The following is a 244,480-nucleotide window of genomic DNA, read 5'->3' on the forward strand; positions in this document are numbered from 1 at the left end:
GATGTTGGTTATAAACTCTGTTTTTTGGAAAGAGATTTGGAGGCCAGCTTTTGCTGCTTGGATTCTCAGTTGGTTAATTTGTTTTTCAGCAGTATCAAGGGAATCAGAAAAGCTAGGCAGTCTATGATAAGATCATCTTTCTTATATCCTATTCTAAGGCCATTCTCAACCTCATTCTTTACGTCCCACTAACTACTTTTACGGTTTTTGGAGACGCCAAGGTGCTGTAGTTTAGTCTCACAGGTGTTCTTTTATGAACCAGTAAATCTACCGACATGAGGCTGATGTATTTGAGCACCTTCAAGTACCACCAGATTGAGTCAGGATCAAACCTGCGAAACTGGGGTCAGAAGGCCAGCTCCTCAACTGTCTGAGCGACTCGGCCCGGCTTTATTTATGAAAGTTTGATATAACTTGTCTTACCAGTGTTCAAAAATTCAAATAATTAAACTTTTAAAGAGTTCCATGCAAATATCTTGCTCAGGTTGGTGGGTATGTCATGCTCTACAAATAAGCAGTGAACGCTTTAAGCTTGGTTTTATTAGCACTTTATTCTTGTCTTGCTAGAGGCTTTACGTCGCACCGACACAGATAGGTCTTACGGCGACGATGGGATAGGAAAAGCCTAGGAGTTGGAAGGAAGCTGCCGTGGCCTTAATTAAGGTACAGCCCCAGCATTTGCCTGGTGTGAAAATGGGAAACCACGGAAAACCATCTTCAGGGCTGCCGATAGTGGGACTCGAACCTACTATCTCCCGGATGCAAGCTCACAGCAGCGTGCCTCTACGCGCACGGCCAACTCGCCCGGTAGCACTTTATTAGCTGGGCTTCGAGCACATGTTGCAGTACAGTATACTGTAGTTGTTATATTGTGCAAATGTGAAGAATTGTATAAAGGATACAGCAGTAATTATATATTAGAAAGACAGGATGAATTAGAACAGAATAACTTAGGAGCACCTATTATGAAAGAAGAAATTGAGATGGCTCTACAGGACATTAAAAATAAATAAAAACACTTAGGATTGATGAAATACTTGGAGAACTATTAAAAAAAATCAGGAGATAAATTTAAAAGTTATATTTACAAATTAGTATGTAATATTTACAGGATTAAAGAGTTACCTGGTGACTTTATAAAGTGTATAATAATGCCATTACCAAAGAAATCTAATGCAAGATCATGTAAACAATACAGAACATTGAGTCTAGTGAGTCATGCCTCAAAAATAATCACTAGAATAATATTACGGAGAATGGAAAACAAAATACCAGAACAATTATTTGAAGATCAATTTGGTTTTAGAAAAGGAATGGGAACACGAAGCAATATTAGCATTGGGGCAAGTGATAGAAAAACAAAATCAAAAAGATAAACCATTTATAGCATTTGTTGATCTGGATAAGTAGTTTGACAACGTAAATTGGAATGTTTTATTCAGTGATCTTCAACAAAAATGTATCAGCTTTAAAAATAAGAGAATCATATATATCATCATCATCTTTTCTTCTTCATTCATTCATTCCCTTTTCCAGATCCTCTCTGGGTAGGGTAGTATACCAAAGACCTCCACCTTTCTTGATCTCTCCACCACTCCTCTTCTAGTACTTTATAACTATCGACTCCTCTATTTGCAATACAGTCCACAACAGACCTCCCCCATCTCATTCTAGGCCGTCCCCTAGGTCTCTCTGCAGTCTCTGTATACATGAATGTTCTTTTTGGTATTCTCTCTCCTGACATTCTTCACCATGTGTCCAAACCATTTCAGCTTTGCTATATCAATATCTTCTTGAAGTTTACACACTTCCACGCTTCTCCTTATTTCCTCATTTCGCATTCTATCGCGTCTTTCCCTGTACGCTCCTCAAGAACCTCATTTCAGCTGCTTGTATCTTACTTTGGTTCCGCTTAGTCAACGTCCAGGCTGCTGAAGCATAGGTCAGTATAGGTTTATAATAGGACGAATATAAAACCTTCTTGCACTTCATTGGTATATCTTTGTTCTGTACAATGTGTCTCACACACTGGTGGAAACTTACAGACTGCTGTATTCTTAAATCAATTTCTCCATCCAAATTTCCATCTTGTGACATGATGCAGCCCAAATATTTAAAATTTTTCACTACTTCAAGAGGTTCATTTCCTATTTTTATCACTCCCCTGGATTTTCTGTTACCTCTTGCCATGATCAAGAAATTGGTGTAATTTGCTGTGGTAATAAAGAAGAAAAAGCTCACACTGAAAAAGGGGTCAGAGAAGGATGTTCATTATCTCCATATCCAATCTATATGTACAAAAACCAATGGACAGAGTAACTAGAAGTTTGGTTTTAGAAAAGGAATGGGAACACAAAGCAATATTAGCATTGGGGCGAGTGATAGAAAAACAAAATCAAAAGGATGATAAACCATTTATAGCATTTGTTGATCTGGAGGAGTTTGACAATGTAAATTGGAATATTTTATTCAGTATTCTTCAACAAATAGGTATCAGCTTTCAAAATAAGAGAATCGTATATAACATCATCTTCTTTTCTTCTTCATTCATTCCCTTTTACAGATTCTCTCTGGGTAGGGTAGTATACCAAAGCCCTCCACCTCTCGATCTTCCCACCACTCCTCTTCTAGTACTTTATTCATGGGAATAAAACTGACATGTTAAGATTTTTAATTGGTTTAAAAGATTAAAATGATTATGTTTGTGCACACCATCATGTAGACGATGTCTTATTTATGGCTATTTTAACGTAAAATCTTGGAGTCAATATGGAAAAAGGGTGAAGTTTTTAACTTGTAATGTTAAGATTTGCTGATGACATAGCATTAAATGCAGAGAGTGAGGAAGATTTACAAATGATTCTTCATATGATGAATAAAATACTGGAAAATGAATAACATGAAAATAAATAAAGATAAAACAAAAATTTTAGTATGCAGTAGACAAAAAATAAAACGTACAGAGATAAAATTGGGAAACGAAACATTACAGGAAGTGTCTGAATTTGCGTACTTAGGAAGTAAAATCACAAGTGATAGAAAAAGTTATCGTGAGATACTGAGTAGGATTGTTCAAGTTAAGAATGCTTATAATAAGAACCTGTTTACAACAAAAACCTTAAGTCTTAATTGTGAGGATACTGTTGAAGGTCTATGTATGGAGTACTGAGACTTGGACATTAGGTGAACAGGAAAAAATAAAGAGACTACTTGCATTTGTACGTTGGTGCTAGAGGAGATTACTAAAAATTAGTTGGAGAGAAATGTTCACGAATAACGAGGTGTTTAGAAGAGCAGGAGAGAGATGTTTTATGACACAAATATAAAGATTGTGGGTCATCTAATAGGCCACATACTTAGACAAGATGGGTTATTGAAGAAAATAATAGAGGGAAAAAATTATAGAGGACAATCAAGATTAGAGTACATGACACAAATATTAGATGACACGAGATGTGATTCCTACTACGAACTGAAAAGGAAAGCAAAGAAACGTGAAGATTGGAGAGCTGCTGCCAACGAGCCTCAAGGCTGATGACTCGAGAAACCTATAACCTGCTAGAAAACAGGAAACCCTCACTGAGAGTCACGATAAGCACCGTGTTGGTCAAGGTCAACAAACACATGAACCTACCCGAAAAAATTCAAATTCAAGCTATTCGACTGGTTCCAGATTACAGAACGTGCTGAACCGTGGAATGCCGGATTAAAGAGTGCCTACTGCATAAGGGTTTTAATAATCTAGTATTCTTTATAATCTCCACAAAATGAAGAAAGACAAGGAAGTATTGCCCACTGTGAACAAGAAACGTTCAATACAATGGACATCATATAAGTGTTGGTTTGAAAAGAATGTCCTGGTTACAAAATATCAGAACTTGACCTCTGAAATGTCTCCAGAGTTATTCCAAGCCGCAGATGGCAAGAACAGCACAGCCATGATGGTTACCAACAGCCGGAACAGATAGGAACCACAAGAAGAAACAATATCATGTAGTACGAAGGGAGTTTAATATAAAATGCAACACATTTTTTTTCTTTCTAAAAGCAGGTTGGTTGTATTGAGGATTAAATACACCATGTTATTCCCCAATCCTTTTGCTACAATACAGTTTTTCAATCTAATATCCGCTCAATGCTACGGCCTTACACCACCGTAATGTGAGGGCCTGTATGCCTGCATGTTACCACTCTCCTCGTCGATGTCGGAGCCAGCATCGTGCTGCATCGATAACTTCCTTCATCCTTCATTGGACCAAACAGATGGAAGTCAGAAGGTATGAATCTGGGCTGTAGAGTGGATGAGGAAAAACAATCCAGATCAGACAGGTTTGCTCAACCTTGTTATGATGATGAAACACCTCAACCAATAACTCAGTGTGCTTTTGTCGGAGACATTCTGCAAGTGCCTATGAATATCTGCGATGCCCTGGTTTTCTACCAAAAGAAACTCCATAACTGCTCTCTGTTTGGTACGCACCTCTGTTACAGACGCCATTTTGAAAGCTAGTTATAGAGCTCCCAACCGTAAGAAATTAATGAAACTCTACCAGACGAAGCAGAAATATTCAAAGATGTCCCTAACAAAATTCCAATTTTTCAAAACCGAAGTAGGAAGAAAAATAAAATGGATAGTATTATATATTGAACACCCCTCGTATGTAGGAGAGCTTGGTCTTCATTTTCCGCTGTTCACATTCCATTTTAGAGGTTTCCTTAACTAATATAGATACAGTTTGATATGCATTACCTGTGTTAACAGCAGCCTGTAAAAGCAGGAAGTTGGTTCCTTAATATATGGAAATATACGGAGTGGTTGGAAACAATGCAAACAGGCTATTTGAGCATTAGAAGGTTGGTCATACCGAAAAAAAAAAAAAAAGTCTGAATTCTCGTGTCGTTATTTCATCAGCTGCTGAATCTGGCCAAATCAGATTGTTTCACGGGTGAATTCAAACGGGCTTTGTGAGGTGGTGTTAAATCTGTGATATTCTGAAGTCTCTGATCATGCTATCAAGTTTCATTATAATTGATGTGGTCAAACACAAACAGAAGAAGTACAGGGTCTCTCCAACAGAGGAAGCAACCGACGAATTGACATTATTGCTCTTAAGCCATCCTGTTCTGAAGGTTTCATCAATGATCCAATATTTAGATTTAAGACAAAAAAAAAAAAAAAAGTGGACTTCTATAAGCAAAAGTATAAGTTTTCATCCATCTGTGCCTACTCTTAACTTCATACTATCTCATGTATCCAGTGGTTTTTTTTTAAAGAATTTTGAAGTGGTACTCTCAGTTGTACTAGACAAAACATCACGATCTTACAATTTTTGGCAATTATGCACAATCCGGTTATCACTTTTTGGGGTGACATGTTTATAGAAAAATTGATTACGCTATTTTATTTGTGGTCACCATGTCAAAATGGTAACTGCACTCAGTATTTCTAATTATTTTACTAATTTACTCATTTTGCTTAATGCAGTTGCTAAACAAGAGGAACTAATTTGATAGGTCGATTTAAATCAAAGATTGCTCTAAATCTTCTCCAATTGTTGTGAACAGCGTGTTGGCGCAAGCTGATCGATGAACTTTCTAAGTCGGAAGTTATGTTTGCCGGACAAGATAGAAATTTACCAACATTTTTTTCTTAAACAGTCTTAAAAAAAAATAAAAAAAGCCACCTGCATGTATCAATCTATCTATTATCGCTGTTCAGGTACTCTTTGTCCTTGGGCAACCTGCAGCTATTGCAGAAAGATTGTACAATAATAAATGTGAGGGTAAACATAAACAGAAAAATAAAAGTCTTCTGAAATATATACAGTATCTTCAAATGAGGCTTTATTCATTAAATATAATTTTAAAATGAGATTTTATTCACTAAAAATAATGCAGCAATGGAGAAATTGAACATTAAAACATATAACAAACGTGGCTTAAAACTAACATAGGAACTTCAAAATTTCATGACATCAATTAGCAGCATATTAACACATGACAATATAAATTTTATGAGGCTGTAAAAAATGTGAACACATAAGAAGACAAACACTAGCACATGGGTCAGTATGGGATGAATGTGCAATAAAAAGGGGAGACAAGGACAAAAGATGGGGTCTCATCTCACCAAATCCAGTTCTTCTATATGCATTCTTTTCAGCTCCCATCTTTATCAAGCATTTCTTTTAAACACTCATTGTGGGACCTTCTTGATTACCCTTTCTTTCAACATTTAAGGAGACATATATAAGCACACATAAAAATTATTTCTGTGTTGTGATGAATGTCAGTGTGCCACTCATTTAGATTGTTATATACACATTGTTATATACACATTTTAAAGGATAAAAATACCATTCTACTTATATACAAAAAATACTCTACTTAGATTTATTTATTTATTTTCTTTCTAAGTTCCTGTTACTATTTTCATGGCTTACAGCACTTTTGTGCTTTCTATTTCCACAGCAGAGGTTTCTCTGCTATTTCTGATCCTAAAGGTTGTTTGATATAAGGATCAAACTGAACAAATTCATTTACACCTCAGTTAAGAAAAGGAAACTCCTTTCAAAATCAAATCACTCACTCTACACACTCGTTTTTTAACATTTTAAACCTATACAAAACTATTATAATGACATTTATCACCATGCAAGTGTACCAAGTGCTTATAAACACTAATTTCAACTGGTATCCAAAAAGCACACTGAACACGAGTACAAGGAGTAGACCAAAGAGCACACTGAAGGGAATTCATGAATATTACTAGCGTATTTCTTAATAAAAATGACAAGTAAAGAAATCACAGAATGTTGTTGTTTATGTAAAACCGTACTAATACTAATAAAGAACACTGAAAATCTGTGAATTTCTGAGGACAAGTGATTAAATACACATTTCCTCTGGGTAACAAAAGAAAAATGGACAACTGTCCCTGGAAAATGCTAACCTTATTCTTGATACGAAAAGTGTAAGATAAGACAAAAGATAGACAAACACAGAAAAAGGCAAGAGACAAATGATGAATACACTGATAAGACTAAGAATACAGGAGAAAAGAAGCACACAAATAAATAGATCATCTGTCTTATAACCCAGACTCTTATGAGAAAATAGCTTCTTAATACCGGACATTCTTAAAAACAGATGCAGACACGAACGAAAATAACAGATCTAAAAGACTGAAAACAGTGCTTTGAAAATGCAAAACAAGCTGCTGAAGGAGAAAGAGGTGACACAGACGAGTTACGAATTTCAAATTACTTTAAGAAAGTAATTAGCATTGTCAGTGTCGAGCAAACCAAGCAATTCCTTAAGTTAAAAAAAATAGAAATCATTTACTCTATTGTACATATCTGAACTGGCGCTGAAGGCCTAGCATTACAGTGCATTTCCCTGTTTTGTATGTTATGAACATTTAAAATAAATGAACGTAAATACAGCAAGCAGCTGTCAGCTTGCCCTGCAGTTCCTGAGTTGATAACGTAAAAGAAAGCCACGCGAGTAGAAGTAGAGTAACGTGACTAAGGTTTTAAATACAGGACATTTTTTTGGGACTATCAAAAACTTTGAATTTTTCTTAATAATGGACACTTCTAAAAAACAAGACACTTTTTTCGTCCCTGAAGGTGTTCGCTATTGGGAAGATTTACTGTATAAGCCATATACACAATGTTCTCCCCAGAAATTTTTGTCAGCCAGGTGGCAGGAATGAGTAGCCGGGCAGGGAATATTATGTAAAAAATGTCAATTTATTCTCCTCAGGGCATTAACAATATTAGATAGGTAAACATTAACCATAAAACTGAACTATTTTAGTGTTATTATAATGAACAAGACATAACAGATTAATTTGAACTTCTAGTGTTATACTGCTCATTCTTAATCATTTAACATCAGGAACCGTTTGGTTGCTGCGCACTGCCATACGGGTTTGCGACATCGTGTGGAATTGAATGCTTGTATATGATTTCACGCTAGTACAGATACCGCTCGCACACGACACTACGTGATAGTCAAGCTAAACATTCAAACTTCGTTGTAATAAGACACATATATGCTGATAATAATGAAGATTTATTATTTAAATAAACAGCTTTGCAGTATTTACGTTTTCATTTAGAACACCCAATAACTTGAATGTACATTAATACCGGTATTATGTAATTTGCGCATATCTGTTAGCCGGCCAGTCTGTAAAAACAGAAGGGCGGTGCGCCCATTAAAAGGTCCTAGGGAGAATACTAATACACATTCCCAGCTTAATGAGAAACCACACTATCTTTGCTCATATATTTCACCATCCATTCATATAATAACTTTCATTATCATAGTTATAAAAATACCAAAAATACAGCCACACATGAAATATATACAGGAACTAAAACTTCACACATAAAATACAAAGTGAACATTTCTATAAAATATAACGCACTAAAATACATGGTAACTGACATGAATAATATAAAACTATTACAAAAACTAATGAACAATAATAGTAAATAAAGAATAAAATTTTACAATATATCATTCAAAGTAAATACTTAAACAATGAGTATGTTTAAGCAAACCTAAATACAGAGTAAAATTCATTGCAGAACTCTTCAAGGAGTTTTAAATTAAAAATGGAGGAGTCAGACAGCATAATATGAATTTTGATTCCTGTAGGGAACTTAAAATATCTGTCCTGAATGACTAAAGTAATAATTCCAATAAAATTAGTCTGTTATTGGGAAACTATAAACTTTCCAGCTAACTCATTCTTGGTTGCCAGTGTTCTGCTCCAGTGTGCCACTTTGGGTTATTCAGTTGGTAACTAGCACACCAACCAAGACGCATGACTAGTGCATGTAGTGGAGGCCACTGCACTATGAAAGACTTGGTTACTTTCACAAAAAAATAATGCCCGCTACGCCATCAGATGATATAGATAATGGTATATAATGAGTTAGCTGGAAAATTTCCTATTTCCAATAATGGACCAATTATAGAACTAGAAATAACTCAGGAAGATTTTAAGAACAAAACAGAAAATTTAAAGGAAATGAAAAACATAAAAATAAGGTTTAAACCAAAAATAGAGAAAAGACATATGATGAAAAGGATATTTACAGATAAGGAATGGCAGAAAAGATCAGAACGAATGAAAAGCAATTCGGAAAGAAAACCTATCAAAGAAGATGACCAGAAAATGATTGACTGAAGTGGTCCAATGATGCCGTAAAAGAAGAAGAAGACCAATTATATTGATATTATGAATTTACTCATTCAGGACAAATATTCCAAGTTCCCTATGGGAATCGAAATCTCATCTGATGGTGTAGCAGGCATCAATTTTTGTGAAAGAGACCAAGTCTGGACTCCGTTACAAGCACTAGCCATGCAACTTGGTAGATGTGCTAGTTACCAACTGAGGCCACACTGGCGGAGTGGGGCGAAATGCTGGCAGCCAAGAATGAGTTAGCTGAAAAATTTCTAATTTCCAATAATGACCCAATTATATTGGAGTCAGAGAACACCACACAATAGTAGACATCATGCAAATGAACTGAAATGTTTACAATCTTATTTACATAAAACAAGAAGAGACAAAACACAGAACGAGAAAATTCGCCAACAATTTGGTTTGGGAAGGAGTTTGTTGGACACGTTAGAACTGGGTAAACTTAAATGGTATGGTCATATGAAGAAAATGGCCCTCTAAGAGGACTCCAAGAATGGACTTTGATAAAAATGTCTCGGGCAAAAGAAGGCATAGAGACATTTGGGAAAAGCAAATACAGAGAGGTTTAACTAAGGAGATAAAAGGATGGCAACAAAAGCTGGAACAGGAAATATGGTTTGATAGGAAGAGGCTCATTTATAACTTTACCTGGGTTGCCAGAGCACAGAAATGATGATGATGATGATAATGAATCAGACAGGGTGATGGACTGTCACTAGTTCTCTCCAACTTTGTGTTGGAGAAAGTCAGCATGAATGGGAGAAGGAACTTGCCAGGAGGACAACTCGCATCAATTACTCATCGTTCAGTGCGTTCCTTTCTGCTGTTTATATATGGGGACAGAGTTACAGCAAAAAATGAACCGTAAAGATGGAAAAGCCTGCGGTACCTAAACAAGTTTCTTTCAGTTAAACTGAAAATGTCGAGTGACAAGAAGAGAAAAGACTATCAAAATGAAACTGAATGCGTTAAAGCCCAAAAAATTCATGTACATGTAAGATGTTTTATTTAAAAGAAATTGTTTGAGATTAGGTTTCATATCTTTTTTCGGCCTCTATGTTAAAAGCTTTTAGTATTTTAATATAAACTGAAATTAATTTTATAAAGTCCTTCAACAAGTCAGTTGACCTTGACATTATCTCACAAGGGAAGGGCATGAACCGGGGAATCATGGATCTTACGTAAATTTTGCACACACATTAAATGAGCCCAGAATAACACAACAGCCAAAACATTTCTTTCGGAAACTGACTGATGTGAACTACAAAAAAACGTTTAAGTTTGCACGTTTGAATTGGCCCGCTTGGCTACGCAGGACTGCGGCGCGTGCTGGGTTCACTCGTCGAGGGACCGCACCACTTATCTTATTTTCTATTCTGTTAGTAATTGCATAGTACATTGTGAAAATGATGTAGTGGCATTAAGAGAGGTAATCTAATTCCTGCATTGGTTGTGGATCAATAAAGAATAAGATTGTTATAGTGAAAATAAAGGTTAATCAGCATAACAAGAGACGTTAGACACAAAAGCAAGTTACTCCTTATAGCTTCTGCAACAATGATGCTCGTTGTAGAACTGTTTACACAGCAGTTCCACACCTAACGGAGCGAGGAAAAGGACTTAATATCACATGTTCCATATTTTTCTTCCATTGCAAAATAATGACCTATGTTGATTACCATTGTACAGACAACCACTAGTCCCATTCAAGGACTATAAGTGGCCTCAATTCATCTGCTGGACAGTGCGAGTTGCGGGTAGGGCATGGAGTAGCGGCCTGCGTAGCCGAGCGCGCTAATTCATACATACGAGCTTTAACGCTTCCTGTAGGTTGCACAAGTTAATTTTCGAAAGAAATACTTTGGCCATTGTGTTCTTCTTGGCTCATATAACGTGTATGCAAAATTTACCTAAGATCGGTCATTTCCTGGTACGCGCCCTTCCCTCGTCAGTGCACAGTGGGTTGAGTTTGAGAGACTCTACTGAATTACATTTTATGACAGCTGTGTACCATGCTTGTATTGCAATTACTGTACTCGTAGTGGTGGAATGCTGATAACGTAGGTAAAGCATTGATCATGTGTTTTTGAACTACCAAATTTAGAAATTATGCCATTTGGAGCATAAAAATACAGTAAAGAACCAGACTGACCTGCTATTTAGGGATGAGGCTAATGTTTGGGCAGTTTATATCTTACATTAGTTCATACGGTCTTGTGCAAATGAACCACGGGCGTCCATCCGGTAATGGCAGAGGACAACAGCCACATATACATATACTTGAAGGAGATGGTTCAAACCCTACTTTCAGATGTTTCCTTTTTGCTCTGAGCTTACCAAGGGCTTTCAAATCGAGATGCATTGAATTATACAAGCTTAAAAATGTGAGATTCTTCATTTGGAACTGTACGAGATGGAAAGGGAATCCACGGACGTCGCACTCATCTAGTATTAAATGTTTTAACTTCCTCAAAGTGACCAATTTCTTCATAGCTCCACCCCCTAAATTATAACACCGAGTGAGATTAAGGTACTGCAGATTCGGGCAGAAGCTCAGGTAAGACACGGCAACAGCTGTGGATATGGACGAACCCTCCAAGGACACATCCTCGAGGAAACGGAGTGATGACAGATTCATCAAACAATAGTCTGTCAGAGATGAACATTGAACCACGTGTAGTCGTTTCAGGACGGAACAATTTTCTGCAATAGTATCAATAAAAAGTTTTAAATCACATTCCAAGTGGATGGTCAGGTAAACTAAATGAGATAAATTTCTAAACAATTTCAAACTTGTAATGTGCGTCCTTTCCTCGCGCATGTTGACACTGTTAAAACAATGCAAAGTGAAGGAGTTCAAAGTCTGTAAATTCTGGAGTTCTAAAGACTGCATTTCAGGTGGATCCATACAATCTTCGTCTGTTGTGGTAGGCTCTCCTGGTGTGTAACCATCTGTACACTGGCACACAATTCTCAGCTTTTTTAGACACTTGCACACAGATAATAATGGCAAGATGCACTCACCAATTGTTTCGCACAAAACTTGAATCTGACGCAGATTACTAGCTTTCTTTTGTAAGAAATACATCATTTCTTCCTTACGAACTATAAATGACCCCAAACTAAAATTCTCTAAAGACGAGCACTTGTCGGCAAGTGGTTTGAGAGTGATTAATTCATAATTCCCTGTTGAGATCAATACCAGAGTTTTCAAGTTTGCTAGCTGGCTAACTTCAGCTAAACACAAGTCGCAGCTTCCTGTACCATACTTCATCTGCAGTTCTTCAATATTAGGACAATTCTTACGGATAGTTCTCAGCAAGTCGCATACCATGACACATTCAGTGAATATTAATCTTCTGAGGTATACACATTTACTGAGAATAGCAGCGAGGAAGTCGTCTTCGAGGGAGAAAGCAAGAATCAGACCCTGCACTTTCGGGATACGCGACAAATAATTTAAAACAGAATCTCTAGCTTTGTCCTCAAGGTGCTTTATACGATTTCTCCATGTACGGACGTCATGACAGGCCTCTTTCCACCTCTTACAGACCTTTTCAGCTGCTGATAAGATGTCATCAATGGAGAGATACGAGAATATTTCAACGAGTACTTCGTGAGGCAAATCATCTATTGAACATTTACTCCTTGCAGACATTTTTTTACCGGAAGAATCTCCCTGAAATAAAAAGAAACAAATATTAGAAACAATGATGACATAATTGACATAATCTTTTGAGTTTCTGACATTTGCAACCAGTAAACTTGAGGCAAGATATAGAGGGGATTTGAAAATATTGCTGTTTGCAGATGACATAGTGTTCTGGTGAGTCAACAATACAGAAGTGCAAATCCAACTAAAGGCTTTAAATGACAATATTGAGAAATATGGTATGAAAATCAGTGTGGAGCAGAGCAAAGTGGTGGTGATGACAAGAGGATAAAGAGAAGGAAAAGGAATTGTTAGTATCAGGCGACAAAACCTTGAGGTTGTGAAATAATGCAAAATGCAAGGTTGGATAAGGAGACAAGCAAAAGGGAACAAGAAAAAAATACATTCTACCAGAATGTAAGGAACTTGGTGTGGAAGAAAGAAGTTCCTATGAAATGTACAAGATGTACTATACCCTTATTAATGTATGCATCAGAGACTTGGACTTTGACAGCAAGAAATGAGAGTAAAATTCAGGCCAGTAAGATGAGTTCCTGAGGAGTATGGTAGGTCTGTCTATCTATCTATCTATCTATCTAAGAATGTTTTCATTCCCCACCCTGAAGGGGTGGGGCGGGCCACCTAGAGGGTTACGCCCTCTCTCTGGCCAAGAGATGCGGGCAGGTTGGGGAGATGTGATGGAAGAAGGAGGTGGGTGAAGGATGTGAAGAAGGAGGAGATTGGGGAGGAATTTTGCCTATGCCTAAGGATGTTACTACTGTATTTATTCATTTATCATTGCTTTTTTTTTTTTTTTTTAACATACTGTACATACAAGCAAATAGTATATGCACAATAAAGTGGAAGGGTTTCAGACAGTTTGCTTTTTTTTGTTTTTTGTAATAACATAATTTACAGCTTTTATAAATCTTCAGGGATTGTCCATTATCCGATGCCTGGGATACCAGATATGAAGACAGACAGCGAACGGTGAAAATATTTAACCATGGGACATTGTTATTGTAAAACACTTAGAGACCTGGAAGATGTACGGGAGTATGGTAGGGAAGGAGAGAGAGAGAGAGAGAGAGAGAGAGAGAGAGAGAGAGAGAGAGAGAGAGAGAGAGTAAGAAATGTTGAGTTCAGAATAGAGATAGGGATAGAAAACTGGGTGATAGGATGGTGAAGAATAAATTGAGGGAGGATGGAGAAGGGAAGGATACCAAAACAAGTGTTGGAGGCTAAGATGGAAGGAAAGAGGGCAAGAGTAAGTCTACTTATGCTGTTATTGCATGAATACTGTTTTCAGATTTCCCGGTCCCTTCACTACAACCCAGTCCAGGTCTTAGTTCACTAGGATGCCGCTAGATGTCAGGAGCTCACTAAAACTGGTACCATGCGCTACGCTGTTATTGCATGATGCATGCTTCACGAGTGGCACGTTCAGTTGCCGCCAGTTCTCTGGCTGGAGAAGATGTCACCGAGTGGAAGAGAAGGTTTTGTGGTGTCACATTTAATAAAAGACTGGGTATCAGCACTTTGACCTATGTTTCTAAGAATGCACTCTGCTATAACGGCAACAGTTTCATGATACAGAAGTTTGTGTGACCTTATTACCATAATGGTGTTTTATCAGAGCCATAGTCCTACACTCTTAACTATGTGCCATTTACCTTCTTAAAGAGGAATGATAGCTTTCTCAGTTTTAATGATCTGAGGCTACATGATATAAGAAAGTGTGGCGTAAAAGCAGATAAAAGGGTTGATGTTATTGCACTAATGAAATACTTAAAAACTGAAAATGTTGAGTGGTATGTGAAAGTCTTGTCTGTGTGTAATGATTCCCTAGAGTCTGCTAATGCAGCATGTGAAGATGAATCATCCTGATTTTCATCGGTGATGCATCCGAGTATTTCAAACAAGTAAGACACACAATGTCTAAATCCCAATTATATACTTTGTGATCTGTTTTTTGTTCCTTTTCTTTTAGGTTTAGAGAATCATTTTGTAAATGAAAATAGGAATAAAAGTTGTTCAGAAAGGAATGTTACTAATTTTATAACATTTCAACTAATTTGTGGGGAGGGGCAATTACCGTAACCTAATACCATAGTTGGAGAGAGCACTAACAAAATTCTCTCAACCCCAAAAGAATGAAAAAGGTGAATGTTAAATAAAGAATAAACTTAATGGTTTTACTTTTCTTACTTGACAAATTTTTTTTTAGGAATTTGTTCTTAATTTTAGTAAGTTTAGACATTTTGGAGAACTGAGGTGGGATAAATGGGCACTTTTGTTCCTCTATAGTGGGCGATCATACTTTTCTATCTCCCTGATCAATACTGGTGTATGGCAAAATATAATATTCCTGCTCATCATGCAATAATAGCGTATAAAAGGAAATTTTAAATAGCTCTGTCTTTCTTATTAGCTAACAGATCAATAAAATTCTTTGGGAAATACATTTCCTGGTTCTTTTATATGTCCTTAAATGAAATTCAGGTTGATTCCTAATATTACTTTTAACTCAGAACATTTATAAACTTCAAGCTTCTGTTTCTCAGAATAACGTAAGTCTACTTACGCTGTTATAGCATCCAACTCCTCAATTACTGAAGAGGAGTGGTGGAAGGAGAGGCAACAGTGGAGAAGTACCATCAACACCCCAACCTGCCAAGAGCTGGACAAGGGGAAATAAAAATGATGATGAAACTTGAGGAATTATTTTTATTTCATGAAAACTTTGCCTCGTGATTTCAAACTTGTGAACGCGGAGCAGAGTCTTCGCAAAACGTAATAAGTTCCTATAGTTTACTTCTTTTGCATGGAAAGAAAACCCAAAACATCACATCTGTATATATATATATGAGCCATTAAAGTACCAATATAAATATAAGGCTATAATGGTGAAAATTTGCAACAGAAGATAGACACTTGGAATCATCAATTCAAAGATTTCAGCCCAAAAATTAACCAAATGAAAACAGTTGTTATGTCAGCCAGTCACAACAAAAAATCAAGACTTAAAAGTATACTGTGAGTACATTATGAGGGAGATTCTCGAGGATTGGAGTGACGGCATCATAGTTGGTGTCAGGATCAGATATGCGGACGACACTGTGATAATTTCAACAGATGACCATGAACTAGAAACCATCATGTGGATGTTAGACAAGTGAAGCAGAGAATATGGTCTTGAAATCAACAATAAAAGACCAAAGTGATGATTGTAGATTGTTTTAATAAAAACAAACGCTGCCATAACAAGAACTGCTGATTATGAGGTTGTCATCTTGATTGATCTTTGATTGTCTTGATTGTCATCTTTCATTTATGACTTACGAGATTGTCAGTCGCTTGAGTATCTGGGATCTATTGTCACAAATACCGGAGACTGTGAATCTGAGATCCATAAGCGCATTGCGATTGCGAGAAATTCAACAGCAAAACTTACTCGCATTTGGAAGGACACTTCCAACACAAAGCTCACCCTCATTCGAACTCTGATCTTCCCTATCGTGATCTATGCAGCGGAAACTTGGACGATGACGATGAAGACGGCGGATCGCCGCAGGATTGATGCTCTAGAAATGTGGTGCCATAGGAGATTACTGCAAATACCATGGACAGCACACTGTACTAATGAATCGATCCTGCAACAGGTCGGCGTCAAAACAAGACTGTCGGCTCTTATCAACCGAGAACAGCTCTGATATTTTGGTCATACTGCCAGGAGACAAGAGGCAATGGAAATACTTATTATAGAGGGAAAAGTCGACGGCCGAAGACCTAGAGGACGTGCAGCGTTGCGATGGATGAACCAGATAAAGAGCTTGACCAGGATGAGCTTACAGCATCAAGACACCATGCCCAAAACAGAGACTCCTGGAGGCAGATCACCAAAAGGATTGTCACATGATGCCACAACATCCTTACAAACGGTTGGACTCCGAGAGAGATTTATTTCAATATTTTTACTACCTGGTACTTCTAATTATTTTAATAATTATTGAAATAAACAGGTATTGTTAATAATACAAACCAAACAATACAATAACAAACAGAAGTTAAGACTTTTCTCAGTTTTAAATTAAAAAAGACATACTTGAAACAAATGAAACCAGAAGCTCCACCACTGAATTCTCAACCTAAAATACACAAGCTAAAACACCCAGTTATTTACACGTTTGCACTAGCACACAAGCTAGGCAAGCACATATCCCACAATTCAACACTAGCATTGTTTGACATCACAAATCTACAGACTCGCATGAAACAATATAAATACAGTAAAACGTGCTCAAAGCGGAAACTTGTCCACTATGGAACATTTTCTCGGTCCCGGCGAAGCTTATGGTGTTATAGTGTTCTTACTTTTGTATAATGCGGAATCTCCTCAATGCGAAAACAGAATATGAAAGATTTCTTTAAAATCTTCTTGTACAATGTGGAAAATTAGGAACTGATGAAGTCCTACGTAAAATATTTGTGCAACTCTGGTGCTGGTGTGATTAACCCTCTCATGCATGAATTTAAGAAAAATTAAATGAAAAATACTGTAATGTGATTTTCCTGGTTTAAATGACCCTATTAGATGATACAAACATAAAACACAAAACGAAGTTACCATACTTGGCGGGAATTGGATGTCCTCATATGAGGACATCATGCATTTAGTGGAATAATGTCAACAAGTCATACATTTACTACTTTGGTTTATTATACTAGTATTTACAAGAACTTTTTACATCTGAGGCAATTGTATGAGTACAGCGAAATTACACTGGTCCTAATGGGGCATTTATATGTAACTGATATACTTCACATGTTCATATTTCAGGCAATGGTATGGAAACTCTGAAAGCATTCTGGACATAGTGGTACATTACATTTTCCACAAATATACTGGGTTTATTGCGCAGTTTTTGTCACGGCACCTGTTAGGATTTCTAGCCTTTGTTTTCTGCGTATAGTGTACTATTCCATACATCCTCTTTTCAGTAGGCACAGTATGTGTAGCCTGTTTGAGTGGTGGTGATGGGCCATTTGTGCGTGGCCGTCTCCTCTTCCGTCTCACCATTGAAGGCAAGTCCTGTTGCCACTCGACTCTTGAACTCGAGCAGGTCGATAGGGGTCTTACAGTCCATTTTCCATAGTAACCAAGCATTTACAACTGTGCCACTGAGCATATGGTAACTCTCCTGAGAAATACTGTGATAAGAGGCACGTCAGCACAAATCTTACGCTGAGGTTATGCAATAATTTCTCATATTAATTGCTGTTACAATTTTAATGGCCGGCCCCGTGGTGTAGGGGTAGCGTGCCTGCCTCTTACGCGGAGGCCCCCGGGTTCAATTCACGGCCAGGTCAGGAATTTTTACCTGGACCTGAGGGCTGGTCCGAGGTCCACTCAGCCTACGTGATTAGAATTAAGGAGCTATCTGACGGTGAGATAGCGGCCCCGGTCTAGAAAGCCAGGGGTGGCGGCTGAGAGGATTCGTTGTGCTGACCAAGCAACACCTCGTAATCTGCAGGCCTCCGGGATGAGTGGCAGTCGCTTGGTGAGCCAAGTCCCTTCAAGGGCTGTGGTGCCATGGGGTTTGGTTTTTTTACAATTTTAATATATTCTTCAAAATTGTAAGTTAAAAACCTACTTGAGGCAGCTTGAGACGGTGAAACAGCTCAAAGTAATTGTAGTATGTTGTTTGACACTGAAGAAACACGAACACTGATTATTTCATGCAATCAGTTAAATGCTGCTATCTGGTGGGAATGTTGTAAACTACTATAATCTTGTCCTACAAACATCACTTGCTCATCTGATAACATTATAAACCATTTGAAGAATCCTGGAAAATAAATATTGGCTGAAGCAGTTGAGAATAAAAGCTAACCTCAAAAATAACACATGGTTGTTTGTTGCATGATGTCCTCATATGTGGACGCCCATATTATACCAATATTGTGTAAAGACTATACACTAGTATAAGCTAAATTATATTGGTAATGATAGTAGAATATACAAAATGAAGAACTACACACTTACCTTGCGCATTTTCAAGATAGGAACAGCTCAAAACAAATGGAAACTATGATGACTTATCAAAAAATGACAAACCATGAATATCATGTTTTCAGTGATGCCAATTAAATGCTGCCACCAACTGGTTCTTTTTAAAACTGACGTTTTCCACTCTTACCAACCTAAAATAATCTTTTAATAACTTCACATCCGTCTTTGGAAACTCCAGGGACTAAATAATGCCTAAAAATTTGGATGTCCTCATATGAGGACACCATGCATGAGAGGGTTAATATCATTGTTTGGACAAAATGACGCATGTGTTTGGAGGGAGTGATAATACGGATGATGGAATAAATGAAGTGTTTGAAAACGCATTGGCAATTTCCCACTTCTGTCGAGCAAGAAAAGTTCCCTGCGAGCCAGAAAACCTCATTTGAAATGATGAACAAATTACTACACAGCAGATTTTCAAATCAGCTACAGCCCTTTTAGCACTGGGGGAGGCCGAGAAAGAGGAGATGAGCAAGAAGATGAAGATCAAAACAAGATCCGAACCCACGGACAGGCCTATACTGCTTTTGTGACGTAAAACAATATGCCATTACATCTAACTCTTCCAGTCTTCTTGAACTAATATACTCAGCTCAGGACTGCATTCAGAAAGAGACGATTAGAAAGAAGAGGAGACAAGTTTATTTGTTTGATCTGTGGAAGGAAGCTGATTGTTGTGAAGTACTGTATAGAGTGTTGTGATGGAAATGAGTTTAAGGAGCGTATATTCCGTGTTGTGAAAGAGTATAATATAGCGTTGTGATAGTGCCAAAACGATATGTTGTGTATCATTCTGCAAGCAATAATAATTAACAAATCAGTGCACTACGGTACTACGTATATCAATCTGAGTAACTCAGCATAATTAGTAGGCAGACACAGGTAAGTTCTACGTAATATTTAAAATTACTGTTTACTGTTTTAAGGCAAAAAATCCCACTGTTTTGTGGAATGCATAAAACTGTCTAATTTGGAAAAATATTTTGGTCCCTTGCGATTTTGCTTTGAGCAAGTTTTACTGTACTAAGAAATAACAATACACCACAAGTACAAATAGATGAAAACTCTAGCAAATTATTTTCAAATATTTTCATCATCTTAAATTGTGTTTAATGGTCGCTGCTTATTAAAATGTTTGTATAGAAACGCCAGTTTTGATGCTTTGTCTGTACAATGGGCGTCGAACCTTGCTCGTCATAAGTGCAGAGTTCGTGCTAAAAATACCGGTGCAAGCGGGCTCGAGGCTGTACTCTCAGTCAGTTTGATGATAATGTTGATGATGACTTGTTTAAAGGGGCCTAACATCTAGGTCATCGTCCCCTAATGGTACAAAATGGAATGACAAATTAAACGTCCAAAATACTCCACTGACCAGAATTCAAAACGTGAGGACGAAGAATGAATGGATGTATTATGAATTTAAAACAATCAGTGGATCCAACCCGCAATGTCTTGCATTCACAGAAAATGACAGGAAATAATAGTCTTACTGACCCAGGGGCTGCGTCTAGCATAATACTGAATCGATGATGCTTTTAGTCTAAAGGGGTCCAAAATCCAAGTCGTTGGCCCTTCAAAATGGTACTTATCGCTAGGAAAGTAGAATCATGGTATTTGTCATGTTGCGGTACTAATCAAAAGTAGCGTAGACTGGCGGTTTTCCACACATTACGGTACTACTCACAAGTAATGAAATTTGCACATGTAACACAGACCTATGGTGTTTCGCACATTGCAGCGCCATTTACATGCAACGCAGACCTATGGTGTTCATCACATAAGTGTACTAAACACAGGGACTTGTGCTATCCCGTGGTGTTCCTCACATAGTGGATACTAATCACAGGTACTGTAGAAGACAGCAATGTACTCTTTTCCTACTAATCACAAACCTATTTGCTACCTAACATAGTGGTACTACGTGCAAGTAAAAGCGACCCATGGTGTTCTCCGCACGGTGGTACTAATCACAAGTAGTTTCATGGATCTAATACAATCACCCCTTGGTTGCCCCCTACGACAGGCAGGGGATACCGTGGGTGTATTCTTCGTCTGTATCCCCCACCCACAGGGGGTTGTGTGTTTGGTTCACGAGAGGTATTTTATTTCCCTCAAGTCTACCGACAAAATGGTTTCGATTCACTATCCGCCACCTGCGACGTGCCACGGGGGAATATCCCCTCTCCCCCTGTTGCGTCCCCCTGTGGGTGGGGGCGGTAGAATAACACCCACGGCATCCCCTGCCTGTCGTAAGAGGCGACTAAAAGGGGCCTCAGGGGCTCTGAACTTTAGAGCGTGGGTTGGCGACCACGGGGCCCTTAGCTGAGTCCTGGCATTGCTTCCACTTACTTGTGCCAGGCTCCTCACTTTCGTCTATCCTATCCGACCTCTCTTGGTCAACTCTTGTTCTTTTCAGACCCCGACGCTATTAGGTTTGCGAGGGCTAGGGAGTCCTTCATTTTCACGCCCTTCGTGGCCCTTGACTTCCTTTGGCCGATATCTTCATTTTTCGAAGTGTCGGACCCCTTCCATTTCTTCTCTCTGATTAGTGTTAAATAGAGGATGGTTGCCTAGTTGTACTTCCTCTTAAAACAATAATCACCACCACCACCGGTACGCTGTTGCTTCACGTCCGTAGGTTTAACCTCAAGGTGCCCTACACGTGACCCCTGGGTGGTGCTAAGAAAGCAACAACATTGGCAGCCAGACAATCCTTGGGATCTCCTGGCTTAAAACATATCACAATGGCAAGACTTCATGGAAACGGTCCTTATAAGGACCAACAACAACAACAATATAGGAGACTAGGTCGAAGTATTCAAATAATGCAGATCAACATAGAAGGGCTAAGCAGATCAAAGTGTCAGTTTTTATCAAGATTATCTCTGGAAAACAATATTGATGTGATTGCTTTGCAGGAAACTCACGTAGCAAACGAAGACCAATTGCGTACCAGAGGTAAAATACCAGGTTATGAACTTCTAGGTGCAACATTCCATCATGCTTATGGAAGTGCAACATATATACGAAATACAGTAGAGAATGCTTCCCTGATCTCTACAAGCACAAGAGATGATGTCCATTCCATTGTAATCAAGATAGGAGATGTTACAGTCATCAATATCTATAAACCTCCTGCTACCATCTGGCCAGCACATGTCATTCAACCATACCCTCACCCAACTGTCTATCTAGGTGACTTTAACAGTCACCATGAGCAATGGGGATATTCTGTGACTGATTCCAATGGAGACGCTTTGACTTCGTGGGCTGAGGAGCACAATTTCCATCTTCTTTATGACTCTAAAGATCGGCGTATTTTCAGATCAGCTGCTTGGAGGAGAGAGTATAATCCTGATTTATGCTATGTGTCTACCGACTGCAATACTGTTCCTCTACCAACCATGCGAAGAGTTCTCCCTGATTTTCCCCATAGCCAACATCGACCAGTTGTAGTGGAAATTGGAATTAAAGTTCCAATAGTATCCTCAATTCCTCATCCACGCTAGAACTTTCAGAGAGCAAATTGGATTGGCTATGCTGAACACCTTGATAAGTGCCTAGGATGGATTCCACCTGTAAAAGACAACTATGAGAGATTTATTGGTGCTATAAAAAGCACAGCAAAGAAGTTTATACCTAGAGGCTACCGAAAGGAATATATCCCTGGTTGGAATGAAAACAGTGATATTCTCTACCAAGAGTTCCTTACAACTGGTGACCCGTGCATAGCAGATGAATTAATCCACAGTCTGGATGCTGCCCGCAGGCAGAAATGGACAGAAACAGTTGTAAACCTTGACTTCAAACGCTCAAGTCGAAAAGCATGGTCCATTCTAAGAAAGCTAGGAGAGGGGTGTCGGATAGATCAAATTAGTTCTCCAGTAACTCCGGATATGGTTGCAGCACAGATTGTGAACAATTCACAAGCTCCAGAAGATCGGGATCATACTACACGGATAAAACGTGAACTGAAAACATTGAGGGCAACCATTCCAGAAGAGAGTACTTATTCCAAACCATTCACTCCACAAGATATATCAAATGCCTTACAAGGTATGAAGTCAGGCAAAGCCCCTGGGTTTGATGGCATTCACCCTGAATTTCTGTTACACTGTGGAAAATATGCTAGAATATGGCTTGCTAAATTCTGCTCTGACATCCTGCAGAGAGGGTCTATCCCTCGGCTTATGAAACGGACGAAGATCATTGCTATCCTAAAACCAGGAAAATCTAACGATCAACCCAAAAATTACCGTCCAATTGCTCTTCTGAGCATAGTATACAAACTTCTGGAAAGGCTAATCTATAACAGAATTAGTTCCGTCATTTTTCAAAATTTGCCTGTAGGGTTCCAACCAAACCGCAGCTGTACAGATCAGGTTTTGTCACTAACAACATTTATTGAGGCAGGCTTTCAAAAACAACTGAAAACCTCTGTGGCATTTATTGATTTGACTGCAGCTTATGACACTGTGTGGAAACAAGGACTTATCTGCAAACTATTACGTGTTTTGCCATGTAAGAAGATTGCACGACTTATTGATAGCATGCTCACCAAGAGGAAGTTTCATGTAATACTGGGAAATGGCACTAGCAGTGAGAAAACTCTAAACAATGGCCTTCCCCAAGGTTCTGTATTAGCTCCTCTGCTTTTCAACCTGTACATAGCTGATATACCTGAAACTAGCTCTAGGAAATTGGGATATGCTGATGATTGGGCTCTGGCAGTACAAGATAAATTCATGGAAAACACTGACGGCTGATCTTACCACCTTGGGACAGTACTTTCGCAAATGGAGATTACAACTGAATCCAAATAAAAGTGAAGTTACATGTTTTCACCTTAGCAACAAAATGGCCAATAGTGAACTGAAGGTTCAGTTTGAGAACACTTGTCTTGCCCACAACAGATATCCACAATATCTAGGGATTACTCTTGACAGAACTCTGTCCTTCAAGAAACATCTTCAGAATACGGCTGCTAAGTTACGATCAAGAAACATCTTACAGAAGCTGTGTGGAACCACCTGGGGATCATTAGCATCTACCCTACGGTCTTCAGCTCTTGGTCTTGTATACTCTGCTGCAGAATACTGCTCATCAATATGGCTGAACAGCAGTCATACGAAATTAATTGACACTTAGCTGAATCACACTATGCGTATGATATCAGGGACAATTAGATCTACTCCCACTTTCTGGCTACCTGTTCTATCCCATATTCCACCACCTCACCTCCGCCGAGAAAATGCTCTCGTACGAGATTATAAGAAAATAACTAACAACAGTCAGTTGCCAATCCATGGCGACATGAATGATGTTCTTATTAACAGGCTAAAATCAAGACGCCCACCTGTTAGAACAGCCAGAAACCTAGCAGACGCTAACTTTAATCTGCTTCAGGCCTGGAAGCAAGTATGGATATCCAGTGCTCCATCAGAATATCACTATCTACCATGGCTGAAAAACAAACCAGAGGGTTTTGAACTTCCACGGAAGACCTGGACAACTATCAACAGGATTCGCACTGGCCATGGCAGATGTGGCGACTCCCTCCATAAATGGGGAATACTTAATTCGGCAGCGTGCAGTTGTGGTGCTGTGAAGCAAACAGTTCGGCACATTGTGGAGCAGTGTCCTCTCACTGCCTACCAGGGAAACCCAAGAGACTTTTTTCTGCTCTCACCCTTGTGTGTTGAATATGTAAATAATTTGAACCTGTAAATACTTCAAATTGTAAATATTATTTATTATTATTGTATCTATAATGTGATGTGTTAGCCATACGCTAAATATAAATAACCACCACCACCACTCCCCCTGTTGCGCCAGCATAGCAGGTTCGTGGCTCAGTCGGTTTATACTTCCCATGTTGTTGACTCAAGGCTGTGTAAGCTCCAGTTATCTGTTGAAACATTCAGCTGCATAGGCTGTGGCATAAGGACTGACCAAGCAATTTGTTAATGTGTGTTTGTATTTGTGTAACTTTTGCATCAGTGCAGTTGCTTGAAAAGATGCTACCTCTATTTTACATTTTGTTTACGTTTATAAAAACATGGAATTTTGCTACAGAAGCGATGTGAAGGTGGCATAGTATTCAACATTATTCTGTCTCATAACTGTTCATAGGAGAGTTGAGAATGTTTAGCCCCTAAAATATAAATACATTTTATTTTATATTTCACTGATTATGGCAACCTTCAAAGTAATAATAAGATGTGAATGGGAGAACTGATGCTGCCCAATTAGCATTTGGACGTTTATCCCACCATGAATAAAGACCTTACAATGTATACCAAGATCTTGGTTTGCCATGCTGTTATCATATCAACACTGCTTTATGGTTGTGAAACATGGACCCTTCACCGTCAGGATATCAAAAAGCTAGAGCGTTTCCATCTGCAAAAACTTAGATCCATCTTGAACATCAAATGGGAGGACCGTGTCACCAACCTTACAGTTCTAGAGTAAGCTCATGCATGCTATATTCACTGAGGCTACCATTATTGGTCACCGTCTCAGATGGATAGGGCACGTCTGTCGCACGAGTGAAACCAGGCTTCCTCGTCAACTTATGGTGAACTCTGTTCTGGCACAAGACCTCATGGAGCCCCTTTGAGGCATTTCAAGGATCAGCTAAAGCATACTGTGAAAAGAGCTGGAATTAACACTCAATCTTGGGATACGCTTGCTAAGAACCATACACTTTGGCACCACACTGTTTCTACACCGGTTACGGTGTTTAAAGAAGATCAACGACAGGAAGAGGATAAACAACAAGCACAGAAGCTCCGTCAAGATCTTCCCCGCCCATCCCCAGTCTTTTATGTGATCTGTGTGGAGGTATGTTTCATGCCAAGATTGGGCTACTAAGTTTTATGAAACATATTCACAAAGCATTGTGAACGTGAAAATGTAAACAGCTGTAGAATATGTTTACTTGCATAAGAGTTGCAGCCGATGACGACTTATCATACAGGGATTCGCGCATTTTATGCAACTATTTTTATATGTAGGCAGCCATACCTTGCAGTGTCGACTCAGTTAAATGTTGATGAACTTAACCACAATACGTATTTTATTTGATCCTGTATTGACTTGTCTAAATCTAATAATGTAGTTGGTCCGTTATTGGACATTATAAATTTTCCAGCTAACTCATTCCCAGTTGCCAGCGTTTTGCCCCAGTGTGCTAAACTGGGCTCATCAGTTGGTAAATAGCACACCCACCAAGACGCATTCGGGACAAATATTTCAGGTTCCCTATGGGAATCAACATCTATATCATCTGATGGCCAGGCAGGCATCAATTTTTGGAAATGAGACAAAGTCTATCATAGAGCATTGGCACTGCCGGTGGCTCCATGTAGCCTATACAGTGGCCACCACAGTATGCACTAGCCATATGTCTTAGTGGGTGTGCTATATACCAACTGATGAGCCCAACTTAGCACGCGGGGATGAAATGCTGGCAACCAGGAATGAGTTAGCTGGAAAATGTATAATGTCCAATAACAGACCATTTATATTGGTATTACGATTTATGTTAATAAAATCTAATACTTGCTACCCATCCCTAAAATGAAGTCATATTTTACCTTTTTTTTAAAGGTCATATCTGCTTGCATATTCTGTACTTCTTTACGTCATAAACTTCCGAACCCTAGTGATAAGTTATGTAAGTAGAAATTCAGTTAATTTGTTAGGAAAGTATTAACTGTATTGTTACAAATAAAAACTGTCTGATTTATAATTTATTTCAGGATGATCCAATAAATATACAGTACATATGCACGCTTCTATGCCTGTTGCTTGGCTCGACTCTAGAGACAGTCCAGTAATTAACACAGTCAGGCAAAGTGAACAACGGAACGGCAACAGCTCAACGCTGCTACCCAACAGGATAATACACCTCACAACAATGACCAATAACACTGTTCCAATTACACTCATGATAACTGCTCCAATCACTGACGAAGGCGTCCTCAGTTCACAGAAGTACATCCACGCTGACAGTACTCTCTCCTGTATCCAACGATACCCTGATGGCAGCCAACAACGGTCTTCAGTCCAACTAAAATTAAATGAAATGGCGTATGGCTTTTAGTGCAGAGAGCGTCCGAGGACAAGTTCGACTCGCCAGATGCAGGTCTTTTGATTTGACTCCCGCAGGCGACCTGCGTGTCATGAGGATGAAATAATGATGAAGACTACACATACATCTAGCCCCCGTGCCAGTGAAATTAACCAATGATAGCTAAAATTCCAAACCCTGCCGGGAATCAAAGCCGGCACCCTGTGACCAAAGGCCACTGCGCTAACCATTTAGCCATGGAGCCTTCAGTCCAGGTTCTTCGACACTGACGCAACAACCTCCCCTCGCTCGCCGCGGCCTTGTATTTATACCTAGATGAAGGACTCGGAGATGGAACATTCCTGTTGTACCTTCCAGAAATCGTATGGAGAAACTATACAAAAGGAACAATACAGAAGGGGCCATGGCATGTCCTCGGGCTGGTTGGGAGCTTCCCAAGTTGGCCTAGTCATCCCTTTCAGGAAATACCGAAGCGGCTGCGACGAGGCTGATGGTCGTTTGAGCACAAAACAATATTCATATGTGGAGTGGCCAGTACCACTGCAGTCTGTATTTGTGCCCAAGCCGGAATTTATAGTTCATAGACAAAGTGGAAACCTGTTTATACTTAGTATAATAATACAGGAAGAGACAGCAATAAATTACCACATTATGCAGGAGATACCAGGATGGTGGTAATTTTTATTTTAAGACAAAGTACATTTTTTTTTGCTAGTGGCTTTACGTCGCACCGATACAGATAGGTCGTATGGCGACGATGGGATAGGAAAGGCCTAGGAGTTGGAAGGAAGCGGAAATAGTCTTAATTAAGGTACAGCCCCATCATCTGCCTGATGTGAAAATGGGAAACCACCTTCAGGGCTGCCGACAATGGGATTCAAACCCACTACCTCCCGGATGCAAACTCACAGCCGCGCGCCGCTAACCGTACGGCGAACTCACCCGGTGAAAGTACAACCAGTTCACCCTCTTCTTTTAACAACATACATACATACATACATTATCATTATAGACTGTTATGCCTTTCAGCATTCAGTCTGCAAGCCTCTGAGAATTTACTAAACGGCACCACAATCCTCGATTTGCAACTAGTGTTGTAGCCTCATTTAGTTCTATACCTCTTATTTTTAAATCGTTAGAAACCGAGTCTAACCATCGTCATCTTGGTCTCCCTCTACTTCTCTTACCCTCCATACCAGAGACCATTATTCTCATAGGTAACCTATCCACCTCCATTCGCCTCACATGACTCCACCACCGAAGTCGGTTTATGCGTATAGCTTCATCCATCGAGTTAATTTCTAAATTAGCCTTTATCTCCTCATTCCGAGTACCCTCCTGCCATTGTTTCCACCTGTTTGTACCAGCAACCATTCTTGCTACTTTAATATCTGTTACTTCTAACTTATGAATAAGTATCCTGAGTCCACCCAGCTTTCCCCCCGTAAAGCAAAGTTGGTCTGAAAACAGACCGATGTAAAGATAGTTTCATCTGAGAGCTGACTTCCTTCTTACAGAATACTGCTGATCGCAACTGCGAGCTCACTGCATTAGCTTTACTACACCTTGATTCAATCTCACTTACTATATTACCATCCTGGGAAAACACACAACCTAAATATTTGAAATTATCGACCTATTCTAGCTTTGTATCACCAATCTGACATTCAATTCTGTTGAATTTCTTACCTACTGACATCAATTTTGTCTTCGAGAGGCTAATTTTCATACCATACTCATTGTACCTATTTTCAAGTTCCAAATATTAGACTGCAGGCTTTCGGCACAGTCTGCCATTAAGACCAAGTCGTCAGCATAGGCCAAACTGCTTACTACATTTCCACCTAACTGAATCCCTCCCTGCCATTTTATACCTTTCAGCAGATGATCCATGTAAACTATGAACAGCTAAGGTGAAAGATTACAGCCTTGTCTAACCCCTGTAAGTACCCTGAACCAAGAACTCATTCTACCATCAATTCTCACTAAAGCCCAATTGTCAACATAAATGCCTTTGATTGATTTTAATAGTCTACCTTTAATTCCATAGTCCCCCAGTATAGTGAACATCTTTTCCCTCAGTACCCTGTCATATGCTTTCTCTAGATCTACGAAACATAAACACAACTGCCTATTCCTCTCGTAGCATTTTTCAATTACCTGGCGCATACTGAAAATCTGATCCTGACAGCCTCTCTGTGGTCTGAAACCACACTGGTTTTCATCCAACTTCCTCTCAACGACTGATCACACCCTTCCTTCCAAGATGCCAGTGAATACTTTGCCTGGTATAATAACCAATGAGATACCTCGATAGTTGTTGCAATCCTTCCTGTTCCCTTGCTTATGGATAGGTGCAATTACTGCTTTTGTCCAATCTGAAGGTACCTTACCAACACTCCACACTAATTTTACTACTCTATGAAGCCATTTCATCCCTGCCTTCCCACTATACTTCACCATTTCAGGTCTAATTTCATCTATTCCTGCTGCCTTATGACAATGGAGTTTATTTACCATCCTTTCCACTTTCTCAAGCATAATTTCACCAACATCATTTTCCTCCTTCCCATGAGCTTGGCTGTTTGCAACACCACCAGGATGATTTCCTTTTACATTGAGATGTTCAAAATATTACCTCCACCTCTCCAGTGATTCCGTGGGATCTATTATGAGTTCACCTGAATTACTCAAAACACTGTTCATTTCCTTTTTCCCTCCCTTCCTAAGATTCTTTATTACTGTCCAGAAAGGATTCCCTGCTGCTTGACCTAACCTTTCCAGGTTATTACCAAAATCTTCCCATGACTTCTTTTTGGATTCAACAACTATTTGTTTCGCTCTGTTTCTTTCATCTACGTACAAATCCCTGTCTGCCTCGGCCCTTGTTTGGAGCCATTTCTGATGAGCCTTCTTTTTACGTTTACAGGCTGCTCTCACTTCATCATTCCACCAAGATGTTCGCCTTTTCCCATCTTTACACACAGTTGTTCCTAGGCATTCCCTTGCTGTTTCTACTACAGCATCCCTGTATGCCACCCATTCACTTTCTATATCCTGAACCTGCTTACTGTCTACTGTTCGAAACTTCTCACTAATCATATCCATGTACTTCTGTCTAATTTCCTCGTCCTGGAGATTTTCTACCCTTATTCGTTTGCAGACAGATTTCACTTTCTCTACCCTAGGCCTAGAGATACTTAGTTCACTACAGATCAGATAGTGGTCTGTATCATCAAAAAATCCGCGGAAATCTCGTACATTCCTAACAATTTCCTGAATTCAAAGTCTGTTAAGATATAGTCTATTATGGATCTGGTACCCCTAGCCTCCCATGTGTAGCGGTGAATAGCCTTATGCTTGAAGAATGTATTTGTAACTGCTAAACCCATACTAGCACAGAAGTCCAGCAAACGCTTCCCATTTCCATTAGCTTCCATATCTTCCCCACATTTAGCAATCACCCTTTCGTATCCTTCAGTTCTGTTCCCAACTCTCGCATTGAAATCGCCCATTAGCACTATTCTATCCTTGCTGTTGACCCTGACCACAATGTCACTCAATGCTTCATAAAACTTGTCAACTTCATCCTCATCTGCACCCTCACATGGTGAATACACGGACACAATTCTTGTCCTAATTCCTCCAACTGACAACTGACAAATCTACCCACATCATTCGCTCATTTATGTGCCTAACAGAAACTATGTTGCGTGCAATGGTGTTCCTGATAAAGTGGCCTACCCCAGACTCTGCCCTTCCCTTTCTAACACCCGTCAAGTACACTTTATAATCTCCTATCTCTTCCTCATTATTTCCCCTCCTTATCCGAATATCACTTACTCCTAGCACATCCAGATGCATACTTTTTGCTGACTAAGCCAGTTCTACCTTCTTTCTTCCATAAGCCCCATTAACATTGATAGCTCCCCATCGAATTCCATTTCGTTTGCCAAGTTGTTTCCAAGGAGTCCCTCGCCTCTCAAATGGGAGTGGGACTCCATTACTCCCATAGGTCGGAGAGGCTTGCTTAAAATGTTCTGAGCTCAGTAAATTAATGAAGCAGGATGCTACCCTACTTGCACATAGTCCAAGTGAGGATCTTTCCTCTAACGGGTTATTGACCACCGGTGAATTGTATAGTCCTAGCCGCCTGAGCACAAGGAGGGCCATGACTCAGAATATGTCCGAGATGCCCACTCCCATTCCATAGAAACTGGTATCCCGACTCTCAGGACCACTTACTAGGCTATTCAGCCGTTGCCAATGGTTTACGAACTAGGACGTGACTACAGTAACCCACAAAACTTAAAAAATAAAACAAGTATTTTTCAATGGAGAAATTTAAAAATATAAAGCAAAAATTAATTTATTAAGTCATAAAGGACCTGAGTAATACAAAAATTGGAATTTATACGCTCCTGATTAATCCATTCTCACAAATAAAGCGAATAATGAGATCAGCAGTATCGGCTAGTATGAGTTTGAGTGTCTTCTGCAGGCCGAGGTTCCATCTTGGGCCAGAGAGATCAGCGCATTTTGCGAGTATATGGGCCATGGTGAATTCGGCGCCACAAAAACACAGTTAAGGGTTCCTCTTTAGCAGGTAAGAGTGTGTAGATCTTCCATGTCCTATCCTCATCCTACACAAAACTATGGCCTCTATCAAGGCCAGAAAGAGGACCGCCATATGGAAGTTGTCTTCTTAATTACTCTCAGCAGTTCAGATAACTAGCCACTCCGACCGCCAGGATGCCAAGAGGTTCAACGCAGCCAAGAACAAATATCCCTAATCAAAGTACCGCTTCTTTTACTGTTTGATCTGCAAGTTTGTTCCCTGCAATCTTCATACAGCTTGGAAACCACGCAAAAGTTATCGCACAACCTGGCTAAAAGGTCATAAATCTGCTGTCTTGGTGGGTGTTTCGGGAAACAGGTTGCAGAGAACTTACGAGTCAGTACACACAAGAAACTGGCCTCTTTTAGCACTCAGCACAAATTGCAGAGATTCTAAGAGGACGAAGAGCTCCGCAGTATACACACTGCAGACACTGGGAAGTGAGATTTTTGTGCTAACATTACTGGAAATGAAGGAGCATTCAAAATGTTATCTGTGAAGACACATCGTGCATCTAGATACTGGTGGATAAAGTCCTGGAAATAGCTCTGATGAACAGAGGCATCCGTGTTCATCTTGGATCCACGGAGATAAAGCTGTATATTCTGCCGCGGAACTAGCCATGCAAGTGCCTCGCCAGGCGTCCGTTCAAGACTAACCACCGATAGCCACATCCAATAGGCAGAGGTGCCAACTATTATGGATTTCACCTCACGATTACGGTATTACAGTCAAAGGGGATATTATAATGAAAAAGCAACAACATCACAAAATCTAATGGTTTCGTAAGAAAATATTTTTGTAATATCACATAAAAACATTTTCTACGAGAAAAAAAGGAGAGGAGGAAAAATGAATCGAGCATTACTGCTCAACCCTCCTCACTTCAATGCTTGTGAGTCTGCAATGTTACTTTGATCATCAGAGCATTGAAAATTCATTGTGATTGAAAGAGCTCTTCTCCATTATAAAACCTTAGGTAATATTGTATTTACAGTATTAAGTGTAACTGACAGTAACTCTCCCACAGAAAGGGTTTTCAGTGTTGATAGGAAATATTGGACGGAATTCAGGTCTACATTGTGCACATCTACACTAGAAACTCTCATGGTTCAGAAGGTGAAAATACCATCATAGAGGGAAGGATGCTTCAGGAAAATCCACACAGAAAAGCAGCTGCTGGGTGCAAAACAAGCCACAAAGAAAGCTTTATGACAGAACTAACTGGTAATGTGCAAATTTTGTTCTGTAACATGAAATACTTCAGAATAGATTGCTGCCGGAAAGGGCAAAGAGGATGTCATTATCGAGAAGGTAGGAGATACTTTGGATCTGACTTGAAATTTTCCCATTGGGAGGGGGGTAGGGAGATTCCTGAAAACACACTTCAAAGGTTGGCACCTCTGAACAGGTGACTCAAGCTATCAGTTCGAATTCCAACCGGTCGTGTGGCATTCGACTGGTTTTGGTACCTCTGGTCATACTGGTTATTAAAGAGGTTTTGGTGGCGTACATAAGCGGTATCTGCTGCCGCATTCTTCCTAAAGATGGAACTCTCGATTCACTGGGCAGACCGGGCTAGTACAGAAAGTTCTGGTTGCCAGCCTGATGTCACTATGGCATACACATCTAAGAGGTTTATCTCAGTCCTTGACGTTGAACCATATGCCGCATTCTTCTTCATGTGCCATGTCCTCGCAGAACGTTGGCGATCAGTAGCATGATCTGCTGTTTGTTCATAGCTGTTCTGAACAGAGTAAGCCGTGTCACCCCAAACCATAGGCTCAAGTTGCCAAGCCACGATGCCCTACTTCTCTCTGGACCATGTTTTTCATTAATTTTCCCTTGAAGTATTGCTTGCAGAAGGTGGTAATTACTGTTCCGCATCATATGACCAAAATGGTCTAGCTTCCTTCTCTTGATGGTAGTGAGAATTTTTGGTTCTTTGTTCATATGGTGCAAAACTTCTATATTGGTCATTTTAGCTGTCAAAGGTATCTTCAGCATCCTTCGGTCCATCCACATTTCAAATGCTTGCAACTTCTTGCACGTGGTCTCAGTTAGTGTCCATGCCTCAATGTCATATAACATAATGCTGAAAACGTAGCACCGGAGTAGTGATGTCCATAGTGCAATGGAAAGGTCACGGCTTGTCAAAAGTTTTCTAAGTCTCCGAAAAGAAGTTTTGGCCTGCTCAATTATGCATCGAATCTCTTGAGCAAGGTCCCAGTTATCATTGATGTGACATCCCAAGGTATTTAAATGTTGCCACTCTTGTGACCTGGTCCTTTGCTGCTGTGAGATTGCCTTGAATGTCATATTCTTTCCTGCTTATAACCATCCACTTGGTCTTCTTTGCATTAAGCCTCAAGCCCATGGTGCTGCTGGCTTCAATGACAGCATTACATAATTCCTAGGGGCCGATCACCTAGCTGTTAGATCCCTTTAAACAACAAGCAAGCAACATAGTTCCTATAGGCTCCGTGCGCTGATGAGAAAAATGCACTACAGTGCTGCGAGTGGTGAACACTGGAAGTTAATGCGATCACCGCGTACATATCTCTGTCGTCTGACAGCGTGCTGCCACGGCCGACTAAATAATAACAGTGGGATTTCAGAGTGTTTTATGCAACAACAAGCGTCCAAAGTATTCCGAACTTCCAGAAAGTGGTCATGTATTACATTTTAAAGAAAAACTGTTTGCAGGAAATAGCAACAGAGGAAATAACTGCAAATATGATAAGACAAAAACGTTGGTTCAACTAGATACACTACCACTTCATGGTAGAGGCACCATAGTCATTTATGTATTATTTGTGGTGATAACGAGATTAATGTTCATTACACATTCAACAATGCTGTCTTCTGAAAAATATATTTGTTCTATTTCTAATACATTATCATGTTAGTGTAGGTTAATGTTGCTAGGGAGGCTTTGGCAAAAGAATATTACTGCTGTTATTTCTACAGTTTACTCAGAACATGTCACCTCGCATACTGCCAACTCTGAGAATGGTCTCGACCTCACACTTCAAAAGCGGGGAAAGAGAAATAAAACAAGGAGATAAAAAGGCACAGGTTTGATGTTGGACCAATTGAAATTCCAGATTTTGAAACTGAATGTACACTATCAAAATAGTTGCGGGAGGAGAAAATATCAGAATATTTTAACGTTGCCAATAAATGATTGTGTCTGTATTTATAATATGATCACGACCATCTTAGCGGTTATCGCCACTAGTTTCCTTCATCAGGGGCCCGGGCTTGATTCCCAATACAGACAGAAATTTAAGATTGACATGAAAGCACATGCAGCTCATGTTCATTAGGGGTTGCTTGAAAAGAGTTGCACCACCTCGGGGCGAGGACAGAAATTTATGTATGTAAAATGCGGAATATCTGTGAACTATTGTAATTGTGTAACCGAGGCCTATTTCTGTAATTATATTTGTCTACTGCCTTTTTAAATCCATATCGTGAGGTTCTGACAAAACACTATAAAATGTCATATTGTGGTCTGTAGTACAATACGGTATGTTATTATTATTATTTATTTTGCACACTTTTGTGGTAAGGATATTCAAGCAATTGTACAATAAAACTTATTACACTACATTTTTAGGTAGAATTTGAATCCATAATTTTTCCATACAATTCCAGTCGTGGCAACGACCACGTCTTTTGCATGGTGTTGACATCCAAATTCTTCAGTCTTATTATTATTGCTATCATTAAGACTATGTTAACAGAATACAATGTAGCTGTTGTGATGTGTGTGCTTTAAAAAAGAGGGCCTATTGTAGCTTACTTTGAAATTTAACATTGCTATAATAATTTGTTTGTAACTGTTAACCTTTACATTTTGTAAAGTGTTATGTATTAAATAAATGTACAAATCCTGAATCACTTCTTGTGATTTACTGCTACGATCCACCGTCTTTTCAAATCCATTTCGTGAGGTTGTGAAGGAAAGCTCTGTATTACAGTATCTATTAATGCAGCTAACACAAACACATCATTCTGTCGGAACGTTGCGACAATAAAAAATAATCATCTTAAGACAACATTGTAAAATAATTGAATAAATGCATGTAAATGTCACACATATTGCAGCTTCTTAGGGTGAGCTGTTGGTGAAGATACCTCTAAGTAGTTCTCGTAGCATCCACCCGCAGCAGCACAGTGCTATAAGCACGGAGCCTATAGGTCTTGGAAATTAGTTGCAAGTAGCACAGAGCCATCGGCATATCTGATGTTATTTACAAAGAAACCATTAACCACAACTCCTCGAGTCTTTCCATAAAGAGGATCTAGAAAAATCTTTTCTGAATAGATGTTGAAAAGCAGGGGTGAAAGAATACAGCCTTGGCGAATTCCTTTCATAACTCACGACTTCTTCCGAGGCACGACCAACTCTTATGCCAGCAGTTCCAGTAGAGATTACCAATAATACGGAAGTCCTAATTCTCAAAGAATGTTCATAAGTTTGTCACGGCGGACTGTATCGAAGGCCTTTTCGGAGTCGATGAAACAAACAAAAACATCGACATCTCAGCATCGTTGGACTAATACCTGCAGACTGAATAATGCCTCTCTAGTACCAAAACCATGTCTGAAGCCAAACTATGAGGTTCCGATATTCTCCTCACATTTATGATAAATTCTTGAATCCAAGACTTTTAGGAATACTTTCAGAACGTGGCTCATCAAACTAATTATTCCATATTCAGTGCAAAATTTTGCATTGGCTTTCTTAAGCAATATTACCAAAGTTGATTTGAGCCAGTCGCGAGAAATGGTTCCACTGTGGTGAATACTGTTGAATAGGTCAACTAATAATGAAAGGGATTTTTCTTTCTCAGTATGCCACATTATCAGAGTCCATTTGGGATAGAATTGTTGCCGTGTAAATATGCAGTAGCACAGCATGGTCATGTGGCTGTGAATATTGTTTTAAGAGGTAGTACAACTGGCAACAATCCTCTGTTAATCAGAGGAAAGAAAAAAAACGGAAGGGATCCAATACTTCAAAAAATGAAGATATCGGCCAAAGAAGGACAAGGGCCACAAAGTGCGTGAAAATGAAAGACTCCCTAGGATTTGCAACCTAATACTGTCAGAGTCAAAAAGAACACGAGTTGATGGAGGGAGGTCAGACAGAATAGATGATAGCGAGGAGCCTGGCACAAGTAAGTCGAAGATATGCCAGGATTCAGCTAAGGGGCCCTGTGGTTGCCAACCTATGCTCCCAAGTTAAGAGCACCTGAACAGCATGGTCAGCCCCCACAAAGTGCTCCCGAGAAAATTAAGCGTGTTAAATCTCCTTGTGCAGCCAACCTTCAACTGATGGATGTGGTGCTGCCACGTTAGCTGCTTATCAAAACAGAGCCAAGAACTTGCAGGTGTCTACTACTGGAAGGACACACCAGAGGGAACAAATTTCCTGCAATCTACCGCTAGACTCACCAGTGAGCTATAATAATGTGAGCAGGCATACACTCTCATTATGGCAGGCCTAAAATTATTAGTTGTTGTCGGGGCATAAGTTCAACATAGACTGGTTTGATGCAGCCCTCCGTGCCACCCTATCCCATGCCAACCTTTTCATTTTTATGTAACTGTACAGGCTTCACCCAGAGAACCAGTCGTGTTGTAAACATGAGCATGTGCTTGGGTTAACGTTTATTGGTTAGTGCTGCCGCGGGACACATATGCGGAGACATGAAACTAGTTCGTTAGTCACATCACGGCAAATGTGATCCCATGTGCAAAATGCCCGAAATATAATTTCTCAAATAATTTAGGACAGAAAATTATACAAAAACTTTGTATTCATTGTTATTGAATATAAAGAAGCATTTCAAATTGAAGAGCGCCAGGGACGCATGCGCTCATGCTTGACACGGCATTTCGTAAGCTGTGAGCATGGGAAGCAAGCAGATACAGTGAGTGAGTGACTGTAACATTACTTGTTCTTGTGCAATATGGATCACCGAGTTGAGTTCGTTAATCATCGCAAAGGGAAATCTTTGGAAAAGTGTCGAGAAGACTATTGTACTGAATGTGTTTTATAAATTTTGTGAGAAATACCCAATTTTAGCTTTAAAGGATACTGTGAATTGACATCCGAGTTCACTGGTATTTTGGAGTGGATCACTAATTCCGCGTGCAGGAGTTCGCCCTTTATCACATTCTGATTAGGTAAAGTACTGCACATTTTTATTGTTTTAATATTGCCTTTTCTATGCTATAGAATTTTCTTTTATTGAAATATTAAATGTGTGAAATTTTACTTATATGCGCTGTTGTGATTGATTTATTACGTATTTACGTTTCGGCCATAAATTCAAATCTACCTATATTTTCTAATATATTAAATATACAAATGTCATTTATTTCTCGTGGACAGCGAGTATAATTTGTCTTGTAATCCGCATCACAATTGCGTTACATTACATTAAAGTCACAATTGTGTGACAATCAGTGGTATCCAGCAACAGTCCATGTAGAGCTAACTCTGATGTAATCGCTGGAATCAAGCGAAGTAATGACGGTTCCAAGACAGCCCACGTGGTTCTTGCCATGTGCTCGGGAGTAGCCCAGTGATCCTCCAATCAGCGTTCAGACCGCGGATGGATACATACGGATACACAATGTTCTTTGTTCACATCACATCTCTCGGTGATGGCAGAATACTATATCCTACATCTGCTTTAATCTGTCAGATTCATGTCCTGGTCTACCCCTACTGTTCTTAACACCCACACTTCCCTGAAAAACTGAACATGTCCTGGGTGTCTTAAGATTTGTCCTATCTTCTGTGCGGCTCCACAGCTCTTGATCCAAGGGGTCATGGGTTTGATTTTGTCGGGTTGGGGATTTTAACTTTAATTGGTTAATTCCAATGGCCCCTCAGACGCGCAGTTCGCTTGTACGGCGCCAACTCGAAAGACCTGCATCACACCTCTTCAGAGGCCACACGCCATTATTCTTCTTCTTCTGCTCAATCTTAACCAATCTTTTTCCTCTCACCAATTCGATTTACTATACCTTCATTCATGGTTCGATCTGGCCATCTCACCTTCAGCATTCTTCTGTAACACCACATTTCAAAAGCTTATATTCTCATGCTAGTCAGCACTTTATGTCCTCCTTTCTTCCACCATCGTTACTTAATTCACTACTCAAGTATATAGTATATATTTTTACAATTTACTCTACGCAACACCGATACAGATAGGTCTCGTGGCGACGATGGAATAGGAAAGGACTAGGAGTCTGAAATATGTGGTTGTGGCCTTAGTTAAGTTAATTAAGGTATGAAAATGGGAAATCATGGAAAACTCTTCAGACCTGCCGACAGTGTGGTTCGAACCCACTATCTCCCGGATGCAAACTCACAGCTGCGCAGCCCTAACCGCACAGCCAACTCGCCTGGTAAGTAAATGGTTATGAATTTCATGTTTTTGGTCCGTATTGAACTGAGAATAATATATAAGTAATAATAATAACAACGTAAACGTTTCCACCTTTTCAATACTAAAATATATTCACAAAATTATAAATTACACGGTACTAGTTTCGACCCATCTAGGGGTCATCATCAGCCGTATTGGAGCAAAGATCACTTTTGGCGAAATCCTAAGAAAATGTTATTTTAAAGAATAACAAGTGAAATGAGATGTTATTATGGTAATAGTTAATAATACAAGGAATATACATACTAAGAGGTTTTTAACAAAGAATAAAGTATAAATGGGGTGTTGTAAAAATTATAATCATGGAAATCAGTAAGTTCTTGTATATAATTTTATATATGTCATTTCAATACAAGAACTTACTGATTTCCATGATTATAATTTTTACAACACCCCATTTATACTTTATTCTTTGTTAAAAACCTCTTAGTATGTATATTCCTTGTATTATTAACTATTACCATAATAACATCTCATTTCACTTGTTATTCTTTAAAATAACATTTTCTTAGGATTTCGCCAAAAGTGATCTTTGCTCCAATACGGCTGATGATGACCCCTAGATGGGTCGAAACTAGTACCGTGTAATTTATAATTTTGTGAATATATTTTAGTATTGAAAAGGTGGAAACGTTTACGTTGTTATTATTATTACTTATATATTGGTAAGTAAATTACTAGTTTGAAGTTAATAATGAATGAAGTTTAATTCTAATGTAGATCTGACCTTTCATCAAAGTAGCTGCTGAAAATGACGTCCATCATTCTCAATACAAATGCTGTATCAGTGTAAACAATTTAAAAGCACTTATATCTCTGCCTCTGATATTTCACGTATCAGTTGTACATCAACATGAAACATGGAAATCTTAGGATACAACTAAGTGGGGATATTTTTTTTTGGACTGCAGTTTACTGTAATGTCATTAAATAAACTGTCTATTTGGTCCCTGTCAATAACACTCTTATGAGACAAGTGTCTGGACTGAATCATATCAGGTTGTCCGAAAATTTCAGACAAATGGTGGAATATTTCACCTGAAGGTATTTTACAACTTTTAAGCATAGGAATTTAAAACAGATATAACAGCCTTTCTACGCTGATTGTAAAAGTGATACCGGGTAAGCTGATGTTTTGCGACATTCAATTCAGTCCCATTTTGTTGCCTGTTTTGCATGCAGAAAATTTTACAACTCTATATTACAGTAAAACTAGCAGTTTCCCGCTGGCTCCGCCCGCAATGTACAAAGTATGGTGTTGTTCGTTACTATCCTCACGGATGTATTTGCAAAGTTTTGAGTTAATGAAATAAAGTACATGATCTGCTGTGGATAGAATGTAATGTTATGTCAACAAAACACTTGAAAATACATCACATAAAGAAATTGAATTAAACGTTCCTTGGAACAACACTACGCGCCGAACTGTTAAAAAGTCCTTCAGAGTTCTTCATCATGGAGACAAATGTACTCATAACTTTTCTCAGAATCTTCCAATTTAAGTAGTTATTACCTCAAAAGAAAGCGCTTGATCCACCGAGTGTGTTTAGACCAAAACAAACTGCGTACCTCAGTTAGAACGAAAGATATGATTGCTTCAATGAGAAAAAAATGTTGAAGAAATGAGACGTCAAATTGAATGTGCACTCATAACCTTCTTCATAATAAACCGATTTGAATAGTTAAGAGCTGAAATGAAAGAGCTTGATCCACTGAGTGTTCTTAGGCCAAAACGAACTCCGTACCTCAATTAGCACCAAAGATATGATTGCTTCAAAGAGACAAAAAGTTGAAGAAAATGTAATATTTTGAGGAAGGCGGAAGTTAAGTGATTTATAGTACCTGATGACAAATCTGTGCATAAATATCTTTCAGTTAAAAAAAGAATGAAGGAAATCGACCGGATTAGTTTTCATAAATTGTATTTTTGGTTCCACCCTTTTCAATACAAAATAGTTTTTTTTTTTTTTGTGAATTACATCACAAGACGTTGACATATAGATGGTCCATTATGAAATTTTTAACCTTTAACTCTATATTAGTTAAAAGTATTTATCAAATGATTTCAAATATTATTTTTCTTAAGGGAATTTAGTAGGCTGGATTTAAAAATAAATGTACAGTGAACTCAATCTATATATAAAAAAATTTATGAAAACTAAAGTCAGTCAGTCTGGCCATTAAACGTCATGGAAATGAAGATCATAACCTCCAACTGGAAATGCCCTCGCAATACACAAGATACCTCTTCAAGACACTGGATGGAGAGTTAGTGGACCCTTATTTTAAAAAATGAAGTACTAACCTCCAAATGTTATTGGGACACTATCTTGCATCCCTTCTTTAATTTGTTGACCTGGAGACAGAGAGAGAGATTACGCCTACTTTCAGTAAGACTGTGATACACCCCACACTACACAGAATTTTATGGCTGAAATTAGAATGTTCAGAAACTGGATAATTAGTAAGGGATTGTGGGCAGCTTGTTCTCAAGATCTCAGTGTGCGTGACTTTTTATTTGTGAGGACATTTGAAACACAAGGTCTATTGGAACAATTTGCGTCAAGCTAAGGCCCTCGAAAACTAAGTTACGAATGATAAGCAGTTACCTAATTCCTTCCTGTTGAAGAGAACAGCAGCAGTCTCCAACGGGAAGGACTGGTACAGTTCTTGGGAGAATACAGCCTCTCCTTCCTGTGAGCTCACTATGGATGCCTTGCTTGAGCTTGGCTTAAACACTTGCTTGGGGGGTCACTGTGTAATTAGATTGAGACTGTGCTGATATTAAGTATAAAAGATTAATGAAAGACCATCCATAGCATAAAAGGAAAATTTATTTATACCTTTACGTTTCAATATTATATCATCAGTAGACAGGTACAAAAACATCAATTATAGTTCATTTAATAATCAGAATGAACAGTACTAATACATATCAGCACCTGAGAGGTTAATGCTAGTAACTTCACTTTAAATAGCTTGGAGTGAACAAAAAGTGAAGACTAATTTATTAGTCTTATTATGGTTTTGAAAAAAAAAAAAAAAAAAAAAAAAAAAAAAAAAAACAAAACAAAAAAAACCACCCATTTGTCTAATTATGATAATATTGCGTGTTTCTTATTAAAGCGCTTACCGTTTGTGTGAAGGAAAAGGTACGTGTCAGTCCTGTGGTAGTCCCTTTCGGTACTTCTTGGAAGGGACTAGTGAATCAGCCGACTGGAGAGCTCCCAGCCACCCTGGAGGGCATGGCTGGCATTTCTGTGCATTGTTCTTGTTGGCTGGCTTACCTGAGTTTCTCGGAGACGCAATGAGAAAGTTTTGCCTCTAGCCACATTGCGAATGTTCTGGTTCACATCACCCGAGCTATAAAAAGGGAGGCTAGCCGCGGGCAGTCAGACAGTCAGGGTTGGGCTCCGTGGTGGAGTCAGTGTGAGACTCAGTGTGTTGGGGTCGGTGGCTGAGCTGAGGGTGACAGAGGTGTTGACTCATTAGTGTCCCACCGAGGTCTGAACGAGGAGCTTATCGGAATGTCCAGCAATTACTGCGTGTGTACTTCTGTACACGGAGGACGGCTGCAAGTCTGCAATTGAAGCCATTATCGCGAGTGTGAGGGTAATTGGACCTGAATTAATGTTCGCTGTTGTGAGTATCGTCATGCTGTCGAATACTGTTGAGCTGTTGCTGTTTAGATGTTCATTGCATGTGACTGTGTAAATTACTGGATTGTCTCTGGAGTTGAACCTTGTGTGTTATGTAGCCAGTAGCACTGTGTTCAGATTCAGTGGTCCACACAGAGCTGCTGTACGAGGTGACTAGACTTAGAGAAGTGAAAATAAGGATCATAGCCGTTCCCAGGTAATTCCAACCAGCTGGGACTTCCTGGTGAGACTTGTAAATAGACAGCAACTAGTAAGTGTGGCCATTCATAGTTGGAAAGAAATGTGTGTATATAAGTGTAAGTGTACATTTATTGGGTCATCCTGAAATAAATGGAATCACTGTCATAGTATGAGAGAAAATGAAAGCTGCAACATAGGTACATCATTCTATATCCCGTAATTCTGATAAATAAAATGGATGTTAGGACACTGGGAACTTATATTATGACAAAGAGATTGGCTAAAAATGTACATTTCAAAATCTTTTCTACAGTGTGTACTTTCATAAAAGCTCAATTTTCTTCCGCTTCTAGCAAATATTTTTACTAACTGACATAGAAATGATTTTCTAGGTGAATATTGTAATTCCACGTACTATTGTAAGGAACATGTGCCATGTTATGATAAAAATTCTTCATTAATTTTTGAAATCCCGTAAGTCTCGAACATTTAAACCAGTCTAGCAACAATTGTAATATTTATACAAGCAAATTACATACCTCCATGACATAATGAATCAAAATTTAAATTTCAGAAGCAATAAAAGCATATGAAAGTTCTCTATGTAATTAATTATTCAGTTTTACTTATTCTCCCACAAATTTACAAATCTTGACTTATGAGGTTTTAAAAATAAACTATTCAATTAGAGTAATAAAAACAGTATTTCTGATTATTTCTGTTTACAATTATTATTTCTAGCGATTATTACTTTTTACTCCAGAATATTTTTACAGGGAATGGAAATTTATAAAACTGTAATTCCATTTAAAAAAAAACCTACCAGATTATCCGCAAAACACTTGTTAGCTATTTCTTGCATGGCACAGATTAAAAGTAGGAACACCTATCACAATAGTTACAATATTTATTTCTGTCATTAACTTTTATCTTTTGATAACTGCTATAAAAAGTATAACATAAATTTTTTTTAGAAGTTGCTTTACGTCACACCGACACTGAAAGATCTTATGGCGATGATAGGATAGGGCTAGGAGTGGGAAGGAAGTGGCCGTAGCCTTAATTAAGGTACAGCCCCAGCATTTGCCTGGTGTGAAAATGGAGAATCACGAAAAACATCTTCAGGGCTGCCGGCGGTGGAGTTCAAACCCACTGTCTCCGGAATGCAAGCTCAGAGCTACACGGCCAAGTTGTTCGGTACAGAGAGAAGAAGGATCATCTCCAACAACTGACGCTGGTAAATTTCTATTTAAAAAATGAATGCAATTAGTTTGGTATCCACTGTCGTAATCTCATTAGATGCTCACATTCCATTTTAACATTTCTGTCTTAGCATAGGAAGTTTCTGAAGTAACCTTGTTCTAAGATTGCTATCAGTATTTAGGTTTTTGATGTTGCTGCCTGGTGAAAATGTATCCCTATAAAGTACATAATCATCTTATTATCTTTCTCAGGAGAAATGAAAAGTTACCCTTATTTTTAGTGAATGTAATTACATAACTTGTTTGTAACTATACATATAGGCGATACCATCTTTCACCACATAAAATATACTCTTTAAGAAACAGTAACAATGCCATTATCTCATTTAAAAAAAATAAAAATTGTAGTTAAGGCTGTTTGCCTTTCAGGTGCTGATCTACACACCTCACTAAAGATTCCAATAAATATCACAGAAAAAAGTACACAGGTAAACAGAATAAAATAAAAAGATTTTAACTTACAGTTCAGGAAGTGTTGAACACTGCATTATATCAAGATGATCTTCTGAAGATATTGTTATACCTAATATTAAGACATAATTTTTAATTTACACACAAAACTTATGCTATCGACAGCTTTTCATTTGTTTTTATACTTTTAGTTTGTAATTCAAAATATAAGAAACATGAGTACTCTTTAATAGAAAATATAAAAAAGCTTTTAAGAACATAATTTTTTAATTATACTCCTTCTTGAACTAACAGGGTATTCAATAATTCCTGAACTTTAAGTCTGAAGGTCCTTTGACCTTTTCCACTCAGTTTTTCCACGTCTTCACGGAGACTCTCTAAGAACAACATTGATGATGTCTTTTTTTCTGCTTTCAGCTTCATTTCTAAATATTTCTTCAAAACATCACGGTAACTTCCACTTCTCCTTTTCCTTTTTAAGGAACTGGTGCAGGCAGCAGTCATCACTTCTTCTCGTGCTGTCATCGCTTCTTCTCGTTGACTGGAACTTGATGTACTACTATCTGAAATGGAGGAGTTAGTCCCCTCCTCATACATAAACCTGCTTTCTTCCACTTCCTCCATTTGTGCATGAGGATTTTCTCCTACATCAGCTGCCACTTTATCAGTTGCCACTTCCATAGATGTGTTTGTAACACAACTGAAAAAAATGAACAACACATTAGTGTGGTTCTTCTAAACTGTTGCTTCAATTTAGATTTCATACCAACTTTCTGTTTAAGAAATTACAGTATTAGTTTTATTAATTATTTGATTGGAAGAGGGTTGTTAGGTAAAATGGCATTATACTAGTTTCAGTTATTTTTGACACGGTAATGAAGAGATGGGTAGAACTTATGGTCTGCAGACTGCATTTTTCCCTCAATCTTTCACTACTGGTCTAGACTATTAACATTTTAACTGGGCGTGACGAGTTAATTCGTCTACCAATAGTTGTTACTCAATCGGCTAATGACGAGTTAACTCGTCTAGATTCTTCGAAAATTGTATCTGCTGGGCGGGACGTGCTATCTCGTCTCCTATTGTCATTAAGTATAGTTCTATGATCGTTTTATACACGTCAGTAGGTTCCAGACTTGCTGCGACACTGCAATATTTCATTTTATTTTCTTCCATTCATAATGGCTAAGCGCGTTCGTTTGAATCATGAAACTATTCTTCATTGCATTGATTCAGATAACAAATTAGATGACAACTCTTTGGATACCAACGATAGTACAAGTGGTGAAACTGACAGTGAACTTGCTTCTGAAAATGAAGAAGAGGGAGAATATATTAGCTTGCCTACAACAAGTGATGCAGCCACTTCGCACTGGCATAGCTCCTTTTACGTTTGTATTGGATAGTAAAATAAACATTGAAGCAGTTGCAAGAAGTCATGTCAAATACGAATTATGGATTGAATTAACCAATCCAAATCAAAGGAAACCACTTTTCCCTCTGCAAAAATCAAATGATCATAAATATGTCTCTCGGTCATGGCCATCCATGTCATATTTATGTTAAAACAGTCAGGCCAGAGAACTTGTATTCTGCGAAGGCATGCATGCGCAATGGACAGGACGAGTTCCTTTGTCATTCACGGATGCACATAATGGGTGGGATGAGTTTATTACAACTTAAAAATCTCATTTTTGTCCCGTATCGGCAACAACTCATCTAAGGTTAGGTTGAATGGAGAATCCCACCTTCCAATACTAATTTGTTTTTATTGCTAGTCTATGTATTTATATAACACAATCCAGCTTAAAATCTAATTACAATATTTAAAAAAACATGTTTCATTCCTAATATGGAATATCTTCAGCTAAAAAATACAAAAATTGGCATAAACAAATAAAAACTTATGATGATAATAATAAGATAAAAAATGTTCCTACATGTTGGGTTAAAACCTCAACAAGTCAATGTTTGAGTTTGAGATAAAATTGATGCAAGGATTCTATTTTTCAAAAGCTGGAGAAATAAGTACTTTTAGTATCTTGAAGATAGACTTAAAATGTTTTTTTTAAAATACGATGATCGGGGAAATCTCCTAAAGAATAACAGTCAGCTGACGGTACGGCGTAAGGGAAGAAGAAAAAAAATCAACCTCAACTTTGGTTATTCTTTAGGAGTTTTCCCCGATCGTCGTATTTTAATTTCTTTTTTTATATTTTACGTCTATATTCAAGATACTAAAAGTACATACAGTACTTCTCCAGCTTTTTGAAAAAGAAGATTCCTTACGTCAATTTTGTCTCAAACTCGAACACTGACTTGTTGAGGTTTTAACCCAACATGTAGGAACATTTTATCTTATTATTATCATCATCATCATCATAATTGTTTTTATTTGTTTGTGCCAATTTTTGTATCTTTTTAGCTCAAGATGTTCCATATTAGGAATGAAACATGTACTTTTTAATATTGTAATTAGATTTTAAGCTGGATTATGTTATATACATAGGCCTACATAGACTAGCAATAAAAAACAAATAAGCATTGGAAGGTGGGATTCTCCATTCAACCTAACCTTAGACCAGTTCCTGCATCATTCGCAGAAGCATAATGGGCATGGCGAGGTAACCCGTCACCCACATCATGATAATGGGCGTGATGAATTAATTCATTTTCAGTCAATATTCCCTGCTACGAATGTTTGTTTCTCAGTGGAAACTGCCCGGTAAAGAGGTTAAATAAAAAATAAAATAATATTACAAGAACATTACCTTCTTCCAGCAATACAGAGTTCCAAAAAATTGAGGATATTAATTGTTAATGTTTCCATGGATATTAGATTATTTAATATATTTTTATACCATGTTCAGATAATTCAAGTTAAGTAACCTGTATGCTAGGTTTTTTTTTTTTGCTAGGGGCTTTACGTCGCACCGACACAGATAGGTCTTATGGCGATGATGGGATAGGAATGGCCTAGGAGTTGGAAGGAAGTGGGCGTGGCCTTAATTAAGGTAAAGCCCCAGCATTTGCCTGTGGTGAAAATGGGAAACCATGGAAAACCATCTTCAGGGCTGCCGACAGTGGGATTCGAACCCCCTATCTCCCGGATGCAAGCTCACAGCCATGCGCCTCTACGCGCACGGCCAACTCGCCCGGTGTATGTTAGTACAAAGTATGTTGTTCATTTTCTCTTGAAAGCTCTCTAGCATTCATTTCATCATGTTCAAGTTCGCTGACTGATGTGTTAAGATTTAATCTTTAATACACAATTAATTAATTAATTTTTGTTGTTGCTTTTTAAAATCAAAGTTCCGTATTCATATTTGAAATAATTCAGCAGGTTATGGGTCCAGATGTGTAGCAAGTTAAAGCATTCTGATGCAACACGACTTAACAGCGAGTTTTTGATGGGAAATATTACTGCGTAAAGCAGTGCCATTTTTGAAGAATGGATTGGACATGGCTTATGAACATGGGTTGTTTTGAGGAGTATATTGAAGTATAAAGTGGCATTTCGGGAGCAACTAAAACAAGGAGTACATAAATGAGTTGGCCGTATTTCTCAAGGCTGACAGTAATACTTTAACCGTTTTAATGACAAAGATGTCAGAAGATATTTTCATAATAATAATTATTAAATTAATATTTTAATGGTCCACCTTTCAATACTATAATATGCCATATTTTGAATTACATTAACTAGGGACTAGTTTCGGCCTGCGCTGGTCATCTTCAGCCTTAATGAAAAACATCTAATAACTAAACAAATGTACATACACACAATTGACATAAAACAAATGGACAAATATACAACTGACATTAAAAACTGGGATAAAATTAGAAAATAAATTAGGCTCTAAATTCTTAGCATCTTGAGTATGCTATCGTCAAGACTCTTTCATGTACTAATATTCATAGAACTGTTAGTTCCATCATTGCTAATCATTACAATTTCCATTGTAAAAGGGGAATTGATAAATGTTGATCATGTAGTCAATCACCAAATCTACTTGAGTGGCGTTAGCCATGTGTAAGACACTGGATGCCGCGCTGTAAATAACCACCAGTTGACACAGAACTGCTAGATGGTGTTTCAACATCAGTCAACGTAATAAAATGAAATGCTCTCGTAGTGCTTGTTAAAATCATGCTGAAATATTGTTGGACACTGTCAGGACGCCACATGAAGATGTGGTTAAAACAGATACATTGTGTCTGGTATAAAATTTGCAATTCATTGCGGTGTCCATGAAGTTAACCTGAATACAATTAGATAAAATTAATGAATTGAAGGAGAGAGATGGCATAGGTTATATGAGACTTACCTCTCATTGCGGCATGTGGTGTGTGGCCTATTGTTGTGTGTGCCTCATACTAACGGTTGTGAGATTCCGTTTTACAATTAAAATTGTAATGATTAGCAGTGATGGAGCTAACAGTTCTACGAATATTAGTACATGAAAGAGTCTCGACGATAGCATACTCAAGATGCTAAGAATTAGAGCCTAATTTATATTCAAATTTACTCATAATTTCATCCCAGTTTTTAATATCAATTGTATATATATGTTCATTTGTTTTATGTCAAGTGTGTGTGTGTGTGTGTGCAGTGGCGGCTTGTGAAAAAAATTGTCCTACGTGCTACAAAAAAACAAGCTAAATACGCTGTTTTAAATCTGCATATTGCCATGATGAACAACGCATACTTCAAACTTGATAATAATAATAATAATAATAATACAACTTTTCCCACGATTTATAACTCAGAACAAACAAAAACAACATTAATTTGGAAGCAGATGAATTCTTCGACAACTGTCTACGAGATAAATAATTCATTGGAGAAATATTGTTTTTAATAACCTAATGGCGCAACTTACATCAGTGCAAATAGAATCGTGGGAATATAGATCCCCACTAAGAACACTAATTTAATTTCACTTTATATACACTGCAGTGGATAAATAATTTGATAAATCTTCGTATAAACTTTAGCACTAACCCAATGACAGAAAAAACACGCACCAGTAATATAACCGCGGGATTAAAAACCGCACAAAGCAACTGAAAGAGCCACCAACTGATTCATCGAGACCTCCCCTATTACCAGAGTAAATGTCCGGCTCCATGGCTAAATGGTTAGCGCGCTGGCCTTTGGTCACAGGGATCCCGGGTTCGATTCCCGGCAGGGTCTGGAATTTTAACCATCATTGGGTGTACGTGTTGTCTTCATCATCATTTCATCCTCATCACGACTCGCAGGTCGCCTACAGGCGTCAAATCAAAAGATCTGCATCTGGCGAGTCGAACATGTCCTCGGATACTTCCGGCACTAAAAGCCATATGCTATTTCATTTCACCAGAGTAAATGACATTGTAATGCGGGATAACATTTAGGGTCAGTCAAAGATTCTTTGACTCACCTACGAATTCCTTATTTTTGACACAAAAGGTAGATGGATATTTTAATAAGCATGTGTGAGATAGATTGCCTCCACTTACGCTTTACTTTCGAGCCCAGACGATGCTACTCTCTAGTGGCAGGTTCGCTTACCACGTTCAACATAAACACGACCGACTGGATCCCTCGCTGCGCTCCAAAGAGCTAGCTAGAGCGACACATCAAGTAGGCCGTGAACATAAGGGTAGCAGGAGACATCGAGTAATTCTACCCCCTTGCGGGAGAGGAAGTAACTATAAACGGGATCAGTGAAAGTTGATCCCGGTTTACGGTATACTCCGCCGGCTAGGGGGAATGTTGCAAGCTTGGTGCGCCTGCGTATTGCTTCCTTCAGGCTACAGGCAAGGGCTCACTTCACATGAGCACGAGCTTTGTTCCCCGGGAGAACGGCGCTAGGTGTTCGACAGATCTTGTCCTGATTTTCACAAAACACAAATTCATATTGTACTCAAAATAACGAAAAGGCACCAGGATAATTGTACTGTACATAAATAATATTCCTTACAGTTCCAAGCTACGTGCTGGAGCCCGGTAGCACGTACTGACCGGCCGCCACTGTGTGTGTGTGTGTGTGTGTGTGTGTGTGTGTGTGTGTGTACATCTGTTTAGTTATTAGATGTTTTACATTAAGGCTGAAACCAGTCCCTAGTTAATGTAATTCAAAATATTGCATATTATAGTATTGAAAGGTGGACCATTACAACATTAATTTAATAATTATTATTGTGATTACAATTCAATGCAGATCAGAACCATGAAGTTTATATCCAGAAGATATTTTAGAGAGAAAAAAAAAAAAAAAAATCTTAATACTGCCTGAGAAGTTTGGATAGAACTCTACTGTTATGAATACTGGGTGGGCAAAATAGAACTGGCCCAGAAAATATTTATAATATGATTGACACGGAATTGACCCTTGTTAATGAACATCACAGAAGAAGCTGGAAATGGCCTCATCTGAAGAAATGAAAAACTGAGGATCCAAAAGTTCTCACTCCACTTTGTTCAGAAACCACCGGCAGAACTCAACACGCAAAGGTTCGCCTGGATACTTTAAAGCATGCACAACAGTAAATTTGTAAGGATACAGATCCAGGTCCTTTTTGATAATGCTTTGACACAATGATCTCTTAACTCCCACTTGCACAGAAAAACTGCGTTGAAAATTCGTCGGATTTCGTTCCAGGCTTTCCTTCACTCAAACATTGTTTTCTGGGGTTCAAACTCTTTTTTTTTGGATAATTATGATTTTCATTCGCTACAGTGCCCATTTCACGCCATTTTGCCACTAACTTTAGCAACATTTTGTGTTGCATTCAACCAGTCACTAAACACGCCTGCTCCTCTCATTCCTGTTCAGACTTCAATGCCTTAACGATCATGGCCACCAGGCGGGCGCAAGAAAAGTATGAACATTCGTGTAAATTTTGAACTTCTTAATCAAATCCATGAAGATTCTGTTACTGAAATGCAAGATACTTAAAGCGAAGAAGAATTCTATGATTCTGATGGAGATTCGGAGGAAGATTTCTTAAAAGGATATATCACAGTGAACCTGGTAATGTTATCCAGGAGAACGAGATGACTGTATTATCGTTCCTCACTGAAGCATCCAGCAAGAGTTCAAGACTATGCAATGATTTTATTGACCTTGAAAGAACCAGAGTCTTGCCATGAAGCTGTAAATTTAGATCAAGCAGACAACTGGGAAGAAGCAATGAGATGATGAGCACATAAAGAAAATCAAACTTAGGTTTTGGAAGATTTACCTCCTGGAACATGCAAATAGGTCTATAGAGTAAAGACAAATGCTGAAGGATTAATCAACAAATTAAAAGCCAGACTGGTTATTAAAGGTTTCTATTTAAAAAGAAAAAAGAGAGAGAAGGCATTGATTATTATAAATCTCACTGGCAGCAACTCTAAGTAGTATCTGGATAATACATGTTCTCATAAAACGACTGAAGGCATGATAGTAAGCTAGCTCAGATAAAATGTATCTACCACTCTTAGTGGGGTCTCATGAATTCGGTCCCCAGCACCTTATCAAACATGAATTCGCCCCCGGGATTCCATAGCATTTCAACATGTGAATTCGCCTTCGATTCAATTTCATAAAGAAATCATAATTATGAAAACAGCCTGGTGGATACAATGATGGATCTAGAGAGTGTGTTGACTGAAGAAAAGCCTATATGGCTCAATACAAGTGCCTTGCTGGCTGTTAGAACAAGGAATTCCCATCTGTCCAGATGGAAAATCTCATCTTTCCATTTTGAAACAGTCCTAGGGGACTGTCAGCTGGTATGGTTAAATGTATCTGGCAAAGAAAGGTACTTCATCTAGGGGGATAATTCGAAAGGTTTCACATAGATGCTTAACTTTTGTCTGTTCAACTTACTTTCACTATCCTTCTCATGGAGGTGTTGTATGAAACTATTATTAACAAATACATCACAATTGGGAAATATCCCGGTGGCTATGATCACTTACAATAGTGGGATAATAAAGTTAAAGCATAATTACCAAGCAACAACAACAGAGTACAACAAGCAATTCCATGCAAAGAAAATATTACAAGAAATACTACTAATTTAACATTCTAAATCCAGCATCATCATATAGAAATGTACACACAACTTAATTATTTCCAGTGCTTAACACTACGGTTTACAGTACTAGGTTGAGCTTACTAGTAGGTTAACATTACAACACCGTCATGTACAAATTCATACGTACCTTAAGTATTTCAAAATTTTACACTATGACTTACAGTAGAATGAGTGGTCCAATTACTATTATCTTAGCATTATAAATACAGCACGTTCATACACAAATTCACACATAGGGGAAACCGGGGCAAGATGACAAATCGACCATAACCTTTGCAGTATTCTGTTTACTAAGTTGCCTCCCGTGTGACCTTGGGCCCGATATCTCACACGTCTAACTTACACACAGCAGGCAATTCCTTTCAGTCTTTCAGTGGTGGGGGGTGTCTGTTTGTCACGGTCGCACTAAAATATCTGAGGTATGTGAAGGAAACTTCTACTACTCGTGTGCTCACAATATGAATTAACTGTTTTCTTTTCTTTGAATATCAATATATTTCCAACTTAATTCAGTGTTAACTGAATCTTGATTGTGAGACGTCTGTCGATTATAAGGGCAAACCACTTCCTAAGCAGCCTGGGGCAAGATAACGAATTCGCCATCTTACCCCAGGCCAGTTATAGGCTACACTTCACCACCCATACTCTCACGCTAATTACAGAAATGCCTAGAAATTATCAGTGGAAGGCAGAAAGACAGGACTGGGATCAAGTAAATATGATAGCTGCAATGCATGCTGTCAAAGAATCTCAGATGTCTTGTAACGCGACTATGAGCAACACCATTAAAGGATACGAAGCATGTGAAATTGAGCCATTCGACCCTCAAAAATATTTAATGAGAAACATTACACTCCAGCAGCGACAAGAGAAAAAGATTATGAAGAACAGCCCCAACCTTCTACCTCAGGAGCACATGATGAGCATAATCAATATGCACATACACTATGCCTTTGCTTCCTGATACTTTAATTTCAGAAGAAGATATGGCTATCGGTAATCACTGCGATAAAACTCAAAGTGTAAGAGCAGGAATGCAAAAACCCAGAGAAGAAAAGTAGCTAGGCAGATGGGCTTCATATCCAAATCTGGCAATAACTGGCAACAAGAAAATTTTATATGCCCTGTGTGTGAGTAAAAGTATGTTCATCCTATAAATGAAGAGTGGATTCAGTGTGATAACTGGTGGCATGAAGACTGCTCAAGTTATGAAGATAGTGGACAGTGATATGGCTGAGTATAAGCCTGTTCAAGTTTAAAACTGTTTTCTTCACAGTTTTTGCATTCAATGTAGTGTACAGTAGTTATTAATTCTAGCAGGAATATCTAAGAATTATTTTAAATTTATTTGTAAGCATTTAAAAATCATTTTACAATTTTTTTCTTTAAAAATGTATGTTCTTATGTAATATGTCTTTACTTCAAGTTTTGATAGTGTGTTCCTGTAACAAATTTCGGTGAAGTTCCGTCTTGAAACAGTTGGGAAGAAGGCTCATCTTTTTACCCCAACAGGTTAGTCAACTTACACCAGGCACGGGGCAAGAAGACAAATTTACATAAAATTAAACTTAAGTACCGGTACTTTATGAAAAAAACAACCCCTATTAAAACAAGAACTTTGAACATTGTAGAACTGTTGCATAAAAAGGTAAGCAGTAATAAACATATCATCACAGGCGTAAATCACATCATATTCCAGCGGATGCTGAAAGGGAAGCTTATAATCGTCAACTTGCCCTGTTCTCCCCTATCATAAATAATTCAGATGCCTTAAGCAGGTAATGCATTCCAATCATCAATTCCCCAATTTACAAACAAATATTTACCAGTTTTCTGCGATCTACCTTTTATTTTATGCGGATGACCTGTCCTGCTAATATAACGGGGCTTTTACAGTCGACTGGTCAACTCTTCCCAAGCTGGCTTATTTGTGTAGGCAGGCCATAAAAAAGACCCTGAACATGGCACATAACTGTGTTCGTTTCCTTCTAGTCCCCAGTGTCCCCCACCCAAATTTTTCTGTTCATCAAGTCCTTCTCATTTACCTTTTAAAAAGCACATGCACATCCATCTTACTCTGCTAAACATATCTGAAATCTGAATGTGAAACCTAACATTATATAAGGATGTTTACCACTATCACTGAGCACTGTTATCACCACTGGGTTCATTCCATACCATGTCACTCACTTACTTATTCAGAATAAGTGTTGAATACCATACTGTGGTGCAACTAAGCAAATCAGGAACATTTGGCTTTGGCTGATGTACAGTCAAACAGATAAGTATCCCAGGAGGGTGAATTCATACAACTTGTCTCCCTTCTTTTTGCATGGTGTCTTAAAGGGAACCATAATTAGGAAACAGCAGGGTGGATAAAACGCAACAACGGTTCTGGACGAGTGTTGACTGAAGAAAAGCCTGTATGGCTTAAAAAAACAAGTGCCTTGCTGTTAGAATATTGTTAGACTGGGAAAAGATGACGGGGGTTCCTGTCAAGTTTTCTTTGTCCTTTACTTATGCCAAAGATGGGTTATTAGCGGCCAATAGCAAGCATGAACAGAAACAATACGGACCAGAAAATTAAATTCTTGACATTAAATATGAACAGAAAGTCATTAGGGAACTCAAGGAAGAATTTAAAATCACATCTACGTCATCTTTCCTAGGCTTAGGAATTAACAGAGAAGAGTACGGCTCTATACGAGTTAGTTAAGCTCATTACGTCAAGAAGATTTTGGAACAATTTGGTATGACCAATTGTACATCAGTCGTAACTCCAATTATAAGAAAATAATGACACAGAGGAGAGATCCTCAAATACCAAATTTCTTTACAGACAACCTGTTGATGCTTTAATGCATCTTATGTGTGGAACTAGGCCAGATATTGCATATGCCATAGATGAGTGGTAGCCTCTGTTCATCATTTACAAAAGCAACATCAATAATATCTTTTAAAATATGATTCTCATCATATGAGTGACCTTAACACAGTACATTTTGATGAAACTACTGCCTGAATTAGTCAACAACAGACTTCTGTTTCTATTCTACTACAGAAGCTGAAACTGCAGCATATAAAATCATCTGGATTAAGAGACCAGTTAAAACACACAAAGCCTAATTTATAAGTTGATAATGAAGTTACTATTTGTCTTGCACAGAACACAGTGTTTCATTGCAGGGTGAAACACATTTGTCTCAGATATTTCTTTAATTGGTAGAGTACATTTTCAAGACTAGACACACAAAATCAACTAGCCAATGTATTAAAAAAAAAAAAAAAAAAAAAAAAAAAAAGATTTGCAGTCTGTCTACAATTATGAAACAGTATGGGACTTTCTAAGTTATTAAATAAGGGAGATTGTTAATCTTATTTTTTCTTGGGCATTAAATTGTATATTTTTTTTTAAATACTGCATTCAGTTAATTCAAACTTAACAACTACATCTTTTATATTTTGCTGAAAGCACTCTTAGCACACTAGCAGAGGTACCATGGTTGACCGATGCGTTAGGCCTAAGATTTAATCTCCAAAAAAGTTAATTTTTGTTGCGTTTTACATATAAAGTTTGTGTTGTTATTTGAAACAACCCGATTTGAGGTAGCCCCATGTTTTGGTTTCATCAATCGGTCACTACTGATCTGCATTTAGGACAGTCATCCAGGTGGCAGATTCCCTATCTGTTGTTTTCCAAGCCTTTTCTTAAATGATTGCAAAGAATTTGGAAATATACTGAACATCTCCCTTAGTACATTTCCAATCCCTAACTCCCCTTCCTATTAGCAAATATTTGCCCCAATTTGTCTTTTTGAATTCTAACTTTATTTTCAAAATGTGATCTCCCCTACTTCCAAACACACCATTCAAACTTATTTGTCTTCTAATATGATTCCACACCATTTCTCCAATGACAGTTCAGAACATACCACTTAGTCGAGCAGCTTGTCTCCTTTCTTCCAAATATTCCCAGCCCAAACTTTGCAACTATTTTGTAAACCTTCTATTTTATCAGAAACCACCCAGAACAAACTGCGCTGCTTTTATTTGGATTTTTTCCAGTTCTTGAATCAAGTAATCCTGGTGAGGGTCCCATACACTGAAACCATACTCAGTTTGGAGGTCTTACCAGACTTATATGCCTTCTCCTTTACATCCTTACTACAACCCCTAAGTATCCTCATAACCACGTGCACAGATTTGTACCCTTTATTTACAGTCCCATTTCTGCCATTACCCCAAAGAATATCTTTCCTTATATTAACACCTAGGGGTACTTCCCCATTATGAACTTTCACCCCATCAATGCAGTAATTAAAATCGAGAGGATTTTTCTTATTTGTAAAGCTCACAACCTGACTTTTAACCCTGTTTATCATCATATCATTGCCTGCTGTCCATCTCACAATATTGCCGAGATCTTTCTGCAGTTGCAGTTCATTAACTCCAAAACCTGAGAGGGGGGGGAGAGGAGAGGGAAGGGAGGAGCACGTTGCCTCTTCGAGTGCAATATCCTGCCTTCAGAATTTGCTACTTTTTGACACAATTTTTGGTTGAAATATTGAATTATAATCTTCAGACAAACGAAAACTTCATGTAGTTATCACTTACACTTTAAAGGGAACACTAGTGTTGTTTAAGTGACAGAGATTAGGCAAGGCATTGTGCTAGTTTTCCCAAACTATTATTCATTAAGTTACTAGAATAATTATAATCTTCTTGGAATAACGGTTTTCACCAATAAATTTCATATATTTTACCAATATACTAGCCTAATTAATCTGAGATAACAACACTCCCTGATACAACCATGATAAAACTAGTAATTACCGGTACTTACCATTTACGGTCTCGATTCTCGAGGAGGTGATAGACTGCTATACAAAATTTACTGTCTCAATATTGCTGTACCCAGGAAGCCTGGAATTACACAGCACTTGGTTCTCGCGCAGAAGACATATTAATCTGTCGATTCCTCCACAGACCATGATATTTCATCCACTATTATCAACTGACTACCACTTGAAAACGAATATGCTTGCTTTCACAAAGCAATCAATCTTCATCGCTTATAGTTGACCACTGAAGATTGATGCTGTGCGACTGGTATCCCTACCCTATGTAGGTCTATTTCTTCAGTCGGTTGATTGCAGATGTTCAATCGATCTAATGTGACAGCCCCCTTAGAGATATTCTTCTCCACTGTAATGTATTGTGATATTGTTTGTCCAACCCTTGTCTCGTTTCTCTACGGGGTCGGGTATGAGGTGAGATGAATCTGTCGTGGCGGTTTTTTAAGACCGGATGCCCTTCCTGACGTCAACCTGATGAGATGAAATGATGTAAGATATGATAGTAGGAAGGGAGAGGGTGAAACCCAGTGCCGGCACACAGCCTACTCCTGTCGAATTGCACCGAGTGGTCTGTCCAAAGCTTAACGTCGCCATCCCACAGACGAATCACCATCAACAGCGTCATATACCCTCACTCCAAATGAGCACTGCAGAGAGGTTTGGAATTCAATCCAGGATTTTGGCACGCAATCTAGTGATTAGAAATTGTATACCGCCACCTCCCCTACACATATTAGGAGAAGCAAATCCGCAAACTGGTGCCAGTAATGTTTGAGAATACAATGAAGCCTCTCCTTACAGACACTCCTCAAATAAAGACACAGACAACTGTCACACTGACACATTAAAGCTATTTTGGCAACGCAAGGATAGGAAAGTGCTAGGATTGGGAAGGGGCCGTGACCTTAATTAAGGCGCAGCCCTACCATTTGTCTGGTGTGAAAACAGAAAACCAGAGAAAGCCATCTGCGGAGGTGCCTGGGGTGGGATTCAAACCCACCATCTCCTCAATACATGCTTAAAACTATGATCCTAACCGTGTGACCAATTTGCTTGGTAGGGTGCAGAAAAACACAAATAGACCTAAGTATAATTTTGCAACAGAAAGAAAACATTAAAGCAGTGGCATGAAAATGGTGATGGAAAGAGATAACATAAATTTCATTCAAAATATGTCTCCTTGAGTGAACGGTCAGCGTACTGCCTTTGGTTATAAGACCGTAGTTTGATTCCTGGCCAGGTTGGGGATTTTCTTGGGGACCGAGTGTTTATATTAGCCTTAATACATGTTCTTCATTTACATGAAATACACACAACTACTACAGAAACATACCATAGTGACTACATCCCTTCACATGGAGTTGGTGTCAGGAAGGGGATTCGGCCTTAAAACTGGGCCAAATAATATCAGACGGGAGTACAAATAATTAATAAAAATGTATTATAATTCTTAGTTAAAGATGAGGTAATGACCCCTAAAATAAAAATAAATAAAGATACAAATGGTACTGCAGACATTTTGATCAACAACACTGTCAACTACCCAAGTGTAAAGTCGGTAAAATCGTATTTCATATATCAGTACTTCAGAAAATCTTTGTGGAATGGTCTTAATTTATAAATTGTCTTTATATCAATAACGTGCCTTGTACACACTTCCAACAATTATAACATTTATCACAGCAAAATTTTCATTAGTCTGGCACTACTTCTCTAATACATGTTCTCAACTAAATGCAGTAATATGCATCATACTAGTACAGACTTTTTTTAAATCAATGGCCAAAAAATGAAATTATTATAAAAATGTCGGTAGTGTGGTCTGTCTTTTGGCGTGTAATCATAGAAAAATTATATACAAACAGAAAAGGAATACGTTTTAAAAGTATATTCAGTCATGAACGGTGAACATATGAACCACGAACTATCCCAAATTGTTAAAACTCTCAACAATGTAACACACAGTACTATGCAGTAAAGAAGAGAAGATTACTGTAGATTCATAGAATCGCAAAAATCGTAAGAGAACTGAATCACTCTGTGAGAAAACAAAACAAAATACACCATAGCGAATTTGCATCACCGTGGAAAGCTATCGAACACACTTTAGTCATGTCAAAACTCCCTCCACGCAGCTTAGGTGCCTAAACAAAGCGAGTCTATCGGCGTCAGCGAATCACGGCAATTTCAAACTATGACATTTAAACAATCAGACTTCAACGCTAAGAAATTCTCATGAACCAACACTACTTAACAACTTACCAGTTATATAAACGCCAAATACCAATTACAGATATTCACTCTTGATTAGTTTGAGGAAATAAGAAAATATTACAATTTACTCAGCTACCGCTCTGCTACATAACGCTGAGAGACGATTGCGCAATGGAATGTTGTACTTTGTAAACTCTTTGCTTGCGAACTCTCGTGTTGACTGCTATCGAGAGGATTTGGAAAATGCCAGTTCCTGCGTAAATATGCAAGTAATTTGTTATGAAGGAAACATTATTTTCCGGTGTCGACTTAGTTAAAATAACCTTAAGGTTTTTCAGTCTGTCCAAACACTACATGATAACCTATATAGCGCGATAACACACCTGTAAAAATACACACTATCGATCAAAGAATGACATATTTCGTTTTACAGGAACATCAGTGGCGTATGCTGGGATCAAGACGAGGGCTACCACTACACTTATGTTACCCCTTTCCCATGGTTGGTTTAGTGAACGTCAAGCCTTCAGCATTTTGAGCTGCAGCCAATCGCCAACGGAGAAGCCTGCTGTGTTGTCAAGGCTGCTTCACAAGCTACTGCCTGGTCTCTGCTACTGCCATTGCTCAACCCCTGATCAGTGGAGATGGTAACCTAAGGTTTAACAAATTAAAGTCCTGTTTTGTGGCTAAATGGATAGAATGCTTGCCTTTGGTGCGATGGCCCCGGTTCAATTTTCAGAATCAACCCCCTCATGCTGTTAATTCCCCTGGCTTGGGGACTGGGTATTTATGACGTCTTCGCCATTCATTTTATCCTCATTAGGTCACCACCAAGCCTATACTGATGCCATGTACCAGTATTATTATTATTATTATTATTATTATTATTATTATTATTATTATTAAGTGGCCAATGACCTTAGATGTTAGGTATCTTTAAGCAACAAGCAACAACAACATTAATTAGTAGAAATGTTGAATTTTACAGTGCTCGTACCCATCGTTCATTGGTTAATTAGCTTCCTCGGGTGATCAGTGGTAGTGTCCGACCCATGACCACGGGTTCGTTTCCAGCCAACAAAAGAGAACACTAAACCTGAAAGATTGCATTTCATCTTAACAGATCTACCATTAAAATGAAAACTATATTGCTCCCAAAACATCGGCCCTGCAGTGTCTTCTTACAAGGATGTAGAAGAACACGGGATGTGAAGAAGTATATACGATGACTAACGCATGGTTGATAGTTAGCAGTGGCGATCTGACGGACCGAAGCCTAACACAGCTATCACCCCGGTACCCGCTCCTGTACGATATACGGCAGCAAGCCGCTTGGGGCGAGTCGAGGGTAGTGGGGCGGGAGTCTGAGCTGCAATATCAGTCTCCGATGCCTTGCTCGCAGAAATACGTGCGACGTTTTTCTCACTGCTTTCAAGTTTTTTAAAAATGGAACAGTGTGTCAGATACGTACATTATAATGTGCTTTAGACTTCCATCATTCTCAATTGAGGTTTGAGCTTTACTGATAGCCTTGGTAGCCCTCAGTATACGCCACTGAAGAACATCCTCAAACTATATCAAATTGCTTTAAATCATGCGTACATAATTATGTACAATATTGTTTACGTTGCGTAGGCCCGGTTTCATGAGATTACTAGTTCCAAATATAGTGTTCAAAATATTAATTTGTCGATTTTTTAAATGTTCACACGTCTGTAATGTGCAAATATATTGAAATAGAAACGGATACAGAGTGAAAACAAACCATCTCTTTTCCGACAGTTAAGAAGTGATATAGAAAGCATTTTAGGCCATTCATGTCCAGCGTAATTGCATTACTTGTCATAAACAAAGTGGTCCGTGCTCACACACGAAAATGGCTACGTGGTAAATATGCGCCTTAACAAGGAGTACTGCTACCTCTTGCATAGATAACAACATCACAACGTCTTCTCAAGCGTCTGACAAGGCGCCGGACGTCCAGTTGATGCAGATTTCCACACTCCTCAAATATGGCGTATTCAATAGTTTGTATAGTTGGACCCACGAGAGTTGGAGTCTGACGTTTATCGCCATCGGCGAGAAAAAGTTGACTAACGCTGCTCGAAAATGGTCTGTTGCAATGCAAACGATAACAGAGATGCCATATTTAAGGTAGCTATCGCCACGTGGGTTGGCGTACTCTTATTCGCTTTTGTAATATTATTCGGAGTAGTGCTGTGTTACTCGTGTAATCAGTAGCAGCGATTAAGGGGGCATGGGGAGGCGACTGCACCCCACTTCTAACTCCCATCGCCGCTACTGCCTGTGTTAGTGTTACTGGTTTATGTCATTATTTAGTTAAGTGTTTGTTGTATGTTCCTTGCTACTTTATTCTTTTAAGTTCATCAGTGGTAGTTTTAAAGTTCTATTCTATTCTCTATTTAACAGTGGCGTATGCTGGGCAAAGCACCATTTTTGAAAGGTGACTCAGGAGCTTCAGAACACGAAGAGGAAGAAGTCACTCGTATTCCTGAAGAATGGGTGGAGTATAACTGCGAGGCTGATTTTGAGGCTTACATAAATGTGGACTCTGACGTTATAGTGGCCGAGCCTCTTGCAGACACCTTCAACGCTGCTGCCGAGCAAGAAGAAAACGAAGAAGAAAAGCAACAAGAGGAATAATAATAATAATAATTTGAGCTGATTTCTCCTATACCGTCAGCAGACGTTAGCAGTCTACAATTATTTCCTGCTTCAGAGCAGCCAACGATTTACCCACCATTATTAACGACTGTAGTAGATTAATGTCCGTTGATGACTCATCGGATTCAATTCCTCTGTACGGCTCCATGGCTAAATGGTTAGCGTGCTGGCCTTTGGCCACAGGGGTTCCGGGTTCGATTCCCGGTAGGGTCGCGAATTTTAACCATCATTGGTTAATTTCGCTGGCACGAGGGCTGGGTGTATGTGTCGTCTTCATCAGCATATCATCTTCATCACGTCGCGCAGATCGCCTACGGGCGTCAAATCAAAAGACCTCCACCTGGCGAGCCGAACATGTCGTCGGACACTGCCGGCACTAAAAGCCATACGCCATTTCATTTTTCGATTCCTCTCAGAATTCTCTGAACAGCTCTCTACCTATTGAAATGCTTCAAGTTTTTAATCACACCTTGGTCCATGGACTGTAGTTTGGATGTGAAGTTCGGTGACAAAAGGACCATGCGCAGCATCTTTAACTATAGGTACTTTAAGGCAGAAACAGGTTCCAAGGAGGACATTCCACGAATCAATAATGAACAAGGGGAGTGTGTATGTGAGGATCTTCAAAAGGCAGAAGTATTCAGTCACCAGTATGCAAAGATTGTTGGTTAGAAAAATATCGGCACATTCCTTACACACATGATGCAATGAATTAACATTTAAAAGCTGGACAATTTTCTTCTTAACATGAAGCCTACTAACAGAAAGAAAATCTATAAAATCCCGGCTTTAATCTGAGAAGAGGGATAAAAGAAAGAAAAATATGAAAATGTTGTCGATAGTGATGCTTTGAGGAATATTTACGTACAATTAGAGTAAAAATGTAACATACCCTTCGCTGTATAGTCGAGGATTTCTAAAGTCGCTGGACTGGAAATGATCTGAACAGATCCTATAATTCTTATATAAGCGTAACGTCCCTTCTTTCTTGTACACCTTATCCAAATCACTTATGTGACATTTTAAAACCCTCAGATCACACCTACAACAACACATCGGTATTGAAGGTTAACTGCTGCACTACCGGTATACAATAAAATATGCGTATTATATTTTAAGCCAGTTAAAATATGGATCGAGCAGGTCAGAAGATTATGAAGTACTATAAAAATCTCTTTGTCACTGGAAGAATATATATGCAAACACAATATTACTTACATTTTCTTGTCACGGGGCAAACGGAAGAAAGACCGCGCATTCTTCTCTACTTCATAGTTACTGCAGCCAAACACAGCACATACCTTTCCCCTCATGTTGAGAGGAGATATCAAGGAATGACACACGCTAATATTTATTTATGTAAATTCACTGAAAACGCATAAATAACACCAAAAACTTCACATACAAATACACGTGCTTTTATGACAGAATCCGTAGTTCTCAGGTCTACCCGCTAGAGAGAGCTCTTATAGCTGTCCCTCGATATCTCGCTGATTGTCGCGTATTGTCTCTACTGTATTTGCTCTCAGGTCGATGAAAGCCTCGATATGGCCTGTATATAACGAAGGAAGTGCTCTGAATTGCTGGAAATAATACTATGGTTCAGTTTTTGGAAGTTTGATATGACGGACTTGTTTCTAAGGAAAGATAAAAACTTATTATTGCCACAGAAACGTATTCATGTACGATATGAGAAACGACAGCTTGTTGTACATGCGGTACTTAGTGCAGTAATCACTGATCATTGAGTGTGATGCACCATCTACAGGACTGAGGTAGTAACACTACTACAGTATTTGATATTCTTAAAGGAATATGTGTCCAGAATAGAATGTGAGAGCAGGAGTTTCACAGCCTAATTCAACAATCCTCCCATAGGAAACAATATACGAGAGAAACTCAGTTCACCTTTCTTACGACCTTACTCCATAGTATAACTTAATTTTAAGATCTGGCAGGAAATAATGGGATTGGGAGAAGCCTTCATTCTGCTATACAGCCACAACACATTCGGAGGACAATCAACAATAAGACACGAAAGAAACATACTATTGTTGAACAGGTCGCTTACTGTGCAGTCCGCATTCAGTTAATATAAGAAGGGTAAGAATGGTTTTCGCTATTCCCCGTTCACCCAGCACGCGTCCGTAAGGATTCCGGGGGCAATCAAGCGTGCTGACTCTCCGGATGGTTGCCACGGGTGATGGCGGGGAGGGGCCATCACTACGGGGAAGCCTGCTGCGATCGTAGCTGGTACTCCCCCGCTGCACTTGTTAATATCGTCGGGGTGACAGCCGGACTCGACGCGGGTCACTGCTCCTCAGAACAGGGTTTTTCTCTGTTTGGGGATTCAGTGCCAAGTGTCGGGAACGACTGAAACTTCGGGGATATTAGCAAATACGCGGGATGAGGTGCGCGTCCGAAAGGATTCCGGAGGCGACAAAGCGCATCGACTTACTGGATGGCCGCCACGGGTGATGGCGGGGAGGGGCCATCACCACTACGAAAGCTTCCTGCGTTAGGTCAAGGAAGCAAGACACCCTCATCGAATTTGGTGGTGTCCTTGGGGTAACACACGAGGTCAAGGACTGTTGATCTGTTTTGAGAATCGGTCTGCGACCAAGTCGGGGGGACGACTGAAGCCTGGGAGGTATCAGCAAGTAAGTGTTGGGAACGGCGCGTGGTCGAAAGGAGACAAGCCGCACCCCATCACTCTTTGAATGGTAGCCACCATTTCAGCTTGCTGCGTTAGTCAGTTAGGTCAAGCCTGAACGAATTCTCCTTGGTTGATTGGTTATGACCTCATCACCTACTTCCTTTGGCTGCGAGTCTGCTGGTGTCTTCCAGCTTCCTCCTAACTTCCAAATTGGCGTTCAAAAACATTCTGGGAAATAAAAGAGCTCTGAATCTCTAGATCATTTGCACGGGTGAAGAATAATAATGCGATTTGCTTTATATCCCACTAACTACTTTTACGGTTTTCGGAGACGCCGAGGTGCCGGAATTTAGTCCCGTAGGAATTCTTGCACGTTCCAGTAAATCTACCGACACGAGGGTGATGTATTTGAGCATCTTCAAATACCACCGGACTGAGCCAGGATCGAACCTGCCAAGTTGACGTCAGAAGGCCAGCGCCTCAACCGTCTGAACTGTCCACCTTCACAATGAAGACAGATATCAGAGTACATTTAGCTTCCAGGTAGATCTGTTGAAAGGTGTTGTGTAAAATGCTTCTTCAATGCTCTTCATGGATTTATCACATACTACAGATGCGACTGATGGACTTGGGAGAAGTTCTATCCACTATCTGACAAGAGAGAAGAAACGTGCGGTGAATCGACAAAATGACGCATGTTCAGTAGACGTGAAGAGCTTCAATTGTAAAATTTTAGTATCAGTGGATGGTCATAACATCTATGTATGGACAATTTTGTCTATCTCTGTGATATTCGCTAAATAAAATTCAACATCACTGTTCTTCACTGCAGTATTCTTTAATAATCAATGAAATATAGAAGGCTAAATATATTTACACTATATGTACTACCCGTAGCTGATAGGTTATAGAAAACTCACAAAATCATTCGATACATGCAGTTTATAAAACTGTATGTAGCTCACTTTTACACTCTGAAGAAGTTTGTTCCTTTTTAATATCATTGTCTCTTGGAAATATATATATATATATTTGCATATTCTTAGCTGCTCTATACAATCCCATAATCTCGAAAACCATACCTCCGAGAGAGGGTATTGATTATTCTAATCTTAATTTTCGATACATGCAGTTTATAAAACTGTATGTAGCTCACTTTTACACTGTGAAGCAGTTTGTTGCTTTTTAATATCATATATATTTGCACATTCTCAGCTGCTATATACAAACCCTTTCTCAATAGTATCCCATTCCCATCGTTTCCAAAATGTTCCGTACCCCATCCACCCAGTACCCTTGGTTCTGATATTTCATTTAGTGTTGGTAGCCTATCTGAAATACTTTGCCACCTGATCCCAACTTCAGTCTCAGCCAATATTTGATTATATTTTTAACAATATATGCCTGCAGACTTACATCATTGCACATCATTCTCACTCCAGAGTTAGCAGTACAGCTGGGTAGTCCCATGACTATTTTAGCAAATCAATTGCATCACGTGTATACACTTTTCCTTCAACTCACCAGATCTCTGCTCCGTACAACACCATAGATTAAGCTAATGCACGAAAAGTATTTTTAGACACTCGTAGTCAGTGTTGGGCATCTTTTTTTAATCTGAAATGTTAATAACTGTTAGTGAACTCTTTCCATTTGGTCTGAAAATTTCCACTTAATATCATACCCAAATACTGTAATTTCTTGATAACTTCTAATCTTCTCTTCACCCAAACACTATTCTTTACAATTGATATCCTTTTTTGGTTCTCTCTACATTATTTTTTAATTCCACTCGTTACAGGAATTTATCACTTCTTTTATACTTTATGTGAGCAGAAGAATGTCATCCGGAAAATGAGACCTGGAATATCCTGATTCGATTTAAAAAAAATAACTTTTATCTATATAAATAAACTCCTAGAGGGTCCGATGTCTGTAATTTAATTTAACTGAGATTATTTTTAAAATATTTATCCGTTTTAGGTCAACTCAAGGCCATATCAGTGCTTTTTAGCTTCGTATCTGTCTCTCAATCTATCTGTCAGTATGTTCGTCCGTTCCACCATCATGGCAAAACGGCTGGATAAATCTCGACCAAACGTCACATTTGGAGTATGCTCATACAGGATCTGGTTTTGATATGCATATGACTGGGGGGTTATAGGGAGATCAATGAGTTATTTTATATTTTCTCATACACTATTGATTTACTGTAAAATCCGTACACTACATTGAAACGTCTCTTCATTTTAAATACTTTTTATCTTCATAATTTTGCTTACTCTTCAAATGGCGGAGAATGTTACTATTTTCTGCGTGTTTCGTGCCCTGTTGCAGACCGACAACGAACCTATCGGTTACCATGGCAACGTCTCTGGCTGCTTGCCACCAGGGAAGGAACGTAATGCCCTTTTCATCATCATTCCTCTAAGTTCTTGGTAGAAGGCGAGAGAGACGGCAAGCTGCCATTCTGCAGGATATTTGCGGAATACCGCTGGAGGTTACAATCGTCTTCGAATAGCACTAAGGGTGACTGCCAATATTTCAACAGTACCGCAGAGTGTAGCCCATTGCCACAAACAGAGGCCATATGCGAGCCAAAGTTTATGATTCTAGCTGCCACATAAGCATGCGAAAAATAAAGCGATGTGTACCCAAATTTCACCCCATTCACAGTATCTAACTCAATCAAACGTATAAATACTTACAGACCGCAATAAAATGCAAAAACTCGCAGTCAAAAGGGCTTACAGAGAGTCTTGTATCTTTCATTTTCTTGTCATGAACCGTCCTATGTTACACAAGGCGTTGGATCCCACAGAACTCGTGGCTCGAATAAGTTGATAAGTTGATTTCTATCTCTTCCCATCAACTTAATATGTTAGCCAATAAGAATGTTTGGACATTTATTTAAGTAACCAATCACTGTTTTTGATATTTATTTGAGTGTCCAATGAAAATTAGTGGTGTGTCAGGGTTTTGGCCCAGTGAAATTGGGAACCTTCCTCTCCACTATAAAACCTGGGGCATTTTGGGCCATGTTGTCTTTGTTATCGCTCCAGTCAAGACGTTTAGAGCAAGGCCATCCAAACAGCGCTCTGGCCGCGCTCCAAGCCAGTGCTCCGAGCGCTTTGAGGGAAGGTAGTTTCGGTAGTGGTGGGAGGAGCTTGACTAGCTGAGCGAGCGGTCTGCCCGCCGGGCCGAAGAGAGCAGCCGATTTTTTAGTGTGCCACTGAGATTTTATGTGTTTAAAAAAGAATTTGTAACGGCACTACAGTGCCAACCACAGGGATGATTATGGTGATTTGACAGACGCCAGTCGCCAATCGAAGTTGGAAGGATTGAAAGAAAATTTCAAGCAGCACTGTTCTGTATTATTGTTTTAATTTTTAAATGCTTGTTTACAAACGGGAATGAATAAATGATTGAATTATCTGAAGAACACAAAAGTTTTACAAATTGCTTCGCGTCACATCGACACAGATAGGTCATATGGCGACGATGGGACAGGAAAGGGCTAGGAGTGCGAAGGAAGCGTATTTTTGTCTGAAAGGAGATTAAGGAGAGTGAGGTTGGTGGACCCACTTTACGAACAAGCTACAAATGTTCGTCGCAAATTGCCAAAGCTGGGAAACCCTTCGCGGAAGGGAATGTAATCAAGAAGTGCCTAATGGACGCGGCGGCATGTATTTGTCCTAAGGAGCTATTTGAGAAATTTCACAAAATATCTCTTTCTCCTCACATTGTGGCTCGCAGAATAGACAATATGGCCGTTGATATGGAACAACAATTAATGGAGAAGGCAGCAAATTTGGTATCCTTTTCCATCGCCCTTGATGAATCAACCGACATTGCGGACACAGTTCAGCTCGTTACTTTCATTCGAAGGGTAGATGACGATATTCGTGTCACCGAGGATTTCCTAGACACCACTACCGGTTTCGATATTTTCAAAGCAGTGGGGGGCGTTTTTGAGTCAATGGGATTAAAATGGGAGCGGTTCACGAGTGTAACGACGGATGGAGCTCCTGCATTACGTAGTCTACGAACGGGGTCCCTCAGCTATGTAAAATTAAAAATGACTGAGAGCGGTACTACCCTAATGGCGGCGATCCAGTGCTTTATACACCAGGAGGCAATCTATGCAAAAGTCGCCAAGCTTAAAGTCGTAATCGGAACAGTTGTGCGAGTGGTAAATTTTCTTCGATCCTATGGACTCACGCACCGTCAATTCAAAGAGTACCGGGCGAGTTGGCCGTGCAGTTAGGGGCGCGCAACTGTGAGCTGGCATTCGGGAGATAGTGGGTTCGAACCCCACTGTTGGCAGCCCTGAAGATGGTTTTCCGTGGTTTCCCATTTTCACACCGGGCAAATGCTGGGGCTGTTCCTTAATTAAGGCCCCGGCCGCTTCCTTCCCACTCCTAGCCCTTCCCTGTCCCATAGTCGCCATAAGACCTATCTGAGTCGGTGCGACGTAAAGCAACTAACAAAAAAAATATTCAAGCGTTCAAAAGAAAATTGATTGTGTGGGAAAACCAGTTGCGTGCAAGGAACACAGGACATTTTCCATTGCTTGAAGCAGTGAAATAAGGTGTCGACTTTGATGAGTACTTGCAGGCAATTCGCCAATTACAAGAAGAGTTTGAAAATAGATTTTCAGAATTATCAGAACCCCAAGCGGTGTTAGATGTAATTGTTCGAACATTTTCTCTTTGTGCAGACAGTGCTCCACAGCTATTTCAATTAGAGTAGCTTGAACTGCAGTGCAATGTTCGTCTTAAAGACCGCTTTCTAATGTCACGAAGTTTGGAAGAATTTTATAGTGGCTCTCCGCAAGGAGAATACCCTCTTTTATATAAAGATGCATGTAAAGTTCTGTCAATGTTCGGCTCAACGTACATTTGTGAGCGTTTCTTTTCGGTTCTTAAGCTTACCAAAAGTAAACATCGTGCAACGATGAGCGATAGAAACTCGCGTAATTGTTTAAGAATATTGGTATAATATTGGTAAAATTTTGTTGAATTTTCCTCTCAGATATGTTCAAATTTCAGTTTTGAATAAATCGCATTACTGCATTCTTTACTTAACACTTGATTTCGTTTCCTGCATATTCCATACATCGGAGTACCTTTCGATTTGTATATGCCGTATATTGGTTATGGCAAAACAGTCTTATCAATATGATGTCAACAAACCCACAAAAGCCGACGGACGGACGACTATACGTATCTAGTCAGCGCGGTCCGAACATCGTCCGTCTCAGGTCTCCTCGCTGCCACACTGTAGTGGTGGTAGGAGAAGGAGCGCTAGTCTGACTGCCCAGTGCTCCTCGAGCGCGGGCGCGCTCTCGGAGCGCAATAGCTGGATGGCCCTGGTTTAGAGTGTGTTCGTTGCGGAGGCAGGGGGAAGGGCTCCCTCGTCCATCTTCGGGAGGTTCATCAGCTCAAGGTAATGGCAAATTCTGTTTTACAATGTAATAGTCTTTGAAAGCTAGCTCGAGGGGAAGGTTTCGAATTTCTTTCGCAATGTAACTTTTATTTCTCAACGTAAATTCTCAAACAAGTCTTCAGAACTTAACCGAATTTAGGGAATAAAGAGCGAAGACCTCTTATATTCCTTCTCAACTTGATATTGAGGTAACTATGATTTCGTAATCTTTAAATCTAACTCCTAATTTTGTAAACTTTTTCTCCATTTAGTCTTCTCCGCAGTATAGGTTTAATCTCTGTAACGTCGGGACATAAGTCCACATAGGATTTTAAGTATTTTCATGTGAATTTCAAGAAGTGCAAGAGTTCGCATCCTAATGTTTTGAATTTTGGCCAGTAACTTTAACTTTTCGTTTTTACCAAAGGCCACGTAGTATGGGTACTTGTTACCCCTGTTAAAGTCAATTTCATTCTTTTTCTTTTAAGGTAAATCAGACTGTTGAGCACATAAGAGTGTGTTTACTGTTTGGTTTTGTTAAATGTAGGTAGGTGCCTTAATAGGCCTGGAACTTGTAATTTAGGAAATTAATCTCATAGGAAGTAATTGTGTAGAGTACAGACGCTCGTCCTACTAGGTGTTAAATTGTTGTTTTATCATTATTCTAGCATTGCTACTCATACTCACGAGCTAGACTTTGTACCTGATTTTTGTTTTTTGCTTAGCAAAGTGTAAACTTTGAAAAGAAAAAAACCCCGAAAAGAAATATATTACCAATTTTAAAGTTTTAAATTAATTTTCCATCTTTTCTATCTCACCCATTCATGCCCTCTCTCCACTACGGTATCCCCGGAACAAAAAAACCCATATTCAATTACTAAACATTTTCGCTGGCCCCCAAATCTACAGTTCGGTAACCAGTGAGTTGAAGCACAGTTCTAAACAGCAGCAGATTCACATTCGAATCTCGTGAGCGGTCTTCTTGATAAATTACCTTGTCTTCTGCTTATTGGCGGGAAAATGATTAATTTCTTAGTAAGGACAGACAGGGTAGTATGAATAAAACACACAGAAGAAATTGAGAACGAACTAAAAGCCAAGAAGGCTTGTATATTATTATCATTATTTATATTTCTGGGTAAAACAGTTAACATCAACACGAAAATTTTCTTTATGCATGGAAATAATACGATTAAATATTATTTAATTGTATAACTGTATAGGAGTCATTTCCGTCATAATACATCTGAATAATATTAACTGCAATATAACAATATTTATACTTTTACCTCGTACATTGTTCCTTCCTTCTGTTTTATCACATGAAAATGCAGTGATTTTTAACAGTTTCCAGTCAACACCACTCATTGCTCTTGGCAAGGAGTACCCACACCAAATCACACGCTATTGCATTTCTTCATTTCAGTCGTTTCCTGCAATATCTATGGGCAGAAACTATTTAAAAACAACCTTAATATAATACTTTATATCGCAAATAATTTTCATGGGGTTTACAAACGTATTTCTCTTCATAGTAGGAAAGTTTGGTGAGGTTTGTTTCAGTAAAGGAAAGGTAGCATTTCATTAATGTTTGCCAATTATAAATTCTTTTAATAATTAGTTAAATGTGTTACTGTGGTAGCTATTTTTGGTATTTGGACGCATTTCTTCAGCCAAAATGCATTAACTTAGGAACTATTTGCTCTACGTGGTGTATCATAATTGTATCGACAAAAATAATCAGGGGTGCTCTTCGTGTTATGCTAAGAACGGCGATGCAATCGGATTGGCGGAAAACATTTTTCTTTTCGAGAAGATGTGGTTAAATCTTTTTACTTGCAGACACGCGATTCACATTGACGAACTCACTGTATTTGCTATGCCAGAGCACAAGTTGATGTCGTGCTTCAAGGAACAGAAGGGGAAAGAGCGGAAGCGAGGTGTATGGTGGAGACAGAGATAATGCTCCACGCGTATGCACAAGTTTCCTCGTTCGACTGGCACAGAATTGTCTCTTACAAGCAATATTTACAGTTCATTTATTAAACAGCCGTAACTGCACAGAAACAGTACAAAATACACAGGAATTAAACACACACTTGTCAGTCAAGGAATCTGTTGGTCGCAGTAACGTTCTTTATTACTTAACACGCTCGAAGATGCAACGCTGCCGTGCCACGACTGTGTATTCCTTCACTCACAGCATTGTAAATGGAATGAAATACTGAACAAAGGAAACAATACGCCCAATGGTTTGATTATAGGAGATGTTCAATATAGCCCCTGCTACTTCGATGCAGAGTTCACAAGTGACCTTCAGACTGTGTGCAGCATGTATGGTGTATCACGCATTACCTCTGCCTCCCACTTCCTCTCCCTTCCCTTCTCTGAGAAAGAGCAACAGGCAGCGGCAAAGCGAACACGGCAAGTTCGTCAATTTGATTCGCGTGCCCGGAAGTAATAAGTTAACCTTATTTTCTCAAAGAGAAAATTTTTCTTCGCTAATCCGATTGCACCATCGTTTTTAATACGAAATACATCCCTGATATTATGTCAGTTATGATACGCCTTGTATAAGCCTGCAGTTTGTCTTAACTTACAGCTGACGTAGCGTTGGCTGTAATCATTGCCATGTCATCATTTCTTGCCATTCAGCTCGTTAACAAAGCATGCAAGTACTTTTAGTTTGTAAACGCTTAGTTATTTGACGGCGATTTTTGATAATTTACATTTTCCTGATACAGTTCTCATTTATTCAGCTGGAGCTTTGAAATTTTGGATACCTATTCACAGAATTATTGTATTAATGTGAATGTACAGTGTTCGAGGTAGGTGAAATGTATTCACCATAAAAAGTAAAAGGCGGGTGAAAAAAGGAATTACTGTTTTACAAATATTAAGGTACGGTATTAAGAAAATAGGTCATTGAGCATACAAGGTAAGATTCTACTTACTGGAAAATTTTCCTTATATTATATTGAATTATTTAGAGAAAAAAGGGACATGAATTTGATAAATTTAACATTGGTGCTATAAGCCTTTCATACTCCCTACCTTAATGGTTTGATTATTGAACTATTCACGTATAATTTTATTTCTGGACACAGCATAGAAACAGCTTATCTAAGCCAAATTTTGCCTGCATCTTTCTCTTCGATCTGTTCAGTTTACTACTATTTAACGGAATAGAAATTTCCTGTCAGAACTTCCGAATGGCAACGCTTTGAGTCGGCAGATTTTTCTTTAACTAAGGCGTGTGTTGTAGTGTGCAACAATCTTTAGGTACTAAACTTGTCTGTGAAATGTGATGTAAAGTTATGGCAACCGTGTTATATCTTCCGAAAAAGTGGGAGCACGAAGTCCAGCATATTACTGTACGTGCTGCATTCCACTGATGCTACAGTGTGTGCATTGGTGGCCGGTTAATAACATGTCCTTCCGACCGTGCTCCAACAAGGATGTGACAAAAGTTGAACAGTGGTCATACGTGAAAACTGCAGCTTTCCGTGGCGGAGCTAAAAGCAACGTTGCGTAACAGAGTTTTACCATATGAAACTGCAGAGGCCTGTTGACTTGAAGCACTTGTTCAATTCTAACAGAGTGTAAGTCTGGTGTCGGCTCACACAGAGGTGTTCGTGATAATTCTTTCGTGCCAGGGTTAAAGAGTACACGTCAAAAGTAGACTTGAAGTACTTGTTCAATTGTAATAGAGTGTAAGTCTGGTGTCGGCTCACACAGAGGTGACCGCGATAATTCTTTTGTGCCAGGGCTAACGAGTACACGTCAAAAGTAGCTGCATTTCAGAACATAAGTTTGAAGCTATACAAACAAAGAGAGTATTAATTGTAGAGGGTTTGAAATCAACACATTTTAGAAAATTGTATTTTAATTTTTGACATAAATATATCTTATGGCTTGGGGGGGGGGGGGAGGACCCGAAAATTTGTGCAACTTGACGCGACAAAGTGTGTAACTGAAGTGTAACCATAGTAACCGTGCAGGCAGTGATGTAAGGTATTGTTACCCAGCAACCGTGTAGGCTATGTCTGAAATTAGAGCAGTTGATGAATGGCCATGACTGAGAGACATGTTATGATCATTTGATTTTTGCAAAGGGAAAAGTAGTTTATTTTTTAATAGTTTTCTTGTGCTAAGTGTTGAAAATTAAATCAGAGAAACGTACTATAAGGTCCCGATGTAACATGACTTATTCGACAGAATATTATTTTATCTCATTCTAGGGCTGTTCTTGAAGACATCCCGGATACCAACAGGAACCGGCTGAAGTCCAGACATCCAGTAATTGATTACGCCCCAAGTTTAACTGAGAGAAAAGTGTCAACTGAAGGGAAGAACAGAGCTTGAATGCCTGTCCTCAACTTAGGCCCTATTTTAATGGAAGCAGCCCTATACCTGGTTTCGATCTACAATGGGAAACACGGACTGATGTCGACAGCATTCAAAATCAAACATGGATTCTGTGCAGAATCCCTTCATAAGTGAGGAAAAAAACCCCTTTCTCTTCAGTGAAATTGTGATGGTCCCATGCACACTATTCTGTCCGAATACTGGATACTGGTCGCACTTAAGCGCCTGTAGCTATCGAGCTCCGTAATGTAAATACTATGTAGGCATATATATTAATTATTAATATTTATGTCATACAATAAATAAATAAGTACATTCATTGTAGACATTTATTGAATAGTTTCTCATAATCGAAGGCTAGATAAATAATTCAATTGTATTCACAACATGCTGTATAAAAGAGTCATGTGAAGTTTTTAATTTATAACACTGTTCTCTGGTGAAAATGAATAAAAATCTACAACCTGTTTTCCAGTCATTGACCGGGTCAGGGATGTAATGAATGAAGCAGATATAGGCTGTTAGTACGATGGGGTCGCCACTCCCAAACTGATTTATTAATGAATGATAGATGCTATGAAATGAGAATGGAGAGTGTTGCTGGAATGAAAGATGACAGGGAAAACCGGAGTACCCGGAGAAAAACCTGTCCCGCCTCCACTGTTCTCTGGTATCGTACTTAAAATAAAAACGTGAATTTGGACCTGATACTTTGTTCCAACTAGGAATGCGTTCTTCATTTTTGAGTTCAATGGTGTTTTAGAGTTTCTAGATTGAAGTGTCCTATTGCAGTGGATTATTTCAGGGACACTTATTAGAGAGAGAACTTTACCTCCGATACTATTTGATTCGCATGACGTTTATTAACGAGTGACAACAAGGAAAGATGTAAATGGCACTTCACAAGTTTTTTTATCTCATCTCATTCACACCTAATAAGATTAAATACGTGACTGACCAAATCAAATTCATTGTATCAAGATGGACTTTGGAATGTAGGCCTATAATTTGTTCTTAAAGCAATATGTCGTTGAATAACAAAATATGTAAAATGCTATCAAAACAATAATAATGCCTTCGATAATTAACTAAATACAACATTGTTAGACTAGTTATCACCCTACAAGGAATTGCATAGATAACATAGGCCTTAATACATATTTTTAGGCAATCTTACTGAAGAGATTAACTAGCCTGATATGAGTATTGCATAAATATTAGGCGTACGGCCCATCAGAACCCCCTAGAATTTATTTTACTCTCACTACTATCCACGAAACGTGTAGTGACACTTAAGCTTCCAAGTGCTGAATTGGTAGACCTGGGCTATCTTCGAGATACGGATTAGCAACCTACGACACCAAAAGTGAATCGATTATGCATTGCCGTAAGACATTTGGTGGTGTCATCGCAAAACTTCAAATATTATTCTTATTTTTTTACAAAAAAGCAAAAAAAAAAAATAGAGGTGAAAAATGAAATTTTGAAAGCTGTTGCAATGGATGAGGAAAATCCAAGTACATGACATGAATACCTTAGAACTCCTCCTTCGATAAGAACATCACGGTCTATACACAGTGAGGGCAGACGTTGGAGACTGCTGTGATGCAGAAAAAAGAAAATACAAAGTTGCTCTTCCCCTCAGTAAGTCGATTGAACGATTTACGGGAAAATCTGTTTGCACAATTAAGAGAATTAAAATATTTCCCGCCTATCCACGCAACCCTAGTAAAAAGAGGTAGGCCACTCTATTTGATTATGATTGATATTATATGGATGACATTACTATATACTTTACATGTATGCGTATGTGACGCAATTATGGGCTTTATATAATAAAGGTTTGGAAAATTCAAATCTATCACACTATCGATGCAATTCAGATTTCAGTTCCATTCATTTGGCAGTTCTGCTGGAAGAGTTGAGTTCCCTTATTGCCCCTCACTCCCGTAAAACGAGTTGTCACTAAAAGTTTCGCGAATAGTACAATGCGGATGAACATCCTATGTGACACTTCCTAATAATCGAATTAGGTTACATTCTAACTTATAAGCGCCTGAATATCCGGGGACTAATGATAAATGTGACAATTTCTTCTCTTGAAATTCGTTTTGCATTGTTCGTGAGACTGCATGCTTGATTTGCATCATGTTACAACAGCATGTTTTCTCAACCATACAAGATGAATAGCAGATGCTACAAGAATTTCTGGATAGAAATGACTATTGCTGTGGCTTTATATAAGGCTAATACAGATGTACGTCCGAACCATCGATACAATTTGGAGACAGTGCATTGATGCGCAATTGATTATTAGATATAGTTCCCGTCTTGCCAGAATGGGGCTGTGGTCGGGGTGGCGAATCTATTGGTACGGCGTCGAACAAGACTGTGGTATCGTCCAAACCTGGTACTGATAATTTGATTTACAGCTAAGCAAATATGCGCTTCTGTGCCTCAGGCGGCAGCGCGCCGGCTTCTCACAGTTGGGTTCCGTGGTTCAAATCTCAGCCACTCCATGCGAGATTTGTGGCAGACAAAGCGAAGGCGAGACAGGTCTTTCTTCGGGTACTCCGGTTTTCCCTGTCATATTTCATTCCAGCAACACTCTCCAACATAATTTCATTTCATCTGTCAGTCATTAATCATTGCCCCAGAGGCGTGCCACAGGCTTCGGCAGCCGGCACAATTCTTATCCTCACCGCTAGATGTGGGTTTCATTCATTCGATCCTTCATGCGGTCGATTGACTGGAAACAGGCTGTGGATATTCCATTTTCATAATATAGGTAAGACACTAGGCATACCTCAACGCATTTGAACGCGTCCAAATTGTCTGTGTCAACGGATAGGTCTTCCGTCCGCAAAGTCGTGCAGGAACGAGCTTTACACGCCAGTGTGTCAAGCGTGTATCGGGAGTACGAGGATTCGGGAAGAACCAACGCCGCTACATTCTGACTTATAAGCGCGGATTTATAGCAATACACACGTTGTGCCTTCAGCACTACCCGTTCACTCCTTTCCCCACCTTTTCAGTACGGGAGTGGGCCAGTTTTGATTGTTTATATCGGGACACCATTTCTGTGCATGCGTGTACAATGTGTTGATGACAGGGGTCACCATCTGGTAACCTAAATGTTAAGAGTGGATGGACAGGCCACATTGCAGCACATCATTTGTGAATCTGAGGTTGATTCGATAAACACTCCACGGGCATGAAGATGGTCGCCAGGCTCCTAAGATTAACTGACCGTAATCCAAGATGGATGTGCGCACACTGCACCTTGCTCTGATGAAATCTTCGGAAAGTTAAGGGAGGCTGTGCTGCGGTCATGGATCAGTATGGCTCCACAACGCTTCTGGTGCTATCCGAAGTCCACCACCACTGTCATCTGGGTGAAACCAGGGACGACACGCTATTAGCCAGATGTTGCTAATTCAGTGTACATCTAAATGGTTTGGGATGAGAAGAGAAATCGGCCTCGGTTTGTTGAGAACCTCCAACACATCCCGGACAAAAAAATTATATAACTTACAAATACCGATGAGGGGTTTCTTATCTGACGGGAGGCAAAGTACCGCCCCTCAGGCAGATCGGTTTCTCCCCTGTCAGTGCAGTCAAAACAGAGATTTGTGCGACTCATCGGGTATTCTCGGAGACAGATGAGGTAAAAGGGCATAGTTTTCTACCTGGGACTCTCATTTACTTGCCTCAACACAAAGGAAAATGACCGTATGCTGAGATCCAAATGCGCGCTTTAACAATGAAAGTAGCACACAAAGTATTTTGTACACTTTCCTTAGGCCTTCTGTTGGAGATAGAAATTGTTTAGAACTTCAAAAAATGCTTATACTTTTTCACTATATGACAGTGTTATTGGGTCGTCCGGAATTCAAGGTCGGCGACAGCAAGATACGCTATTTCTTCTTATAACCGATTAATGCCATTCTTGATCAGTGGCGGAATAAGGAAGGTTGTCATTGTCTACGGCAACGACTTAAGAATTTCACGGTAGCAACACACTTATATATATTTATAAGGCGATTTGTAAGTCACTGTAGAAACTTTGTGTATGTAATATAGTATAGAGTTAAAAACGAGATTAAAATGTTATACACAACTTTTTCTCATCGCTTTATTTTAGATTTATGCAACACAGACAAAATACATTCATTTCCAAGTGTAACAAAAATGTTGCAACGTTTGGGCTGGGAAGACATGGGAGAAAGGAGACGAGCTGATCGACTAAGTGGTAAGTTACGTGCTGCCAGTGAAGAAATGGCGTGGAATGATATTAGTAGACGAATACGTTTGAGTGGTATGTTTAAAAGTAGGAAAGCTCACAATATGAAGATAAAGTTGGAATTCAAGAGGACAAATTGGAGCAAATGTTTCTTTATAGGAAGGGGAGTTTGGGATTGGAATAATAGATTCCCTATGGGAATCAACATCCATATCATCTGATGGCCAAGCAGGCATCAATTTTTGGTAATGAGACAAAGTCTCTCACAGTGCATTGGCACTGCCGGTGGCTCCAAGTAGCCTACGCAGTGGCCTCTACAGTATGCACTAGCCATGCGTCTTGGTGGGTGTGTTATGTACCAACTGATGAGCCCAACTTAGCACACGGGGGCGACACGCTGGCAACCAGGAATGAATTAGCTGGAAAATGTGTAATGTCCAATAATGGCCCATTTATATTGATATTATAAATTTACCCATTCGGGACAAATATTTCGGGTTCCCTAAGGGAATCAAGATCTATATCATTGAAATAGCTTACAAAGGGAGATGTTCAATAAATTGCCAATTTATTTGCAATCATTTAAGAAAAGGTTACGAAAACAACAGATAGGGAGTCTGCCACCCGGGCGACTGCAGATCAGTAGTGATTGATTGATAAAGATCACAAATGCAACTAAAGTACCGAACGTAGTGTAAACTTAAAGTAACTGAATTTTATCTAGAGTGGAATTCCACCCAGTGCAACACAAAAACAAAACAAAATTAATTCCTCCCAGAATTAAAAAAAAACGAAGGAATCACAAATACAAAAAAAAATCTACGTATAGCACGGTACATTAATATTTTTCAAAGCACGTTTAAAGGGGCGCCCATGAATGTGCAGATAGGGATGTGTTTGCAATCGCAGCCTGTTGCTTACAGAGCTCGTTCAAACTTACAGCACACAGAATCCTTTCTTGTCGAAATCAACTGTGCATATTTGGTTTTACAAACGAGTAACAAACACCTGTTGCACTTTATTAAGAATCAAACACAATGACGAGGTCAAATTCAGCAGGAACATTTAAAAGATTTTAAGTGATGACATATGTACTGTATTCTGGCCGTGCAAGCATTCTCTTCCTCAGACCACACGTAGATTGAGTTTTTGGGAAGGCGAATATGACACGTCCGATGGCAGTGCTGACCCATGATTTGAATACCTAGCACGATACAGCATTATACGCCATAACCTTGAAATAAAGCACTTTCAGAAAAGTTGTATGTAACATTTTAGTCTCATATTCGTCTCTACATTACACTCGCAAAGTATGAACAGTGACTTACGAATCATCCTGTATTTGGAAGCAAATCTAACTTGAGAAGTGCGAGCCTGTGTACGGTAGCATGTTCTTATGTCAACCGTGTAAAACAGTGCTGATAAGAGTACTATTCTAGGAAGAGTACATTACTGTCCTTCCTGATGCAAAACACTTATTTCGAGATGATCAAGTATCGAAAGAGACGTGATTTCAGCATCTCCAAGAAAAATATCTCATGTGCGTTTAAGGAGTAAATCTAATGACGGAATTTGACTTATTACAGAGGGCAAGAATCAGAGGAATTCACTAGCAGTCACTTGCCATTTCCCGGAGATAATTTGGAGGATTAACCAAGCCCGAATCAAGCAACAGTCATTTAATTGAAGACCTGAAGGGTTCACAACCGAAGTCCACCAGTGGTCAGTTTGGGGATTAATGCAATCTAAGACTAACAAGACTTCAATTTATTCATTGCCATAGTAAATTAAGTCTATAACTCATTTGCTACTTCACAGATGGCAGCACTTTACTGTGTAAGATAAAGGTTACCTACCATTGTTTATCACTGCCACAGTGAACCAAGTACTACACCAATCTACAGAACATCATTGTTTGTGAGAGTGTGTGTTTTACTTGGTCATCTAACGATGAAGAGTACGTTTCCAATTCATCATCTGATTCAGTTCAAGGTAAGTCAATCGAAATTATTAGTAGTTTTACTGAATATGAATAACTACAACCTGTGGGATGAATGAAGCCCCCAACTTGCGGCGAGGATAGGAATTGTGCCGGCTGCCGAGGCGTGTCGCACTCCTCTGGGGCGATGATTAATGACTGACCCGGAGAAAAACCTGTCCCGCCTCCGCCTTGTCCAGCACAAATCTCACATGGAGTGACCGGGATTTGAACCACGGTATCCAGCGGTGAGAGGCCAGCGCGCTGCCGCCTGAGCGACGGATGCTCTTCTAATACTAGTTTTATTATTCTGCAAAATGAAAACACGGCCTTGTTAATTTTAAAGTGATCAAGACCAAACGAGGGGAATTCTTCTTCTCCACAAAGGCTTTGGAGGAATCACAAATAGAAAAAAGTACTGCTGATGGTAAAGACTTCAAGTGGCTATAAATGAGGTGGTTTAGAGTAGCAAAGCCGGAGGCCCCGGGTTCGATTCCCGGCCAGGTCAGGGATTTTTACCTGCACCTGAGGGCTGGTTGGAGGTCCACTCAACCTACTTGATTAGAATTGAGGAGCTTTCTGACGGTGAGATAGCGACCCCGATCTAGAAAGCCAAGAATAACTGGCGAGAGGATTCGTCGTGCTGACCACACGATAACTCGTAATATGCAGGCCTTCCTGCTGAGCAGCGGTCGCTTGGTAGGCCAAGGCCCTTCATGGTTGTAGTGCCATGAGGTTAGTTTAGTTTAAGAGTGGTAAACGGTTCTCCTTTCAAAATGGTTTTCAAGGAAACTCTGAAAGAAGATATGCCTTTCTTGGAGGTCATTTTTGCGCAAAACCAAGAGTGTAGGACGATCATTAATATCCCTGTCATTCAAGAGCCCCTATATAGAATTCAATGAAGAATCTCTGCAACTAAGGAACACATGATGGACCTCTTGCCCTGTATACTTCCAATTCATCAAACACTTCTTCAAGGATCTCCAGGTGTTATTGTAAACAATGATGAATTTGTGTACAATGATTGGGCCGAATTTTGCTACAGAAAATGTCAACAAATCTCTATTCTTGTGTTAAACTGTGTCCCAAGCACAAATAATGGTCTGACTGATGTCTGTTACAATGTAAAGTGAACATTCAACATTTCAATACGTAACCTAAATTGTAATTTTTGTTTCATCCAATACATTAAAATTCACAATCAGAGTGAACTTAGTACAATTTTTTTTTACAAAATGAAATTGTTCACTAGGATTAACAACTTGTCATTTCATATATGCGCCAAAATTTTAAGTTAAAAAAATGCTTAATAACTAGGGTATTTTCTAACATCAATTTACGTTTCCAGGAATTAATCATCAACCAGAAACTTTAGGACTCAATTAATCTAAACCAATCCAAACGGACTTGGCTCATTTTGGTTGTGAAACTCTCAACTGTGAACCCCATAATCAGTCGAGATTTGAATCTAAAAATGAGATGGTGAAACCATGCCTTGAAAAGAGCATTAATGTATTCCCAGAATGGTTCTGTGTTTAGCACCATTTTGTAGTGAGAGGACACTATAGTACAAATCCACAGCCTGTTTCCAATCATTCGACCGGGTGAGGAATGTAATGAAAGAAGCCCCTATCCAGTGTTGAGGATAAGAATTGTGCCGGCTCCTCCCAGACAATGATTAATGACTGACAGATGAAATGAAATGATATTGGGGAGTGTTGCTGGAATGAAAGATGACATGGAAAACCGGAGTACCCGGAGAAAAACCTGTCCCGCAGCCGCTTCGTCCAGCACACATCTCACATGAAGTGACAAAGATTTGAATCACGGAACCCAACGGTGAATGGCCGGATCGCTCCCACACTACAGTGCACTAGCTATAGATTTTTCTCACTCCTACAGTTCTACTTTTCTGGCAACAAATAATTCCTCCTCTCACTAACAACTCTCCTTCAAATTTTGCACTGTGCCGCATATTTATTATTAACGATTTCAAAGGATTTTGATTGCATCCAACAACATTTTTGGTGGCATGATTGTTATGACAGGACTGGAAAACGAGAGAAAACTGCATAACAAAACGTTAATACAAGAACAGATAGTCAAAATAGTCAAACATCCAGGTTATGGTTTGATTGACAACGTGCCACTTTAACATGACCGTAATGCGGCCGCATCAACCGTGTGCGGTCTCCACCTAGCAGAATCTTTCTCCACCGCGTAGCTAGCTCCCGCTAACTACGTATAGTTCTTGCAATTTCCTGCTTAACGACCGGCACGATTTTGAAGCCTAGATCACCGGCTGTATTTGCACTCCCTGTCCACAAGGTGCCAGCGTTGTCAACTCTCCGCTTTAACTGCTTAACCACTGAGACAGAACAGTGAGACTGCGTGCAGCTGTGCAACACTGGAGACCTGACAAGTGAGCCGGACCCAGGACCAGTATTCAACGTGGCCTGTCACTATTATTATTGCTATTTGCTTTTACGTCGCACCGACACAGGTAGGTCTTATGGCGACGATGGAACAGGAAGCGGCCGTGGCATTTGCCTGGTGTGAAAATGGGAAACAATGGAAAACCATCTTCAGGGCTGCCGACAGTGGGGCTCGAACCCACTATCTCCCGATTATTGGATACTGGCCGCACTTAAGCGACTGCAGCTATCGAGCTCGGTGGCCTGTCACTGACAGTGCAAGCATGCTAATGGTCAAAACAGAGGCGACTGTAGACAGTCATAAGTCTGGTTACTCTGCGGGGTGCTGCTGCTTAACGTATGAGTCACCGGTCGTTCACGAGGAAACTGAGAGAACTAAACCCTTCCTAAGGTTCAACCGGAGACAACCGGTAGTAGCGGCTCAACCACCACATCCAATTTATCCGCCGGCTGTAATCGTTCCGATCCCAGCACTAGCAGATGTACCCTCATAGGGCAGAATTTTGCAGACGTAACAAGCCATTCTGTAAATTCTTTTCATGTCAGGAACAGCCAAATACCTAGAATATTATTGTATTGCAATTAATTTCAGTCACCCACTCTTAGTAGTAATAATAATGATGATGAAATGGGACTTAACAATTTGTACAGTTCCCAGAGTTATTTAGAATCTTTGTTTATTAATCTCGCTATCATTTGGTGCCTCACTCACTTCTACACAACAAACCTCTTTTGCTAAACTGATCTTCCTCTGACACACCCACCAAGTTCATAAAAAAAGTACTCTCTTGAACGATTAATGAAAATCACTTCCCTGAAGTGTCCTTATGAGTCCGGGCTAAGTCTTCAAATGCCTGTTTATGATTTAGGATTAATCCTGGTCCAGCGCTGTGAAACTCCTCCCTATAGTCTAGCAGGACGTATTGTATTCTCTAAGCCGTTCAACGTCTTATAGAAGTCGCAGTTTCCATACATGCACACAATTATCAAATTCTACAATACTAAGGACGCCCTGGTGTCTATCCAACTTTTAGTTAAATAATGTCTCGACAAACAACAAACTGTCGGAGATACAACTTCGTCCTTCATTTCACATCAAATCACGACATATCTCCCGGCCAGGAAAAGGGTATCACAGTAAGTGGCCTTGAAGGATACGGTAGGAAAAATCTTTAAGTTAAACTGTCTTTGTTTGCTTCGAATATATATGCTGAAACAAAATTGCGAAGAGTTGAAAGGAAAAATCGGCTAGCAATAAAACCACCGATAAATGAAGTTTACGTATCATCTGGTAGATTTTTTTCGGGAGTTCTGTAACTATTCTCAATAAAAATGGGAAAATGCTTCAAATTTTGCGTCCTGTGGACGTGACAACTAATCCTCAGCGCCAGTAGAGAAAAACAGGCTAACCATCTTCGTGATGCCATGTATATGAATGTAAGATGACTACTTCTTGTTTGAATATTTTCACCTTTCTTTAACGTTCGATGACCTCTGTGTTAGATAGATCGCATATTTAAATTTGAGACATACTTACAGTAGCCGAAGAAAAGTTTCTAGACCTTGAGCATCTGAAGTCATTTGTGGTGACAAAGGCAACGCCTACTATAACAACCTCATACAAAAAAGGAACTTTTTCCTTTGCGAAAAGCTAATGAACATGAATATGTCTTTCAATAAAGGTAACTCAAATAGTTATAATGAACGTTTTATTTCCATGATTTCACAGAGCATCTTTGGCGACCAAGGCCTACGGTAACGACTAATGTGACGTCACTCCCGTCAAACATTTTGTCGCGTTACACACATTTTCGGATACTCCCAGCCATAATACATATTCATCTCAAAAGGGAGCAAATACATTTCAAGACTATATCATAATATGGACTTTGGGAGTCCCGTGACCTGTACGCTATGCTAGGAAAATAAAATTAATTGTGCACAGTGAAACTATTGACATTATGGTAGGTAAAGGTATTCACTTATTTTACAGGACGATAAAATTAAGTGTTTTTAGTCTAAAAATAATTTACTTTGTGTACACTGGAAAGTGTTTTACTTATAGACAGTTACGGATTTCGCTATTGCGAAATTCGCAGTTCGCCTGTTTTTCCGCACAATATCCTGTCCTTGTGATACAATTATATTATTTTTCTAAACATAAAAACAGTTTTTGAATTTGTATCACCATTAAGATATTCTATATACGTATATTCAACTGAAAAAGTCAATTCCCATTAGTTAGCTTTGTTAGCAGAAGAAGCTATAGCGTTCAATCTTTACAACGATTCTCCTCGAAAATTAAATACTCTTGGGTAAGTTCCTTTTTCCTTTGCACTCTAAATATTGATGGTAAAATGCATCAAATGGTTCTCATTAAAATTGGAGATCACGTTTCTGAAGTGAGAGACAAGTTTGTACTCTCTCTCAAATCCTTTTGACCTTACATTCTGAAGATACAGAGTGTTTGCATTGCAATGATACAGACTTTCAAGAATGCTGGAGAAGGACACGTTTATCAATTTGAGATCGGGATTCCTGGTCCACAAATTACTGAGTTGTAGGGTTTATTTTTGGTGATACAAAAACCTTACGGATCTTTGTCTGGAGATGAAATACTTTATTTACCTGCAATACCTTTAATACATTTAAAACAGCTGTTAAAAAAGTGTCTCCCAGCTTCGATGAAAGCATGAAAACGCCGCAGTAACTTATCCAGTCAAACAACTCTGCCATCGTTCTAAAGATGTCATAGGGTAAAAACGATTATAGCTAGCAACTCCTCTTCATTCTATACAGGAGTCTCGTTCACAAGACTTTACACATTATCCTACAAAAAGAAATAAATTCGGGTCAGATCCGGTAAACGATCTGGCCAAGCAACAGCTCTCCTCCTCTTATCCACTTTTCAGGGAGGATGTTCTGATTAAAGAATTCACGAGCAGCATGTGAGAAGTGGGCTGGAGATTCATCATGTTGAACCCACATGCGTTGATGAACTTGAAATGTATGATAAACGGCTGCGGCGTGTAAGGTACAGCCGAACCTATTCTGGACCGGGGTTTCCTGTCTCAAATGGCTACATATGCCCTTCACCAGTTTCCCCGAAAATCTGTCATCACCATGGAAACACCCGGCATTTTTCATATTGCCCTTGATGAATGTGATAAGGGAATCATGATCAACGAGAAGCAAATAAACATCATTTGCTACGCAGATGACACCGTGATTATTGCTGACAATTTAGGAGATCTCCAGTTCATTGTTAACAGCATCAACGAAGCAAGCAAAGAGTTAGGCCTTAAAATAAACACTCAGAAACATCATGCTAATCAGCAACCAGGACATAGGCGTTCTCCGCAACTTCATACACCGCTGTCTCCAGGAAGACATCGACCCCGCTTATTTTGGGCTTTGTGTTATTCCTTGTCTGTAATTTCTATTGCTCTCTCTTCCGATACTGATCTGACATTGTGTTATATTCAGGTTTGTATATATAGGATGGTTCAGAATGAAAGCGACAAAGCTTAATATGTTGTAAAAGTTGGCAAATGGATCATATTTCAAAAGGGGAACCTAAGTCTGGGAATGCACGTTTTGGGCTCAGTGGACGTCAATGTTTAAAAAGTTTCGGATATGATAATGGGCGTACGTTCCATATTGACACGAGTATGTCTCATGGCTGGGGGTCATCCGAAAATTTGTGTAACGTAACGCGACAAAATGTGTGACGGAAGTGACGTCACATTGGTCGTTATCGTAGGCCTTGGTCGCTAAAGATGCTGCGGCTGTGGATTTGTATAAATAGAGTGTGTTGAAATAAAAAGCGTACCGTCAGTGACGTCACATCACTCGTTACCATAGGCCTTGGTCACCAAAGATGCTGCGGCTTCAAGCTAAGTTCCTTTGACATAGAGTTGCTTAAATAACAAAAGAGTTTCGAATTGTCGACCTCCAATTTCATTACAGAGGCTACATCAACGGTGCAGTGATTAGTGAAATGTGGTTGTGTTTTCAGTATTTCAGTCACTGAGCGGATAAGGTCATACCCTTCGTTCATGCAGGAGTCTCGTACATCATATCCTTGATAGTACTCCAAACAATAATGTTTCTTAGTATTTGCTCCAATCTCTGCACCGATGATGTAGGTTCTGCAATCAATTTGAGGTCGACATTTCAAACCCCTTTTGTATTTCAATGGACGTTGTGATGCTCGTGACACATTAGGGACGCACCCCCTGTCCGAAGACTTATCAAACTTTGACGCCCCACAACGCCTAAACAGCGCATTTCTAGAAGAGTTTTGCCGTCCCGAAGAACATGCCGAGCGTTGTGGTGATCATTCTGAGTCATCTTCTGCAACTTGACTTGTCCCTTTCCACTACTTGCAGTGACTCGTTAGGCACCGTCTCTCCTCCAGTTTTCTCCCTCTTCCAAGTAATCAATTCAATTTTGTTTCCTCTTTTCCAGTGTTTATCCGGCTTCTTTTTTTCCTACCCTTCCCAAATCGAGACTTAATATCACAATGCCCCCCTCAACAGTGCTGAAAACCCACCCTATTGATGAAGGTGGGAAGCAGAAACTAGCTCGCCGGGGGTTGGGAAGAATTAACGGATCTATGTATTAATAATAATAATAATAATAATAATAATAATAATAATAATAATAATAATAAGAAAGATTTTTAGGAAGAAAGTCTTACAAATGGAAGGATTCCAAGGGAGGAAGGAAAAGAAAACAGGCACAAAGTGGACTGACGACAGGAAAAAGAAACACAGTGAAACAATGAAAGAATACTGGAAGAAAAGGAAAGAACAACTAAGGAGGAACAATTGAAATTGTAACGTGGTCCTTAGAAGGCCGGAACGCAAGAATAATAATAATAATAATAATAATAATAATAATAATAATAATAATAATAATAATAATAATTACATGACCACGGCTACCGATTTAAGGTATTTTGATTTGACGCCATCTGGCTGCTTGCTCGTCAGTTTTGATGTTCGGCTTTACTCTAGGCCTACTAGAGGGCAGAGAAAACCGAATCTCTCTTGGGCGTCTATGGCTGCGTTTTAATGAATTTTGTTATGTGAACACCAAATGTGTCACCAGAAATATTTTACATGCGGACATCGTGCGGAATGGAGAGTCGAATGGACTTTCTCCAACCTTTCAAAACTCCGACTACTTGTGGGGGGTGGTTTGAACCCGTTATCTTGAGATCCGCAGTCAAAGACTCGATCACTATTCCACACGGGGAGCTAGGATGTATGTTAAGACGACAGTGTATGAAGATGCAGAGGTTGTGTTCGTCCTTCTTTATTTTCATGCTTGTTCTTGTCTACGTTCATTGTTGCCCACTTTTCGCATAATTATATATCATTGTGTTTATTATATTACGTGTTCCGATTCACGTCCCTATCCTCCTAAACATAACAAGGGCTCATATTTAGTTTTTGTTCAACTCTGTACTTCCGGTATTTAGTGTTTTGGATATCCCACTAACACGAGCCCCAATGAGGATATCCCTTAAGACAAAAAACGTTGTCCACGATGTGCATGTATGGAAAAAGCGACAATTACGTCACAATCTACTAGACGATTCCAGGAGTTCGTCACATGAACACATCTTCCAAGGCCCCTGTATTCTTCCTGTTCGCCGCAGCCGTAGCGGCAGCAGGATTTTGGACGACGGGATCATCTTCGAAAGTAACCATTTTCTCCCTGGACCTGGTTGAGTCAGACGCACTTCTACCACCAGGTGTCCTCAGCGCTGAAGCTGCTGAGGAAGGTCTTATCACGGAAGCTGGTGGTGGGGGAGGTACAACCACCATATCGTTAACAACACTCGCTAAGTTAAACTCACTAACACTCCTAGGAACAAAGTACTCAACTAGTGGCTCCCCAGAGTTCGAACCTGGCGAGATTGCGCCACTTGCTGCACTTCCGGGACGCCTCATCTGTCTAGTATCACTTCTCCTGGGCAATCCGCCCGTTCCGGGGGCGGTATCGCCCCTTCTCCTGGGTAGACTATGATGCTGCTGCTGTGGGAACTGTATTAGGGAAGGTTTTATCTTCTGCTGATTGCTGATCGGTTTTACAGCTGTTGTTACTGTGGGTGCTGCTTCCTCACATCTGTGTCTGGGATTCTCCTGCCGGTGTCAGGACGATACCACTGACATAGCGATTCCTTCTCCATCCACCACGTCTCCCATCATCTCGTCATCTTCATCAGACCTGCTTGCACCTACGCCGAAGTATTGCGCCAATCTCCGCACTATTATCACCACCTCATCCTGCACTAGATTAAAACACATGGCGATCAGAGCCATGCCAAGTAGAATGTACGCTGAAGACGCAAAAACTGATAACTGTTCCGCTGACGATGAAGAGTTTGCTTGAGAGGTTTGATATTGGATCTGGTAACTATGATACAAACCTGGAATGAGATCTCCGAACCCTATAGTACCTAAACTAGTGAAACAAAAATAAGATCCTTCTAGGAAGGACCAGTTTTCAAGTCTATTGAACAGTAATGCTCCACCACAGATGTACAGCAACACTATAAGGAGGCAGAGTGACACGGGTATCCGTACGGGCTCCGAACAAACTACAGCTCCGTCTCCATGACGACGTCTCTTCCCTGACGGGTCCAAAGCAGTCGAGGAGGATGTGGAAGATGGGCCAATGCCCTCCCCACCACAGTCCAACACTACAACACTTCCAGTTCTGTCCATTTTTGCTAAATCATCACTACCGTGATCAGGACCATGCGTGTGGTAGTGATGCAGTTTCACTGCTGACCCGTCAGCGCTGATATTGTTGTGTCCCTTGCCCGTCGCTGAGCTCGAGTATCCTGTACTGAGGTAGGTGTCCGTCGACGCGCTGAGCTTTGACTTGCTGGAGTTGGAGGAACCTTTGCCCCCCGCTCGACCGTTGCAGGCACCGGAAGTGCTGTTGCTGCCACACAGTCGGCCGTACAACCGGCGGAAGTTGCGTGCCAACACGTCCCCCACTGTCGACAGGTATACCAACATGAGCGGGATGCCGATGAGCGCGTACACAATGGTGATCACCTTGCCCCAGGGCGTCTTGGGGGCGACGCTGCCATACCCTGAAACAACAGCAGAACACAGGCTAGCGTTAATACCCATTCATTTAGTATTATTATGTGAAAGTAACAAGCTAAAAAAAGAATATATGCGTGCACATTTCTCCACTACACGCAAAACATAGTAACATGGCATGTTTTTAAAAACATAGAAACATGGACATGTTTTTAATGCTGAAAATACTTTTTAGCACCATACTACGAAAAACGTAAAAAATTAAGCAATTTCCTCAATTGTGCCGAAATTTGAAGGACTAAAGGGCCAGGAAAGGTTTCAAATTGTGAGTCTTGGATAGCTCTATCAAACCAACAAAATATTCGAAAATCACTTCCGGCCTAAATGCCGTTCCGGAAAAATAACCTAAAATCGCTTGTTTCTTTACTCATTTCGTTTTTGAATCAATTCCTAAGCCAAATTAACTTATTTACATAATTTTTTCTGTAATGTGTTCCTTGGTTCAATATCCTGAGCTGGTTTTTTTTAATTTTTTTGAAGAATGTCTACAACGAATGTAGTTATACCGGCTTAAGTGAAACTCTGAACTGACTTACATTAGCGCTCGTAGTGGTGCTTAAGTGAAACAATGCATTGACTCACATTAGCGCTCGTAGTGGTGCTTAAGTGAAACAATGCATTGACTCACATTAGCGCTCATAGTGGTGCTTAAGTGAAACTCTGCACTGACTCACATTAGCGCTCGTAGTGGTGCTTAAGTGAAACAATGCATTGACTCACATTAGCGCTCGTAGTGGTGCTTAAGTGAAACAATGCATTGACAAACATTAGCGCTCGTAGTGGTGCTTAAGTGAAACAATGCATTGACTCACATTAGCGCTCGTAGTGGTGCTTAAGTGAAACTCTGCACTGACTCACATTAGCGCTCGTAGTGGTGCTTAAGTGAAACAATGCACTGACTGACATTGGTGCTCGTCGTGGTGGTTAAGTGAAACAATGCATTGACTCACATTAGCGCTCGTAGTGGTGCTTAAGTGAAATAATGCATTGACTCACATTAACGCTCGTAGTGGTGCTTAAGTGAAACAATGCATTGACTGACATTAGCACTCGTAGTGGTGTTTAAGTGAAACTCTGCACCGACTCACATTAGCGCTCGTAGTGGTGCTCAAGTGAAACTCTGCACTGACTACATTAGCGCTCGTAGTGGTGCTTAAGTGAAACAATGCATTGACTCACATTAGCGCTCGTAGTGGTGCTTAAGTGAAACAATGCATTGACTGACATTAGCGCTCGTAGTGGTGTTTAAGTGAAACAATGCATTGACTCACATTAGCGCTAATAGTGGTAGCAAAAAAGGCAAACTGCTAATCTAATCTATCGGATAACGCTCATTAAGAAAAAGGATTGTAATTTTTAGGAATAAATAAAGAATGTATTCTTATACTTTATTATATTTTATTTCCCTAAAATTCGTAGCTCATACACCTAGGATGATTTTATGATTGAGTTGCTTGCCTGAAAGGCTAGAACGGATTTCGGGCTCAGGAGACGATAGGGTGAGTACAGATTATTTGGTTGTTCCCCTCTTAGTAGTCTCTTACGACATTCAGGGGTACAGATTATGCATTGTTTCGTTTTTTTTTTGCTAGTTGTTTTACTTCGCACCGACACAGATAGGTCTTACGGCGACGATGGGACAGGAAAGGGCTAGGAGTGGGAGGAAGCGGCCGTGGCCTTAATTAAGGTACAGCCTCAACATTTGAATGGTGTGAAAATGGGAAACCACGGAAAACCATTTTCAGGGCTGCATGCATTGTTTCAATCCACCTACAGGGAATATAGAGAGTTCCAATAAATCAAAAGAAGTAAGTAGCTTCATGATCTACGTCCAGAAATATCCAGCACACACCGTGGTAAAAATCTGACGCGTTGCATCTTAAGAAAATTGCTTCGCATTCGCATTTGTAACACTTTAAAATTTAACAAACATGTTGAGGAAATAAGGTGCAAAGTACAAAGCATACAGAGTTTTTGGATTTACCCGCAGATCTCTACTGGAAGAAAAAGAAAAAAAGAAAAAGAAAAAACAAAACAAAAAATAAAAAACAAAAACAAAACAAAAAACACAACAGGGTTTAGATGGCCTATTTGATATTAGTACGGCCAATACTGTTGCACGGGCTTCCTTCCTGGCAACCCTCTGCAGCAGAGAACATGACGAAACTAGAGGGAGTTCAACGCTGAGCAGAACGACTAATTGCTCAACACCGGTTATTTAAATACAGCCACGTTACTGCCTCCCATAACAGCTCCCTCTAAACAAATAGATACTGCTTTTTTGCCAACATCTCCCGCAGGTAACATTCACATCAAACCTTTCAACCGCTTACAGCTGAACTACCGTTCCGCCCAAAGATGTCGAGGTGTGTCCTTTTCCCCTCAACTTGCAACAACAGAATTTTATCAAAGTGCCTTCTTTATTCGTTCTGCTCGGCTATGGAAATGAGCTCTCACCACAGAAAAAAAAAAAAAAGAAGTTTCTACCGGAAATTTTTGTAAAGAGGTAAAAAGTATGTATATTTAATGAAATCTTGTGCACATAACGTAATTTTCTACTCGTATGCATGTTCAATATGTGTGGAAGCATGGGTGCAAGTATATGTAATCCCGAGTGAGTGAGACTCTATGTGTGTATGAATGAGCTGGCCTAGCTGAAGTATATGTGGGGAGTCACGTGCGTGTAAGCAGAATTACTTGAATGCTGAACAGGTCCTGTGAATATTATGTAAAAATACGTAAATGTAAATACGGTAATTGTACTGTATATAAGCACATTATGTAGCCTATAATTGTAATTATTTAATATAATTTAATTTTATGTAGGGATGGAAGCAGCTGCGTTGGGCTATGCTTTTTCTCCATTCACCATCCCTGAATTGTATCTACAATTTGTGGAAAATATATAATAAACCGATTAATAATAAATCCCCTGCTATGTCACAAGATAGCCCCACCTATCAAGATCTACGTCCAACAAAATGGTCGCTGATTTAGCACACAATTATATGGCCATAAATATTCGCAAGATATGTTTTAAGAGAAAAATACTGCTGTCTTCGGTGACGTTATCGTGTGTAAGGGGCTTTGCTTTGCTTTGCTGTGACCAGTCAAAGGCCAAAGGCAGCTGAAACTCGTTTAAAATGTTGCGCCATTTGTACCTACTGCATATAGAAGGCAGTGTAATAACGTGAGGAAGAAGATGACCAACACTGGTTGCCTGGTTACCACACTGTCTGTTTTCTGTCCACGCAAAATTGATTACGCTAAATCCGAATAGACACCCCCAGCCCAAAAACAAATCCATGCTAATAGAGCAAGACGATGATGATGGAGGTGATTGATGTTTTTAGGGTCTAACATCTAGGTCATTGGCCTCTGATGGCATGATTTTACAATATACCCATTGCTTCAAACTTTAACAATAAAAGTTCTACTGGGCCGATTTTAACCATTGTTATGTCGTTTGAACGCCCTTGAGTGGATTTCCAAGCAAGTCTAAAAGTGGTGGTTCTATTGAAGAATGACTGGAAAAGTTGAGACATCACAAACTCTTTACCGTTAAAGATACTGAGCTAGGGTCTGTTTTATTCGATTTCACAACCGAGTAAACCACAGAATTTTGTGTAAGATCCATAAAATTTACCGCTTATTTTTAAAATAAAAACTAGAGGACCCTTGCTGCTCGTTATAAATAGGTCACATAACTCGTGCCTGTCGTAGTCATATTGTTTTCCCTGCCCTTTTCAATGGGTTGATGAACATTATTAAGAAGCGCGTTATGTTATGCCGCAGTTTGCAGATAGAATTCATCCATTCTGACGTCATCATGCCGTCTGTTTGGTAAAAATTTACCCATATATTCGCTTTTTTATCCTGCAGTTCTTGATGTACGGCTTGGTATTGTGTTGTAGAAGGCGATGGTATTTTAAAATTAGTTCTATATAGAACGCTTGTCTTGTTCGCTCATAGGACAGTCTCGAAGGAGCGTTTTTTTTTGCCAGGCATAGAACTTTCCTAAGGTACCTCTTTCTAGTGTAGCGAGGTTATCCTTGGATAGGTGTTCCCAGATAATGTCTAAACCGTGTGTCACGATGAGGTCTGTTTGTACGTAGACTTTTTTCCTCTTATCAGCATGCAAGTTATTAGGAACGTTTTGCCATCTGTTGAGTATATTTGGAAGCTGAGGGAGGTTGGAGAATCAAAGAGTATCTAGCAGAGAATAGTATTCTTCCGTGATCGGAGGAAATGTACACTCTCTGCCTTGACAGATAGTAATCAAACTAAAGATAAAAATTACATATCAGAATGTTAATGAAAGTGTTACTCCCTTGGCAACCTGCTAAGTACAGAATGTATTGCGCGTTAGGGTAAGCCTTCGCCTGCAATTATTTGAGTAATCATTTAATTATTTTATGTTACAATTACTCAAAGTTTGCTGAACTATCAATGTCTCATGATTCACCGGCAGGTAATTCCGGAGAGAATAAACAAAAAATAAAGCAAATCGGTCCAGTAGAATGGACGGACGGATTTGCCAGAGCTGTTCTTAGTAAACTCTTTTATATATAGATATCTGGAAGTGCTATTGCCTTACCTGAAGAAAGCTACTAACAGTGCTCTCCCTGTTGTTGGTTTGCTGCGCAACCGAGTATCATGAAGGTCACACGTGGCATATAACATGGCCATGAAGTATTAGGAACAGAGTTATTGTAGAACAGTGTGTAGAAGAAGATCCGATTTGTAGGAGTTCAATTTTGAAGTCCTGTGGTAACTACGAATGAATAGGGTGACAATAACTCATGGGGATCTAGGAATAAGGAGATATATTCATTGGGGTACGGTAATCATATAAACGGGACTGCAAATAAAGCTTACAGACCTCTTCATGTGATTTTTGAGGGTTGTAGTAAGGATGTAAAGGACAGCGCGTATAAGTCACTGGTCACGTGGAAAAGGGCACATTTTCCCTTCTTTCCAAAAGCATGTTTTCTCACATTCCTGTAGTTGAAATATAGACGCGATGATACACGCAAAAAAATCAGTGTTATCATGTAATTATTTTGGAAGAAACATAGCTAGATAGGACAAAATATTTTCCAGATTTCTGTGTAAAATGAATTTCAACATGCGTAGTTCCAACAGTGTCTAAGTGGGTCTCCAGCCTCCCAGAATGTCAGATATATTTGCTTTGTCTAAGCCGACATGACTTCGTCCAGCTTTACCGACACTACTCGATTTTCAAGCCTATAATGGAAATCTTCCCGTTAATATTAAGAAGATCAACGACATAAGGAACCTGATACAGAATATTGGTGATGAACATAGCAGATTCTGTCATGACGTTGTGAATAACTAGCGAACTACTGAGCGGGAAGCACTGCTAGAAGCAGCATTCCGATCCTCGTACAGAGAACCTATTAAAAGTTCTCGGTTTTTATTCTTACTGTACAGTATTAGTGATTTTGTTTTTCAAAACGACTTAAGTGCATTGCTTGGGATATTAGTGTAATTATCTGATGTCTAAACGTTACATCTTGATCGAAAAGAGAAATTGTAATGATATTGTACTGGATATGAGTAAAGGAGTGGAATCGGAGGTAAGGCTTTTTGCGGATGATGTTATTTTCTATAGAGTGATAAATAAGTTACAAGATTGTGAGCAACTGCAACGTGACCTTGAAAATGTTGTGAGATGGACAGCAGGCAATGGTATGTTGATAAACGGGGTTAAAAGTCAGGTTGTGAGTTTCACAAATAGGAAAAGTCCTCTCAGTTTTAATTACTGCGTTGATGGGGTGAAAGTTCCTTTTGGGGATCATTGTAAGTATCTAGGTGTTAATATAAGGAAAGATCTTCATTGCGGTAATCACATAAATGGGATTGCAAATAAAGGGTACCGATCTCTGCACATGGTTATGAGGGTGTTTAGGGGTTGTAGTAAGGATGTAAAGGAGAGGGCATATAAGTCTCTGGTAAGACCCCAACTAGAGTATGGTTCCAGTGTATGGGACCCTCACCAGGATTACCCGATTCAAGAACTGGAAAAAATCCACAGAAAAGCAGCTCGATTTGTTCTGGGTGATTTCCGACAAAAGAGTAGCGTTACAAAAATGTTGCAATGTTTGGGTATGGAAGAATTGAGAGAAAGAAGAAGAGCTGCTCGACTAAGTGGTATGTTCCGAGCTGTCAGCGGAGAGATGGCGTGGAATGACATTAGTAGACGCATAAGTCTGAATGGCGTTTATAAAAGTAGGAATGATCACAATATGAAGATAAAGTTGGAATTCAAGAGGACAAACTGGGGCAAATATTCATTTATAGGAAGGGGAGTTAGGGACTGGAATAACTTACCAAGGGAGATGTTCAATAAATTTCCAATTTCTTTGAAATCATTTAGGAAAAGGCTAGGAAAACAACAAATAGGGAATCTGCCACCTGGGCGACTGCCCTAAATGCAGATCAGTATTGACTGATTGATTGATTGATTGAGATACACCTCCTCCGTTTCGTTGAACTGCGCGCCTTCTAGAAGGCCATCTATGTGGTGAATTCGGAACTAATATAAATCAAGATACTTGGATCTTTAGCCTTTAGATGTCTCTGCTATCGGCCTATGTTTTTTTCATGGGCTAAGGTTGACAACACTCCTACGGCTTCCTTTTCCCTTAATTATTAACCAATCAGGGATTTTGCGTATACTTTTCTAGCCAATTAAAATTGGGGATGTGTACAGGCATTCCGCCTAGCTCAGGAGAGTTCTGGGACTTCCCCTCTGAGATGCTATAAAAGTTGGGCGCTTTAGGGCCGTATTGTCATCTTCACCGCTCCGGTCTAGTATGTGTGCCGCATGATAAGGAGGCAGGGGCGGCCTGCCGTCGTCTCGGAAGGCCCAACTACTCAAGGTAATGGCAAACATTTCTTAACATGTGATAGCATCAGGCAGATAACTTGAGGGGAAGGTTTCAAACTTCTTTTATTAATGTAATTAAAAACGAAATTTAAAAGACAGGGATGCAAATGTGTGTTTAATTTATAAGAAAATTCACTTGGGAAAGGGTACTTCTCCAGAAAACAAAATTTCCTTTTGTCCCTTTAGGAATGGAACCTGAAATTCGTATTACGCGAATAAAAGGTCCTTTACTAGTCATATGCACTGGCAAAATACAGCTTTCATAGTTTCACTCATTCACCACTTATTCAGGTTTATGTCTCTCACGTAAAATTTACTTTTATGTACATGTACCTTTTATTCAAACGACCGATTCAAATAGAGTGTGGTTCTAGTATATGGCGCCCACACCAGGATTACTTGATAAGAGAAGTAGACATGTTCCAAAGGAAAGCAGCGCGATTTGTTCTGGGTGATTTCCGAATGAAGAGTAGTGTTACGAAAATGTTGCAAACTTTGCGCTTGGAAGACTTGGGAGTAAGGAGACGAGCTGTTCGACTAAGCGGTATGCTCCAAGTTGTCAGTGGAGAGACGGCGTGGAATAAGCTTGAGTCGAACTTTTAAAAGTAGGAAAGATCATAAAATGAAGATAAAGTTGGAATTAAAGAGGACGTATTGTGGCAGATATTCATTCATAGGAAGAGGACTTAGGGATTGGCATAATTTGGCAACCAAAGTTTGATCAATTTTCAACTCCCTTGTTATTATTTAAGTCTTGTTTATCAACAGGTAGGGAATCTGCCACCTAGGCGACTGCCCTATATGCAGATCAGTGGCGACTGATTGAATTACACTGTTCCGCATCTGATTATTTTCTCCGACAATTCTATTTTAAATACTCCTTTTTTAATAACTCGGGGGCGCTAAAAGGGACTATATTATCACTTTTTCTTGCATTCACATTACCCTGGAAAGACGACATCCAATTTTTGCTTTGATGTACCGTTTCATCATTTCATCAAATCATGTTGTAATTAGTTACAACCTGTCAATTATTTAAAATAAACATGTCATTGATGAACTGCAATTATTTTGCATACAGAAACAAAACACACTCGTATTGCAAATAGGCCAACCTGAAGAGAATAAACTATTTATTATTGGTAAACGTGCCATAATCGAAACAAATAGATTGCATTTTTGAACTGTATGAAAACAATCCGTTTAGAAATAAATATATGTAAAGGTAAGGGTTATTCTGCCCGAAGGCAGGTTCGAACCTCCGCACAGGTGATCCTGAGCCGGAGTTTACGTGCGGTAGGGTGGCCAGTTCTGTTCCGCTCCTCCACTCCCTTACCCCCCACCAACAGCGCGTGGCAACCCATCCAACTCCTGACCACGCCCAATGTTGCTTAACTTCGGAGATCTCACGGGATCCGGTGTTTCAACACGGCTACGGCCCTTGGCTAATATATGTATGCTTTGTTAATTTATTACACAATATTTCAGCCAACGAGTACTGTGAAATATTCTAAAACATTTTCCAAACACATGTCTATTAATTGGACTATATCAGTACAAACTGCATCAAATATTTGTCACAGTGGATACGTATTATCATGAATGTAATACAACAAATACTTTTAGTGCCAGTTCCAAAATCATACATTTTTTGCTCCACAAAAAAAATAAAAATAAAAATAGAATCTTGAATTAGTTGGGTTTGGAATCCTGTCTTCAATTTGAAACTGAAATACTCGTAAATTGTCAAATATTGTACTTTCAATGGTATTATGTAGGTAATAATATGACGAAACAGCCTGGACAACAGTGTAGGAAGTAGGAAATAAGAGCCACACTGTAGTCTGGAAAGTTGAATGATGCGAGTTGAATAAGTCTGCGCTGAGAAGTTTCGTTACGTCCATCAACGGATATGGTCACTCTGGGTCAGGCTGAACGAATTCCTGAGCCTGAGACATTAGAGCACTAACAGCTAGAAAGAAATGAAACAGCACGCAAGTGAGCAGTTGAAGAGAAGGCTGGAAACAGGTCGGGGAGTGGGGCAAGGTGGGGATTGCATTTTTCGGTAGGCTGGCAACAGAATTACAATTTTAAAATACGGAAAAACTCCATAAATACACCCAGGTAATAAAGCAACCTCGTTTAGAATTCGATTAAATATTTCAAAACTTTTGAACGACTCGAATACACAACTTGGAGTGTCTGTATCTTTTAAAGGGACGTTCCATCCACTCCACTGTCATTACCAGGACTCCACCGAGGTTAGCGTAATTTATGTTTAGTTTCAGTAGGGTTGCCCGCTCCGATGATGTAAGGTGGATAATATACAACGTTAAATTGTTAGCTGACAAGAATTCTTTAATACGCAAGACCCCTATACCTTACCATGGCACCAGCGACCAGTGTTGAAGAAGAGTGTACACACAGCGAACATGTAGAGCTAAGGACGCAATGTTATTGGAGAGAAGTGTACATGCAGAGAACAGGTAAGGTGCAAATGACGCGATGTTAGAGGAGAGAAATGTACATCCAGAGAACACGTACAGTGCTAAGGACGCAATGTTACTGGAGAGAAGTGTACATGCAGAGAACAGGTAAGGTGCTAAGGACGCGATGTTATTGGAGAGAAGTGTACATGCAGAGAACATGTAGAGCTAAGGACGCGATGTTATTGGAGAGAAGTGTACATACAGCGAATGTGTAGGGCTAAGGACGCAATGTTATTGGAGAGAAGTGTACATGCAGAGAACACGTACGGTGCTAAGGACGCAATGTTATTGGAGAGAAGTGTACATGCAGAGAACAGGTAAGGTGCAAATGACGCGATGTTAGAGGAGAGAAATGTACATCCAGAGAACACGTACAGTGCTAAGGAGGCAATGTTATTGGAGAGAAGTGTACACTCAGAGAACAGGTAAGGTGCTAAGGACGCAATGTTTTTGGAGAGAAGTGTACATGCAGAGAAGAGGTAAGGTGCTAAGGACGGAATATTATTGGGGAGAAGAGTACACTCAGAGAACACGTACGGTGCTAAGGACGCAATGTTATTGGAGAGAAGTGTACACGCAGAGAACACGTACGGTGCTAAGGACGCGATGTTATTGGGGTGAAGTGTACGTGCAGAGAACAGGTAAGGTGCTAATGACGCGATGTTAGTGGAGAGAAAATACATCCAGAGACACGTACAGTGCTATGGACGCAATGTTACTGGGGAGAAGTGTACAACTAGACACATCTTCGGATCTTTTATCATGTGCTCCAGTAAGTACCTAGATTTTTACAAAGCAGACTGTACCAGCAGGGTGCTAATGAACCAGTGTTATCGGAGAGCACTGTACCTACAGTCACGTGCTCTGTTAATGAAAGAGACACACTTGGTGGACACTTTGAGCTCCTGAGAGGACAATTAGACGGAGACGGGAAATTAGATCGCCTTAAGATTCAGGAGAGCTCCGACTGCTACTTTACATTTTGAAGGCTGGGGGTTCCCCTCCCGAAGGGCACCTAGCCACACACACCGTCCGTAACGAGAATGACGTCATCACAGAGGATAGAGCCCTCCAGGTTTCGAGCATGTCATTTAGAAACGTATTTTAGAGGAGAAACCTCACAACTGGATGATGATTTATTGCTGCTCTAAGGTGGGAACAACTCATTTGTTTGTCGTATAGTCGGTCTACCTGTAAGGGTACGGAGGAATAGAATTTCGATGAACTGTGAAGCATTTATTAATTAAATTAAATAATACTCGTCTCCCATAATCTTGGAAATCACAGATTAGAGAGAGGGTATTGTTTATTGTAATCTTTTCTTAAATTGTGATACATGCAGTAAAAAAAGTTAATATCCTTCAGCATAGTTATAAAACAGAAATAAATCAAAATAAAGCAGTTTTTCGGCAAACGTAGATGATTTAGTAATTGAACAGAGAAAGAATAGCCTGGAATAAATGTGGGGATCATTATGTTAATAAATGGAACTTTAAAAAGCAAAGCAAAAATATCAATGAATATTAATATTGTCTTTTCAGACTATTGAAAAAAAACCGAAAACAAAGCACATGCCTATTAACAGAACTACGACGATGAAATAGTTATATGCTATAACTCAAATATACGTACCTAATGGCTCTAGACTTCAACGGAGTTATATTGTCTAGGTTGCCTTAGGCTTAATTCTGTTCCTATCTGATATGTATCACTTCTTTTCCTTCCACCAGTTCCCTACTCCATATTCTCCTAATAATGTTGACTGATTAGCAATTCTTCCCGGGTGCATCCATTCTCTGTTCAATAACTTTGCAATTGTATGCAGCCTTTATAGAATGGGACGTCGAATGAATTACAGTCGAAAGCGTTTATTGGAACGTGTTGGATAACAAACAAACCCCACGGCTCAACAGCCCCGGAGGGCCTTGGGCTATCAAACGACCGCTGCTGAGCCCGAAGGCCTGCAGATTACGTGGTCAGCACGCCGAATCCTTACGAATCCTTACGGCCGTTATTCTTGGCTATCTAGACCGGGGCCACCATTTCACCATCAGATAACTCCTCTATTGTAATCAGGTAGGCTAAGTGGACCTCGAACCAGCCCTCAGATCTAGGTAAAATTCCCTGATCTGGCCGGGAATAGAACCCGGGACCTTCGAGTAGGATGCAGGCACGATACCTCTACACCACGGGGCCAGCGCGACGAATTGGATATGCTGGCGAAATTTGACGACCCCGTCTATATTATATATTAAAAGAGTTTACTAAAAACAGCTTTGGCAAATCCGTCCGTCCGTTCTACTGGATCAATTTGCTTCACTTCTGTTTTATTTTCTCCGGAATTATCTGCCGGTGAATCATGAGGGATTGATAGGTCTCGAAGTTGAGCCAACTTTCAGTAATCATAAAATCAAATCATTAAATGATCACTCCAGTAATTACAGGCGAAAGCTTACCCTAACCCGCAATACATTCTGTACTTTGCAGGTTGCTAAGCAACCAACACTGTCATTAATATTCTGATATGTGATTTTCAACCTTAGTAATGTCATTGCATGCAGCCTTGTTTGATTACTACCTGTCAAGCCAAAGAGTATAACTTACATTTCCTCTGATCATGGAAGAATACTATTCCCTGCTAGATACTCCTTGAATCTCTAAACTTTTCCAGCTTCCAGATATATTCAACAGATGACAGAGAGTTCCTAATAACGTACATCAAATCAAATGGCGTATGGCCTCCGGAGAGGCCTATTAGGCGACCTGCATGTATGTGAAGATTAGGGCCCTATCTAGGCTGATTTCTAATGTTCAATACGCCACACACACCCAGCCCTCGAGCCATGGGAATTAACCAATCAAGGTTAAAATCCCCGACCCAGCCGGGAATCGAACCCGGGACCGCCTGAACCGAAGGTCAGTACGCTGACCATTCAGCCAACGAGTCGGACAACAACTTACATGCTGCTAAGAGAAAAAAAAGTCTATGTACAAAGAGACCTCATCATGACATACGCCTTAGACATTATCTAGGAACACCTATCGAAGGATAACCTAGCTACACTAGAAAGAGTGAAGGCCATGTATCTTAGAAAAACTCTTTATGGCAATTAACGCTCCTTCGAGACTGTGCTATGAGCGAACAAGACAACCGTTCTATATATAAGAACTGCCATTAAAATACCGTTGCCTTCTACGACACAACACCAAGCTTTACATCAAGAACTGCAGGATAAAAAAAAAGCGAGTATATGGATAGATTTTTACCAAACAGACGGCATGATGACGTGAGAGTGGATGGATTCCGTCTGCGAACTGTGGCATACCATAACTTGCATCTTTTTAGATGTTCATACAACCGTTATAAAGGGCAGGCAAAACCATAAGACTACGACAGGCATATCAAGACGAGTATCTAACCTATTTATAATGAATGCTGCAGAGTAGCACGGCTCCTCTAGTTATACAGGGTGTTTCAAAAATAGGGGGCATTATTTCAGGTATGTATTTGTTACATGTAGATAATCAAAATAGTGCATTACAATATATGTCCGGAAATGCTTCATTTCCGAGTTATGGCGTTCACAACACCGAACTCCACCGGAACGTTTTTCTTCCGCAGGTCATTGTCATTACAGAAGATGTTCAAAATGTCCACCTCCTGCTTGAATACAGACCTCACATCGATATCTCATTGACCTGCGAACACGATCCCAAACTCCAGGAGTATTGCGTATGACCTCACACGATGCCACAATTCGATTCCGAAGGGTTTACACATCAGGCACCGGAGACGAATACATTGATGATTTTAAATGGCCCCACAAGTAGAAAACGAGAGGGTTCAGATCAGGTGAGCGTGGAGACCAAGCAATCGGGCCACCACTACCTATCCATCGATCAGGAAACATTCGATACAAGTCAATGAGACATCGATGTGAGGTCTGTATTCAAGCAGGAGGTGGACATTTTGAACATCTTCTGTAATGACAATGACCTGCGGAAGAAAAACGTTCCGGTGAAATTCAGAGTTGTGAAGGCCATAACTCGGAAATGAAGCATTTTCGGACACATGTTGTAAAGAACTATTTTGATTGCCTACATGTAAGAAATACATACGTGAAATTATGCCCCTGAAACATTCTGTATATAATCACTATATTAAAAAAAATCGATTATTACGACATACCTATAGTATAAAACGTATTTTTATCACATTTAGGAGAAATGTATCGAATATAATGTCCAATGTTAATTGTTGTTTGTTTCGTGTTTGAGGATTGCTGACAATATTGTAAAGGTTACTTCCAAACTTTTTTTTTCAGTAGATTTCACATCAGCATCGCTGTGAGGATGTCGCTAAAGGAAGGGAAAGTGTTTATTGTTGAAGAAATGTCTCGAATACTCGTAATATGATGTAACTTCAAAGCTTTCCAGTCTGTGGAACGCACAAGTTAAATATAAATGCTCATATTACACTATAACATAGCTATAAAAAACACACGTTATTAAATAAGGATTAAACCACACACACTATTAAAACACACACACTATTAAAACAGAAACACATGTTTCGTTCTTGAAAGAACATCCTCAGTTCCTATCAAGTCACACTCACATATTTAGAATATTTTTGTTTAATAAGGAATTTGAATTCTGGTGCTTATCTTAATGATACTGCAGTAAATGCTGGAGTCGAGACCAAGGAGGAGTTCCTGGACGAAGTCAAGGATACTTGGTCATGTAAGTTGCATATTAGCTTCAGCTATCTTCCCAGTTTTCACCGGATTTGTCTCCGTGCGATTTTGACCTCCCCGCATCTTCGACAACGTGTTGTGGACAATCTAGAGAACTACTTTGAGGGTTTATCCTAAAGGTTACTGAACTCTCTTGAGAATAAACATTATGTAGCACAAGGACTTCATGGCTGACAGATTCGTCGCTTTATATCCTACAACTGGTAAACCTACTCGATATTATTCACACATTCCCCTGCACCTTACGTTCCGCACTTCCATCTGTATATTTCCGTTTGTCTGGTAGATCCCGCGTCCGTGTGAAAAAATAGTTGCCATGACTGGTGCCCCATCCAAAATAAATAAATAAATAAATAAATAAATAAATAAATAAATAAATAAATAAATAAATAAATAAATAAATAAATAAATAAATAAATAAATAAATAAATAAATAAATAAATAAATAAATAAATAAATAAATAAATAAATAAATAAATAAATAAATAAATAAATAAATAAATAAATAAATAAATAACCTAACCCTATGGCACTACAGCCCTTGAAGAGCCTTGGCCTGCGAGGCGACCGCTGCTCAGCCCTAAGACCTGCAGATTAGAGGTGTCGTGTGGTCAGCAAGACGAATACTCTCAGCCGTTATTCTTGGCTTTCTATATCGGATAAATAAATAAAAAATAAACAATTTTGGACCTCTTTCCAGAGTCTTATAGAAAGGCAGGAAAAGATCCTGTGTGATATCTAGGGCTTAAATGGAACATAAAGTCAATCTACAGGTACTCGGAATACTTCATGTCGTCACGCGAATGACATGGGGAGCTAGTAATTGTATGCTCAGATATTTATTACTTCATTATAATAATTCTCTATTAATTAACTGATATAATTATTCTACTAGCTCTGTTTTCCGACGAGAGAATAGCGCCAACATTATTGACGGGTGTGGCGGAACATTCCGCCTCCCATCTTGCAGGCACGTACTGTTAATCAATCCCATGATGCAGTGCGTTGTTGGGGAAATTACACTTTATCGATGTTTCCATTTGATCGAGTATGCATGTATCGATATTGGTAAATAATAATAATATCGACACATTCCGAGCGCGCAAGTGAAGGAGTGTTTAGCAACACCCGTAATGCATCATTCCCTCAAAAGAGGAAGGTACATATTGTATGTGAGAGGGGGACTGTTCATCGATTTGTTAATGGAATTCGAGATATATCGAAGTTTCAATACATCATTGCCATTCTGGAAACGAAGCCCGCTTTGCGGTTTAGGCTCGTGGTTCACAGAACATTCTCCGCTACATCAAGTGCGAAGACAGGGGCCATGCTCGTAGCCACAGCCCCTTGAAACTACCTGCAGCCACACCGAGGTTGTAACCACGGAGCGGGCAGAAAAAAAGTATGAATCAACGGAAAATGAGAGCAAAGAGACCTTCCTTAAATATAACCCACATAGTGGCGTTTCCTGTCGTTATGGACGAAATTAGTAGATTAAATATAAGCCCGCACATTTCACCTCCCACCCCACACTTCTATTATCAGATTATTCAGATCACAAAATGAATTAACGTTATAGAAAGACATGGAGAGGAAAGAGGAAGTCTGCAGAGAATTACGATATTATTTCAAAGGTAAAATGCATACTTTGGTCATTTCATTCACGTCACCATTGTAAAATTTCATATACTGTAATAATTAGAGGGCGGACTTTGCATGCTTTGTTTGTTTCAAACATTGTCTATTTAAAAAATAAATTACTTTGATAATGCGATCTACAATCAAATACAGTACATGGAGAAAGACGCCAGCCACAGAATAGGAAATCGACGGCTCAAAAATCTCTGCATTTTATTGCTCACTCACGAAAGAATATGGCCAACCCAAACTTCCTACAGAAACATCTATTTATACCGCCGAAACTCTAGCTATCACTGCTGCCGTAAAATGCGGTCTCTCTTACCATTTTTCAGAACATATTGTTTCAAGTCTAGGGTCAACTATCTCTTTTATTGGAATTATCTTCCTTATTTTCATTATTTGAGAAAGTATAATCTCAAATCGAACTGTATTATTTCCTATAAACATGGTAAGCTCATTAGAATGATATCAATCCTATCCTCCTGCTGAACATTCATATTCCGAGCTACCTATATTAACTAATTTCTAATATGGCAGAATAGTGCGGTAGATTTAAGCCCTACATATAAAGTTCATCCTTTTATTAGAATATGGCAACCTGATCGAATTTAAATCTACAAAATAGTGCCTCTCTTTTAATAGAACAATTAATTTTCTTCCATGATCATACACTTTTTATTCTATTAATAATTACTGTTCTAGTAGCTTTTATCATAGAAAGTTTATTGTTTAACAAATTCACACATCGTTATTTACTTGAAGGACAAACAATTGAAGTAATTTGAACAATTCTCCCTGCAATTACACTCATTTTCATCGCTCTACCATCACTCCGACTTCTCTATCTTCTTGATGAATCAATAGACCCTCTTATTGCCGTAAAAACTGTGGGCCATCAATGATATTGAAGTTATGAATATACAGACTTAACTACTCCTCATGAATTTGACTCATATATACTTCCTTATAACGAAATACCTATAAACGGTTTTCGGTTATTAGACGTAGATAATCGAACTGTACTTCCTATAAATACAACTGTTAACCGCTGACGTCCCAGCCTTTCATACTCACCGGCGCGAGAAGTATCTTGGAAAAACTGCAACACTCAACTAAAAACGGTACCACAAGTCCTTACATTTATGATCTTCAAACGATGTAAGTTAAAACATCCGGTAGTCAAATCCACTTTCTGTGGATAAAAGGACACAATGGAATAAGATACAATGAAGGTATCGATCATCTCGCGAAAGGAAGTATAATCAGTGGCATGTTTCAAGGGATACAGCTTCCATATACTGACTTTATTCCGCTAGTCAAAAGAAGAGTCTATACCCAGTGGAAAGATAAATGGACAAGAACTAGACACCACCGAGGAACATATTACGCAACACTGCAAACAACAATACCGCAAAAACCCTGGTTCTGGAGATACAATATTGCAAGGATACATCTAACAACCATAATCACGATGAGGCTTGGACACGGATGCTACCCTCACCACCACCACCGCATCGGAGTGACTACCACGACAGTTTGCCCACATGGCGGTTACGGTGATGCGGATCTGAATCACATAGTCTTTTCTTGTTCCAGGTAAGAGCAACAACGAAGAAAGTTATTCGCACAGCTTCGGTCACTACATATCCCCACAAATGTTACCATTCTTCTACAAGACCACGATAGCAAAATCTACAGAGCACTGATCCAATTTCTACAAGACACCAATCTAACTCAATAAACCTTGATGCAGAAGTCACCAACTGATATAATTAATAAAAATAATCTCATAACTGTTACAACCCATTAACTGCCTCATGGCGAGAAGATATAGCACGATCCTTATCACCACCAGCTGGCCAATTGGTGTCTAACCAACGGCCATTCTTGTAAAATAAAAAGAATAGGAAATCATTCAACTCCCCTCACAACCAGGTAACTAGTCGTGCGCTTCACGCCGGGTGCTGCGCAGATCACAGCTCAGCGAGCATTTCTAAGCCTTTCGCCAGAAAGCAGGAACTCTGCCTTTTGCGCATGCGTACGCAACTTTTCCGATGTGCTGAGGAAACAACAGCCAAGACATCACTTCACAGCGAGTCTTAGTTCGACCACAGAGAAGCAGCACTGGTCACACCAGCATTTCGATCGAAATGAAAACGTGGCAGGTGGAACCCTCTTGACTCAGCGGTAGTAATTAAGAGGGGATTGCTCAAGGAAATCGGAAAAACAAAACACTGTAGAGCTGTTCCCGCCAGGTCTTTTAATACGCCCAACTTGTCTATTCTATAGCCAAATTTGTAAATCGACGACCTGTACAAATTGTACTTTTCACGTTGTCAAAATAAGGACATGAAATTGTCATTTCCTTTAATTACAAAATATCTAGATCATAAATTTCACTATAACAACTTAACATGTAATTTGCCGAGTTTGTGAACGTTTTGCATTGCAGGTGTTAGTATGTGTTTAATTAGTTTTGTATGAGGAATGTCTATATAAGTTGGGGTTGTTTGCGTGTTTGTTCAGTATAGAAAGCTCAGTGGAGAGCCTCTTGTAAACCGCATATGTTTCTAAATGTTTTTATTTTTGGAGGGGGGATGTATTACAGCACACACCTGATTTTCTGCACCAGCTTCCACTGGTTTCAGGATATAATATGCCCGTAGGAAGTAATGACGATTCATACAATTCGAAATCGAATGGCAAAGTTTTATAGTGCATATAAATTAATAATTGAAAACATTTCCCAGCAGACAAAGTAGGCGTCCCCCACACTACGAAAAACGTAAAATAAAACAATTTCCTCAATTGTGCCGAAAGCTGAAGGTATAAAGATCCCGGAAGGGTTTCAAATTGTGAGTCTTAGATAGCTCTATCAAACTGAAATTTTTTTTTTCAAAAATCATTACCGGCCAAATGCAGTTCCGGAAAAACCGCCTGAAACCGCTTGTTTCTTTATTCGTTTTATTTTTTTACAAATCCTGGCCAAATTAACTTATTCACACAATTCTTTCCGTAACGTGTTCTTTGATTCAATATTTTCAGGCGCTTTCTGATTTTTGAAAAATCTCCACACCGAATGTAATTATAAGGGCTTAAGTGAAACTCTCCATTGACTCACATTTGCGCTCGTAGTGGAGCTTAAGTGAAACAATGCATTGACTCACATTAGCGCTCGTAGTGGTGCTTAAGTGAAACTCTGCATTGACTTACATTAGCGTTCGTAGTGGAGCTTAAGTGAAACCACGGCCAACTTGATGCGTCGCTTTAGCTAGCTCCTTATCGGCCTTGGCAATCGGGTCCACACACTGTAATCGGAGTAGTTACACAGCTCGACACGTGGCGCTGGCGGCCGACCTATTTGCGGTAGAAATGCATACTTCTTTATGGAAACTATATTGACTTTGATTGCCGATTTATCGTAATTTAGAGTTATGGAGAATGTTACATAGGTTAATACTGTTAAAATGATTAATCCTAAAGGTTACTTTCGTTGATATTTGCCAAAGTGATGTCGTGAAATGAAACTGCGGGGAAATGACTTAGTCCAGCTGACGTTCTGATATTGACTCTGATTGCCGATGTATCTTAATTTAGAGAATAAAATAGTGTGTTAGATTGACTAATATTGTTAAAATGATTAATCCTATAGGCTACTTTCATTGATACGTGAAATGAAACTGCGGAGGATGGAGTAGTCCAACTGACGTTCCTTAATTGTGAGGAATAATAGTAATCGTTTTTATTATCATGGCATTTTGATACATAGCAGAACTTACCACAATGCTTTTGTCTCCTGATGTTAATATTGAGATTAATAGTCATTGTTCAATTAGAGTTTTAAAATTCTTCAAGCGCTGCTCTCAGGAAGGGGGCTGGACAAAACATAAAAGTCTTACTTTTTCCATATTCGTTGTATGCATAACATAAATATTTTGACTCAAGCATGTTTAAATTTTAATTCAATATATATAGTTTCAGATTACATTTCATTCATACCTTTCACTAGAATATTAAATACCGGGCAAGTTGGCCGTGCTACATTCAGACAATAATTTTTACTTGAAATGCAGTAGGGCGTAACAAGTTGTCCGCGCGGCGTGCAGCTGTGAGCTGTGAGCTTGCATCCGGGAGATAGTGGGTTCGAACCCCACCGTCGGTAGCCCTGGAGATGGTTTTCCGTGGTTTCCCATTTTCACATCAGGCTGTACCTTAATTAATGCCACGGCCGGTTCCTTCCCACTGCTAGCCCTTTTCTATTCCACCGGCGTCATATGACCTATCTGTGTCTGTGGACGTAAAAGAAATAGCGGAAGAAGAAGAAGAAAAAGAAGAATTTAACAAAATTCAGTAAGGGAAAAGTATTTTGAGTAAATAAATTGTAAACTGTTCTCTGCTCGATGATGATGATGCTTGTTGTCTAAACGGGCCTAACATCTTGGTCATCGGCCCCATTGCTCAGGTAACAACACTTCATATGTTGGCCTTACCGTCATAGCAGTAGTGATTCTAACTTGTCAATGTTTAAATGAAGTTCAGATTATCTTGGATAAAAATGTGTTGTGTTGCTGTCATATGGCAAATACGACACCGCCTAAAGGATTATTCTATGAAAGAAAATTCAGCGTGATTAGCTGCTACTCCCGGAGGCCCGGGTTCGATTCCTGGCCCTGGCACGAAATTTCAAAAGTGGTACGAAGGCTGGAACGGGGTCCACTCAGCCTTGGGAGGTCAACTGTGTAGAGGGGGATATCGATTCCCACCTCAGACATCCTCGAAGTGGTTTTCCATAGTTTCCCACTTCTCCTCCAAGCAAATGCCGGGATGATAACTAACTTAAGGCCACGGCTGCTTCCTTCCCTCTTCCTTGTCTATGCTTTCCAATCTTCCCATTCCCAACAAAAGGCCCCTGTTCAGCATAGAAGTTGCGGCCGCCTGGACGAGGTACTGGTCATCCTTCGCAGTTGTATTCCCGACCCGCAGTCTCACGCTCCAGGACACTTCCCTTGAGATGGTAGAGGTGGGATGCCTTACTGAGTCCGAGAGATAAGCCAACGCTGGAGGGGTAAACAGAGTAAGAAAGAAAGAAAGAAAGAAAGAAAGAAAGAAAGAAAGAAAGAAAGAAAGAAAGAACGAAGGTAAATACCCGAAATAGAAACGGAAAACTAAGATGAGAGTGCTACCAGCTTTTAGCCACTCCGTAGTTTTGCCCTGGTCTACAGAGAATTCGTGAAATGATAGTGTCCCTTTGCTCTTTTTTTCCTGTTCGGTATACAAAAAAGGCACACAGCAATATATATTCGAATATTTCCTATCACAGTTAAAGAAAAGCAAATCACCACACCATTAAAAAACGAATTAGCGCATAAATTAAAATCCTTGTTCAGGACGAAGTTACAGCGAAAAATCACTTTGTTCTTGTTTCCATAAAATTTCTGCTCGAAGTTCGAAAAGGTGCACAAGAATGTCACAAATTCCAATATTTGTAAACACAATTTAAAAAAATATTCACCACACTACACAATAAAAAATAAACTCAAAGCCAACAAGCACCTCATTGCGAACACATTGCCAACATTTACGACAGCAAAACCATATAAATAAAACTGGTAATGCGGCAATTTGCGGTATACAGCTTCCTGTCAGTGGGTAGTAGGCCAGCGCTCCGGCGGCATTACGGTGAAACTTTCCAATTACAGCTTTATGCTGGGCTTCACAAGCGATTGTCAAGGCCGGTATAAGGAGCGCAGCGAGGAATCCAGTCGGCCGTGGTGAAACAATGCATTGACTCACATTAGCGCTCGTAGTGGTGCTTAAGTGAAACTCTGCATTGACTCACATTAGCGCTCGTAGTGGTGCTTAAGTGAAACAATGCAATGACTCACATTAGCGCTCGTAGTGGTACTTAAGTGAAACAATGCATTGACTGACATTAGCGCTCGTAGTGGTGCTTAAGTGAAATAATACATTGACTCTCATTAGCGCTCGTAGTGGTGCTTAAGTCAAACAATGCATTGACTCTCATTAGCGCTCGTAGTGGTGCTTAAGTCAAACAATGCATTGACTCTCATTAGCGCTCGTAGTGGTGCTTAAGTGAAACAATGCATTGACTCTCATTAGCGCTCGTAGTGGTGCTTAAGTGAAACAATGCATTGACTCACATTAGCGCTCGTAGTGGTGCTTAAGTCAAACAATGCATTGACTCTCATTAGCGCTCGTAGTGGTGCTTAAGTCAAACAATGCATTGACTCTCATTAGCGCTCGTAGTGGTGCTTAAGTGAAACAATGCATTGACTCTCATTAGCGCTCGTAGTGGTGCTTAAGTGAAACAATGCATTGACTCGCATTAGCACTCTAGTGGTGCTTAAGTGAAACAATGCATTGACTCACATTAGCGCTCGTAGTGGTGCTTAAGTCAAACGATGCATTGACACTCATTAGCGCTCGTAGTGGTGCTTAAGTGAAATAATGCATTGACTCTCATTAGCGCTCGTAGTGGTGCTTAAGTCAAACAATGCATTGACTCTCATTAGTGCTCGTAGTGGTGCTTAAGTGAAACAATGCATTAACTCTCATTAGCGCTCGTAGTGGTGCTTAAGTGAAACAATGCATTGACTCTCATTAGCGCTCGTAGTGGTGCTTAGGTGAAATAATGCATTGACTTTCATTAGCGCTCGTAGTGGTGCTTAAGTGAAATAATGGACTGACTCTCATTAGCGCTCGTAGTGGTGCTTAAGTGAAACAATGCATTGACTGACATTAGCGTTCGTGGTGGTGCTTAAGTGAAATAATGCATTGCCTCTCAATAACGCTCGTATTGGTAGAAAAGAGGCAAACTGCTAATCTACTCGACCGCCTGACGATTATTAAACAAATGACTGTAGGCCTATTTTTTTCGAATAAATAAAGAATAATGCCATTGATGCTTTCATGGTCCGTACTTATAGACAAGATACTGTATAGGCTTTTGGGCTTATGCCGTGTCAAGGAAATAAGGTGAAATTCTTTACGTTTCGCACAGAACCGTGCTCTGCGTCATCAGAAGAAAATCTCGACTGTCCACGAGAAAGTCTTCTTAAACAATGACTTTTTTAAATTTAGACGTTATAATAGAAGTGGAAATGGTACGTTCATTCGCCACCAGATGGCCCCCAGGGCGTGGCATAACGCTAGCGTTCGAAGCGAAAGCTGACCAAACCATCACAATCAGACTAAGCGGTTCACATACGTGTTTGCGTAACATATGGCATAGACAGGTGTATGATATAGACACAAGCCTGGAATGAAACATCTGGCGTAGTTCATATCCCCAGGATGTTTTCAACATTGAGTTGCTTGCCTGGAGGGCTAGAACTGTGGATTTTTAAAATCATAATTTTATATAAGACAACGCATAATATTGTATATTGATATTCAAATCGGTACAAGAATGCAACGTAACGAACATGTTAAAATTCCGTTTGCCAACGGAAGCCTTTACAATGCATTATGCCGGGCTGAGTGTCTCAGACGGTTAAGGCGCTGGCCTTCTGACTCCAACATGACAGTGTCGATCCCGGCTCAGTCAGGTGGTATCTGAAGGTGCTTAAATACGTCAGCCTCGTGTCGGTAGATTTACTGGCATGTGAAACAACCCCTGCGAGACTAAATTACGGCACCTCGGCGTCTCCGAAAATCGTAAAAGTAGTTAGTGGGACGTAAAGCCGATAACGTTATTTATTATAATTTATTACTTTTCTTCTATTTTTGACAGACAAGTTACACACCCTGAGAAAACGCCACTGAATCCACTCCGCCTGATTCAGCCAAGTGTCGCTACAAGGAACTGGTGCTAGAATCTACCGGGAAAACGCAATAGTTAGTTATTTATGCAACAGCCACGTAAAGCGATCTGAGATGTTTACGTCAGGAATTTCAAAACGAGTAACGTAAAATTATCACTTTAGTGGCCCCAGTGTACAATTTTAAATTAAATGCATTTAATTGAATATAATTTTGATTCGTGGCAACGCGAATCTTCCATTTTTGAACTATGCATTCAACGTTTTCTTGTTTGTGTCTTGCTATGAAAGATACAAGAGGTGTGTACATGAGTTTATATTGTAAAAAAAAAAAAAAAAAAAAAATGTTATTTGAAGCACTGAGCAGTTCAATAAGCTACCAGAGTCGTAAACGTGGTACTCTAGTCCTTGATTAATCAAGGCAATACAAACTTTATGATATATGCGATATTTATCTGTTAGAAATGGATTTACCTACAGTCCAGCCGTTGGCTGTCCGGCCCTGACAGATTGTGATGAAAAGAAAACATAAGAGTAGAGAAGAGTATTGCCAACCTGCGGCGATTTGAAACTATACATATAACCTTGAAAACACTGTTATGAATTTACAATATGCCGTATGACTTTAATATTTAATCATTGAAACCTACACCCCTCGTCGATTTTATATTATTGTTTTTATTAAAGGTATTTTACAACAGAGGATACTAAGAGTTCTGCTAGTGGTAGAATAATCGTCACGGTTTGCAATGCCTGACGTCACTGGCGCGCCAGATTTAAGATTTTACAGCAAGCACCAATCACCGTTCATGTCGCCATGACTATCTTGTACTGCTAGTGCGGTGATGCCACTTCTTTGAAGAGAAACACGTGGCCTCAGTTCCTCGCTAGCCTGCATGAAGTGCATGCATTCACTGTGTGTGTAAGCCGTTTGTTTTCGTTATTGTGACATGGCCAGTGGATCATCGAAAACGAGTAAGAAAAAATCAGTTGTTATAAGAGCCAAAGCCGTGAATTTATATACCGACTACGTGAATATTTTGAGAAAGAGCGTGATAACGGTGGGCCTCTTCTTCCTGTTACAAAAGTGGTGGATCGAGTTTGTGACGCTTTAAAAGTAGGTACGACAATCGTGAAAAGCGTCGTTTTTATTGCCACGTTGATACTATTTTTAGGGTTTTTTTATTCTGACTTATTAAATTTACGGTGATACTATTCACACAGTTCCGTTTTAATGTTATTTTATATTACGTCTATAGCCTACTGTTTTTGAGTTACGGTTATTCTATTCTCTGACCGTGCTTAACTTTGACTGCAGTGTTTTGTTATCTTTACGCTGTTCTTGGAATGTGCATAACTTCGACTGGAATCTTTTGTTATATTTACGCTGTTATTGAGTGCACATAATTTTAATTGGAACGTTTTATTATTATGATTACACTAGTGTTGGTTTTCAATATATTAGAGGTAATTTTCGCACCTTTCCGTACGCATTAAGACACAATCTGATCTACGTATACGTGAAATATTTCAGGTGTGTGTGTTTGTTTATATCGTATGGTTCAAAATCGGCAACACTGTCTGAGAAACGTCAGGGCCGGACAGCCAGCGGCTCGACGGTATACATTAGTTAGTATTGTGATGGCGGCAGTTTACTACGCTACGAATACAGAGACGCCATTTTTGGTGTAGATGAGTACGGTACCACAGTGCTGCAATCTGGCGGAGAAACAATTCAACAAGGTTAAGTTTGTTGTCTCTTGAGTCATGATCTCTCTGACTATCCGTGCTTACGTTACTGTGAAGCAGAGTTCAACCAATCAGAGACGATTTGTAATTACGATATGGTAACGTGGGAGAGTGGATTGGCCACCACGATTCCCTTAGTTGAGTGTGTTATTGCTTCTACTTATTTGTGTACGTCTCGTCAATTTCATCTATCCTATCCGAACTCCCTTTCGTCGACTCTTGCTCGTTTCCGACCCCGACGGCATTAGGTTTACGAATCCTACGGAGTCCTTCATTTTCACGCTTTTCATGGCCCTCGTCTTTCTTTGGCCGATACCTCCATCTTTTCTTCTGATGTTAATAGAGGATGGTTGCCAGTGAACATTAATGGAAGATACTGGAAGACTAAAAGGATGACAGAAGACAGATCAGCTTCGAAAATGCATGCGAAAACCTGTTGATAATCAGAGAACCGATGATGATGATGATGATGATGATGATCAACATGGACAAAGTGGAAGGAATGACAGACTCAGGCAGGGGAGCCTTGGTCGCCACCCACTCCCTCAAGTTGGCTTTACGTCTCACCGACACAGATAGGTCTTATGGCGACGGTGGGTAAGGAATGAACTAGGAGTAGGAAGGAACGGACCGTGGCCTTGATTAAGGTACAGCCCCAGCATTTTCCTGGTGTGAAAATCGGAAACCACGGAAAACCATCTTCAGAGAACGTGGTGGTTCTGTTGGTCGGTAGTACACAGAGGGTGTGAGGACAGGTAATTGAAGGAATTTCTCAGGTAGGTGGGCTGTGAAGTGAGATAAGCTGAGCACTCTTTACGTGCAAACCACCTATCACTCTTCATCTGGTCAGAAGATGTTTGAGGTGAAAATCTTCAGTGGGCCTCTCTTAGCCTCGAAACACAAATTATTAGTGGCTTATCGCAGCAATAACTGCGAACAAAAATTAAAAATTAAACTGATGATAAAGGAAGCGAGACAAAAATTAACGGAAAATATACCGAACTGTGGAAGACCATGTATTTGTATTTAAGCTTACAATTCCGTTGTGAAGATACATACGGAATTTTTGAATCTTGGCAATTTATAGAATTTTCACAACTAATTCTGTTCGCAAGACTTGTGTCTATCAAAATAAGCGGGCCGTATATGGCTCGGCAATTTTCAGTAGAGAGTAAACCTGAAATGTACCTATGAATCATCCCCTGAGTTTTAACACAGTAAGTACCTTGGGAAGGGAGGAAGGAAGAAGATTGAAATCTTTTGAAGTGTGGATATGGAGAAAATCAAATCAAGGAATGAAGTATTGGGAACACTAGGTGAAGAAAGGATGAAAATACTGGAAACCCTTCAAAAGAGAAAGAAGACTTGTTAGGTCACTGTTAACAAAGAAATGTTTATTAGCACAGCCATTGGCAGGAAAAGTTACAGGGAGAAGGCTGAGAGGAAGAAAGAGGTATCAGGTGATGGGCAGTGTGAACATTAATGGAAGATACTGGAAGACTAAAAGGATGGCAGAAGACAGATCAGTTTGGAAAATGCATGCGAAAACCTGTTGATAAGCAGAGAACCGATGATGATGATGATGATACCTTTAAGTACGTCGTTTACTTGAGGTTATGGAAAATAAACCAAACCATTGTGGCAACACGAATTAAAATGTCCATTTACCACTTCCACAGCCAAAAGTCCAGCTTGGCAGTGCACACAGATTTCATTTGATAACTCTACATTGAATAATTCGTGTGAGTTTCATAATAAAGGACATTTTGAAGTATAGAATATCCTGAGATGGATTTCTTTCCGTTTCTCGCTTATTAGAACCAACACGGAGAAAAAAACTAACATTCTGGTGATAACTTGATTTCACAGAGCCCTCTATCGGGCTGGCATAGGAAGATCAGCGGAGACAACTTTCATAGAGCCACCTGTCGGAAAATACAGTTAACTGCAACGACCAAAGCACCGCCGTTTCAATCTTGAGATGGCGGTGGACCTAAGCATTGTGTTGTTCCAATAAGTGGCTATTTTATGCAAATTAAGGACTTATTGAAATAAATATTATTTTTTTATAGTAATCCTGAGATGAAGACCTTTCTTTTGACGTACTATAGATGTTAGTATTGTGGTTTTCTTACAATATTGTGTTGCACCTTCAAATTATATACACATACATTGTTATTATTATTATATTGGAAGACGTTAAGCAAATAACTGAGTCATTTCTTCTGTCGCTTCTTCTTGTTTTTCCAGTAGGTTTTCATTCTTTCTGAGAAGGCTTGTATACGTTCTGTCGACAACTTTGGTCTGTACTGTTTTAGTTGTAGTTGCTCTGATGTAACTTCCCAGTTGTTTACTTTATGTCTAAATATGTCTCTTTCTAGAATGCCTGTTGAACTTATGTTTGCGTTTTTGAGGTCCTTTCGAACTTCATTAAGCCAGGGTGTTGAGTTCTTATAAATACTTATGAATACTGACGTTCCTAGTCGGAGTACATCTTGAAACCAAGTTGATGTTTGTGTGCTTCCCTTATGGAAGTAAACAGTAAGATGTTCAAAGCCCTACCCCGTGAACGACAAAGCGGGTCCATGGCCACCTAGTTATCTGAGAGCTATACTCTCCCGGGCTGATACTCAAGACAGGTTAATCTCCTCTTGACCTCATTCGATCATTCACCATCGACTAGAGACAAAGCGCTTTTAAAAGCAAGCCACAAAAATGATATTAGCATCGCTTCAGATAGTCCAGCACTGAAAGGCTTTTAATGGAAATTACTCTTCGAGCGGGTCTTTGTGAGCACATCAAAACGGAATATAACAAACACTATAGAAGATAATAGGAATTAGGAACACGCTGGAACAATTCATTCATAGATGTCACAGGTACTACGATCTGACAGCATTAAAAAAAGCCACCTTCATTCTTTTTTGCAATTTGTTTTATGTCGCACCGACACAGATAAGTCTTACGGCGACGATGGGATAGGATAGGGGTAAGAGTGGGAAGGAAGCGGACGTGGCCTTAATTTTCCTGGTGTGAAAATGGGAAACCACAGAAAACCATCTTCAAGGCTGCCGATAGTAGGGTTCGAACCCACTATCTCCCGGATGCAAACTTACAGCTGCGCGCCCCTAACTACACGGCCATCTCGCCCGGTCCTTAATTTATTAAGGGGGAATAAAAGTCATGTCAACAGTGGAAATATAATGATGATGATGATGATGATAATGCTTGTTTTTTTTTTGATAGTTGCTTTACGTCGCACCGACACATGTAGGCCTTACGGCGACGATGGGACGGGAGAGAGTTGAAAGTGGGAAGGAAGTGGTCGCGGCCTTAATTAAGGTACAGCCCCAGCATTTGCCTGGTGTAAAAATGGGAAACCAAGGAAAACCATCTTCAGGGCTGCCGACAGTGGGGTTCGAACCCACTATCTCCCGAATACTGGATATTGGCCGCACTTAGCGAATGCAGCTATCGAGCTCGGTGCTTGTTGTTTAAAGTGGCCTAACATTTAAGGTCATCGGCCCAAGATGATGATGATGACGATGATACATTCGTGTGGCTATTGATAGCCTGGAGCAGCCCTTGTAAGGAACACGTTACAATAATGGTAGGCGGCGTCTTCTACGTATGAGAGCTGCATATTATTTATTTATTTATTTATTTATTTATTTATTTATTTATTTATTTATTTCTTATCGTCTTGTTTCAAGAATGTTAGGGACAGTACAAAAGGTAGTCAATACGTCAGTATCTGTAACATTTGATACTTCTGTGTGTCTTAAATAGAGGATGGTAATGGTTTGAAACTAAACAAAGGGGATCTTCCACAAATAATATTATTGCAACACTAGCTGCTTCCCTACGGAATTCTACATGGTATGCAGAATTCTAGATGAAGTCTTGTACACGTTGTGGGCAACATTTTATTAAATTACATAATAACTAAAGCCCGGATTTTTATGCAGTAACAGGTTAGACTGCAAACTAATTTGGTTAACAGGAAGTGTCGGCTACCCGCTCTTCCGTAATGTAGCAAGAGTAACAAATTATACGGGTTCTGATGGACCGTACCCCTAATGTTTATGCAAACCATATAGCATAATCGTTGTGAAGGTAGACTGTACTTGCTACTCGCTTCAGTAAGTTTTCATTCTAACCTATTAATGCATAAAAATCCGGGCTCTAATAATAACATAGGTATTTAAAAATTAAATTTTATGCGCCTTCCCATAAAGTACCTTTTCATCCAGCGTGAATAAAGTTATTTATAGCCAAGAGCCCTAGACTATAGCGCTTTATTGACTGACTTTACATGCCGATTATCATTAAACTTTGTTCACCCATTTTCTCGTGGCTCTGTATTAATATGGACTAAGCAACAAAAGCAGAAATTCATCAATATCTTTGTTATGAAAAGTGTATAACACATAAATGATCGGTAATTTAAGTGTATAAAACTTTAGTTCTGTAGTATTTATCGACAGGATCACTAATAACATAGATTTTTGAGAATTGAATTTCAGGCCTTATTAAATTACCATTTCACTCAGAGTGAACAATATTATGTATAGCCTAGATTATAGTGTTTTATTCCCCGACTATACATGCAGATTTTCATTAAATTCTTTTCAGCCATTTTCTGGTCATGCGCATATATACATACAGCGATGACGTAAAAATGAATTTCCTTGTTACTGTGGTCACGACTGATACAGAAATACCATTATTTTTTAATTCTGAGCAGTGTACAGACAAAGCTCTTATTTTACATATATATAGATTAATATATTGTCACTGCGCTCTGTGATAATGTTGAGGGGGAGATATACTGACCCGCAGCACACGTATCGAAGAGCGAAAATTCATAGATATAATTCATGGAATACTAAACCTTAGGTGATAGAACATTTCTGGTCAGAGTTATAAGCTGAAATATTATTACACAGCGGTTTTCCTAAGCACAAGGGCGATACACAGGGTGTAGCAATAAAGTAGGCCAAACTCTCAATACATTTCAAAAAACGTAGAACACACTTATATTCATAAAAAACCAGAACACCTTGAAAGGCTGGAGATAGGAAGTTCATATTCACAGGACATGTGCATTAGTATGTATTGAAGAATAATTAGCGTTTGAACCATGTCGGACCTCAGGTTCAGGGTCCACAAGGTCATCTCGTCGCACCACCACCGACTGGTATGAAGTGTCTGCGGCTCTCGTTGTCACTATAAACCGAAGGTAATAGATCAGTGTGACTTGAGCAGACGTGCAGGATGACTCGCAGATGTATGCCAGAACTGTACCGTCAAATGGGTGAGGTTTTATTGTACAAGTTGTTTTACGTCGCACCGACACAGATAGGTCTTATGGCGACGATGGGACAGGAAAGGGCTAGAAGCGGCAAGCAAGCGGCCGTGGCCTTAATTAAGGTACAGCCCCAGCATTTTCCTGGTATAAAATGGGAAACCACGGAAAACCATCTTCAGGACTACCCACAGTGGGTTTCGAACCCACTATCTCCCGAATACTGGATGCTGGCCAGACTTATGCGACTGCAGCTGCCGAGCTCGGCATGAGTGAGTTTGAAGGAAGACACATTATTGGCATGAGAGAACGTGATGAATCCATCCGGGAAATTGCTGCTCGTGTGGGACGAAGTTTGTCGGCAATGCAACGGGTGTGTACGAAATGGTTTACAGAAGGCCGTAGAACACGACGAGATGGGTCTGGTCGCACCTCTCAGACTACCCAGCGACAAGATCAACACCTCAAGTGAATGCCATTGTAGGCCCGATCTGCATCCTCCTCGGCTCTGGCGCAACAGTGGAACAGTGTAACACATCTTACACTCTCAGGAGTGACAGTCCATCGCTGTTTATTACGGTCTGGGTTACCGGCGCGTCGTCCACTTCTCCATCTACCATTGACTAATGTGCATAAACAGGCTAGACTACAATGGTGCATGGAACGACGTCACTGATGACAGGAATAGCAGCAGATAGTGTTTTCGGAGGAATCCAGGTTCTGTTTGTTTGAAAATGATGACCGCATTTTGGTTCGCCGCAGACAGGGCGAGAGGCATTACATTGACTGCATTCGCACAAGACATTCGGCACCAACTCAAGGCCTTATAGTGTGGGGTGCTATTGCGTACGACCACGAACGCATCACAGTTGGTGCGTGTCCAGGGTACTGTGATCAGTTTGACCTACGTGAATGACATCCTGCGACCCCTATCCATACCCTTTGTGCACGACACCCGAGATGCCATATTTCAGCAGGACAATGCGCGACCACATGTTGCTGCAAGAACACTTAGGCCTTCTTGTTGTCATATGATGTCAGACTGTTGCCCTGGCCCACCAGATCACCGGACTTGTCGCCAATCGAAAATGTGTGGCATATGGTGAAACGACGGGTGATGCACTGTGACCCAATGATACCAAGGATGAACTGTGGAACCAGATGAATGCAACATGGTGGCTATACCCCAGGACGCCTTTCGCGCCTTATACGCGTCGATGCCATCACGCATGGAGCAAGTTATCAGTGCCCATGGAGGACCCAGTGCCTATTAGGTAACAGGACACATGATGAACCCAGGTGATTTAAATGCTACTCGTTTCTGAAGAACATACTAATGAACATATCCTGTGAATATGAACTTCGTATCTGTAGTCTTTCAAGGTGTTCTGGTTTTTATGAACATGGTAGTATGTTATATAGACATGGGTCCTGAAGCACTTTATTTCCATGTTAGAAGTCATTCTGCACAAGTCTACACAATACAATAACCATGAGAAACACATAAGAATAGAACTTACCAGCATGCCACATGTACTGGTATACTGAATCCGTTGAACTTCCCTGGTTAGGCTCTTACAAACTCTTGAGTGACATAGTTTGCTACATGTGTTTTGCAGTGGCCAGGATTTAACTTACAAACTTAAGTGTGTAGTGGCTATTGGCAGAGAAATTTAGGTCAAACGTCTCTGAAATGTAGTGCTCCTTAAATACTACGTTTATTGTCCTACGGCTTGCAGGCACTATTTGTACTTTTCTTTCTTTTTCTTAATCTGTTTACCCTTCAGGGTAGGTTTTTCCCTCGGACTCAGCGAGGGATACCACCTCTACCGCCTCAAGGACAGTGTCCTGGAGCGCCAGACTTTGGGTCGAGGGATATAACTGGGGAGGATGACCAGTACCTCGCCCAGGCGGTCTCACCTGCTATGCTGAACAGGGACCTTGTGGAGGGATGGGAAGATTGGAAAGGACAGGCAAGGAAGAGTGAAGGAAGCGGCCGTGGCCTTAAGTTAGGTACTATTCCGGAATCGAACCCACGTCTAATATGGGCAGGATCTGCCCTCTGCCCTCGACGCTGCCAGACCCGCACACGATGGTCATTGGAGGTTATGGAGAAGCGGGATTACTCACTGAACATGACGTGACGCCAGTCGTCCTCTCTCCATGGCTCCCGGGCAAGGTACCACTCCAAACGCAGGGGCTGGTGTTCTGGTGTCAATGGCAATCGACGCATAGGACGGCAGGACCCCACTCCGGCGGATACGAGTCGTTGAGACACTGTGAGGAAACTCCAGTAAATGTTTGCGGATGGCGCATGCCGAAGTTATGAGATACCGCAATACTTGGCGCACCATACGACGGCCCTTCCTCGGGTTGGTGCTTCTTTGTCGACCCGAACCTGCACAACGTGATTGGATGCCCTCACGTACGCATTGAGTCCAATATCGGGCCACTGTGACATCTGAATGGCCAACATGCCTGGCAACTATACGATACGACCAACCAGCCTCATGCAGTCCCACAATGCGGCCTCTGTCAGTTAGTGGATAGGCTGTCTAACGCGTCTGCATCGCGGGTGCATCGTACTGTACGTAGTCCTCTCTTCACGTCTTGCTTAACCGTCCGCTAACAACTTAAAAACAACAGGACGGTGCCATCACTAGAGCACTCTGGTGGGCGTTCTAGACATTAAATATCCTTGTTAATCTAATCATTTACTCACACATCAATGGTATGAGTGTATACCGAAATGGAATAATATTGGGCCACTCCTTCTGGGTGCTAATGTTTTTGTCATGCAGTGTATATAGATATGGTTTGACTGTTGTATTTTAGCCGGTGATCATGTTTGAAAGATTATGTACAATGTAAAACAGCAATACAAATATAAGTAAATAATTAATAATTGGGTTATTTGTAACTAAATCAACTACAAGTGTAACAAAAACGAACAAAAGTTTTTGAATCATACATCAATTTAACAGGAGTCTGCTAGCTTAATTTCGAGGATATAAAAGAGAACATACTTTAATTAGTAAGGTTAGAAATGAGCAATTTAGTTACGCAAGAGTTCCCTAACAGCTGCCTTGAAAGCTTTTCATCTTTGAATAGCCATGAAATTCTCTGCAATATTGTTCCATTCACGAGGTGCGAAAACTGTGAATGAATTGGTGAACGTGGCAAATTCTGTAGGTGGCGCTAAAGCTCTCGGGTGTTTCTGTCATAGTGTGAGGGGGAGGTAATTGAAGGAATTCATAAGGTAGGTGGGTTATGAAGAATTCAGTATATTATGGAGGATGCTTAGGGTGTGGTAAGTACGTCGCACGCTTAGACATTGCCAAGATAGATGTTTAAATGATGGCGATACATGGTCGATCTATCCAAGTCCGGACTTAATACGAAAGAGAAAGAGGGAGAGAGTGGAAAGGAGAATGAAAATAAGAGTTGATGAATAACCAAGAAAGTGATGAAATTAACATGAACAACGAAGACCAGGTATGGTGGCAAGAAACATCAATAAACATGCAGCAATTGAAGAACGGGCGAGCTAAATGGGGACGGCACTAATACTATGTCAGAATACTTACAAATTGAAATTACTCTCCTATCAGGACAAATTTAGGCATTACAGCAGTGTAGTCAAACCTGGATATTTATATGTAAGGGACTCTCAGACCTGGAAAAGAAGGAAAGAAAGAAAGAAAGAAAGAAAGAAAGAAAGATTATTGGAACCAGGAAACCAACAGATGCGTTTACTTTCCGCTTAGGAGCAAACAAAGAACTTTTTTTTTTTGCTAGTTGCTTTACGTCGCACCGACACAGATAGGTCTTATGGCGACGATGGGACAGGGAAGGGCTAGGAGTGGGAAGGAAGCGGCCGTGGCCTTAATTAAGGTACAGCCCCAGCATTTGCCTAGTGTGAAAATGGGAAACCACGGAAAACCATTTTCAGGGCTGCCGACAGTGGGGTTCGAACCTACTATCTCCCGAATACTGGATACTGGCCGCACTTAGGCGACTGCAGCTATCGAGCTCGGTAAACAAAGAACTATACAAAAGATTTGAAAATATCGCTACCACAATGAAGAAAAGGAGATTGGCTTTCCATGGACTTATTAAGAGAGGATAGAGCCAGAGAGGCTCGCCAACAGATTCTCACTTTTCATTGGAACTGGAAAACGCAAGTCCCATGGGTGGAAAAAGTCCATTGGGATCTAGAAAAGGCAGTTTGCGTCGGTGAAGGATCGTCAGACGAGAAAGAACAGAGTATTCTCGACAGAAGAACGAGCACGAGGAAGGCAATGGATGAAGGAGAACTGGCGAAAGAAGAAAGACGTAGAGAACTTGAGAAAATTATGGAAAGTTGTATGATTGTGAGATCGGAAACCATAGTGGTTGAAACGATAATAATAATAATAATAATAATAATAATAATAATAATAATAATAATAATAATAATAATAATAATAATAATAATAATAATAATAATAACACTCACAAAGGATCTCCATAACCTGAACAAATATTTCAGTACATGGTGACTCAAACCTAACTTGAAAAAAACTGAAGTAAGCTGCTTCCACCTAGACAACCAAAAAGCTAACTATGTACCTCTAGTCGAATTCAAAGGCCAAAAACTTAAGTATAACCCATATTTAAAATGTCTGGGCGTCACAATGGATCGGACACTTTCATACAAGCAACACCTCTCTAACACTGCAGCCAAAATAAAAACAAGGAACAACATATTACACAAGCTCAGTGGAACAGGATGGGGAGCAAACGCGACAGTACTACGGACATCAGCTCTTGCCTTGATCTATCCAGTTGCAGAATATTGCTGCCCTGTGTGGCTTAACAGTGTATATACTTCAAAAGTTGATACACAAGTGAATGATACCAGAGGACAATATCAGGGACCATCAAATCGACACCCCTAAAATGGTTACCCGTTTTATCCAACATCCATCCCCCTCACATACGAAGAGAACTGGGTCTTGTAAGAGAATGGCAGAAATGTCGCAGTAATCCTCAACTGCCCTTACATCAGGACTGCAACCCTCAGAAATCGAAGAGATTACAGTCCAGAAACCCATCATGGAAGTTAGGCGAGAAGCTCCTGGAAACAAATTTTGATACTGATGAGATCTGGCATGAAGAATGGACCTCTCTTCAAATCCTGACCACCTGGGTTTAATTCACCATCCTTGTAGAGCTCCTCCTGGATTCAACGTACCGAGAAAGGAATGGACATCTCTAAACAGAATCAGGACAAACCATGGAAGGTGTAAATTCTGGCTTCACAAGTGGGGAAAATCTGAAGACCCATTCTGCGACTGTGATAATGTGCCAACCATCCACCACGTTGTTATGGACTGCCCAAAAAGAAGATTCAATGGATCTGTTCAAGAATTACATAGTGCCTCTACAGAAGCACTGGACTGGCTGAAAAGTCTGGACATTAAGTTTTGAATGCTGACCCGTAAATTACATACTTATTTAAGGAATATGTATTTATATGTATTTATAATGTAACCTTATTTTGCCATACGAAATAAGTAAAATAATAATAATAATAATAATAATAATAATAATAATAATAATAATAATAATAATAATAATAATAATAATAATAATAATAATAATAACCTACAGTCCATTAAGAATAGGAACCAAATCCCAGGGGATCGCAAGGGACTGCTTAGCATTTGCCGATAATATTGCTGTTCTCTCAAACGACATAGAAACCGCTAGAGATCAAGTTGAAATTTTAAAGGGAATTGCCGAACAGACTGGTCTGCAGATATCGTTTGAGAAAACAGAAGTAATGACTAACATCAAAGAGGCTCCACCAAAACTCCACACAAAATACGGGGACATCACCCGAGTAGACAAATTCAAATACCTGGGTGAGATCATCATGAAAAATGGGCTGGACAAGGAAGCACTTCAGGAGCGAGTACGCAAACTGGAAATAGCCTACCAAACATCCCGCACAATCTACAACAAAAAATACTTTTCCCAAAACACTAAGATACGTCACTATGAAACAGTTCTGAAGCCAGTAGTTCTATATGCAGCCGAAACCCTGTCTCTAAACGCCAACAAAGGACTCCTTGAAGAACAGGAAAAAAAGAACGCAAAATTGTGAGAGGAATCTTGGGATCAAAGTACAGAAATGGAATCCATCAAAAGAGATCCAACGACGAAGTCTACAGCAAAATAGAGAAAATTACCGACGCAATCAGAAAAAGACGGGGACGATTTTACGGTCATCTGAAAAGAATGGACGGAAGAAAGTTAACTAAAGAAATCATTCACTTTTTTGATTCAAGCCCCAAAACCACAATTCCCTGGTTTAGAAATACCAAAGAAGACCTGCAAATGCTACATATCTCAGCTGAAGACGCCCTTAACAGAGATCTCTTCCGCAAAAAAATATTGACGAACGGGTTAAACCGAGACGAGCAACCGAAGAGAAGACACGGTGCCCCTTGGACAGAGGAGCGTAAGCAGGCCCCCACTCACAAAGAATGAGGGAAATTTGGGCTCTAAAGAAGGCTAAGTTCAGTGTCAAATGTAACAAAACTTAACGTGGTCCTTGATGGCCCCAGCGAATTATATAATAATAATAATAATAATAATAATAATAATAATAATAATAATAATAATAATAATAATAATAATAATAATAATAATAATAATAATAATAATAATATCAAACGAGGAAGGAGGAAAATAATATCGATTTTAATAACACAAAAAGAAAAGAAGAAAATAAATAAGGGTAGAAAGAAGAAAAAAAGAAAAAGAGTCAAACAGTGAAGAGGAAACATGATAAATATTGAACTTAATAACAAAGGGACAATAGAAACGAAAACATAAAGAAATGTTAAGAAAAACGGTTGATCTCTATTCTGATCGGTCATTGCCTCACATATTCGTTTAGTAAATTTGTCTGTCAGTGGTCGTTATGATGATTTGATCAATCAAATATTAACTGTCCTTGGATAACTGCCGTGGAGCTTCTCAACCTTTCCATGTAAATTTTCATAATCTCCATCGCTGTAGTCCAGACGATGATAATCGACTTTAAAATTAGCATCCTACGAGAGGAAACTCGTTACTCAGAAAGTGTGGGGGTGGCAGCTGTCTGCAGGGGGCCGCGCACACAATATTATGTGCCCCTCCGCGCGTCATCTACAGTCTGCGGCGCGTCTCCTCTCAACTGTTTCTTCTTCCAGGAAGTGAGCTACGAAAAAAATACAGCTAAGATAATAAGGAAGGGGTGAGGCAACAGGCGTTGAGGAGAGAAAGAAGAGGAAGGAGGAGGACAAGATTGCAATTTAGAATGTGGTCTAACAAAGTTTGCCTTAAAAAAGAACAGACAAACCCTACGAATACATTTCTTTGAAATTATAATGCGGCCAGAAGAAGAAATACAGTTCTAAATGGGACACAACTTAAAATAGTTTAATAATGGAAAAAAGAATTTGGCGGATATGAATAAAATTATGGAGTAGTTTTGTTTCTCGGAATATTAAATTATGAACGAGCTGAACTTCATGGAGTTAAGAACAGTTGTATCGCTTTATCTGCGATGTAAGCAGTTCAAATCGTACGAGAAACGCAGACATGCTGGCATTTTCGCCAAGAATGCTGACCGAGTTAGCGGCCAACTGCTACCGGTACATTAAATAACTTCTCAGGACACTTTCATATATATTGACGTCTTTCAAAATAAATAGTACCGAGCTCGATAGCTGCAGCCGCTTAAGTGCGGCCAGTATCCAGTATTCGGGAGATAGTGGGTTCGAACCCCACTGTCGGCAGCCCTGAAGATACTTTTCCGTGGTTTCCAATTTTCACACCAGGCAAATGCTGGGGCTGTACCTTAATTAAAGCCACGGCCGCTTCCTTCCCAGTCCTAGCCCCTTCCTCTCCCATCGTCGCCATTAAGACCTATCTGTGTCGGTGCGACGAAAACCCAATAGCAAGAAAAAACAGAAAAGAAAATTAAAAATTAAATAGTAAACGAGATGACGTTAAATTATTATTATTATTATTATTATTATTATTATTATTATTATTATTATTATTATTATTATATTAATAATGTTATTGGCTTCACATCCCACTAACTTCTTTTACGGCGTTCAGAGACGCCGAGCTGCCGGAATTTAATAAGTGGTGAGTCTATACAACAAGTAACATAATTAAAATACCTTGGCCACGTCATAACAGAAAAACTTCCGTGTCGCGCTGAAATATAAACGCGAATAGCAATAGGAAAGCAAGCCTTCAGGGATAAAGAGTCCCTTCTATGTCAGAAAACAATGTCCCTCACCTGATGTTTGGTCTGTTGCGCTGTACTGTGATGAATCCCGGACGTTTACCAAGAGTGATATTAAGAGGGTAGAAGCCTTTGAGATGTGGTGTTGGCGTCAGCTGCAACGGATAAGTTGGTAGGAGAAGACCAGCACTGAGGTATTGAACATTGTCCAAGAAAAGAGATAGCTGGTGAGTAAGAATGGGAAAAGACAACTTTCTTGGGTGGGACACAGGAATGTGTTGATGGAAATTTTCGAAGGTGAAATACCAAGAAAACACCGTCATGGAAGACCAGTAAAGACATATACATGATGATATTTCTCGCGAACTTAGGATGCAGGAGCTATACAGGATAGAACCTGCCAAGTTGGGGTCAGAAGGCCAGCCACTCACCCCAGCATTCTTCTTCTTCTTATTATTCTCACAGTAATCAGAATCACTAGGCCTTTTCCATATAAAAATTACCAGCGTAAATTATGGCTTCCCTCTGACAACTTGATTTTGTCATTTGTTGATGCTGAAAACAATTTTTAGCCGACAAAGTGGGGTCCCCATACCACAAAAAACGTAAAATTAAGCTATTGCCTCAATTGTGCTGAACGTTGAAGGGCTAAAGTGCTCGAAAAGGTTCCTTGCATAGCTCTATCAAACTAAAAAAGCAAATTTAGAAAATCACTTCCGGCCTAAATGCAGTTCCGGAAAAGCAGCCTAAAATCGCTTGTTTCTTTACTCGTTTTCTTTTTGATTTAAATCTCTGAAAAATTAACTTATTTAAATAATTAATTCTGTAACGTGTTCCTTGGTTCGATACCTTCAGGTGTTCTTAGTTTTTGAAAAAGATCCACACCGAATTAATTATACTGGCTTAAGTGAAACTCTGCATTGACTCACATTAGCGCTCGTAGTGTTGCTTAAGTGAAACAATGCATTGACAGACATCAGCGCTCGTAGTGTTCCTTAAGTGAAACTCTGCATTGACTCACATTAGCGCTCGTAGTGGTGCATAAGTGAAACTCTACATTGACTCACATTAGCGCTCGTAGTGCTGCTTAAGTGAAACTCTGCATTGACAGACATTAGCGCTCATAGTGGTACTTATGTGAAACAATACACTGACTCACATTAGCGCTCGTAGTGCTGCTTAAGTGAAACAATGCATTGACAGACATCAGCGCTCGTAGTGTTGCTTAAGTGAAACTCTGCATTGACTCACATTAGCGCTCGTAGTGGTGCATAAGTGAAACTCTGCATTGACTCACATTAGCGCTCGTAGTGCTGCTTAAGTGAAACTCTGCATTGACTCACATTAGCGCTCGTAGTGGTGCTTAAGTGAAACTCTGCATTTACTCATATTAGCGCTCGTAGTGCTGCATAAGTGAAACTCTGCACTGACTCACATTAGCACTCAAAGTAGTGCTTAAGTGAAACAATGCATTGACTCACATTAGCGCTCATAGTGGTACTTAAGTGAAACAATACACTGACTCACATTAGCGCTCGTAGTGGTGCTTAAGTGAAACTCTGCACTGACTCACATTAGCGCTCGTAGTGCTGCTTAAGTGAAACTCTGCACTGACTCACAATAGCACTCGTAGTGGTGATTAAGTGAAACAATGCATTGACTCACATTAGCGCTCGTACTGGTAGAAACAGGCAAACTGTTAATCTAATCGACCTGATAACGATGATTGGGAAAAGGATTGTAATATTTAGTAAAAAATGAATAATACCTATATTCTCATATATTATGATATTTACCTAAAATTCGTAGCTCATATCCCTAGGACATTTTCAAAATTAAGATGCATGCTTGCCGGAAGGGCTAGAATTGTAGATTTTTTTCTCACAACGTTGTGCCCAATTGGGGAGCGCGACTGGACTTATTTAGCAGATGTAATTTCTTTCTTCTCTTCCAAGAATATCTTCATACTCTCGCTGTGAGTTTTCGTCCGCCCATGCAGTGTTGGTTCTCATCTTGGGTTGTTTAGCAAAATGCTGTTTATTCTCCGACGAGCTAAAGGTAGGCCCGTCCCACTTAATTTCTTCTGTTATGTTGGTTCCTTTCTCAATTTCGATTATCGAATTATTCCTGACTTTCAGTGAGGAGGCAAAATTAATTCTTTTTTTTAGTAAGTCTTTCAATGTTCATTTTTTGAACATGGCCATAACATATCAATCTTCTTTTTTTCAATATTTTATTATTTTAGGGAAGAAAGAAGGTGATGATGAACAAAAACTGTATGTGGAGGAAGAAGAGGAGGAAAATAAGTAACAATGTTTAGATCGGATGTTTAGGCAGTAATAGTTAAGAATGCAAACTTTCCGAAGTTATTAACAGGTACAGTTCAGCCGGCACAATAGTTTTGCTATGAGATTTGCATAACACTAGGAGTTACGTCTATTATACCCCTAGAGGTTATGTTATTCTCGTTACATTACGGAAGAAAAGTCTAGACAACGCTTCCTATTAGCCAAATGAGTTTGTATTCCAGCCTTTGACTGCCGAAACATCCGGGCTCTATTAATATGAGTCTAACGGGGGAATGAACGTCAAACTTAATAGCAAGAGGTTGATTAAAACCAAGTAATATAGAAGAAGAATACAAATAAAATGATCATCGATATGTATGGTTGCCTGAAAACATCTTAAACTTTCATGACTTAAATATAAGGCCTGCAATAAAAATGTCTTTAATTTACGACTCATTTGGGTTTGGGATTATACGTAAATACACACGTCATTAAACTTACTTGGCAATACTTCAGTGGGTTCGAGGGTGTTTGAATTGTTGTTAATACACTGATAAAGCCGACTGTATCGCAGGATAATCCTCAGCACATATGGTTCTTCTTGAAAGTAATGAGCGCTGCTTCGGGATTGTTCTACAAGCTAATTTACGTCTTCCAGTAGCAGATATTAGGATCGGCTATTGGAGATGTTAAGATAATACACCATAAGGAATTTACAATTGCATTAGATTCTAAAGATGATCAGGATGAGATATCGAGAAAGAAGAATTCTCCATAATCTGCATAAAAATCAGTTTGCAGTGGTAAGAATCGAGCAGCAATCGAGCTGTTTCATTTGACCTTGTAGGTCTGTTGCCCACAGTATAACGGTGTTCGGTTCCTCTCGTTCAACCGTGTGAGCGAATAACTTGCAGTGATTTGTAAGTTTTCCTTAAAATAATTTATTTAGAGCTATCCCCCAGGTGACAAATTCACTATCAGTTCTTTCTTTAAATGACCGAGTGAGTTGGCCGTGCGGTTAGGGTCACGCAGCTGTCAGCCTGCATTCGAGAGATAATGAGTTCGAATTCCACCACCATCTGCAGCCCCGAAGATGGTTGTCTGTGGTTTACTATTTTTACATGAGAGTAATACTGGGGTTGTACCTTAATACAGGACGTCAAACAAGTATTTAAACAAATCCTTTAATGATTAATAAAGAAGCTGGAAAAATAACAAACATGTAACTCGGTAAATTATTCGCATCTCCAATTTATCTTTCTACAAGCGAATATTTGCCTCAATTCCAACTTTCATTACCTTTAACTGCCTCCGTGGATCGGTGGTATAGTGTCGCCCTTCGGATCTCAAGATCGTGGGTTCAAATCCGGCAGAGGTAGTCAAATTTTTGACGAGCGATAAACAGTTCACTCGACACACCATGTCGTATGATGTCGGCGTGTAAAAGATCTCTGGTGACACATTTGGTGTGCACCCGACAAAACTGGTAAAAACTGATTCACATACGCCCAAGAGAGATTCGATTTACACTGCCATCTAGTGGGCCTAGAGTAAAACGGAACGAGCATGCAGCCAGATGGCGTCAGGTTAAAATGTGCACACACGGTTGTTGAGGGAACGCGATTATCATCATCTTCATATTGTGATATTTCCTACTTTTAAAACTCCACTCAAGATTCTTCTTCGTCTACTAATATCATTCCACGCTATCTCTTCCTTGAAAGCTCGGAACATACCCCTTAGTCGAACACCTCCTTACTCCCGTCTTCCCAGCTTGAAATTTGGAACAATTTAATAACACAATTTAGTTTTGTCGGAAATCGCCAAGAACAAATCGTCCTGCTTTCCTTTTGATCTTTTCTAATGCTCCATTTAAGTAATCCGTGTGAAGGTCTCATGTATCGGAAGCATGTAACTGAGGTCTTATCAGTGACTTGCATGCCCTCTCCTTAATATCCTTACTACGATCCTTATTACTAGAGTCCTGCTATTACGCAGTAATAGGCTAGAATGTTAACTAAATTAGCAGGCAGTGTCGTTCACCTGCTCTTCCATAATGTAGCAACATTAACATACATTCTAGGGGTTGTGATATTGCACCTAATGTTTATGCAGACCTCATAGCATAACTGTTGTGCAGATAGAATTGAGTGTTACTCGCTTCAGTAAGTTTACATACTGAGCGAGTTGGCCGTGTGGTTAGGGGCGTGCGGCTGTGAGCTTCATGCGGGAGATAGTGGGTTCGAATCCCACTATCGACAGCCCTGAAGATGGCTTTCCGTGATTTCCCATTTTCACATCAGGCAAATGCTGGGAATGTACCTTAATTACGGCCACGGCAGCTTCCTTCCTATTCCTAGGCCTTTCCTGTCCCATCGTCACCCTAAGACCTACTTGTGTCGGTGCGACGAAAACGCCAATCCCCCAAAAAAGTAAGTTTACATTCTAATCTATTACTGCCTAAATATCCGGGCTCTAAGTAGAACCATAGGAGATTTGTAACCCTTATTTACAACCTTGTTAATTATGTTAGCAAACTGACATATTCTATGAACAAAACAGCGAATATTTCTTTATTCGGGCTAACTTCATGACCTGGCATCTTTAATGTAATTAATTGCGTGTGGCCTCCGATGAGGCCTCGTGCATGTCTTTCGAGTTGACGCCGTCTAGGCGACCTGCGCGTCTATGACGATGCGATGACACACGTATCCAGCCCCCGAAGGTTAAAATCCTACACCGGCCGGAAATCGTATCCCGCACTCCCTGACCAAAAGCCAGCACGCAAACCATTGAGCAATGGAGCCTGATGACATTTTTAATAAGAACCACATGCTTTTAAAGGGCTTGAGGATACGATGAGAAAAGAGATACACGCATTCATATACAAGTTAATAACGCACATTTTGCATATCCAGGTCAGGAAAATTTATTACTTCAGTTGAAGAGAAAAGAAGAACGACGGGTTTTATTTCAATTACACTTTGACGTCGCAGGACAGTAGGTCCAGTCGTGTTGTGATGACTTCAGTTTAGGAGACGACCAGATGTTTACTGCACGCCCACTTTAAATAAATCCATATTCAGGAGGCCGTGATGAAGGAAAGGCATCTGGCTGTTGAGGGAAGTACTCATTAATCTTTAACAATTCTACCACAGCAGAGAAAGAAAGGGATATTTTTCAAACAATGTTCAAGTAATGTACAAAAGACATGGGGAACAAAAATAGCGTGTGAGGACATAAATCCGTTCGCATTGTAATTCATATACCTGGAATATGTTTCAGCCTGGGAAGGCCACAAGCCGTTCTACAGCAGCGTTAACAGGGTGTCCTAGCACTGGAATGGTCTGCAACTTGTCCGTACACGACGTTAAGTGGCTATGCATACCTTCCAGGCGTTCAGAATGGTGATACGAACGTACCTCTGCCCCCGAAAGATAATAATACTTCAGATGGATACATGCGGGAGGTATAAAACTCTGAAATTCAGTGTTTTAGTCTTACATGTAGATCTGTCATCACCCTGAACGGATGTTCAATTGAAAGTGTATAGGAAGTAAGGACACAAGAATTGGATCCCGATGTACACTGACGAGCAACTGAATCAGAGATAGCCGCCATTTTGACGACATGGCACTGTGGTCGCCGTGGCGAATGCAGTAGTACGGCGTGGCACGTGAATTGATGTCGTCAGACCTCGTACTGGCCGAGAGAGTAACATTTAAGAAAGAAATTGGTAAGACTCGACGTATTTGATTGGGGCCCGATTGTCAGTGTTAGTTGTACGCGCCATTCCATCTCTGAAGTCGTGCAGACACGCACATCCCCAGGTTCATACGATATCTGCGCCTTCTTAGTCGCTGTTTTAAACATGCCGGGAATACCGTCGTTGTATTCCATGCTCCCACCCACAATCACATTACTCGGTGAAATATACAATAGATGTGACTTCATTGTGTCTTTGTGTGCTGGGTCTTATGAACTGCTGAACGATCCTCTTTCGTGTACAATGCTCGGATGTGTGTCTCGAGTTCGCCGTGACGTACCTGGTGTAGGCAACCATTCTGACTTAGCTGATAGCTGCATTGCGTAGAGCAGAGGTGCATTCAGGCATGAGAAGACAGTCGAAGCACCATTACGTTTGTACAGTTAATTAACAATATGAATACATGCACGCAAGAACAATTTATCAGCTCGGTTGAGTGACTGAATGTAGGAAATAAGAACGTATTGGAATAAAAAAAGAAGTATCGTTGAGGAGTACAGAACACTATTTGGTGACTGTGTGCAGCTTCTTCACGCATTTTTCAAGTATCTCATTGCTGAAGTAAATCAGTGTAAACTTACAAAATAAATTATGGTAAGTATTCGATCGAGGATGTAACAATGAGCTGCAAACATGAAGAACCTAGACTGATCGTAAGCCAAACTGAAACACACATTAACGGGCTAGTGACTCAGACGGTTGACGCGCTGGTCTTCTAACCCCAACTAACAGCTTCGACTCTGGTTCAATCCAGTGGCATTTGAAGGTGCTAAAAACGCAGCCTCATAGAGATTTACAGGCACGTAAAAGAACTCCTACGGGACTAAATTACGGCACCTCTGTATCTCCAAAAACCGTAAAAGTAGATAGAACATAAAGCCAATAATATTATTATTTGAAATGTATATTGTCCTCTCTTCCTGGTCTTTCGTTTTTTCTTTCTTTCTTTCTTTCTTTCTTTCTTTCTTTCTTTCTTTCTTTCTTACTCTCTTTCTCTCCTTCTCACGAGTCTTCATGCATTGGGCTATGGACAACCTAAATAATAATAATAATAATAATAATAATAATAATAATAATAATAATAATAATAATAATAATAATAATAATAATAATAATAATAATAATAATCATCTTCCTGGAATTTTCTCCATTTCATTAAGGTCGGCACTTTATGTGAATCTGGCCGTTACAACCACCGCATCTATCCCACTCCAACTTCCTCTTGATCTCACTTCTTCCTCTTTTCCATCCTACCTCTTCCCTCATTATTATTTTATTTCTTCTCTTCTTCTCGTAGTTCTTTATTTTCTTGATCCTGTACTAGTTTCGTGGCATCATCAGCATTATCATCATAATCTCTCTTATATTCGTTTCCTCTTCTTTTTATTCTTCCTCTTTTAAAGTTTCTCTTCTTATTTAACTTCGCTAAAACACCGTTGAAACATATTCACGACCAATTTATACTTGACTACATTTCACTCAGCTACCACGACAGCCTTCAATTAGGAGTGCACTGTTCCCACCTCTCTCATTAATTATGAATAATCATCCCTCAAAATTAATTTGACGTCCTGAAACGTGGAAAGTTTCTCCGGAAAAAGTCATATATTTTATTGGATTTTCGGATTAAATACTGAATATATTTGCATCTGTCGATCATATAGAAGCTTGCTCACCCCAAAAGGTTTTGTGACGATTGTCATCGGAAGGACGAAGAGCATCCTTTGTTAGTGTGTAATATTTTTGAACGCTCTAGGTAATTCCTGTGATTCGATCCTACAGTTTGAGTGGTAACATCAGTTTTTATTTGAGTGTATACCACAATTTGTCATCTCTGAAGATTTAATTTCTGTAGATATCTATTTAGCATACGGAACTACTATTAAAATATGGAAAATAAATGAAAAATATGTCTATAATTTACTGTCTAGACTTGAAAACCAGTCGACAGAATGCCTCCTATTTTACAGTCGCCAGTAATTCATAGCAGTTGTCGCATTTTGGCGCGTATCAATGCCAAGCGTTCAGTAGGTTCATTTTTTCCTGTATTCAAAAGACTTTTCTAATGATTAAGTGATTGATATAATAACTAAAAGCGTTATTTAAAAAGCACATATATTCGTGTGTGTAATTCAAGTTCAGGAAACATTAATACATTGTGATAGGTATATCGTAATCACAAAGATGCACACAGGAGATGCTGTTATTTGTGTAGACTGTTTTATTTACAGTTTATATACACATTACACACACACACACACTATGAACTGCCATCTTGAACTGACTCGAAGAAGAAGAAGGAGAAGAGGAAGACTTCCAAATTAGCATATCAACCAACTACCAACACAACAAACTCACAACATGAGTTCAAACACCAACAACTCCTCACTAGCAACAAAACTCAACTCCTAAGACTGTCTCTTGCCTGGCCAGGCTTCTACAAAAGTATGAAACAAGGTGCTTTCTCGTATTTACTTGAGTCTCCAAAAACCTATGTACAAATGGATAGAATATTCTATAAAACTCGATTGACAAAGGTGCGTTGTTCTGGAATCTTACCCTGTGTTGCACAATATTACATTGGATTTATACATCATATTTACAGGTAATAATAAATTATATACTTTAATTACGTGTTCTTACATTAAATAAAGTCTGATTAATATAAATACAGCAGACGTATCGTGACATAACCTCACATGTTTTTTTTACTCAAGACAGATCATACAAGACACAAATAATAAATGATACAACCACGATTTATACCAAATAAAGTCCGTACATAACTACGTATTTTTATTTATTTTTAAAATGATATTTGTTTGTTTGTTTGTGGCGTCGTTCTCTGTAGATCTTTTACCACTACTTTCACCATATGAGAGGAACCTGCGTGTATGTGGAGTTGCGGAAGTGTAGAGTGATGAATGTGAGGAAAGGAACGTTAAGGATAACACAATAACCCAGTCCACAGGCCAGGGATATTAATCATTTACAATTAGGAACCCCTGAACCGACCGGGAATCGAACCCGGGGCCGCTGGTTGACAGGCGGACGCGTTGCCCCCTACACCGCGGGGCCGGACACACAACTACGTAAATAATAATAATAATAATAATAATAATAATAATAATAATAATAATAATAATAATAATAATAATAATAACAATAACAATAACAATAACAATAACAATAATAGTAATACCTATCGAGCTCGATATTTCCACTATTTACCCATGGGTTTAGATAATTTAACTTAAGTTATACTAGTACATAACACTTGCATCAAGTACGGATCGGATGTTTAGGTAGTAATAAGTTAGAATACAAACCAACTTACCTGGTAGGAACTGTCGTCTACCCGCTCTTCCGTAGTGCAGCGAGAGTAACAAATTGTGGGGGCTCTAATGGGCTAGACCCCTACTGTTTATGCAAACCTCATAGCAGAACTGTTGTCCGGGTAGAGTATACATGTTATTTACTTTAGTATGTTAGCATTCTAACCTATTACAGCTTAAACATCCAGGCTATAATGATAAGCATGAACTTTTAAAATGACATCGGATCTCTGTATGGTATGCGCCAATTGAGAGGACAAACGTTTTAATTTTAGGTTTTCGCAAATAATAGGGTGGCATTAGGGATGAAAAATGCACTTTTATAGGATTCGAAAAAATTCAAATAGAGAAAAGAAGGGGTAGGTAGTGTCGGGCCACTACCACCGTGGGTTTCAGCGGTATACCTCTTTTTACTCTTATGCAGCAGAAATTATAAAACATATGTTTGACTGAATACTTGAAAATGCATTAAATCTGATCTCATGCTTATTTCAAGACCATGAGTTTCATGATGGTAGATTTTCCGGTGTCAAGTCAATCATTTGGCCTGTGGCGCCATCTAAATTTCGAAAATTCAGTGTCACTTTTCTTTTCTTTTTAGTGAATGAAACAAGATTGCACAATCATGTTCCAGTTTTGAAAAGTGTAGTTCATGGTACACAATTCATAACTAAGGCCTCACTGAACAGACTAAGAGCAGGCGTTGGAAGATCAAAGGACAACATGAAGATATATGTGAATGCGGCGTGGTACAAACGACAATGCACATTATTAATTGCTCTCTGTGCCCTGTTAAATGCACAGTATCAGTGCTGTTTTAACGTGGCCAAATTCTGGGCCGATATCTTGTAAATAACTGTTTAATTTTATGTAATATTGTAATTTCATATATTTCATCTAATTTGCATCTGTAATCTATATTGTGCTACTGACACGAATAAATAAATAAATAAATAAATAAATAAATAAATAAATAAATAAATAAATAAATAAATAAATAAATAAATAAATAAATAAATAAATAAATAAATAAATAAATAAATAAATAAATAAATAAATAAATAAATAAATAAATAAATAAATAAATAAATAAATAAATAAATAAATAGATAGATAGATAGATAGATAGATAGACAGACAGATATAATAGATAGATGGATAGATAAATAAATAAACAAATAAATAAATGAATAAATAAATAATTAGTTTTCCGTTCCTTAATAAGAAAATATCAAATTCAGATTGAAACAGAAACTTAGTATCGTTAAACCGAGATAATGGTAAGTTACGGTTATCGATGATTATATTACAGAAGTTCTGGAAATCTAACATAACAGCAAAAGTAACTGACATTGGTTAATACGGGCCTACGAGGGGAAATATCAGAGAATGTGTACTTGCTCTCTCGTGCTCTAAACCTAAAAATATATCCATGGTTCTATGCTTTACCGTGTAGCGGAGAAATTAGCATATATATATTTTAATTTGTGCAATTATTATTTGAATATGCGTCATAGTTTTGGATTTGTTAAGATTTGTGAGCTATACACAAAATAGTAAATATATACCGTCCTCAAAAGGTTGAAATACTAAACGGAAAATAGTACCAGTAAGAAACATTAAATTATTCGAGCACTCTGTGTTTAAAACTTCTCAAATGTCCACCTGCAATTTCCATCTCGTGACGTCACTCACGCTATTTGAAAACGCTCGCGACGTTCCTCGTGAGGGGCTCTATAATAGCTTTCAAGTTGACAAGGCCGCCTTTTAATATGAATTAAGATGGATGAGTCTGCGATTGGTTTCTTCTAAAGGATATTGATGACTGTTATCGAGCTCGGCGGAGACGACGTGGAGACGTCATCTTGTCAGAAAAACTTGCCCGTTAATGCAATCCACAGCTTCTATTCCCTTTATATACATATTTTATGTAAAATATTCTTGACTTTCTCGAGCCGCAGAGACACAGCAACAGGGGTGTCAAGGAGGAACAGGCACCATCAATGATCTGCTGTCGCCCAGGTGGCGGATTCCCTATGAGTTGTTTACCTAACCATCTCTTAAATATTTTCGAAGAATTTTGAAACGCATAGAACATTTCCCATGATCAATTATTTCAACCCCATGTTTCTCGTGCTATAAATGGATACTGGACCAAACTTTGCTAGTAAATCCGCTTTTTCATTTCCAATTGCCACGAACCCAGAAGAGACATGCGTGTGTACCTTGCTATGTTAATGACCTTATATCAGCAGCCGTTTGGTTCGCAAATAATAATAATAATAATAATAATAATAATAATAATAATAATAATAATAATAATAATAATAATAATAATAATAATAATAATAATAGCGTCCGTGTCTCTGGCGGCAACCTGCCTTCCTCTCACCGCTGGGTGCCGTGGTTCAAATCCCGGTAACTCTATGTGAGATTTGAGCTGGGCATAGCGAAGGTGGAACATATTTTTCTCCGGGTGATCTGGTTTTCTCTGTCATCTTTCATTCCAACAACACACTCAAATACCATTTCATTTCATCTGTCAGTCATTAGTCATTGTCCCAGGGGAGTGCGAAAGGCTTCGGCAGCCGGCACAATTCCTATTCTCGCCGCTAGATGGCGGCTCCATTTATTCCATTCCTGAATGACTGGAAACAGGCTGTGATATAATAATAATAATAATAATAATCATATAATAACACAAATTGAGACACTACCAAAGAGTAGTCAGACCTGAAAATTTATATGCGGCAGAAACACTTGAACTAACAAGAACTGGAGATCTCGAAAATCTAGAGAACGTTGAAAGAAGAGAAAAATATTGGGAGCTAAACGAAATAATAATCCAGAATACAGGTTAAGACCTAACAGACTAACTAACTGACGTAATGAGGAAAAGAAGACTGTAATCTTTTGGACAAATTTACAGAATAGATAACAACAGACTAACCAAGCGCATCTTCAACCTTCTGAATAGTTACAAATCTAAACACATATGGTTCATTGAAATTGAGAACGACATAAAAAATGCTGGAATTAAAACAGATACATTAAAAATAGAACACTTTTGAGAGAAGTAGTTCAAAATGCAGCGTTTCAGGAGCGGAAGAAACCAACAACTAGAAGAAAGTGGACTCAAGAAAAGAAGGAACGACACTCTCGAAGGATGAAGGAAATTTGGAAGAAAAGGAAATAGAAAACAATGAAAAGTAACCAAAGTTGATTCATCGTGCCCTCTAAACGGGTTTTTAGAAATAATAATAATAATAATGATAATAATAATAATAATAATAATAATAATAGTTTTCAAATTTCGTTTGAATAGATGCAGTGGACCGAGCAAGTGGCCATGCAGTTAGGGTCGCGCAGATGTGAGCTTGCATTCGGGAGATAGTGGGATCGAACCCCACTGTCGGCAGCCCTGAAGATGGATTTCCGAGGTTTCGCATTTTCACACCAGGCAAATGCTGGGGCTGTACCTTAATGAAAGCCACGGCCGCTAACTTCCCAATCTCCCACCCTCCCGTCACCGAAAACCTTCGATGTGTTAGTGCGACGTTAAACAAATAGCAAAAAAAAAAAAGAAAAAAGAAAAAAAAGGGCGTAGTGTAAGGAAGGAATTAAATCAGGGTTGAACCATTAATCACCAAATTCGGAAATATGTTCCAAGTGTATGGCAGAAATTAATCATCCAGCTGGGAGAAATCAGGATGCAAACATGAATACAGCTGCGAAACTGCAAAGAACTTAACAAAAATATCGTGAAACAAATATAACAAAAATCTACATAAAAGACGCAAAATTACGACACTACAACAGTCATCAAAGCAGAGGCACTTTATGCGTGAAAAACCCTAAAATCCATTTAAAATCGCAACAAGGTTAGTGGAAATAAACGAAGATTCAAGGTAGAGCAACATTTACAAGACCAGTAAGCAAACATAAACATGCAGATAAACATAAAAGAAGAATGCACAAAGAACTCAGTTAACGAATGAAGAGATATTGGAAGGAAACAGTTCAAGTGCGCTCCTTTGTTGGTCGTAAGTAAAGCCCGGATGTTTAGGCTGATTGCAACCATAATCAAGCAGATAATAATAATTTCGTGTGGCTATTTCTAGTCGAGTGCAGCCCTTGTAAGGTAGACCCTCAGATGAGGGTGGGCGGCATCTGCCATGTGTAGGTAACTGCGTGTTATGGTGGAGGATAGTGTTATATGTGGTGTGTGATTTGCAGGGATGTTGGGGACAAAACAAACACCCAGCCCCCAGAGCCTCTGGAATTAACCAATGAAGGTTAAAATCCCCGGTCCGGCCGGGAATCGAAGCTGGGACCCTCTGAACCAAAGGCTAGCACGCTAACCATTTAGCCATGGAGCCGGACATAAAGCAGATAACAGGTATACTCTACACACGATATTTATAGAAGAGTTCTTCGGGAACAGTTGAGGTTTTCTTCTGAAGACTGGGAGCAAAGTTCTCTGAGAAACGGAAAGAGTTTCACTTCGTTTCATTGACAGGCATAAGCCCAAACCCTAAATCATGTCTACAAGTACGGGCCATGAAATCATCAATGTTAACGGGTATACTTTACCCGGACAACAGTTCTGCTATGAGATTTGCTTAAATATTAATGTCCCGGCCTCTTAGAACCCCTATAATGTATGCTACTCTCACTACAGTACGGAAGAGTGGGTAGACGACTCTTCTTACCACGTAACTTGGTTTGCATTCTAACCTATTACTGTCTGGACATACGGGCTCTAGTCATAAGGAATCGATAATAATAATAATAATAATAATAATAATAATAATAATAATAATAATAATAATAATAATAATAATCATAATCATAATAAAATTACAAATGCAAAACTACCGTCGTTAAAATTTTTCTGTAACACACAAACGGATTGCGTGTAACACGATTTAGCTTTGGTCAACAGAATCACAGTCTACGATCCGATGTAACGTAACCAGCCAGGCAACATTCAGAAAGCTGCTTGCCTTAATATTTCACCAGCCACGGAGCAAATATAAAAGAGGAGGAGGAAGAGGAGGAGGAGGAGGAGGAGGAGGAGGAGGAAGAGAGAAGATTTAGGTGGCAGTTTTTCTCCCGAGAAAAGAACTGGGCTTCGCGCTGTTGTATTTAATTCAGGGGGCTTTGTTCCCTGTGGGTCCTTTATGCTGTATGCCTTCCTTTCAGTCGAGGAGTGTCTAGTAGGCGTTGATTTTCTGCAGTAGCGTCAGAATTCTTCCCAGGGGGCCTTGCCCTCACTCCCGTTATTTTTTCTTCTTGTAGTTGCGGCGTCGTTTAAATGGGCTGTCTTCTCGCAACCATGAAATTTGTCCCGCCTCAGCTCACCTTGCCCACAGCAGACATCCAGGAGCATCGCGAAATTCTCACTGTAGCCTAATGTATCGCAGAGCGAGCGTATGTCACATTTCCGCGGTCTTCTTCAGAAATGGAGGATTAAAGATGAAAAAACCATTATAAATTAATAGTTAATATTTTATTTAATATTGAATAATGTTTAATGATATTGTACCATTGGAAATGGACAATGGACAATTATCAGGAAAGGAAGTTCGAAATTCTATGGACACCTCTTCAGAATGGATGGAAACCGCCTGACAATACAAATCTTTCAGATACTTGATAGTAGATCTAAGGCTTCTGTCAAGTGGTTCAAGAGGTCAGGAAGGACTTAAATAAGGCTGGACTAAGGTGAGATACATCTAAAAATCGAGCACAGTACCTATTAGAAATCAAAAATTTCAAGGACTTCAACGAAAAATAAAAGCAGAAAAGTCGTTGGACGACGGAATGATAGCAAGCAGCAGTGATTTTGGGATGAATACGAACTTTTTCAAAAATGTGTAACACTTATTTAACGTGGTATTTATTGGGCCTAAATGGATAATAATAATAATAATAATAATAATCCACACATATGGAGGAGATATCCAAGTACACAGATCTGTGATTAGTTGTAGTGGTATTATACCAAAGACACTACACAGGAGCATTGAAGAAGTTAATCTCTACCCTCTCACTTACAGAGAATTACAAAAAGTAGCCATATAGTAAGGAAGTTTATTGGTATGAAGAAACCATTCACCATATATAGAAGACTAATGAAAATTGTCTACTAATAATTTTGACTATTTATATATTGTAAATACCCTATAAATATCTGACAAATTTATTTTTCAATATTGTGCGTAAGTATACGTAGGCAAGTCAATAACATCGGACATTTTGCTCTAATTGTCTTTATGTTGGCTCTATGGCGTTGTGTACTCACCAGCTGCTAGATGGCATCGTTGTCTACGTCTGTGGTAGGTTTCAGCATTATCAGATCAGTACAGTTTGTGCCACTCTCTGTTTGGACCAAGGAAGAACAGTGTTCCGTAATCCGTTTTCTCTGGCCTGAGAGTGTACCAGGAGCGTAAATTGCAGGTACTTCGTACATGAAGCGTATGTGCCTATGTACTGAATTGTTCTTCTTCCATGTACATTGTGCCGAAACGTGCATAAACCAATTGTAAAATTGTGAATTATCCACAATAATAAAATAATAATAAATTTAATAATTAATTTAATACCTCCTAAGAGAATGAAAGGAACTTGCTGAGAGAAGTTCCTATGAAATGTACAAGATGTACTCTATATCCCTATATTAACGTATGCATCAGAGACTTTGACTTTGACAGTAAGAAATGAGAGTAAAATTCAGGCCAATGAGACGAAGCTCCTGAGGAGTATGATAGGGAAGAAAAAGAGAGACAGAGTAAGAAATGTTGAGGTCAGAGAAGAGATAGGGGTAAAAAACTGAGTAATAGGATGGAGAAGAATAAATTGCAATGATTTGGACATGTTATGAGGATGGAGGAGGGAAGGATACAAAAATAAGTGTTGGGGGCTAAGATAGAAGGAAAGAGAGCAAGAGGGAGGGCCAGAGAAAGATGGATAGACTCTGTCAAGAACAGTATAAGAAAAAGAAGAGTAGAATGGAAGACAATTACTGAAGAGAAGTGGTGGAAATAGAGGCAACGGTGAAGTGCCTTCAACACCCCGGCCTGGCAGGAGCTGGGCAATGGGAAATGAAAATGATTATTAGGGAAAGTCCGGGCGGAGGTGTTGGCTTTCTGACCCTATTTTGGCAGGTTCGATCCTAGCTATACGTCAGCCTCGTGCCAGCAGATTTACTGGCACGTTAAAAAACTCCTGCTAGACTAAATTCGGGCACCTTGGCGTCTCCAAAAACCGTAGGAGTGGGACGTAAAGCTAATAATATTTTCAGGCACTAAAAGGTTAAAATGCAAACGTATTTAACCAAGGTGCAAGTGTTTTATACCCTTGGTGTTCTTAATAATGGTACTACTAACCACAGACTCAGCTGGAAACAGTAGCAGCTCACAGAGGGAGTACAACCAGACACATGCAGTAGTACTAATCGCGAGTAAAGTCAACCCACGGCGTTCATCGCGTAATGGTACTAATCACAGATTGTCTCATGGATCCAAAAGTACCACTCCTTGGTCGCCCCTTTTAGTCACCTCTTATGACAGACAGGGGATACAGTTGGTGTGTTTTTCAACTGCGTTCCCCACCCACAGGGTGTACACGAGGTTTTTTGATGTTTTCTAATTCCCCACCTCCTAAACTCCGGACTGTTATTTGGAACATAGTATTTTCCCGTAGCAAGAACAACCGGAACTCTTCCACAAAAGGAACAACTTCGTCCATTTCTACCTAGTGCATATTCCATAAACAGATTATATCTTCACTGTTACTGAACTGTTCTGCTCCTATTGAACCCGTCGATATTCATAACCACTGGAATAGATCTCGCTCTTCAATTGTTACCTACTGATAGGGCGCCATCTGGTGTTGGCCGCATTCATTACCGAGGACGCTGTGTTCGAAACCAGGAAGAAGGCCATGTCCTTGTCATCATCCATCACGCGATTGTGGCGCGCCGCGTTGCCTGTCTGCTCGAATCATTCACCAGTAACAAATGAATGGCGAGAGAACAAATGGCAGGCCGGGAGCGCGGCGAGGGGGGGGGAGGGGTGCGAAAAGGCAGCACATCGACGTGAGCTTCTGCGCATGCGCGTTATTTCTAGTAGACAAAGGAATGTCAATAAATAAATAAATAAATAAATAAATAAATAAATAAATAAATAAATAAATAAATAAATAAATTAAATAAATTCTGGACACTCCTGGGTGATGAATTATCTACAATTTCGAAATCAAATGTGGTGATATTACTTGGAGATTTCAATGCCCAAGAAGGAAGAGAGAGAATTCATAGACCAATAGAGGGACAATATGCTGCACACCAAAGAACAAACATCAATGGAATGAGATTAATTACTATCTGTAAAAACTTTCAACTGGATCATGTAGCTATGCCCATAAGAAACATTAAATAAATTATGAATGTCAAGGTAGTAAGAAGCAGAGCATCTGATTCCGATCACTACTTGTCTAAAATCAAACTAATCGGACTGTGCCAGGATCAAATCTGCCAAGTTGGGGTCAGAAGGCCAGCGCCTCAACGGTCTGAACCACTCAGCCTAGTGGTTCAGGGATTTAAATCGCGTCTGATTAATTCTCCTGGCTCGAGGACTGGGTATTTCTGTCTGTCCGAACACTTTCCTGTTCATATTCAGTCAATACACTACATTACCAACCATTGGAGATATTTTAAAAAGTTGCTTTACGACGCACCGACACAGAAATGTCTTATGGCGACGTTGGGACGGCAAAGGGTTAGGACTGGGAAGGAAGCGGTCCTGGTCGTAAGACCACCACAGAAACACGCAAAAGTGAGTACACCCCTCTATATAGGGTTGGCAATATGAAGATAAAGTTGGAATTCAAGAGGACAAATTGGGGCAAATATTCGTTTATAGGAAGGGGAGTTAGGGATTGGAATAACTTACCAAGGGAGATGTTCAATAAATTTCCAATTTCTTTGCAATCATTTAAGAAAATTCTAGCAAAACAACAGACAGGGAATCTGCCACCTGGGCGACTGCCCTAAATGCAGATCAGCAGTGATTGATTGATTGATTGGCGTCAGAAAGGACATCCGGCTGGGAAACAGGGTCGAATCCAATTGTGCGGTACAGTTAACACCCGAGACTCTAACAGATTGTGGAGAATAGAGTCGCAAAAGAATGAAAGCAAGAAAGAAATAAAAATGCATATCGCTCATGGGCTGTAATTGTGGCACATCTCAGAAAGAAAACAAACCACTTTTCTCTATGAGAAAATCAAATGATTATAAACATGTCTCTCAGTCATGGCCATCCATCAACGACTCTTAATTTCAGACGGCAACCAGCCAGAACACACGGTTGCTAGGTAACAATACCTTACATCATAGCTTGCACGGTTGCTAGGTAACAATACGTTACAACATAGGCTACACAGTTGCTAGGTAACAATACCTTACATCACTGCCTGCACAGTTGCTAGGTAACAATACGTCACAACATAGACTGCACGGTTGCTAGGTAACAATACCTTACATCACTGCCTGCACGGAGGCTAGGTAACAATACCTTACATCGCAGTCTGCACGGTTGCTATGGTTACACTTCCGTCACACATTTTATCGCGTTACTTTACGAATTTGGATATAATACGCTCTCCAGCATTGCATTCTTCTATCAGCAACTGCGGCATAACTTGTACTTCAAAATTCCAGCAACAAATTGCGGAAGTGGCGCTGTCGCATTCTCTTCTTTGTTGTTTACATTGGCCGCAATACTAGCGCTTCTAAGTCTGTACCTGGAGCTCTGCAGTCACGTAATATATTCTGTTCGTCAATAGTGATACATTGTAAGTTGGGCCAGTGTTCCAGAAGAATTTAATTATTATCTGCGGTCCGTCAGAAATTTTAAACTCATTTAACTCAGAACTATTTTTTTTTGAGTTGCGTTACTATTGTATCTACAAATAAGTCGAAGACTGTAGACATTAGATAAGTAAATACAATTAGATAAATAATATGCAAGTACATTTATTTAACTCGCTCGGATCGAACGGCAGCAAGTGCACATTCATCATATGGCGTATCACGTTGTGGTTTTAGCGGTTCCTTGGTAGAATTGCAGCAACTCAGTAAGTGAACATCGGCGAACATTTGTGCGCAGATATTCCAGATGGAAGGGAAGTATCTCTCTTGTTACTGTTTGTTATGTATTGATGTTGGCTTGGAACTACGCTAGAATGATACGTAAATATGCAATTTAATAATGTTCATACACGGACTGGATTCAGATTACTTGAATAAACCTCAAGCAGTGTTATATTGAGACAAATATCAGGAGTAGCTCTCGTTAAGATATGTTCAAAAATATGAAAGAAATTCCATGGTTTCTCATTTTCACATCCGAAAAATGCTGGGAATGTACTTTAAATAAGGTCACGGTCGCTTCCTTTCCACTCCTAGCTCTTTGCTCTCCCGTCGTCGCAGTAAGACCTATCTGTGTCGGTGTGACTTACAGCAAATTGTAATACAAATGAAGGGAATACATAAATATAAGATTTATTTATTTGCAGAATAAAAAGCCCCTTCTGAAAACAAGGCAACAAGCTCTCACAAGTAGAAACATTATTTTATTTCTCACTGTGACGTAATTTCCTTCTTCCCGTACTCAAGAGAGAACGTCAAGCTGAAGAACCGTACGATGAACGTCACCCACCATCTCCCGATTGCAAGCTCACAGCCATCTCGCTCGGTGTAGAGTACTCTCCCATGATAGTAATGTAGTAAGTGAGATTGAATCAAGGTGCAGTGAAGCAAATGCAGTGAACTCGCAGTTGGGATCAACAGTATTCTGTAAGAAGGAAGTCAGCTCCCGGACTAAACTATCTTTACAACAGCTTTGCTTTACGGGTGTGAAAGCTGGGTGGAGTCAGGATATCTTATTCATAAGTTAGAATTAAGAGACGTGAATGTAGCGAGAATGATCGCTGGTACAAGCAGGTGGGAACAATGGCAGGAGTTAAGAATGAACTCGGTTGATGAAACGGTACATATACACCGGCTTCGGTGGTGGGGTAACGCGAGTCGATTGGAGGAGGATAGGTTAGCTACAAGAATAATGGACTCTGTTACGGAGAGTAAGATAAGTAGAGGTAGACGACGAAGGTTAGATTCAGTTTCTAAAGATTTTAAGATGACAGGTATAGAACCAAACGACGCCATGGATCTAGTTACGGATAGAGGATTGTGCGGCGTTTAGTAAATTCAAAGAAGGTAGCAGATAGACTGCACAAAGGTGTAGGTCTGTATTGAGTATATATGCATGTAGTGTAAGGGGAGGTAAGTTCGTGATAAGTCTATAGAGCACGATGCCACGAACCTACTATGCTGGCGTAGTAGGGGGAGCAGGGGTGAGAGGTGATAGTCCTACGTGGCGCGTCCCAGGTGCCGGATAGGTGAGTCCTAACCGGCTTGCCGGCGGACTTGAGCGAAATAAAATAGCTCTAGCGGACCAAACACACAACCCCCTGTAGGCGAGGGACTCTGTCGTAAGAGGCGACCAAAAGGGGTGACCAAGGGGTGATGATATTAGAACCGTGAAACTACTTGTGCTTAGTACCATTACGTGAGGAACACCATGGGTCGACGTTATTTGCGACTAATATCACCTTACGAGGAGAACCATGGCTCTACATAGGAGCAGTACCATTATGCGAGAAACATTACGAGTCTGAGCGTTGTTTGTGATACGTGGCACTGTCTGCGTTACCTATGTGTAGTACCACTTTGTGAGAAAACACCACGGGTTTGGCTGGCGCCCGGTATAAATACCAGTGTGATGAAAATCATGGGTCTGCGTTGCCTGAGAGTAATGCCATTATGTGAGGAACACCATGAGCCTACGTTACCTATGATTAGTACCATTATGAGAGAACGGTGACCTGGATTTTGTACCCCTTTAGAAAAATATCATCCCAGTACTTACACCATTGTGAATAGGACCCATTGATTGTTTTTGATTCACGCTTATCTTTTCATCCTCATTCGTTTTAATTTTCTTTTTGTTCACCTCGTATCATTAGGGTTCTTTTTGTTCACCTCGTATCATTAGGGGCCGATGACCTTGCTGTTAGGCCCCTTTAAACATCATCATCATGATTATCATCACAGCGCGATGAAGATCATTGCAAGTAGCTAGAGACATCTGTTGAGAACTCAATAAACTACAGTACTAGTGAAGTTACTTGCACCACGATTATACCTCCCTTTACCCTAATACATGTATCTATGTATCGTACCAGGAACGCTGGTCCAAGATAAAGTCCCCGCACTTCGAACTTGAATTATGCGCTGCGCGGCAACACAACAGCTAGCTGCAGCATGCAGACCGTATGCGACGTGGAGCTTATGACGTCACAGCCTACCTCACCTCGTGACAGAGGGACTGCATCAGCCAGAGAACATTCGAAAGGTTATATTCCATTAACTTTACTTAGGATAATAATTAAATTATGAGAACATCATCATCGTGTAGTCAAATTTTTTGTCTCCATTTCCACAAAGTTTGGTGTAAATCCGACGAAAGCTAAAGAAAATATTCAGTGAAATACAATTACTGCTATCTTCGCGATTTGCGTATATAAGGAGGGCTAATTCCCAATGCAGATACCACGGTCGACCCCGTAGTGACAGTTTAATTTCTTCGCGTTCAGGAACTTTAACTCTACGTTGTTGAAAGTATACTTATAAACTTTCTTCGGTTTTCCAGTTCGTGAGGGATAGATTTTTACTCAAAATGAGAGCGATATAATACAACTTGTGCTTCGCCAACATTAACATTTACAAGTGATTGATTATTTAGGATGAGTGTTTTAAGACTTGTGTTTACTTTCCAAGTGCCCATATTTCAAAGTGAATGAGACATTCTGAACAGTGATAGACTTTTGAACGGTGTTTGTATTTCGTCAAGTGATTGAAATATTTCGACAGATTTTATTGATATAATAGTACGATAATACTTAGAATTTCTCAAGTGTCGAACACTGACAGGTGACTGAATATAAAGTTAACTTAAACTCTGTAACTACAGCACCGAACTTGCAATTTTCTCGTGTGTAAATAATTCTCAAATACTTGTAAGTATTTTCGTAGGTGATAGACTGCGAAGTGTAATAATAATAATAATAATGTTATTGGCTTTTACGTCCCACTAACTACTTTTTCGGTTTTTGGAGACGCCGAGGTGCCGGAATTTAGTCCCAAGGAGTTCTTTTACGTGTCAGTAAATCTACCGACACGAGGCTGGCGTATTTGAGCACCTTCAAATACCACCGGACTGAGCCAGGATCGAACCTGCCAAGTTGGGGTCAGAAGGCCAGCGCCTCAACCGTCTGAGCCACTGAGCCCGGTCGTGACTGCGAAGTGTATATTCAAACTTGTATTTATCAACCTTACGAGTGAACGAACCAAGGACTGTTAAGGAACAGAGTCAGTTTCAATTTATTTTTCAATTAACACAAGTAGTATATTGCAGGGATTCGGCGGCCTCCTCCTCCTCCGGCTCTCGGGAGAGGCCTCCTCCTCCCGCGGGAAATTTGAATTTTGGCGGGAGATTTGAATTTGTAAACAAAGCCACGTGCTTTTTGACAGCTGTCATCGACAACAACGCATCGCTAACCTCAGTACTGCCATCTTGACGGGCCTAAACCTCACTAGTGCCAACTTAACCTAACTAGCATGAGGTAAACAAACCCACGTGTTTTTTGACAGCCACGTGCTTTTTGACAGACAACAACGCATCGCTAACCTCAGTACTGCCATCTTGACGGGCCTAAACCTTAGTGGTACCAACTTAACCTCACTAGCGCGAGGTAAACAAAGCCACGTGCTTTTTGACAGCCACGTGCTTTTGACAGATTTGTAAACAAAGCCACGTGCTTTTTGACAGACAACAACGCATCGCAAACCTCAGTACTGCCATCTTGACGGGAATAAACCTTAGTGGTACCAACTTAACCTCACTAGCTCGAGATAAACAAATCCACGTGCTTTTTGACAGCCACGTGCTTTTTTGATAGCTGTCATCTGCCATCTTTGAGCAAAGTGCTGCCCTCTTTAGCTACTTACCTTTGAAATGTGGTGGCGGATAATTTGAAAAAATGCTTTTCGACATGCAGCCATCTTTAATCCAGAGAGAACAGTGCTGCCCTCTATGTGGTGGCGGCAAATTCCACGTGCTCTTGTTTGAAAACATACTCACGTGCTTTTTTTGACAGCTGTCATCCGCCATCTTTAATCCAGAGAGAACAGTGCTGCCCTCTATGTGGTGGCGGCAAATTCCACGTGCTCTTGTTTGAAAACATACTCACGTGCTTTTTTGACAGCTGTCATCTGCCATCTTTAATCTATAGAGCACAGTGCTGCCCTCTTTAGCTACTTACCTTTGAAATGTGGTGGCGGCAAATTGAAAAATTCTACGTGCTCTTGTTTGAAAACATACTCACGTGCTTTTTTGACAGCTGTCATCCGCCATCTTTAATCCAGAGAGAACAGTGCTGCCCTCTATGTGGTGGCGGCAAATTCCACGTGCTCTTGTTTGAAAACATACTCACGTGCTTTTTTGACAGCTGTCATCTGCCATCTTTAATCTATAGAGCACAGTGCTGCCCTCTTTAGCTACTTACCTTTGAAATGTGGTGGCGGCAAATTGAAAAATTCCACGTGCTCTTGTTTGAAGACATACTCACGTGCTTTTTTGACAGCTGTCATCCGCCATCTTTAATCCAGAGAGAACAGTGCTGCCCTCTATGTGGTGGCGGCAAATTGAAAAATTCCACGTGGAAACAAAGCCATGTGCTTTTTTGACAGCTGTCATCTGCCATCTTTGAGAACAGTGCTGCCCTCTATGTGGTGACGGCAAATTCCACGTAGAAACATACTCACGTGCTTTTTTGACAGCTGTCATCCGCCATCTTTGAGAACAGTGCTGCCCTCTATGTGGTGACGGCAAATTCCACGTAGAAACAAAGCCATGTGCTTTTTTGTCAGCTGTCATCCGCCATCTTTAATCACCGTGCTGCCCTGTGACGGCAAATTCCACGTAGAAACAAAGCCATGTGCAGCTGTCATCCGCCATCTTTAATCACCGTGCTGCCCGGTGACGGCAAATTCCACGTGGAAACAAAGCCATGTGCTTTTTTGACAGCTGTCATCCGCCATCTTTAATCACCGTGCTACACTCTATGTGGTGGCGACAAATTCTAAATGCTTTACAAACCCATGTGCTTTTCTGACAGAGCTGTCATCCACCATCTTTAATCACCGTGCTGCCCCGGTGACGGCAAATTCCACGTGCTCTTGTTTGGAAACAAAGCTTTTAATCCAGAGAGAACAGTGCTGCCCCGGCGGCGGTAAATTCTACGTGCTTTACAAAGCTATGTGCTTTTTTGACAAAAAAAATTCTGCTCTCGAGATACTTACCGAACTATACTCACGAAACTGCTCATCACCTTCTTTCTTCTATGAGTAATAAACAAAAACTCTATCCTGCAAATAAGGAGCGGGAGGAAGGTGATACCTAACCTAAAATAAAAGAATATGCCAATTCTACATTATTTATTTACATCTTGTATGTACAAGTTTTATCTCGAATCATTTCACCCTAGCGTACTTCTCGATGCAATTCTTGAATGTACAAGTTTAGACTTGCCGTACCAGCGTTCCTCCCCGAATTGTGATGTAAGACAGCGTAACGTAAGTACACACACCTCTAGCATAATGTTTATGTAAAGTAGTACTTATCAATACTACTATGCCCCCAGGCTAGCGTGTTGGTAGAATTTGGAATGACAAACCGTTTACAATCATCGCTATTAAGGGCTACCTTACTAATTAAATGAGTGTACAACTGGTGCTTCTTGCTTCTAATGACAGACATTTGCTTATGCAAAACAGGTGGATTACTTTTAATGCAATTGTTATAGTTTTCAAAACTTAGCTGATTCTGAACGACATTCTTTTTAACCCCCTTCAATCTCTTTATTTGTAATTCATTTAAGAGTTTTATGCAATATGACTTGGATTTAGTACCTACAAATGAATCGATAATATTCCCAGCACATTCATCTTTCATTTTACCTAGAACCTTTTTGTTCACTAGCGGTAGATGATATTGATTATCTGCAGGATAGTTACTCGTATCAAACCTACCCAAGTCAGGCTTTATATCATTGTAATAGTCATCAGTTTTGATTTGATAAATAAACGAATCGGTATCTGTGTAGAGCAATTGCGCATTATGCGCGTACTTCTTCATCATATAATCGTAATGGAATTCATACATGAGTGTTTTAGCCAATTCAAGTACTGTGAAGCCGACGTAGGTAGGTTTGTCATACTTAACCTTGACACGATTCATCTGTATAATAACTAAATTCTCGTGTATGATGGTGCAGCTGTGGAAATTTGGTTTACTTATTAAATAGTTAGCACCATACCTTTTCTTAATATTATCCCAGTTTGTAATCAATTTTACATCAACGCGTTTGTCAACATTCTCCATAGTCTTACCAAACACACTATTATTCATGAGCTTGTAGAAATCTTTTTCAAACTCGTTAACCGCATTCGTTCTTAAATTATTGTTCAGATCGATATATGGCTTTAGCCACGGTGACTGATTAAATTCTAGTACGCGATGAATTTTGGATAACTTCAAACCATGCTGCAAACACTGTTTTAAATTTCGGTAATGAATGATATACTTAGATTTATCGCATAAATTAGCAATGAGCATTTTCGTCGTTGATGCAATGTACGGGGACTTCATATTTTCAGGGCAGAACGGTAGGTCATTATGAGAAGTGTGTAACTCTTTCGGATACTGTAAGTCAACTTCGAGGAAATAACCTTTATCAGCTTCATCGCCTAGGGCGTGTAGCTGTAAAGCATCAATTTCGCACTGCGTCAGCCAGCGGAAACCACTCACCGGTAGATGCTGACTCATCGCCCACCCATACTGATTATTAGCATCCAGATAAACGATATACTGAGATTCCTGACTGGTATCGAAACTCGGCATGTACTTATTATTAGCACTCGAATACCGGCCGCTACACTGACTCAGACCGCCTCGAATGGATGCTTTTATAAAGTGCACCATATCGATATCCGTTAGCAGCTCCAAATTCACACGCGTGTATTTTAACATCGCGTCCCAACTTAACCCAGGTGCAGTAAAATACTGACATGGGTCAAGGCTGTAGGTGTTCATGCAAACACAGCGAAAATTTTCAAAAACATCAGCTAACAAAAGTACATCTGTCTTTAAATATAAATCGGAGTATTCACCCAGCGTTTGAATGTGGAACTGCTCCCAGATATGTTGTGCATGTAAATAGTCATCATCACTAATATCTGCTGAATTCAGCGAGCTGTAAAAGGATTGTTTCGATGGTAAGGCACGTTCTTCGAGGCGGTCTAAGCAGTCGAGATATTCGTAACAAAAAACACCCTTACGCCGAAGTAAATTAAACTGCGCTTCTTCGGGGAAAACGCGTCGAATTTCCGTAAATTGGTCAGGCTGTAAATGACTAGAAAGTTTATCGAGGCTACTCGCCATAAAGCGAAACGAGTCAAGGAATCTCAGTTTTATAGAATGCTCAGCATCTACTTTTACAGACTTTGCAAACGCAATGTACCGCTCTTTATTCTGAGGGATTATATCTACTTTTTCATCCGAAGCTCCAAATTGTGAAATGATGAAATGAGAGTCGTAACCAGATAAGTTATGAAAAATTACAGGGATGAATTTAGGAACTCTATACTTAAGATTACAGCTATAATGAGCGGCACATCTGTAGAAACCAGTTAAATGATCATGATCAAAAACTTTAGGGTCATTTTCGGAAAATCCCCCATCACAAATGCTACACTTTGTAGCACGTTCATGATCATTTAACTGAATGTCGGTGAGTGGCTTCATAGGAATATTACTATTCAGAATACGACCGAGACGAACTGCATCACTTTCAAGTCTTTTTAAAAATACTTTAGCAGCATCATGTCCTCGATACAGCTCTAACTTGTTAAGCGTACTATCGTAACTACACTTGATGTAATACGCGAAGCTATACGGGACATGCATGTGCGTAGTATTAGTGAAAGAGTTGTCAGGATTAGGTGAGCATGTGTTGCATGGCGTGAGGATGGCTTCAAAGTCTGCATAAATCACGAACGGTACCCACATCTGCTTGTGAAAATTTGTAAATTTTAAAACATTATTGCCTGTAGTAGGTATCTCTGTACGTACATGATTGCAGTCATTCTTGGAATGCTTCGTTAACTGATCTTCGTTTCTGAAATACTGCAAGCATCCATCACATAGCCACTTTTTACACCTTTCTTTGGATAACTGACTGCCAACAAGTCTACTCAGATTTTTAATCCAGCAAAAGTGGCTATTCTCACTGTTTTCAATATAGAGTAAATTAACGTGAGTACTCTTCTTATGACATGTATAATACAGAGGACCTACTACAGACTTTTTCTCTACACCATACACATTGATACTAATGTTATTTAGTTCCTCAAAGCGCTTAATATCCTTTAACTGCACAGGAAATTCTATACTATCGAAATTTAGCTGCGTTGAATAGTGTGGATAGGATGATGTTCTCTTAGCTACGTCTGATTTCGCAGGATTTAAAGCCGACATCACCGCCCATGCGAAACATGCTTCGTCATTGTTTTGGATGTTTACAACAGCTTCTTTTCGCTGAATCCATGCCGGCAGCTCGATGTACGATGAACCTCGCATGGGATTGTACTTATTGATGTTAACTTCTAGATACATTATCTCAACTAAAGCCCACCCTGATTCCTTTTCCTGAAATTCCTCGCTCTTAGTTGAAATAATGTTAGAGACATCCCTAAGCACATCACCAAAATTAGTCGACTCACTTATGACAAAATTCTTCGTATTAAATGATTTAATGTCCGTTATTTCGGATTCATCCGTGCTTTTAATGTACAAGGCGAAAAGTTCAAAATTAACTTTAAATAAACTATGATTGGACAAAGATTTAGCAAGAAGCTGTTGTACATCCGGTTGAACGCAATTTAAAAAGTTTGAAGTGCTCTGAAACTTTTGACTGGTGCGAATTCGGTAACTAGCAATCCTACTTTTAAATGCTGTATTAATTTCCTCGATGTTTGCGTTACTACCACTTCTACACGCATTATTTTTATGCGCATTACTCCGTAAGTGTCCCTGAAAATGCGAAGATGGTACATCAGTGTTACAGTGCTCGCAGTGAATAGTTTGAAGTTCATTTTTCCTAGGTTTTTTACTACTAGTACTTTCTACAGCTACATCAGTAGCTGCACGCTTTTTCCCTACTACTACCTGAGGGCAAGTAGATATTTGATGTACCTCTGCTAAGTGAGCCTGGTATTGCTCTACATTAGCGAAGTACAGCCCGCAAACATCACATAAAGCAGATGTTATGCTAGGGTGTTTTGCTTTTATATGACGTGCGAGGTTATCCTGTCTTACGAACGTTGCCTTACACTGTTCGCAGGGGAACATAGTTGGGTTATAGTCGCAAGCAGATAGCTGATGATGTTTTGTTTTTACATGGCGTGCAAGGTTGTCACGTCTTGTGAACATTGCCTTACACAGCTCGCATGGGAACATAGTGTCTTCTCTTTCTTCGAATAAAGTGTTTAGGTGAACAGCGTATGCAACAAGTTCTGAAAAGAGAACAACCAATAGAGATTAGCCTAAAGTTGCGATGTTCAACCTATAGAGGTTGGACATGGCTGTGAGTTAGGCCTATAGCATGAGGATTGAAGAGAACGACTAAAGTTACGATGTTCGGAAGAAACCAAGTTTCAACCTGTTGAGGACAGACATAGCTACGTGTGCGTGTTTGAAATTATACCACGTCTATAGTATGTTGATTAAAGAGAACAACTATTTATGATTAGCTTAAAGTTACGATGTTCGGAAGAAACCAACTTTCAACCTGTTGAGGGCAGACATAGCTATGTGTGCGTGTTTGAAATTATACTACGTCTATAGTATGTAGATTAAAGAGAACAACTATTTATCAATAGACTAAAGTTACGATGTTCGGAAGAAACCAAGTTTAAGCCTGTTGAGGACGGACATAGCTATGTACGCACCTCGTCTATAGTATGTAGATTAAAGAGAACAACTATTTATCAATAGACTAAAGTTACGATGTTCGGAAGAAACCAAGTTTCAGCCCGTTGAGGGCAGACATAGCTATGTGTACGTGTTTGAAATTATACCACGTCTATAGTATGTTGATTAAAGAGAACAACTATTTATGATTAGCTTAAAGTTACGATGTTCGGAAGAAACCAAGTTTCAGCCTGCTGAGGTCAGACATAGCTATGCGTGCGTGTTTGAAATTATAAGATTAACCTCTTCTATGACATGCAGTTTAAAGAAAATAACTATTTGTCAATAGACTAAAGTTACGATGTTCGGAAGAAACCAAGTTTCAACCCGTTGAGGTCAGACATAGCTATGTGTGCGTGTTTGAAATTATACCACGTCTATAGCGTGAGGATTAAAGAGAACAACTATTTATCAATAGACTAAAGTTACGATGTTCGGAAGAAACCAAGTTTAAGCCTGTTGAGGACGGACATAGCTATGTACGCACCTCGTCTATAGTATGTAGATTAAAGAGAACAACTATTTATCAATAGACTAAAGTTACGATGTTCGGAAGAAACCAAGTTTCAACCCGTTGAGGGCAGACATAGCTATGTGTACGTGTTTGAAATTATACCACGTCTATAGTATGTTGATTAAAGAGAACAACTATTTATGATTAGCTTAAAGTTACGATGTTCGGAAGAAACTAAGTTTCAGCCTGCTGAGGTCAGGCATAGCTATGCGTGCGTGTTTGAAATTATAAGATTAACCTCTTCTATGACATGCAGATTAAAGAAAATAACTATTTGTCAATAGACTAAAGTTACGATGTTCGGAAGAAACCAAGTTTCAACCCGTTGAGGTCAGACATAGCTATGTGTGCGTGTTTGAAATTATACCACGTCTATAGCGTGAGGATTAAAGAGAACAACTATTTATGATTAGCTTAAAGTTACGATGTTCGGAAGAAACCAAGTTTAAGCCTGTTGAGGACGGACATAGCTATGTACGCACCTCGTCTATAGTATGTAGATTAAAGAGAACAACTATTTATCAATAGACTAAAGTTACGATGTTCGGAAGAAACCAAGTTTCAGCCCGTTGAGGGCAGACATAGCTATGTGTACGTGTTTGAAATTATACCACGTCTATAGTATGTTGATTAAAGAGAACAACTATTTATGATTAGCTTAAAGTTACGGAAGAAACCAAGTTTCAGCCTGTTGAGGGCAGACATAGCTATGTACGCACCTCGTCTATAGCGTGAGGATTAAAGAGAACAACTATTTATCAATAGACTAAAGTTACGATGTTTTAGAAGAAACCAAGTTTCAACGAATAGAGGTCAGACATACCTTAAAATCTTCGCGCTGCAAACTGTTACTCGGATGTATAAAATGCGTGCGTTCAAGCCTGAAACTCGAATGATAATATTCTGGTCGTACCTAAAAAAAGAAGAAACATATATGAATGTAGTGTAGGGTACATCATCTAACCTAATTATCTTTACAACTCAAAGTTCGAAAACATACCTTTAAAAAAAATGCACGTGCTGCAGGCTGTTACTGGGATGAATAAAATTGTTGCGTACTTTCGAACGGTACCTAAAAAAAGAACAAACATATATGAATGTAGATGTCTAGCGTAGAAGTTGCTTTGCAAATAAAAAAAGGTAATTAACAGTTCTACCTTACCTTAAGATAAAGGCTGAAGAATAATATTCACTGCAGACGGGAGATGTGTGCATGTAATAAACGCATACAGAGAACTGTGAGCACTTCGCGCAGACTGCTGCGGCTAAATATTCTGCTTGTTACCAAGCGGATATGATAATCGCTGAGCTGACAACTGCGGTACAGTCGGAACGAATGCAAACAAGAGCTCCTACCTGCAGGCTGACGTATTCAAACCTCCTGTTGATACCGAGGTGTCAGAATTTAAGAGTTCGATCCTTGGAAAGTTAGCGTGTGATCCTCGACTTCTCGAGGGTACATACGCGGTATTCCTTACCTGTAGGTATTGAGCTAAAGCTAGATCATGTAATGACGATCGCGCAGGCCCCTCGCCTAGCATTTACGGCTTCCAGTTCGAACCCGCTATCTTCCGAAGTAGCGAGAATGATTGAAGAGTGTTTGAGGGTGATTCATTTGTTGGATGGAGGTGTTAAGCTGACTTCTTCGGTAGGAGTAGGCTATGTCGGGATATCGATTTAAAATCCTAGTCAGGAAGGGCAACCGGACGTATAAAACTATGGTGTGAGGCGGGGTGTGCAAAAAAGCTAGCAATAAGTAAGGGCTGTTGATGGGGACGTTAAACCTTGTGCAGACTCCTTCGAAAATGATTTTTTGAGTACATGACTTGACGGTGATTCATTTGTCGGATGGAGGCAATAAGCCTTGTGCAGGCTTCTTCTAGTCAGGAGTAGGCTATGTATCGGTACCGGGATATCTAGTTATAAAACCCGCTACAACAAATTTATCGCGTATACTGCGATTTAAAATCCTAGTCAGGAAGGGCAGCCGGTCGTATAAAACTATGGTGTGAGGCGGGGTGTGCAAAAAAGCTAGCAATAAGTAAGGGCTGTTGATGGGGACGTTAAACCTTGTGCAGACTCCTTCGAAAATGATTTTTTGAGTACAAGACTTGACAGTGATTCATTTGTCGGATGGAGGCAATAAGCCTTGTGCAGGCTTCTTCAGTCGAGTAGGCTATGTATCGGTACCGGGATATCTAGTTATAAAACCCGCTACAACAAATTTATCACGTATACTGCGATTTAAAATCCTAGTCAGGAAGGGCAGCCGGTCGTATGGTGTGAGGCATGGTGTGCGAAAAAAAGCCAGCATTAAGTAAGGGCTGTTGATAGGAGGCGTTAAACCATGTGCAAGCTCCTTCACCAGGAGAAGCCTACATGCCGGTACCGTGCAGGTTCTTTCGATAGGAGTAGGCACTGTGTGTGTTTTAACCTCTCCGTACAATCATGATAGTTTACGTTAGGAACTTACATAGGCTAAATGCTACACATTCTATGGCAGAGCCAGGAATCGAACTCGTACCCCCGAGGGTAGCAGCTAACTACTACACTACAGAGGAGGGCTATTTCAGAATATTTTACAACCTTAATTGGTACTGTGTTTTAAGAGCTTACATGGGACTCAGCTAAGAAGACCTTCGCGAGTTACAAGCCGCTTATCAGTGTCTTCGTTCAAGGTCGAGCCGGAAGATACGTATACAATTTCAGCTAACACATGCATTCCACACAACTCGCTCAGAATGACTGTGCCGATACTTCGAGGACTGTAGGACAAATCTATAGCCTACAGTATGCATGCCTCTCACCCGGTAGTCTCGGGTTCGATTCTCTTGGGGATAAAAATGTGTTTAAATCACATGAATGTGTTGAGTTGTCCTTCCTGATGCAAAACTAGCAGTATCTAACCTCATACACCATAGTTTTACGACCGGTTGCCCTTCCTGACAACTCAGATTAAGAATCTGTTTTACAACGTCTAACACGGGGAATCGGGGATTTACAGCTAGATGCAATTCTTAGATTTTAAATCATGAACTATTGTTTTACGGCCGGATGCCCTTCCTGACTAAGATTTTAAATCGCAAGAATTTGTTTTAAGACTAGTCGCCCTCCCTGATGCAAAACTAGTAGTATCTAAGCTCTTGGTTGCCTTTCCTGACAACTCGGATTAAGAATCTGTCGAGAATCGGGGATTTACAGCTAGCTTAGATTTTAAATCACGAACTAACAAGAGCACGTAGAATTTACCGCCACCAGGGTAGCACTGTTCTCTCTGGATTAAAAGCTTTGTTTCCAAACAAGAGCACGTGGAATTTACCGCCACCAGGGTAGCACTGTTCTCTCTGGATTAAAAGCTTTGTTTCCAAACAAGAGCACGTGGAATTTGCCGTCACCGGGGCAGCACGGTGATTAAAGATGGTGGATGACAGCTCTGTCAGAAAAGCACATGGGTTTGTAAAGCATTTAGAATTTGTCGCCACCACATAGAGTGTAGCACGGTGATTAAAGATGGCGGATGACAGCTGTCAAAAAAGCACATGGCTTTGTTTCCACGTGGAATTTGCCGTCACCGGGCAGCACGGTGATTAAAGATGGCGGATGACAGCTGCACATGGCTTTGTTTCTACGTGGAATTTGCCGTCACAGGGCAGCACGGTGATTAAAGATGGCGGATGACAGCTGACAAAAAAGCACATGGCTTTGTTTCTACGTGGAATTTGCCGTCACCACATAGAGGGCAGCACTGTTCTCAAAGATGGCGGATGACAGCTGTCAAAAAAGCACGTGAGTATGTTTCTACGTGGAATTTGCCGTCACCACATAGAGGGCAGCACTGTTCTCAAAGATGGCAGATGACAGCTGTCAAAAAAGCACATGGCTTTGTTTCCACGTGGAATTTTTCAATTTGCCGCCACCACATAGAGGGCAGCACTGTTCTCTCTGGATTAAAGATGGCGGATGACAGCTGTCAAAAAAGCACGTGAGTATGTTTTCAAACAAGAGCACGTGGAATTTTTCAATTTGCCGCCACCACATTTCAAAGGTAAGTAGCTAAAGAGGGCAGCACTGTGCTCTATAGATTAAAGATGGCAGATGACAGCTGTCAAAAAAGCACGTGAGTATGTTTTCAAACAAGAGCACGTGGAATTTGCCGCCACCACATAGAGGGCAGCACTGTTCTCTCTGGATTAAAGATGGCGGATGACAGCTGTCAAAAAAGCACGTGAGTATGTTTTCAAACAAGAGCACGTGGAATTTTTCAATTTGCCGCCACCACATTTCAAAGGTAAGTAGCTAAAGAGGGCAGCACTGTGCTCTATAGATTAAAGATGGCAGATGACAGCTGTCAAAAAAGCACGTGAGTATGTTTTCAAACAAGAGCACGTGGAATTTGCCGCCACCACATAGAGGGCAGCACTGTTCTCTCTGGATTAAAGATGGCGGATGACAGCTGTCAAAAAAAGCACGTGAGTATGTTTTCAAACAAGAGCACGTGGAATTTGCCGCCACCACATAGAGGGCAGCACTGTTCTCTCTGGATTAAAGATGGCTGCATGTCGAAAAGCATTTTTTCAAATTATCCGCCACCACATTTCAAAGGTAAGTAGCTAAAGAGGGCAGCACTTTGCTCAAAGATGGCAGATGACAGCTATCAAAAAAGCACGTGGCTGTCAAAAAGCACGTGGATTTGTTTATCTCGAGCTAGTGAGGTTAAGTTGGTACCACTAAGGTTTATTCCCGTCAAGATGGCAGTACTGAGGTTTGCGATGCGTTGTTGTCTGTCAAAAAGCACGTGGCTTTGTTTACAAATCTGTCAAAAGCACGTGGCTGTCAAAAAGCACGTGGCTTTGTTTACCTCGCGCTAGTGAGGTTAAGTTGGTACCACTAAGGTTTAGGCCCGTCAAGATGGCAGTACTGAGGTTAGCGATGCGTTGTTGTCTGTCAAAAAGCACGTGGCTGTCAAAAAACACGTGGGTTTGTTTACCTCATGCTAGTTAGGTTAAGTTGGCACTAGTGAGGTTTAGGCCCGTCAAGATGGCAGTACTGAGGTTAACGATGCGTTGTTGTCGATGACAGCTGTCAAAAAGCACGTGGCTTTGTTTACAAATTCAAATCTCCCGCCAAAATTCAAATTTCCCGCCAAAATTCAAATTTCCCGCGGGAGGAGGAGGCCTCTCCCGAGAGCCGGAGGAGGAGGAGGCCGCCGAATCCCTGCATTATGCTACTAACACATGTGAACAGGACTAATTTCACAAGTAAAATATTTTCGTCTCCACCCAATCAAAGTGATTGCCTTCAAAACTGTGTTAAAACTTAGGAATATTTGTCAAGTGAGAAAACTTCAACTTATGCTAAGCGTCACATTCTTCGAACTTACTAGGTCGATTTCATTGACATTCGACAATACAAAGTTACAAAGTTTTAAGTGGCTATTATTTTTGCGAGTTCGATTTTATTGACATTCGACTCACTTACCTTGAAGTGCTAAGACTGAATTCCGTGTTCGACATTCGGCCGCATATAATTCACTTGAAATAATTAATCTCAGAACATGGGTATATTCTAGTGACATTCTACCGTGTGATAGTCATTGATTCATTCTTCGAGCACACGATTTCTGCGTGTTATAAACCTTGTTTAAGATCTGTGGAGAAGCCGCTTTCCAAATTAATACATCCAGGGCATAAACACGTTCATCCTATACGTGACCAATCTCGACGCCCATATTGCAAGAATTTCTACACCGTCCAGACCTTCTAGTGATTCTAGAATTTCCATCGAGGGAGGAATCGTGGTTCCATGGTGCAGAGAGGGTACCCATGGTAGTACGAGAGTAGCAGCCGGATGTCAAGTAACGTCGCCAACCGTAGGAGAAGGAAAGGACACTTCCCAGTATTTCTTCTGTACAGAGGTGATACGACATTTGAACCTTTGTTAATAAACTCGGTTTTTTTTAAATCATAAATTATTTAAACAAACCTCTCTCCCTGTGTAGCACTCCATTTTTATATCGTACACCCCCTGTGATGAATCTTATGCTCTTCTAGCCCAATTACGGCATTCACGGTTACAGTATGTGTGTACAAACGCTTGAGAAACTTGAGGATAGAGGTTTTTGAAGGGCATCATTGAACGATGTCTTTGTTTTCAAGACGCACAGTGGATGCCAAGTATTGGCTCCATCTCTCAGGTTGCAGACAGCACGACACTCCCTCTCGGTGAAAAGGCGAGATTTGGCCACATTGGTCGCCTCTCCCACCTCCATAGGTTTGGCTCGCTCCCTCAGAGTTCTACAGAACTGTATTATATGAGAAAAAAAGACAAGTATATTCTGGCTGTCTAATGTGCCAGAGAAGAGAAGGAAAGAAGGAAAGAATTTTATAAGGCCATATCCCTAAAACATCTGAAGCCTAAACTCATATTCCACAATGCAACTCGTCTGGTACCAAGATGATTTTTCTACATTCTATAAAATTTTCTCACATCTTCCTTCTTTTTTTTCGACAAGCAACAGGCTCAAGTATGATGATGCTGGTTGTTTAAAGGGCCCTAACGTTTATGATCTTCGGTCGCTGATGCCAGAAGACGAAATGAAGTGATGCTTTAAAATTTACCACTTACCAGGAAAATAATGACGCTGATGTTAATTGATTGTGAATTTAAAATAATCAGTGGATCTAATTCACAATGCCTTGTTTCGATGAAAATGAATAAAAACACATTAAAAGGCATAAACTGAAAGAAGGCTTTATTCTTAACAGTACGATCACGTAATGAATATCATTCAACGTAAACGCTAAAATATGGATTAAAACATACATCAAATGGATAAAGCATTAAAAAGGAAGAAAACCGTAGTTTACAGTAAAAGAAGAGAGATCAATCCACTTTTCTCTTTGCGAAAATCAAATGATCATAAGTAGGTCTGTTGGTCATGGCCATTTATCAACGGCTGCTCATTTCAGATAACCACCAGCCATATGACATAGCCTGCACGGTTGCTAGGTAACAGTACTTTACTTCACAGTCTGCACGGTTGCTAGGTAACGATACTTTACTTCACAGCCTGCACGGTTGCTAGGTAACAGTACTTTACTTCACAGTCTTCACGGTTGCTAGGTAACGATACTTTACTTCACAGCCTGCACGGTTGCTAGGTAACAGTACTTTACTTCACAGTCTGCACGGTTGCTAGGTAACAGTACTTTACTTCACAGTCTGCACGGTTGCTAGGTAACGATACTTTACTTCACAGCCTGCACGGTTGCTAGGTAACAGTACTTTACTTCACAGTCTGCACGGTTGCTAGGTAACAGTACTTTACTTCACAGTCTGCACGGTTGCTAGGTAACAGTACTTTACTTCACAGTCTGCACGGTTGCTAGGTAACAATACTTTACTTCACAGCCTGCACGGTTGCTAGGTAACGGTACTTTACTTCACAGTCTGCACGGTTGCTAGGTAACAATACTTTACTTCACAGTCTGCACGGTTGCTAAGTAACAGTACTTTACTTCACAGCTTGCACGGTTGATAAGCAACAGTACTTTACTTCACAGCCTGCATGGTTGCTAAGTAACAATACTTTACTTCACAGTCTGCACGGTTGATAAGCAACAGTACATTACTTCACAGCCTGCATGGTTGCTAAGTAACAATACTTTACTTCATAGTCTGCACGGTTGATAAGCAACAATACTTTACTTCACAGCCTGCACGGTTGCTAAGTAACAATACTTTACTTCACAGTCTGCACGGTTGATAAGCAACAGTACTTTACTTCACAGCCTGCACGGTTGATAAGCAACAATACTTTACTTCACAGTCTGCACGGTTGCTAGGTAACAATACTTTACTTCACAGTCTGCACGGTTGATAAGCAACAGTACTTTACTTCACAGCCTGCACGGTTGATAAGCAACAATACTTTACTTCACAGTCTGCACGGTTGCTAGGTAACAGTACTTTACTTCACAGCCTGCACGGTTGCTAGGTAACAGTACTTTACTTCACAGTCTGCACGGTTGCTAGGTAACAATACTTTACTTCACAGCCTGCACGGTTGCTAGGTAACAGTACTTTACTTCACAGCCTGCACGGTTGCTAGGTAACAATACTTTACTTCACAGTCTGCACGGTTGCTAGGTAACAGTACTTTACTTCACAGTCTGCACGGTTGCTAGGTAACAATACTTTACTTCACAGCCTGCACGGTTGCTAGGTAACAATACTTTACTTCACAGCCTGCACGGTTGCTAGGTAACAGTACTTTACTTCACAGCCTGCACGGTTGCTAGGTAACAATACTTTACTTCACAGTCTGCATGGTTGCTAAGTAACAGTACTTTACTTCACAGCCTGCACGGTTGCTAGGTTACCGTTCCATCACACTAACTTCCGTAACGCAAATATACAGATGACACATAAGCGGCTGGGTGTTCATCTAAAATTTGCCTCTCGAAATCAGCGATACAAAATGTGTGACGCGATGTTACCGTGAAGGCTGTGATGTGAAGTGTTGATGGATGACCATGACTGAGAGACTTGTAGAAGGCTCTGTTATTTAAGAGGCCTCATCACATCATACTCTAGAGAATTGATTATTTCATTCGTGGTAGTTTCACAGGCCCTTTTAGTGGACTGAATTCTTCAATTGTTGACTCTAAATTCCGTACAGATTCTTTTTATAGAAGTAAATGAATTGCTGTACTTAGTGATTCAGACGGTTGAGGCTCTGGCCTTCTGACTCCAACTTGTCAGGTTCGATCCTGGCTTAGTGTGGTGCGGTGGTATTTGAAGGTGGTCAAATACGTCACCCTCGTGTCGGTAGATTTAATGGCATGTAAAAGAACACCTGTGGGGCTGAATTCCGGCACCTCGGCGTTTCCGAAAACCGTAAAAGGAGTTAGTGGGACATAAAGCCAATAATATTATTAAATTAATTGTTATTCTTACAACGTAGACTTTCTTTCCTCGACAACTTATGGAAAGCAACATTTTAAGACGCTTTTAGTGTTTGGGCAGAAGGCGTATATCGCTGAGAGTATTTATATTACGGTTATACTTAACTTCTCAACTGACAGATAAAGGAAGTGGCTACCTGCTGACAATCTGCAACGTAGTTCTCATGAAAAATTTGTGCTAGATAGTGTATGTTACGTCACACCGATACACATACGTCTTATGGCGACGAAGGCTAGGAAAGGCCTAGGAGTGGAAAGGAAGCTGTCGTGGCCATAATTAAGGTGCAGCCCGAGCAATTGCCTGGTATGAAAATGGGAAACCACGGAAAACCATCTTCAGGGTTCGAACCCACTATCTCCTGGATGCAACCTCACACCTGCTCGCCATCTTGCCCGGTGTTGATTTTTCTCAAACATCACTTTAATTTGAATGTTATGCCGAGCAACTATCCCAATCCATTTCCCAATTCATTTATTGGTCTTTTGATAACGCTATTTATTCGGACCGTCGACCTAACGAGATCTTTTGCCCCTACTTTGCACCATATGTTATGAACCTGCGTGTATTTGGAAATGGCTGAAGTGTAAAGTGTTGAATGTGAGGAAAGGAACGTTAAGGACGACACAAACACCCAGTCCCCAGGCCAGGGATATTAATCATTTACATTTAAAACCAACGACCCGACCGGCAATCGAACCCGGGGCCGAACACTTACATTATGTATCTTATTTCTCATATCATAGACCGAGTTATTACCCACATAATATTTGTCTTTAATTTCTAACAAGTAAGTCTAGGAAACCCTCACAATCCTGTGTCAGCCTATCGCTAATTTTCTTTTACTTTCATTTACTGAAACACATAATCCTTTCATTTTCCCAAAAGCAAATTTGACTTTTTTATTTGATACAATTTGAGGAAACTGAAGACATCTACTTCATTTGACGGAGAAATATTGGACTGGAGGAGCATTTCAGGAAGATCTGATGAGAGTATTAGAAGGCAGGAGGGCGCACTTTGGTCTCACGTGCGTTGCTTAGTAACGGCCGAACAAAGAGTATTAAAAAGAGAGAGCGGTGATTCGAGAGAGTTTCGTCAATGAGTTTCTATAGCTCTATTGTTGTCTCTGTCTCCATGGATGGATTGAGTTACATGTGACGCCAGAACGGAGCTTCGGATTCAACTAATTTGGAAGCATGCAACATCTGTGTGTGGCATGGCTGTCAAAACCGCTCCGCCCCAGCCTCGCTAGGGGTGGAACAACATCTTTAGGTGTCGTCACCGAGACGAGACATATACTTTAAACAGGGGTATCTCTCTCTGTAGATCGATCGGAGAGCGAAGGCCTCTGAATCTAGAGATCGCCGGTTCAAACCCGCCAGAGGTACTCGGATCTTTGAAGGGAAGATAAAGATCGGATCGACACTCCATATCGTACGATATCAGCAAGTAAAGGATCTCTAGCGACACATTTGCTGTTGACCAGACGAAAATGTTTACAAATTATTCACTGATCGCCAAGCAGATATCCCATTACCCTGCCTTCTGCCCGAGTAAAACAGAACCTCAAAATCGAGGAGTACCGAGCTCGATAGCTGCAGTCGCTTAAGTGCGGCTATTATCCAGTGTTGGGGAAATAGTAGGTTCGAACTCCACTGTCGGCAGCCCTTGGTTTCCCATTTTCATACAAGGAAAATGCTGGGGCTGTACCTTAATTAAGGCTACGGCCGCTGCCTTCCCAGTCCTAGCCCTTTCCTGTCCCATCGTCTCCATAAGACATATCTGTGTCGGTGCGACGTAAAGCTAATAGCAAAAAAATCGAGGAGTAAGTAGATAAATGGCACCAAAGCGAAATTCCTGCCCATGATACCTGTATTATTATTATTATTATTATTATTATTATTATTATTATTATTATTATTATTATTATCACATGCCTGTACGTTATCCAGCATGACATGTACATCCGGAGCAGGATTGCCAACCTCGGATTATGAAAGTATCGTACCGAATCTTCAAATTCGTGGTTTTGAAAAGTACTAATACTAGCAGTAGAGCCTCCATGGCTCAGGCGGCAGGGCGCCGCCTTTCACCGCTGGATTCCGTGGTTCAAATCCCGGTTACTCCATGCGAGATTTGTGCTGGACAATGCGGAGGCGGTACAGTTTTTTCTCCGCTACTCCGGTTTTCCCTGTCATCTTTCATTCCAGCAACATTCTCCTATATCATTTGATTGAAACTGTCAGTCATTAATCATTACCCCAGAGGAGTGCGACAGCCGCCAAAAATTCTACGCAATTCCTGTCCTCGCCCCTAGATGCAAAAAGGCTGTGGATTTTCGGTAGTAGCTGTGGTAACCAGCGTTATACACGATTCCAACTTTCACTGGGACTGTCAGTAACCACCCTAGCGATCTCAAAAACTGTTGATTCAACATTAATTTCTGGGGCCGATGATCTAGATGTTAGGCTCCTTCAAACAACAAGCATCATCATCATAAATCTCCCAAGAAAATGGACTGTCACTATTTATGCCAGCGACCTCGAAAACTATTGAATCGATACTAATACCGGTCGTTCCAACTTATTTTTAATGATGAAAACATCTCTAAGCAGACAAAGTTATAGGGGTCTCCACACTACGAAAAACGAAAAATTAAGCTATTTCTTCAGTTGTGCCGAAAGTTGAAGGGATGAAAGGTCTGAAAATATTTCGCATTGTGAGTCTTGGGTAGCTTTAAAAAAAATTCGAAAATCACTTCTGGTCTAAATGCGGTTCCAGAAAAACATCCTAAAATCGCTTGTTTCCTTCCTCGTTTCTTTTTTTATTCAAATCCTAGCCAAATTAACTTATTTACATAATTCGTTCTGTAATGTGTTCCATGGTTCATAAACCTGTGGCGTTTTTTGATTTCTTGACAAATGTTTACACCGAATGTAGTTATAAGGGCTTAAGTGAAACTCTGCATTGAATCACATTAGCGCTCGTAGTGGTGCTTAAGTGAAACTCTGCATTGACTCGCATTAGCGCTCGTAGTGGTGCTTAAGTGAAACAATGCATTGACTCACATTAGTGCTCGTAGTGGTGCTTAAGTGAAACTCTGCATTGACTCGCATTAGCGCTCGTAGCGGTGCTTAAGTGAAACTCTGCATTGACTCACATTAGCGCTCGTAGTGGTGCTTAAGTGAAACAATGCATTGACTCACATTAGCGCTCGTAGTGGTGCTTTAGTGAAACTCTGCATTGACTCGCATTAGCGCTCGTAGTGGTGCTTAAGTGAAACTCTGCACTGACTCACATTAGTGCTCGTAGTGGTGCTTAAGTGAAACAATGCATTAACTCACATTGGCGCTCGTAGCGGTGCTTAAGTGAAACAATGCATTGACTCGCATATGCGCTCGTAGCGGTGCTTAAGTGAAACAATGCATTAACACACATTAGCGCTCGTAGCGATGCTTAAGTGAAACAATGCATTGACTCGCATTAGCGCTCGTAGCGGTGCTTAAGTGAAACAATGCATTGACTCGCATTAGCGCTCGTAGCGGTGCTTAAGTGAAACAATGCATTAACACACATTAGCGCTCGTAGCGGTGCTTAAGTGAAACAATACATTAACACACATTAGCGCTCGTAGCGGTGCTTAAGTGAAACAATGCATTGACTCGCATTAGCGCTCGTAGCGGTGCTTAAGTGAAACAATGCATTGACTCGCATTAGCGCTCGTAGCGGTGCTTAAGTGGAACAATGCATTAACACACATTAGCGCTCGTAGCGGTGCTTAAGTGAAACAATACATTAACACACATTAGCGCTCGTAGCGGTGCTTAAGTGAAACAATGCATTGACTCGCATTAGCGCTCGTAGTGGTGCTTAAGTGAAACAATGCATTAACACACATTAGCGCTCGTAGCGGTGCTTAAGTGAAACAATGCATTGACTCGCATTAGCGCTCGTAGCGGTGCTTAAGTGAAACAATGCATTAACACACATTAGCGCTCGTAGCGGTGCTTAAGTGAAACAATGCATTAACACACATTAGCGCTCGTAGCGGTGCTTAAGTGAAACAATACATTAACACACATTAGCGCTCGTAGCGGTGCTTAAGTGAAACAATGCATTAACACACATTAGCGCTCGTAGCGGTGCTTAAGTGAAATAATGCATTGACACACATTAGCGCTCGTAGCGGTGCTTAAGTGAAACAATGCATTGACTCACATTAGCGCTCGTAGCGGTGCTTAAGTGAAACTCTGCATTGACTCACATTAGCGCTCGTAGCGGTGCTTAAGTGAAACAATGCATTGACTCACATTAGCGCTCGTAGCGGTGCTTAAGTGAAACAATGCATTGACTCACACTAGCGCTCGTAGCGGTGCTTAAGTGAAACAATGCATTGACTCACATTAGCGCTCGTAGCGGTGCTTAAGTGAAACTCTGCATTGACTCACATTAGCGCTCGTAGCGGTGCTTAAGTGAAACAATGCATTGACTCACATTAGCGCTCGTAGCGGTGCTTAAGTGAAACAATGCATTGACTCACATTAGCGCTCGTAGCGGTGCTTAAGTGAAACAATGCATTGACTCACACTAGCGCTCGTAGCGGTGCTTAAGTGAAACAATGCATTAACACACATTAGCGCTCGTAGCGGTGCTTAAGTCAAACAATGCATTGACTCACATTAGCGCTCGTAGCGGTGCTTAAGTGAAACAATGCATTGACTCACATTAGCGCTCGTAGCGGTGCTTAAGTGAAACTCTGCATTGACTCACATTAGCGCTCGTAGCGGTGCTTAAGTGAAACAATGCATTGACTCACATTAGCGCTCGTAGCGGTGCTTAAGTGAAACTCTGCATTGACTCACATTAGCGCTCGTAGCGGTGCTTAAGTCAAACAATGCATTGACTCACATTAGCGCTCGTAGCGGTGCTTAAGTGAAACAATGCATTGACTCACATTTGCGCTCGTAGCGGTGCTTAAGTGAAACAATGCATTGACTCACATTAGCGCTCGTAGCGGTGCTTAAGTCAAACAATGCATTGACTCACATTAGCGCTCGTAGCGGTGCTTAAGTGAAACAATGCATTGACTCACATTAGTGCTCGTAGCGGTGCTTAAGTGAAACTCTGCATTGACTCACATTAGTGCTCGTAGCGGTGCTTAAGTGAAATAATGCATTGACACACATTACCGCTCGTAGTGGTGCTTAAGTGAAATAATGCATAGACACACATTAGCGCTCGTAGCGGTAGAAAAAGGCAAGCTGCTAATCTAATCCACCGGATAACGATAATTAAGAAAAGGATAGTAACTTTTAAAGTATATATTCTCATACTTATTGTATTTTATTTACCTAAAATTCGTAGCCCATTTCCCTAGGATGTTTTCAACATTGAGTTGCTTGCCAGAAGCGCTAAATATGTGGAGAGTAAGTCATGTGTGTATCAAATTCGGTTGAGAGCTTTACAGGAAAACACACATTCAGTACATCTATATTCTACGTCATATTGGACATTTATATTTTCCACCCCTTCTAACCCTCATGTTTATTCGGCTGAACTTGAACTTAAACGGCATCGAAAGTATGTCTATTAAGCTAGACGACTCCGAAAAGTATGGATTCCACACTAATATTGATAATTTATTCTTACATGTCAATCCCTTTCCACCCGTTGAGGTATCCTACCTCACAGTACCTTTATCCATTTAGTAAGTCATAAGTGTACAAAGTTTGGTTGAATTTTCTCCATGCGTCTCGTAGCTACGCTTGAACATACACACACCCACAAGTATGGACAGAAGATCCTGTGTTTTAGAGAAAGGAGACACTTTTATTGAACGGAAATATTTTCACCATTACTCTTATTATTATTATTATTATTATTATTATTATTATTATTATTATTCGACCCAACAGGTTAGCTCAGTGTGTTGCAACAGGGTCAGTGATGGCTGCCAGCTGTGTACTCGGGAGACAGGGTTGGAATCCCCCGTCGGCCATCCTCGAAATATTTTTCCTTGATTTCCTATTTCAGCTCCAGGAAATTTCTGGTATGAACGCTTTCTCAAGGCCACAATAAATAAATAAATAAATAAATAAATAAATAAATAAATAAATAAATAAATAAATAAATAAATAAATATCTTGAGATATTTAATCATACCCACTAACTAAAAGTCAAGAATAACTGGATAATTGAAATGGAAAAAGACCTCCAAAAACAGCATAATACGCAAAATTATATGGGACAGAACTAGCTTTAGAACATTGGTGACTATAATTTTTTTGAACAACCAAGAGGGGAACTATCACTTTCTGTTTACTATTTACTTTATGTCGCCCCGACACAGATAGAGCTTTTGATGATGATGATGATGATAATGATGATGATGATGATGATGGTGATGATGATTATACCATAGGAGAGGACTAGGAGCGAGGAGGATGCGGCTATGGTCTTAATTGGAACTTTCCCTGACGGACGGAAGGTCAAAGTAAGGAACACAGCGAGAGGACGAACAGATTCTGTGGAACAGAAGAAACCAAATTCATCTGCTAAATAAGTTCGATCGCGCTCTTTATTTGAGCACAACGTTGTTAAAAACACAGTCACCTTGGCAATTATTCAATAATAAGTACAAGCAGAAACTCGTTATCTTCTAAGTACACGCGATTCAGTTTATATCCATCGATCTAATACACAATTTTATTCCGCAGAAAAAGGCGTTATAACTGTGAAAATATTTGAAGAAATACTTTCTAAATGCAGACGGATAGTCGAGTTTCATGCAAAGCATTACACGACATTGCGCTGACTGAATGTAAATAATGGCTAGGTATCTTTTTACTGGATATCGGATTAATGGAGGCAGCCGTCACGGTTAGCGGAGGGGGAGACCATGGAACAAGAAGCGGTTGCCGATAATATATACAGCAGAGCAGGCCTTGGAGGAAAAGAAGTGATTGAGATGGAGACTTAGGGAAAGGGAATTGGATAGGATTTGGGGAAGGAGTTGAGAGATTGGAATGATATACGATTCTCTCATTCACGAGGGGGATAAACAGCAAGGAACAAAATCGTCGCAATGGATTTCTACTGAATCTATTCTCGATTTAAGTAGTCGATGCACAGCGGGTCCGCATCTTTAAAGGCTCCCACCTGCCGTTACAGGGAGCAAAATATGTCTATCATTTCGTGGCAATCTTGGGGTTTCTCGGTAAAAATCTGTCTCCCCCCCCCCAAAAAAAAATGTACACCAAATTTCTTTCGATAATGCCACAGCTATAAAGGAAAGACCGCAGACCACCGCAGCCAGAACCCGGTAGGCCTTAACTTACTACTCCTGCCTAGCCTATGGCTAGCCCCGAAACAACCAGAAGAAGAAATCGAGTGATTGATTGAAAACAGTGATATTTGACAACATTCACAACAGGAGATTCCGGTCAGAACAAAATAAATCTTTCTAAGCCTTAACTCGGCGCAGTCACTTCTAACATCCACGTGACGTATATTACGCTCAAAATACATGCGGTCATCGCTTCACGTATTGCTTCGTGCCGGAGCTACATTTCAGGATACCCACCCGCTGCAACAGATGTGGTGGTTCTTAACGTCACACTGGTTGTAAGGTGTCTCGCAATTAGGCGAACTGTGCCAATTGTCACGACAGCCACGCCCCTTTCTTCCCTAGCTGTTTATACATAAAGAAGGCAGTGAAATGAAATAGCATGTGGCCTTTAGAGCCGGGAGTGTCCGAGGACATGTTCGGCTCGCCGGGTGCAGGTCTTTTTTGATTTGAAGCCCGTAGACAATCTGCACATCGTGATGAGGATGAAATGATGATGAAGACCACACATACACCCAGCCCCCGTGCCAGCGAAATTAACCAATGATGGTTAAAATTCCCGACCTTGCCGGGAATCGAACCCGGGACCCCTGTGACCAAAGGCCAGTACGCTAATCATTTAGACATGGAGCCGGACAAGAAGACACTTATAACACATTACACACTCACACACCACCTAAAACACACCCGAACACACGCTGCTCCACTACTCAGCCTCTAAACACACTAGACTCGAACCCAAGTACCCTCACCACCCCGTCCTTCCGGCCCAGCCAAGACACTAATACCTTCTTCCATATCTTATCTTAATCTAAATACATTCCAGGGTTGGTTTTCCCCTCGGACTCAGCGAGGGATCCCATCTCTACCGCCTCAAGGGCAGTGTCCTGGAGCGTGAGGCATTGGGTCGGAGGATACAACTGGGAGAATGCCCAGTACCTTGGGAGGGGATGGGAAGACTGGAGGGGATAGGCAGGGAAGAGGCAAGGAAGAGGGAAGGAGGCGGCCGTGGCCTTAAGTTAGGTACCATCCCGGCATTTGCCTGGAGGAGAAGTGGGAAACCACGGAAAACCACTTTCAGGATGGCTGAGGTGGGAATCGAACTCACCTCTACTCATATGACCTTCCAAGGCTGAGTGGAGCCCGTTCCAGTCCTCGTACCACTTTTCAAATGTCGTGGCAGAGCCGGGAGTCGAACGTGGGATTCCGGGGGTGGCAGCTAATCACACTAACCACTACACCACAGAGGGGGACTCCCTCTTCCATATACTGCTCTGAAACCTCCTTGCGACCCTAATCAGACCACCTCTCGAATACCATACCCAATAGGTCTAATCAGCTGGGGTCGAAACACTCGCACGGAGTGACACTTGTACATCGCCTTGATGTTCATATACTCCCGCATTAACACACACGTACGGTACTCTTCATAGCCCCCATTGAAGGACTGGCCTGCCTCTTTGGAGTCAATTGTTCAAATAATATTCTCTGTTACCCTCGCAAGATATTCCTTTCTTCATAAAAAAATTGCATTTACTACACTTTATCTCACTTTATCGGCCGCTTCATCCGGAATGCAAACGTTACTTGCCTCGCCTAAAAGTATGCTACGTTTTCTTATTCTTCTTCCTTTACATTTACTTTCCAAGAAATCTCTGCACCGCCAATAAGTCAGCTGAACTTCATTGGTATAGTTCACAATGTATTGATGTCATTTGTAAATCAACACAACCTTCTCCTTGGTGGTCTCCATAGCTGCAGAACAATTATCTGCCGGCCTGAGTGGTTGAGGTGCTGGCCTTCTGACCGCAACTTGACAGGTTCGATCCTGCTTCAGTCCGGTGCTCAAATACGTCAGCCTCATGTTGGTAGATTTACTGGCACGTAAAACAACTCCTGGCGGACTAAATTCCGGCACCTTGGCATGTCCGAAAACAGTCAAAGTAATTAGTGGGACGTAAAGCAAATCATATTATTATTATTATTATTAAAAATTATCATTTGTTCAAGACAGAACGCTACTGTAGGTATGAACAGAAGCAATGAACTCTAATGTCTTCTATCTTTTTACCTCGTGCGCCATTCCCTCCTCTGTTTCTGCATTCGAACTCTCGGTGGACCTCCGTGAAAGTGTCACAACTTCTAATCAGATCCCCTCCAACCAATATACCACCCACCGAGTCTAGTAAGACAAACTCAAATTCTCACTTCCTCAACATCCTTATTTGTAAAACACCCAAGCACTGAAACCTCGGGTACAACCGAGGTAGAACACCAATAGCTGCTAAACCAATGATTTTTAAACAAATTCCACACACAATAACTTATTAACGCATACGCCTGATAAGTAGCGCCAATCCAACAATTGCAGCCAGTTGTAATTTCTAAAGCAATATCATGTGTGGTCAGTACCTGGTGTAACACTAGATTACTGAGTCAGCCTCTTCACAAACAAAATACCGTGTCCCCTGGCAACATACGCAATACTGAAAACACACCACAAACACACTACAACACATACATGTCTAAAACTAACAAATAATTACATTCGAACTGATACATAACCTTACACTGAAATACACACCCAAGAGGACCGAATGAGGATCGCGTTGACGTACACCACCTATCTATTCGGAGATAGGTGCAGGTACGGAACACCAGTGCGTCAGGACATAAGTTTGAAAGTTTAAAAACAGAGACCGTATTAATTGTAGAGGTTTTGAAAAGAAGAGGCCTACGTCAACAATATTTCAGAAAATAGTATGTTCATTTTTTAACAATATTTTTCTTCTGCTAATTGTTCAAAATGAAATCGGCGAAGAAAGCATTGTGTAATCTGAACTTAAATCTTCTTAGAACCCGTGTCCGGATTTTAGGCACTGATACCTTATAATGCAAACTTACTTAAGCGAGTAACAAGTGTACACTACCCTGCACAACGATTATGCTATGCGATTTGCATACACACTAGGGGTACGGCCTGTAGAACTCCTAGAATTTATGCTACACTTGCTACATTATGGAAGAACTGGTTGCACAACACTTCCTACAAATTACAAGTGTTCACTACCCTGCACAACAGTTATGCTGTGAGGTTTGCATACACATTAGGGGTACGGCCTTTGGAAATCCTAGAATTTATGCTACACTTGCTACATTACGGAAGAACCGGTTATAGAGACTTCCTACAAATTACAAGTGTACACTGCCCTGCACAATGGTTATGCTATGAGATTTGCGTACACATTACGGGTACGGCCTATAGAACTCCTACAATTTATGCTACACTTGCTACATTCTGGAAGAATGGGTTGCACGACACTTCCTATAAACCCAATTAGTTTGCATTCTAATCTATTACTGCATAAAAATGAGATGTCTTTAGACTGAAATGCTGCGATTTTCATTAAAAAAAATAGAATTTTAAATTTAAACTTTAAAAATCTCCCAATTCATCCTCTTTGAAATCCCGTTATCACTTTTGTCCTAAAGTCATTTTGAAAAGTCTGAATGCTGGACTTAAGGGGTAGCAGCACAGTGTATAAGGAACAAAGCCCACACCCTTTTCTCTCACGCTGTCATAATATTGGCTTCAACGTTCTTTCGGACTACCATATCAATAATCCCGCTGTGAAAATATTTACATTGTAGATGGCCTACTCTGTGCGTAAGAGGAGACAGAAGTCTGAGGGCGTAACATACAGTCCAGAGCAGTTTTAATGCAAGCATGTTTCATAAAACTTTCAACTGCAGTTTCGAAGCTTAAAAATTTTCAGCACTTTGCCATGTACTTACAAAATGTTCCTTGTGACATAATTCTTATCATATTCACCTAACATTTTCGGATAATGTTTCAATTTGTACAGGAATTAAATATACTTCTTGCATGTTATTATCAGTGAAGATTACCTTCATACTTTTGCTCCTAAAATAGCACCGAAGTCGATTTTTGCCTATTCGATGAATAATGAAAATATGAAGAACGTATATATCCAGTAGTTTATACCTAACTGTAATATGAAGTATATGAGTATTTTTGACAAGTGTAGCAAATTATATTCCAAAATAATTAAAAGTGTGCAACAAGGATCATTTTCCATGCAACATATAATTTTTTTAATAAATTACTTTGCAACAAATTAACTGAATCCACTCCAAATTCTGTGTGGTGCTGTATCTTATTGATACATGCTTGTGTTTTAAATTTCGCTGCGGTAAGTGGTAAATTATTTCAATCATGATTCCCCTTAAGTGTTGTGGCTTCTCCCCTTTGTACATAGGCAATACTTCTGGCACTTTGCCTTATCAAGGTTGAAGCTCACTGTAGTTGTTACCCGCTATTCTGTGCTGCCATTTGTTGGTGCACTTCAGAGCTAGCCTGAGAACGTTTTTAACAGTCCTAGTATGACTACCTCTCCTTCCAGAACAAAGGGCTGGTCTTGCAGCTTACCAGACTTGACGCCTGAGAGAGAATGTCAGCCGTAACCTTATTAAGAGCTGCTTCCCGATGGGACAGTCACGGGCTTTATTTCATTTATTGTTTCCCACTCCATTTTTTTGTTGGCTTCCGTGAGATGTTATCTTTAACTTGGGCGCAACTCATCCTTTTCTTTGTTCTCGAGGCCACTTTGTAGGAGATCTCTTGTCGATGGTAGAAGCTACACTTTGCTCATTGCAAGATCATGGATGTTACTCACTTAATCCATTATAAGATTGGAAGTTTGTGATGGTTATTTTATTTTTGAGACACAGACCTTTACATAAACACTCTAAAGAAAAGGATACACCTGGTTACAAAACCGAACGCTAGGCCTGGGTAGATAAAACGAGCGATGATGGGAGATTTCAAACTAAGAACTGACCCTTCTTTTAAATCGTGTATTTCAAATTAGAAGTCCGGTTCCTTCGCTCAATGGTGGCTTTGGGACCTTTGCTTTAGAGGCTACAGTTTCGATTCCCGACGGGGCCGGGGTTTTTATTCGCGCCTTTTTTATTCCTCTCACTCGTGGACTGACTGTTGCTGTTCGTCTTAATACAACAGCGAATATATCGTCCCATATAGGGTTGGAGACAGGAAGAGTATCCGGCCATTAAACTACGTTTAGTTTATATTACCAGTGTGCTCGTAAATTGGCGCCTACAGTGTAGACAACACGGCGTGCACTCATGTAGTACAGTCAATAACGTCTTGGACTGGCGTCTACAGTGTAGACAACACGGCGTGCACTCGTGTAGTAGAGTCAATAACGTCTTGGACTGGCGCCTACAATGTAGGCATCACTATGTACACCTATGCACGTACAGCAGTCAATAAGTTGCTGGAATGGCGCCTACAGTGTAGGCAACGCACTGTACACCTATATACGTACTACAATAAATGAATTCATGGACTGGCGCCTACTGTGTAGGCAACACACTGTACACCTATATACGTACTACAATAAATGAATTCATGGACTGGCGCCTACAGTGTAGGCAACACACTGTATACCCATGTGTGTACTATAGTCAATAACTTCATGGATTGGCGCCTACTGTGTAGGCAACACAGTTTACACCTAAGCATGTTCTACAGTCAACAAGTTCATGAACTGGCGCCTACAGTGTAGGCAACACAGTGTACACCTATGTACGTTCCACAATAAGTAAGTTCATGGACTGCCACCTACAGTGTAGGCAACATCGTGTACACCTATGTATGTACTATAGTCAATAAGTTCGTGGACTGGCGCTAACAGTGTAGGCAACACAGTGTACATATATGTACGTACTACAGTCAATATGTTCGTGGACTGGCGCTAATAGTTCAAGGATCACATAGTATTTTCACCTGCCTTTTCGCGTCGTTTTCCCGTCGTGGTAATCCGGGCGATTTTGACCTGATCATCTCAAAAGTTTCGCTAGATTATTTGCCTAATTTTTGGCAGAAGTCTGAATTTGCCAGTTGCTCTAACTACGACATTCCCAAGTTCCCCCAGTGACATTCAACTACCCGTGACAACAGAGAGTAGTTCTGCTTATACTGTATACACGTAACTGCATCTTGCTGGGACTAGCGAAGAACAGTCACGATAAAATACTGTGATGCCAACTCTCCGCTACAGTACACCACAGTGACACGAGGCGGCCAGTCCACGAACTGAATGACTACTGCGTATATGTAATTGAGCAAATCGTTTGTCCCATGGAGGTTGAAGTAGAGTGCTATGTTTGTGAGGTAGGTAATAATTTCGTCTGCCCCTTGGCTTCTACCACCCGCCACACCATTCTTCAGGCACTAAACATGAGTAATGTGCAAAAAAAAAAAAAAAAGGAAATTTAACTATGGTTTCAGGATGTATTCTGCATGTGTAAGTTATATGAACACTTTCTAGGAACAACGTTTCCATACTGGAGAATATTGTAATGTATGTCAGCAAAACCGTAAGTCTTTGATCGTTAAATACTACCTAAGCTACAAACATCGAATTTCTAACTTCATTTCTTATATTTTTGAAATATGATATTATTTTGACGCCGCAAGTACTCAATAATAAGTAGAAAAATTATAATATTACCTCCCAAACACGCTGTATAAATGTAAGACCTGAACTAACTAAAGAATGAGGAGTGAAATGCTCGAAGAAGGACTACTGGTGTTTTTCAAATACTGGGCTTGCTGCTGTGTTTGCTGTAAGAGACTTGGTGCCCCGCTCTATTTGCAGTTCCTCGCGCGGCCGGCTTACGCTTGTCCAAATGTCTAAAGTCCACGAGATAAACAATGGTAATTTCTGTAAAGCCTCCGGTGTGGAGGTTAAAGTTCACTGTGCCGAGGACCAGCAGGTAGTAGAGAGTCTTCATCTTGTGGGAGCCTAATCCTCAGCTGGCGACAGCTCAGCGAGTGTGTAAATATTGCCTTATAATTCACAGTTACTTGAAAATGTTATGCACTTTGTCAAAAAGATTAGCGTGTACTTTCATCAACCTTTCTACAGCATTCATTCTTTATCTTTATGAGAAAGTATTAAGGTGGCTGATGCCATGAAATGGAACGTGCATTATAAGCACAGCATATTTGAATCCTACACCTGCACATTATGGAAAGCATGCTGGGCTTTGGTTCAAGTGGTCGCGTGTTCGAAACCAGACCTCTCGGGGATTTTAACGTTAATTCCATTGGCACGGGGGCTGGTTGATTGTTTCGTATTCATTCATTAATTCATTAGAATTCATTTTAGGTAGCGCCCCATTGTGACTGACACGCAGATCGCCTGCAGTCAATTCGATAAAATATTTGCACCAGGCGTCTGCGGAGTCCATACGCCATTATTATTATTATTATTCTTATTATTAACATAGGAACACGGAACATATAATATAATACGATGACGATGATAGTGAAAATGGTTGAATAAAACTAATACAGCGCGCAGCAGGTTCACACGCTTTACACTCTCTACAACACAACTGTAGCTTCAAACGCTTTACGCAGAATGGCTGGCCCGTTAAACTATGACTTCACACGCATTATGACGAACATCGTTTCACGTGACCCTTGTAATGATGCAGAAATATTATAGAAAATAAAACAGATGACCAATTTCTCCGTTAACATTAGACGCACCTAATAAAAGTACAATCTTTTAATGTTACATGCCTTTTCTAACCGTGGGAGTAATAAATACGGAGATATTAATGATTGTTTCATTCCTTTAAGAACTTGTGAATAGAGGTCATTAAGTAAAAAAATACAAACCCTCAAATAATTTAGTAGCATTTTTAAGTGTAGTTTCGTAGTGTAGTTTACTGTTGTCCACTCCTAAATACATCGCACTGTATTTATATATATATATATGTTTTATTTAAGGAATGCGGACTGCGCTAAAGCCTGCGACCTGTGTGTTTCTGATGAATTGTAATGTTCTATACAAAGAAGCAGATTTGTACAACACAAAATGTTTACTGTTCAAGCTTATTTTACTCTGTACAAAATAAAAGTTTCTCTAACTTGCTTCTTTTTCTGAATGTACATTAAATACGTAATATGAATAAGCGTGAGCTTGTCTTGAAAAAACTGATACATATATACAAATCTAACTTTGTATGTACAATAAGTTTATCGTTTCCAGAACACAATGCAAATCAACAGCCCTATAAAAGACTGGCTAGGTTGATCATGAGAACAGTTCTAGCAGAAGGCTATATAAGTTTGCAATCTGAATATGACTGATGTCAGTAAAGAAAATGCATCAAGTGATAGAGCCATGCAGAGCAGATCGGATGAGGCTAGAGAGCTTATCCTGAGTGAAACCTCACGGCTAGCGGTAGTTCACCAGTTCGGTGCACCTTTTCAAGACGAGTGACCTCCCTGCCCGACTTACTGCGTAGACTAGTCGTTGGGAATCTGGTAACAGCCTGCCTGTCTCTTCCACCTGCTCGCCTGTATACACCGCAGGCGGCTGATGTCACAGCCTCGTCAGCGTGCAAGCTTCAAACAGGTGGCACCACAATATGTAATGCAGAAGACGGTATACACACCCAGTCCTCGATCCATTGGAATTAACGAATAAAGGTGAAAATTCCTGATCCGGCAGGGAATCGAACCCGAAAACCGCTGGGTCAAAGGCCAGGATGCTAACCATTCAGCTATTGTTTGATGTATCTAATTACAGTCATCCTCATCTGCAGAGAACACACTAAATCAGCGAAGAGCAACCTCGCTCTTTTGCAGCATGCGAGGTCAACAGCGCAGTGTTGGGTACTGAATGCATGATTCGAAGCAGTGTATCGATTCATTCAAGTGTCCGAGTGAATCGATTCACAGGAACGGCGAGCTCACGGCACACGATTCAGCTTACTCCCAGTGGACAGTGCTGAGTGGCGCACTCACTGGACGTTGACGGGGAGCCGAGCTTCCGCTGCAGCGAGACAGTGAATCATGGCACATCGAAAGAATTGTGAACGAACGCGGCTCAGTGAGACACAAGGTACACACGGCTCTTTGTCGGTTCACTGGACACTGGCGGAGAGCCGAACTTCCGCTGCAGCGAGACATACAGTGAGCCATGACACACCGCAAGAATCGTGAACGAGCGCGGCTCAGTGAGACCACAAGATACAGACGGCTCTTTATCGGCTCACTGGACACTGGCGGAGAGCCGAGCTTCCGCTGCAGCGAGACGTACAGTGAGTCATGGCACACCGCAAGAATCGTGAACGAGCACGGCTCAGTGAGACACAAGATACACACGGCTCTTTATCGGCTCACTGGACAATGGCGGAGAGCCGAGCTTCCGCTGCAGCGAGACACACAGTGAACCAGGGTACATTGAAAGAATCGTATGCTATAATGGACTCTCGAGCTCAGCTCATTTCAAAATAATACCCATTTGCATTCACTGTCCTCTTCTTACAAGGAGGTTTAAATAATAGATGGATTTATTTTTTTGCTAGTTGCTTTACGTCGCACCGACACAGATAGGGGTCTTATGGCGACGATGGGACAGGGAAGGGCTAGGAGTGGGAAGGAAGCGGCCGTGGCCTTAATTAAGGTACAGCCCCAGAATTTGCCTAGTGTGAAAATGGGAAACCACGGAAAACAATTTTCAGGGCTGCCAACAGTGGGGTTCGAACCTACTATCTCCCGAATACTGGATACAAGCCGCACTTAAGCGACTGCAGCTATCGAGCTCGGTAGATGGATTTATTTGCAGTGTTAAAAAGGTAGTCAAAAATAATTCTGAAGTAGCTAGTAAGTAGGTAGGCTATTAGGTTATACAATTTATTAGTTTAATGAATCTTAGTATTATAACTTAGTTGACATTTGACAATTAAACTCGACTCTAGCCTGCCGTATGACTATGAGTCATGCTCATGACCACTGTTTTATATTGGGAAGAACGGCTCAGTTGTGTTGTTGTTTGAGTCATCAGTCCATAGACTGGTTTGATGCAGTCTCCATGCCACCCTATCCTGTGCTAACCTTTTCATTTCTACGTAACTATTGCATCCTACATCTGCTCTAATCTGCTTGTCATATTCATACCTTGGTCTACCCCTACCGTTCTTACCACCTACACTTCCTTCAAAAACCAACTGAACAAGTCCTGGGTGTCTTAAGATGTGTCCTATCATTCTATCTCTTCTTCTCGTCAAATTTAGCCAAATCGATCTCCTCTCACCAATTCGATTCAGTATCTCTTCATTCGTGATTCGATCTATCCATCTCACCTTCAGCATTCTTCTGTAACACCACATTTCAAAAGCTTCTATTCTCTTTCTTTCCGAGCTAGTTATCGTCCATGTTTCACTTCCATACAATGCCACGGTCCACACGAAAGTCTTCAAAAACATCTTTCTAATTCCGATATCAATGTTTGAAGTGAGCAAATTTCTTTTCTTAAGAAAGCTCTTCCTTGCTTGTGCTAGTCTGAATTTTATGTTCTCCTTACTTCTGCCATCATTAGTTATTTTACTACCGAAGTAACAATATTCATCTACTTCCTTTAAGACTACATTTCCTAATCTAATATTTCCTGCATCACCTGCCTTCGTTCGACTGCACTCCATTACTTTTGTTTTGAACTTATTTATTTTCATCTCGTACTCCTTACCCAAGACTTCATCCATACCATTCAGCAACTTCTCGAGATCTTCTGCGGTCTCAGATAAAATAACAATATCATCGGCAAATCTCAAGGTTTTGATTTCCTCTCCTTGGACTGTGATTCCCTTTCCAAATTTCTCTTTGAATTCCTTTACTGCCTGTTCTATGTAAACATTGAAAAGGAGAGGGGACAAACTGCAGCCTTGCCTCACTTCTTTCTGGATTGCTGCTTCTTTTTCAAAGCCCTCGATTCTTATCACTGCAGACTGATTTTTATACAGATTGTAGATAATTCTTTGTTCTCGGTATATGATCCCTATCATCTTCAAAATCATAAATAGCTTGGTCCAATCAACATTATCGAATGCCTTTTCTAGATCTACGAAAGCCATATACGTGGGCTTGTCCTTCTTGATTCGATCCTCTAAGATCAGACGTAATGTCAGGATTGCTTCACGTGTTCCTACATTTCTTCTGAAGCCAAACTGATCTTCTCCCAACTCAGCTTCAACTTGTTTTTTCATTCTTCTGTAAATAATACGTGTTAAAATTTTGCAGGCATGAGATACTAAACTAATGGTGCGGTAATTTTCACACCTATCAGCACCGGCTTGCTTGGGAATAGGTATAACAACATTCTTCCGAAAATCGGATGGGACTTCTCCTGTCTCATAAATCTTGCACACTACTGTAAATGAAATAACCTTGCCATGCTGGTTTCTCCTAAGGCAGCCAGTAATTCAGAGGGAATGTCATCAATTCCAAGTGCCTTGTTCCTATTGAGGTCACTCACAGCTCTGTCAAACTCTGACCTCAAAATTGGGTCTCCCATTTCATCAGCATTAACAGCCTCTTCATGTTCCAGAACCAAATTATCTACATCTTTACCTTCATACAACTTTTGGATATGCTCCTGCCATCTTTCTGCTTTGTCTTCTTTCCCTAGAAGTGGCTTTCCATCTGAGCTCTTAATATTCATACACCTACATTTCCTTTCTCCGAAGCTTTCCTTGATTTTCCTGTATGCAGCATCTACCTTTCCCAGGACCATACAGCCTTCGACATACTTGCATTTCTCCTTCAGCCATTCTTCCTTACCTACCTTGCACTTTCTATCCACTTGATTCTTTAATCGCCTGTATTCTTTTCTGCCCTCTTCATTTCTAGCATTCTTGTATTTTCGTCGTTCATCAATCAGGTCTAGTATCTCCTGAGTTATCCACTGATTCTTAGTTGATCTTTTCTTCCTTCCTAACATTCTCTCAGTTCATATGTCACATCGTTGCAGAAGACTTCAATCATATACGAACAGACGCAATTACTTAACCAACAGTATGTTGAATCAGAAAACCAGCGGGCTACTGTACATGTCGGGCAGCCTATACAAAATATGACGATTTAAAAAAATCCTCAGCTGATAGAAAAATACATATTTTCAAAAATGACTGAGCGAGTTGTCGTGCGGTTAGTATCGCGTATGTATGCACTTGCATTCGGGGGATGGTGGGTTTGAATCCCACCGTCGGCAGCCATTAAGATGGTTTTCCGTAGTTTCCCCATTTTCTCACCAGGAAATGCTGGGACTGTACCTTATTTCATGCCATGGCTGCTACCTTCCTAATCCTAGACCTTTTCTACTCTGCGTCGCCGGAAACCTTCGATGTATTAGAGTAACTAGCATTTTTTCTAAGAAAGGAGTTCATAGTATGAAGACCAGATGGCAGCTACGAGCACTGAATGCTGTTGCTGCTGCCTTACCAGCACATACTACACAGATGCAGTAGGAGCGGTGACTAATGTGCCGTGAATCGGATCACTGTATCGATTCAGTAACGTGAACGGAATCAAATGAATCGATTCAGTAAAATGAATCGAATGTCCCGCCACTACAACAGCGTCCATCTGGTGGTTGATAAGTAGAGTAATATGTTAGATGCAAACTAATTTGTTTGTACGAAGTGTTGCCTATCCTCCTCTTCGCGTCACGGTCTTTTGATATGGGCGCATATACTTTTATTCTTCCGAAATATTTTCACGGTGTAAAGCTTCTTCCATTTCTGTAACTTTCAATGCACTCATCCACTACACGTGTTATGTTCGCTGTTCCCTCTTCCATCTCCAGTCAGTTAGTGGAAAGCTTTGTTTGTAAGCCTAGTCGTTTCCACTGTGCGCGACTCTAGGCGTTCGTCGTCTGCGGTCTTTTTTGTTGGTACAGAAGTGTTTTGTGAGTATCGTGGATATATACTTATTCTATGATACAATTTGTTTTGCTACAAAAGAACTAGTATTTAGTTTCATGGATATGTTTTTATTCAATAATACGATGTGTTTTGCTATAAAACGGGTATTTTGTTTCTTAAATATGCTCTTCTTTAATAATACAACGTATTTTCCTGTATATTTTGTTTCATGAATATGTTTTTACTTAAAATACAATGCATTTTCAAAGAAAATTGGTATTTAGTTTTGTGGCTATATTTTTCATTAATAATGCAATGTGTTGCAAGAGAACTCGTATTGAGTTTCAAGGGCACGTTTTTCCTTAATAATGCAATGCATTTCGCAACAAAAACTGGTATTTTGTAGGCCCGGTCAAATTGACCGTGCGCGACCCATCACGGAACTCTTTTGACGCGACCCCTCGCGGGTAAAAGTTGAGGGAGTAACATAACTAGAAGGGGTTCTAACGGGCCGGGCTCCTAATGTTTATGCAAACTTCATTGCAGAGCTGTTGTGCAGTTTTACTCGCTTCAGTAAGTTTCCATATAAACCTATTAGCATTAAACATCCGGGATCTACTTGTGACTGTCCCCTCACTGTCCACCTCCCTTCGTCAACTCTTGCTCTCTTCCTTACCCGCAAGTAGTAGGATTGTGAGGACTAGGGTGTGTTTATTTTTTCACGTCCTTTATAGCCCTTACCTTTATTTCAAAGATATCTTAATTGTTACAAGGATCGGAACTTATTCTTTCTCCCTTCTGACAGAGTCAAAAGCGGATGGTTGCCCAGTTGTACTTCCTCTTAAAATAATAATCACCACCACCAACAGAACAGTGGTTTATAGTTGTGTTTACGAACCTGATTATACCACCAATGCGACTGCCTTTGTCTACATTTCATTACCATTGTTCTACGTTGGCACTGAGGAAGCACTGAACCTAGATCTTATGTCCTCTCCTCTGTCAACTTGAGGGACTTGCATGACATGAACTTGCCTCACATACTCACTATCTGGTCTCAAGGGATAACTCAGCAGGTAACCAACTTCCCTGGTAAAGCAGATAGCAGTCTAGAGCACAAACTTTGTCACTCTCTCCCTCGTCTGTACTAGCATCCTGGGAGAGCGGGGAAACTCTTGTTTGTACTTGGAACGTTGGATTAAGTCTTCTCTTGCAGCTAACAACTCTGTGTGCCTATTTTAACATGGGTATACTTTTATGCTGGGGGTCTATCCGATATTAGCGTCATAAACATTCTGTAAATTGTATATCAACTTCGATGTGATGATGCCACAACTCTGTGTGCCTATTTTAACATGGGTATACTTTTATGCTGGGGGTCTATCCGATATTAGCGTCATAAACATTCTGTAAATTGTATATCAACTTCGATGTGATGATGCCATGTTTTTTTTGCTAGGGGCTTTACGTCGTACCGACACAGATAGGTCTTATGGCGACGATGGGATAGGAAAGGCATAGGAGTTGGAAGGAAGCGGCCGTGGCCTTAATTAATGTACAGCCCCAGCATTTGCCTGGTGTGAAAATGGGAAACCATCTTCAGGGCTGCCTATAGTGGGATTCGAACCTACTATCTCTCAGCCGCGCCTCTACGCCAACTCGCCCGGTGATGACGCATTCCCGGACCCATGCAACACTCAACCTACTGTAAATTATAGCATTAAGGCATTTGAATTATTTAAGGAGTGATCTAAAATGGGACACCCACTTAGGAAATGTAGTTACTAAAGCGAACAAGTCCTTACAGTTCGTATTGGGGGTGCTAGAGGGCAGAAGTTCCCAGGCGAAGGCGCAGGGCTATATATCAATCATTAGGCCAGTCTTGGAATATGGGCTCTATACTAAACAGGATTCATTCAAGAACTTGAGATGGTACAGCGAAAGGCTGAAAAATTCATGTTTAACGATTTCAATCCTAGAAGTAGTGTGACATGTATAATGCATACACAAATAAGCCAGCTTGGGGAAGGTTGGACAGTCGAGTAGAAAGCCCTGTTACATAAGTAGGACAGATCATTCGCATAAAGTCAAAAGTAGATCGCAGAAAAATAACCATGGTAAATATTTGTTTGTTAATCGGAGAATTGGTGATTGGAATGCATTACCTGCAGGTGTCTTACAGCCTTTTTTCAAAAATGTAAGATACTTCAAGAACAGATTCGAACATTCTCTAAATTGTGTGTTAATTGCTATGTGATGGTGTCACATACAGTATTAATGCTACGATCAATCCACTGTAAACTGTAATATTAAAGCATCTGAATTATTTAAGGTACGTGTGAAACAACATGAATGGGCTGTATTTACATGCTGACATAACAGTTATTAACTGGACCACTCAGTCTAGTGTAAGTCATAGCGTAAAATTTTGAAATACTTAGGGTGGCGTGCACCAACCAAGAGTAAATTCTAATTCGGTAGTAAAATACTCCTTCCATACGAGAGTAAATTACTTCAGAAGTATTTTAGTCCTGGACTAAATTACTACAAGAGTAAAATGTTGAAGAACACCATCTTGTAGTATATTACTAAAGAAGTAAATAACGCGCGAATATATGTAAGAATTTACTCTCACTTCGTGCATGGAGTAAGCTAGGTTCACACTTCTTGACTATGGATATTATCGCGTCTATACGACTCGTCTATAAACTTCTTTATGGATTACGACAGGAAATGTAATAGTGCGTGAAAGGGCAGAGCCGTATGATGTGCACACGGAGAGAGTTTAAGGAATGTTCGGTCTTAGGAAGGAATCCTTTTTCTTCCTTCTCAATCTACTTGGAGATCACTTACAGCCGAAATCCTGTCTTCGTTTTGTTGTATCTCCCAAATTATAGTTGCTGTGCGCCCTATGAGTGTTTCGTAGCGGAACATTTCAATTAGTTGCCGGTGATCTAATTAAAGTTTACTGCTAGCAGTATCTTTCATCACGTGGTTAAAGCACTAGTGAGGTAAAGAGGGACGTACCGTACACCTTCAAATGATGATTGTTCAGAAAATAAAAGCAAATTCTTCACGTTAGCAGATTCCCACACATCGTTTGTGCAATTTATTTATTTATTTATTTATTTATTTATTTATTTATTTATTTATTTATTTATTTATTTATTTATTGGTTATAGAATGTCCAAGTGGCTCAAGCAGGGACTGCCCTTTACAATCACAGCTTGGCAGATTTCAGTTTCTGTTAACAGATAAAATATAAATACCAAGGAATGTTTTACAAATATTGATTTACATCATAATTTCATTATATTACATGAAAAAAAGTATATTCAAAATAAACCAATCTTAGGAGGAAAAATAGGTACCTGCGCACTTCTTTTTTAAATCTGTACAACTTATTGAATTGTTTCAATTGACTGTGACTGGAAGCATATTCCCATTTTTTTGCCCTCCCGGTGACAAAGGTGAACTTTTCAGAAATTGGAAGAGGTATTTTTCTTTTTCTTTTCATTTGCTTAACGTCGCACCGACACAGTCAGGTCTTATGGCGACGATAGGGAAGGAAAGTCCTGGGAATGGGATACAATTTTGCTGTTGATGTAGGCGATCTGTATGAAGAAACCACCATCAGTTTTAATATTTCCCGCGTATCCATGACTTTCTGCTTTTTAAAAGTAAGCCTTCGCTTTTAAGTTCTTCCTCAGAATGTGAATTTTCTCTTCACTGCGTTTTTTATCACTGGAAGCATTGAATTATTCTGTCACAGATTTCCATGAATTTCTTTTCTTATCCAGCATCTTTAAGTTGTGTTTCTTTCATTCTATATCCTTTGCATAAATCGTCATTATCTCTACTAACAAATATTTATCTTTTTCGCTTACGTTACTTCCCCCGTTTCCTATCACACATAACGTTATCTACTTAGATTTCTTTACACTCCGCAAGTAACGAACGCTACTTCTATAGTAGTAACTTAAAGAGTACATTGTACTTCAACTCTCCGACGTTACTTCCGGAGTAATTTACTCCAAGATGGTGCTCGCCACCTTCAAGGTATGTGTGAATTTGTATATGATGACGCTGGATTTAGAATGTTAAACTAGTAGCATTTCTTGTAGTATTTTCTTTCCATGGAATTGGTTGTTGTACTCTTGTAGTAGCCTTAACTTTATTATCATACTACTGTCACCGGGATATTTATCAATTGCGATGTATTTGTTGATAATAATAATGATAATAATACCTGATTAACAATATTAAATTACGTCCTTTGAGACTTCATTTTCTAACCTAATTATTGTATTTTCTGTATCCCCTGATTTTATTACACTGCATTCCTTTACTTTTGTTTAAGTATCCAATATTTAAAATGTAAACGACTTCTATGCTCGACTTGTAAGGGAAACCATAGAGATGAGCTGCGACGAAATAACATCAGCATGCAAGACGCCTTCAAGTTATCAAATACCCGGAGAGCTGTACTACAGTAATACACGCATAACACCACCATGGCACAGCGGGACGATCCCATAGTCCAGTTAGTTGGGGGTCGTGGATTAGTACGGTCGTGACTTCTACGTTCCTTCGAAGAATTTCTTTGCTCACTGTCGGAGGCAGAACTACACATGCCCTGATGAAGGCCAATATAATTTGGTGGAAAGCTCGGCTTTGTTAAATAAATATATATGAGTGGCTTTAATCCAGTTGGCGTATTTATTTATTTATTTATTTTAATTCGGATGACTGTTGACACGCAGATTATTTAGAACCTGACCACCTAAACGACGTGTAAGTATTTCATAATGTTCTAATGCTTAAACAGTGTTCTTCCAGTGTTAAAAGAAAAATCGTCTGAAGTTTTGATTCCGGTCCGGTAGCCTGAAGAAAGTTACAATAGTCTTCATCGTATCCTCTTGCCAATGGGAGATTCGTCACATCTACGATTGACGACCAACTTGGTTGCCAGAGGAAACCATTTTTTCTGATTGATGATACAGCGCAATCTCACAATTTCCTGTCCCAAATGCAAGCAATTTCTCGTCCCTTAATGAGCCCTCCGCCACCTTATTTCCTGTTCGAACAGCCCGCAACAAAGAGCCTGGATATAGAGGTGAACATTATGGTGCCATTACATTCTGTCGCGATGTCCTAATCGGTATATTTATTTTAAAATAGTTTCTTCTTTTACATGAATTGGTTTATATTTTAATACAGTTAAGTTAAATCCTTAGCTCAGGTGAATACTTGACTTTCATTAACAATTAGAGCGTTGAAAAGGAAAGGAAAAGAAAAGAAAACTGGTGTCAAATTTTCTTTCGGGAAAATTTAATAATAAAAATATGTCTTTCAGTGAATGAAACTCTAATTGATAACAATGTATTTGCATCTAACGAATCTTTTTCTACAGACATCTGTATAGAATTTGGAGTCGACACGTGTAGGATTCAACGCATTGAAAGCGAGAAACATACTCAGGACCTTTGTTACAATAATAATAATAATAATAATAATAATAATAATAATAATAATAATAATAATAATAATAATAATAATAATGTTATTTGCTTTACGTACCACTAACTGCTCTTTTACGGTTTTCGGAGACGCCGAGGTGCCGGAATTTAGTCCCGCAGGAGTTCTTTTACGTGCCAGTAAATCTACCGACACGAGGCTGGCGTATTTGAACACTTTCAAATACCACCAGACTGAGCCAGGATCGAACCTGCCATGTTGGGGTCAGAAGGCCAGCGCCTCAACCGTCTGAGCCACTCAGCCCGGCGGACCTATATTACTACCACGAGTGGTTCTCAACATTTGTGGGCCTGCGCCCCCTTTGAATCCGTAAATTATTTCACACCCGCTAATGAATGATTGATTTGCAAACGTTTTGCTTTACTGTTATGGTCAATATATAGAAAAATATTTTATAATGATTTTATTGTTATTAATTATGAGTGATTAATAATACATACACATCAGGAAAATGCTGGGACTGAACCTTAATTAAGGCCACGGCCGCTTCCTTTGCACTCCTAGCCCTTTCCTATCCCATCGTCGCTATAAGACCTATCTGTGTCTGTGTGACGTAAACAACTAGCAACAATAATACATATTTTAAGTAATAATTATAACGCAATCAATTTTTAAACAAATTTATGAATAACACATATAATAATAAAATAGAATAAACCAAATGACAGTAAATATATTACGGAGAATTTTTAACTCAACTGCAATTAAAATTTCAATATACATCATTTGAATTGATTTTGTAAGAACAGAAATTATGATTATTGAGAAGGCTGGCTCTGTTTTTCTTTTGCAGATTTTTAATGTTTGGTCCCAACTGTGACAGTGAAAACCTCACATAACTTTCAACATGCCGAGCTTGGTATTTTGAGTTGATGTAAGCCAGCGTAGAAAAATCAGATTCAGATAGATATGTTGATGGAAAGTGCACAATAGAATTTGAAAAATGAAATTAAAATTTTAACATTTTTGCCTGCAATTTTGTCATACATTCATATTTATCAGTTGATTTTTTTGTTTTCATTATTTTATTTTATTACATATTTTGCTCACATAGAAAAGTTCGTGTAAAAATTATTAAAAAAATGCAATACTTTTTACTGCACTTTATGATAAAAAATCTTGTTTTTTTATAAGTTTTTACGCATTTCATTGCACAATTCATAAACACACTTTTTTTCTACCTCTACGATTTAGCGGTGACGAAGATAATTTTTTGAAGTAAGTTCTTTCCTTTGTCACAAATGTGTATTATTTAGCAAATCCGCGTGTGTTTTTAATTGTTCACCACACTTCCCTTGAAATTCTCGAACGCCTCCCCAGGGGGGCGCGCCCCGCAAGTTGGGAACCGTTGCTCTAGAGTATGATGAGACGACAAAGGAGCCTTCTGAATGTCTCTCAGTCACGGCCATCCACAAATACGCCACATCACAGCCTGTACGGTTGCTAGGCACATCGCGTAACAGATGTTATAGCGCTACTTTCAGATGAAATGAAATGTCGTATGGCTTTTAGTGCCGGGATATCCCAGGACGGGTTCGGCTCGCCAGGTGCAGACGTAGACGTAGACGACCTACGCGTCGTGATGAGGATGAAATGATGATGAAGACAACACATACACCCAGCCCCCGTGCCATTGGAATTAACCAATTCAGGTTAAAATCCCCGACCCGGCCGGGAATCGAACCCGGGACCCTCTGAACCGAAGGCCAGTACGCTGACCGTTCAGCTAACGAGTCGGACACTTTCAGATGACTCGCAGACATACGATATACTTATGTCAAAAATCGATCCAATTATCTTAGTGCACACTGACACAGTACAAATACTGTAAGTTCGATTTATGATCTCGTTATTAACGTTACTGAATGCTTTAATATATTTTCGATATCTTTTACGATTTTTTGAGATATTTGAGGGGAAAAGTTTACCAGACACATCCTGTATGATAAATATTTGTTCCTAGGATTGCACCAGAAGTAAGGTGCTAGGGACATTTTTTTAAGTAGTAAGTTATTTGTATAAAAATTTCTGGAAAACAAATTTAACTTTTGATACGTTTTTAACAGTACACTAATTATAAAGGCGCCACTGAGAATTAAACAGAAATGAATTTATGAAAGGTCTTGCGAACATTTCAGATGTGCTATCCTAACACTGATGAAACGGAATTTGCAGCTATGAAAATATTTCACGGAAATATTTATAAATCATGTGAGGTTGTACTTTGCGTCCCCTCTCGTTAATAATCCCTTCACACATTTAGAACGAATTAAGAGCATGCCTTGCGTCATTAATACACAGCAAATGATATTGGCAGAGCGGGTGAGTGGGAACCAATAAGAATTAATGGCGTCTGTCTCTAATTGCTGACGTCATTTTGTAATTAGAAATCGTTTAGATGCCACAGGAAGGGAGCAGTTCCCTACAGCGCGGTGACGGATTCTCCCGTCGAGCTGCTGACAGGAATTGTGTCCAAGATTTTGAATCGGGAGGGCGCGTTCGACATTGATCTATCCCCCATGCAGTTGTGTTGTTTCATGGGGCAGAACAACCGGATTATCCAAGCACTGGTGGAGGTTGAATGGTATTGTCCCATTCCAAGGATCGTGAGTTCGATCTCTGCGGGTGCTGGTGGATTTTTAATGGCAGGATTAAACAAATATTTCAGCTTTTTACTCGGCTTTTGTAATCGGTCCACGGAGAGTTCTGGTTTAGCTGATGGCAGTGCTGACAATATACAGGATGTTTTAGAAGTATACCGACAAAAATCACGGGTTAAGGACGATGTTGCAATCGGATTGACGGAGAAAATTATTCTTTTGGAGAAAATGAGGTTATTTTTTACTTCTAGACTGCTACTGTGCGTCAGAGGAGAGAAGGGAGAGGAGGGGGAAGTGGGAAGAGGGTGACAGAGGTAATGCTGGTTGCGAATGCATAAGTTTCTTGTTCGTTTCACATAGTCGCTTCGCAGCCTCAGTAGGCAGTTTTTTCTGCACAAATTGACTACTATGTGGATCCTGCAGAAAGAGAAGATGAACTTGTACGAAGAATACAGGCAGATTTCCAGACCGTTCGCGACACACCACACGTCCTGAACAGAGTCCTGCATCGAAGGACCAAGGGGCATATTGAACATCTACTGTAATCAAACCATTGAGCGTATTGTTTCCTTCGTTCAGTATTTCATTCCATTTAAAACGATGTAAGTGAAGGAATATACTATCATGGGCTGGGAGCGTTGCACCTTCGAGCATGTTAAATAATAAAGAACGTTACATGATCGACAGACGAGAGGAGAAACGATCTGGTACATTGCTTGACTGACAAGTGTGTGTTGTTTAATAAACGAACTGTGGATACTGTCTGTAAGAGACAATCCTGTGCGAGTCAAACGAGGAAACTTGTGCATACGCGCGGAGCATTATCTCTGTCTCCACCATACACACCACTTCCTTCCCACCGCCTAGATCAGGGCCTCTTAGGGTGCATGCACTGTGCACGGTGCAAAAGACGACTTGGCTTGTTTGACCAGAGTGCAGACCCCCACTCCTCGATTTGGAGCAATAGCGCTTACTCTCTCTTTCCTCACGCCTGTCTCCCTCTGCCCCACTTGCGCAGTAGCGCTCCAAATCCGGGCTGAGTTGAGCCGAGTATAGCCGAGTAGAGCCGAGCTTAGCCGAGTAGCCCAGAGATGAAGCGTTGATCCGAGCCATACCGAGCGGCATCGATGCACAGTGCATGGAGCTCTTGCGCCTCGATCTGCACGCGTGAGATTTTGGGCGTTTGAGAGGCCCTGGCCTAGATGTAACAAGGTATCCTCATTTTATCCAAAATATACATTTCCCCTCGTCAATCCTATTGCAAGATCTTTCTTAACACGAAGAGCATCGCTGATTTTTTGTCGATTCAGTTCTGATTCACCCTGTATTTCGCAGTCTGTCCGTAATGTTCTCTTGAAATCGCCTGGGGGGCATAGGATACTGAAGTGAAGAAAATCAATCTTCGTACAGGCTATGAAGACCATTAAAGGTATGAAAGGCAAATACTTCACTATCTGTAACCTCGGTACTTACTGTCCTGATATTAATAATAATGTTTTAGTGCAGCCAATGGCTACAAAACAAGAATACAATGACACATATACATCCACACCTGCTTAGTTCAGGCGGAGATCACTATCAGCCATTCACAAATTAACTAATTGAGCATTCCTGTATATGATATCGCCCGCAGATTTGACCAGAAAGCTTGCACACACACTGATCACTTGGGTCATGGAATTTCTTCTCTGAGCACAACTTAAAATGGAAACCATGGACCGCCATTCTTGTGGCGATGTGGCGCAGCTGGTAGTCGACCTTCTGTCCATCATGACCTCGGTAGTGTAGAAGGAATCCCAAATTTCCATTTTCTTGGCTTTCAAATCTTGTAGAAGCTTCTCGTATGCCGCATTAACTGGCATTATCAGCTCATTCCGAAGGTACTCTATCAGGTACGTTTCCCTCCTTAGCTCATATACCAAACGAGATCGGGTTGTCTTTGATTCCCCCAGGACCCTTTTGAGGTAGCGAGCCTTGATTTTCTCCAGTTACTCCAGTTGTTTATAAGTAAGATACTCTCTTATGAGTTGAAGACCATATGTCAGCACCGGTATTACATTTGCCTTAAACAGCTGCATAGCTGTCTCTACTGCAACCATCCTGGATCTGATGTGTATTCGGAAGCAATGCCCACTTGTTTGCAGAGTTAGTCGTAGATATTTGAAATGATTTACTCTTCTTAGACGCGATCCTCTACATATAATTTGGTCAGCGTCCGCTAATTTACCACCCTTCCTGAAAATCATCATTTCTGTTTTGTCCTCGTTTATGCAGATTTCATTTTCTTCTGCCCATTCCAAGAGTAAGTCCATAGCTCTTTGAAGTTCATTGACGTTCTCTGAAGCAATCGCCATGCCATCTGCGTATATATACACTTTCGCATTGGTACTTTTTTATCTTTACCCCTACATCGCATATGAAGGCGTTAAACAACATTGGGCTCAGTGGATCTCCTTGTAGGACGCCTATTTTCTGTGGTATTCACTCTGATACGTCTATTCCATCATCCATTTGTACATAATTTTCCGCTAATATATTTGATATAAGCGTTGTCACGTTAGATCTTCCGGTCAATTTCTCCAGCTTCTTGACTAGGATCTCCCTGTTCACTAAATAGAAAGCCTTCGAGTAGTCTGCAAGTATCACGTAGTGTTTTCCTCCTGGTGTTTCGAACGTAGATTTGATGTGTCCTAGCAGATTTTCCATAGCCTTGATTGTCCTGATATTAAAAGAAGCGTTCTGACAGCTAATGCAGGAGGGGTTAATGTAATGCCACAGCTGAGAAATGAAAAGTCCGGCAATTCCAAGTGGACAGCAGGTTAATCTCCATAGCGACCGCATTAGGTCAGCCCACGTTTCCATGGCAACCATACCTCTACACCCTACTGTTCTGCCAGGCAGGTCGTAAAACACCACCCTGCGCGACCTTCCACAGCGCTTCTTTAATATTAGGACTATAGTTGGGCTGAGTGGTTAGCTCTACCCGGGCCGCATATACACGCAGGATTTAACTTGCTACTCATTGTTGGTGTAGGCCAAGTAAACCTCAGGGTCGTGTGCCGCTCCAGGAGTGAAAATCTTATTTCTTAAATTTTTTATTTCCTAACGGGGATCGAACACACGCTCTTCCGGGTGAACCGGGAATGCCTTTACCACCTCGGCTAGGCAATCGTTCTGGGAATTCTCCCCTCTCTGATTTCCAGTTTTTCAATGAAGCCTTCCAATGTTCACAAGGTTTCCGGACGGATGACTGTTGTGTAGTGTTTCAGCTTCAGAGTGCGTGACATCCATCGCTTGTCAGTCGATGTGCCAGGGCTGCTTTCTCCGACACGCTGTGTTTCATCCAGTCGCCGAGGTGCCTACATTTCTGAATTCATTTGATTTTACCCTTTTCTAGCGGCATATCTCTGTTATCCTTTTTGATGGTGGTGAAGTACCGGTATTTAGTTTTGTCCAGTAAATCCTAAACGTCATTGAATATTCACATGTTTTTTGATGAAGTAACTTAAATACTTCAGCAACACACTCTTGAATTTCCGAGATAATCTTCCAGGAATTATTTTTCTTTCTAAAGTGATGAATAAAATATAAGATTAGGAAATTAAGTCTCAAACGAGGTATTTGTATAGAAGAATAACAAATGGTGGCTGACGTAAGGAAGACATAAAATGATGACCATTATTTTGAGAAGTTTGTTCAAATCAAACGTAGCTATGTTTTTGAAGATGTCTGTGTATAACATGGTATTGTATGAAATATGGACGCTAACTAGTTCAGAAAGGAAGAGAATAAAAGCTTTGCCGGGCTGAATGGCTCAGATGGCTGAGGCTCTGGCAAGTTCGATCCTGGCTCAGTCCGGTGGTATTTGAAGGTGCTCAAACACCTCAGACTTTTGTCGGTAGATTTACTGGTACGTAAAAGTACTCCTGCGGGACAAAATTCCGGCCCCTCGGAGTCTGCAAAAACCGTCAAAAGTAGTTAGTGGGACGCAAACACATTATTATTATTATTATTATTATTATTATTATTATTATTATTATTATTATTATTATTATTATTATTATTATTATTTCATTCATTCATAATCGATTTTGGCCAAGTATGGACCACGTACATAACTCCTTTTGATTTCAGTTTCCTTTGGCACCGGTATTCCTTTATTCTCTTGGTTAAGGTTTCTTTTTTTTTCAGCCGCCCGATGTTCCTTCATGGTCGCTGTTTCTGGCTCTAGGACTCCCTCAAATGTGTGTACCTTGTTTCTGAAAGCGGTTCTGTTGGGCATGTCTTGATCCATGATATTCATTTCTTGCAGATTCTTCCTGGTGTTAACAAACTATTTGTCGTAAGAGCTGCCTTTCTTGATGGGTTTGTGAAATGGTTAAAATTTTTCTTGTTGAGGCTGTTGTCAGGCATTTTAGAAATATGTCCAAAAAGACTTGAGATAGGCTTTTAGGCTTATGCCGTATCAAGAAAATAAGGTGAAATCCTTTACGTTTCACAGAGAACTTTGCTCTGCGTCATCAGAAGAAAATCTTGACTGTTCACGAGAAAGACTTCTCCGATTCTCGTATTATTATTATTATTATTATTATTATTATTATTATTATTATTATTATGATTATTGATTTAAACCCACTAAGGGGCACTGATGACTAGTTCTTCCTCGATGCTCTTCCTTGTTCCCAATATCTCTTGAGCCCTGCTGATAATTTCTCTTTTCTCTCCTGTGAAATGGGCTTCCGACTTCTAGGGACTCTAGGTGGTGGGGTCCAAGACTGTACCATAGCACTAAATTTGGAACGATCTTCTATATCAATATCTGAAATCCCAGCCGAATCCAAGTCCTTCTGTACTTCATTAAGGCATAAGCTTCCAGTCTTGTAGCTTTTAACCAAAGAGAAGATCTTGTTGGTAAGCCTGTTGCTGTTCATTCGTTGAACGTAAGCCTTCTACGTCGCATGCTGGTATTGGCTGATTCTAACTGTCGATACAGCTCAGAGTTCGATTTAAGCCTGTAGGTTCCATCTGGGAGCAATCTAGATCCATGAATTTTCCTGAGGATACGTCTTTCGGCTTCCACTAGATCATCCATGGTTCCTTTTTTATTCATCAGGCGTATAAAAACTGTGGTCTGACAATAGTTTTGTATGACAGATCTTAGCAGTTTTCGAAATGCAAGTCTTATTATAATGGTTGTGGGATAGTTGGTACGCTGCATTGAGTTTATAACAATAATATTATAAAAATAGAAGCTTTTGAAATGTGGTGTTACACAATAATGTTGAAACTTGAATGTTAGATGAAATCACGAATGAATATATACTGAGTCGAATCGGTTAAAGGAGATCGATTTGTCGAATTTTGATCATAAGAACAGATAGAATGATAGGACACATCTTAAGACACCCCTAAATTTCTCAGTTGATTTTGACGGAAGTGTAGGCAGTATAAACGGCAGGTGTAGACCGAAGTACTAATATGGCAAAGTAGGGTAGATGTACGATGCAGCAGTTATGTAGAAATGAACAGGTTACCACAGCATAGGGTGGCACGGAGAGTTGCATCAAACAACAAGAGACTTGATCACTACAGCCCGGGATTTTAGGCAGTAATAGGTTTAGACTGCACATTTCATGGAGCGAGTTAAAAAGTATGCTCCACCCTGCACAACGGTCATGCTGTGAGGTTTGCATACACATTAGGGGTACGTTTTATAGAATTTCTGTTACTCTCGCTACGTTATAACAGGACGAGTTGGCAGTTTCAACTAAAAAATTGTTTGCATTCTAACCTACTACTGTCTAACAATTCGTGGTCTATTGATGACGAATGAAGGGAAATTCAATTGCATTGGTGAGAGGAGAAGTATTTTGCTAAATTTGACCGGGACAGGGAAATGTATGTGGTAGGAAGGATAGATGTAGAACAAGGTGTGAATATATGACATACAGATGAGGGTAGTTATATAATGTAGTAATAACAGAGAAATGAAAATATAAGCATAGAATCGAGCTGCATACAATAATCCATTAGGAGGCAACTCTGTAAGGATTATGGAAATAAATTATTGATTCGAGCTGCATGAAGCCAATCTATGGACTAATGACTCGAGGCCCATTTGATGGAAAGGACGAGTTTAGAAACATAATACAGGCATACATTGCAATATAGATAATCCAGGAATTTCCAACAAGTTAAAGCATTCATGCCTCAACTTGCGATTCATTTGAATAATCTCTCCATTCACAAGTATGAAATAATCCTATTTCTTTAATTCGTACTAGTGAAAGCGTGCACGTAGTGACTGGGTGAAGCAAATGAACCTTCCATTGACTGTGAATCGACACCGATTGACAGCGAACCACTATACTGCTCACCATACTATACTATTATTATTCAAACATTTTCCCAGAAGGAAACCATAATATTTACCTTCATCCCCTGTAAAGATTAAAAACATTCATTCAACCTCCTCAGGCTTTTTCAACCGTGAAATTACCAGCGTTTCGCCCCAGTGTATCAGTTGGATTGCTACACCTTTCCAAGACGTTGCCGGTTAGTGCACCGTTGCGTCGATACCACCACGAGACTCATAAATACAATACACTTCTACTACTTCTACTACTACTACTACTACTACTACTACTACTACTACTACTACTAGGGGGACGAGGCATTTTATTCCGCCCTAGGTCCCAGATCTGAAAACGCCACAGTAATACAAATACGGTGTGATGCCTACATCATCTATATATTAAAAGGGTTAATTAAAACAGCAGCGGCAAGTACGTTCGTCCGTTCTGCTGGACCGATTTGCTTCACTTTTGTTTAATTCTCTCCGGAATTATCTGCAGGTGAATCACGAAACATTGATAGGTCTCTAAGTTCAGCAAAGTTTGAGTAAACACAAAACCAAATCATTAAAAGATCACGCCAAGAATAATTGCAGGCGAAGGCTTTCCCTAACCCGCAACACATTCTGTACTTAGCATAAGCGACCAACACCTTTACTAATATTCTGATATGTGTGATCTTCATCCTTAGTAAAGTTTCTGCATGCAGCCATGTTTGATTACGGCCTGTCAAGCCAGACAGTATACACTTCGTCTGATCATAGAATAATACTATTCCCTGTTAAATATGCTTAGATTATCTGTCCTTTCCCCAGCTTCTAAATATACTGAACAGGTGGTAGAACGGTCCTGGTCACTCACTCACTCACTCACTCACTCACTCACTCACTCACTCACTCACTCACTCACTCACTCACTCACTCACTCACTTGGGGAAAATTATTCCAATTCCTAACTCCTCTTGCTATAAACGAAAATTCCCCCCTAACTGTCGTCTTGAACTGCAGCTATACCCTAGTTGGGATCTTACCACAGCCTTATACTGTGTGCCCTCTCATTTACATCCTTACTACAACCCATAAATACCCTCATATCCATGTGAAGAGATCTGTAACCTTTCTCAAGAACCATTTGCTGCCTATCCATCCATACACTGCGCCACAGTCTGCACGGTTGCTTGGGAAGATTATCTCGCCATCCTACCAAACTTTACATGACAGCATGCATAGTTGTTCGGTTACGTTTCCGTCACACATTCTCTGACGGCAATTCCGTAACGAAAATTTTCAGATGACCCCCAGCTATACGACATGAACGCTTGTACAGCAGCTAGAATACGTACTCTATATGGCACTGATGAGCAAACACACTTTATACTATAGAATGCTAAAACCTGGCATTTATATCATTTTATGTAATTTCCCATTCTCTTCCGTCGCAATCTGTATTTTCCGTTAATAGAGTGACTAAATGACGCCATTTGCATGCGAAGCTGGCAACGCCCCTAGTGGCAAACGAGCTGAATTTGTGACAAGCAAACAGGGTAGAAATGATGCAGTGAGATTGTCAGCAGATATTTGAACCTCTAAATTGGTATGGCCCATTATTTTCAATTTTTATTCTCTGCTGTCATTCACGCAGCCTGCTAGATAACAGAAATTCATTATAACCCCCTCACTAACCATCCTCAGTACAACGCTCTGCGTCATTTCATCAAAACAACAAAGCTAAACGAGAACGCACTCCGCTGCTCGATTGTTTTTTCCACCTGCGCTATATGACCATGGAACGTACGTTATTCATTACGGAACCTGTTTACCGATACAGGCTGCATTGATACAAATATGGTGTTAATTTGTCTATAGGAAGGTTGAGCACCTCGCCTGCTCAATGGAAAGCTTTCTCTGTGCTAAAAACTTCTCACCTGCACACTTCCATTCCAGTTAGGACGCAACACGGGGCGAGAAACCGTCTGTATTTAGTTAATGGGTCTTGGCAGTGGAGATATGTTCCAACCAACCAACCAACCAACCAACCAACCAACCAACCAACCAACCAACCAACCAACCAACCAACCAACCAACCAACCAACCAACCAACCAACCAACCAACCAACCAACCAACCAACCAACCCACCCCCCCCCCACCCACCCACCCACCACCCCCCCCCCACCCACCCCCCCCCCACCCACCCACCCACCCACCACCCACCCACCAACCACCCCACCACCACCCCCCCACCCCCACCACCACCCCACCCACCCCCACCCACCCCCCACCACCCACCCACCCAACCAACCAACCAACCACCAACCCACCAACCCACCCACCAACCCACCACCACCACCAACCAACCAACCAACCAACCAACCAACCAACCAACCAACCAACCAACCAACCAACCAACCAACCAACCAACCAACCAACCAACCAACCAACCAACCAACCAACCAACCAACCAACCAACCAACCAACCAACCAACCAACCAACCAACCAACCAACCAACCAACCAACCAACCAACCAACCAACCAACCAACCAACCAACCAACCAACCAACCAACCAACCAACCAACCAACCAACCAACCAACCAACCAACCAACCAACCAACCAACCAACCAACCAACCAACCAACCAACCAACCAACCAACCAACCAACCAACCAACCAACCAACCAACCAACCAACCAACCAACCAACCAACCAACCAACCAACCAACCAACCAACCAACCAACCAACCAACCAACCAACCAACCAACCAACCAACCAACCAACCAACCAACCAACCAACCAACCAACCAACCAACCAACCAACCAACCAACCAACCAACCAACCAACCAACCAACCAACCAACCAACCAACCAACCAACCAACCAACCAACCAACCAACCAACCAACCAACCAACCAACCAACCAACCAACCAACCAACCAACCAACCAACCAACCAACCAACCAACCAACCAACCAACCAACCAACCAACCAACCAACCAACCAACCAACCAACCAACCAACCAACCAACCAACCAACCAACCAACCAACCAACCAACCAACCAACCAACCAACCAACCAACCAACCAACCAACCAACCAACCAACCAACCAACCAACCAACCAACCAACCAACCAACCAACCAACCAACCAACCAACCAACCAACCAACCAACCAACCAACCAACCAACCAACCAACCAACCAACCAACCAACCAACCAACCAACCAACCAACCAACCAACCAACCAACCAACCAACCAACCAACCAACCAACCAACCAACCAACCAACCAACCAACCAACCAACCAACCAACCAACCAACCAACCAACCAACCAACCAACCAACCAACCAACCAACCAACCAACCAACCAACCAACCAACCAACCAACCAACCAACCAACCAACCAACCAACCAACCAACCAACCAACCAACCAACCAACCAACCAACCAACCAACCAACCAACCAACCAACCAACCAACCAACCAACCAACCAACCAACCAACCAACCAACCAACCAACCAACCAACCAACCAACCAACCAACCAACCAACCAACCAACCAACCAACCAACCAACCAACCAACTAACTAACTAACTAACTAACTAACTAACTAACTTTGGGACTTTGAATGGGCTCCTCTTAACGTGAAGACGTCTTATAAATCAGTATTGCAGTTTGAGAAGTTGGAAGGCAAACCCCTCCAGCCCTGCTACAGTCATGATCTGCAACTCTGGACCGACGGTGGTTGGATTGCAGACACACTCTACTCGTAACATAGAAACCTAACGCAGATACTTACAAGTTCGGTTATAAAACGGAATGTAGTTTTGAGGAATCGATTTATGATGATGATGTTTGTTGTCCAAAGAGATCCAAAATCCGGCTCCTCTTAACATAGCATTAATCACTGGTAGAGCGCTAATCACAGGTAATGCACACCCATGGTATGTCACACAGAATGGCATCACTCGCAGGTAACAGAGGCCGATGGTGTTCCTCACTTAGAGGGTAGACCCATGGTGCTCGTCATTGTGGGACTAATCACGGACAATGCGCAAACATGCGGTGTTCCTCAAATAGTGATACCAATCACAGGCAACGCAGACTCAAGGTGCTACTCGTAGATATCCGTGATGCCACGCGCCTGCTCCCGCGACTCAGTGGAATACACACGATGGTACTATTCACAGGCAACGCCCAGGTCCATGGTGTACCACACATAACATCACAAGTAATCTCATGGTTCCAATGCCATCATTCATTGGTGGCACCTTTTAGTCACCTCTGACGACAGGCATGAGATATGGTGGGTGTATTCTTCGTCAGCGTCTCCCACCCTCAGGGGGTAAATCGATTTTTGGAAGGCTGTAACAGAAGTAATACTTCTACCCTGAAAGGAACGTAGAATCATTATTTCTCTACTAGAATATCATCTACAACGGTTCTCATAATTACCTTAAAGGAACCATCTACGCCACTTAAAAAATAAAATACAATCACATTTGGACCATAATTCAACAGCAGTCTATTGTTTAACGCCGCGCGAGTTGAAGCCATTGTTGTGGTCGCTATTCGCCCGGTGCTTAAGCCAAGACGCTCGGCCAAGTACTCGTCTGCTTCAGCGGGTTCTAATTTAAGAAAATAAATACTCAAGATTGAGTCGCACATCAAAGGTGAGTAATTAGCGCGCACTGCTGATTATGTCACACGTTGACTGTTTTAATTACAGCCAAATGAACCCTCTTTCCCTGTTTTCAAAGAGGCGGAGGAGTATTTCTAGACTCTGGCGGGAGGCACAGGAAAGAGTTACGTGCGAAAATGGATTTTAAAGAGAGGAATTTGTCTTCGTGTGGATTAGGGATACACATAGAGGAAAACGTCCAAATCTGAAGTCTAAATGTTCCCCTGTATGTGGGGCGGACCATCTAACTTGGGGCTATTCTATTCTCATCCCACCCCTTCTGTAATAAATAAATAAATAAATAAATAAATAAATAAATAAATAAATAAATAAATAAATAAATAAATAAATAAATAAATAATTAAATAATTAAATAAATAAATAAATAAATAAATAAATAAATAAATAAATGAATAAATGAATAAATAAATGAATAAATGAATAAATAAATAAATAAATAAATAAATAAATAAATAAATAAATAAATAAATAAATAAATAATCTGATTTACTTTTCCTCTCCATAACTACCACAACGGTTTTCGGAGACGCCGAGTTGCCGGAATTTAGTCCCGCAGGAGTTCTTTTACATGCCAGTAAATCTACTGACACGAGCACCTTCAAATGCCACCGGACTGAGCCAGGATCGAACCTGCCAATTTGGGGCCAGAAGGCCAGCGCCTCAACCGCCTGAGCCACACCGCCCGGCAGAGAAAGAAAACTCACTGCCTACAGACCCTGTAAGTCATTGCAGGATTAAAGGCAAAGGCACGGGCGACCACTATTCCACATTATAAGGGAACTGTTCTTATTGGATTAGACAGGGGATGACAAACATTTACCGAATAGCGTGTTTAGGTCTTGTTTATTACTTTTTCTGCCTAGTGTGCCAACGGTTATTTCCCTTTAAAATCATCAAGAAACTCACTCAATTTTACTCCATTTAGGTATTACGTTGCATTACATATATATCCATTCTAATGAAAGTTTCAGCATTTTATTTTGAAAACATAACTGAACATTACATTTTGAAAAACAAGTACATTTTAAAAATGAGATATATTTTTGTTTTAAACTAATAGAATTTTAAAATATATGGCCAAAGAATTGAGACATACTTCTTTATTAAGTCGTTGCTAGGTTTTCGACCTATTTATGACATGTTTAAAACATTAATATAGGTTAAAATTTTATCTGTCGTGTCAAAGAAGTCGTGTTTGCGTGTCATAGGTTCATCACCCCTGGATAAGACAGATTTCAATGATATTTGAGTGAATTATCAACTAAATTTGAGCGCTCGATTACGCACACTTTGGAGTGTCCTAGCAAGTGATAATATACCCAAAAATTTAACTTTTCTTCTAGTTGGTCTATTTCAACCAAAATTTGAAATCCTGTTTATCATTGAAAGATGTAGCAATTCCAAAGGTTTGAAGTCTAGTACTTGAATGGTTCCTGAATTGTCAATTATTCTTAATTGTGTTTTTGAAAACCAAATTTTGGTACTAAGACTTCAATTTTTAAATCCCAGATGTTTTGGGTACACTGACAAGACAATATGCAACAATTATATCCATTCATTTTATGATAAATTTTATTCACTCACTTTCCGTTTTTTGTCAGATTGCAAACTTAAATTCTGTTTAATGATCTGTACATAAATATCAATCAAATTTGCATTTTTACGTCGTACAGACACAGATACAGGGACAGGGCAGGGGTAGGAGTGTGAAGGAAGCGGGCATGTGCTTAAGTCTGGTACCATCTCAGCATCTGCCTGGAGGAGAATTAGGGAATCACGGTAAAGCACTTCGAGGATGGCTGGGGTGGGAATCGAACCCCCTTCCTCTATTCAGTTGATCTCCCGAGGCTGAGTAGACTCCATTCCAGTCCTCGCGCAACTTTTCAAATTTAGTGGCAGACCCGGTAAACGAACTCGGGCCTCAGGGGGTGTCAGCTATTCAGCCTAACCCCTACACCACAGAGGCGCACTATCATAGCAAAAATAGAACTGTATTTTCTAAAATATAAAAGTATAGAAGAATGCAGATACGTCATGACTACCTCCTGGAAAAAAATTCACTGAGATTTGTTAATATTTATGATTAAAAAATGGCTTTGAAGTTAGAAAAACAAACCTACGGGAGAATGGATTTCAGTAATATGAATGCTAGTATAAGACACGAACCCATTATAATTTTCCAGCACCATATGCTTCACCTTGCTGATCATGTAGGGCGGCTTCTTATAATTTTAAGAGCCTGCTAGCCACTACTTCGCACTGTACTTCACTTCCGTGGCTCAGACGGCAGCGCGTCGGACTCTCACCGCTGGATACCGTGGTTCAAATCCCGGTCACTCCACGTGAGATTTGTGCTGGACAAAGCGGAGGCAGGACAGGTTTTTCTCCGGTTACTCCGGTTTTCCCTGTCATCGCCCATTCCAGAAACACTCTTAATTATCATGTCATCGCATTTATTAGTCATTATTAATCACCTTGGGAGTGGCGACCCCATTGTAATAACAGCCTTTATATGATTCATTCATTACATCTCTGACCCGGTCAAAGACTGGAAAACAGGTTGTAGGTTTTCAACAATATAATATTGGCAGTCCATTTATATAAACATCACACAACGGCTGCAAAAGGGGAACTCATCAATTTCACTCTCAAGAAAATGTTTGTTTATATAACATCTGCAGCCTTGTCTCACTAGAAATCACTACATATCAAGGAAATGCAAGGAGCGAACACAAGAATTATCCGATTCGTGAGAAGATGTTTTTTTTATGGTGATAGAAATAACAAACTACGCTTGGCAGTTGTCAGTGTTTCAAGTCCTTCACATGCAGTCCATATTTCAAATAATTTTTTCACATATTTGTAAATCGAATACAGGAGCGTTCTGGGTTCTAAAGATCTGACATAACCTTTGGAATTATTTTGAAAAAAGAATTGAAATTTAACAGTGGAGCCTCCTCTTATAGAAGAATCCGGCAGTCATCTCATTTACAGCAATACGATCAGACGTTTTTCTCTGTTCTTTGGGACAGCTTCATACTGTTCTTTTAACTAACTTTTATTCATCACATAATTATATTAATGTATTTATAGGAAATTTACGCAGGCCCTGCGGTGTAGAGGTATCGTGCCTGAATCTTACCCGGAGGCCCCGGGATCTCTTTCCGGCCAGACCAGGGAATTTTACGTGGATTAGAAATCCACTCAGTCTGTGTGATTACAATTGAGGAGTTATCTAACCGTGAGATAGCGGCCCCGATCTAGAAAAGCAAGAATAACAGCAGAGAGGATTCCTCGTGCTGACTATGATATCTCGTAACCTTAAGGCCATCGAGCTGCGCAGCGGTCGCGTCGTAGGCCAAAGCCTTTCAGGGCTGTTGTGCCGGGGGTTTGATTTTTATACGAGCTTTTTTCTCTGAGTTGTCGCAGTTTATTTCTTCAGCCTGTTTTATGTTCTCTCTCTGAGATAATTCCTATTTTAGTTACCGTATTTCCATGTTATGGCCTTATGACGTGTCATTTTAAAGTCTGTACAATATATTTTGCCAATATATGTGCTATGTTATAAGGCAAGGGACTTCAGAAAATTTAGAACCTTTGTATTTTTTAGACCGTGCGAAATCGGGTACGACATGTAGTTAATAATATTTTATTGATTTAATTCTTTTTTTTTTACAAATAGCTTTACGTGACACTGACGGGTCTTACAGCGGCGATGGGAGTGGATAGGGCTAGGGGAGGGAAGGATGGAACCATGGATTTTATTAAGGTAGGTACAGCTTCAGCGTTTGTCCGGTGTGAAAAGTAGAAACCACGGACGGCTACGTGACATTAACCGCGCAGTCAACTTGTTCGGTGAAGAGCTGGTTATCTAACGTGTATTTTATTTCATTCGAAAGGAAGACTTGCGTCAGGGGATGTCACGAAAAACCCAGCGGAACAGTCTCTCATTTGAACCTACATGTATTTTGTTTTCGGAATCCGAACCACGAGAATGTCACCTTCCGTTTCTCAACCCCCCCCCCCCAGCGTTAATTGTTATTCACATGAAATCTTCTAGGACTGAATCTACTGTATCTTTGATGCCAAAGAGCACTCCGACAGACTATAACAATTCAAATGAAGGAGTTGGCTTGTATCATAACAATTAATGTCCAAATGTAAAGCTCATTTGGAGGAAATAAATTGCCCTTGATTGGAGGTGGGTTGCCTCAAGTGCTCAACATTGGCCCGTCCGTATCTTCATTTAACGTTTCAATTTGGAGTTCCCTTGTTTATTAGTGTGACCACGCCCAGCCCCGAAAAGAGACGGTGATAATAGCTGGGTCATCGATCCAGCCCTAAGGGGGTCGTGTTGTCCCCCTCGCCACTCTTGACAGTGACAGCAAGCAGAGGCGCCGCCAAAATTGTACAAAGTCCTGTATTCAAACTAGAGCTGTCGAGAGTGAAAAATTATAATTTGTATTAACAAGCAGTATCGTCTATATTGATTGTACAATAATTATTTAGAGTGTGTACGAGGAATTTCGTCCAATAACACAGGCCTTGACAGTGGTGGAGATTAAAGGGGAAGTGCAACTTGGCAAACATCCTCTCGTAACACTAACCCGGTGAAGAAATAGAAGTCTGATCCTTCCAAACATGAAGATTACATATCTTCTTTAATGATGGTGAAATTAGGACTCTAGGCCTTTAACCACTTGTTACAATGATAATACTATATAATGAAAAAAATAACAATAATGCACGACTGATGATGATATAATTAGAGTTTGGATGTTTAGGCCGTAACAGTTAGAATGCAAACATACTAAAGCAAATAACAAGTATACTCTACCCGGACAATAGTTGTGCTATGAGATTTGCATGAACAGTGGGGACGCGGACTATTGGAACTCCTGCAATTTATGCTACTCTAGTTACACTACGGAACAGCGGGTACACGACACTTCCTATCAGGGAAATTGATTTGCTTTCTAACCTGTTACTGCTTAAACATCCAGACTGTAATGATGATGATGATGAGGAGAAGGTACAGTGAGGGGGAAACCCGGTGTTGGCACACCAAGGGGGTGTCCTCATGACTTAAATATCCCCATCGAAAAGACGAATCACCATCAACAGAGTCTTATGCCCTCACTCCATATGAATACTGGGAAGATATTTGGAACTGAATCCAGGATTCTTACACGCAGTCTCGATGGTTGGAAATTGTATACCACAGCTTTCATTACCCCGTGATCCAACATTCCGCAGGTGAAATATCTTTCCACCGACGGGGCTTGAACTGACTAACCACGGTGTGAGACCTCAAAAATCATGACAGCTTAACGATTATGGAACACCGTCGTCAAAAATTTTTTTTTTTCAATTTGCTTTAAGTCGCACCGACACAGACAGATCTCATGGCAGCGACGTGGGAAAGAAGCGACCATGTCCTTGATTCACTCATCCCGGAAGTGTCATTTTTATGATATTTTATTTTTGGGGTAGCCTACTATTCTTTGTGTTCTCCATACCTTAAAACTAACAAAATAACTCATTTATTGATAACAATGAATAAATAACCAAATTCTGCTTCCAGATAATTTAAGAATAAATGAAACCATTCTCCGGTATGAAACAGATAAGTTGAGTTATCATGTTTATATTCCGAATGTTGTTGATGAAAGTGGCTTCAGCAAGATGAGTCAGTTTATCTTGCGTGTAGTGTTTTTTCGTTTTATTGTGGATGTGGGCAGTAGTGGCACTAAGGAGCTCGAGCCCTCCCGCGGCAATAATTAAAAAGTGGCCCCTCGTTTTCTGATAACGAAAGTTACAAGTTTATTTTGTAGTACAATGTTGTATATTTTTCTACGAACAGCAATCAACGGCGATGATAATAATAATAAGCAGAATAATAATAATAATAATAATAATAACTAGAAGAAGAAGAGGATGAAGTTACGCAATGTAGTTTTCAAATCCTTTTGGAATTAAAATAATAAATTTATATGGTACGAACACACATACACACTCACGAAATGCATATTCCAGTTATAGTAACCAAAACACGCTGACCGTTACAATATTAAGAAATAATCTTGTTTCTAGGACCAATAATTTACTACTATTTACAACTCAACCGTCAATCGTAGGCCTAGTTAGCTACATTGACTGCCGAGAGTTATAAACAGGCTCGAAACTTCAGTATTTAGAGTGTAGATAAGGAGGTTGTCTTCGTTATCGTATCTTCGCTGACTACTGGGTTCTCAGAACTGGCTAATCACTTAAAGACTTGTTGATTGTTGTGAGTGGCAGCAAGGGATGTTATTATTGGATCAGGTTGGCAAAACCACATCCTTTCAGAAATAACTACCGTACTCCCAATTGACGAAAAAGTTCTGCACTACGACGGCCTAAATTTGGAATAACCCTCTGTAATACAAATAATACTGTGTTGCGTGCAGTAGATTTATCAGTATGTAAAATCACTCTTCAGCTACCGAATTAAGAAACAGCCATGGACCCCCCCTCGCCTCGCGGAGTCTGCGGGGTCCTTATCGCCGCCAGTGCGGCACATATATCCAGCTCCCGTGCCAACGGAATTAACCAATTATGGTTAAAATTCCCGACCCTGCCGGAAATCGGACTCGGAACCTCTGTGACCAAAGGCCAGCACGATAACCATTTAGCCATGAAGTCGGGGAATTTTCGAAATTAAACAAAATCAGTCCCAAGCCATTATTTAAAAGCTGTTTCATGTAAGGCAGAATGGTTTAACAATAATGTTATTGGCTTTATATCACATAAATTACTTTTCCGATATTCAGAGATGCCGATGTGCCGGAATTTTGTACCGAAGGGGTACTTTAACGTGCCATTATACCTACCAACACGAGGCTGACCTATTTGAGCACCTTCAAATACCTCCGGACTAAGCCAGGATCGAACCTGCCAAGTTGGAGTCAGAAGGCAAGTGCCTCAACCGTCTGAGCCACTCAGCCCGGCACATAATTTGCTATTCTCCTGGAATGAAGGTATTAAAGTTCAGCTCCAGAATTTTCCTTGGGTGTAAATCTGAAACCCAATAATTCCCGAATACAAGCTCATAGCTTCAAATCCCATGCCGCGTGGCCAACTTGCTCGCCTTCTTCACGACAATGCCCGTCCCCACACTCCCCACTCAGTGGTGAATACGCTTCGCAGATTAGGGTAGAAAACTTTTCAACAACCCCTCGACAGCGCTCATGCGATTTTAACATCTTTGGAGGGCTGAAGAAAGACATTCGTGAACATCGGTTGGCATCAGACGATGACGTGTGTGACCGGGTAGAAAAGTGGTTCCGCCGACAACCCACCAGTTCCTTCAAGAGCGGGATTGTCTGCCTCATCACTAGATACCGGATGTTTAGGCAGTAACAGGTTAGAATGCAAACCTCTTACCTGGTAGGAACTGTCGTCTACCCGCTCTTCCATAATGTAGCGAGAGTAACGTAAGTTTTAGGGGCTCTAATAGGCCGAGACCCTACTGATTATAGCAGAACTGTCATTTTCGTAAGTATGTTTACATTGTAACCCGTTAAAGCCTAAACATCCGGGCTGTACTCAGTTCTGGTGATTATTTTCGACATACCAAATGCACTTTTAGACAGGTGACTCGTCTTCACTCAAGTGCTCCGTTATACCTTTGCGAATATAACATTTTTTCTTCACTGTGAAAGTGACAAATTCTTCAACGCCAGATTTATATGAACCAATACAGAGTTACGTCTACTGTTTATGAGAATAAATATTGTTTTAAGAGGAGGACGAGGTAGATAAAAGAACCCTCTTAACTATACGGTCTCAGCTACGGAATTGCAGGCCTTGTGATGTGACCTGTGTACCAAATTCGATATTATGATTTGCCGCCATTTAACAGCGATGTGGAATTTTACTTGACTGGACGGTTAATACGAGTAGTTTAATTTAATTTTCTCAGATTCACAGTGCATGCATCACCAGAGACCTTTTAATATGCCACCAACAATGACAACAAGTGTCATGATTTTTGTCTGTCCTTCAAAAATTACTTACTTCGATCGCAATCAAACTGGCGACCTTGAAGTCATAAGTGAGATATTTTAACCTATGATCCTACCTTGTTTTACAATTCGTTTTACGTTGTACCATAGGTCTTATGGTGACGATGAGATAAATGACTAGGAATGGGAAGGAAGCGGCCGAGGCCTTAATTAAGGTACAGCCCCAGCATTTGCCTGGTGTGAAAATGGGAAACAACGGAAAGCCATCTTCAGGACTGCCGACAGTGGGGATCGAAACCACTATCTCCCGATTGCAAGCTCACAGCCATACGGCCAACTCGCCCAGTTTGCCGCCATCTAACAGCGAAGGGAAATTTTACTGAGTGGTTTGATTTAATTTTGTCAGTTAGATGCAGAGTGCATCCATCACCAAAGACCTATAATATGCCAAAATTTTTGTCTGACCTGAAATTAGTTATCTCGATCGGGATCGAAGTAACGATCTTGAGGTCATAATGTGACATTCTTCCAACCTATGATCTTTTGAGACTGCGTGTAGTAACAATAATTCAGAGAGAAGAAGCATATTCCATTATCGTCGTCCAGCATATCAGATGATGTATCTATGTCGTGAACACTAAGGGCCAACTTCTTCGGCACTCTGTATATTATAGTCACATAAAGCGTAGACGATTTCATTTCCTCGGTGAACTACTTCGTATTTTTCCCTCGCTGTCAGTATTTTACGACTGTCGTGAGAGAAGACCACCTCACTCCCTGATAGATTTACTGAGTTCAACTTGTCAAATATATCAACATCTTGGTCAATAAAATCCATACATCTTTTTGTTTCAGGTCGACTCTTTGCAGGTCGAGCTTCAAAACTTATGACCTCGGATTTTAGGCACTTTTAAGTAAGAATGCTAACTAATTTGGTTGTTATGAAGTGTTGTTTAGCCCTTTTTTTCTATTATGTAGCAAGAGTAGTATACATTCTAGGGATTCTGATGGGCCGTACCCCTAACGTTTATGCAAAACTGATAGCGTAACCGTTGTGCAGGATACCCGTTTAAGTAAGTTTGCATTCTAACCTTTTACTGGGTAAAAGTTCGGCCTCTGTATAACCTACAAACTGTATTGGACTGAAATTTATCATCTACCAGCAATGCGAGACTGTATTTGAGAATTGGTGATCTTAAATTTTTACGTAAGCCTATATATTTATAGGGGCATTGGAAGCATAATTTTCGAAGATATTGAAAAAGAAATGTACAATTTTATTATTGGACTGGTGATCAATAAGTTTTCGTTCGAGGGCGTTGTTACTGTGGACATGCAACGTAACGCGACTCCGATGAGGGTATATAAGCACGGGCGTGTAGGCAAAGTGATTAGTCTGTCAGTGGTGTTGTGCCGAGGTGCAGCCACGCGAACTATGGCAATGTTATTACCAAATGCGTCCAAACAGGACCGACGGGCTGTTATTCTGTTCTTGGCTGCCGAAGGAAAAACACCGGTGGACATCCATCGGAGAATGAAGGCTGTGTATGGGGCAGCATGTCTGTCGAAAACCACCGTTGTGGAATGGTGCACCAAGTTACGTGAGCGTCGCGTCTGGACACAAGATGCCGGTCGATCTGGGTGGCCAGCCTCATCCATTACGGACAACAACAAGCGGGCGGTGGATGAGGCCTATAGTCCAGATGTCTCCTTCGGTTTTCAAACAGGCCTTGAAGAGTCGACACTTCGTTAGGACGAGGATGTGCAGCAGCAGGACAGTGTTTTACCACACCTGGTGCGTCGATGAGATGAGCGCCTCAGTGTTCACGGAGATTTTGCCTGTTTCGCATCCAGATTCAGGACTGTACGACCGCCGAACAGAAACTTTTTGATCACCTCTTATATTTATCAAACGGGTTGCCTGGATGGGGCTTTAAAGGCGTGATCGGTTCACCCGGAAGTATGCGGGTTCGATCTCCCAACAGGAAGTAGAAAATTTTAAGAAATACAATTTCGAGTTCCAAGGGTGTACATTGCCCTGAGATTCACTCAGCCTACACCAAAAATGAGTACCGGCTTAATTTCTGGGGGAAAATGCATAGAACAAACCACTCTACCCCATCACGTGCCGAGGTTACGGATAGTAGAAGCCTTTACTTTCCACTCCTGCAAGAGCTTTCATGGCCTGCACGGAGATAACTTTGCTTCTTGTTTTTCCTATTATTTATTAACCCTGCATTAGTGGCACGCGGACTTTTGTTGCACATAATAAATAACTGTCAATTCTGCTGAAATAATGTAATATATATTATTTATATTTAATTTAATAATTGATTGAAATATAGTTGTGTTAGGGGTGGTTATGTATTTATCAAGGTATTTTTAAAACGTTACAAATTAAGAATTTTAACAAATGTTTTAATTCAATATTAATTTAAATAATACAATTATTATTGTCATCTGAACTATAACCTGTCTCCGTAGTCCTATTGGTGGGACAGCGTGTCACATAAAAATATCGAAAGATGTGGGACTAAATTTTAAACACTTAAACCCCATATCAATGACGTGAAGTTATTACGTACTCATAATGCTGATGAGCGTATTATGTAAGTCAAGGCAAGGATTATCTGAAATATATTCTGGAAAGTACAAAATAACTAGCATATAAAAAATAACAAAATTAAGTCCTTGCAGGTCAGGCGTAAAACTTAAATACCTCCGTGTCTAGTTCCTTCTTCTTCTGGATCTTTCTGACTGCACATATTACAGTATGTAACGGTTTCCTTATTCACCGCGCTCTATTGTTGTGGGTAAAATGGAGTTATGACTGGAGGTCGAGAAACTACCCCGGTTCTTCAAACTCTCGACGTATCTCGAGATTACGCCATCGAAACGCCTACCTTATTTAGTAGTGCGCAGAATTTCTCTCCGCATAATTTTCCCAGCGCTACCGAATGGTTGGGGAACGAAAGAAAACTTGAATTCTAGTACAAAGCACACAGTAAAGAGGCAGCTAGAGAAGATATTCAATTAATCCAATTGAAGGTAAAGGAAATATTAAGTAACATAATTAAATGCGGACCAAAATTTCGCATCGCGACTATTTAAGTGTTAAGGTACTCTTTCTAGAAAGAGGTTTTCATGCTTACTAAATTAGAGCAAAAGTACTCCAATGATGAATCGGCTCCATTGAAACCTTTGCATTTCTCAACTCAAGTGACTGAGAAGGTATTGATTTCCACCAAATTGTAGGAGCAGGTTAATTATTTATGTTGGTAACATTGCATTCATCGTGATACTTGCAGACAATTTTAAGAACTTCATTTCAATTCCTTTTGAGCTACATCAACGAAGCAAGCAAGCAAGAAGTTTCATCTTAAAGTAAACATTCGGAAAACAAACTTTCTTACCGAACAAGTTGGCCGTAGAGTAGCTGTGAGCTTACATTCGGGAGATCGTGGGTTCGAATTCCAGCGTCGGCAGCCCCTAGATGGTTTTCCGTAGTTTCCAGTTTTCACATCAGGCAAATGTCCCTTTCTCATCCTCGCGTCACGGAAAATCTTCGATATATTAGCGCGACGTTAATTTACTAGCAAACAAAAACTTTTTGATAATCAGTAAGTAGAAATAACTAGAGTCAGGATGTTTAGCCTTTAATAGGTTAGAAAGTAATCCAACTTACCTGGTAGAAACTGCCGTCTACACGCTCTTCCATAATGTAGTGCAAGTAACATAAATTGTAGGGGTTTTAACAGGCCAGGACCCTACTGTTTATGCAAATCTCAAAGCACATCTGTTATCCGGGTAGAGTATCCTTGTTATTTACTTTAGTAAGTTTGCATTCTAGCCTATTACACCATAAACATCCAGGCTGTATAAATCACCAATGCTCCTATCAAATTGGGCGGAACCACCATTCTAAGGATTCCTGACACTAGAATGAGGTCCACAAGAAACAAGAATCGGCGTCGTAAGAATCGTGTGAGCGAAAAAACATTTTATGTGCAACTGTGACCTCCAATTATTCAAAAATCGTTTGGATGTCGTGACATGTTCTCGGTGCTGCTCATTGTGTCCACTCAGATCTTCACAGAACCAATTGTAGGACTTTCAAATGTCAGTGTATTACAGAATGTTCAAGTTCGCATTTCAGCAACAAGGAGGTGTTCAGCCAAGTCGGGAAATCATATGAAATGAAAAAAAAACGCAGGGAAGCTGCCTGACTCTGTCATAGCTCCATTCTTCTGTGAATAACATGTGTTAAAAATGTTTAAGCATTAAGTAAATGGTGCGTCAGTTTTCACACCATCCATCAATACTTCACATCACATGGGTAACGTCAACCCATGGTGTTCTGCACGTGTTGGTTTTAATCACAAGTAGTCTCATGATTATGTAATACCCGGCGAGGTGGCCGTGCGGTTAGGGGCACGCGGCTGTGAGATAGCATCCGGGAGGTAGTGAGTTCAAATCCCACTGTCGGCAGCCCTGAAAATGGTTTTCCGTGGTTTCCAATTTTTACACCAGGCAAATGCTGGGACTGTACCTCAATTAAGGCCACGGCAGATTTCTTCAAAATCCTAGGACTTTCCTATCCCATCGTCGCCATAAAACTTATCTGTGTCGGTGCGACGCAAAGTGACTAGCAAAAAAGTCATCATCCCTTGGTCGCCCCTTTTATTGGTCTCTTACGACAGCAGCGTCCCCCACCCGCAGAGGGTAGAGAGAGAGAGAGAGAGAGAAACTAGAATGGATCCGAAAAATTAAGTACCGGGCAAAGAAAGACGAGGGCCATGAAGGCCGCGTAAATGAAATACTCGCCATGCCTCGAATGCTCTAATACCGCCGAGGTCGAAAAAGAACAAGAGTCGACCAAGGAAAGTCGGACAGAATAAATGGGGAGCCTGGTATAAGTAAGTGGAAGCAATCCCGGGACTCAGCTTAGGGCCCCGTAGTCGCCAAACCACGTTCCCATGTTGTGAGCCTCTGGGGATCCTTTCAGTTAGCTCTAACGACAGGCAGGGGATACCGTGGCTGTATTCTATACGTCTCCCACCAACAGGGGTACGTGGAGTGTCGAAAGGAGTTCCTTTCCACCTTCGAACACCCTCCACCTCTGTCAGGTTTGAACCAGCGACCTTGCCAGTGATCTACGAGGCGGGGTTAGGTACTTGCTGTTACTGTAGCAGACGTTACGAGACACAGGCTATGATAATTTATTCGCGCAGTTAAAAATGCGCGACTCAACAGCTTTAATAAATGATGCGCCAACATCATTAAAAGTCAAAGAGGTTACAAAAGAGACAAAGTCGAGATAGCTCTCTAAGATCTTTGTTTCTTATTGTTCTTCCTCGAGACGCACACCCATTTTCATGATGAGTTTGTCTTCTTGTTATTACGCTTTTACTTTTTAAGCTGCTGCGTTTCTAGTCTTTTAGAAAGGAACACTGTTGCTATTCTTATAATCTCCACTGTGAATGCGAAACAACGGAACGTGAGAGGCAGAGCAGTTTACTACGCCTCCACCCCTCGCTGTGTTACACGTGGAGATCGAGGTTTAATATACAAACCCTCTCCGACGCTGAATACTTGATAGAATAGCAAGTGAAATATTATTCTTTCATAAGCGAATTGACCACTTAGGATTATGCTACATCTTAATTTTTCAGATCCGATTTTCAACTTCGCTTTTTCAACATCTTGACACTTTCTTCTTCTTATTATTATTATTAATCGATTGGGCTTACTTTGGATCACACTTGTTCTATTGTTGGGCTCTGGTCTTTGCCTAGTATTGTCACAAGGCGTATGCTGTAGAACGTCAATCTCCTCTTTTTCATCGTGGTGGTGATGTTTTCAAATTGTTGGTATAGTTCTCGGTTTGGTCTCATGCGAAACGTAAACTTGTCTGATGATTTTATGGGTCCAAGAATCTTTCTAAGGAACCTCCTTTCTTTCTTTTCCAAATCTGAGAGTCCCTTCGTGGCTATTGTCTCAGCTGCGTATAAACATTCAGGTTTAACTATCGTGCTGCAGTGCTTGAATTTGGCCTGGTAGGAGAGTGACTTAGATTTGTAGGTGTTCTGACATAATCTAAACCGCAGTTTCCATCTTTCTTGCACGTTCTTGAATTGCTGCTTTCCCATTCATGTTTGGAGTCAAAATCTCTCCCAGGTACTTGAATTTTGTAGCTCTTTTGATGTCACCGTACTCCTTCCTCGTTGTCCAGGTTGGGTCAGTGGTATTTATGTTCATGTACTCCATGTTCTCAAAAGATATTTGTAATCCTGTATTGTGTCTGCTGTTTCTTGTATGTATCTTTTGTTAATTGAAAGGTCAGTTCAAGTTCACTTTTCTGGTCTCCATTGCTTTGCATTGCACAGCTTTCCAAGTAATTCATTCTCCGAGATATCTGAATTATTTTATTATTAGTATTTTTCCAACTACAAACCCTATTTTACAGTGATATATTAGGACTATAAATAACAACTAAAAATTAAAACAGGCACGACTTATAAATGGAGAAATTTAATAAACTTATTTTAACAGCAATGTTTTTGAAATGGAGGAGGAGGAGGAGGAGGAGGAGGAGGAGGAGGAGGAGGAGGTACCTATTACTTTCCTGAGAGCGTTTCTCGTAAAGTTATTTTGTAAAAGCTGGTTTGAATCTAGTATAAAGGAGGGATGCTATTGGGATTCTGAGATTATAGGAGAAAGATACACAGAGAAGTAAAGTAGAGTGTATGCAGTATTCATAGATTTACAGAACGCATTTGATTGGGCGAAATGGAATAAACTAATTCTGATACTTATAAAGATGTGAATTGATTGGGAGGAGAGAATAGAAATTACAGACTTGGATTTAAGCGTGAATGTAAGCGTGAAAGTTTGTCAGGACATTACAGAAGAGATTGGAATTGGAAGTGGGATGCCACAGAGGTGCTGCCTCACGCCCACTCTATTCAATATTTACTTAGTGGAAATCAATAGAGAATGTTTTGATGGAAGAATAGGAGTGCACCTAAGATGACAAAAAATATATAATGCATAATATTTGCGTATGGCATAGTAATCCTAGCGGAAAATATAAAGCAAGTAAGAGAGTTATTAAAAGACCTTAACTCCAGTGTAAAACGTGAAAGATTAAAAGTATGATCAATAGAGCCCGGAATTTTATGCATTAATAGGTTAGAATGCAAACTTACTGAAGCGAGTAGCAAGTATAGTCTACCTTCACATCGATTATGTTTTGGGTTTTGCATAAATATCAGGGGTACGGCCCATCAGAACCCCTATAATTTATGTTACTCTTCCTTCATTATTGAAGAGCGGGTGGCAGACACTTCCTACTGCCTAAATTAGTTTGCAATCTAACCTGTTACTGCATAAAAATAGGGCCTTAATGATCAAACATTACTGTTATGTTGGAAGATGAAAAATGAGCTAAATGGGCAGTTCTAAATACCTAGGAAGCTACGTTATCAAATATATTTACTATTCAAAGGAGTAAAGACTAGAAATGCCATTAATAGGAAAGGAAGAATTCTGCAGGAAACGAGGGCTGATGTGTAGACTACTCAATGACTGAGAGACTGATAAGGTATTAATGCATGGAACAGAAACGTATACACTTAAGAAAGATCATGAAAGAAGGATAGAAACTGTTGTTGAAGTGTGGATTTGGAGAAAGAGTGAGAAACAATGCGGCAATACGAAGAACGAGAGATGCTACGAAAGATGCGAAGGCTATTGACGAACGGTATGAGCAGAGAATGTCTGATGACGCGTACAATAGAAGGGACGGTATATGGAGGAAGGGTGAGAAAAAGAACAAGATTTCAGCTGGTAGACAACAGAAGCTACTTCACGAAACGATCTGCTGAAAACAGAGAAACTTAAAGGAACAGACCATGAGAAGTCCTGCCAACCGACAGAACGACCGATGATGATTATGATTAGAGTCGGGATGTCTAGTAGGAAGTGTCGTCAATAATAATAATAATAATAATAATAATAATAATAATAATAATAATAATAATAATAATAATAATAATAATAAAATAAAGTTATTGGCTTTAAGCCCCTCTAAGTACTTTTTACGGTTTCCGGGGACGCCGAGGTGCCGGAATTTAGTCCCGCAGGAGTTCTTTTACGTGCCAGTAAATCTACCGACACGAGGCTGTCGTATTTGAGCACCTTCAAATACCACCGGACTGAGCCAGGATCGAACCTGCCAAGTTGGGGTTAGAAGGCCAGCGCCTCAACCATCTGAGCCACTCAGCCCGGCGAAGTGTCGTCTAGTTCGCTCTTTCATAGCATAGGGAGAGTAACATAACTTCTAGGGGTTCTAATATGGCAGACGCCTACTGTTTATGCGAAGCTAATAACAGAACTGTTGTTCGGTATAGAATATACTTGTTTCTCGCTTCAATATGTTTGTATTCGAACTTACAAATGCCTGAATATTGCGACTCTGATCATGGTTATGCACAACCGTTGTTTGTCATTAGTTTATAAACTTGGTACTGTATTTTTGATTCTTGTGATCACAAAATATTTCAGAAAAATCCTCATCTCCTTATTTACGCAGACATCCCAGCTTTCAGTAGAGAAAGGCCTCGCTCTCGTCACCCAGCCCTGGAAACTGCAAGGATATTAGTTGACAAAGGGTTTAATATTAATGACTGGTGGAGACAGACAAGGCGGATTAAGGACACGACGGAACAACTTGAGATGCCGTGCGTATCGTCCAAGCCAACTGGCTTTCAACTGCCACGCAAGATCTGGCTGGTTCGTTAAAACTGAATAAGAATCAACACTGCCACATCTGCCGGTTTCCTGCACAAGTGGAAGAAAATGAACATACTAAAGCAAAATAACAAGTATACCCTACCCGGAAAGCAGTTCTGCTATGAGGTTTGCATAAGCAGTAGGGTCCCGACCTTTTAGAACACCTACAGTTATGTTACTCTCGCTACACTACGACGGAGCGGGTGGACGGCACTCCCTACCAGTCAGTTTTCATTCTAACCAATATTACTGCTCAAACATCTGGACTTTAATTTCTCCACGTTGAGCACACTGTTCGCCATGTAGTTGAGTAATATCCTCTGAGAGCTTTCCCTGACCATCCAACAGAGTTCCTGCTTATGGCGGAGGGATCAAGACTACATTCGTGACCTGAATATCAGTTTGTAATTTGAGATAATTGTAAAGTATTAATTTTTAGTGATTTAGCCATATACTAATTAAACTGTCTTTTAGGTAGAAAAAACTATACAAAGTATACGTTAAAAGCTCGAATGATATTACACTAATTGGCCAAAAGTCATGGACGACTGGGTTAAGTTCAGGGGATCTGGAGGGCCAATCCATGGTCCTAACTTCACCGGAGTGCTACTCGAACCACTTCCGTGCCACCACAGAATGGTGACATGGCGCATTGTCCTGTTGAAACGTGACATCCTCATCAGGGTACTCTAGGGCCAGAAAGGGTCTGAAAAAATGTCCACATAACGTCCATCTGTCAGCGCTCCCTGCAGGCGGACAATGGAGCCTAACTGCAACCATGAGAACGCCACCCAGATCAGAACTGAGCCACCTCCCGCCTGGAGACAACCTTGTTGACACACGGGATCCATAGCTTCATGGGGCATGCGTCACACTCTCACGCGCCCGTGAGCTCGATACAACAGGAACTGGGATTCATTGGACCACACCACACGTCGACACAGTTCCATGGTCCATTGCTGATGTTCGCGGACCCATGCACGTCGATGACCTATGTGTCAAGGTGTCAGCAAAGGGACAAGAGTTGGCCGCCGGCTGGAGAAGCCTGTGCGGTTCAGCTGCCTCCTTGCAGTCCTTGTAAAAATGGGTTCCTGACTCCCAACATTCAAATCTGCGGTGATCTCACTCACAGTAGCCCATCGAGCGCTCAGAGTGGTTATGCAGAGGCGACCTGATGTCCGTTCGTTAAACACCTGTGGTCTTTCCGTGCGGCTATCATCATCTCACGTTCAAAGTCGGTTAACTCGAGACGTGTTGCCATCTTCACGACATTGGTGTCTGCGATAGATTTCTCAGCTACGCCACAGCTAGCTGCAACGCTCGAGGTCATATACGGTACATTTTCTAACGGGAAACCCCTTCACTTGACTTTTGGTCACTCAGTGTATTTCATAACAATTAAATAGCAGGGCTCTGAAAACTTCATTTCCCAGAACTGTGAGAGTTGTAGCAACATTTGTGTACGATAGAAATTGGATGATATTCTAGAACAGTCAAAGGACAAACACACATTTTCTCGTAATTCTCTGTGAAGTGAGCGGGTAAAGACATACAGAATGACAGGAACAGCGAACATTTTATTCTGTTCCGAGAATATTCACAACAAACATTTTGCAGTGGGCTCGGTAATTGAGTTGTGGAACATATTCCGAGTAAAAGACGCATTTAAAATGTATCCACTCAACGCGTAACAAACTTTGACCGTTCATATCAAAATGCGAACATGAAAGGGTCATGTAATTAACATTTAAAATCTATCCAATTGGAATATACACATTTTTACTTTGGCTGTTTGAAAATGAAACAAAAAAGTTTTCAGCACCACTAAATGGAGTGAGGGACTTCCCTTTATTAACATTTCAATTCAATATTAAATTCTACAATCTAATCCCTACTAATAGAATTACTGGAAACATGTGTTTAAATGTTTGTGGAACAATCACGTCCGAACGACTTTGTTCATCCGGATTAGGAGGATGATCTGCGATAGCTTAGAGAATGCTTACTATCACACTGTACCTTAGAGTGGTCATTTAGCGGAAGGGAATGTGGAGTAGTTCTGATACAAATGCGCATCTGAGGCCGTTAAATGTGAATACGCTCCGTAAACGGCTGTTCCTATATCCTTTGATTTTCCCCAAAGGGAAACTCTTATACTGTGCGTCCCAGGAGGAATGGTCAATATTCAGGAATATGGCAGACACGACCATTTGAAGCAATAAATCCACGGTTCTAGCCCTTCAGACAAGCAACGCAATGTTGCAAACATCCTACGGGTATGAACTACGAATCTTAGGTAAATAACAAAGTATGAGAATATAATTCTTTATTTATTCCTAAAAATTACAATCCTTCCCTTAATCATCGTTATCCGGTCGATTAGATTAGTAGTTAGCCTTTTTCTACCACTACGATGATGATGATGATGATGCTTGCTGTTTAAAGGAGCGTAACATCTAGGTCATCGGCCCCTAATGGTACGAAATGAGAGGAAATTTAATGCCAATTTAAAAGTACAAATTTAATCCGCTGGCTAGAATTCAAAACGTGATGATGAAGAATGGATGGATGAATATGAATTTATAACTATGAGCGGATACAACTCACAATACTGAAAAAAACCAAACCAAAACCAAACCCCATGGCACTACAGCCCTTGAAGGGCCTTGGCCTACCAAGCGACCGCTGCTCAGCCCGAAGGCCTGCAGATTACGAGGTGTCGTGTGGTCAACACGACGAATCCTCTCGGTCGTTATTCTTGGCTTTCGAGACCGGGGTCGCTATCTCACCGTCAGATAGCTCCTCAATTCTAATCACGAAGGCTGAGTGGACCTCGAACCAGCCTTCAGGTCCAGGTAAAAATCCCTGATCTGGCCGGGAATCGAACCCGGGGCCTCCGGGTAAGAGGCAGGCACGCTACCCCTACACCATGAGGCCGGCTTCACAATACTGAAAGTTAAGTAATTCTAAAATCGATGCTTTGAGTAGAATTCAAAAAGATGACGATGAAGAATGATTATGAATTTAGAACTATCAGTGGATCCGACCCACTATCTTAAAACAATTGTATTTAGAGTTTAGATAAGGAGGATGTCTTTGTTATCGCACATTCTCTGACTACTGGATTCTCAGAACTGGCTAATTATTTCAAAAGCATTGTTGATTGTTGTGAGTGGTAGCAAGGGGTGCTTATTATTGGATCAGGTTGGGAAACTCATATTCTTTCAGAAATAACTACTGTACTCCTATTGACGAAAGAAGCTCTGCACTACGGCGGACTGAGTTTGGAATAACCCTCTGTAATATAAATAATACTGTGTTCCGCGCTGTAGCTTTATCAACATGTAAAATCACTCTTCAGCTACTGTAGTAAGAAACAGACATGGGCCCCTCACAAGCGATGGGCCCTTGCGCCCTACGGGGTCTGCGGGGTGGTCTTTATCGCCGGCAAAGATTCTATCTGTCCTGTGTTATGTTACAGTGCAGTGTTGATCAGGTAAATATTATTTCTCCATTTCCCTCGCTATTTAAACATTTTTTGCTAGTTTTTTACGTCGCACCGACACAGATAGGTCTTACGGCGACTATGGGACAGGAAAGGGCTAGGAGTGGGAAGGAAGCGGTGTCGAAGACACTTGACATTTGCCTGGTGTGAAAATGGGAAACCACGGAAAACCATTTTCAGGGCTGCCGACAGTGGGGTTCGAACCTACTATCTCCCGAATCCTGGATACTGGGCGCACTTAAGCGACTGTAGCTATCGAGCTCGGTAAACATTTTTGTATAAAATAAGTAGACTTTTTCACTGACTGAATATTTCTCCCAGAAGGGTTTATTCAAAGTGCAGTAAAGTTAATGCAGTGAGCTCGCAGCTGCGATCAATAGTATTCTGTAAGAAGGCAGCTCTTAGACGAAACTATACAGATGTACAATTAAGGTAAGGTCGAACTTTCAGCACACTTTATTAAGAAGAAGTAGAAGAAGTAGGCGTTGGCCTTCTGACCCCAACTTCGCAAGTTCGATCCTGGCTCAGTACGGGGGTATTTGAAGGTGCTGAAATACCGTCAGCCTCGTGTCGGTAGATTTTCTGGCACAAGTAAACTCCTGAAGGACTAAATTCCGGCACCTCGGCGTCTCAGGAAACTATTAAAGTAGTTAGTGAGACGTAAAACCAATAAAATTATTATTATTAAAAAACCGACAGACACTCATCCTTCCACTGACCAACAGAACGAGGTTTACCTCGAAGACACTAAATCCACAGAGGTGATGCCCACGATACAATAACAAATCAATGGAGACTAAACGCTGAATTGTTAAGTTAATCGCTTTATTTCCATCCTTCACCACTCTTCATGTATTTGTTGTTTCAAGATTATTCTACTTTCTGGAGACAGATTTCAAAGAGATGATAAAGGATTTGCATGAAATTTGCATTCGGACATGGTATTCACTCAAGAGGAAAAAGACAGAGTACTTTTCTTCACCCAGAAAAACGTTTACGTTAAGGACTTAATTTCCGAAGTAAAATTCCATTAAATAAACACCGTTGTATTTTAATTATTCCGGCCACGTATACTCGTTAACTGGTTGCAGTTTGAAGGAAGCGACCATCGTTTTAACATCTGAATAATCCGTTCGCTGAATACATTAACATACGAACTGCTCCTGGTGGCTAAATGGTGAATTTAAACAGGAGAGAAGAAGACCAGATCATTTCTCTCTTAAGGGAGACCACATGAAGACCAGTCCATTCAGAGTTGACAACAGTGGGATATGATTTCCCACTAAACGGCCGCTGTAAAACCACCAGAAACATCTAGACTCCCATAACTGACTTTCACCCCTTAAGTTGCGAAAATACTATATCAACACGGATATTAAGTACAGTATGTCCTTTCAGTTCAAAGGTCAAAGGTATTCAAAATATATTTCAAGGTGAACTTATCCAAAAGTCCAGGATGTATATTATATTTTCACGGCTCCTTCTTGCCGTAATGACTCGTTTGGTAGCTTATATGGCTGCATTGTTTGTTACTTCTTAGTCCTGTCGGAGTCAATAAAAGCAAATTTATAACTTTGGGTCTCATTCAACTTTTGGCTTTAGTTTTAATAATGTTCTAATCACTACAAATTCCCTCCAATCTTGCACTTGACCGAAGTGTTCCTAGACGCGGCAGTGCTAATGGTGCCAGCTCCTGCAATGGATTGGTGTTGCTTACATCGCAGTATTTCACCTCTTTACACACAAAAAAATAACGGTATCCGTGTTTTGAGACCATTTTATAAAGGACATATAAATATTAGGGGCCCGGCGTATTAGAACCCCTGCAAGGTACGTTACTCTCACTACATGATGGGAGAGCGGGGCGCGACCATACTTCTGACTGATATAGTCTTTTTGCCGGCGTCCAAATTACGTGTTTCAGGAATGGGAAATCAACGACTCTGAAACAACTATACGTGCATATGACACTTGAGTAAGTGACACTTCATTATGAAAGAAAGACGCACTCAAGCGTTCACTGCTTCCTTATTTTTAACGGAATCCCAGACAGTTCAGGTCTTTCCCAGTTTGCCTTGTCGTGGCATCCCTACTGTCAACGTTATGAGCTCAAATTTGAAATATTACCTTATTATACTGTCTATAATACTGCATACAACTTCAATTGAAAAACCACCAAAATATCCACTGATATGAGCATGGAAAAGACTAAATTTCTCACTGCCCACCGGGTGTAAAATTATGCCCACTGACGAAAGGTGAATGAACCTAGGTATAGTGGGAAAACTACGGTGTTGGCAACAATGCGCCCATTTGTCATTAGGTATGGGCCAATAGACAAAGTGCTGGACACCTATCTGTTTGTTTTTCACCTAAACAAGCTTCCCAATACAGGGTGTATCAATGAGGCACGGCCAAACTTCCAAGAACACCTTCCCCACACTTAGAAGAATAGTTGTATACGGAAAGTGAGCTTTTATGTTACAACTGTGATGTTCACGTCCAGAACTTTATCACTTTAGTAGCTGCAGTGTACAATTTCATTCTGTGGTGAATTTATTTTAGTTAAATGAATTTATTGTACATAAATAAAATCGTAACGACCGCGTGTCTATACATTGACTTTTTTCACGAAAATTTCATACACTTATCCGTTTGAACAGGACACATGAAGTCAACAGGAAAATTTATGTAGCATTTATTGACTTAAGAAAAGCTTTTGATAATGCTGAGTGAGAATTGCTTTTTCAAGTAATGAGGAATTTGGGACTTGACTGAAAAGATAGGCACCTTATTCTGAATCTATATAAAGCTCAAGCAACGGAAGATAATATTAATGTTACTATAAAAGAAGCAAACATTAGAAGAGGAGTGCGATAAGCCTGCCCACTGTCACCATATCTCTTGTAACCTGTTTATAGAAAAAATGCAGTTGGAGAAATGATGGAACATACTGAAGGGGTGAATAATTTTAATGGTATTCAGGTGCACAGGTCCGTTTCGCAGATAATATTGCTATCTTAGCTAATTCTGAAAAGATATGAGTAAGATGCTAAGAACATTCAACAAATCCTTAGAAAAATTTAGTCTAAAAATAAATGTGAAGAAAACAAAATTAATAGTAGACAAAAAGAAGCCTACAGGTAGAAAACATTTAAAATTAAATAATACACCGATAGAAATGTCAGAATTCTCCTATTTGGGCAGCGTAATTGCCTCTGACAACAGACCCCTTTAAGAAATAAAAAAGAACAGTTGTAGCAAAACTAGCTCTTCAAAATAAGAAAGAAGTTTTTGCTAAACAGCCAACTGGGTATGGAGATCAGAAAAATAATTTATCAAAACCTTTGTTTGGAGTGTGCTACTGTATAGGTGCAAAACCTGGACATTAGCGAAACAGGAGGAAACAAAATTTGAGGCTGCTGAAATGTGGTTCTGGAGAAGAATTACAAAAACAAGTCGGATGGTTTAAAGAAAACAAATGAATCTGTTTTAAAGGACGTAAAAAGGATCAATGTTTATTGAACACGTTGAATAAGAGCAAAAGAAAGTTTCTTGGCTACTGAGACACGACTCTCTTCTCCAAACCATCACTGAAGGTAAAGTACTGAGAAAGAGACCCAGGCGAGGGATGTCGTACATCAAGAACTCCGTCGGTGAACTGGCATGTGGTTCATATAGCAACATGAAGAGGCTAGCAGAAGATCGTCAGATGTGGCTACAGCAACGAGGCATTTGCCTTTACCACATGATGATGATAATGATCCGTTTCAGGTGTAATAATGGCCATCTGCATATTTTTTTAGCTTTGGTGTCTGTCTGCTTGAGCTCTTATTACTGGAAAACTACTAGATATATTTCTACCATAGTTAACATTTAGAATCCACATTTCTCTGTGTAGGTTTTAGGGCCAGTATTATTTCTGAATCCCCGAAATGACGGAGGGTTTACACGAAACCGTGTTTTTGCACTCCCACAGTATATACACAACCAATCTTAATTGAAATTTATTTCTAAAACCTTTTTCTCATGTGCATCATTTCGATAGGAGATATCATTAAAGGACTGTTTTGTAGCCTAGAGGACTTAGCCCATGAGCGGGTGGAATTTGTAATCTACTCATTCAGGATTTTGTTATCAGGTGCATATGACGTCAAGTTATTACTTGGAGTTACCTCAAGAAAAATGTCTTTCGTAATACGTGTGCCGTATACGTGCTTATTTCCCGACGGGAAATAACGGAGCTGTTTACGAAAAATTCGGTTTTTGGAACTCTTGGTGCATTTAACTTCAAGTTGGGTTAACGAGATGAACTGTCTGTTTAAGTTCTTATAACTGGAAAACTACTGGATATATTTCTATCAATCTTGATATTTAGAATCCACCTGTCCATTTTAATATTTTCAATAGAACAGATAATAGGGGAGGGAGTTTATCATCAACGGTGCATTTCAAGAGTCCTCAGGGACAGCACTTCTCCAATGGTCAGAGAAACAACAGTATGTGACCGAGAAGCTGAGATAATTTCTCAAACTTCGGACTTTGAACTGTACCGTGCAATAAACTCTAATTCTGCCTCGACTTTGCTGATCTTTATCGTACTTCACGTTAGTGCCATGTGCATTCGAAGGGAAATAAGTTAACATGCCACATTAAATGTTTCATGTACTAATGAAGGAAACATCTAACCCATTACAAAGTCTCTTGCGAAGAAGGGTACAAATGCTAGTAATAAATAATCCTGATTCGTCACGACGCAAGTCGTCAATTATTGATCCATGAATTGAAGTTGTCTTGTTTTGTTGTCAGTGTCTTGCTATGAAAGATATAAGAGGTGTGTGTGCATGGGGTTGTGTTGTAAAAAAATAAGGCACTGACATGGAAAAGGTTGTAGGTACCAAAATTGGATTTTTCACTTTTTTCATCAAGAAGGTAACAAAACCCAAGACCAATACCACAGAGCAAGTAGGTAGTCAGAAGGAGGCACTCAGAACAGCTTGAAGATTTTGTCATTACTTCGTTCCTGTCTTAAGTACCAAGCTCTTGGCTCTTACTACCTTTTCCATGTCAACACCTCCCTTAATGTTATTTGAAGCAGCGAACAGTCTACTACGGAACCAAAGTCGCAAGGATGATCCTCCGGACCTGGAGAAATGTACAGTAGGTATTATGATTCATAGCTGGGTGATCGGCCAGTAATGAAACGAGGTGCAACAGCATGAAACGAAAATTGAAACTTTAAGATGTATCCACTGACTAGAATCTAAAAAGAATGATGATGAAAAACGACCACTAAACCAAAACGATCAGTCGATCCAATTCACAATGCCTTATTTTCTGAGATGATGCTTGTTGTCGAAAGGGGTCCAGAATCCAGGTAACCGGCCCCTCATATTAGTACAAAAATCACTGGTAAAGTAGGCCCATGGTGTTCCTCATATAGTGGTACTAATCACAGGTAACGTGAACTCCTGGTCTTTCTAGCAAGGTGATACTAATTACATCCATCATCCCCTGTTCGCCCCTTTTAGTCTCCTCATACGAGAGGCATCCGCCACTGACAGCGGGTAAAATGAAGATAAAACGAACCTTATAATATAATATACGAGATATTTGTCTGTTGGAAATAGATTAAAGTGTACTGTGATGGTGGCAGATTACTTGAGTGGGAAATGCAGATGAGAACGCAATCACGTTGCTGCAATCAGGTGAAAAACAGTCCAACAAGGTTACGTTTGGTGTTCCTTGATAAATGATTTCTCTGTGTTCACATTACTCTGGAGCGGAGTGCAACCAGTTACAGACGATTTGTAATAAAAACAGTGCGGAATGTAATTACAGTATGGTAAGGCATCATTTTCCGATCAGTTTGGAGTATGGGAAGAATGCAATTAAGTCAGTATGAAATAAAATTTATTGTACGGACACGAGAGTCTGGAAACTGTTTATTTCTAAGGTAGAACTAATTTTTTACAACTCTATATAGTACATGAATCAAGGGTAACCCGCAGGAAGAGAGCGTACCAGCGTACCACATGGAACACTTTCTTACATGAACTGTCAAAATGCCCTCAGTTGGCACTGGTGTAAGGTGAAATCAAAAAGTTTCCGTGTGAGGGCGTTGCTGCAGCGGACATGCAACGTAGCCTGACTGCGATGCGGGTATATAAGCACGGACATGTAGGCAAAGTGATTAATAGTGTGACAGTCGGGTCGTACCGAGGTGCGTGCATTGAATGCGACGTTATTACTGAATGCGTCCGAACAGGATGGACGTTGCTGTTGCTGTTCTTGGCTGCCGAAGGACAAACACCGGTGGATATCCATCAGAGAATGAACACTGTGTATGGAGCAGCATTACCGTTGTGGGATGTTGCACCAAGTTCCGTGCGCGTTTGGACACAAGACGCGTGTCAATCTATGAAGCCAGCCGCATCCATTGCGGACAACTCAAGTGGGAGACACTGGAGCACCTGCCATACAGTCCCGATCTTTCACATGTGATTATTACGCCTCGATCACCTCAAAAAGGACTTGAAGGGTCGATGCTTCCTGTCGGACGAGGATATGCAGCAGGATACGGTGTTTTACCACACGGGGATTTTCAACGTGGTTCGCCGGTGAGGTGAGTCCTTCGATGCTCACGGCGACTTTGCATGATTGGCATCCCGATTCAGGACTGTACGGCCGTCGAACGGAAACTTTTTGATCGCTCTTTAAACTTGCGACAATCCGTCGTCGCACTGGACCCCGGCACAAGAGCCTTTGTGCTCGTATCCGAGCTAACGGAGTGCAGTTTGAACATTTCATATAAGAAAGAGTCTGATGTGTTATGCTTGTACGTTCTGTTCCCCATGATCAATGCACATGTAGCCTTGCAGGAAATGAGTTCTAACATGGAAATGAAGCGTTTCCAGAGCAATGTCCATATAACACATTTCCTTCTTCTACGTGTGAAGAATGTGCTCTGAAAGTTTGAGCATAACTTTTTACACCCTATATATATGTACAGTTATACAAAATGAGTTCGAACATGAAAATGAAGCGTTTCCAAAACCATGTCCATATAACACATTTTCTTCTTCTACGTGTGAAGAATGTGCTCTGAAAGTTTGAGCATAACGTTTTACACGCTATATATATGTACAGTTATACAAAATGAGTTCTAACATGAAAATGAAGCGTTTCCAAAACCATGTCCATAAAACACATTTTCTTCTTCTACGTGTGAAGAATGTGCTCTGAAAGTTTGAACATAACTTTTTACACCCTATATATATGTACAGTTATACAAAATGAGTTCTAACATGAAAATGAAGCGTTTCCAGAGCAATGTCCATATAACACATTTCCTTCTTCTACGTGTGAAGAATGTGCTCTGAAAGTTTGAGCATAACTTTTTACAGTCTATATATATGTAGAGTTATACAAAATGAGTTCTCACATGGAAATGAAGCGTTTCCAAAGCCATGTCCATATAACACATTTTCTTCTTCTACGTGTGAAGAATGTGCTCTGAAAGTTTGAACATAACTTTTTACACCCTATATATATGTACAGTTATACAAAATGAGTTCTGACATGAAAATGAAGCGTTTCCAGAGCAATGTCCATATAACACATTTCCTTCTACGTGTGAAGAATGTGCTCTGAAAGTTTGAGCATAACTTTTTACCTCCTATATATATGTGGAGTTATACAAAATGAGTTCTAACATGAAAATAAAGCGTTTCCAGACCCATGTTCATATACCATATTTTCTTCTTCTTCGTGTGAGCAACGTGTCCTAAAAGTTTTACATAACTTTTTTACACTCTGTGTATATGTAGAATTATACAAAATGAGATCTAACATGGAAATGAAGTGTTTCTGGTTCCATGTTCATATACCATATTTTCTTCTTCGTGTGAGCAACGTGTCCTAAAATTTTGTTCTACTTTATTGTTACAGCCTGTATTTGAATAAATTCCGTGAGCCTATACCTGTGGTCTGCCCTTGTCAGCCTTGAGGGAGAAACATACGGAAATGCAAGTACATGAGGGTCGTATTGAAGTTGGGGGTGATTATTGTTGTGAGTGTTAGAACAAGGACTTTATACATCCACCGTAATAATAATGTGTGTGTGTGTGTGTGTGTGTGTGTGTGACAGAGAGAGAGACTGGCTGATTGTTTATTTCAGGATTACACATGTAAGTCTATGGAGCTCCATTTAGTGTATGTAATCCGCTTTCAAATACTAGGTTTTAAGTTTATGAAGCACAATACAAATAGAGTAATACATGAACAAAACAATATAAAATAACGCATTCTAGAGTAAATTAAAAACACTGTATTTGAGGAAGATTGATAGATTCCCTGATGCTCTCACAAAAACCGTAGCAAATAATTTATGGGCAGCCATGAGAGGAAAGGTAATGGTCAACATACATAACTGGAGATAGGCCAAAGTCACGCGCCGCTCTAGAACATCAACATAAAGTAATGTACACGACTATGGCAAATTAAAATTATAGTCTATAATAAATGCACAGTATTTCATACTAGTGCAAAATGTAACTTTTGTAAATATATCGTGTATAGCCACAAATTAAAACACAGAGAGAAACTTCTTTCTTCGATTTTTCACACTCGGAGTACCTGTAGTCTTGGTTGTGTCTTACGACCGGATGTCCTTCCTGACGCCAGCCCTAACTGGGGTCATATAATAATCAGTACTGACTGTTTCTGTGGTGGTTGGTAGTTGTATGTATTATGTATGTGCGAACAGGAGTGTGTTGGTTTGAACCCCATGTTCATATTTATGTTTTTGTTTACAATCGCCAGTATTATCATCCTCGAAAATATTGTCCTTTCCTTCTGGGATACTCTCTATAAGTTCATTTATTTAATCCTTATACATAAGTTCTTCCCTCCCTATCTCTCGTTCCACAGGAATATGAAAATTATCCATTAATTGTACTCATTTCTAATATTTTATGAATTAGGTATGTATATCAACACTGTTTCTTAGTAACGCCATTATGTGAAATGTAACCGAACGTATCGTTTTTAATTTTGCATAAATATGAATTTAACAAAAGAACTTTCATTTCAAAATCATACTCTGTTTATATTGTAGAGACGTCGTGAGTTGGTCTACAGCACAGTGACCCAGGGCAACGTACGTCACCTGGAGCCGTTTGCTGTGCCTGCTATATTTGCAACAACCCTCCGATAGTGGCCAGCGTCGATAACAAGGCTGTTTTTATACTACTACAGTCAGAACGTTCGTGGAATGGCGCCTACTATGTAGGGAATACAGGATGTACATACGTACGTATTACAGTCAAAAATGTCGTGGGCTGTCGCTTATTTTGTGGGCAACACAGTGCACACTACAGTAAAGTTTGTGGACTGCTACCTGCAGTTTAGACAGCACAGTTCACAGTTATGTACAGCAGACATGTTCGTGGACTGGCACCTGCAGTGTAGGCATCACAGTTCACAGTTATGTACAACAGACATGTTCGTGGACTGGCACCTGCAGTGTAGGCAGCACAGTACACACTACGGTACTACAGTCAAATTTGTGGATTGGCGCCTGCAATGTAAGCAGCACAATTCACAGTTATGTACTACAGTAATGTTCGTGGACTGGCACCTGCAGTGTAGACAGCACAGCGCACGCTTACTACAGTCAAGTTTCAGCACTGGTGCTTGCAATATAGACAGCACAGTGCCCACTACCGTACTACAGTCAAGTTTGTATACTGGCGCCTGAAATGTAGGCAGCACAGTGCAGACTAGCGTACTAGTCAAGTTTGTGGTCTGGCGCCTGCAATGTAGGCAGGAAAGTGCACACTACCGTACTACAGTCAAGTTTGTGGACTGGCGCCTGCAATGTAGGCAGCACAGAGCATACTAACGTTCTACAGTCAAGTTTGTAGAGTGGCGCCTGCAATGTAGGCAGCACAGAGCATACAACCGTTCTACAGTCAAGTTTGTAGAGTGGCGCCTGCAATGTAGGCAGCACAGTGCACACTATCGTACTACAGTCAAGTTTGTAGAGTGGCGCCTGCAATGTAGGCAGCGCAGTGCACACTAACGTTCAGCAGTCAAGTTTGTAGACTGGCGTCTGCAATGTAGGTGGCAAAATTCAGAGTTATGTATTACAGAAGGTCGAGGCAGTTCAAGCATTACACAGTCTTATGACCTGTCTTTCGCGGCTCTTTCCCGTCGTGGTGATATGGGCAAATCACGCTTCATCATCACAAACGTTTCATAAGCGGATTTGCCTAATCCTTGCAGAAGTTCAAATTTATCCGTTGCTCAAAAAAAGACGTTCTGAAGTCGGCCACTCACATTCAACTACCCTTTCCAACAGTGACCGTAGTTCTGCTTACAGTACATGCACGCAACTGCCACTTACTGGGACTAGCGGAGAATTGTCAGGGCTCCACGCACAAATTTAATGACAGCAATACGTATGCGGACGTAAACTGAATCTACATAAACAACTGCAATTTACTTCTAACGATATATTAAGTATAGCGCATGACCTATGGGATGTAACCAGAACCATTTTATTAGGAGTTGACAATTGAGTCGCAAAGCGCTGAGCAAGAGAAAAGAAATAAACAGCTCCAGACGATGTTTTTAAAATGCCCCTCTCAGCAACTGTCGTTATTTTGAAAGTCATGATTTATTCTGTAAAGACTTATTATATTATCACAATTCACGGTAACGTGAAAAAAGAAGGAGTCTCAGCCGCTTAAAGCGGTAGTGTGATGTTATCTAGCCATCGTGCAAGCTATAACTTATATCTGGTTGCCATCTGAAATTAGCGGTGCTGGTAGCCATAGCCATCAATAGTGTATAGATCAATTTAAGGCCCCTCTTAGGTTACTTTCTTATCAGTGCAGTAGTCATTATCATTACGACAGGCAGGGGATATCGTGTGTGCATTCTACATCTCTGTCCCAAGCCTACGGAACGTAGCCTTAAATGGGAAACCGTTACTTCCCAATCTGGCAGCCGATGCTGATAGCTTTTTATAATTTCGTGTTTCTATTTCTGATGATGATGATGATGCTTGTTGTTTAAAGGAGCCTAACATCGAGGTCATCGGCCCCCTAATGATACGAAATGAGACGAAATGGAATGACAAATTAAAAAGTCCAAAATTCTCCACTGACCAGAATTCAAAACGTGAGGACGAAGAATGTATGGATGGATATGAATTTAAAACAATCAGTGGATGCAACCCGCAATGCCTTACATTCATAGAAACTGGCGGAAAGCAATAAAATTTCTGAATCGATGATGCTGGCAGTCTAAAGGGGTTCCAAAATCCATGTTATCGGCCCCTCATAACGGTACTTATCGCTAGGAAAGTAGAACCATGGTATTTGTCATATTGCGGTACTAATCAAAAGTAGCAGAAACTCGCGGTATTCCACACATTATGTTACTACTCACAGCTTATGAGATTCGACATATAATCCAGACCTATGGTTTTTCTCACATTGCGGCGCCACTTACAGGCAACGCAACCCTATGGTGTTCATCACATAAGAGTACTAACCGCAGGGACCTGCACTATCCCGTGGTTGTGGCTTTTTCTAGCCGGGTGCATCCCTTGTAAGGCAGACCCTCCGATGAGGGTGGGCGGCATCTACCATGTGTAGGTAACTGCGTGTTATTGTGGTGGAGGATAGTGTTATGTGTGGTGTGAGAGTTTCATGGATGTTTGGGACAGCACAAACACCTAGTCCCCGAACCAAGGGAATTAACCATTTAAGGTTAAACTCTCCGACCCGGCCTGGAATCGAAACCGGGACCCTCTGGACCAAAGCCCAGCATGCTAACCATTTAGCCATGGAGCCGGATATGCTAATCGTTGGGGAACGGTTACATTGCATCCACGTCACTAGCTCTCTCATCACTGGAACGGGAGTTCCGTGGGATCACCAACCAGTATTATTAGATCATCTGCCGCAATATCTGTGATCCTCTGTTATTCTCGCACCTGAGTCATTGTATCTTGGATTTGGCCTAACACTTTTCTTCAATCCTCAGCTGTTATATTATTGATGGCTGTCGCGATCTTCCACATCGTTGAGTGTTGAAGTCTTATGTTTGCCACCGTGACATTTATCTCCCCAGACCAAAAACGCTCACGTTAGGCATTTTGTCCCGTAGGGTGACCAGCTCTGTAAGCGGGCGATGAGCGTATGCTATACAAACCACAGTGACGTTGTGGCTACGTGAATGTTCTCCCAATCACCCTCGATCACTGCGGTGTTACCCGAGTTTAAATGGAGGCAGAGTTCTTTATGTTCACCGCAGTTTAGGTATTTTGACCACACACAATAAAGAGTTAGGCCTACAATCTTAAATATTATTGTAATGCACGCAAAGAATTACAATTTTCACTATTCGATTTTAAGAGGTGTTTTAGAAGCATTTCTCATTTAATACAGAGTTAGGTGGATAACCTGTGGCTTGTGGTTGCTTGGGTTTAAATAATCTGATAATCTTACCAACAATCCAATCATACTTACCGGGAATAACATCAGTTAGTGTTATTTGCACTGCACATCTGTTTGGTAGACACATTGGCATGGTTGTCATACTTTAATCTTGGATAGTAAATGTCTATGTCCCCACTCGATATGAAACAGACTAACTGTTATCAACGGACTAACTGTTATCATCGGACGCTTGGTAAGTTTTGAAATATAATTTTCAAATTCAGTGAACAGGGGGATTCAAACAACACAACACTGTGCAATGTCAAGCAGTATCCTTGTTGAATTGTGTAAAAATATTAAATTTTTTGAATTAATAACAGGAATTTTTTACTTTTTAAGAAATGGAAATACTGTCACATTCCCACTCATGAATGTGTAAATCGTAGCTTGTACCCTTTAACCATGTACCTTTGTAAATTGTAAAACAAAAATTATAACGTGTTAGTTTTCTTTGAAAATATATAAATAAAAGAAAATAAAACCGACTGTTTACATCGAGCGCAGTATAAATCAAACAGGAATTTCTTGAAAAGGTTGTTTTCTCTTGGGATTATAGCGTTTTTCTTAAATACTGTACCCCAATCAGCATTTCGCTGAGTAATGGAAGAGAGCTTCGTAATGACAATCGAACGTCAATGCTCTGTCACTTCCCTGCAAAGTGTGTTCGCTCTCTCGCTTCACTGTGACGTATGCTTGCTACGTAAGCTGCCCGCAATTACGTCACGTCAGCCCGGACGCACTGAGCAAGTCTCAATGGGCGCCCATCTGAGCACCTCTGCCTTAGACATAATCCTTTCAATGGGATATAAATGAAAATGGTAAGAAAGTGAAGGTAACACGTCGTGAATTTTGTTCTTCACTAATTCGTCTACATTCGTATAATATATCTGGGTCCGGAGTTTGACATCCCTAATTATTCATAACAAAGTCATCTTCGTTAGGGTGTGATAGACCTCGGTCCTATGAGGCTCATGCCAGGCTATCATGTGTCTTTTCAAATTGCAGTAGTAGCCACTTTGTCCACTTGCATTGTGTAGTAAGAGCATTTTTCCATAACTATCAGTTTATTAGGGGGAATCTTGGGGAAACAATTTTTCTCGAAACAGGTCACGCACTGGGAATACAAACTCGCAGTGATAAAGGAACGCAGAAAGAGTACAGAGTATAGTAAAAGACAGAAGTTGTCGGGATAGATTACCAAACAACACTCTGTTTAGAATCATAAAAATGTCAACATCGCCTACGTTACCGATATAACAATACGCTCAACATTATGACAGACACACTACAATTGTCGGAAGAAAAAACTTCACCAAATAACTTCCGGCTTGCTTTGCACATTCAACAATCTTGAGTATAGAAGGCTGTGTTACTCACCGATTGTTGTGATGAGTGTCAGAGAGTAGAGGAAGGAAGACGAGAAGCTCCACCGGTGGTGATGATGGCTGTAGTACAGGGCACCACCGTTAGGAGCAGCACCTGATCCCTTTCTGTATCCTCTTAAGTTCCTCACCAGAGTGTCCTGGAACTTCAACACTTCCTGCGCTGCCAGTCTAGTCCAGTTGTCCTTGTACAGGATGTTGAGATCCTCGGTGATGCTCCACAACTTCTCTACAGTTTTGGACCGAATGTCCTCCCCAAGAACCACCCCCACTGCCACGTTGTTGTCCTTCATCCCGCCCTCTAGCGCCATGAACGTGAAAGCACCTAGCAGGGTGTAACCCAGCACCAGGGCGCACACCCCGAGGCTAGAGAACACCGAGGACGAGACCGCTGATGCCGGGCAGTAACAGCAGCAGCAGATACTGGGGGTGCTACCCCGCCGGCCACCCCTCCTGGAGCTACCTAAGACACAGCATCCTCGGCGGAACGAGCAGCATCTTGACGTGGAGGACGCCGATGACGGAGAAGAAGGCGGGGAGTGTTGATGTTTGTATGCAGTCTGTTGGTAGGCCTGCTGGTACGTCTGGTGGTGGTGATGGTGGTGATGGCGGTAGTCAGGGTATGGGGGTGAGGAGGGCGAACTAGGGGTGCCCCCTCGGCTGTCAGAGAGCATTGTCATTACCCGGCGCTAGAGGCGCTGATGTACCCGCAGCCATACACCTGTGAACAGAAAACAAGTGACTGTCAACGCCGCGAAAGAACTTAAGTGCAAACAAAAATGAATCCGTTGGAGTCAAACATGTTCATAGGACATTATACACTAGTGTCCAAAAGTTAAGAATAAATTAATAAGTAAGCAGGGCAACAGGAAATAGACCGCAAATCGCACGACATATGCACCTACCAACCTTACGTGTTCGTTCTGTATAGGAAAGGAGTATTCCCTGCTTTGACTAGCGACATAGCCGCAAGGTAAACACAGCCAGTGCCCACGCCCCATATTCCTTCAGTCATGTTTTCCCTGTTATAGCGTGCGGACTGTAGCCTCGTGGTGAACGTTACAACATAATGGCACAACGACGCCTTTGGACCGTGTTTTGCAGGGTAGGATACTCGGCCACCTGAAAGCAGGCCAGACAATGACCAAAGCCGCCGTATCCTTGAATGTGCCATAAAGTGTCATTTCCAGGCTTTGGAGACGATTACGAGACACAGGAGGTGTTAGTCGTAAGCCAGTACCAGGTCGACCAAGGGTAACCACCCCACAGCAGGGTCGACGTATGGATTTAACCGCCCGACGAAATCAGAGTGCACCTGCAAGACAATTGTTGGCGGAGCGGAGGATCAGATCAGCAGGGCTGTTTGCGCAACGTCCAGCGGTGTGCGTCCCGCTCACTCCAGCCAGAGACGGGCCGTTTACTGTGGAGCCGTCAACATCGAAACTGGACCATGAATGAATGGAGGCACGTGCTCTTCACAGATGAATCCCGCTTCAGTTTACGGAACGATTCCAGTCGCACATTAATCTGGAGAGAACCGGGTAGCCGAATAACCACAGGAACATCGTGGAATGGGACCAGTATGCTAGTTGCTTTACGTCGCACCGACTCCGATAGACCTTATGGCGACGATGGGACAGGAGATGGCTAGGAGTGGGAAGGAATCGGCCGTGGTCTTAATTAAGGTACAGCCCCAGCATTTTCCTGGTGTGAAAATGGGAAACCACGGAAAACCATCTTCAGGGCTGCCGATAGTGGGGTTCGAACCTACTATCTCCCGAATACTGGACACTGGCCGCAATTAAGCGACTGCAGCTATCGAGCTCGGTGGGACCAGTATGGTGGTGGTGGCGTCATGGTGTGGGGTAGCATCATATTGAATGACCGTACGGACCTGCACATCTTCATGGGTGGCCCGAGGAACACTGTTAACTCTCGGATGTACAGGGCTGAGGTACTGAGACCATATGGTCGACTCTTCAGAGGTGTGGTTGGTCCACACTACCTCTTAATGGACGATAATGTCGGACCGCAATATGCTGCTCTGGTGGATGAATTTCTGGCTGGGGAAGACATTCATCGCATGGAGGTCTGCGGATCTGAATCCTATAAAACATGCCTGGGATGCACTGGGGTGGTGAATTGCATCCCGTCAGCCTCCACCAAGGGCCCTCCAAGACCTTCACATTGCCCTTTTGGAGGAATGGGATCGACTGCCACAAGAGCTTTTGGAAG

General features: G+C 40.3%; 1 protein-coding gene across 1 annotated transcript; it reads right to left on the minus strand.

Annotated features, from left to right (window-relative positions):
• Positions 1-89,560: 89,560 nt before the first annotated feature.
• Positions 89,561-242,919, minus strand: LOC136886147 (potassium channel subfamily K member 18-like). Its single transcript, XM_067158888.2, has 2 exons — positions 242,241-242,919; positions 89,561-90,715 (listed from the first exon to the last, which is right to left on the minus strand). The coding sequence occupies exons 1-2, from the start codon at positions 242,917-242,919 to the stop codon at positions 89,763-89,765; spliced, it is 1,632 nt and encodes a 543-aa protein (XP_067014989.2). The 3' UTR covers positions 89,561-89,762.
• Positions 242,920-244,480: the final 1,561 nt, after the last annotated feature.

The sequence above is a fragment of the Anabrus simplex genome, chromosome X (genome assembly GCF_040414725.1).
Source record: "Anabrus simplex isolate iqAnaSimp1 chromosome X, ASM4041472v1, whole genome shotgun sequence".
Classification (NCBI taxonomy): domain Eukaryota; kingdom Metazoa; phylum Arthropoda; class Insecta; order Orthoptera; family Tettigoniidae; genus Anabrus; species Anabrus simplex.

What these genes read in the sequence shown, in the direction of transcription:
- LOC136886147 (XM_067158888.2), bottom strand. Translation starts at nt 242,919, where the DNA reads ATGCTCTCTGACAGCCGAGGGGGCACCCCTAGTTCGCCCTCCTCACCC. An exon ending in GACACTCATCACAACAATCG is followed by an intron (nt 90,716 to 242,240) that starts GTGAGTAACACA and finishes CTGTTGTTTCAG; the next exon opens with GGTATGGCAGCGTCGCCCCC.